The sequence below is a fragment of the Numida meleagris genome, chromosome Z, assembly GCF_002078875.1.
Source record: "Numida meleagris isolate 19003 breed g44 Domestic line chromosome Z, NumMel1.0, whole genome shotgun sequence".
Lineage (NCBI taxonomy): Eukaryota > Metazoa > Chordata > Aves > Galliformes > Numididae > Numida > Numida meleagris.
The window spans coordinates 1,094,176-1,319,519 of record NC_034438.1 but is presented as its reverse complement, the minus strand read 5'-3'; the positions used below and the strand labels follow the sequence as shown (position 1 = coordinate 1,319,519).

At 44.6% G+C, this 225,344-nt stretch overlaps 4 protein-coding genes and 2 long non-coding RNA genes across 11 annotated transcripts; 3 read left to right on the top strand and 3 right to left on the bottom strand.

Moving 5' to 3' along the window:
* Positions 6,296-169,240, bottom strand: DYM (dymeclin). Of its 5 annotated transcripts, none has more exons than XM_021379772.1 (17): positions 169,083-169,240; positions 158,815-158,992; positions 152,614-152,666; positions 151,864-151,957; positions 150,570-150,703; positions 144,690-144,762; positions 134,739-134,864; positions 133,450-133,592; positions 103,432-103,614; positions 101,230-101,408; positions 96,043-96,168; positions 89,037-89,150; positions 87,621-87,715; positions 52,815-52,917; positions 35,374-35,556; positions 29,380-29,493; positions 6,296-7,487 (listed from the first exon to the last, which is right to left on the bottom strand). In XM_021379772.1, the coding sequence occupies exons 2-17, from the start codon at positions 158,952-158,954 to the stop codon at positions 7,338-7,340; spliced, it is 2,010 nt and encodes a 669-aa protein (XP_021235447.1). In that variant the 5' UTR covers positions 158,955-158,992; positions 169,083-169,240; the 3' UTR covers positions 6,296-7,337. The 5 variants fall into 5 exon arrangements, with proteins under 5 accessions (XP_021235447.1, XP_021235448.1, XP_021235449.1 ...); XM_021379773.1 differs by lacking the exon at positions 169,083-169,240 and adding an exon at positions 168,663-169,012; XM_021379774.1 differs by lacking the exon at positions 169,083-169,240 and adding an exon at positions 168,684-169,012.
* LOC110389416 lies at positions 29,500-34,688 on the top strand. The gene is made up of 3 exons (XR_002433205.1): positions 29,500-29,608; positions 31,408-31,470; positions 31,671-34,688. It is a non-coding gene; the product is annotated as an uncharacterized LOC110389416 (long non-coding RNA).
* Positions 161,983-162,682, top strand: LOC110389414. Its single transcript, XR_002433204.1, has 2 exons — positions 161,983-162,070; positions 162,472-162,682. It is a non-coding gene; the product is annotated as an uncharacterized LOC110389414 (long non-coding RNA).
* CZH18orf32 (chromosome Z C18orf32 homolog) lies at positions 170,274-174,917 on the bottom strand. Of its 2 annotated transcripts, XM_021379778.1 has the most exons (4): positions 174,789-174,917; positions 172,696-172,945; positions 171,973-172,095; positions 170,274-170,814 (listed from the first exon to the last, which is right to left on the bottom strand). In XM_021379778.1, exons 1-3 carry the CDS (start codon positions 174,887-174,889, stop codon positions 172,021-172,023), a joined length of 426 nt encoding a protein of 141 aa, XP_021235453.1. In that variant the 5' UTR covers positions 174,890-174,917; the 3' UTR covers positions 170,274-170,814; positions 171,973-172,020. The 2 variants fall into 2 exon arrangements, with proteins under 2 accessions (XP_021235453.1, XP_021235452.1); XM_021379777.1 differs by lacking the exon at positions 170,274-170,814 and having other exon boundaries at positions 171,292-172,095; positions 174,789-174,916.
* Positions 175,114-178,404, bottom strand: LOC110389413 (60S ribosomal protein L17). The gene is made up of 7 exons (XM_021379779.1): positions 178,316-178,404; positions 177,929-177,981; positions 177,810-177,850; positions 176,725-176,859; positions 176,325-176,423; positions 175,570-175,761; positions 175,114-175,205 (listed from the first exon to the last, which is right to left on the bottom strand). The coding sequence occupies exons 2-7, from the start codon at positions 177,966-177,968 to the stop codon at positions 175,158-175,160; spliced, it is 555 nt and encodes a 184-aa protein (XP_021235454.1). The 5' UTR covers positions 177,969-177,981; positions 178,316-178,404; the 3' UTR covers positions 175,114-175,157.
* On the top strand, positions 187,043-196,059 carry LIPG (lipase G, endothelial type). Its single transcript, XM_021381266.1, has 10 exons — positions 187,043-187,176; positions 187,257-187,426; positions 188,363-188,542; positions 189,015-189,126; positions 189,950-190,174; positions 190,580-190,822; positions 191,192-191,312; positions 191,850-192,068; positions 192,997-193,089; positions 194,645-196,059. Exons 1-10 carry the CDS (start codon positions 187,104-187,106, stop codon positions 194,664-194,666), a joined length of 1,458 nt encoding a protein of 485 aa, XP_021236941.1. The 5' UTR covers positions 187,043-187,103; the 3' UTR covers positions 194,667-196,059.

Below are 225,344 nucleotides of genomic sequence, written 5' to 3'. Positions count from 1 at the left end.
GATGGAGTGGACCCCCCCCAAAGCTGTGCACTGAATGTCTACATACCGTGTGCTGTGCGATGTGCTATGTGTGTTGTGTGCTACATGCTGCATGCTATGCTATGTGCTGCGCAGTGTATGTTACATGCCAAATATTACCTGCTGCATGTTACATGCTATATGCTGCGTTACATGTTGCAGTGCTACGTGACATTACGTGCTATGTGTTCCATGCTATGTGGTATTACATGTCATGTGTCAGTGCTGCATGATGTTACATGTTACGTGCGATGTTAGATGCTGTAGGATACATGCTGTATCTGTCACATGTTACATGCTGCATGTAACATTATATGTTATGTGTTAGGTATCACAATGCTATATGATGTTACATGTTACTTGCTGTAGGTTACAAACGATATGCAATGTGTTACATGTTTCGTGCTGTATGTTACATGCTATATGCTGTCCGACATACCCACCCCTGGCCCTGCACCCTGTGCCCCCCGTGGTCCCACTGGTGGCACTGCACATTTCCCAGCCCCCGTGGCCAGAGGAAGGAAGGGACGGTGATTCCCAGGGGAGAGGACGGTGGGATTCTCCTGAACCAGGTGTGGGAATGAATGGCGTGGTGTGGGGCTGGCAGGGGGTGCTGCCTGCACTGGGGTGGGTGAGGAGACTGAGCCACCAGGAGGTGGCCGGGTGCAGGAAGGTCGGGGGACCCCGTGGAACTGGGGTGCACGAGGCCCCGAGGTCCCAGTGCCATGCACACATATATGGGTGAGAGGATGGACCCCATGAGACCGTGAGGGGTCCTGATCCCATGCATGTGTATATGGGTCAGATGGACCCCATAGAACAGGGTTGCACAAGGCCCTGGTGGTCCCCATCCCATACTTCTATGGGTGAGCAGATGTACCCCATAGAACTGGGGTACAGAAGTCCCCGAGGGTCCTGATCCCACAAATGCTTATTGGGGTGAGCAAGTGATCTCCGCAGGACCAGGGTGCACACGTCCCCAAGGCCCCGATCCCATTCTTACAGGGACGTGCAGATGGACCCCACGGAACCGGGTACACGCATCCCTGAGGGTCCCGACCCCACACGTCTAGGGCCGAGCACACAAAAGGAATCCAAAGCCCACGCCTCTGTGCTCCGCGATAAATCAGAGCACTGCACCGCACGCTCACCCAGCACCCATCGCCTGCAGCCCCACCGAGCTCCCCTCCCCCCCTTCCCCCCCCGCCAGCCCCACCGCGGTGGGTTCGTGGCACCCCCCGGACGCGGTCGTGCCCGCAGCGAACCATCGCGGTGCAGTTCCGCCGCCGGCAGACAGCGGGAGCCCGGGCACCGCGATCCGCAGCGCTGCACCGTAGAATCACGAAGGTCGGGAAGGATTTCCAAGACCCCCGGCCCCAGCTCCCCCCAGCCATGCCCACTGACCCCCAGCTGCCACGTCTCCCACCGTTGCTGGCGCTGGTTTCGCAAGACCCCAGCCACAGCTTGTGTCCGCTCTGGGAGGAGATCCTTCCCGCAAACATCGCCCTGCGGTGCTTCCCGTGCTTGGGGACGGGGCGGGGGGGGGACATGGCTGTGATGCCGACACCGGGGAGCCCAAAGGTGCCGCGGTTGGGTTGAGAATGCGAGGAGCACCCATGGGCCACATGCAGATCCTGCTTCCCTTCTCCTTCCCCACCGCTGCGTGGGTGTTGTGAAGGCCCTGATGATTCCAGCAACTCACACTTTGGGCAGGAGAAATTGTTAATTAATGTCGTTCCGGCAGAGCCACCCCCCCGCCCCGGCTCACTCCATGGATGTGCTGACTCACAAAGCACATGTGTTTGAAGGGCTCAGATGGGTTTTTCTGCAGGTGCTCCCAGAGCACTTTGGCTGCCATCTGAGCGTGCCAGCCCAACTCCCCCAGCCCACTCCAAACCGAAACTTCACCCAGTCTCAATATCCCGCTGCTCGTGACGTTGGTTCATCTCCATCAGAGCCCTTTTTTTCATCAGGCCCATAAACCAGACCCGAAGTAGAGCTTCCCACCGCTGTGTGGTGTATGCCAAAACAAGAGCAAGTCTTGCCCAGGACACAAAGCATCACGGGAGAGCTGGGCTATGAGCTGTCTCCCTGGGATTTTTCTGTACAGAACCATAGAATCACAGCATGGTTGGGTTAGAAGGGACCTTGAAGATCACAGAAACAAAGAACCATAGAACGGTTGGGTTAGAAGTGTCCTTGAAGATCACAGAACCAGTGAATGGGTGGATTGGAAGGGACTTTGAGGATCATGGAACCATAGAAACACAGCATGGATGGGTTGGAGGGGACTTGCCATCATCAGCGGACCTTCCCATCAAAACCAGCCTTGGCAAGACCTTGAGCCGACCCAGCATCAGGCTAGCAGCCAACAGCATGCTCAGCTGCTTCCTCTGGTGATGGCTGATGGTGAGGACACACCAGAGGTGAAAGAAGGGCTGCCCAGGACCAGGCCTTGAACTGTTCTGACCTGCAGACAACTGCCAGCCCTCACGGCTTACCAAAGTTGATCGTTCAGCTGAAATCATTCCACTGAAATCCTGCAGCATCAGTGCAAGCTGTTTGCTACAGAGCAGCCTAAGGCCACGCGATCAGACATGGGATTTCAGGTCCAAGTTGGAGGCAGTGTTGGGCAACAATGTCTGGGGATGAGCTGAGCTGCAGTCCTGGAGCTGGCGAGGAGGGGATCTCTTCCTTGCTCTTAATTTCAGGGGGAGCAGAGGGTTATACAACAGTGAAGCAGATGGGAATGTCACAACAGCGTGCTTGGCAGCTGCACAAACACAACTGGTCTGCCCTCGTTTCATGCTCATAACCACAACATAAACATCTGCGCTGCACAAGGTAACAGAGGAGATAAATCAGTCAGCGGCAGCCTCATGACACGGGGCACAATGTGCCGCCCATGACTCCTGCTCCTAAAACCCCTCTGAACTCTCCCAACACCATATGTGCGGCCAGCTTGGCTGTGAGGGCCACAGCTGGCCCCCTCCTGACCCCAGTGTCCCCAGGTGTCCTGCCCCAAACCTGCCTGAGCTGCTGCTTGTAGTCCATGGCCACCCATCAACTCTTTATAGATAAAGATCCTGTAAGAGAGGGTCATCCAACTCAACCCTACCCAACCCAACCCAACTCAATCTGACCCAACCCAACTCAACCCAACTCAACCCAACTCAACCCAACTCAACCCCACCAAACCCAACTCTACCTAACCCAATCCAAATCAAACCATCCCAAACCAAAACAGCCAGCAGCATTCCCTTCAATAAGGAGGGTGGCACCAACCACAAAAGGGAGGCATTGTACAAATGAGAATAGAATAATAACTACTAATGGCACAGCATTTGACACATATTTGTATGTTCATATTATATACATCTGTGTCCCATCCTGAGGTCGCAGGTGTGGTTGCTTGGAGATGGCTCAGGTCTTCAAGGCTCCTGGCTTTAACCTGCCGTGGGGAATCTGGTGCTGAGGGGTTCCATTGCATTTCCTTTCATTCATTAGCAGCTTTTGGTAACTGTACAAACCAGTGAAAGCAGCCCTGGGCATGAGTCCAGCACAGCAGGTGCAGTGCAGGGTGAGATGGCCATATCTATTCTTTCTGGAATCTATATTTTTGTTAAATCCGATGTGGCCTTGATAGAGTTATTCTTTAAAAAAAAAAAAAAAAAAGTATTCCGAGTATTTTCTATCGTCATCTACTCTCCCAGGTGGTTAAAGAACCTCTGTGCTCAGCAGCCGTGGAGAAGATGCCACCAGTTGATGCCACGTTGGCTCTTCCCTCCCTGCCATCATCCCACCCACTCCTCAAGGTCTCTCCTTGCCAGGTGATGGAGGCTTGCTTTAGGGGGAAGAAAAGAATTTAGATCTAATTTTCACTTTGTATTTCATCTGGGAGAAACTTGCTAGATCACCCCTGTCAAGACGGGTCTTTGTTTGAGGGGGAGGTTGGGCTTTTCTTCTGGAGGCAGCACAAGGGGTGTGGGTTCATGGCAACAATGGCTCAGCTGCTCCTCACTGCCGAACTGCTCTGCACCAGTGCTATGTACGGGACAGATGGCACTGAGCAAAACAGTGACTCTGAAGCTCATCCAAGTAAATACGCTGGGTCCTTCAACAAGGAACAGAGCTCATCTGGAGATGCTTCAGTGGGTCCTCAAGCACCTGGTTTGGAGGAGGCTGTGAATTTCCCCATCTGGATTTGTCCCTGGATGGTTATCCCTTTCATTTCTGCCCAACTCATTAAGGGCAGCTCCACTGGGGCTGAGACCCACAGGACCCCCAAAGCTCATCACTGGGCAGGACCCACGACCGCAGTCTGCCATTGGGTTTGCCAAGCCAGCTGGTGAAAACCTGACCTATGGCTGAACATTGCTACGTGTCAGCCAAGACATATCCGTTTTGGATTAACTTTAAGACAGTTTTTAAAGTGATGATGAAGGATTATGGTGCACATTTCAGCAGCATTACAAATCGAACATCTCTAAGGTCTATTACAGCCATCAGTCCTCCAAAGAACCATCCACAAGCCAAGCACAAAGCAGAAATCACAGTCTTCACAGCCTGAGCCGCATAGGTCGGGGAGGGCATGGGGCTGACCAACTCCCAGATGGCATTTGACCTTTCGATAGGTGAACTATGATACAATAGATTTAATAAAATTCAATCACTATGTAGAAGGAAAAGCTTGATTTTCCAAAGAAGTGAGGGGGTGTGTTTGCTGCTTCCTTTCATGAGGGAGATCAACTTGTAGACCAACAACCTGTTTCTTTGCTACAGCTTGCCCCATCTTCACCATCTTAGGCCAACAAAGTCTGATTTTTTCTGGCCATCACATCCAGAAGACATATGGACTGCTTCTGCCAAAGTCATCAATGCCTGATGCACTGTCTTGGCAGCAAGCAAGATGAGTTGCAAGGGAAGGAAGGGACGGTGCTGAGTGGGACAGCGCACACCTCCCTTCTACCCACCCCAGCAGGAACTTCCCCATAATAGGATTCAGCACGATACTGCAGCATGGTGTGTCCTTCTGTCCACCACGCACAGATTCAAACCATCATCCACTTAATACAATCAATGTAACAACATGTTCTTCACTGCACAGTGCTAAGCATGCCACCAGCCTCGTGCTGTCGGGTCGTAGGAGCACAATGGGATTGGCTGGTGCACATCACTGCGCAGCAGCAGTTGGGTAAAACAAGCACAATTCCAGGCTGCATTCAATGCTTTATTTTTTCTTTCTTTTATTATGCATAACAAATCCTTCACAGAAAGTAATGAGAGGGATCCCCATGGCGATGCTTTACAGATCTGAAAGAAAATAAGAGTATTCAAGGGTGAGGGGACACTGCCAGCCCCAGGTAACACTCAGCCCTTGGAGGAACCATTGGGCTTCGTGGATTTCAGCACAAATCTGGGTCTGTCTCCTGCCCTGCCTTGGGAGCAAATCTCCATCTCTTCCAGAGCAACCAGGTCTGGGAGCAGTGCACATCCATTAACCGTGCAAGGAAATGACATGATCAGAACAAACCTGTTGTCCGTCGGTTCAGTGACATCACAACAAGAAGGCAGCAAGAAATAATTTATGCCGCTCCTCCATTGATCAGTAGCTGGCTGGACCTATTCTTTTCTTCATAGAAAGCCCTTTCAAAGAAAATCAGGTTTTCTGCAGCTTGGCACCAAGCACCAACTTGCTCCAGATGCTGCTGGAACTGGAGGGGGTTCACCCCAGGTTGGATGAAGACCACCCCAACAGCCTGGACACGCACAGTTTGAAGCTGTAGCTGCACAGCTCTGCTGGCCCACAGATGCTCTCAGACTTCAAAAAAAGGCAAAATCACAAACTGCTAGAATAACCAAGAAGAGTCGTTCCCCTTTGACTTTTGTTCAAAGGTAAAACAACCGAACCAAACCAAACTTGAAACGTAGCATCAACGTGTGCAGCACAGATAATTTCCCATATTTTCCCATTTCATTTCCCATATTCTCATGTTCATTCATTTCCCGTTTTCCTAAGAAAAAAGACCATGTCCAGCCTTACCATTGCTCCACCTCCGATGCTCCTGTTACGTTGAATTCCCACATGCTCTTGTGTTGTGCATGTCTCTCTGTCGTTCTATTTAAATAAACATGGAATGCTTTTAATCATTTTTTTAAGCCAGCACTTCATTTGTGTAGGACCCAAACCGACTTCCACCTTGAACAGATGAATGGAAAGACCAACTCTAGCATCTCCTTCAGAAAAAAACGAAAAAAAAAAACCAGTGACAAATAAAAAAGGTGCAAGGAATTTTTTATTTAGAGCCACTCAGGACTGCCTGGAAATCAATGCATCCCCTCGTGCAGAACATGCTGGAGCAGGAGCTGCCAGGGACCTCCCCATATATATCCCCACTGTATGAAATGGGAGGTTCCCTGGAGACCAGGTCAACCCATGTCTCTCATCCAGCTGCAGAGCCAGGGACATCGGGAAAGAGCACTTGAACACAACAGAAGGAAGCATTCTACATTCAGATCAATTTATACTTCTGCCATAAACCTTTAACAGCCAACAAGGGATTTCAACACAGAACTTGGCCAGGGATCCCCACACCACACTGTCACCGTCAACGCATTTTTAAAGGACACTGCTCTATTTTACAATCTTGCAACTATTTTCTTTGGAGATTCTTTTTCCCCCACACTTTCAGTTTCCAGCAACAACCTTTGCACAGAAGCATGGTAAAACAGCTCTGTCTGTGCAAGCTGGTGTGCCTAGCCCCTCTGTGTGCCAGCCAAACACCAAGACTCGCTACAGAAAACCCTCCCGCAAACATTTTGACATCTACATCAAGTGCTTTGAGTCTGCCCAGGAGCTAGCTGGATTAACATGCTGCTTGGATGGCACCAGCAGAAGGACGGCAGCCGTGCCAGTGCCACCAAAACAAAGGGCTGGGAGTGAGAGTGTGGGGCTGGGCAACGAGTGACCCACGGCAGAACCCAATGGACCAAAGCCCGACCCAAAGAAATGAAAATCCAAACGCTGCCCAAATCCAAGTTCTCCGTCTCTTTCCTCATTTAAAAGAACAATCAGTGGTGTTGGTAGTAACATCATACCCCACGTGTAAGGCCTCGTGTTCATCAGACAAGCTCTGGTTATAGGACGATAAATACAAGGCTGCATCCGTGTTCCTCGCCCCAGGTGTCGGTGTGTGACAGTCTGAAACGCGGCCGCTGGGCTGGAGATGGGCAGCGAGCGGCGGGTCAGAGGGTGAGCACTGGAAGGGGTCATGGATTCACGCGGTGCAGTTTGGGTTTCAGTTTCGGTCTGACCTCTTTCAGCCGGAGTCCATGGTGAAGAGCTGGATGTCGCGCGGGTTCCAGTAGAGCGCTTCGGCCGCGTTGTACACCAGGGACCAGACGTAGGGGATGAAGAACTCCTCGGGCTGCTCCTCCTCCACGTACTTGAACTTCAGCTCGGGGAACTTCTGCAAGAGAAAGGGAAGGCTGTTTGCAGCCATGCAGCCCAACACACACAGAGGAAAGTGAAAAAGAACGGAAGGAACCGAACCATCAGAGCCAATGGAAAATACTGACCACGGGGCGTAGAGAGGTTGTTGTTAATTTCTTCTTGGAACTGAATGCTACACGGGCACACTGTGCTCAGCCCTTTTCCTGACGCTCACAGTTGGTCTCTGCTAACAAAACTGGTTGCATCCTCTAGGTGACAAGAGTCCTACGCAAAAATGTCATTGAATGCTCCTCAACTGGAGTGTAGCACGCACCAGTTCATCCCACAGGACCTGTGCACACAGCTTATTGTCCGTCCTTCTGGACACCTCTCCTTCCTGACAACACAAGCAATATCCTTTCCACAAAAGCTTGAAGCAAAGAGCTTCCAGAATTATCACACATCACATGTGTCAGTTTGTCCCAACTGGAGAGCGATGCTGCAGCCCCAGCTTCCCCATTTTCTCTTATTTCTTCCCTCCCAAAGGCCTCCACACACGGATGTGGTTCCTTTCAAAGCCCTGTGCGTGTTTTGGGGGAGAATCACAGAATCATGAAGGTTGGAGAAGACCACCAAGACCCCCAAGCCCAACCCCAACCCACCCCACCATGCCCACGGACCATGTCCCCAAGTGCCACATCCCCACAGTTCTTGAACACGTTCAGGGAGGGGGACCCCACCACCTCCCTGGGCAGCCTGTGCCAGTGCCTGACCAGCCTTCCACAGAAGGAATTCCTCCTAATATGCAACCTGAGATCGCTGGGCCTATTTTAGCATTGCACTGCTCAGTCATCTACCTTACTTCTGAACGTTGCCCACATCAAGAGCTTGGCAGAGCCTCAGATAGAGCCACATTGCAATGCTCGTGGGGGTAAGATAAAACATGACCTGTTTCATTATTTATTAGGCTGTGGCTAAGACTAAAAGACTAGAACTCCACGGTGTGACACGATCAGAACAAGCACAGCAATGGCCAAGAAGCCTCTGCCCATGAATAATGGAGGGATGCCCTATCAGCTTTCTGAGCAGCTCGTGCACTGCTGCCTTATGCTGGAGGATGAGACCTTTCTGGCTGGAACAGCTCCTTCGAAGGGGCATTCCTTGGCCACTTGGCTTTCAGGTTTATTTATCTAACTTTGTGCTCTTGGGAGTCTCAAAAACATGGAAACTTCTCCACTCTCTCTGTGTGGCTGCTGTTATTATGGCAGTTTGGTGCAAATCCCAAGCACAGTGACACCGAAGCTGCCACCTGCATTGAGCTGCACTTGGTTGGACCCAATAGTCTCCAGGGGTTCCTTCCAACCCCCTCAATTCCGCCATATGGGGAAGGCAGTTCCACCGGCAGCTTCTTCATAGGATCACAGCATACCCTGAGCTGGAAGGGACCCATCATCGAGTCCACCCCTGGCTCCATTCAACCAAAGGTTGGGTGACAACATGCCACCCATCATCTTGCTAAGGACATCAGCATCATTTTGCAGAGTGCTGCATGCCAATGGGAGGGCTTGGTTCTGGACACTGGGTGGACGTCACCCCTGGTGAGGCCTTCAGAGCACGGCAGGAGCTCGTCCTAACAGGGAAGGAGGAAGGAAGCACTCTTTGTTTCCAGCACTCCTCCCTCTGTTGAAGGAACCGAGGCTGTTCAAGGACAAAGTTGTCAGCAACACTGCTGCATCCAGCTCCTGATGAGTTCAGACCTCAAAGACACATCAGTAGGTGTCATTTCCTGTGCCAGACATGAAGTCTGTAGTAGAGCAGCTCTCCCACAGCCCTTCTGTACACCATTTCTACCTCCTCTGTCTGCAGGTTGGGTTTGCCCAGCTTTCTAAACCCCACATCACCGTGCTCCCTCACTTTCAGGTGTTCCTGCTCCCACACTCACCCCTAGCTCTCATTTCCCATCTCTTGGTCTTCCCCATTCCCCAGCCCCATTCCTCTACCTTCACAACCTCTCTTTAGATATCTCCATTTTGCACTTGTTCACATTTACTTTTTCTTCCTCATCAGCCTCGTGAGATCCTCCTTACATTGCCATTCCCCATGCCACCCCTAATTAGCTCCCAGTCCTCAGCTCGCCACCCACTTCCACCATCCCACCCCTCTCAGGATGCCACGATCTGTGCACCTGGGGATGAGTTACGGTCAGACTTGGAGATCTTAGAGGTCTTTCCCAACCTTAATGGTTCTATGATTCTTTGGGCAGGTTAAGCCTCAATCCAACTCTCATGTATATTTGTTTTTTAAACGATACTCTGCTCCGCTTATCCTCAGTGTAACCTTCCCCACTTCCCCCCTGATGCTTCCTGGCTTGTGGTCAGTGCAGACAGGAACACGCTCAGCTCAGCGTTGCCTCAGCAAAACGAATGGTGAAACCTCGTGGTGCAACCACTGCAACATTTCCCAGCAGAGCAGAGCCCTTGCATCGCTGTCACTCCTCACCCCAGCGATGGCTGCATGCCAGCACTGCTGCGTGCAGCAGCCCTCCTGGGAGGGAGGGGAAAAAGTGATTAAAGATGCTAACGTGACCTGAATTAAAGACACAGAACTTTTTTTTCACCTTCAGGGCCGCAGATTACAGCTACGAGTCTTTTTGCAGATAACCCGGGACACCAACCTGGGTCCGTTCTGGACTCACGCAGCTTAACTCATGTCTTTAGCTTTAAAACACAAAGTTAAATTGCTGTATGAAAAATTCCCACAGCTGCACCAGAAACGCTCAGCTCTCACTACAACGTGGGCTCTCCACATAAAACAAATCAGAGAGCACTCCTATTTTCAAGCAAGAACAGTCACCCGCTGATTGTATTATTAAGTCTTCCTTCAGCTTGATCAATGTTGCCATCTACTGTGCTCGTACCGGAGCAATTTAATGATCAGTTTCAGATTAAAGGCTGTACCTCTGCAATCAGCATGGGCCCTCCCACACTCACCATATGCCTTGAGCAGTTTTATCTTGGGAATGGAGGCAAGGATAATGGGAGCCTAGACAAGGACAATGAGAACAGAGACGAGGGCAAGGAGAACGCAGACCAGGATAGTGAGATTTTAAAGGAGATATTTCCTGCCATTGACTATGCACATTCCCATTACAGATACACAATTTCAAGTACGTCTTTATAAAAAGAAGTCATGGCAGGAATGATCAGCTTCTCAATGCCACCTGAACAGTGGGCCCAGGAGAGCTCAAGACCTGGAGAACTTGACCTCATGGCTGGAAGCTAAGCCCAGCTTCCTCAAAGAGTGCGATGGTCCCTGGCTGCGCGGTGGCTCTTTGTCCACTTTCAGAAATGGATGACATCCCTGTTGTGTCACCTGCACCACTGCGCTCGGTGCACTCGATCCCACCACCTGGGTCATTGAGAAAAGCACTGAAGAGCACCGGCCCCCAGCAGACCCCTGGGGACACCACTCATCACCTGGACATCGAGCCAGCCATCACCGCAGGGTGCTCACCGACAAGAGAATTTGTTAATGCTCAGCGTCACCTCAAAACGTTTCTGACTTTAAAATACCTTCTAACAGCAACTAGATACCATGTAAAAAGTTCAGCCAACAGCAGAAAGCTTTGAGATTTCTCACGGTTCGAGGAGGGCTTAAACACAGCTCTGAGCATTTCCCTCCTGCATGAACTGCTTCCAAATGAAAGAGCCTTTGCCACACGCTGCAGACATCCATGGGGTGACACTAAACGAATGCTTTAGGAGAGCTGTAAGGCAGCAGGGCCATGGGAGGCTCAGAGCACTCCTAGGGACCGTTTCATCACCAAGGATCACTACTAACAAAACTCTCCAAGTGGCAGGTCAAAGCTGCTTTGCTGGTATTGTGTCCAGCTTAATCGGGTGGGATAAGAGGAAAAAAGGACTTCTCAGAAAGAGCGGTCGGGCACCAGCATGGCATGCCCAGGGTGGTGCTGGGGTCCCTGTCCCTGGAGGTGATCAAGAACCACGGAGATGTGGCACGTGGGGACGTGGGCAGTGGGCATGGTGGGGGCGGGGCTGCGCTTGGGGATCTTCTCCAACCTTAACGACTCCGCCATTTAATTCTGGAAGGATGTCTGCTCCTTACCTGGTGACACCCAGAGGAACCTGATTTGCAGCACGTTCTGAAAAGAAGAACCACGCTACGGTATCTTATATGGCGGACCTAATAGCAAGGGAGACGTCTGTGCATGGGTAAAGCATGGCCGCACTGCCCAGCTGGGCACCAGCCACGGCGCCGAAAGATGCACGTGTTCTTTGCCGCCCTCCTGCCTTGCTGTTCGTTTCTGAGCTCACCGCCTGGACCCCAGCGGGCCCAGCAAAACTCTGCCTGCATTTCTACCCAGCCGTTACCGGAGGGGAGCCACTTTGAACCCCATCAACCTGAGGCACTACACGTCAGAGCCGGAGGCAACGTCCCAGCGGGATCCGTGTCCTTTACACACAGACGGCACTTCTCACCCTGGTCGGCCCTCCCACCGCAGTGCCCTATCGCGCTGGCTGCCGCCAGACAAAGCAGAAGTCGGATTTTGTGGTGGGGACAAACGAGACGGCCCGAGAGCGCAGCAGACGGCCCGCGCCGTCAGCCGTGCGATTCGATGGAAAACCACAGGAAGTCCAAACAGCAGATGCAGAGCTGAAACTGCAGCGACTCCGCCACCGCAACAGCTCGACGCCTTTTTTTTTTTTTTTAATTATTGTTGTTATTATTTTTTTTTTTTTTTCTTTTCGCAGTTAACGATAAGGAAGATAGCGTCAGGGCCAGCCAGCCAGCCAGCAGCTGGCACGGCTCCAGGCAGCTCTGCGGCACTCGGGAGTCGTGCATTAATACAAAATAATCCCCTTCACCAACGAACCATCCCAGGGCCGGGCCAGGGGGTGACCTCTGGTCGGGTACCATCAGCAGATGGAGCTGCTCGAAGAGGGGGAAAATCTGTCTCTGCTTGTTCCATGACGTAGCTATTGTGCTGGATGAGGCACAGAGCTGAGCAATGCAATGGGGTGGAAAAGCAAGAAATCCGAGAGCTGTAGGAACACAAAACTGGAGAATCCTCTTTTCCTCACCTGCTTGCTTACCAAGACTCATTTGTGAGCTGGTGTTTTCAGAAGCATGACAATGGTTTAGAAGAAAAGCACCGTTTCCAAAGGAGCCTTGCACATTTGAGAGTCAAATTTGCATTCATTTTCAATGAATCCAAAGCTTCAAAGTCTTTCTGAAAATGGATTTGTGCATGTTTGACAATCCTAGCAGGAGCCCTGCTTGGTAGCCTAAGGATGTGCTAAGAAATGATGGCTTCAGCCGAATACAGCAGCACTGCCTGCAGACTCAGAAGAACTGGACCTTAACAGCAATCTCCATAAATTACCAAAAGAAAGAGATAGAATGGATTTTTGTCGTTATTTAACTGTTGCAGGGACACGTATTCATCTTTTTTTCCCCCTGTTTTTCTTTGCATTACACTGCTTCTCTTTGACGTAAGAAAGAAAATCAATGTGGAGTTGGTGAAATATCTGCATACCTGCCTGATATCTTTGCCTCTATCTCGGGGCTGAGACACAGACAGCCCTGCAGAAGGTTGCAGTGGGGAGACAAAGGAAGCAAACAGGAAACGTGCCAGACTGAGCAAGAGCCACACATCTTGTTCAGCAGAGCCGGGGAAGGAATAGGTGTGAACTTAGAGAGGAAAGCAATGGCTCAGAGCATGTCAGGAGGTGCTGAGAAAGAAACAGAAAACTCAAGACGGCAAAAGAGGCTCAAGAAAGCTACGCACGGGCTAAATATCCACAGTTTAGAAAATCTCATGAGCTGAAGTGAAAAATGACATTTTTCCCAGGGAGTTTCTAAAACTACAGCAGCATGAAAACGAATGCTCAGTCTGAGGGCAACGAGTGCACCCTCAGTAGGTTTGCACATGACACCAAGCCGGGAGGAAGTGTTGTTCTGCCTGGGGGTAGGAAGGCCTACAGGGGGATGCTGACAGGCTGATGGATGGGCTGAGGCCAATGGGATGAGCTTCACCAAGACCAAGCTGGCGCTTGGTAGGGTTCTGCACTTTGGTCACAGCAACCCCAGGCATCACTACAGGCTTGGGGCAGAGCAGCTGGAAGGCAGCACAGTGGAGAAAGGCCTGGGGGTGTTGGTCGATGCTCAGCTGAACATGAGCTAGCAGTGTGCTCAGGTGGCCAAGAAGGCCAATGGCATCCTGGCTTGTATCAGAAATACCCTCAGCTGCTCCCCATAGGACAGTGCTCCAGACCCTTCACCACCTTTGCTGCCCCTCTCTGGATATGCTCCAGGGCCTCAGTGTCTTTCATGCAGTGAGGGGCCCAAGACTGAGCACAGTGTGGCCTCACCAGAGCTGAGTACAGGGGACGATCACCTCCCTGCCCTCCTGGCTGCACAATTTCTGGTCCTTCTCCTTTGCACAGCCTTCCAGCTGCTCTGCCCCAAGCCTGTAGCCAGGCCTGGGGTTGTTGTGACCGAAGTGCAGGACCCGGCACTTGCTGTTGGTGAAGCTCACCCCATTGGCCTGAGCACCCTCTGAGGGCAGAGTCTGTGGAGCTGAAAAAGGCCAAGTCTCCTCCCGGAGGTCTTCTAGCTACCAAGAGAAGCCTGCTGGGTAAAGCCAGCAGAGAATAACAACTCACGTATCTGGGTTACAAAGTCTGTTTTGATCTCTACTGAAAAACTAGAGATCTCTATTCCCATGATCAAACCTTTTCTAAACCAAAAATAATACCAGAACTGCCAACCAATATTCCCGTTGTCATGTCAGAGAAAACCATCTCCTAATTATATTCTGTAAAGCGAATCACATGCTTTTAGCCTAATTGGTATAATGTACTGAAGTTTGCAGGTGAGTTTTTCCTTCACTGTTAAAGTTCTGAAACGGTCTGTGAAGCATAGGAACAATGGAAAGTTTGGAGAAAATAATCCTGCTGAATAATGGATATATACTGATACATGTAGCTGTATACTGAAGGACATGATGGATCTTCTGCACACAAACCCTGGAGTCAACTACACACTTCCAATTAAAGGATGGATGTGGCACTTGGGGACACAGTCAGTGGGCATGGTGGGGATGGGCTGGGGTTGGACTGGGTGATCTTGGAGGCCTTTTCCATCCTGAATGATTCTGTGAGTCTATGAAAAACCCAGTTCTCGTGCAAAGAAATTATCACAGTGTTGGGTACATCTCCAGCAAAGGAGGAAATGATTAAGCTTCAAGAACATGACCCACATTTCTGTGTTTCAGCAAGGCACCAGCAATCTGCATGCTGCACAAGGGACCTGACCAAGGTGCCCTGTCTGGGCAACGCACATATTCTCACCCAGCTTTCCAACATGTAAACGTTCCCATTTGCTCGCTTTTCCACAGGAATCAGTAGGGTTTTTCCTCCCCAACCCTGGGAAGAGAGCAGAACATTTCTCCTTGTGAAGAACCAGCAACCACTCATGCAGTCTCCAGCACTGATCTCTGTCCTGCTGCTTGCCAGGCTCCCAGATAGGACTGAAGCATGCTGACAGCAAAAATGCACTACTTTCACAGCTGAAGGATTTTCCTTTTGGAAGTGACCTATAGGAGCTTCTCACTGCCCTACTGTAGCCTTGGGATTGCCCAGTTCATGCACAAAGGCAGAAGGCCAAGAGGTCACAACACTATTCTCAGCCGTGAGTCTCCCTCAATCCAAAATTCAGAGCTCCTCCGATGCCCCATGTGTTTGTTTTCCCCCTCGGCTTCACAAAACATCCTCTCCCAACACAAGAGGTGGCAGCAGGAGAGCGCAGTGATTCACTTTGCATATTTTCCCAGTGATGAGCTCCCAGCTACGCTTTCATGGGAAATCAGTGCAACGCTGCAGCATCTTCCAAAATAAGCCACCAAGCCAAGAACGTCATTTTGGACAACTGGGACCAAGTTCCTCTGTTATCACTGCACTCAGCTTTGGCTTCGTGCACTGGGCAGGGACACACAGCCCCCAGCCCCCCTCCCGCCCCTGTTTGATGCATTTGCCTGTTGATGTTGACATTTATGATAGGTCTGCTGGTGCAGAGGGCTCGTTTTATGAGGTTTTGTTTTTACATAATAGCAACCACAGAGCTGACGTCCTCCTCAGTCCCTCCCAACCAAACATCCTTTCCCCAGCGCACACTGTGAGGGCTGGTAGGGGAGAGGCTCGGAGGGAGGGCTCCTTTTGCTTTGGGGCATTTCAATCAGAGAGAGGCAGAGCTGTAAATATTTCAAAATGTCAATTACTCCAGACCAGGGGCAGACTCGCTGCCACCAGCTGTTAGGTCAACCTCAGTGTATGCTTCCTCCTAAAGGCATTTTCAGGCTGTGACAGCACACTGCGGTCAGCTATTGGAAATGAGCCCTTATCAATGGCAGAAGCGAGCAGTTTGTAGGAGGAGAAGAGAATGATGACTAATGAGCAAGGGTTCGGGTTCCTCCACGTGGAGGGCATCTCCTGGGTCTTGCAGCTGGGCAACCACATGTCGTCTGGATGGCCCAGTAAAGTGGGTCAGGAGCTGAGTGTGTGCCAAAAGGGATCAGCATGCTTAGTGTCATCCCATAGGATTGTACGTCCTCTAGGATGTAGCACTTTCCTATGAAGATGACACCTTCCCTATAAGAAAGTAGTACTTTCCTATAGTGAACCCTTTCTTTTTAATGCAAACAATCACCTAAATCTGAAAAAGGGCTCAAGTGCTCTCCCACTCCTTTAATAATGCACGAATATTGCTTGTTTTTCACTGTTTTACTATGCTTTAGATATAGTATTTCAATATCTCTCTGCCTTCGATGATCTGAACTGAGCTAAGCACTCCCATTCAGCTAAAGACTGTTCTTAGGACACGAAGAAAACAGTTCTAGAGCCTCTCCAACTCCTTTTTACGTGTGTTTGTCAATGCTACTGTGTCCCCTTCTTACCCACTGTATCTGGCCCTCTCCTCTCTGTGCATTCAGGTCCAAGCTGTGTACCCCAGTGACAGCAATCAGCCTCTGTAATTCTTCCAGAGCCTGGCAAAACCCGATGGGAAAGAGGAATCCCAATGTAATTCTGCTCTTGTTCCTCACTTCGGGAAACTGAGACAAAGCCTCTGAGTTCCAGTCAGCAGAACCCAATCCTTGCTGGGGTCACTGGGATATGGCACATGCACAGTGTGCACTGACACTGCTGGGAAATTCTCTCATCCCACTGCGGAGCTGGCTGCCTTTGAGCCACAGGTTGGTTGCTCCTGCCACTGCTTGCCCAGGGCCCCATCCATGGCTCTGGGGCACCCACACAGCTCTGGGCAGCAGTGCCTGGGCCCCACTGCTCTCTGAGTAAAGAATTTTCCCCTCACATCTAACCTAAATCTCCCCTCTTTAAGTTTAAAGCCATTCCCCTTTGTCCTATCACCATCTGCCCACGTAAAGAAGAGGAACAGTGGGTTCGTCAGGGTAATGAGTCAGAAAGAGAACGTGGTCAAGATCAGCCCTCCTTTGTGTACTCAAAAATCATAAACACGGCCTAAATTCATGTGGATTCAAGATTCAGTGCAACCATCTCACACTGCACTACAACAACCATACAGCTACAGGAAAGTCGTGCTGCCCCAAACCATGCTATTTCCAACGGGAGAGCCTTCAGTAGTGACATGGATCACAGAATCATAAAGGTTGGGAAAGACCTCCAAGATCCCCAAGGCCAACCCCAACTCATGCCCACCATGTCCCTAAATAGAACCACAGAATCATGAAGGTTGAGAAGACCTCCAAGATCCCCAACCCCAGCCCACCCCACCATGCCCACTGACCATGTCCCCAAGTGCCACATCTCCATGGTTCTTGAACATCCCCATGGATGGGGGACTCCACCACGTCCCTGGGCAGCCTGTGACACTGCATCACCGCTCTTCCAGAGAAGAAATTGTTCCTAATATCCAACCTTAATATAGACGTGAGAAATCCCCTGCACAGAAGCATTGCAACTTGTACCAAAGGTTGTGACCAAATTCAGCTCCATATGGGATGCAGTTGAGGCAGCCATCAGCTGACAAATACATTTCTTCCCCATTCTCACTTCTCGGTGTAGCTGCTGTAAACACTCACGACATTTCTCCAATTTATGCATTTAATTAGAAGATATCTGTAATATTCCTGCTGTTTACATTTTTTCCCCGTTCTCTCTCCCTGGCTGGTGCTGTGGCTCTTCAGCAGGAAACGAACACGTGTTGGAAATAGCTCCCAAACATGGAGAAAAAAAATGTTGGAGCATTTCAGTGTCATTTCTGTTTGCTTTGACCGAAATTGCAATATATTTGGGAACAAGGCATCGTGCACACGCAGTGCATTTGGCAGTGGACTTTTTATTATCCCAGCAACACGTGCAACTGAGGAAGGAGGGCTGCACAACACGTGCTGAGCAGACTGAGACATGGTGAAAAATGTAATAAAAAATAGAATACACAGGGTGGCTTTCTGTCAGAGGAGAGAAACTTGAGAAACTGCTTGCCCAGCCTCTCATCTCCTCAGTGCTTTCTGCCTTACATTTCATACTTCTAATTCTTGTTGCCATGTCTAAAAACCAATGGCTCAGCCAACCACCCACTGCAACGCAGCTGGTGGCCAACCACAGATAGACACAAGTTGGCTGCTTTGTATTTTACAGTCTGTCCCTACCTGAGCTCATCCTCCCTGCAAAGGAGAAGAACAACCTTATTTCCACATATACCACTGAAAAAAACCAAACTTATGGAATGTTTATTTCCAAACTGCACAGGTAAATCAATGCCAGAGTAGATGCACTGCACAGCAGATGAGATGCAGGCAGTGCAGCTCAAGAACTCTCACTGAAAACAATCAGATTCTGTTGCTCCCATCACTTCCAGTTCTACTGGATGCAACAAAAGGCTTGGATGGGATTTCAGCTGTGCATAGAGAAATATTTCTCTCTTTGGTCATTCACACTCCTCTTAGTGATGGGGTTTGTTTGTCATCTCCTGACCCTTCTCCTCCCCAAAGTGTGCAGAGCATCCAACATCAGTCCCACATTTCTCAGCATAGCAATGCCTTTGCAAGGACTGCGCCATCAGGAGGGCAGCAGGAAGGACAATATCCGTCACCTTGGTGATAGGAAAATGCCACCATTTACCTCTCTTTTCTATCTCCTACCCAAAAATACTCCTAGCAGGGCTGAGTCCTGCTCATCACTGCAACCACTCCTAAGAACTGCTTGGAGCATCTTTTACAGATGAAATTCAGAGCTGCCTACGCAGCTTCTGGTTCAAGGAAGGAGAAAACCATTGCAACGCACTTCCCCCAAGTCAGCATACAGAAATATCTTCCTGCTCCCTGCAGGATGCCCGAAGAATTGCATATTACTTTTTAAAGATTCACATTTAGAAAGGATGCTATGTATAACATCAGCAAATGCACAGTAAGAAATCCTACGCTTCAGTTAGCACTCTTCTTCCCCAAGGTTCTTGTCGCACAGCTCTTTCCCCTATTTTGTTGTTGTTGTTATTGTAGATTTTAGTCCCAGACAGGAATAAACAACAATGACCAAATGACATGTTTAAAATCCCAATAGCTGCCCCTCCACCTCCTGCTCTGCCCAGAGCCCAGCTCTGTTCCTCTTCAGGTTCAAAGGAATTCTTTACTTTACAACATTCAGAGTTTCCTGGGTCAGAAAGAAAAAAAACAAAAACAAAACAAAACCCAACCACCACACATTACTAACGGCTGTTCCAGGACACTGCTCCATCTCCTAAAGCCTCTGCATGTAACTGCATGATTTCTCATCTATTGCCTTAATGGGAAGCAGTTAATTACAATGCACAAGCTGCCACAGGCAGGGCTGAAACATCCATCAGCTCAGCTACAACTGCAGCTACAGCTCTGCATGGAGTGAATGGGCTGAAACCAGGAGAGTGCCACGTTCAGACAGTCCCAGGAGAAACACATTGGAGAACAGCAGAAAATCACTGCACTGCTGATTTCCCAGCTCCTAGGATGGTTTACTGTCCATCTTATGTTTCTCTTGGTTTGAAGGATTTGCCTGAATCCCTACTAATAATACATTTCTCTTTGCTGCACAGAGAGGGCCTTATCATCATTTCAGTCTGGATATTAAGAGCAATTTTTTCTCCACAGAGTGGTGATGCACTATCACAGGCTGCCCAGGGAGGTGGTGGAGTCCCTGTCCCTGCAGTTGTTCCGGAGCTGTGGAAATGTGGCACTTGGGACATGGTCAGTGGGCATGGTGGGGTGGGCTGGGGTTGGGGATCTTGGAGGTCTTTTCCAACCTTGATGATTCTATGATCTGAACATTTACTTAAGTCTCAAAGATGGGTTTGGACAACCAAAACTCCAGTCCGAGTCCTGTGGAAGGCTGACCAGCACAGCACTATTATTGAGTATCTCTTTTGCAGCAGCTCTGTAACTCCAGAACAAGGTGATTTCACTCCAGTCTAATTGCTCTGTTTTGCGAAGAAAGCAATTACTCTGGAATGAAGTGACTGAACCCAGAATACAGCTTCCAGAAGGCAACTGGAAGAGGTTTTGGGGCGGAGGGGACAGACAGATCCTCCCTGTAAATATTGGTCTCCATGCAGACAGCAGTTGGGAATAGGAGTGTCCCGTGCTAGCCCACACTGCGTCTTCCTCTTGGCCAATGCTCCTCATTCCTGAGCTGCACAATCACTGCTGCTCCACTCACTCACCCAACGTATCACATCCCAGGCTACCTCGTGTTCTGCACTCTCCAGTTCTCACTGGACAGTCTTCACTGCTCTGGGTTCCAGTGAGATACACTAAGTCCCCAGTAGGACGGAAAGGTGGCAATCAAAATACGTAAAATATTGGGTTAAACAAAAATAAAGCTGCCACCGTAGTGCTGAAGGCAATGAAAACCTTACCAGTGCTACTGAAAACCTTGCATGTGATGATTTCCTCTATTTGCATTTGAGTTGCTGTGATTCGCTGGTACCCTAAATTAGTCTGTTTTCAGCCACTCACTTCTTAGCATCATCAAATCATGAAGGTAGGAAAAGACCTCCAAGATGACCAAGTCCAGCCCCAAGCCATCCCCGCCATGCTCACTGACCATGTCCCCAAGTGCCACATCTTGTTGGCATTAACAAAAATGAAGATCCAGTGCAAGGGCTGAAGAAAGAAACCAGGTTCAACTGCTTGGAGCTTACTGCAGTGGTAACAGTGGTGGTTCTGGGACCACGACAGGTTTGCTGATGTTTCCATGTGTAAAGCAAGAGTGGATTTGTGTTGATGCCCATGGATGCCACTCTTCGGTCTTGACCAAAAAACAAGGAGAGCTCTGAGAGCAGTGCAACAATTCTATGTACAGAATCCTTATACGAGAAATGATGAAGTCAAGCTGTATGACTTGCCACTGCCATCAATTAGTGCAGCAGCCACTTCCAGACATAATAATGACCAGATGTGCACTGTGCTTTACCTCTGGGCTTATTAATTTCATATTCAGGAGGTGACATCTATTGGTTTCATGAGGACACACTGAAACGTTACAATAGCCATGTCCCACCGCAACGCATCACTGCACAAACCGAAGGGATTCAGGAGATACAGGAACAGCCATGGCACACATCACCTTGCACTTAAAAATCCTGAAAACAACTTACAGCTTTCAAACCTGTACCTGATTTTTGAAACTGGCTGAAAACTGGAAGATAACGGCATCAGCACAGGAACTGGAAAGCAGCAGCTAGGTGACCCCGACCCAACGAGCACAAGCCAGATGGGACTTCTACGTAAATTATCTCTTCCACTGCCCTGGTGTTACATTCACAGGGGCAGAACGTGTGCCAGCCATTTCCAGAAATGTTCACAAGTCAGAAGGAAGCTGGCTGCTCCTCAGCAAGAGCAACGAGGCAGCCAACGAGCAGAAAGGGTTAACTGCTCTGCCTGCTCCCACAGCGGGAACAGCCCCGATTTCCTCACGAGGTTTGGCAGCGTGAGACACCCTGCAACCAACTTCATTTCCTGATAAAGGAACGGCCCCTGTCCATGGGGGAAAGTCAGCCAGGGGTTTGGGAGCTGCCATTAACACCAGTGTCAGAACTGACTGCAAAGTGACAAACGTGCTTCAGTGAGGCTCAGCTGTGGTTTTCTGCCATATCCACGTGCCATCCTTCAACACAGAGCTAACGTGGGTGTTTGCTCACTGTTATATCGTTACAAATCGATTCACAACTCCCAGCATTTTTTACAGGGAATTCAAGCGGCTCGACACACAGAGAATAGGAACTTTTTAAAAGTTTCAAGCTGGAGCCTGTTAAAAAAAAAAAACAACACTGCCATTCTGAAGGCCCCCGAAGGGAAGATAATGGGGAAAAATAGCTCAAATAATAACATCAGGGCCCTCATTACAACAGTCCTGGGTGACTGTTCAAGCGGCTGCAGGCTGATAACAGCAGTGCCTGCAATGCATTAGTGACAGCAGCACTAACATGTCATGGTGACAGGGAGAAAGCACCCTTGGTGCTTAAGAATCAGACTGACAAGACAAGCTGAGAGCACTGAAAAATTACACTCTTTCTGCAAACTACCTGTCCAGGTCTGTAAGCAAGGTGCATGGTCTTGGAAGAACTGCAGAGCAGGGTTCCAGGCACACCAAGGTCTGAGATGTGAGCAACCAAACCCCAGGAGCCCGTGTTCTGCTCATGGTATTTACTGCAAACTGCAGACTCAGCGTGAGGGAAGCAACAAGAAAACCCAAAGGGGACATGAAGAGCAGGACTTCTACTTTCAGAGCATTTTCACAGCAACGGTACCACCATTTTGGAAAGTATCCATGACCACAGAATCATGGAATCATGAAGGCTGGAGGAGACCTCCAAGATCCCCAAGCCCAACTCCATCCCACCCCATCGTACCCACTGACCACCTGGTCCCCAGGTGCCACATCTCCATGGTTCCTGAACATCTCCAGGAACGGGGACTCCCCCTCTACCCCGGGCAGCCTGTGCCAATGCACTACCACACTTTCTGAGACACGTAAGAGAAATTACTCTCTGAATAGCTGGCATTTGATTACCCATTTCAAGATGGGAGCTGGATGGATCTGGTGTGGGCAACCAAGCCTCTAGCTCCTTCAGATCCACCACAGGCTAGCCAGCAGCACTTACTGCCACCTCTTCTGCTCCTTCAGCTCTTCTCTCAATCCACTACAGCCCCTAAAAACAGCAGCACGGGATTGGAGGAAGGAGGGGGATAGAGAAAATGGGAGCACAGTCCTTCTACCCACCAGATAAGCATCAGTCAGTATGAGCCTCAGTGCTCCCCACCATCAGATACACAATCTGCAGGCACCTATCTGTGCTCACAGCAAGCCTGCTGGCATCTCGCGAGCATGAAGATGAGACTTGAAACCTTAGGACCACTGAAGCCCACAGGAAAACTCTCCAGTGAGCCCACTCTTTTTCCCATGGATCTCTGAGGTGCTGGGATATGGCAAGGAACAGGGACGAGGAAGAAACCAAGGCGGAACTTTTCCATTTATTCTCAATCTATAAAGAAAGGTTTTATGTCGTGCTCTCTCTGAGTTGAAAGCATGATGACTATTTTCTGCTGGAAGAGATTTTGGCTCATTTACAGCAAGGAGCTGATACTACACGAGAAACACTTAAAAAATCAGAGATCTAAGAGCATATTTTCATCTGCTGACGCTGCAGTGATGTTTGTATTACTCTTCAACAGGGAGTTGTCAGAAAAGCATTCGTATGATTCTAGCTGTGCGCCAGGCAGACAAGCACAATAAAATATCTGTTTTTTAGCTTGTTCTCATCAACAATGCCAAAGTTACTGTTTACTTTTCTCCACCCCCATGGAAGAATTTATGGCCACTGCAGTAAGCTGAAGTTGCTTCAAGTTAAAAAAGCTGGGTTTAATCCCAGCACCGACGGAGAGCTGCTATGTAAAAGTAAAGTGACACCGTTTGGGCTCTCGGGAGAATTTCTATTGGAAAAACGAGTTTCCTGGAGCTCTCAGAGTGATGGGGATTTTTGGTCCGTTCCCCTTAATGCTATAAAAATAATTTTAAAATGCGATACTGCATAATTCTCACATTCAGAAGGCGCCCGGGGGAGGTGGGAGCACATCCCCCTGTGGACAGCCCTGAGAGTGACACACAAGTACCAGACCAGCCACCGAGCTGGCGAATTCTCCTTGGGAGTGCCAAGCAGGGGTTGTGAATGCCATGGTGCACACCGCTGGTGTTAGACCAGACAATATCCAAACCCATCGTGTACTGAGCTGTAGCTGCGTCCTTATGTCAGAGGGGACTTGGCTGACACCGCACCGAAGAAAACCAAACCTCGATGTGTGTGACATCCAAAATCCAAGCAAACACCACTGCAGCGGTACCTGAATGAAGGGTTCTGGTTTGTTTTTACTTAAAAAAATTAAAACCAGCTTGTAAAAATAAATAAATACGCTTCACAGGTGACTCGCCAACACTACCAGACCATGCCAACAATTCAAACGTCTCAAGTCCAGCAGTATGACATGTTCAATTCATGAACAGCCATGGAACTGAAGAACACGGAAAGGAAGCTGGACTTCATTTCAAAGGACTGTGGTAGAGTTTATTTCACTTTCCCTAGAGCTTCTGAGTCACCAGATTTCTTCTATCTTACGTGAGGGGCGCTTCTGCAGTTCTGCTAATATTCCATCCCTGGAGGTGTTCAGGAACCGTGGAGATGTGGCACCTGGGGACGTGGTCAGTGGGTATGGTGGGGATAGGTTGGGCTTGGGGATCTTGGAGGTCTTTTCCAACCTCAGTGATTCTATGATCATATTTCATGTTTTGAATTGTCTGTGACATTTATTTCTGCATACAACCCCAAAGAGGTGTGCTCTGGTTCCCCACTGGGATTACAGACCCTGGCTGCGGTGCCATCTTTCTTCTCAAAGTTCCTATGAAATGCACAACCAAGAATTCCCATACGCTGAATTACGTCAGCGTGCACCTCACTTTAATCACTATAATAAACACAATTTTCATTAATATTTTTTTCCACATAAGTTAGATCTTGCCTACACACAGCCATGCACCGTTTAATTACACAGATCTAAACAATATAAACTCCTTCCTGGACATACTCATTATAAAGCGGTGTCATTTAGTTCAGTTCCAACTCATTCTCAACAACTTCAGCAGCTGGGCTTACGCTAATAGGAGAGCACCTGCACCAGGGCTTGCCCGTTCAGACAGACAGGTCATTAATCCCTGCGTAAGATTAGCCAGGGCCAGCTGAGTGCTGACAGCTTCACCAGTTATTTTCTGACCACGAGGCCCATAAAAATGTTCCGGGTCTTTTTTCCTGGAATCTTAGAATCATAGAATCACTAAAGCTGGAAGAGACCACTAACATCATCCAGTCCAACCATCAACCCGTCCCCACCACTGACCATGACCCCAGGATTCTGATTCTGTGAGTGGGCACGCTTGGGATGGGTTGGGTTTGGACTTGGTGATCCTAGTGGTCTTTTCCAACCTTAATGATTCTGTGACTCTGAAGCAAGCATCCTGCTCTGGCCAAATAAACACTCACTGGGCACCAAGGACATGGGACTCTGGAACCAAATGTATTGCTTTTTGCTCGGTGGTGCCATGATGATTAGGGATTTTTTCTCATAAAGCAAATGGAAGCTGAAGGAGTTGGAATTACCTTGCTAACAGAAAGGGAAACCTATGAGAAAATGTTTTAGCATGTAGTGCAGAGCTTGTTCTGCCCAGAGACTGAAGGCTTTTACCTCTGCTCCTTTTATATATTCTGTGAAATTTTAATGCTATGAAAGGACAACCCACTTCAATAAATATTAAACTGAGGTGTGAGCTGACAGCATAACGGCATGGCTGGTAACATCAGGAACACACGACAGTGTGCACAGCCATGACAAAAGTACCAAGTGACACAGGGAGAAAAGAAGTGGGTTGGTTGCTGGACCTGATGATCTTGGAGGACTTTTCCAACCTTAACGATTCTGTGATGCTAGGAAGCAAGGGAAAAAAAAAAACAAAAGCATCTCAGACCATGGTCATGACCATGAGGTCTCTGCTTAAACCAGAATAGCTGGTGGGATGTTTTCTTTTGTAAAAATGTGGCCTCCCAAGTGCGCTCAGTCCGTGAACCCAAATGTCAGCCTCCAGCCAGCAGCTGGCATTTCCCACGTGCTGTGAAAGAGCAGCTATCTGCTGGCTGCTCTCCCTTGAAACCCCGAGATAACACGCGGGCTCCAGGCACCGCTGCGCTTCTCTCACGCTGAAAGCTCAGACATCGCACCAAAGGGGGGAAAGGCAGCCTGAGAACTTTGCAAAATAAAAATAAAGGAGACCAATTTTCACCTATCACTGTGATCTCTAAATTGCCTTTAATAAGCCCTGCAATAAAGCAGGGAGCCTGGGTTGCGGCTGCTCCTCTGCGAGGAGACAGCTCTATCTCCAAACCATGGCTGCCGCTCAGTCCCAGGCACATTAACTCCATTTATCTCCTCCCACAGACCAAGGAGAAACGAGCAGCTCTTGATTTCAGCACCTGCCCTTTATCTCTGTGTTTATGGAGAAATCTTCTAGCAGGCTAATTACCCAGCTTGGACTTTCCTTGCCTTCCACAGCACCGAGCTAAAAGCTTAAAATAATGTTAATTACGTTGTTTGTCTTCCATGACAGTTGCGTTTGCTCTGAGACCGAGGAGAAAACAGGAGTTGGATCTCTCATTTCCCAGCAATTGTTTGCAGGCACAGGCCCACATACATGACCTGCTGCTAACACACGTGTCCCTTACATCACACGGTGTTTCCCACAGGGAAAGGAGCAGGAGCACTGGGGTGTGCTATCACACTGATAAGCTCTATTATGCAGATTGGGATCGCGGTGCTGAGTGCAGTTATTTTTAGGTTACCTTTATTCATGTTGGAACGATCGCCTGAACAACAGACTCCAGATCTGAAAGCACAAAACGCCTCTTGAATGCTTACTTCCTCAACAAAAGCCAAGATAAGCAGCAGGAAAACATTCGCTATATTTATCTGCGCGTATCTTGTGTACTCATACATAAGAAAAACTACCATTGTTTGGGTTGCAGGGAAGCAAGGGAGTTGAAGTGCTGCTTCACTCCCCATTTTCCCAAATCAGGCCCTCAAGCACCTCACCCAAACAGCTTACGTTGAAGGTGGCAGTTTCAAGGAGGCCGCAGAGTCATGGAATCGTTACAGCTGGAAAAGACCACTCAGATGAACACAGGGATCACTGACTCCAATCTAGACTAGGGTCAACCATGGAGACAGCGCTCCTTTAGAGCACTTCAGCACCCAAAGGGAGATGGGGAAGGGTCTGAGAGTAAGGTGTGTGGGCAGTGGCCAAGGTCCCTTGGTTTGTTCAGCCCAGAGGAGGCTGAAGGAGGTCTCACAGTGGCCTACAGCCCCCTCATGGCCCTACAGCCCCCTCATGGCCCTACAGCCCCCTCATGGCCCTACAGCCCCCTCATGGCCCTACAGCCCCCTCATGGCCCTACAGCCCCCTCAAGATGCATTTGCACACTGCTCTCAGCCGCACGGTTTGGGTTTAGGTGGTGCTGTGTAGGGCCAGGGGTTCGATTCACTGATCCCTGTGGGTTCCTTCCAACTTGGGACATTCTAGGATTCTGTGATTCTGTTAAAAAGCAACAATGTCTTGCAGATTGCTTAGTAATTAACTGAAAAGCTGATCCAAAAATTCTCGGGATTAAACTCCACCGCTCTGCACTCTGTAAATCCACGCAGGTCATGTCAACCCTGATGTAACCCATCATTCCTCCATACATTCCTGAAGTCGTCTTGATAGAAGCCAGCCCTTCTCCCGAATCCAAATCCCCGAGCTGGCTGTGCCTGAACCGAGGTGTGTTAGAAGAACATCCTTCAGCAGGCACTGCTGGTTGGTCCATGTGGCAAGACAGCCTCCAGCTCACACACAGGAGCTCACTGAGCCCATTGTGCATTGAGCCAACGTGGGTAGGGCTGCTCCACCCATCCAGACATGCCCAGAGTGTCATTACAGACACGAGGATTAAAGCTTTCTCCTCCATTTAGCTGCAGAAATTCCTCAGAGCTGCCAGCACTATTGTGCAACTCTATCTTTAGTCTGATCTTAATGTGGTTTTGTCAAGCTTTGGAAGAGCTTCCCCTAGAAACCTCAGAGACTGCAGTGGGAAGATCTGAGAAACAGTGAGACTTGGAAGACCCCAATGAGAAAAGGGCAGATGGCATGAAGACTTACCATGTCATGTCTGTAGGGGGGAACTGAGTGCTATTCAATAGCAATGTCATTACAAAGAAAGGGAGTTTGTGCCTCCACAAATTAATGCAGCAATTACAGAAGAAGGTCGGTGTCACCAGCTTTCTCCAGGCAGGAAAGCAACCAATGAAAGACCAAACCATTGGATTTGGGAACAAAAAAAAAAAAAAAAGAAAAAGAAAAAAGAAAATGCAGTAGGTACAAACGTGCAGTGCAGAAGAACTGTGCGTCCCTGCCTGTGCTCACTTGGTCCCCCTGCCCCAAAACTGAATTCAACTGCAGGAAAGGAGAGCACACCAAGGCTCACTGTAAGCATCCTTACAACTGGAAGCACTGTGCTGCTCGGTATGGACTTACAGATCTCAGCACTTGCAAAAAAAGCGCTGATTTGTTGGCTTAAGTGTCACCATAACGTGTCATTCTGAACACTTTACCATTAGTGCACACGGTGTAAACTTGAGGGGATTTCACTCTTGAAACAACACTTCTACAAACTGTGCCCAACATGCAAGTCCATTCTTTTTTTTTTTTTTTTTTCTAAGCAACACACTCATTTCCTGATGGCTCTGTCAGCAGTCACTGCAGTCTCATAACAGAAGAGCTTTTAGTTATCTGCATGTATGAAAACGCTGTCAGAGAAAAGTAGCCCATTTCTTCCAAAGTAACTCAGCCTGGCCGAGTCACTGCACACACCATCCCAGGGACGCTGGGAGCTGCAGGAAAGACATCATGCATGCAGCCAGCTGGACAATTCCACAGGGTGTTTCAGGATTACCAGGGTATAAATTAATTACCGCCGTTGCCACTGGCCATGAGAAGAAGCTCCTGCTCTCTTATCATGGAGTAAGAACAGAAATGGTTCTGCAGAGCGTAGGAAGTATTTAAAATACTCTTGGCACAGTGGAGAAGCAAAACTTGTTTGTTATTTTTTTTTTAAACACAACAGCAAAGCACCATATCGCTCCCATTTACTTCCTTACCTGCTTGCACAGATTCCGTTATCGCAGCATTTAAGCACCACACTGCCCATAAGGGATTTCGGCCTCACAAAACCCATCAAGTTGCTGAATCCCTCCTGGATCTGAGGCTCTCAGAAGAGTACAGAGACTCTGCTCAGGATTACACACAGTTCACTACCGTGCTGACCAGACCTGCCAGCCCTGGGCTCATTTCCAGTGGGTTGGTTTATTTGGAACCCAAGACTGAAGCCCCCAGATTTCGCCTTAGTACCATTTTATACAGACCCCCATGGAGGTGTGGAACAGTAGAGAAAGAATGTGCCAACAGAAATGAGAATGAAGACAGTCAGGTTACATCTTAATGGGCACAGAAAGGTGAGACCGCATGATACAGATACGATGAAGAAAACTCAGCCTCAGCAGATCTTACTTCCTCCACACTTCAATTTAATAACGGATCGAGAAAGCTCACCCAAACATTCAGCAGAAAACAGCAATCTCAATTAAACCACACACATATTGCAATCCACAATGGAATCCTTCACCTGCTGGTGTTCTGACGTCACAGATGTGAGTGTGCGTATGTAGCTGGCTGGAACAGCAGATGTTAACTGATGAGCTGAGCACTTACCCTGAGCCTGTCCTTGGGCAAAGCCACTGCTCCCTGCTTGATGATCTCCAGAACGCGCTCCACCGACAGCTCAGCTCCAGCATGCTCCAGCCGGGAGCTGAAGAAACTGATCACCTGGGATGGAGAATGGGAGCACGTCAGCAAATGGAAGGGATCCCTGTATCAGTGTGCACACAAGGCTTTTGTCCCCTCTCCCTGGATGGATGTCTCTGCGTTCCTTAAAGAAGCGGTATGATACTGCTTGCAGCATCATCAGGCACACTTTGTGGATGACACGCTGGCCCAAATGTCAGTGTTCTGCAGGCATTTTTAGGGAGTAGATGAATTCACCATTTAACAACATTTACCCTTCCCGTGCACATGGGACTTTCAAGGCATTCCTGTTGACTTTTTGTAGTTTGAGCCAGGAATTTACTGTAGTTTTCAAGTATTAAAGTAAAATCCCTGTATTTTCAATGGCTACTCAACAGAGGGCTCGAAAACAACCATTAAATGTCCCAGTACAACTTCAAGGGTCTACAGGACTCACTTGGTGACTTTGTAGCATCCCAATCCACAGCAACTGGAAAAAAACAAAAAGCAAGCCCACAGAGATGCCCTTCTCCCCACAAGAGCCATCCTCATGCATGCCCCCAGTCAGGAGGAAAATCCCAGGACCAAGGACCCATGCACTCCCTCTCACTGCTCTCCTGCATTTCTCCCTGATGAGGCCAAGCTGATTTTCCCCAGCCCTCCTTTTGTGCCCCAGCAGCTTCTTGCTAGCACCCCACAGCTGCATCGGAGCAACTTCCATCCCTCTCCAAGCCCAGTATGTCACACCTGCAGCCGACATCCCACCAGCAGTTCTCCACTGAGGACATCAGAAAACCTGCACTTCTACAGCTCCCTTCATCGCAAAAGAGCACGCTCTGGGAACCCCATCCCCTCCTCTAAAGGAGGAGATCTGAGGATGGATATGAAGCACAGCTTAAATCCCTCGGGTCCTTAGAAGGCCCCATAGGATGGCTGGAGGCATTCTGCACTGCCCTTGGCCCCTTGGTCAGAGCACAGCACCCACTCTCTGCACGCACTGCTGGTAGGCTTCCTGACTTGTAATCTTCTCTGCAAAGTGGCAGTGCCCACATGTGTCCAAATTACAGCCTCATCACACCGAGTAATCTCTGCTAGTTCTCCCAAGTAGAAGGGGGAAAAGCGTATTATGCTGCAAAATCTCTTTGTTCTGCAGCAACTCGCAGCTGGAGCCAGAACCCATTACCCTAATTACGCCTCCCAGCTCAGCTGCTGCTCACAGAACAAAGGCAGCTGATGGCATGATTGCTTTGGGATTCGGGTTTGTTGGTCCCCTCCTGTGATTCCGAAGCCCCAGCCCTCTTCTTGGGCAGCTGGATCTCAGAGCAACTTTCTCTAGAAACTGCGAAGCACCAGCTGAGTGGAATAGGGAGAGATGTTTTGGTTTTGGTTCTGTTTTACGCAACAGAAACGTGGCAATAGCCAAGGGAAAATTCAGGCTTAACCTTCTGCATGGCCCTTCTGATATCGCCATGGCTGAGTAAGGGGAGAATCCCCTGCCCTGGCTGATGCAGCAGAGTTTGCATCCTCACAGACAGGGACACGCTGCAGTGCTGTGATTGCTAATCCTTGCAAAAACCAACAGGGCAGGAGGATTGCTGAGTTCAGATGTGAAGGTTCTGCTAAACCACAACAAAAGCAAAAATTAGTGTTATGCTTTAATCCGAAGGATAAAACACAATCATCAAATGTATGCATAAAAAGTGGAGGAAGCTTGCAGATCTGGTGGTTCCTATTTTAGGAAGCCCAACGCTCCAATCTGGCCATGCTTTCAAGATTTCTGTGCTTCTGTGGTAGGGGTACTCTACCACGAAGTTACAGTCTGGAGATCTCCCACTACTTGCACGGCATGTCACCATTTCACAGAGTTCTGAACTGCTATTTTTGGTGTGTAGATTAAAAAATATCCCCTTAAATAATAACGTGCATCTCTAAACCTTACTTGTCTTTCTTCCTCAGACTAAATGGCACTGGAGTTCCGTATCAAGATCTTCCTAACTGATAGCACAGTACTCCAACGAGGTATGGTTTAGGAGAAAGGCAAGAGATGAGTGATAGACAGGACATCCCAGAAGAGGCATTTGCTTATTGCCATTATATGCAAAGGCACCCAGCGTGACCTCCCTCTGCCCAGAGCTGAAGGCCAAACGCCTTGCCTCTGCCCAGAGGCAAAAGATGTAAATGAACGTTTGACATAATGGTATGTCTTCTTTTCTTTGCAGTGAGCTTTAATTATTTTCCCCGCATAAGGAACAGAGTGGCGTTTAGAATAATCCTGAAAATCAACAGAATTCAATTCCCTGTCCACTACAAGAGAAAAGAAATCAGAAAAAGCCGACGGGCTGGACAGCAGTAGATGACCTTGAGGGTTTAGCACACGCTTCAAAGCTTGGTGCTGAGCACCTTGTTGTCACGTACAGAACAAAGATTTCCAGGGAACAACAGCAGGGCCTGTTACTTCAGCCACCCCTTGTTTTCTCTGTGACCGAGACGGAGGTGAAGAAACACGGACTGATATTTGCTGTAGCAGCACAGCCCTCAAGGACAAGATGTTTTCCCCGCTTGGTTCCTTTCAATGTAAACTGAAGTGCTGCTGTCCCAGATCCATCCACACGCAGTGCTACCACGCTTCGCCTTCTCCTGCAGCTAAAAACAACGCCGCTCCCCGTGCCTCCTCTGCCTTCAGCTCTCAAGGTCAGCTCTGCAGAAGGGAAAAACAGCTCGGCAGCAAGCGAAAAAGCTGGGATTTTGGTTTGTTGGTTTTTTTTTTTTTTTTTTGGTCATTTTCCTTTCTTTTCCTCTTTGCGAAGCGCTGAGAAAAGAAAGACGTGCGTTTTGACATTTGCTGTTTCATGCTTCCAGCCCTACACGCTGTATTCACAGTGCGCTGAAAGGAGAAGAGAAGGAGAAAACAAAGCCTTTGGTATAAAGGATTAGCACTTCAGCTGAGTGTCTTCCTAAGGAAGACATCAAGCACAGCTGCTCACGCATCCCCCATGGCCCAGGGGGGAGCAAGGCAAAGCCAGCCCTCGGGACATGCTGTTTTAGGAGGGATGGAACTGCTTCAGGTGGTTCAACAGCAGGAGAAACAGAAAAGGTTCCCTGGCAGAAGGTTTTCAGATCCCCCCCTGACGCTAGGAGAACGTTCAGTGGGAGCTTCTCAGAGTGCTCTGCTCCCATTTCCCCACTCCTAGCAAAGAAGGGAGCAAAGAAGTAGGGAAAAAAAAAATCATGGGAAGTTTGTAGCTAGGCTCAGGTAATGAGCAGGATCAGAGCTTTTCTATGGGCTCTTAAAGAGAAAAAAAAAAAAACACATAAAAAGCGATGCAGGTCTGACACAGGAGTTGCTATGCCAGAGCCAAGGCAGCTCAGTTCATTTTAAAACCCAGCAGGGAAATGCCTTTGGAGAATTCAGTTCCCAGTAGGAAATGGCATCCATCAGACCCTTTGCATTGCTCCCGACCTCTTGATTTCTATCAGACTGCTTTGCAAACAGAATTCTCACAGGTCCTAGCTCAGCCTGATCCACCACACCATACCTGGGGTGTGGAGAAGGCTTAGGAAGAATGAAGGTAATGAAAGGCAACAACTTCTCACCATAATCAAGAACAAAACTCATTTTTGGGAATTATGAAGAGCCTCCACCAAATCCCTGGCACATCTGAGATGGTGACCAAATTATGGACCACCTCTGAAACCAAGACAACTCTGCAGTAGGGCAGAACAGGAACCATGGCATTCCTCTTTGTTCCCCATTCAGAGGAAGAATATCCCATTTAGCTACACAAGACGCATGACATCCTATTAAGATGACTTTCTAAAATGGAAAGGAAATTACTAGGAACCAGGAGGTATTTTGAGTTCAGTTTCTTCTGTACAGCAATAACTGTTCCCCTATGTTCAGCATCACTGGTGATTTTCAGCTTATTGATGAAAACCCAGAGGTGGACAACAGATGGAGTAAAAGAATGTTCTACATGCTGGTGACTCCCCAGCACTCACCTGTCCTGCGCCTCAGCAGTGAGGTGCAAAGTGGTTATCTCCAGCATTATAACTGCAGAATGACCTGAAGTTTCCAAACCCTGAGGCCAAGTCCTGAGCTACTGTGCCCAGCTCTGCTACAACCACTGAAGTCAAGATCATTCTTATTTCAAATATTCATGACACGGCAACCTGGCAACTGTTGTAGCGTCTAAAAATCATTACAGATTGTTCACATTCTGAATTTTGGCCAGATTTCTTCGATACAGAACACTGCAAGCCATGTGAGAAGGCTGCTGAGGTTACCATGCTGTCTGGAACATTAGGGGTTGATATTTAACATAATGATCTAAAAGCAAGTCCAGAATAGGGAGACTGTTCCATGAATACAACCTCCGAGCTTCCTGCAGCATCCTGGTTAGGAATCTTCTGAGACATATCTGGTGTCTAATCAAAGTTCCTTTTCAGACAATGTCACCATTCCTGTGTGGACATGACAATGGAGCTCCCACCTCCATCAGGGCCTGAGCAAGCTTTGGGAGCCAGAACCTCATCTGGGTTCTCAGGTTCTGCCCACATGGTCACAGCCAAGCTGCCCGCATGCTAACATCATTTGCCAGGCTTTCAAGTGGTAGAAAGAACAGTTACAAATTTTTGGCTGTAGCACACAACCACAGAATCACAGAATCGTTAAGGTTGGAAAAGACCTCTAAAATCATCAAGTGCAACCGTCAACCCACAAGACAAAGACTTCTTCTGTATGGGATGGTAGTGCTGTTGATAGCAGGTATGAACCGGAGGACATGGCAGGATGGAAGAGGAGTCAGCTGGATGCCATCTCTTATTCAGACCTGCAAGCCTGAGAGCTCTCAACACTTGCCAGCTGGTGACAGGTATATTTTTAAGAAAATCTTTTTTTTTTTTGACATCCTCACTTCTGTAACAAAGGAGCTATTTAAAAATGCAGTGCGCTCCCTTGGAAAGCTTTAAATAGTTCTAGAATATAACTGGCATTATGCTATAACCCAGTATTAAATACTTTTGGGGAGGAACTGTTTAAATTGCCAAGGAAAACCTACATTTAACTGTAGCAAAGGAAAGGACATGCTGCTTTCTGCGGGAGGCACGAAGCTGTTAGGCGGAAGGACCTGGCCACCATGGTTTGCCTGGTTCTGGACAAGCAGAAAAGGTCCCTATCCGTCATAGAATCACAGAATGGTTGGGTTGGAAGGGATCCTAACATCCACCCAGACCCACCCCTGCTGTGGGCTGGCTGCCCCCCACCAGCTCAGGCTGCCCAGGACATCCATGGCCTTGGACACTTCAAGGGATGGGGCACCCACAGCTCTGGGCAACAGTGCCAGGGCCTCACCGCCCTCTGAGCGAGGAATTTCCTCCTCACATCTGACTTAAATCTCCCACCTTTTAGTTTAAAATTCCCAAGTCCTCCACAGGGCAGCTCATGGTGAGTTGCCCTCCCAGTTTGTACACAGGTCTGGGACTGCCCTGACCCAACACCCTGCACTCAGCTTTGTTGAACCTCATTAGGTTCACGTGGGCCTGCCTTTCAAGCCTGTCCAGGTCCCTCTGGATGACATCCCTTCCTTCTGTTGTGTCACCTGCATCACTCAGCTTGGTGTCATCTGCAAACTGCTGAGGGTGCACTTGATCCCATCACCTGTGTCACTGTCAAGAGCACCAGTTCCAGAAGGACCCCTGAGGGACACCACTCATTACTGCACCCACCTGGACACAGAGCTGCTGACCACAGCCCTCTGGCTGCGACCATCCAACCACTTCTTTATCCACCGAATAGTCCACCCTTCAAACCCATCTCTCTCCAATTTGGAGCTAAGAAGAGATTATAGCTATTTCCCACCTCTCCAAAGAATAAAACCATCAAATAAAGAAGCGTAAGCAACCTTGAAATAAGGGATCGCTCACCAGGTCTATGTTCTGCATGATGTCCTGGAAGGAGGGGTGGGTCCGGAACTGCTCGAACAGATCGCGCTTGTAGAGCAGCGCGTACACCAGGTTGGGGTTGTGGTGCAGGGAGTTGGTCAGGCAGGAGTTGATGATCTCCAGCATCATCCGGATCACCTCCTCAATCACATTCAGGTCTTGTGCCTGCAAGAAAGGAATAAATGTGAATGTGCCCTTTTCCACTGTAGAATGTATGGGGTAATAAGGACAGCTCACAGTGACTAACAGAGCTACTAGCCGGTCAATGTCTCAGTGGTAAACTAATGCAGCATGCCTGAGTATTGGCGAAGAGATCTGTTTTCTCCTGGAATCACCAAAATTTTACCTGAAATGCACTGTGTTCAGCCTCGTAGCTTGCTTATCTCAACAGGAGCCATGTGTGGGTAAATATTGTAACCAAATTCACTGAGGGTTAAGCAAACTTGGTCTTTCAGCATATCAGCGCACATTTAATTCAATACATTTTATGTTTGGTCCCTATTAGGGAGGAATGGGGTCCCTCTACCACATTGAACAACAGCCTGCAGGTCTATCAGGAGTGTGGATCACAAAAAACAGTTGAGTTTTTCTGTGTGATAGGAACACTGAAACCATTGGCACCTACTCTTACTGCCTGCAAAGCAGTCATTTTCTGAGTTATCAGAAAGAAAGCACTTAAATACCTGGTAACGAGGCCATACCTGGTAATGAGGCATTCTGTTGGACTCACAGAATCAAGATTGGAAAAACCTCTGCAACCATCAAGTCAAACCCCAACCCATCCCCTCTATGCCCACTTTGGAAACTGTTTAGCAGTGATGTCAGTCTAACTGTGGAGGTTACAGATTCCTTCCTGAATGTGAGGATCTCCTTTTTCAAGACTTGTCCTCAACCACTGGAATTACTGTTGTGCTGTCATTAACAACACTGGCAGAAACCCTTGCAACCCAATCACTGCAGCTACTTCGTCTGTTCATGCTAGTGCATTCTCCTGTGATGGAAGCAATTCAGAATGCAGGTGGATCCTCTGCAGCTTCCTAGTTTGCGTGCTGTGAAATAGCATCCCACTTAGATGTCATGACATGCAAATAATGCAAAATACTGGACAAAACCTGAAATAGTTGATTCGGCTGGGATCTGAAGAAACACCAAGATCTGCTTAAGTCAATGGTCAAGAAGTATCAGCCCACTGACTTGGATTTATTTTACAGTATGTTATGTTACGGTGGCTTTTAAGAAGCCCTGAGCAGTACCTTCACTCACTTTTCAATGCAGCAGGATGACCCAGTGACTGAGATGCTACCCTAAAACACACAGGATGTGTACAAACCCTACAACCCTGTGTACCTCCCCTATTCAATGGGAATACAAAGCAGGGATGCTTCCCAAAATCACCGGGTTGGCATCAGCATGAACATGTGAAAAGAGAAACTCTTCCACCACTGTGGCACAAGCAACTGAAGCCAGATATTAAAGTTAAAAGGATGCTTCCCTTCACTGAAGGCTTTATTTTGGTGGCTGTTAAGGTCACTCAAAGCTGTCCAGCTGTTGAACAGCCATCTCCCTGGTCTAAGAGCACCTTACACAAGCAACGGGATTTGCTTAGACAAAACTCCAAAAAGACAGACACGGGGCTGAATCTCAGCATCCCTCGTCTATTATCTAGAGAGATACACACTCCTATAATTAGCGATTAAAGCATTTGCGAAGGCTTAGAAGTTTTCAAAACAGGAAAAAACAAGCAGAAACCCAAGGACCACGCTCGGTTGAGACAATGGAGAAATGCTGTGAGGGCTGATAAACGCTTGTTGCTCTGTGTCCGCAGTATCAGGGTACGACACCTCTGCATCCAGACGCGGCGCCAGGACAGATAGAAAGAAGGTTACAAAAACATTTCACAGTTAGAGAGAAAAAAAAAGTTTATCGCCCTGCAGACTGACTCCCAGAGCAGCTGAGCACAGCCGAAATGCAGAACGTGGATGGCCGAGGCATCAGCACACAACCCTGCAGGAATATTGCTTTTGGACTGCACAGGCTGCTATAGGAAAAGCCAGATGTTGATGTTGGAGAGGACAGGTCAATGAGTTTCTATCTACTAAGGAGCACGTTTAAATGAGCAGTTAGAAGCAGTGGTATTTTCCCATTGCTTATCATTGACAAATTCAGTGTGCCATTCACACTGCAAATAATTGCAGTATTCCTTTACTAAACAGCTTTCAGGATGATGCCTCCATCAATAGTGATGAGTGCAAGTCCGCCCCAGTTTTTTTTTGTTTATGCCCACAGAGATAGTTATGTTCATCATTACAAGAAATGTGGAAGCTAAGGGCTGGTTGCTGACTTCCTGAGAAGGAAACTCAAAAGAAATGGAAACTTCCATCTGAGATGGAAACCTCCAGAAGAATGGGAAGGGAACGCAGGCACAGCACTGCTGTTACTGTAGGTAACCATAGATAACCCCTCGTGTTTCCTCTTCTGGGTAGAAATTAAACGTAGTCGCTTTTTTCAAATATCCTCATTTTTCAGCAGAAATAGCTAGGCAAAAGGCAGAAGCCCGCTTGTGTTCTGGTTGCATGTGCAACAAGGCAGCAGCCACAGATGCAGAGCAGCCTCATCATTGACTGGATTACTCTTCCAACCACGCTGCTACGTCCCCATTATATCCCCATCCCAGATAACAAGGAGCCAGGTCCAGCTCTGGGTTGCCTGTGTCTCTTTGTTAAGAATAAAAAGGAACAAACAAGTGACAATGGCAGCCTGGAAACAGGCTGACAGAGCACAAAGGAAAACATGACCAGGGCAGAAATGAGAATGTAATCTGCAGAAAAAAAAGAAAAAAATCTCACACCCAAAAAAAGTGAGTTTGATAAACACTAACTAGAAATGCACAGATTGGAAGCACAAAGCAAAGGCAACCTCTGGGGAGAGCTGGAGCATCCTGAAATATCACTGCTGTCCTTACCAAAATAGAATAAATAGGTAATGATGCCCTGATTCCAGGGAATTCAGTACTTGCTGCTTAACTTACAGCCCTCATCTTTGGGTTTTCCCATCCGAACATTCCCAGTGCTTATTTCTTTTATAAAGACATTAAATTAATTTTCAGGAGGGCTGTCCATGCGGCATTCAGGTTGGCTTTGCTGAACCATCCCTCATAACTTGTATGCAGTGATAATAACTGAGACCAACTTATTCTGCTTTCGGTTTTCTTTCCTTTAATGCTGGTTCGTGTGGAAAATAACATTCATTTGGCGATCAGAACAGGCTGCCCAGGGAAGTAGTGGAATCCCCATTCCTGGGGGTGTTCCAGAAGCATGGAGATGTGGCACATGGGGATGTGGTCAGTGGGCATGGTGGGGCGGGCTGGGCTTGGGGATCTTGGGGGTCTTTTCCAACCCACATGCAAGGATGCAGGACACCACTGCCTACCAAGAAGAGCCGCCACTGCTCACTGAGCACACTCACACTGCGTCGCAGCAGTTTCCCAGCCAGCTGATCCCTGCAGAGGAATAAGAGCTATAGGTTTCTGCCTGCTGAATGGCACAACAGCAATGCTATCAGAAAGGCAGTCATACAGTGAGCACAATCTCAGCGGGAAGGAACATATCTGCCTAGGCAAGCAGCACTTAGCAGAGATGGATAATGCAATACGCTGGAGCTGCACAATGGACATGAGGTAACAAAACAGGAAAGGCGCACTGCAGTGGGGTCTTTATCCAAGGAAACCTTATGAAACAAAGTGGAAATGTCACCTACAATATCAGAAAAATATATGAAGGAAACACAGGCTCACAAAACGTGTAGAAACACAGTCCTGAGTGGACTGCTCGTGGCAATGCTGCCACGTCGATGAGAGAATACAGAGAGAAAAGATGGAATGAAGGTTGCAGCCTTACAGTGAGCAGCCCTTGTCCAGTTCCACGACACCACGTCTAATAGTTTCAATGAGATTATTTCCCCTCCAAGAAATAGAATTCATAAGCATAAAGCTTGTAATCAGAACCAGCTTCAGTTCATTTTCCATTAGATTTTTTCCAGCTAGCTTCCATAGATGCTAAGGAATACCTGATGTGATTGTGATTTGGGATATTGAGTAGTTAGTTCTTCCATGCCTGCTGTAATGCAGCTGTGATAAGCTCAGTGCACCATACTCTGGTCTGGAAGAGGCAAGCTGGCACTCCAGGGGATTTCACCTTGCTAACACAATTTAACAGCATCCACAATTACAGCCCTTCCCTTTCCTCTTTACAGGGGAATTCCTACAGTTAAATAGTTTCAAATAATTCACTCTATTTTTAGTTCCTTTCAGAGAAGCACACGTATTTTGTTTGTGTTAGCTTTGGGGAACGAGCTTCCAGGAGAGCTGTCTGAATTTCCTGCATTTTCAGCAGAAAAGAAAAGCTCCAACAAAATCACCGTGCCGTGCTAAAGGAGTGGAAGAGTGGAGGGGAAGGATCTGCACAGTAAGCTGGTGCTACATCCACTGCACAAATGAACTGTGGAGCCAACCAGTGAGTGACAGAAATATCTGTCTATCTATTTTAGTGGCATACATATAGCGCAATAGCCTTGGCTGGTTTATGTCAAACCAAGACAACTTTTGGCCATGATGTTGAATGGTGGGAAAGCTAGGCACTGAGCAAGCAAATTTAGGGCTCACATGGAATATGTCCTCAAAACTGAACTCAGCTTTGAGTTCAAGCCATCCCATTTGTAGCAGGAAAATATCAAGCTGTTTCTGAGGACATGCATATATCTGAGTGAAGGTGCAGCTCTGCAACTCTTCTCTAAGAACACCCCATGCAATTTCATGGTTCTGTCTACTTCATGGGCAGACTGTAGATAACCCACAGCTCAACTCCTAGCTACTTCTTCACCTCTTCTTCCTTTCATGCACTTGCTCTTTCAAATTCCAGTGCTAAAATTCTTCACATTGAAATGTTCAATTTATCCCCAGTAAATCAGGTTCCCAAGTCAATCAGAAGTTTCTAGATATTTGCCTACAATGCTGTGTCTCCTGTTAGTAAGCCTTCTGTACTTTCAAAGGAAAGACCAAGCAATTACACAGACCCTAAATGATGATAAGGCACTGAGGTGATGGAGAGACTCAGAGGTTGGCATTTTTCTTAGACTAGGATTCAGTAAGGCAGCTGCAGAAGGTGTTTTATGCTAGAGAACTATAGACAGTCCTGCTCTCTGGCATTTCAACCCAGCCCATCCCCAGCATCCAGGCTTTTGATTCCAAACTCCATTTTCGGGAACCTCCCATCTAATGCCAGTGCTGAATTCCATGCTGGAAAGGCAAGGGGTGGCAAGCTTCCTTCTCCGGTGATTTCCAGATGCTAAAATGACAAATTATAAGGTCCTGTAAAACCTGGGAGGCAACCACTGCTGGGAAAGATGGCAACGATGATATTCATGCTGTAGAAAAATTCAAGTTAAACCTGTGAATCTGTATCATTCTCAAATCATGCTTGAAATAAGACGGAGTTTTCTTGCTGCTGAAAGGAAATGCTCTCCCTACGTATTTTCTATTTCTCCTTGAAATGAAGCTGATGAGGGACATGGTTAGTGGGCTGTGTGGGGATGGGCTGGGGTTGGACCTGGTGATCCTGGAGGTCTTCTCCAGCCTTCGTGATTCCATGATTCTATGATTGAGTATTCCCTAGAGGTATGTGAAGATTTTGTTTAGTTTGACTGGTAGAACAGGAAAGGACGAGTTCCACGTGAAACCCCACCTCCACCATCCGAGGGCAGGCAGATCATTGTGATACAGCCTTTAATTAACAGCACCTGTCTATCTTGAGCAGAGTTCACGGACTTTAAAGAAAAAAGTTTCTTATTCCAGCACTCCGCATCCAGCGCAGCTGTAGATTGTCGCCAGGAGAGCTGCTGGGAGCTTTTATGCAATAACTATTGCTACGTGCACTGAAACTCCGACACTTCCTAATTTGTTCTTTCAGTGGCATGGCAGGTCTTATGTAATGTTCACATCAAGTCTCCCATTTTTGCACTTAATATGTAAGTGGTACTTAACAAACTCTCTAGACCTAAAAGCTTGCTCCTTGATGATGACTTCTGACGAATCTCTTGGAAACAAGTGATTCTCCAAAAAAAGAACACGCCACATTTTTTGCGTTATTATCCTATGTGATATTGAGCTGAAGTACAGAAGCCCTTATGTCTATCACAAAGAAGACAGAAAAAATTACATCTTGGAAAAAGGCAGCAAAGACCAATTCACAGCTCCAGTGAAACAGTTTTCACATTTCTCCTTCACACCTCCCAAACCTTCCTCTGTATAGCACAGCAGTTACAGGAATGTAACACATCCACCAGATCCTTACAGCCTCTTTGTTTATGCATCATCTCTGAATATATCCTATATTATCAACAATATCCTACACCCTTGCTACTATATTAGGCAGTAACAACTATGGCACTCGTTGCAACACATACATCTAAGAGCGCGTTTCTAATGAACCAATTGCTGTCATTCAAGAAAAACACTCCCTGCTACAGACCTCTCTTTGGTGTCTAATTTAATTGAGAAAGCATAAAAACAAACTGAACAAATATCAACCCCTCACTAGAGCTGTCAACTACAAAGAAGCCAAAATTCTGCACTGGTTCCTCGCGGATTAAATGCTGTGGTTCAGCATTTTTTGCTGTGACATTCAAAAACCATCATTGCCTTTTATATATGACAGGTGTGCTCCACCCAAAGTACCACTCTGAGCAATTCTGACTCTGCTTAAGAGTAGAAACTTCACTAAGACTATGGAATCCACAAAAATAAACATGGACTGCACCAAGTTTCTGTACTAATCCAAGTGGAAAACTGCTCGTATTTTGCCTGACAACTGATAATGCAGACAGCAGCCCAAGATCTCTGCCTTTTTGCCCACAGGGTGGAATTGCTACGGAAAAGGCACATAAAATTTCTGATGATGGTGCAGTGCTCTTTGCATGTTGCAGTTCCCTAAGTATTAAGAAGTGCACAACACACATTTCAGGTCCCTGACAACACTGACACCCAACACACCCAATCTGTTTTAAGACTGGGGACCTAACAAGGTACTTGGAAGAGTAATCCAGATACACAATCATCGATGAGATTACTTCACATACATACAACACACAGACTAAACCAGCATCAGCAGATACTTTGAAAGATGTGAGAAACTGATCCTAGTAAAAGAAACACAGGACATGTTTAGTGGGTGTGCTGGAGATGGGTTGATGGTTGGATTTGGGGATCTTAAGAGTTTTCTTCCAACCTTAATGATTCTGTGATTCTGTGTTAAATGTTTTTTTACCACATTCCATCTTATTGTCAAAGAGCATTCCCCTGGACGTGGGATAAGGGCCCTGCATCAATTCTGATCACACAGGAGCTGATGAGCAGTGCTCAGCTTCCTGGCTCGTGGTCTGCAAGCACACAGCACCCACAGCCTCAATACTGAAAAATGAACCTTATGACTGAGACTGGGAAAAGCTAAAACCCACAGAACGTAATTCCAGCAGTTTGTGCACACAGGTACCGATTTAAAAACCAAAATATAATCAACTGGTGACATTTTTCAGGTGCTGAAGCAAAACAATCGTAATAGAAATATGGGGAAAAAAATGCATTGTCCAACAAAATACAATTTCCTGAAATATTTATGAAGACTCTTCTATTTTGGGACAAAATTGAATTTTGTGTAGCCTGGTTTAGACATAGATAAGACAAGAGACAAAGATTCACATAATGGGAAGACCTGCAACTGTTTCTTCAGATGCCAACTTTTGGTTCTCTCTGCATTGCATGTGTCCCTAATTTCTCTACCGCTGATGGGTAATTTGAAGACTTTCCTTTGGGTTGGTTCTTGTTCTATAGAATGGGATGGTTGGGTTCTTGTTCTAGAGAAGGGGATGGCTGGGTTCTTGTTCTATAGAATAAGATGGTTGGGTTTTGCTCTGTAGAATGGTTGGTTATAGGATGGTTGGTTCTTGTTCTCTAGAACAGGATGGTCAGCTTTTGTTCCATGGAACAGGATGGTTGGGTTTTGCTCTACAGAATAGGATGGTTGGGTTTTGCTCTACAGAATAGGATGGTTGGGTTTTGCTCTACAGAATAGGATGGTTGGNTAGGATGGTTGGGTTTTGCTCTACAGAATAGGATGGTTGGGTTTTGCTCTACAGAATAGGATGGTTGGGTTTTGCTCTACAGAATAGGATGGTTGTTTCTTGTTCTTAGCAAACCACTTCTTCAAGATCAAGTGTTTGGCTTAGCATGCACACAAATACTCAAGTGCAGCAGATTCCATACACTGTGTACCAGTCCTATTTCAAGAAAAATGAGGCAGTACACAGCGTCTTTGGAGATGTCCTATACTTCAGTGGCAGCCCACAGCTCACTCAGCTTTGGCTCAAGCCTAAGTATGTACAAGAGTTGTTCTGGAAAATTACCACATTCCAGTAACATACCTGAATGGCAATAAAAAGAATAAAAACCCTCTCCACTTTGGTGGAAAGCAGTGCAATCACATACATCTCGCAGCAGAGCAGGGAATCGGAATACAGCATGATTGAATAAAGGCCATCTATCAGAGCATTTTCTCTTTATGAATGTTTTAAAAGATGTTTCCCTGAAGTGGTTTGATGTTTGCTATTTCACTGGCAGGAGGCTGATGTGGAATGACTATCAGCTTTTTTTCTTTTTTACCTTACTTTGCCTTTAAAAAGTTAGAAGAAAAAGTTAGCTTTTACGTCAGTGAAGCAAAAACAATAATGAATCAAACTCCTGTTGTTGCTTTAAAATTAAAGTTGCAGAGTTAAATCCTCCAAAGGCAGATACCACGATAATGAGTGAAAACACAGCTATCCCAATGGATGCATGTGTTAATATACAATTTAATTACAAATTCGTGCAATTATCATCACAGAGAGTCTTTAAAGTGCTGTGTTTTTACCTAATTCGTAGCATGTTAAGAACTGTTATTTCCTGTCCAATTTCTACCTTTTTTTTTCGCTTCATACCAAGACCATCATTCAATTTCATTGACTAATTGCTTCCAAAGAATTCAACTTCCCTTCACACCGTCATTTGGTCCCTTAGCCACCCACACCACCAATTAACAGCAATTAACTAGCATGACATTAAAGGTCATATTAACACCAGCATCTCAGGGGACAGATACATTTTCAGTTGATGAGACTGTGTTAAGTAAATTGATTTATTATTATTATTTTAAGAACACCAATAACCAGCCAAAAGCTGAATGACTAGTCCAGACGTGTGCCCATAAAATAATAAGAAAAGTGGATGGAAACAGGAGGTGAGACATCAAAAAGTTGTAGTGCTTCACCGGTGTCTCACAGAAAAGAAAATAATATAAAATAATTCCAATTAGCATTTAGTGCTGAACAGCCTGAAAGGGTTTGAGCAGATTTCCTTCTGTGTCCATTTCCTCTCCTTTACAAGGCTGAATATTTAAAAACAGAATTACTGGGATGTTTGTAACAGATGGAAACATACTTCTGGTTTTTTAAGCATTGCATTTTTCAATCAAAACCTTGATGGGGAAGCACTAAACATTTGGTTTACTACATTGCTGAAATACATCGAAGCCACAAAAATAAATTGTGCTCTTTCCACAAAAGCTCTGCTCTGGAGAGCCTCTGCACTCCATTTTTCTGTTTTTGGTGGATGTTTGACAAAGCCCAGTGCTACAAACCACAGCTTCTCCTGAAAACCTCTGCACAACACACGAGTGTGAAGTACTTGGCTTTCCCCGAATGGATGAGGCCATCCACAGGTCTGCTCCCAACGTATCCTCCTTTACTTTTAGGCAGCAGGAAAACCATCTGAAGAGCGCTCCAATAATGAAAAATAAAAATAAGAGATAAATATGTTCTGAAGACTAGTAGTTATTGTCTTTTGTCCAAGCACATCAAAATTCTTCATCAGTCTGAATGGAGCAAATGTTGTCTTACAAAGTAGTAATAAACAGTATTTACAGAAAGGCTTGTGAGGTCTTTCTTAATGGTGAGATATTGGGTCTACAGCTTGTGCTGCATCCTACCTCGGGCCTCTCTAAAATCACTGTATTACATCAGAGCTGTAGTTCTCCCAAATGCAACACAAACAGATGCCCAGTGGAAAAATCAGTGCACAAAATTTTACTCTTCAATTTTGGGAGGGATGAAGGGACCCTGGAACAGTGCTCGTCCATTTCTAAACCAAAGTCTAGCGATGTCTTTAGCTATTGTCATAGAATCACAGAATCATGAAGGTTGGAGAAGACCTCCAAGATCCCCAATCCCAACCCCAACCCACCCTCCCCATGCCCACTGACCACATCCCTAAGTGCCACATCTCCACAGTTCTTGAACAGCTCCAGGGTCGGGGACTCCACCACCTCCCTGGGCAGCCCGTGCCATCTTCTGTTTTATGAATGCTCATGTAAGTGGCCTTATCCAGAACATTGCTTCTGAATACAAAAACACAAGTACTATCATTTATACCCTGTGCTGCAAAATAGCAGGAATGCCCCAGAACTCTACCCAGAGGTTCTTCCCACTTCTTCCAATTTTGTTCTCACCTCATACATTTGAACAATGAACGACTTTTAATCAGATGACCGTAAGATGCTACTGGAACACTAAGTATTCTAAAATCAATACAGATAGTGATGCTCATCTTCATTTTCCCCGGTGTTGCAAGGTTCTAAGTGAAATAACACTTAATGCCACCTGTGCACATAACACAACAGCAGATACCAATGAGACTTCTGGGGAACTCCTGAACAAGGAACCAAGAACATCTTTATGCATCTGCAAAGAACAATGTATTTGCTCCCAAATCCTTCAGGCACATTATCAAAAAGATACAGTAATGCAAAAACTAAAAAAAAACCGAACCACTAGTTCTTCCTACTAATATAAGTAAGTTCAATCAGACTGAACTTCACTAGCACTTTCCGCACAGGATTTTAAGGCAGTTTGTTCTCTCTGTATAAGGATAATTTACACAGCTTTCTCTCAGGAAAGTTTCCAATTCATTTTAAGAAAAGAACTGACAAAGAACTGAGACAAATCTGCAGAAATTTGCAATTACTCAGTACAAGAGCTTGCTTCAGATTTGGGTTTGGTTGGTGATTTCAGACTATTCTGAAATGACTATTTTTTGATAGTATAAAAATAGGGGGATTAGGTAGGAGAAGTACTCTTTAAATTAAATGTACTTCATCTGGAAGAGGGTATGACTAATATTTAGAGAATGTATTTATAGCCCATTATCCTGCTCATTAATGGAGTGGAGACAAGCGTACCCAAGAATAACCTGATAATGAAAGCATCACCTCTGCCCATGAGCCACTAGCTCAGAGTGATCAAAAAGAAGGTAAGTTGGTACAAAACAGGATTGTCTGCTTACTCAATACAGCCTAAACTGCTGGAACCCACACCCCATACAAAAACATCAGGATGGGATACTGGTTTACCAGGTATCACACCTCAACAACAGCCCAAAAAACATTTCCTTGTCCAACTGTATTTGAGGCTTGTTAAAGTAGCCAACAAAAAGATCTAAAAATGCATACACCAAGATGTAGCTGTTCAGTCTATTACCTTGGCATGTTAATGGAGGACGTTTAGATTGGATGTCGGGGGAAGTTCTTCACAGAGAGTGGTGAGGTGCTGGAACAGGCTGCCCAGAGAGGCTGTGGATGCCCTGTCCCTGGAGGTATTCAAGGCCAGCTTGGATAGGGCCCAGGGCAGCCTGGTCTGGTATTAGATGTGGAGGCTGGTGGCCCTGTTTGTGAGGGGGGGTTGGAACTTGATCCTTGGAGTCCATTCCAACCCAGGCCATTCTATGATTCTATGATTCTGTGACTAACGCAAACGAAAAAACCTTATCAAGTTACTTAATGACATACAATAATTGAGGAAATAGAGGCAAAAATGGCACTGAAGAGACTTGGACAGTGTTTTTGGTGAAAACTGGGTGGCTTCTGAGTTAGGAGAAAATAAGCGACTTAGCTTTTCTTCTTCGGTGTTTATGAAATATGGACATATCTCAGCTAGGAGTCTTAATTTAGTTTGTTAAAAAGTTTTCCATTCTGCCATGGGTAGACTCAGTTCTACAGCTCAACAAGTCGTACAGGTTTGTCTGTTCACAGCAGTAACTGCAAAGCAGTATTTCTACAGACCACCAGCTGAATAACGCTAATTGCATCACGCTAACTCCATTACGGCTGACCGGTTGATTTGGAAGTGGGTTTAATTTCATTTCTGCATCATTAGTGAAGTTATCAGATGATCCCAGGGAAGACGTTCTATTTCTTCGCAGTAGCACACAGTTATGGGAGAACACTTGTGGGTGCTGGTGGGGTTCTGCATTGAACTACTTCTTTGGGTAATTAAAAAAATCAGACAGAGCTGCAGCCAATCTGTGGAAGCAGAGAACGTACTGTAGGGCAGAAAAGGTTACAACTCTTGTTCACCGTCCAAATGTTCTTTGCATTGATTGTGAACGTTTGCCACATGCTGGGTAGGCTGAAATCACTTATTTCATGTCATCCTTCGTCAAAATATGTCGGCAACACAAGATACCATGGCCTCACCTGGAATAGCAAACCCCTACATGGAATGATAGGTTTGCTTAGTGTCAAAACCGGAGTTATATGGCAACGTAATGGTAGACACACATAGTGGAAAAAAGTTTTCAGTCTACAGTTGTTAATATTCTGTACTTCCAGAACGCTGGTTTTGCTTTGACTGCTCCACTGCACGCACTGACAGTAAGGCTGACCGCATTTTTGGATCTGTGGCACTACCAGCTTCCATCCACTGTAACGTAACTACACCCAGAAAACACACAGACTGGGGATCTGTTTTGTTACATGTAGGAGAGCCAATCCTGCAGCTCACAGACCTGGTTTAACTACTCTTCAGCAATCCCGAATTTCTAAGATAAATATGGAGACCTCACTTGTACAAGTCTATTTCTTTCTAAGGTGGAAAGGAAACAGGGAAACCTTTCAACATCTCCCTGCATACAGGAAGGAGATTAGTTTGGTTCTCTGCTAAAGAACCTAAAACGAGGGATTACTCCTCAAGTACTCACAGCTTTGAAGATAATCAACTGTAATAACAAGATATGAGTTACAAAAAAATCCTTTTTCTTGAAAGCGCTTTGGTAGTAGTGCTTTTTGATAACCCTCTTAATGGCCGCATTAGAAGGACCCCAACTGAAGTCATTCATCCCACATAAAACAAACATTGCTTTTTCTTCTTAGCTGTGTTTTACAAGCTGCATTATTTCCAGATGACGCTGGAGGGGCCCAAGAGTTTCAAGAATTAATGCTTAAACAGACAGCTGCTTTCTATTTACCATATAAATCAAGGATAAATCAAAGAGGAATCTAAATATTGGGCTTCACTTGGTCCATCACCGAGCACTGACTGAGGAGGATACGAAAAAGAAAAAATAACAGAAAAATCTCATCACACGAACGCAACGTTTACCTCTCGTTACTAGTGTCAGAGAAAACCTCATTGAGTTCCAGGCCTCCATGTAACACTGCTCTGCACAGCAGGTAACGCTAACGAGGCTAGGAAGGAGCCAGGGAAGGAGTCACTGTACCACCACGCATTGCTACTGCAAACAGAGCTTGCTGCATTGGCATTCTGCATGTTTTCCCCTTGGACTGCCAACTTGCACTCATTTCTATACCCAGCTAACAAAGAACCAACGAATCTGGGACAGAGTTTAAGGGATGGCTCCTCAGATGCTTAAAGTAGCGTGTTTTGAGCATTAGGGAAAGTCCGAGTGCACTGCATTGCTTCTTGCACTGACAACTTTGTGAAGTGCTGTTTAAGTGATAATCCTGTATGGGAAATAAAGATATCAGCACGAAATGGGTAATTGCTAGAACATTTCCTAACTTGTTCAAGCTTCATCTGGGTGGAACAATGTGCCTAACAATTACAGCCAACATTCAGAAACTATTAAAAAAGATAAACTGAGATGAATTTTAGGAGTTTTTTCTCTGAGGCTGGTAACCAGCTTACCCACACTGCTTTCTGCTGATGCTATCCACTGAAGCAGTGGAAGGCTGAAGGTAAACCCCTTGCATGGCAGTGGCCAACCCGGGCGCTCCGAGGAGCCCAGCCCTGCAGTGGATTCCTGGAGGGATGCTGGCAATGGGCTCCCAGGAGTTCTCATTCACCTGCTCAGCCTCCAAGCCTACCACCTGTAATCAAGAGTTTGGGCTCCCACCGTCACAAAGCCCCAGCCCTTGAGTTGTGCTAGATGATGCTGAAACAAATGTAGAAACCTAATTAAAGCTACGGAGCCAAATACACACCGAAGCCCCAAGGGACAATGCATGCCAAGCTATTCGAAACCACATTAGGTGTAATAAAATCACAGCGAAGAGCCATTGATATGTATACCTAAGTAACTTCCCTTTATTTGAATGGAAAGAAGCAACATTCTGCATTATTTTACCACCACTTTTCTCGTTAAGTTAAACTTAAATTTTGTTGACTGTGCTTTCACTGAACCTAAGAAAGCCATGAAGAAATTGGAGTGGATTTTTCCTATTTCTTTGTATTGAAGAATACTGGAGATACTTATGGACAGGGGAAACTTGAAAGAAGTATATTCCAAGGCTGTAATTGTTTCCACAAAACTAAAGCTCTCGTTCTTCCTCTGGCTTCTTCCTGCACCTGAATTACACTACACACAGTTTATAGGGGCTTTCTGCCTTATATAGGACCAGGAAACTGGTCCTACAATGAAATAACTTGCTCTTCCCTTATTAAAGCCCAGAAAACCTCAGCAAAAACAATACAAAATCAGCTGGATCAGTTCCCTATTGGGGTTCACAGCAAAAATACCCACAGCTTTGGTGTACATCAGAGGGCTGTGAGGTTCTGTAGGGCCATGAGGGGCTGTTAGGGCCATGAGGTTCTGTAGAGCCATGAGGGGCTGTAGGGCCATGAGGGGCTGTAGAGCCATGAGGGGCTGTAGGGCCATGAGGGGCTGTAGGGACATGAGGGGCTGTAGGCCTCCCCTTCTCTTCTCCAATCCACAGCATACACAAGACAACTCAGAGAAATATGGTGACGGAGGATCCCACATTCATATAACCATCACAGATCGGCAGATTATTAGGGCTGTGCATTAGGTCAAAAACCTTGCATTCATGTAAAAGACGAACTCTGGCAGAAACATCACTTCTGTTCAAACACTGAGAAATTAAGATTTCTTTAGCTCCGTGCTTGGACAGCGGTAGAAAACGAGAAAACTCTTCAGCCAACACCGAATCCAGGACTCCAGTCCCTGATGTTATCTCAGTTCCTAGTTCCTTCACTCATCATGTTCCTTACAGCATTCTTGTTGTAATATAAATGCAAACAAACAGCTGTTCTTACAGACAACATAAGCATGGGCTTTCAGAAGCAGAGAGTCCTTCAGTAAACGACATCTTGCTGCCACTGTGATTTAGACAACTGACTGTGCCTCATATTGAGTTGAAATGTGAGCAATTTGGGAAAAAAAGACATGCATAGGAGCATGCATTCTTTTCCCAAAATACAGGCAATAAACTGCCATGATTTTATTATCCCCTAAAGCAATCTTCCCAATTGGTGTCCTTCTCCTCCCCTCCCTCCCTATGTCATAAAAAGGAGAAAGGAAGAAATGCAGCTCGTTATTTACATCTGCAAGCTGCACTCTGGAGTGCCTCCTCGGCAGTGCTCCACAAAGGGCAGATTTCAGCTGTATCCACCTGCGAGGGGATGGGCTGATGGCAGGACTTGATGATCTTAATGGTCTTTTCCAACCTTAATGATTTTATGACGCTATGAAGTTACCCTTAAAGGTGCCTGCACTATTCTCGAGGCATCTGGACAGGACTTGGTTGACCAAGACCCCACGGTGTCTCTGAGGGTGGTCACTGCAGACTGCTCTGTGACACTACACAGAGTGAAGCAAGCTTGGATGTGCAGTTATTAAAGCCATCACCTCCACCAACACAGCCTCCCTCTGCCTGGAAGCCCACAGCTTTTCAAGACAGATCAATGAAGTGCCACGAGACCAAAGGAGGAGTCTGAACGCGCAGCAGTGTAATTGCTTGAGCTGGAAGCTGGCAGGAAACAGAGGTTAATCACCTCCGAGCAATGCAGCCCCAGAGCCTTATCAATCCCAGCAATCAGGAACACTGAACTCATCCCAATTATGTGACTCCTCACAGCTGTGGCCCTACATCATCAAATCCTCCTCAAGCTGCCCAAAGGCTCTGGAGCGTTCCCATGTTCATGCCGATGCAGATGGAAGAGCTTTAAGCAGCATGGGTCACCTTACAGGACAAATAGCAGCAGCATCCCCTGCCCCAAACACAGAGCAGACAGGGGGTCTTGCTGAGACCAAAGCTGCTGATAAAAGAGGGTCAGATGGGAGAGACACCGCAGCTCTGCAATCAGCAGTGCTGCAAGGAGCTCCACGTGAATTAAGGCATCATCAGGCAGCCAGAATACACTGACCTGCCCCCGGAATCACAGAATGCCTCCACTTTTCATGGCAGTGTCAGCAATAGCAATTAGAGGACACAGGTTAAGAAACCTGAGTAGTTGAATTCATGTTATCAAACTATTACATCAAATTATCTTTGTTGGTGCTCTTATGCTAGAGCACTATGGTACATCGTGTACCAGAGAGCTATGTCCTAGAATACACATTAACACTCAAAACAAAACAGCTGCTGCCTTTTCACTCTCAAAAACTGGGAGTTACTGATAAATCAGGACAACTTTTTCAGACAGCATTACAGAGAAACTTCAAATGAGTACAAACCCAAGACACTTGGGCAGTGCAAAAACATATTATTTGAATCCTTGGAAGAAGCCTCCTTCTACTGAAGGCCGAGATTTTCCAGCAGCCCATGCAATTAAATCACAGGATTGCTGCCTATTGGTGGGCACTGGCTTAGCAAACTGAAAGGAGTGCTGCATGCATGCGGCGTTCAGAACGCGACGATGTGACCCACGGATGCAGGATCACTCAGAGGCTCACTGGGAATTGCTTTCAACCATTTCCAGGCATTTTAACACGCTGTAGATGCCCAAGCCTTCTTCTTAAAAATGCTTCTATCTGTACGATTTAAATACCCTGCAACATAAATGGCTTAAAAACTGCACGCTGAGAGGGTGTCTCCCAGCTCTCAAGAGCTGTGGCTTTGTTTTGCCATTTGTGTCATTTTTTATTTTTTTTTCAAAGAAGTTTCAGACATTACATCATTCACGCAGGTTCTTGTGCGTTGGAGTTGGTGGTTACTGAGCTGTCACACGTTTTGACAAATCTTTGCAGATTTAAGGGTGTACCTCTTGTATTTTGGAGCATCTACTACAACGTGAAGCTCAATACTTACATAGTCAGGAAGTGGAGAGTCATTGGAATCAAGAGAACTTCTCAAGGACTGCGTGGCTTGTTCCAGCACTTTGTTGTGCTTTTTAGACAGCAGAGAAAACAAACTGGAGGGGAGAAAAAGAAAAATGGAAAAAAAAAACACTGAAATAAATCCACAATCGTGATCTGAAATACACTAAGCAACCAGAAGAGAAGCTTTACTATCTGCACTAACCTGAATGTGGAGATTTTTAAAATGCAGTGTATAATGGTTACATGTTGTGTCTATACAGACAGATCTGAGTTAGGCAAGAGCAGAATTTGAATTGGAGCTATTCTATTAAATAAACAGTGCAAAGAACATCATACGTTCAAGGCTAAGTTTTTTAACATCAAACTTTCATGGTATACATGTAGTTTTAGTCCATAACCAGGGTGCATTTGTTAAAATCTATTTTTAAAGTGCAGCATCACACACAATGTATTTATTTTCCTTAATAATCTTGAGTACTTTTCATTTCAATAACCTGATTGCTCAGGATAGGAAGAATCCCAGTATGTGTCAAAGCTTTGGTTATTTGGAGGCTGAGATTTTGCATTTTACTAGCACATATTATTTTCAAATTTATCTCAGCTCAAGTCCAGGAATAAAGCACTACCTTAGCTTTACAAATAACCTATGCAAAATCAGAGGTCCATATGCATACAGAGAAATAAACATTATTTCATGCATTTTGAAAAAAAAAAATGCATAGCAGTGGCTTTTTCCTAAATTCTGCTCGTTTAGTGAAATAAACAATCCCAAGTCATTTAAAAAATCCTTCACAGCTGTGGATGGACTTTCACTGTAAGACACTGGGAGACAGAACTGAACCCTCAGAATCAAAGGTGAGCACTCAGGACTGCATCAGGCTCTCCTAGGATGACTCTTTTTGTTCCCTGAGGGTAAAAAATACTGTTCTGATGACAGTGAAAACAACCACCAACAAAATTCACTCATCCCCAAAAGCCCATCGCTCCCTGGAGTGGGTGACATTGCTCCTGGGACAAGCAGCAGCAGCAGACTCTGTGTTCACCAGATTCAGTCAGAAAAGATTCCAGTCAGTTTAATAAATAAAAAAAGTGGCAAAACGCTGCCTCAGTGTTATACTCTTGATAGCCGACGACTCATGGAACTGGAGGACAACTCCAGTGCTCTCAGAGAGCTTTTGTGCCTAAAGAAATGATCGTCAGGATTTGAGGGAGCCCTTTGTTTTCAACTTCAAATACAAGATTGATATCAAGTCCCTTGCAGCCTCAGATAGATAGGAGATACTGAGAGCAGGTATCAGTGCTTGTTCCCCCTCCTTGCTAGCCAAGAGTTTCAGAGAAAGCTTTTCCAGCACTTCTCAGAGCTGCAAGGAGTTGCTGCGCTTCTCAACCCTGGATCTTCTATCCTGAGAGCCAGCTCAATAATTTCCACCACTTCTTGACGCCTCTTCAGTCAGATATTTCTTAGAGCAGATGAATAGCTTACGTTGCAGCACTTAAGCCATCTCACTAACCCCCACGAGAGCCCTTTGGTATGTCACGCCATCCCCAAGGTTCAGCCAATGTCTCCTAGGGCAAGGAACAGCCAAAACCGGGACCAGTGACGTTGGTGCCTGATCCTGCTGGGATGGCGATAAGCTCGGCTGGACTGATAGGGAAGGAATGCCCAGTGAGATTACAGAGCAACCCTGCTCGCTGCAAGGGCTGAGAAACATTTGGCGTTATTAGGATAACGTGATGTGTTCGATGTCATGAGCACTGGAATCCTAGTTTTTCCTTCACGCTAAGAAAGCCTTCACAAGAGGAATCAATCAAATGGTGGAAGCCTAGGACGACGGATTCCTAGAATCACAGAATCTGAGAATGGCTGAGCTGGAACACCCGTGACAAAAGTCAGCCTTCCACTAGTTCACAGCTATTAGCCAAAAACACCAGCTACTCGTTAAACAGGGAAGAAGCAACAGAGAAATAACTCATTAGCATTCCATCTTCTCCCTTCCTGTACTCAACTATTGCATTCGCAGACTGAAATGTTTGCTCCAATCAAAATTTGGATTTGCAGACCGGTCCCTCCCCTGCACAGCAGTGCTGCTTTTGGGATCACTGGTTGTTTTGAAGGCTCAGATTTCGGAGATACTGCCATCAGCACCATCTAGTGCTGTGGAGATGGAACAATCAGGGAAAGCCAACCCGGTGATGCTTACTGGGGGTGCAGCAAGCACAGGTTAAACCAGGGGTCTGTCTGCTCCAGAGTGAGGAAGAAGACAGAATTGGGTGAAACATGCCCAGAGAGTACCATTTTTCACCAAAATAAATAAAGCGTTTTGCCTTTGCAGGCAACGTAAATAGAAAACAAAACACTGGGATCAGATTTTGAATATTCAGAGAATCTGATGAGGAGAATGCACACACAACAGTACTTTGCAATGAACTAGAAAAGGAAAGAGCAAATTCACCTTCTCTGGCAGAATGGAGAGAAATGGGAAAGAGAAGGAGAAAGAAGTGAAGAACGTTTCTTTATACCTTATTTTTGCTTCCTTTTTTTAAACTAAGTGTAATGTAAGTAAACCAGAGTGCTTGTTTGCTGCGCAAGCAAGCCCTGAGTGGCTAGGCTCTATGCCTGAAGCAGCACTGAGGGGGTGAGCTCTGCTACACGTTGTCTTTGGCACTGGGGCTTCCTCTTACCAAATTTTGCTTTCCTGCCACAGCTTACTGCCTTTGCAGCTCTGCTGAAGCACTTCTTTGTGGGATTGCTGCCCAGAATGCCAATATGCGGGTTAAAATAACCAGTTTTCTTCCTCACCAATGGCTTATCCTTTGGAGAGAACAGTCCCTTGGAGGAGTCACCCCGAGTATCAGCACAGCGTTAGTTACAACCCCCAGAAGTCCCTTCACAACATTCAACTCTTTTGTCATGGACAAACGCTGCCTTTTAAAGGCGCTTTGTTTGGGATGGTCACATCTTCAGTGTATGGAAAGTTTAGGGGTTATTTTTGATTCTTAGGGCATAAATAATGGAATTAAAAAGTGGAAAAAACGTTTTATGTAAGATCAAAGTTGTTCTCCTCTCCGTTACAGGGTAAGTGGGAGACTAGTGGCAATTCACGCACAGGTGGAAATTAAGAGTGTCTCCAAAGCTGGTATATATTCCAGATCAGCAAATCACACTGCGGAGAAGCTGAGCCAACAAGGATGACTTAAGGCTGAATGAGAACCTCAGCACAGAACCACAGAATCATTCACGTTGGAAGAGGCCTCCAAGATCCCCAAGCCCAAGCCCAAGCCCATCCCACCATGCCCACCAACCACGTCCCCACGTGCCACATCTCCATGGTTCTGGAACATCTTGTTCTTCTGATTTTAGGACCTATGAAATCACCGATTTCTTAGCTCCTTCTATAAAGATGAAACATTTCTTTTTAATTTAATACAAGGCTGAACCTCACCCACTAAATGATTACAGACTGAATAGTAATGGTTGCTTAAATGCAAGTGATTTGATTATGTGCTATTTGCACACATAATAAAATTCAAACCAGTAATATATGAACTTAACACTTTCAAAAAGTCAATTCCAAGCAGCCTGTGGATTCAAAAAAATGCAAATAATGGGAACTCACTGAACAACTTTCCCCTTGGTCCACCAAAAGCCGCAAGCCAACAATCAATAAAAAATCCTAAGCATCTGCAATTTCTGCAGCAAATCTAATTTACAGCAGACTGAAACAGCTTACAAACTCTGCTTCTCACATATAAAAAAAGATGAATGCATAAAATGTAACTTTTAGAACAGTTAAAGAAAGATAAGGGAATTGAAATTAAAGGTTAAAGGTAAATCTGAAGATAGTGTTTGCCAGAAATTGGCTAAAAGAGAAAAAAAAAAGACAAAAACGATGGCTACATTTACAAATATAATGATATTTTAATGCATATAAAGGACAGAATAAACAGTCTATTATTACTGCGTTAGCAGATGAAAACAACAGACCTCTAAAGAATAATGCCAAAAAAAAGGGCATATGTCCCATAATTACTTCCATTACCCAAAGAACAAAAGGTCATACGCATTCAGAATGGGAAGCAAATTGTTTGCAGCAGAACAATTACAGAATAGCTCATAAAGGCAGACAATTAAGCAGACAGTCCTGCTAACTGCTAAATACAGGAGTGAAAGAGTAAAACGCTGCAGAAGGCTTCTCTCCAAAGTCATTCTTGCTGAGTGTCAATCAGCCTTGGAGCTCTCTCAAAGCATCGTACAGTAAGAAGTCAAAGGTGCAGACATACCTTGTTTTAAGAAAGTCACAGCACGTTATAATTCCACCAGACGCTGCGTTCCCAGTACTTAGCTTGAAAGCTGTTATTTCTGTTGGTATTTCTGATTTCCTCTGTACATGCAAGCCTGTCTCTTTGGCTGGCTGTTGGCCACCTTTACCAATAAATGCATGGCCATGCCTTACGTGCTATTGCTAGGACTGGACAACAGGCCACAGACATGTACAAGGAGCCACTTTGACTTTTCTATTGCAAGGTGGAACTTAAAACTGTCAATGTACAGCTGGCTCTTTGTAGGTTTCTCCCCATTTTTTCTCCCTTCCTTTGCTTGAAGATTTTCAGTGCCCTAAGATCACAAAACCCCAGAAAGGCCAAGGTTGAAAGAGACCTCTGGAGGTCTCTGTAGACCTCCTTGTCGTCTTCCAGTACCTGCAATGAGCTTTTAAACAGGAAGGAGAACAACTTCTTTACACGGTCGGATAGTGATAGGACAAGGGGGAATGGTTTTAAACTAAAAGAGGGGAGATGTGCAACCCCCACTGCAGGGCACTGGAACTAGGGGATCTCTAAGGTCCATTCCAACACAGGCTAGTCTATGATTCTATGACCCGAGATAATGACGTGCCAGTTAATCCAGAGCATAATATTGGAACAGCAATCATGAGATTCATTCAAAACAGACCTTGCCAAGCTCACTCAGTAATGAGGCTAGAAATAAAATACGGTCAGACTGTGCCATTGTTGTAGCAGGTTTCTACATGTCATTTATATGACTTTGTTCCACGTGGGATTTTTTAGTAAGAAGCTAGATTGACAAAAAACAATATGACATGTACTAAACAAAGGGGAAATCAGACACCTGAACACTCTGAAAGATCCCCACATTTCCATCTTTAAATAAGTTTTCCCAGTTGGGTTACATTCTTGGCCTCTCTAGCTGCCAGCAGCTATTTAAGATTTGCCAATGTTACTGAAATACTTCCAGTGAGATAGAGATGATATAAAAAAAGACATTGATACACATCAATGATAAAGAAATACTAAGGCTAAACTTTGTAAATTCATTGTAGGAACTTCAAATACAGAGAAAAGAGCATTGTTAATTTTCTTTTCTTTGTCTTTCAATCATAGACTCATTAAGATGGGAAGAGTTCACTGAGATATCAAGTCTAACGACTGACCCACCAGCAGAGGAATTTCAGCCCAGGCGCAGGAATTAATTGCACAAAGTTCCACATTTCTGTATTATTTTTCATACAACAAAATCCAGAGAAAAATCCCATCAGGAACCAGCACAGGCTGCCCAGGGAGGTGGTGGAGTCCCCATCCCAGGAGGTGTTCAAGAACCTTGGAGACGTGGCACATGGGGACATGGGCAGCAGGCACGGTAGAGTGGGTTGGGGCTGGGGATCTTGGAGGCTTTATCCAACCTTTATGAGTGTACAGTTCTATGAAAGATCGGACAACAAATCCTTTTGGGAGACATCTCAAATCATTGTATTTGTGGGTTTTGTAGTCTTAAAAGAAATAATGATCAGGAATGTGGGTAAAATTGTAAAGTTATTTCCATAATTAAATTCTTGCACTACTATGCCGTCCTTTTTGCGCTGTTTTACAGGCAAGAGTAACACATCTGTCTCTGTTTCATCTTTTGTAATTAAGACAGCAAAGATCAAATCATATGCTCAATTGCATCTACCTAGAGCAAAGTGTGTAAAGACACAGCTATGCATCCAGGCAGAAGGGCAGTGACACTTGCTTGGCATATGGCAGTTTGTGGCAGAGATGACCCATTTGGTGACAGAGGATTGCCATACATCAGAGCTCCCACTGCTCAGAAAAAAAGCAGATATCTGCATAAACCCAAACAAGGGAGGGTTTGCAAGATTCCATGTACAGAATTAGTTGAGAACTAAAGCAGTGCCCAAAGTCTTTATTTGAAGCTTGAGATTTCACAAGTTCTGCGTCTTCTCAATCTCCCAGTTCAGAACTAGACTGTAAATAAATGGAAAGCATACAAACACCAAACGCTATCTGGAGATGGAAAAACAGTCCCATGGATCACAAAAATTGATGATGAATGATCTCAGACATTTCATCAATGCCCTGAGCTGTTCCACTCTTATATACGTGCCAAATGTATTATTGTTCTCAATTTTAAAGAATTAAATACAAGGCATAAACACTGAAACCTCACGTTATGTAAATAGTCCTTAAACAATAGGATTTTACAATGCCTGCAAGGACACCACAATCGTCTTAGAAGAAAAGCCCTGTACAGAGCAAGCCCTAAGAATGCCTAAGGTTTGAGACCTGAGGTCTAAAAGTTAAATCCATACCTTAACTCCTCTATATTTTATGATCATTTCTTTGGCTCGACCTAATGCTTAATGTATTAGAGCAAGAAGGAGAGCGTTGTGACATTAAAGCTGTACTTGTATAATGACTACAATGTCTGAGCAAAGGACCTGACACAGAAGGTCGCAGCAGAACAAAGGCATCACAGGGTCTCATACTAAATGCAATAAATTAGTGCTACATGGGAGGACCGTGCCCAGGCAAGTGCAGCGCTGGCACTTGGGCAGATGTTTGTGGACAATAGAGCAGTGATCTGTAACCACTCGAAGAATTAGGCCGTGGGATAAATCCATTTAACATGAAGCAGAGTGGAGAAAAACCACCATGTCCCCAAATGCCCGTGTCTTTAGAAGAGACCTTGAGGCATTCTGCACTTGAATTATCCAAAAGGTAATGACACAAATGGAAATAAAGAGAGAGGAGAGCCCTGGAGAACCCAAGTGCCATGCAGGGCAGCTTTATCCATGGACAGGCTCCCAGGTAAGAGGGGCTGACTAATTAGGACATCAAATTGCTAGGCTGAAAGTAATAACATACTTTATTTTATACCTTCCTCACCAATCTGGCAGCCTTTGGTGGACAAATGCAGATGTCATCTACCTGGACATCTGCAAGGCCTTTGACATGATCCCACACCACATCCTTATCTCTAAATTGGAGAGAGATGGGTTTGAAGGCTGGACTATTTGATGGATAAGGAATTGGTTGCTTATCACAGCCAGAGGCCTGTGGTCAATGGCTCTAGGTCCAGGTGGGTCTGAATGAGGACCAGTGCTCTTCAAAATCTTAATCAGCGACACAGATGATGGGATTGAGTGCACCCCCAACAGTTTGCAGATGACACCAAGCTGAGTTGTGCAGGTGACACAATAGAAATGTGGGTGCCCCATCCCTGGAGGTGCCCGAGGCCGTGAATGGGGCCCTGGGCAGCCTGAGCTGGTGGGGGGCAGCCAGCCCACAGCAGGGGTGGTGCTGGATAACCTTTAAGGTCCCTTCCAAAACAAACCACTCCTTGATAAGGTTCTGTGAAATCCCAAAGCACCACAAATGATCTTAATACAACCAGGGCAAACCAACTATTTCCACCCCATCTTCCCTATCAAACAGCAAGCATTACAGCCTTTTAATTCTACAGTCCTAAATTTGATCAATAAAGTGTTTCAAGATATTCTCAGTTCAGAAGTTTCTCATTAATTTCAGCGTGTACCTTCATCTTTCACTGTGAGCAGGGAGCTCTAAGTGATGTGCTACAAAGACATTCCAAATTCTGCCTCCCAGAGAGAGGAAGAAATGTTGTTACTAATAAAAGCAGAAAGGCAGGCAGTCGCCACACACTTACGGCAAAAGTACATAAGCAAATTCAGAAGCGACTCGGAACAATTAATGGAGCCTTTGCATTAACACACAGGATTTCCTGTTAAAATGGAACCTGAAAGACAAAGAGACTGGAAAAAACACGGAAGCAAGGAATTCAGTCTGATGAGACAAAAGTAAATATTTACTGAAGTAACCCTCGCGTTTCGTTTGCAGAGAATGTGAAATGCATTTTTCAGCTGAAGGCGTAAATTGCTGGGCAGCTCATGGCCGCTGTCCAACGAATGCTCCCATCACTAAAGCAGTAAATCCTTCCCCTACATACGGGTGCAGATCACCTCATTCCGTCTGGCATTCCAAATAGCATCACTGTACTTCTACATGAAAGATGGAAATGGGTGAGGATGACAAGTACTACCTGGAAATAACAGCATCGTATTAACTCTCCAATGATTTAAAGTATGAACTCAGTAACCAGACAGCAATCCACAGACTGATTATAAGGTTCACCCATAGCTCAATATCCCTGAATTTTGGCTCAGGGGTTTTAAGGCATCAGTGTATTTCCTTTCCTTCCTTAGCTTGACTTGTTAATATTTCCTAAGAAAACTGAATGAACAGCAGGGTTCATAGTTTGTCTCTTTCACCCACTTGCTCTGAATTCAGCACATTGAGTGCTCCATAGCTGCTGCAAGGAGACATTTGACTTCAATTAGGGCAGAGCAGTGTGGGTGAGCACTGGAGGAAACTGCTGGAGAAAGTCGGAGTGCAACTCCCACCCAAAAAACAAAGACCCTGCATAACAAGACAACGAGAAAAATCAGAACACACCACTGCCATGAGACCTGAGGACCAAGTCCTTATCCTGTGAGCCACTTGTACTTGATATTGGTTTGCTCAATATGTCTGCACATACATATTCTACTCACATACATACTCTAGTCACTGCTGCACTTGTCAAGAAAATTGCTGTGCTTTGTACTCAATGCCACAGAAACAAATCTAGACCCATGTTACTAGCTAACACACTGATTTCACACCAAGGGCACAGACTATATGCATTGCTAACAGTCCTTCATGCTAAGATTCATGCCTTCCTCACAGGCAGTCATGGAAAGTACCCATGGGCCTCTCCCTCATCACTGTAATTCCACTATTGGCACAAAACCTCTCTCCAATTTTAACAAACTTGACACATTTTTTGGAAGAAATAAAGAAAACTCTACAGGAGTCTACAGTACACGGATTGCTAAGGATATTGCAGAAACAACCAAAGACCCAAACCAGGCATAGGTTCGACCACCGAGAAGTGCTTCCAAACCATCTTGGATGCAAAGATTGTCTCTTGCAGAACAATGGGACCTTTTCTATACTTCTTAAAACCCCAAAAGGGTAGAAAATCAGACAGATTTCCATAACTGCTCATCATAAAATATGTTTTTCATCTCCAAATCCATAAATATTTTGCATTTGCTTGAGTATTTGTGAACCATTGGGATAGCGAGTTCCACGGGATCTAAGAAAATCTATAATTAAGAAAACGAACATTTTTTTGTCTTCCAAAAAGAGTTTAGACGGCGTGTACTTAGTGTGCCCTGAGGCCATGCAAGGAAAAAGTGATAAAAAAAAAGCAGTGAATAGGAGTGCATTCACTGAACGAAGCTTTGGTGAGAACAAAAAACAATGCATGATCACTTAATTAAGGATTGAGTTTTGCTTTGAAACAAACTGCTGAATTCAAATGTCAGACAACCTTAATCAATTATTTCCTAAGCTTTGAGTGAAATTTCAATGGCGACTGTGGCATTTTTTGTTTTTTTTTTTTGTATGTACTAAGAGTGTAAAACAATATGTCGACTTGACAGTGTCTTACAATCTACTTTAAGTAAAGTACCTCCATCTATTTTGTGGAAGTGATTTTGGCTCAAAAGTCTAATTTTCACGGTATTTCAAGCACATATATGCCTTTGTGCACAATAAAAGAAGATTGGTTGAGCTGCTACTAACAAGCAAACCCACAGCACCTGTTATTCAACTTTTTACTTTGATGGACTTTTCAACAGTTAGAGCCCAGCAGCACGTATACCCACTCCTTGATACCTGAAACAACAACAGCGCCTTTCACCTGCTCATTTTCATCTTTTGAGGACGAGAGGTGATGGCTTCAAGTTGTGCCACCAGAGGTTTGGGTTGGATATTGTGAACTATTTCTCCTTGGAAGGAGCAGTGATGCACTGGCAAAGGCTGCACAGGGAAGGGGTGGGGTGTTCAGTGGTGGAGATGTGGCACCTGGGGACATGGTCAGTGGGCACGGTGGGGATGGGTTGGGGATGGGCTTGGAGCTCTTGGAGCTCTTTCCAACCCTCATCATTCTGTGATTCTACGATTTTGCACGCCGTTTTATTATGAACAGAAAAGCCAACCCTCTCCATCTACCTTAGGCATCTACAGAACACTTCTGGGAATACACTGCACACAATTTGAAGTGCTCTGATCCCCTGCTCATAGCAGAAAGATGGCAGAACAGATCATCTGCAACCCTTTAAGGAAGAAATAGTGTTTGGAGCCCTGCATTTGCATAGCTTTGCCTCTACTGCTGGTACTGCTCTTCCAGAAATGACAAATGTGCAATCCCAGCCACCCCAGCACAGAGGAAAGCCTTGGCAGGACTACTGACAGAACTCAGCCTTTGACCATCCCCTCTCCTTTAAAAAAAGTCCCTCCATGTTTAGCAGAAGCACATCTTACCCATGCTTCATGATCCAACCTTGACAGAACTAAAATGTAATCACATTTCCTCACTGTAATCTACTTGATATGTTTGTTTTTTAAATTATTTTCCTTCTCGAGTTAAAAAGGTGTAACAGATGTGACGCTTCTAAATCTTGTTGACTGCGAGGCATGAAGAGCCCTTACGCAAGAGAAAGCAGATCTTATTTTAGGTAACATTTCCAATTTATTGTCCTCTGCTTTTTCAGTAGGAAAAAGTTCATTTCCCACATCAACTGCCATCCCAGATCCTATTCACTGCTGAATTTCTCACTCTCAGAATAGGTTATTACATGGCCACGCACAAACACACGCCAGCCTCACAACTGGTGGGAAGACCGACGCGGATTTGATTTCATGATTCATTTCAGCGTACTTGCAGTTGTGCAATATTTTTCCATCGTGAAAACCAGCAAGATTTGGTGTTTGTTCTGTTTTTCTAAGTCCCGATCCCTCAAGTTGCACAGTAATTATATTTACATTGTCTCCAGTCTGTGTGGAAATTAACCTCATTCCCACAAAGAAAAGAGGCTGCGCTTTGCACTTTACCTCCCACTCAGATTCATACACTTTACTCCCTCTCTGCCTCTATCACTTGAAAAGTGCTCACAACCTCTCAAAAAAGCCCTCCCCAGAAGTGCACTTTTCCAAAGACAGAATACAGCGATGCTCCCAGGTCATCCAGCACTTGCCTCATAGCAAAGGAAACCCAACCAAGAACAGAATTAACATGAGGACAGAGCAAATAGAATCACAAAATCGTTAAGGTTGGAAAAGACCTCCGATATCACCAAGTCCAACCGTCAACCCATCACCAGCATGGCCGCTGACAGAATCATGAAGGCTGGAAAAGATTTCCAAGACCATCAAGTCCAGCCCCGACCCATCCCCACCACGCCAGCTAAGACATGCCTCTAAAATGGTTCTGTGATTGTATTCTGTAACTCTGAATTCAACTTCATCCAGGTGACCACAGAAGGTGTGCAAAGATCACTTTTCACAGCCCATCTGGTGTCATGTGGCCAGAACTCTTCTGGATACTAGAGCCATTTGCAAAGAGCACCGACTGCGCAAATGCCGCCTACTGGATGCAACCAAATCAATGTAGAAGCTTCTGCAAAACCACAACTACGCTACAAAACACCTCGGGAAATACAGGAAATATATTTAGGGTAAAATCCTACAGAAGCTAGTACTGATAATTAATAAAAACTCAGATGCAATGTAATGCAATACTGTGAATTTTGTACCTAGAAGCACGTAAAAATTAACAAGGCACATGAGGCAGGAACGTGATATGGAAACTTGAAAACCTTCTTTCACTAGTGAGTGCGTCTTGAACTCGTTTTCAGCTAGGCTGATGCCCCAGAAAACCTTTCCAGCATTGAGAAGCAAAGCCAAATGCTGATCGCTGTCCTGGAGGTTGCACTGGGGCTGCAGCATTACTCATCTTTGGAAGCCAGTTGAGGTTCTTGTTTCCCTCTCCCACTGCTTTTTCTGATCTGAGGCTGATGCAGTGGGAGCATTCCCATCCATGTTTTCTCACAAATTCAGCGTACAAACACAGAAGAACAAAAACCCTTCAGCTCTCAGGCCTACATCCTGCTGTACAGGGGGGATCCAAACCCTCCTTACACGTCTGAAAACAAACCTTTGGAAGACTGCAAGGAGAACTGAAATTTCCCCCATTTCTGCTCCTCCCTGCTTCTTTGTCATGGTTAGGAATGGTGGCACCAAAATGAAAGAAGACAGTTCTTCTCTTTGATGTTCTCAACAGAAGCTGGAAACAAAAGGAATGCAAGCACTGTCCTAACAGTGCTACTACCTCTGCAAAAGTGGAATGTTTCGGGTGACTTAGATCAGTGTGAATGAATGTGGATGCCAGTTCCCAAATCTTTGGCAGCTATTTGGACATGTCCAGGATTACTGAAAAACACCATATCAAATGTCTTATCTCCTACATCAGCATCAGAAATCTCCTGTTGCTGAATTCTTCGGAGCCATTTGACAAAACTTCATTCATCACCGCCACCAATATATGCACGATCTGAACCCTTTAACTACCTGCATCTCTCTTCAATGGAATTTCTGGACATTTCTTCGCTCCACTATTCTTCTGGGGTGTTCATGAACCATCTACTGCTCAAACTGATGAAGTTCTTTAAATGTTTCAGTTCTTAAGGCACTATGCAGTTCCAGGGAGATACCCCAGTCTCTCTTCTAGACACCATGTACATCCATTAAACATTTCAGTGGAAGAAGTCAGTAACCCACAACATCCAAAAGGAAAAAAGATGTATATATTCTGATGCTTCACTCCAGACATTCTGCTTGGAACATCTGAATCCCAATTACCAATCTATATTCTAGCTGCAGCCAGCACTTTCCACTAGCTGAATCTGAATTCAGCCCTGGGGTCACAGCTCCAGCCTGCTGATTTGCTATGAGAGATGATGAAGAGGACTTCTGCATAAGCCAAAATGCAGCACTGGTGAGAATCCATGCTTTAATTTGACAAATTGGAAGATGGTTTGAATCAGTACCATATGTTTGTTATTTTCCAAGTGAATAATTCTCTATATTTAGGCAATAATTACACATTTTACTGAGCTGCCTTCTCCAGCCAAAGTTCATCAAACACTGTCTGGCAAAGCAAAATAGACAAAAGTGCAGCACCAGGTGGACAAAACAGAGAAAATGCACATTGCCCTGCATGCTGCAGTGACAATGTCTTATGGAAGCTTTTGGAGAGCTGTTGTACACCCTAAGACACTCAGCATGTACTATAAAGTATCTGACTTAAGCAAAACATTTTAGTCTAAGCCAAAGATTGGCTTACATGAGCATAAATTCTGATTTTAACTGTAAACTATTAAGTTATATTCAATCTGACATTCATTTTATTAGCATTCTCCTGAACTCTTCAGGCAAGCTATAAGAACATTTATCTTTTTAGCCCCCAAACAATGGCTTATTTACATACTGATAAAAGAACACAGTGCCCTCCCCAATACTGATTAATTGCCAGAAATGACGTCTGAACCCCTCAGACTCTGAATACACTGCTGCTATGGAAATGTGTGAAAGTAATTCTGTTCCAATTCCATCTCATGGGAATGTGGGCTCATAAGCATTCAATTAAAACTAATTCCATTTGATCAAGATGTGCTTTAGGTTCACATGTTAATGCGGTAGGATGCATCTAGATCGTGTCTGTGACAAATTTTTTACCAGGGTGAGAGAAATCTTAACTATTATATAGAAAGAATATAGCTCTTGTAGCTTTTCCCCCTTCATTGTTTTGTCCATGAGAACGCCAGGTTCTGGCAGCCTGAGCTGTTGTGCACTATTTGGATGAGCTCACCACGGGGACGGTACCTGAGATGACGGTAGTTGTATTAATACTACCTCAACATGCCATCTTTTAACGAAAACTGTAGGACAGCCACGCCAACATAACCCTGCATGGGAATCTTCCTGCAACTTGGATTTTCATGCCAAAAGCAGCCACCCCGATCTGCTGTCTGACACAAACCTTAGGAATTCCCCCTGCGACATTTCCTCCTTCGAGCCCAATGGCTCTGGATGCACTTGGACCTATCTTTTAGGAAGGCATCCAATCTCATTTAAAAATTCCAGTCCTGGGAAGTCCAGAACATTTGTTCAACTATTCTGATGAATCATCCACCGCGTAAAAAGCTCAAACCAGTCTGAATTGGTTTTAGTCTGAATTGGTTTTAGCCTGAATTGGTTTTGCTTCAATTTCCAGCTACTGGAACACAGTATATTTCTGCATTCTGAACAGAAGGGCCCCCTATTAGCAAATTTCTTTACCCTTAACATCCTGAAATATTTCCAAGTAAACTCATAAAACTGCCTAAGCCAACTTCAAGTCAAGTCAATACTTTTCGGGCCTTTTATCCCCAAATCGTGACCTACGTGATGAAATTCTGCCTGCTCGATGAAAATACACCTTGCTGGCGTCAAGCCTGGTTGGGTACTTTCTGGCATCAGCAGTTTTTCCCCTTCACTGACTGCTGCTTCCCTAAAAACAATGCTTACAACACAATAGGGTAGGAGTCAATGAACCAGTGCATGGGGGTTTCTAGCCGACAGGCAACCAGTGAGTAGCATCCATTTGGGCTCTATTTTGAGACCCAGGTGATTTCTCACCACCACATGCCCACAGCATTGATTTCCTATCTCAGTGGTTTCTTGATCAATATGCTGTGCAGTACAAAGATGACTAATTCATAACAGAATTATTTATAAACAATTTCCTTCTGCCAGTCACTCAATGTTGAGCGTAAAGTGATCCTTCCATAATTAAAAAACTCTCCACGAAAATCACCAGCAGCCGACTGAAAAATGACAATCCAAAAGCAATAACACATTAAACTGTAGTAACTCAGACCTCTGCAGGAACTCCTATTTTTGTTGGGGTTCCGTTCCAAAGGAACATAATGAAACGAGCTGATTTATTTATACTCCATTGCAGTGGCCAAAGCCAAAGCCTCATCTCCTGACCTGTGAGCCCAGAGCAGGAACTGAGCCCACACAAAAAATCTTCAGTGAAGCTCAGAGGAGTTTCCATAAGAACCTACAGGCTGCTCTACAGACATCTCAGCACAGCGATGTCATCAAACAAGCCCGCATCCTCAAGGAAATATTGACACAGCCTCACTATCTTTTTCCTTTATCAATTTTTGCTCATCTTTATTTTATTTACTTCTTGTGTTAGTTAATTAAATTGCCACCTGCATCATGGTCTACCTACAGCTAACCCGTAACGATGCTCCATAATAACGCAGTGATACAGAAACCTGTGGCTGCTCCTAACTCTGTTCCCATCATCTCCAGCAGGATGCAGAGCGGTGTGCATAGAGCACTGCGGGCAGCAGAGAGGGAAGAAGGGAAGGAGGGCTCGAGGCAGAGCACTGGGAAGCTCCACCAGTGTTTGAGGCATAGTGCAGAACCTTACCAAACAGTCCTACGGAAAAAAACCCTCTTATTGGTGTTGTCAACAAAGGGCAGCAAGGCTGTTTATGGCAGGGAAGCGCTTAGATTCAACAATTTTAGGCATTTCACTGCAGAAATAAAACTCGGTTGAAAAAGAAGAGATTTCATTTTTAAATTAAATGATCTACCCTTTCCAAAATAGCTCATTCTCGGGATAAATGGAGCTATTTCTGCTCTGTGACAGGTCCAGACTCTGCCATGGTCTTCATTCTACTTCAAGTCCTGTGAGGCAGGTGAGGTTACTCATCGAAAGTGAGAAACATCACAGCACTGGCCAAAACTTAAAAGCCTTTTAGATAAGGTGCAATGACTACATCGTAAATTTTCCCGCTTCTCTCCCAGATCTTTACTGAGTTATTTACTATCGAAGCTTTTTCATAGGTCCTGAGCATAGTTCGGTGAGCAGCCCAGCCTGATTTGCAGAGCACACGCACTTACAGCATCATTTTTCCTGCAGAACTGGCATTTCGTCACCTTTGGAACCTCCTTCAATCTCAGTCTGCTCTCATGGGTTAAACTCCCAGGGAAGGAAGGAGGTTCAATAATAAACACGCCTTTCTCCCCATCTTCCCTTCAGAGGCTGACGTCAAAGAAAATATGTCACCTGAACAGCTTTGAGGACAATAACCGGACACTTTTCCCATTTTTTCCCAATGCTGGGAAGACAGGAGATGCAACCCAGCTAAGGAGGACCAGCTGGCTTTAGGCAGAGCTTCACCGTGGCACTGCGGCTACAGAAACGTTCCTGCTCCTCAGCAGTGTTTGCAAAGTGAATCTCCAAGGCTCTGATCCGCAGAGGCTGCGCATTCTTACAGGAATGCAATTGCACAATCCCTTTGACTCTGGTGGCACGGGAGGGATATGGTTGCAGAGCTCATCGGCAGCAGGCTGCGGATTGCACGCCCAAACTGCTGCAAGGAGCATCAAGACCTTGTTGGCTATGTTCTGCTGCTCGAGCAAACTTAGAATCAAGTAATAAAAGATACACACAATGGGTAAACTGCGTATTTGACATCACTGTTCTTTGCCTTTCTTTGGACAAAAAACCTAATTCCAGTGAAGCCATACAGCTTTTCCTTTTGCCCTCCTGCCTCACGAACGGGTTTCCTCAATTTACAAGGCTCAGCAAACGGAATTTTCCTGCTTTCACACACAGAGTGTCAAGCTAGCGATGAAAATAAAACTGCCCTGCATTTGTTCAGCTTTCCAAAACCCATCACTGCTTGCACTGCCTACTGCCAGCCCATGCACCGAGCTAGTTTCCTTTTCAGAAATGATGACCTGTGATTAGAACAGACACGGAACACAGACATGAGGATTAAAACGTCACACACTGAAGGTGCCAGTCAAAAGGAAACCACCAAAGGTGTGAGTGGGGGAGCACATTTCACATCATGAGGCAAAGTGACTACAGCAATCAATACACAGCACAGCTACAACTGCATATTAGAAAGGAGCAATGGCAGATTACCATCCCAGAGTCTGTATTTATGCTATGCACAGCACAATAAAAAGGGCATCGTGTCTCCTCTGTTTTATCATTTAGAAAAGCCACCAGAAGCAACATGGGCACTCAATTCCAACCCAGGCCACAACTGCTGCTGCTGCAGATAGATAAATAGGTAGATACCCTTTGTCCTTCCCCTCCACCCCACCTTTAACCAGTGTCAGCTGTTCAGTGAGCATGGGATGAGCAGTGCCCATAGATCTGACAGGCCCCAGCATCACGCACAAATCCATGGTGGCTTGGAAGAACAGCACTGATCAGGTCAAAGTTTTATGGTTTTTACCAGGAGCGCTGCAAAATGCATGCAAAGGGAGGGCTGTGACCCATAAATCACTGTCATTCGTTACTGTCAGCATTTAGAGGAGAGATGGAATGCATAAACTACTAGCAGGATGTTCACAGGACAAAACAGCGCTGCAATTAACACTGGATGCAGCAAAGTTTCATACTAGTAAACTCTCTCCATTGGTCTCAGTATGGGGTGCACCCAGATGCACTTCTTGCTCTAAGAACCTCATAAGCTCGTTATATGAAAATGGTTACAGGGTTATCACTGCTGCCTTCATCCATGAAGCCACCAAAGATTTTGGTGTGAACTGCGCTCCTTAAAATTATTCATCTTTAAATAATGTCTTTGAAATCCGATGGATTTTGCCTGCTTTCATACTGCACTGCTCCAAATTAATCTGGAGAAGGCCCCAGGGATTTCCATCTCCTGTTGAGATCCCTCAGTGTAACTCTCCATCATTAAGTACCACTAATGACATTCCCTTTGTACCAGAAGAGCTATTTCAGCTCGCATGCAATATTTCCTTCCCTTGACAATCAAGCTGGTTTTACTTATGTTCACTGTGTGGTTTGCTGCTATTGTATGCTGGTTAGCTGGGAAGATGCATTTCCAGCCTGGGTGCTTTCCATCCTCTCTCCAATGTTGCCACATAACCTTTTCCTTGTTTTCCTAAAACTTCTAGCATTTTGGTTAAAATACTTAATTATCCACAGCATCAGCAGTGAGGTAGTAAAATTCAATTTTTACTTGGAATAAACATCTTAAAGGAAATATTTGGGTATTGTACCTAGAATTCATTTAATTCCTCCTATATTTTACAGTTTCATGGAGCATCCACAATTCTGCACCATGAACTTTTATATTGTCAGCGTGGGCTAATGGACTCTTGCAGTTCTTCTCATGTGGTATAAGCAAAATTGATAAGGAACATCAAAAAGCAGATCTCTCTTAATTTGTCATTAAATGCCACGATATGAAATTTCATCATTCCCATTCTTGAAAAACAATTCTTATACAGTAGTACTGAAATAATAAGCATAAGGGAAGTACTGGACACATTTAAGACAGCTTCTGTTGCTGCACTAATTCCAAACAAAGCACACAGCTGCATGGAAGCTTTGTGAATCACAGCTCACAGTTCTTATGTCATAGCTCTGGAAAAGGGTTAAAATATTTTCACTCTTAATACAAAAAGGATTTAAAACTTCCAAAAGCCACATGTTAATTTCATAATTTGTGCTCAGTCTTTGATGGCAGATATTCTGAACGAGAAAAACTGAATCAGAACTTAATCTGAATCAGATTAAACTTCCATTTCTACCACATTTTTAGGACACATACCAAAGATGCCATAAAGACACAAAGCACCCCTTCCCCATTCCACATCACCCATCACTCGGAACATGCACAGAGCAGGCACAGAGCATGCAGCATGCAGTAAGTGCAGAGCAGAGGTTAATAACCTGGCAGCATAGGATCTGAGAATGTGAGAACAAGTTAAAGACAAGAGTTCCTCTCCATTGTCACTGAGGGTCGAGAAGCAATGCTGCAGCGTGGAGCAGTGTGAGTGGGGGAAATACAGTTTGTCCAAGACATAGACATATCTCCGCAAGTGGCGGCAGGTATAACTGAAAGACAAGGGTAGGGGAGAAAACAGAAAGACAGGTATTGTTCTTTAAGAAAGCTAATTCATGTTTTCTATGTTTTGTGCCAAGAGTCAATGAAAGGCGCCTAAGAAAGCAACAGAGCAGCCTGTTGTTACACTGGGAGATGGATGAGCCAGCTCTCCATGAGCATGAGGATGCTCCCACCAGGCTGTGTACTGACGCCATCGCAGCCTAAGGATCTCTTGCATGGAGTGCCCTTGGACTCATCACTTTCACTGACTTTGGAATGAAGAAATCAGCACTTGACTTCTAGTCTACAGCCTCCTTTGCAGATCAAAACCCTCTTTTCAGTTTCATAGGTTAAAACTCAGCCAAAAAATTTTCCATCCCCATACGAAGATTGCAAGACCAGCTGACCCTTGGGTGCAACCAGCAGGCCCCTAAGCCTAACACTTTATCAGGACCAATATCCCTAATTGGTTTGGTTTATACAGCATTCACCACTCGGTTAAAATAATTACCTACCTGTGCTGAGAAAGTTGAGGAACACAAAGATTTGGGGCAGATCGCGTGCTTTCTGCAAACGAAGTCAGTATTTCCTACTAACTTTCAGTAGAGGAAGCAGCTGCTGGGATGCAATTTCTTAAGGCACTGCATCTCTCTCTGACCACAACTGTAAATGCTGTCAGCGTGCTGTGAGCAGTGCAATATCCAATTACTGGATAGGACAGGGAATGTACTACAGAACACTGTAATACAACAGAGCTGCCCCTTCAGCTGCCCACTGAGGCCACAGGCTTTTTTCCAACACCAGATTAAAGATCATCTTTGAGAACGTTGTTGCTCTGAAGATTTAAACCATCATGAGTCGATTACTTATATTTAGTTGTTCTAGTATTTCACCACTCGTTACTAGGAAAATTGTACAGTATTTCAAGCCGTAAAAATCTCATTCCATCCATTTCATTCTGTTAGACTTTGGTCAAGAAGCTGAGACCTTCCCCTAATATCACTTACCCTCCATACCCAACAGTTTCCCACTCATAAGAATGAAACTTGATCCTTGAGTGAGATGATCACATTTGGGTTTAACCGTCAAAATGAATGGGAACAGTATGTGATGGGAGGAGGAATTCCCAATAATGTCACAGAATCATGGAACGGTTTGAGCTTGAGGGGACCTCAAAAAGATCACCTAGTTCCAACCTCCCTGCTGTGGGCTGGTTGCCAGCCACCAGCTCAGGCTGCCCAGGGCCCCATCCACCCAACCAGGCCTTGAACTCTCCCTTCAAATACTGGAAGGTTCTGATGAGGTCCTCCTGGAGCCCTCCCTCCCCCCGACTGAACAAGCCCAGAGGTCTCATGTTCTGCTGGGACAGCACAGTGTGAGGCTGTGGATCCTGTCCCTACTTCCAAAGGTGATCTTGATTACTGAAAGGTACGACTTCAACTGATGCCGTGAGTAGCGCAACCCTGTGCACTTGGTCCGCTGCCTTGTGTTACAGCCACAGGACCAGCACAGCTCACATTACATTAAAGATCAAGCGTTTCTATCTAGCATTACATCCCTTCTCTAGGCTGCCTTGTGTTACAGCCACAGGACCAGCACAGCTCACATTACATTAAAGATCAAGCGTTTCTATCTAGCATTACATCCCTTCTCTAGCTACGTTACAGTTCCAACAAATCTGAAAAAGAGATACTAAAGAAAATTAGGAACATCATATTTGATAGATGGTAGAGTGTACATAATATTTATGTACTTCCTTTAACCCAAGGACCAAATTGTACCTCACAGTGCATCAAAATACCATTCCAGAAGAAATCTGTATCTCCTCTAATAGAAAGTAAGAACTGCTTGATCAGCACTTTGAATACTGATAACAAAACATTACAGAGTGTCAAGCTCTAATAGCTACAAAATGGTGCCTGGTTATATACATTTGGGAAAACAGAGTATAACTGAATTACCCTAAATTATAAAGATATTATATATATATATTCATGTGTACATATGTATTTTTACATAACAAACTTTGGTTCCTGTTTTTTGAGGCACTGAAAGAAATAGAGCTCTTCTAATGTATACATATTACTATAGCTACATTCTCAACACATTTAAACTTATTAAAGAAGAAATCTCACATGCCCCATTAAGCCTTAAACTATGCACATTCTTTGTATTTAACAGCCACTGCTAAGTGACAATCAAAAGAAACCCCCCAAATTTTCAAATCCAAATCCAGGTTAGCAACAATTCTTTGGAGGCTAAAGAGATAGGAACCTTGATCAGTCAAACATCCATCCCTACCACCAGGTCATCTGTGATTCCCTAGCACAAACTGGTTTGGAATAGAGCATGAGAACAATAGGAACTCAATGACACCGTTAGGATGGGATCAAGCCAAAGCTTCAGCCAAAGTCCTCAGTTGTGCTGATGGAATCTTTCATTGGTGCTTTGATGTCAGGGGTAATGGAAGCCAGAACATGGCATTTAGAGGTCTCCAGGGGTTTGCACCTGATGTGTTTATTTGGGGGTTTCTGGTCTGTCTTTTTCCAGTGCAGCTCAAAAACTTCTGCCAAGGACAGCAGGTGGGGAATTGAAACAGAAAAACAGAATGCAACACCAAAACCAGCACAGGAAAGGCTTACTGGGAACCATGAAGAATGCACATTTTTTCATAAAAATACACCTGAAGCACTTTGACACAGAGAATCTGACATCCATGAGCAGACCAATAAGCTACCTACAGCACAAGTACTGTTTCCTACTCAGCTTTCCAGCAGCTGCAAAAATGTTTCCTTGCCTGACTCCGGCATTGCTCAGTCTTGCCCAGAGACAAAATATAAAACCAGATGGGAGGAAGACTGGGTACTGTTGGGCAAATACAGAAACAACTAAAAAACATCAAATCAAGCTCAATCACAGTCAACTACAACACTCTTAGAGAAAATAAACAATTTCCGAAAGAGAATTTGCTGAAGGTCACTATGGGGTCATGAGGGGCTGTAGGGCCATGAGGAGCTGTAGGACATGAGGAGCTGTAGGGCCATGAGGAGCTGTAGGATATGTGGGGCTGTAGGACATGAGGGGCTGCAGGGCCATGAGAGGCTGTAGGACATGAGGAGCTGTAGGACATGAGGGGCTGTAGGGCCATGAGGGGCTGCAGGACATGAGGGGCTGTAGGGCCATGAGGGGATGTAGGGCCATGAGGGGCTGTAGGACATGAGGAGCTGTAGGATATGTGGGGCTGTAGGACATGAGGGGCTGCAGGCCATGAGGGGCTGCAGGGCCATGAGAGGCTGTAGGACATGAGGAGCTGTAGGACATGAGGGGCTGTAGGACATGAGAGGCTGTAGGAGCAGGTCTCCCCTCAGACTCCTCCTCTCTGGGCCAAACAAACCATTGGACCTCAGCTGCTCCTCACGCACCTCACCCTCCATCTTTGCAGCCCTTCTTTGGATGCTGTCTGATAATTTTGTGTTCTGTGCCCAAAACAACACCAACAATAACGAATTTGCTGAAGATCTCCCATACTCGCACTTTTTCATGCTCTTCTGAAGAAAACTGAGCCTCCCTAAACTGTCCCATCCTGTGGCCAAAGCATCACCCTAACTTGTTGCATGCAGAACGTGAAGGAAGTCCCACTTGTCCATCAACTTGATGCAGTTTCTCTCACTCGTCAATTAAATACGTCAATAGGAAGCAGAGCTAAATCCTTACAAAGAAAGATGAAGCAGAAGGACACGTGGGCTGCACGACAGCCATCTGACACAGCACAGTGGGAAGAGAAAGCTGTCACTGGTACTTGTAAATTTTTTGGTTCAGGTGATCACCACACTTCAGATTTTTAACTTGGACTCCATGCAGTCCAAGAGGTGTACGTAAGAGTATAGGTACAGACTCAACACTCAGCAAAACGGAGAGTTAAACAAGGGGTGAAATTGGTGATATGCTTACAGTGGTTTTTTAACCAAAACTTTATGGGCAGACTTGTACAAGACAAGAACACCAAGCAACTCATGCAGAGCCACTGCCGTCCCCATTTATTTAAACCAGAAAGTAAATACTTTCCCAACTGAAGTCAGCTGAAATTTTAAAATAAATGTATCAGACAAAAACATCAACAGCACCAAGCCAGTATTTTTATAACAACACAGAAGTGAAGCAGACTGGGCAGGGTATAGAAGAAATACAGAATTCACGGAGCCCTCCATAAATACAAGATGGTCTGAAACAACATATACAAGATTCAGAAGACAAATTCCCAATGCTAATGGCTAAGTAACTGCAATTCATAATCTTTCTCTCAGTGCATGCCAGATTTTATGAAGGGTATAAATCTTCAACATCATTGAGAAAAAGTACGGTCTTGAAGACATACATACCATATGCATTAGCTCAGAGAAACTAGATTAATCTGCAGCAATAAAAAAAGCCAATTTTGCTAAGCCTGATTAAATATCTAGGTCACATTGTTTCTGAGGCAGAATGTTAAAAATGCACACCACACAACACAATCTTCTGCTAAGTTGGAAGACTTAATCACTAGAGTTTCAAAAGGGAGCTATGCTACAACATGACTCTATGGGGAAGCCAGCATGAAATCATTTTTATAAAAAACAATGAAGTACAAGCTAATTAAGCTTCAGCGCATGGTAGTCAGCCTCCCAGACTATCTTTGTACATGCAGGGAGAATGTTGTGATGTGCCACAAAGATTTTACTCCTGTTCATGTCAGACAACCTATACTCCAGGAAGTCCTACTTGTCATTAGTCTCGTGTTCCCAAGGACAAATGCAACAAAAAATGCATTCTACACCCACTCACATCTAAGGAGAGGGTAACAATAACTTACTCAATTGCCCCATCTGTAAACACAGCTATTTTATTCTCTGCCTAAAATATTATTAATGTCGTTTTATATAGTACAAACAGCAGAAATGCAACCCAGCAAAAGCAGACTTGCCTTCCTGCCAACAGAAAATAACAATACAAAATTAGGATCTGGGACAAATTTTCAGTTCTGCTAAATGGTCTGCTATTTATGACACTATGATCATAGAATGGCTGGGGTTGGAAGGGACCTCTAAGACCATCTGGTTCCAGCCCCTTGCTGTAGGCAGGGACACTTCCCATCAGACCAGGTTGCTCACAGCCCCATCCAGCCTGGCCTTGAACACCTCCAGGGAGGGGGCATCCACAACATCTCTGGGCAACCTGTGCCAGTGTCTCACCACCCTCGCAGTAAAGAATTTCTTCCTAATATCGAGTCTAAATCTGCCCTCTTCCAGCTTGAAACCACTTCCCTTCATCCTGTTGCCACATGCCCTTACAAAAAGTCCCTCTCCAGCTTTCCTAGAGGAAAAGCACCACCACGGCATATCGTACCAAAGAAAACTGTCTAAGTATTACTTTTTTTGGTTTAGTACTGAAGAATATTACAAATGACTAGCACGCATGAATCAACAACAGAGAGGTGGTGTGAGGTGGGTATCTGCCGCGGCAGGGGTAGCACAGCCGAGCTGCTTAACACGCTGTTGGAGCTGGTACTGGGGATACAGGAGATCACACTGGCCTTTCACAGTTTATACTGGAGCACTTGAAGCAATTCTTCCTTTTTCAGCCAGTTTCAGTATTTTTTTTTCTTCTTATCTTAGAATGGTAATTAGGACTGAGAGAGACCCTGGGAGGTCCCTGATACAATCCCCTGCTCCAGTCAGGGTTAAAACTGAATTCAGGTCACATCAGCATTTTGTTCATTTCTAGGGTTAAGGGTGCCAAAAGAACACAGAATGGAGAAGCACGGACATTACTTAAATACTTCAGAAGAGATCCTTTGTGATAACGCATCACAGACAGAAGTTCCCATGCTCCAATGAGGCACTCTGCCACAGCACTGACCAAATGCACACAAAGGGCTTATGAGAGGAGTACTGGGTTCATGAACAGAAGTACTTATAGTGAAGGAGGACAAGGAAATTAAAAAAAAAATTCTGCAGGTAATTGATAGACTGTAAATCACATCACAAATACGAAATTCTTGCTGCCAAATTACCTCTGTAGAGATGAAGCTGTGTGATGAAGAACGGGATGATTTGTATATTAGGACCAGACACAAGGAACTGATGATCCTTAACAAAAAAGGTATGAAAGACCTGGGATTATTTCATTGGTGCCAGTGTTTGGGACACAGAATGAAGTCTTTTGTCACCTAGACGAACCATTCCTTGGAAGACACATGTTCAAGAACTGTGCAGATGGCATTAGAGACATGGTCAGTGAGCATGGAGGGGCTGGGCTGGGGTTGGGCTTGGGCATCTTGGAGGTCTCTTCCAACCTTAGTGATTCCATGGTCAGCTCCAACTCTGCAGTCTGCGTGAAGCTGCAAACCTCCCATGGAAGGAAGCCTCCAGGGCAGAGCAGGAGGGCACTGCAGCACTGCTCACCTGAACCATCGCCTGTTTCACAACAAGATCCCTCCAGTCTGAGCCCATGTAAATTGTGGTATTTGGCGAAAGAGCTATTTGTGGACCCAAGAGTACAATTAATGAGTTACAGAGACATGTCTCTACACAGCTTCGCAGCCAATTTATTCATTCATCGTGGAGCTAAGTGTATTTACTATACCTAAAAGCCTGTTCTTTCCTCAACTTGCTGTAGGCCACGACCATTAAAAAGGTTGAGTCATTCAACGGTTATAAAGACCAGTTGCACTTTAAAGTAGCTAAATCCTGATTCTTTCTTCTGCACCTATAGTTTCATCCTCCACTTTCAAGTGTCAGATGTTTTCAAGCACAGGATTTCACTTCTGAGCCATGTAAAATAAGGTGAAAGCATATGGTGGTGGGAAATACCGTGACTCAAGTTCTTATGGACTCAAATGGGTTTTGTCCTCCTAAAATCAGTTCAAAAGCCTGCCTGACAACGCACACAGCCGCGGTGTCCAGAAGCAAAATTTCTGTGTGTGGTATAGATCTGTTGCAAAAAAAAAAAAAAAAAAGACATCTTCACACACCAGGAGAGAGAAACTGCAAACCTGGAAAGTGTTACCCATGGTTAATGGCATCAGTTGCAATGCGGAATAAGCAGCAGCTGTACAACAACAGAAGCCATGATTTAAAATCAGTGCTACGTTATTTTATATTTATGCCCACTTAAAGCCACAGCACGGTCTTCGTCTATGAGATAAAACCTTGTTAGTTTTTGCTCATTCATCCATCCAGATCATAGCTGACAGTTATTTACCCCAGAGAGAACATCTCTAAAAAGGAAATAGTACCTGCTGTACCTGAATGAAGCAGTTATGAGCCAAGCAGCTCGCAAGTGAAGACAGAGGACAGGTTCAAGCAAGTTATTGTCCTGAGTCACTTTGCAGTTTGTTTTGAATGGAACATATTTATGGGACAATGTTCCTTAGAAGAGATAACAAAGACAAAACTGCAGAGGATATTTATTGGTACAGAACAAACTTTTTCAAATTGCAAAAACTGTAAGGTTCACTTTTCATTAGATCCCCAATTCCCCCAAAATATAGTAGGATAAAACCCAATAAAGGTTTTCAGGGCATTTTCTTTTTTTTCCAGGCCAGCTAAAAGAAGTCAGAATTGCACTAGCAGGACTGGAATAACGCTGATAGCTTTCTCGTTTTTGCTTCTTATCAAGATTAAATCCACAGAAAACTGAAATGACACTAGATTCTGAGGGCTAACAGTGATGAAAGATCTTTAACAGCAAAAAACCAAAGATGATAATGGAATTCATGGCTGTCAATCAAATGTATTCCTTCAGATCTTTAGCCCAGAATGTGAAAAGTAAATCACCTCCATTGGAAATAAGGAAAAATACTAAGGTCATTTTACGTGCAAGCTTTTCTTCTGGAACTTGCTAAAAACAAGACTTCGTGTATTTCTAATCTTTGTTCTGCCATGTAGTAATTAGTTAGCCACGAGTAAGATCTGTTTCGTGGAGACATCACACTTCTGGTTATCTGATTATTTTGAACACCTCAACACATTATTGAAGTTCAACTTGCAAACTGGGGAAAAAAGGAGAGAAAACAAAACAAAACCGAAATACTTTCCAGAGAAGCTATTCTGGAGGCATTTAAGAGGCTTGTGGATGTAATGAGACACGGTTTAGTGGTGGATGTACTAGCGTTAGGTGAAATAGGTATCAAGATTTCAATGAATTTCAGCTCTATGGCCAAGATTTTGTGCTAATTCTTTACCCAGAGGGTGGTGAGGCCCTGGCACCGCTGCCCAGAGCTGTGTTGCCCCATCCCTGGTGGTGCCCAAAGCCATTGGGGAGTCTTGGGCTGCCTGAGCTGGGGGGGGGCATGCAGCCCACAGCAGGGGTGGGGCTGGGGGTCCTGAGCACTTCTAACGGCATGCAGGGCGCTCAGCTGCTTGTGCCAGATGGAGGATGATGGCATTACTGTCCCATCAGGAGCCCCAGCAGGACCCACCAGGCTTAAACCAAATTCAAGGATATTTCCATGCTGGAAACAGCCGATATCTGCCTAAAGCCTCAGCTCCATATGTTACACCCCAGCACAAACAGGCCAACCCCACGGAGCACTCCCCTTTCTGTTAATGTAGCATTCTGATGTCTGCTCACAACTACACTCAACACACACCAACAGCGTGTTCCATTTCTTTTAAAAATTAGCTTACATTTACTTTGCTATCAGCAAGACATTTGACACTCGTATTCTCGTTTCCTTATCTGAGCAATGGTCATCTCCCCTTGTTTGTCACAGCTTTTCCTGCTAATTGCAATGACACTTCCCCATTTTGGCAAGACTGATCAGCTTATCATCCTCTCCACTGCTCATCTAGGTCAGCAAGCTGCTAACAAGGCCAGCATATGTTGCTTTTATTTAATACTGGTGAGATCTTTACAAATTGCTTTTCTCTCTCAACAAAAGCACTCCAGAGATTCTTGAACCTCCACTGAGGTTGGAAAAGACCCCTACGATCCCCAAGCGCAACCCCAACTCATCCCATCACGCCCACCAACCATGTCCCCAAGTGCCACATCTCCGTGGTTCTGGAACAGCTCCGGGGACAGTGACCCCACCACTCCAATGCAGCCTGAGCCAGTGCCTGACCAGTCTTGTGGAGAATCAGTTTTTCCTAATATCCAGCCTGAACCTCCCCTGGTACAGCGTAAGGCCATTCCCTCTCATCTTATCATACCTGGGAAATGTCATGAAGGCCCTTTTCTGAAAAGCCATTTGTTTTCACTCCCCTTGGGACATCCCATAAGAATGGGAATTATAATTTTTGTACCATACCGCATCGGGCAGAAAAAAATCTCATTCTAAAGCAGTTTCTCAGAAATAGAAAACCATTTCTATCCAAGATAGATAACAACAGGTTCTCTTCTAACCCGCAACGCTAGAGAACTATTTCAAAATGGAGAAGCGTCAAAAGCACAATGCCTTTAAGGCTTCTAGTTCTTATTACTGAAGCAATGCCATCAAGTTCTGCAGCCTTCCATTCTGAAGGGAATTTTGAGGTAAAATCAGAGGCATCCAGCACGTAGCAAATGCCGCCAAAGCCAAGGTGACAAAAAATCGACACAAATATTCATAGCAGCAGATGAACCAGGCAGAGTGTTGTATATAGGACGTTACCACCTTAAAGTGCTGCTGGGATGGCCAGATGGTCTTCTACTCTTTTAAAGCAAACACAGGAAATGATAGCTGAGTTGCAGGTAAGCCATCCGAAGCCAAACTGCTATTTCTATTCATTGCCCTCTGTTCCTTTTTCCTTTTCTTTTGGTTACTAAAACGAAGGGGAAAGCTCACGCTCAGGGGATTCAGCCTTTAACAGCTCTGGTCATGGTGCATTTATTGGAAGAATACAGTTCAGAACTCCATCTTCCACTGATGTATATGAAATCAGGCTTTTCCCATACGATGCCTTGTAGGGTCAAACAGTCGCACCCCTAAATTCAGAACAGTCCTAAAAATCTTTGTATCTGAAAAACAGTTCTGATTTAACACCATTCACTCCACTGCTGCAAGAAAGAGGCAAGAAATATGGCTTTAACAGAAATACTGCATACTCTGTTCATTCATTTATTTTGCTCCATGCGTACACCTCATTGAAAATCTGAAGTTCTGACTGCTCTGAAATTTTACCATTTACAAATGAGACTCCTGTATGAGAAGCAACTTTTTTTTTTTTTAAGTTGTTAAAAGAGAATTAAATCAGAAGCCAAAGGGCTTTGAAGCTTTTCTGTAGCAACCTGACCCTTTTTTTCCAGTTTTTCTCCTTATGAAATTCCTTTGATTTGGGTACCTCGGTTGCACCAGCGTTCTGCACCAACTGCCCCACTGTTCTGCAGGAAGCTGGATGCTACAGGGCTGCCTGAAAGCACCTGAACATCAAAGGGCACAAAGAGGCAGGAAAACCAGAACGATCAGTGCAAACCACACCGGGGAGGGACGTATTCATCTTCCTACCTGGGAGCAGGCTGGGGAGTTTCGAGCCACCAATTACATCTCATTATGGCTAACGTAAAGAAATTTTATGAAGCAGTTGGTAAATTCTAATTTCATCACTTTTGCACACTACCGATTTCGGAATTTTTGGTTGAATTTGGCCTTTAATCAGGTCATGCTGTTGCACGGTGTTTTGCCTTCTTGGCAGAAGAAGGGCAGCCTGAAGAAGCAGTGCCTGTCCAGCCCAAGTGTCTGCTGCTTCTACGTAGAGATCCTGCCTGAAGCAAGGGTAGATTTGGAGTAAAGATAAAGCAACACAAACAAGCAAAGCAAAAACAAACAAACAAAAACCACACAATCCCAACCTCCAAACCCACATCAATGCAACTCACTGCTAAGGAACAAATCACAGAACGAAACTCTTCTGATAGTGCTTTTTTGCTTTAGAAATCAAGTTGTGAAGTCAGGAGAGACTTCAATTTTCCCTCAAAGCCATAAAGACTGACAGCTGTATGCGCAGACCTGATTAACAAACACACTGCAAACTCATCACCATTCTGCCAGACACGAGACATGAGAAATGATTAATTTTCTCCTTGTCCCTAATTTATAAAAACAGCAACTGATGGTCTAGGGGAAAGCAGAGGCAAGTAACACGCTCTCTTCAGAGCAATATAAAGTGACAGTTGACAATACGGCCAATTAATCTGATTGCATGCAGCCTATAAAAAGGTGGTCATATAGAACACTGAGAGGTCTTGCACTCCATCAAATTATTTTGGGAGCATCACAAAGATGTGTCACGCCATGAAGACGGTCACTGAGACATCTGAAAGGAAAAATTAACCACTTTAATATGGAACAGTGGGAGCTAAACAAAATCTGAAATTACAAGCTCAGCTCATATTTATATTGCAACCAAACCCATTCCTGGGTAACCAGTGACAGGACAGAGATAGGACAAGATGTGATGGCCTCAAGTTGTGCCGGGGAGGGTCAAGCTGGGGATTAGGAGAATTTCTTCTCAAAAAGAGTGGTCAGGCACTGGCACAGGCTGCCAGGGAGCGGTGGGAGCCCTGTCCCTGGAGGTGTTTAAGGGAAGGGCAGATGTGTACATAGGGACATGGCTGAGCGGGCACTATGGGTGGTAGGTGGGCGGTTGGACGGGATGATCTTAGAGGTCTTTTCCAACCTCAGTGATTCTAGAAACTGAAATGATTCAAAATCGTAAAGATGGAAGAAAGTTCATGGCAAACATTTCTGTAATTCCCTTCTTAATTTCACGTTAGTGCTGCAATCATAGAAGGTATTACTTAGGGCCTTCATGGAAAACCGGCTGATGAACCCGAAATCACTGGAGTCTCCATGTGCATTACTGCGTATTTGAGCAAAGCAGCTAGGCGGCTGCACACACAATAATATAAATGCAGTAATTTAAATACGCAGACACGTGCCCCTACTATTAAAATCCAGAGAGCTCTTCAGGAAGAAACCAGATTAAAAGAGCAGTGCTGTGGGAAATACATTTTGCATTCATTCCATACGCATTCTTTTTGCAGCACCAACTCCGGTACAATTTTTTTCTCATCCAGAATGAAATTTGCTGATTGATACAGCTTAGTATCATAGAATAACATAATTGTTTGAGTTGGAAGGGACCTTCAAAGCTCATCTGGTCCAACTCCTAATTATTACCAAACACACTGCATACGCAGTACACCATTTTACTGAAATTCAGACATTCCACTTCCAGATTACACTCCATCAAAAAACATCTTTAACTGAGCTCAAAAGGTGCAGTTTCAAGTAACATCAAGCACTTTTATTCTTAAAGGACCCAATTCTGGAGCACTGTCTACCGCGTCTCCGGGATGGCCAAAGAGATCAAGAACACACAACAGATAAAATTGTGCCATCTTTTGGTATTTCTTTTAATTTTCTGAAGTTGTCTGATGGAGAGAAGTGCAGCTGATAAATCACCCAGAGCAGCTCACACAGCCCTGCTCGTAAATGGCTGTTGTGACAGGGTGAGAAAAAGGGGAAAACGAGCCCCATAAATCCATATAATGCTCAGTGTGCATGCCTAACTAGTGAGGTGTATGGCAACCTCTAGTGGTCCTGCTTAGAAACCTCTGTGTCTGCACAGAAAGCAGCAAACGTTCCTATAGATGAAGCCATAGAGGGAGAGGAAAAACGTTCACCTTACATAACCAGTCTCTTTTTGCCAGTAGTTTCCTAGAATGACACAGTGATGGGATGTCAGCGTGTTGCTGCCCAGGGGAAGGACCTCTCCTTCCTCTCCATGCATATAGTAGAGTTAAAGCAGACCAGTTCAACCAAGTGACCAAAGGAAAATCCTGCCCTCTCTGCAGCTCTGTCACACTGCCTTGGCTGTGCTTTGTCGCTCCTCTGGCACTCCAATCATTTGTGACGATAATGGCTTCAACACAGATTTATTTGTTTATCCTTAAAGCCTAAAAATATAATTTAAAGATACCACAAACATCGGCACTTTACAAGCAGGATAGATGCAGTGCAGCACAACATCCTTGGCACTCCGCTAATGAAAGAGCTCCGTGTAATTAACAAGAGACCAGTAGTAACAGTGGGCAGACAGGAAGGATTTCACTGTACAACACAAAGTCGTGGCAATCTACAGGAAAGGACATCCAACCTGCAATGAATGCTGCCCTGCTTCTTGTTATAAAGCGTCTTTGACATCTGTTTTTCTTTCCAGCAGATGCTGGTGATGAATTCACACCAATCTGTCCATTCTCATGCCTGCTGGAATGTGAAACAAATTACCCAACATTATGGAGCTGGATTTTGCTGAGTTCCTACGCGTACTGCATTGAATATTCTCCACTACTTCCTTCACAGACATCATCTTCAGAATTTAAAACACTTGCAACTTCTGCTCAGAAGAGGATTAGGAAAAAGCTTGCACAGAGAGGGAATTACTTCTCTCACGAAGAAAGGAACCACTAGAGCAGCTAGTGGGGCTCCAGTGATGACTGCCCATTCAGTTACACTGCTAAACAGATTTTAAGTTGTGTCATATCCTAAAATACTAAAATGCATATATCCCAAAATACCTGGTGATGAAGCAGGCTTTTCCTTCACAGAAAGACCTTTTTCATTAAGGATGCCGTGGTTTATTCTCTCAGAGATGTTTGTGCTCTGATGATAGAACCAGAACAACAATCTGAAGTATATTCTGCTTTGGGATCATGGAGCAGGTTGGATTTAATAACGGCGGCATGAACACTGAGTAAGAGTGGACTCAATGATCTCTAGAGGTCCCTTCCAATTCCTACAGTTCCGTGATTCATTAAGGTAGGGAAAGGAAGAAGAATATATGCCTCAAAATATTAAACTTTAATGAAAATGTATGCATTGGTATTTATCCGATTGCTTTTAATACATTTTTATTGTAGGGTCTTTTGATTTGTAAGCAATCACAACGACCGTGACAAATTAGATCACAGTCTTGGTGGCCATTTTTTGCCTGTTTTCTAGACATACAGCTTTCCAACTGCAGAATAAGATCTTGAGTGAATTATGATCAAAAATGGAGGAAGAAAAATCAAATATAATCCCTAACCCTCCTCTTCTCATTCTGTTTGTGTTTCAAATGTAATCTCCTTCATTCCAGTTTCTACTGCACAGTAATACGGAGCATCCAGCAACAGAAAGGCAGAAGTTTAGAAACAATTGTGTGGCATATCTCTGAGCTATGTAATAATGTCACACTGCAGATGCTATATACCATATTGCCTTTCTAGTTTGCTTCTTCAGCTGATGAGTATGTCCACTTTCTGTACCTGTCTTTACATCACTCCAGCATTATTTCCAGAACAACACAGCCAACCCTGCCAGCAGCCAGCGGCTGTAAGTCTCAGGTGACACCAGAACCATATATTCCGTACAAATTTTAGCACAATTCTTTCACAAGCAGCAGTGCTGCAGCCACAATTCCACTACACGTGTTGAGGCAGATGATGAATAGGGCACACCAACTTCATGGCAGGCTGTTGAAATGTTGCATACGAGGAGAGCAAGAGAATTTCATCAGGTTACACATCCTCCCTGGGGTCGTGGACAGGTGTCAAACATGAACGTCAGTGTGCCCCAAAGATGCCTTGAGAAGTGGTGCAAAGTGCACGGAAGGAGCTACGATTTCAGAGGCCAATGCCTGCAAGTGCTTAGAAAGCTCAAACTCCACCCTTCTGATTTGAGAAATGAGGAGTGCAGGTATGCAGGGCGATGTCTGAGATGTGTGGCAGGAAAATAGCTCAAGTTCACGTTCTGAACACTCACTGTCACAGGATTCTAGCAGGATACAAACGTGCATTTCCTAAAGAGAAGGAACTAGGAGAGAACGAAATCCTAACTGAGCAGAGGTTTAAAAATGAGCTGTGTTTTCTGTTAACCAAGTCCTTTACGAAGCATACAGGCACGCAGTTATCATTTCTTATTTCTGGCACGCTATCTGCACTGACAAGCACTATAGAAGTTTATGCCAGATTGCATTCATAAGGACCTTCCCAATTTCCCCTGGAGCACAGAGCAGGGCTGGCTGCCAGGATGAGCAGGATGCCCCATGTGCAATATCTCCCTTCACAAATGGTCTAGAGCACAGTAAAAATGGGAAGAACCAACTCCTGAACCTCCTTCCCCAGCTATGGCCCTGCCCTAGAACCAGAGCACATGAAAAGTATCACGTAGGGTTTATTGTCCATGCTTTCAGCACCCATCACAAAATAACCACTACATTCTGTCTGACTTAAGAAATAAATCTGTTGTCAAATGCGCAAGAAGAAATAAAGCAAGTTGAAAATCCAGTTTGCATAGTACTTGACTGCCAACCGAGTGCATTCCTATAACGTGATGCATGACTAAAAGAAGTCTAACTTATTGAAATTCCCAAAAACCTTCAAGCTTAAAGGCTGTTACTGAGCATTCTGTTATGAGAAACAGAAGAAAGAGTTACTCAGGTAGAGATACTCACATTTTGCGCTTTCAGAACAGACCCAAATAGAAAGAAAATAAAATTAATTCTGCTATTCTTCAGTTATTCTGTTATCATTTCAGCTATTAAGTTCACCAGCATTACGGCACAGAAAATTCAAGTCCCTCTGCTCCTGAGATTCAACAAGGTTTAAGGAGAAGTTTAAGGAGAAGTCCACTTCAGAAGTTTCATATTTACCTGATGATTCTCTGCGCAGCATACTGATGCAGTGAACGGAACTGTGCTGACATATTGGCTAGGGCTGCCAGGCAATTTGTGTGCAGGTATTTGTCCTGTAGGGAAGAAAGGGAAAAAAAACCAACACATCAAACTGTCCTTTTCATATACAGTGATAACTGTTGCAGGAAACCACTCAGAGGACTGATATCCATTATTTTAAAGGCCATGGTCAAAAGCTCACAGGAGAACTACAAAGCACATACATGCAGTGATGTTTTAAACACTTTCCTTTAGGTATAAGGCTTGTACGAGTGATTTGACACAGATTTCAGGGTGTACATACGTATCTATATGTGTATGCCTTCATAACTTTAGCAAATAGATTTACAAAACATCAAAGGGGTAATAAATACTGAAATAAATTCTCCTCTTCCTTTATCTCTCTCCATTTCATAGTCCTATCTTAACATTTTCTGCTTCGTAACCCATTTCTCTACTAATTCTCTCAAAATATTCCATATGTCCTACTATATTACTACTACTACCAAATATTACTGACTGATACTATTACTACATATTACTACTACAACTATTACTACATGATAGTTAAAATTTCTGCTCTCCTTTTAGCATCCTAGAGGACGCTGTGCCCAGAGGAGCATTTAAGTGATGGCCCTATCAAAGCTAAGGGTTTTCACAGAAGGAACCGACACTACCAACGGATCTTGGCTGCAGGCAAGTAAACATGCTCGGTACATGCACGGGCCACTGCTCAAAAGGGAAAAATAAATAAATCTTAAATCCACATTTGACTTGCTGTGGTACTATTAATAACATACTATTATTCAGAATATTCAAGTTTGGCAAGAATTCATACATTGTTTTGACCCATCAGTATGACCAGCCCCTACACATCAGTGTTTAATTACACCTAGGAGGGATTTGTTTTCCCTACTCTGATCCAAAATATACTTTTACACTTGAGTGTACCAGACTCCAGAGACTACAATCAAAATGCCCTACTGGCCCAGTGGCTGCCCTACATCATAAGAGCACTGACCACACATAGAACTGAACTTCCCACTTCTAAGTAATGGAGTAGAGGCAAAGAACCCGTAAGCAATCGTTTCTTCTCATGAGCCAAAGGAATTTCTTCTTCTCATCTGATAAACAGTTCTGTACCTTAATTATGGAATTTAGAGAATCCTACTCAATGAATTGAATAATACAGAAAATGTCCTACAAGTTCAGAGCCATCTAATACTGTCCTTAGTTAATATCGTTGTTCTGCCCATTTCCTTTCCTCCTACAACTTCGGATGCCAACTGGCTGCAACAGAAGGAAGAGAAATCCCACACCGTGTTTGAGACTGAAACCCTGCTGCTGAACTTAGAAACCCTCCCTGCATACATAAGCGCTCAACGTAACTCTTACCCTTGTCCGTGTCATGTTGTACTGGATGGTTCTTATGACAACGAGTATCAGGAGACTCCCAAGTGAGATCTCTGTTAGAACACGCTCGGCGTACCAAGTGATATTTTTCAATATCTGAAAAGAAGAAAAAAGCTGTTCAGCCTCTAGGTCTGAATAAGAACGCAGAAAGGTCTCCAGACTCTCACATTTCTTAAGATTAGTAAGCTAACGTTCAGCCTTAAACGTGACAAAACCTATTACAGACTAAAGCAACAATTAAAAAAAAACACAAAACCCACTGAAAACAAAACACAAAGACCTCTGCAATATTATCACCTAGTCAATCTCATCAACTTTACTAGAAGCAATAAGTGTAGAAACATGCCTAAATTTGGCCATTCTATAACTTCTATGCCATCAATCTCCTGTACTTCTTGATCTTACCTTTGGCATTGCAAAGTCTCCACCTTCACCCTAGCCACTGTGTGATGTTTCCAATTCCATCTCATTTTCCCTCATTACAACTTGGGCATGTGGCAGCATGCACAAGCTGTGAATTAGCAGCAGTACAGACGTGCTGAAGGACACACAGCAGAGTTTAACATTTGGCTTCACACTCGTGGCTTCCAAAGAGGGAAGGTTTTTTCCCTTAACCTAGCTGGTGACCTTCTAAATCTAATTTCTGATTGTATCACTTCTTCCCATCTCTCATTTGGATGACTGAAAAGAGTGGCTGCCCTTCATCCTGTATCATTTGGCTTGTAGAATTCCCTCTTCCTCCCACTGACCAATAAGCTCGCTCAGAAAAGCCTCTGCTTTGTATGGAGTGGGTGGAGGCGTAGCAACAAACTGAACGAGTATTTGGAAATACTTCCACAATCTAAAGCCTCAACCAGCTACCAAAAAATCTCAGTAAGTTAATCTACATGGGATCCCGAAGAAATTCACTACAATACCAAATTCTGCAAAGTCTGCAGCGGAATATCTGTGGCCAAACCCAGGCATCTGCCACAGCATCAGTCCTTAGCTGGGTGGTGCACAAGTCTTCCACTACAACTCAACACTGCTAGAGAAATAATCAAGAGAAACACTTCACAAACATTAATTGCGTGTCAGGCTTGAAGCAATTGCTCGGTTTTAAATCACCGAAAGAGCACAGAACTGACTTCCAAAAAGGTCACCCCTCACTGTTCGTGCCCACGGTAGCGTATTTGTCATTTGAAGTTCTCTATGCAGTATATATTTAAGGAGATTGTACACTGCTCAGTGCATTTACAGATCACAACCCTCCACATGGTTATTCTCTTCTGCTGCTTCCAAAGGTCTTGAAGGCGTTCCACTGCAAGAATTTCAATGCCAAGCACTATTTCCTAAAAACGTGTGCACCTAATGGCTGGCTCCAAAATTCAGAGCACGTTACCAACCTGCGTGCTGCAAAGGTGACCATGGAATTGTGCACTGTTCTTCTCTGCCTCTCACCCTCCTCATTTTCATGACTGACATGACCCACATGCAGAGTGGGAGTGGGCAATGTGTCCTCTTGGCTAGCGACAGAGCATTTCGCAGTTCCTGTGATTCACTTCTCCTATTAATGGCCAATGCACCCACAAACTTATATCAACAGCAGTATTTGCAGCATGTAAATCTTTTTCCCCTATGTTTGAGAATGAAACACGAGACTCAGTGCTGACCCCAGCTTCTCCTGCTCAGCCCAGGGGCTGGATGTGCTCAAGCCACACTGAATTACATTTATATTCAGCTGGTGCATCTGCAAAGGGCTGTATTTTGGCAAGGAACAAACAAATGCAAAGGTGTTTTACAGAGGATTCAAAGCGAGGAGATACTGGAGCCTACAAACAGAAAATACTCTTATCTGTGAAACCCAAATCATTAGTTATTAACGCTGGCTGTTGTTTCCCTGCGGTATTACACACACTGAACACATTTAAATACTGACTTGGTTTGTTTTAAAACTATTATGGAAGTTATGAATCATAGAATTGTATGAGAACTGAAAAGAAATGAGTTATCCCATTATTAGTGCCAAAACAAGATTGGTCTTTACAGCCTGTAGTAAAAATCTTTCTTTGCTCCTGCTATAAATGACTCGAGCAACCCACCTCCCAGCAGGCAGGCTACCCCAGAGCTCACACCTCTCAGTACTTGAAGTTATTTGCCCTGGTTTTCAGTTCACCTTCCCTGCCAGTTTCATCCCACCACCATTTTCTGATAACCAACAGAAGATTTACACTTGCTAGCTGGACCACGTTCTTCCATTTATTCTCATCTGGGGTCAACATGCAACAAAACTTTGCATTTTCATTTCATTTAAATTTTGCAGATGCTTTTATAAAAGCATGTACCATATCTGCAGTCGCAATACGACCTGCTGTGAGTATCCCAGTGTTTCTGTCTATGGAGATCCAAATCATAGCAACTTCTGAGCAGCCATCAACAATCTGGACAGGTTTGCAATCCGCAAGCATCTCTCTCTACACCAATGAACAAGCCCTTAAACAAGTAACAAAAACAGAACCGAAGCTTAACGCAGCGTGCTTAACAACCTTTAAGGATACTTGATTCTTCATTTACTTAATTTCCTTGTAACCAGAACTCAGAACTGCCAGATGACTGCATTTAGCAGGGATTCTCCCTACATTAAAACATGACTCTAAAACAGTGTCAGACTCATAATCCACTTCTTTAGGAGAAGCTAAAGAACTAAATGATGTAGCACGTCAAAATATTTCAGTTAACGTATCTGTGTCCAAACAAGGAAAGATCCAGGTGACTAACCTGATAATTATAACGACTTGCTGCATTGAAAACAAAACTAACAAATCCTAATTCTTGTGAACATGGTTACCAATCATCTTCTGCTACTGAAAAATAAACTCAGTGCGCACAGCTGAGATTTACACACAGTGCAAACATTATTTTTTAGGTATTGATTTTGTACAGAGGAACATCAGTGGTCTATGTGGGAGTCTTACAGAATATTAACATCACATTTTTCATTGCACGCTGAGTAAGATGTATTTCTTTGGATAGAAAATTAAAAGCTGAATTTAAAAATGAACACTTCAGCAAGGAAGCTCTTGTTCTCCCTTTCTCATCAACATGCTGATCTTCATTCCTTTTCCAACAACGTGCCTTGGTACTGAATGGTTCAGTGGGCATGGTGGGCATGGGTTGGACTCAGTGATCCTGGAGATCTTTTCCAACCATAATGACTTCATGATCCTATGAACTCTCCCCAGGCTTCCTATGGTGATTCTAGGAGCTCTCTAACACAGTCAGCCAGCATAAAGCTACACAGCAATGCTGAGCTGCAGCACACGTTTCACATTTCAAGCAGGGTGTTTTTGTCAGTACACATCTTGCACGATTTATTTTCTAGTCAGCAGCCCTAATTCTTGCAGTAAGTTTAACACACGCACGGAGTACATGCCTTCCACCCAGCCCCATCAACTGAACAAATGATTTATAGTACAGTCTGTGAAGCTCAATAGATCATCACTGCGATGCTTTTATCAAGGACCCACTTAAGGCACTCAAACACCATAGGAATAAAGGTTCTTGGTATTGAGAACTAAGTGTTAAGTACAGTTGTTCTGTGTCACTCTCTCTGAAATACATACTCAAAACCACATACTCTGTGCATAATTCTGCTTCTTTTTATACATCCCCTTCTGCCCTTGCATAACAAAGAAGTATGTCACAGCTTCTCTTTGCTCTAGGAGATATCTTTCATTATTGGCTGGGATACCGTCCTCAAAGCAATCTCACTCATGCCTTTAAATGCATTTTTATCCGTTCCAGTGCATCCGCTGTGCCCCTGGGCAGCACGTTCCACTGCTGCACTGGCACTGTTTAAAACAAGGCTCTGGGGGGTACTGCATCTCCTCCAGCACCGTGTAGCCTCCTACTGACAGTAATACTAAATATTCAAGACATAATTCCATGCATGTTTTACCAAAACCCTTACTCCATGGGTTTGAAAACAAAACCTAAGAAGAAAAGGAAAAAAAAGAATCCCATAGTCCTTATTCTAGACATGGACAGTAATTTCATAAAACAACTGCAACTGGTTTCAGAAGCATGAAATGTGAGAGTGTTTTAAATTTGAAAATCACCAACATGAAAATAATGTCACACTTTAAACAGCCTCATTGGTTTGCCAGACAAAAAAAAACACAGGGGCTCCAATTAAATGTTCTTTCGAACACCGTGCAGAAAACACAGACCGAAAGAACAGGAGCTCAGTTTTCTGTATCCTGAGCACTGAGATTCTCGATTTCCCATCAATTTGCCTGAGAAATATTTGTTAGCAGAAGGAACATAAACACAGTGAAGCTGTGTTTTACAATCTGTCGCTACTTGCTACAGCACAAAGTGCAGTGGTGGTGCTATAGGCTGCTGCCTCTTCAAGCATTACACAAAGTTATTGTGACATCTGATCTTTTTTTATCCACAATTTCATAAATCAGGGGAGAAAAATCACCAGTACACATCCCCTTTGGGGAATTCTTGCACTTACTCGTTTACTCTGTTATTATTAATGAAAGAAATGGAGCTCTCCGTGGTTCCAGGGCCCCAACCGCATTAAGCCATGGTGGGACTGATGGTTTGGATCATGGCTTCCAGCAGTTAAGAGCACGTTCAATTTAAAGAAAAATGCTTCAGCAGTCAAAAAGAATTTCTGTGGTTTCCTGAGCTCTTTACTAGTTCATAAAATCACAAGATTTATAAAATCAAGCTTACTAAAATTAATCTTAGAAATCAATGAATAAAAGCGAGTGAAAGGAAAATAACTTAGAAGGGTTTTTATAAGAACATTACACAGGATAGATAGCAGCAGAGAGAAAACCAGGCTGACCTAAAATACATCAATTTCTTCTGTCTTCATTCTTCACCCCAGTGATGTAAAAAAAGTCATGCTGGAGTTGTTAACATTTGAGCAATCTCTGCAGTGAATAAGAGTTCATTCCAGCTGCGTAACTGACGTTTACTTAGAGAACAGTACATACACAGCTTCCCAGTTCCATTCATAATATTTTCTTCTTTATAACACCCCCTCAGACTTTAGGAGAATGTGGAGTTAATATTTAGGAAAGCGTGAGACTGAATACTTCCATTACACTGTACTTTTTTGAATAGTAATTCAGTCACTAACACCTAGAAGCGAGGATTTAAATAATTTCAAAGGGTGGGCAAGGGGAACTGATGCATCAGTATGATTTCCTATCCTTTTCCTACAGACAATGCAAGGCACTAACCACCAATCCCACTGCCAATACATCCATTCGCCAAGGAGGTAACTTCTTAACAGTTTGACAAAATGTGCTTTTTTTTCCTATCAGTGAAACAATCATTACAATTCTAGTCATCAACTCTTATTTATATCACAGCTGATTTAGGGACTGTGAGTATACAAGGGGAGACCAGCTCTTTCTCCTTAGAGTGAGTCAAGGAAAAACCCTTCGTATTCACAAAGGCAAGCACTGCTGTGCTGGAACAGAATTCTGATTTGCCTTGAAGTGATCTTTAGGGGCCCTTCCAACCTAAGCCATCTTATCATTCATTCCACAATTCTATGAAGTCTGCTCTCCCCTTTGGCGTGAAACATATCCCATCAATCACAGAACACTGTTAAAAGGTGAGAAAAACAGTATTAAGAAACGGAAGAGAACCAGAGGAAGAACTAAGGTTATTCCACATCTGCCCTCAGCAGTGTCATAGTGCTCCATTGGCTTTTTATGCCCTAATTTCCCATTTTCACACCTTATTCTGAAGTAGGGCGACAAAGAAGCTCACTTAAACAGAAATGCAGACTCCAGCAGCTCACAGCCACCTCTCACCAATCTGCAGAACCAGCAAACTCCTGGCACATGGCACTACTGCTGAAAGGATGCCTCTCAGCAGGCATATGGAGGGAGTAGTAGAAACAGCCACAGAATACGAGAGAAGCAGCCAGGTGCTGAAGCATTTAGAACAGATTAAATGGGCAAGAAAATAGAAGAAGTCGAAGGCAGGGCTGAGCAAAACAGTGGAGGGTAAAAGGAACCAGATATTTTTGTAATTAAAACGGAAGTAGTAAAATAACATCCACATTGCACTACAAATACTTTGGCAGGGTTAGTGGTGATGGCAAGCATGAACTGGACAAGGACACTTGATTTAAGTTCTCATTCCACAGCTGGATCCTCATTAACAACATTAGGGAAATCTTCCACTTTTACTTATCCAGCAAGGAATTTTTGACAGACTGCATGTAAAGCAACTAAAACAAATCAAGGACAATGAGGAAACAGACTGAGGCAGGAGTGGAATTGTCTGCTGGACCTTAAACCCTCACCAAGCTCCATTTATGACGTACAGAGCTATCCATAAGTCTGACACTTCAGAACATATATATTATTAAGGTCTGATCATTCAGCAGTAAGACAAAAAGCCAATTACCTCCCAGTCAGGCTGGAAATTTACTTGAGAGAAAAGTTCTCTTTGGACACATGGACAGTTGCTTCTAGCTTTTTGTATTTCTCGATTTTACAAAACCCCAAAAGAGAGTTTCCACGTCCCAGTCAAAAAATTAAATATTATCAGTGCAGACATCTGTATTATCATAGCGTTAGAAGCTGGGAACAAGAACATTATTATCCAAGGTCTTCTCCAGCACAGATGGTCAAGGCCCATCACAGAGAGTGAAAATTTGGATGATATTATATGGACAACATAAAATAGATATTAATCTAGCAGGAAGACAGAAAAGAAATGCCAAGTAAGGAAACAACAGTTTGGAAAATAAACCTTCAACTAAGATCTTCCCTCAGCTGCATCAAACTGGTTAAGCAAAGATTTTGAAGAGAAATAAAAATGCTTTTCTGTTTCTCTCTCCCTTCTACAGCCCCTCCAGCTCCTCAATCTGCAGCCACCCTGGCAATCACTGCACACTTACTTACATTTATAAAGAAAGATTGCAGCGATTTTTAGGTCTCAGGAGTTATTTACCAAAGCAGCAACTCACCACTTCATGAATGGATCGGTTGAAGCCATCATCCTCCGTAAGGATCAACAAAATGATGAGAGCCATGTAGACATGGTGTGAATTCCTTTCTTCAACGTGGTACAGGATTTCGAGAATTGGCAGAACCTTTAGGGAAGGAGGAATGTGTGCATTAGATGAGTCTTTCAGACAGCTCAGACAATAAAAAGAGACACCAAATCTCCTGATTATCACCCTGTCTTGAACAATATCACAGCGATTTCTCCCTCTTGAAATAACCACTCCTAAGCAGAGATATACAGCACTCAGTTTCTGTCTGTCTTACTCTGTCTCCACAAGAAAGTCCATACAAACCTCTTCTTGTGGTGAGACATGGAATTCCAATTCCTAATAAATTACATTTCCAGCCAGTGTAGTTATCACAGACTCTGAAAGCTTGAGTTCCCCTCTAGACTATGGGAAAATAAGTAAGATTTTCAGCAGTGCAAACAGGAAAACAGTTGTTTCTAACCATTTCTGCTAGCATAGCCTGGTCTGAAATGACTTTCCTCATCAAACGCAGCCAGGCATATTGGAGCTGAGGTGACCTGAAATTCCGATCCCATTTTGGTGTGTGGAGATAATCCAGACAAGAACCAGTTTGGGTTGGGTTATGACTAGCAAAGGCCTGTTTTTCCCATTTTAGACAATGTGCAGCCAATGAGAACTGACGTTCTGCTGAGAGTTCAGCCCAAGGTCTTGCAACATTTCCACCAGGATGAACAGCTTCAGCCAAAGTCTTGCAGTAATAATGAAAACGAATTGCAACTGCAAGCATACCTGAATGCTAGGCTAAAGCTAATCCAGATGCAAATGCTGTCGTCTTACCAACTGGAAATTAGCTTTCCACTAGCTCAGTACGTGGCTTCCTCACACTGCAAAAATACCCTGGAAAAAGGAACTGGAGACAACTCCCAATTCCAAGATAGTGAATGAGATGCAGAATGGTGTCCAAGAAGATTCTAGACACCTACAGACTTCTGTTGTCCAAAACAAGTCCAGTGAAGCAGGATAAATCATGTGAAACCTATTCTGGTGCAAGGCCAGAGTGCTGAGCGCTGCATAATCCTCTGAAGTTACCAGAATGTTCTGTTCAGTCAACAAGTCCCAAAACAGTTGCAACATATTAAACACACAACAGTTTCTATCAAAACCTACGAGGCTTGGCTAAGTGCTACAGGCCACAAAACCTTCTGACAGATCCTTTAGCCAGGGGCAAGGCAATACCACAGCAAAAGTAGAGAAAAAAATATTTATGCATCGCAAACTTCCTTCCTTTACATATTCAAAAGATTCTTCCCAAATATCTCTTCTTCAGATAAAACTGGAGGCAATGTTTTTGTGTTTTATGAATACAGGTCTTAAGAGTAAAGACCGTGTTTTCCCGGAGTATGTGTTGGGTGTGTAGCAAAACCACTTTTCTTCGGATGGAGAAGAACCACAGAATCATTAAGGTTGGAGACGACCTCCAAGATCCCCAGGCCCAACTCCAACCCACCCCACCATGCCCACTGATTATGGTTAAGTTGCACGTGGGATGAAACAATACACAAAAGTAACCAGTGGGATGACTTCTCATGTTCTAACTACTGGACCAAACTTAAGGAGGCAAATGGCCAACTACCTGCCATTTCCAGGTGAAAACCGAATAAATACACCCAGTTTATATATTCCTCCAGCACTTTTTCCTTTGTATACTGATTGCTGGGGAGTATGTTCCTTTAGGACGAGTGTTACTGTTCTAAAAACAAAAAGCATTCAACAAGTTCTCAGTCATACGGTCTGATTTTTGGGTGGTGCTATGTGGAGCCAGGAGTTGGACTTGATGATCCTTATGGATCATCTTCCAGCTCGCGATATTCTAGGATTCTATAAGCCACTATTTAAACAGAAAAGATTTAAGAGAGTTAAGATGCAAGACTAAATTAGAATGTTATTTACACTAGAATTTTTCTAGATTTGTAACCAAAATACACTTCTACACGCTTATGGTATAGACATACATTAAATCTCAATGCTTACGTCACACACACGCATTAAAACTTAATATCTATCTTCGTATGCACGGGCATGGTGCAGTCAAGCATTGTGCAGACCCTGTTTAGACAGGCTTGGTGCAATACACACTAGCACTTGTGGTTAACAGAAAACTTCCACATCCCATTCTTCCCAACAGATGAGGGCTACATCCAAGAATAGCTATGCAAATAAGCGTCTTGCTTCTAGTTTTTTTTTTAATTTTTAACGAAAAATTACAATGATGCAACTGCTTATTCCAAAACTCTTGGCATACCCCAATATTTTGAACATGCAGTCATACCCTCCAATGAATGATTTCTGAATGAAACTGCAAAAAAGCATACAATGACCACTTCTTGTTCCGCAGGCCCTCTAATTCAGAATCATTTAACTATCACTACGGGATTACTACTAACACTATTCCATCAGGAACAGCTTTTAACCAGTAAGACACAGCCACTATTACAAAGTTCTCCTTTTAAACCTCTCAAGCAAGGAGCAGGTAAAAGCAGACACTGGAAGCTGTACGTGCTCCTGCTGACAAGAAAAGGCTCAGCATTCTCCCATCTGCAAACCATGCTACTCTGCTTATGAAGAAATGAGCTAATTGCCCACTGTTTCATCAGTGCCACCATTTTCTGGAGAATCTTTGCAAGTACTTTTAACAGCGTGGGTGAATTCCAGATGCAAACATGTCTAATAGCAAGTATTTTATGGAATCATATGCACTGACATATCATAAGTTATGGAAGACATATAAATGTTCTGTTACATTCAACCAAACAGATTATAAGAGGAAAAAAGACACACTGTACTATAAACAACAAAGCAAGAAAACGAAGGTATTTCCACGTAAATGACAGAGGTAGATTCATATACAAACCAGGAAACAAGCTGAAACAATCAACTAGAGCAGTTGGAAACAACTGACTCAGTTTACAAATTAAACTGACGTTACTGAAGTGCAAAGATATCTCAAAAATCCTAGGAAGTGACAGGGAACATCTGTCAGTGATGCTTCCTGGGCAACAAACCCAGAAAGAACCGTTAAAAAAAAAGAGGAAAAGACAACAAATGCTGTGATGCACTGAATGAAGTGCAAGAGAACAACCCCCAGAACCCCACAGATTTAGATGAGAGTTGAGCTGAACGCTGAACCAATCTCTCATATCACAGCCCTGTGCACTTCACCCAGTTGGCCCTGCATGAAAAGCCCACTGATTTATTCCTGATAATGCCACAGTCCTCCAAGAAGTCATCCACCCTCGGTCCAAGGAGAGCACTGCTTTGTCAGCAACTTCCATCTCTGAATTAATTACTTTAATGGTTTTCCTCTCATCTCTCTAAGCTGTGGGATTCACCTTCAAGGCTTCGTCCTCCCCGTGCCTCCCAGCAGGCTGAGTCCTTCCAGGACAACATTCTCCCTGCAAAGACACTGGCACATCCACACGCTGCTCAGACTGCTTTCTGAATAACTCAGCACAGTTCACTTTCTGAGTTTCCCGCAGCAGGCCCTCACAGTTCTGCTGAGTTTTGTTTGTGTGTGGGTGGTGGTTTTTTTTAAGCCAAAACTGTTCCTGTGCACTCTCTCCATCTTCCAACAGCCTGTGATTATTTCATGGAGCGTGGCAGCATGGCACCAGAATAGCATGGAGCCTTATCATTGCCATAAAGGGAAGCAGCCCCACACTCCTGCCCCTTCGACTCCTTTACAAATTTACATTTTTAACCACAGGGTTGTAACTGGGAGACCATGGTTTTGTTGCCCATTAACTCCTCACTCCCAACCCTGGCTCAGCACATGCTATAAAGCAGCTGAGACTGCTCTTCTTACCTGCCTGCTGCAACTCATCCTTACCTACAAGCCCACAGAAAACAAAGCAGATTGCAAAAAGATGTCGGCAGTGTATCAGCCACGACCACAAAAAGCACCAGGATGCACAAAGGGCAAAATAAATGAAGGACAGGATAGCTTGAGACAGAGCAATCAGTTTCATATTCTGGTACTAAATACCACGGACATTGTTCACATCACAATAACACTTTACTTTCTAGCAGAGCTGACAAAATTGAGAAGAGTGTTTAAAATTGATGGATATTTCTGTGATTTTCTGATTTTTGGAGAAGGGGAGGACACATAGCTGATAACATACGACAGCATCCCACATGGCAGACTGCGTACCTGCATCCCAGCTGCTGTAACACATGCATCTCATGTTTTTTCTCAAAGCTTTACAAAATATCAAATACCATCCGTATAAAACAGTGCTCACACCTCAGCTTTGTTTCTCTAATAATAAATTGATAAGCTTAGCCACTGTGAAACCCATCACACCACATACCAGTAGCACAGAACACCAAATACGATGCTTTGTTCACAGGATTTCTATAAAGTGACTGAGGCCACACCTAGATAATGTGCAGCAGACTACACAGGAGTTCAGTTTCGAATCATCAATTCAATATCAGCCGTCCTGCCCAAGTTTACCAACAGTGGTCTCTAACAACTCTGATTTTAGCGGCGGAACTTGGACTGAGCCCAAACCCATTCCGTATCTGCCATCAAACAGGCACAGGATCCAATTATCTGGCAGGATTTCAAACACCGTAATGGAAAAGGTTCTCTATTCTGTTACCTATTCCCCCAGACAGCCATTATCCTATTAGAAAAATGCTTTTTAATAAGTAAGATTTGTTGAAGTGGTTTGTGACATTACTAAGGCCACCCGGGAGCATCAGCTCGTTTGTAATCTACAAGAACTGCACCAGGTGTCAGTTACATCAGCTGTTAACCACAACCCTATTGAAGCAGCTAAGGAGTCACTGAAGTTGCACTTCTGTAAAGTCTGCCAGGTATTCCTTGAGGAGTTTCAGCTTTAGGTCAAGCGTGTGAGATATCTGGCACGTCAGTCACGTCACAGTTCATTTTGCTAACTATTATCCACAGACCCACAGGATAAACTTCTGCAATTTTTGGCCAGAATATCTAAAACGAAATGAATTAACAGCACATGATCTGCCAGAGATGTGAACAGGTTGCCCAGGGAGGTGTGCAATCCCCCATCCTCAGAGGTACTTTAGTGTGGTATAGATCTGGCACTAAGGGACATGGTTGGTGATGGACCTCTGGGTGAGCAGAACAGTACTTACAAGGTTCTCTATGTCTGTCCGTGCCAGCACGTATGTCCGTACGTTGCCATTCTGGTGCAGAAGCATGTACAGCAGAAGGGTTGCTTGATCAGACTTCTGCTGCTCACACAAAGCCGTGTACAAGCTGTTAAAATTAATCTGGAAAACGTGGGGATGTGATGACAGGAAAGCACTGCTATCTGAAACAGAAAAAGACAAAATAATCCTTAGCAAATATATTTACCATCCAGGTAGCTGTTAATTTTTGAAACCTCTGGAGGGAATATTTTATACAGGCACCACAGTAAGGAGGAAACCAAAAGCATCCGTGAGTCTTACAACAGATGGGCACAAACCCTACAGGGCGCTGATGAAACCCCCTGCCATACAGTGTAACAACCCAAACTAGCAGTACTTTATGCATGCTCACCATAGGATTTATGGCAGAGCTGAAAGTGAGAACAGAACAGCCTTCTCCTCAGAGAACCTTTTCACCAGAAGCTTTACCAGCTTCAGCAAAAACTTCCAGCACGCACCTCTAACCACTAGGAATTTCCAGAGGAAATGGAAGAAGCAAGTGGGATGGTCAGTGCACAGCATGCCAGGAGCCAGGTTCTTGTCCTTGCTCAGCCTCCCCACCTCAGATTGTGCTCCTGCTTTTTGCACAAAACACCTCTGAGCGTGCAAAATTTGTTCCGCTGCAGCAGAGGTACATTTCTCAACTCTCAAAAACCTCCACAGAAAACTGTATAGGATTCTCCTGCCCAGCTCTGCCCAAAGATCCATTCCAAACGGGCAGCGTCGGTGGTGACACACGAATGGGGATGAGATTGCCTGTAGGAATTACTTATTTCAGCGTGTTGGCAACAGGATACAAGGGCTATCCTTACTGAGCACACCAAGCTCACCATATGGAAAAAATGCAGTAATTTTGTGGCAAGAGTATATCCTGGGAACAACAGCAGTTCGAATACTCAAGTATTCTACAAGTTTGGACTAAAAATTGCCCTGCTTCTAAAACAAGATGTCCCTACTTGAAGAATTTAAATAAAATGTAAATGTCAGTTCCCACAATAACAGACTACGGATTTCTGAATTGTTCATTGCTTACTAAAAATGCATTAACTTAGGAAAGTTGTGCTGTAGGGAGCAGTGTGACAACATCGCTACTCCTGCACAGTCACCAGTGGACAGAGCAGGTTTTTAGGATGCATCTCTGTACCTTTACAGGTTGATGACCAATGCAACACCCACTGCAGTGTGGCTGTCCCACTGCCCCTTGCTTTGCAATGCAAACACTTGGCCACGTCTTCTACAAAGTTCTCAACATTGTTAAAAGCCAGTTTTCGCATGAAAATTGCATCCTATGAATCATTATGACCATAGCTAGACTTTTTTATACCATTCTCCTTTTTCCAGTCCCTCTCAGTGTTCTTAAGAATCAAATTTAAGCTCAATTATATGAATACTGCTAGTGGAAACAAGTTTATTGGAAACAATGTCATTCTGTAAGCATTCACATCTAAAGAAAAAATAGGTTTTCATGCTACTTTTGACACAGGATGACACAATTAGCAATGCAATCGCTCATTGCAGCTCTAAGGGACATGATGCCAGCTAACCAGGATTTCTCCAAGTGCTGTAAATCTTCAGAGGACTCCTGCAGTCTCTTGGATAACTGGTTTACTTGGAAGACAGCTTTATTTATGTCTTCTAAAATTATGAAGCTTTCTTGAACTCATCAAGTCTGAAGGAAAAAGTACCCTCCTTCCTCTGTCCCTTCCATGAGTTTCAGCACTGGGGAACCAACTACTCATCACAATTCCCAGAGGAAGGTGTCCGATTACATGCCCTTGCCGGAGAGAAAACAGGTTTTGGAAAGAGAATCTCTAAAAAGTTGCAGCAACTTAAAGCTTCATTTTCATCAGTTCATGCTTAGGAGTAAGAACAGATCACAGAATCAAGGAATCATTGAACAGGTTCAGTTGGAAGGGGCCCTCAAAGGCCGCCAGGTCCCACTCCCTGCAGTGCACAGGGACACACACAGCTCCACCAGGTGCTCAGAGCCCCATCCCCTGGGTGTCTGCAGGGACGGGCACCAACACCCCTCCGAGCAACCAGCGCCTCACTGCCCTTCTTGTAAAGATCTCCTTCCTCATTTCCAGTTTAAATCTCCCCTTTTTCAGTTTGAAATCATTTCACCTTGTCCTATCGGATACAAACCTTGCGTGTTCTTGAATGACATAATCGCCTGCCTGTAGGGGTTCGGTGTGTCCGGAGCGTCCGTCAGGTTGGCCAGGACCAGCAGCAGCAGCAGGCTCTGGTTAGCCAGCGGCGAGCACTGCTCCAGCTGCGGCGTTGCCTTACTCCCCACTCCACCCAAGGTGAAGACAGTCAACAGGCCAGCTGCAGAGAAAAGGCAGCAAGGAGAATCCTGTTAGACAACAGCATGCATGCTCTTATTTTAATGAAGAAAGGGAGAAGGGAATAGTCTGACGCACAGGGACGCGGAAAAGGAGAAAAGCAATTCACCTCTGCACAGTATGAAGACATGACTTCTGAAAATGAGATTTTGGGGAGTGACACGGCACTGGGGCACACAGAGGTGGGAACTGAACGACTATTAAAAGTTTTGAGAAAATTAAGCCATAGGAGGATACAAAAAAGCATGCAGAAAGGAAACAAAGGGTAAACATTAAAGACAGAGCTGACACCGGCTGAAGCATTCATGTAGCATTCCTCCTAATGCTAATATATTGACAGAGAACAAGGAGCTTGTACACGGACCCTTGAATAAAGTGATGTGCTCCATGCTGCAGCATTTTTATTCTGCATTCTAATTTTGATAGCCTCAGCGTATTTTAGGCATGGCAAAGTAACAAATGCTAACACTGCTTCAACATCCAGACAGCATCCAGAAGTGAATATCATGGTTGCTCATTAGTTGTGGGAAGACAATGCAATAGCAAATAATAAACCTCTTGGGGACAAAATCAACCAAAGCCATGATCAACAGCAATCTGAACTTGAGATCAAGTTGGCATTATTTGATCCACAAGGTATTATGAAACACAGCCTTAAGTTTTTGCATTTCTGCAGAAGATGAAACTTGAAATGCATGCTCCTCCATTTGAAAGGACTTACTCTGCTCTGAAATTAAGAGATTGCATACAAGATGTAAGGGGATGCAATTACAAACTGGTTACAGTAACTTGAAGTTATAAATCTGATAGAAAAGAAACAGAAGTTTGAAATGGACACTGATAAAATTCAGACTGAGTTCTCTTTGTGTGCGCTCAACTGCCTCGAAAACACACATAAAACAAAGCACTAACACTCTATTTATTTTAAACCTGAAAAAGTCATTAGGTACAAAATTGCAAATAGCTGATCATCGCACAGCAGCTCTTAGTTATTTGCTTCCTAACTGCAGTAACACTGCATATTAGAATGTTCTCCCCATTCTGTAGATAAACATCCTCATCCCTCCAGCACTTAATGGCTTTGAGTGTATCTTGGAAATTTAAGGCAGATTCTGATCATTTCATCAAATGGACAGAGCTTTAGTAGGTCAAAGTCTTTAATTATACAGCACAACAATAAGAAACACAACCTCAAAATTCTTATTTTTTTAATTCATGTCAGTAGTCAAAGTTGATTATAACACACTTTCTTAAGGAAAGAAATAAAAATTAAGGAGGTTTAGTTTTCTAATTCATTTCTAATTTAGTTCAGTATTCTAACCTGACAGATTTGAGTTGCACAGGACAAAAACCTGAAAGCTATCTGAAGGCAAAACATACACATAGTATTGTCAATTAAAGGAATATAACGTTTTCTTAGCCCTACGAAATTTTGAAACAATCAAACCAGATTTTTCTTCCAACATAATCATACAGTCAGGTTTTGTAGTAAATCAACACTCTCTTCATCAGCACTGCGGCAAGGCAATTAGTGCCATGTCAAAGGCAAAGGAACTAATGACATTCAGCGTTGAGCAGCTTGAAGGACTTCTTGCAATAAGAAGTGTGATAATTAGAACCTCCTTAGCAAAAATTTCATGTTACTTTAATAATCCTTTATCACCGAGTTTGTGATCCACTGTTCTCAAATCAGAATAAAGACAATGACCGTCAAGCTAGCTTTCCAAGTCACAGGGTTATTGAATCGTTAAGGTTGGTGAAGACCTTTAAACTCCCGAAGTCCAACCCCAGCCCACCCCACCACATCCACTGACCATGTCCCCAAGGGCCACATCTCCATGGTTCTTGAACACCTCCAGGGACAGGGACTCCACCATTGCCATTACTACACCTTTCCTTTCCTCAGCATTTAGGTAAAGAGGGAGATGGCCCAAGTAATGGTTATAACTTGAGTCTTCCATCAGAGAGAAAGAACTAATTATATCCACTAGGAATTTGCACATTGATACACGACCCAGGTGACCCCTTGGAGTTCTGCCTCTTTCTGGCAACGGCACTCCTCCAGAAAAATTCAATCCCATGCTAATGGGTTCATAACATTCATTTCAGTTCCAAAATGCAATGTCAAACTGGGTGCTATGTGTTGGTTGTGCCCCCAGTGTTAGCAAGGAAAGTAACGCTTCTGATCATGACCACTGCATTAATGTGCTAAACAAACTGCTGGGAAGAGAGATGTCACAGCCATTGCTTCTCATTTTATTCTACGTGTTCACAGTGGCAAAGATAACCCACAATTCTCAGCATTAAATCACCAAACTGTGAAAAGGGGTGAAAGGGTACAGAGCACCCACCACAGCATGATGCTCCAACGTGCTTCTGAAGCTCTGCAAACACCAAAAACCTCCATGCTACCAAAACCAGCCCTTCTCATGTCAAGCACAGCCCTGATGAAGTTAACAATCTTAAAACACTCTTCAACAGTTCTGTAGTTAGGGTACAATTCATCTACACAATGGGCTGTTTGCTGCAAAGTATCTATTTTTAAATTGCCATTCTCTAATATAACTTTGTTTACTCATTCCCACAGGGAGCCACGCCACCAAATTATTATTATTTTTTAATCAGTTAAAGCAATGTAAACATTTTGCCAGTTATCTCTGGCAAATACACTGGTACTTGCAGAGGGAACATGTTGCTTCTAGCTTTAAAACTGGAATGAGCAGATCCATTTTCCCTTCTCTTCCACACAACTACACACCGCAACTGTTTTCCCTACCCATACTATTCTGCATAAGGCACAGCAAGTTCAGCAAACAGTAGTGGTCCACTACTTCAGATGCCATCAAGTTTTCACTAAATCACTTGCTAGAGCAACAAGACTGGATTGTTGACCTCTTCCAAGTCTCTTCCAAAATGCTAAAATCATCTCCTACCATCAAAGCTGTCTAATATTATTTCACATCGTTCAGCTGTAGATATTTCCATCTGTTTTGAACTAAAATAAACAGAAACCTCACATTTCTTTGCAACAGACAATCTGAAGTCTGCTCTAGGATGGCGAGAAACACTATTGAGAGCCATGAAAACGACACCAGGGTTGTAATTGAGTTTGACAGCCTGCGGAATAACACTTCATGGCAAAATGAAGCAATGACACATTCATCTAAAAGGAACTGTCTTTCACCAGACCATTATTTAATGTAAGCAGAATGAGGCAGAAATCTCAGCCTAACACTCTGGTCTCTGGTAGGCAAAAGCAAGGGGAAATGGGTAAGGCTCATAGTTGTAACTACTCAAATTAAGTTCATTTATACTTCGAGGTGACTAAAATTTTAGCAGCTTGATTTTAAAACTGGAGCTTTTATCTTCTATAATAAGAGTTGTGAAATGCAATCATATCCGTTAACGTATTCATGCAATCATTAAATACGTTACAATCTTGCAAATGAATTTTATTGCTTTTGTACCTATTTGGTTCAGTGCCACATTCCACCCACGAAGACTTCTCCATGAGCAGCCCTACAAGCACTGGATCAAGAAACATTTAGATATAGCGTTGAGAGACATGGTCTAGTGGGGTTATTGGTGGTAGGTGGATGATTGGACTGGATGATCTTATAGGTCTTTTCCAACCTAGCTAATTCTATGATTCTAAGGCAGCACCCTGGGCTGCTCTGGAGAATGAAAGGAAAGAAGAAAGACTTCGAATGGACATGAAGCTTCCAAAGATCTTCTTGAACTCTTATTGCTATTTTAACATTTCCAAAGTTACGACCCCACACTCTTATTCCAAAATGGAAAAAAACAAACACACGAACACAAAAAAATATGAGTAGACAAGGCTATGGAAGCTGGTAAAAAAATGAAAACGAAAAACAGACAGGAAACCCAACCACAAAAAGCACCATGCAGAACAGAACTGCATGCCCCATCCCTGGAGGTGCTCAAGGCCAGGGTGGGGTTGGATGGGGCTCTGGGCAACCTGCTCTGGTGGGAGGTTGGAACTGGGGGATCTTTAATGTCCCTTCCAACCCAAGCCTTTGTGTGGTTCTCACTAATCCCACGTTTCAGGAATTCGCAAATTAAGCTAGCTCCATGCTTTGCTTTCCCGTTTATGGAACTGCCAACATACAGAAAATGAACTGTTCAATGTTACAACACAGGACGCCAGAAAATTACACAGATAATGAAGAATTAAAGCACAAGTGATTTTTTGCTCGTTCTCTTTGATACCATCATATGCTTCCTCCACCACAACCAGCAAATGAAGTACTATTCAAAACCATTACCGTTAAGACTTAACTCCTATTATGACCAAGCAGCAGCTCTGGGAACTTGAGAAGCTTTTTTTTCGTTTTTTAATGCTTATGATGTGTCACATTTCTCAAGTCAGTCCAATGCTTCTCACATTGTGGTGAGATGAACACTTTCTGGTGGCCCACGGAGAGCTGGCAGCTCACGTTGTGCTGGCTCTCCTCCTGGTTTCCAGCTGCTGCATTGTGTTAGAAGAAAACTAAAAATACATCAATACTTTCCTCCGATTACTTTTCCATGTAAGCCATTTCTCAAGTTGCCACGGGGATGTTATGTAATAAAGAATGAGAGGGGGAAAAAGCAATCCATGGACTCAGATGGGAGAGGCTGGAGCAGTGAGGCAACTGCTGCTTGAAGATGGAGTTCATATTGTGCCCCAAGTCAAAGTCATTTTATGTTTTAGGATCACATCTTCAAACAGATTGGTCTTAAAAAGATTAGAACTGCTAATTGTGAGGCGCACCAGGTACACTCAATGACTAGAAGAACTGCAACTACATTGCTTTTAAAGAAGTCCCATTACAAGTTTTTGGACTCGGAATAGTAAGGAAGTAACAAAGTTGAAATATAAGAAACACGGAATGATTTTTATATGGTTAATGAGCTTACAGACTAAGTATTCCATTCCCAAGCAAGGTTAAGCTCATAAGGAACTGACACTAGCATGTACACAACCAACAAACCCAGACTGAAGAAGCTGACCTAATTACACTACACTTATAGGGAGTGCTGTAAGTTATTCTCCTCCCATCAAATCATCGTAACAGAATCAGTAAGACCGGCTTCTGAAGGAGACGAGCATTTCTTATCCAAACTGCCAAGAAAAGCAGGAGGTAGTGATTTCTGAAACACGAACCCTGCTGCTGCCCAACTCCTGACCACCGCCTCTCCAGGAACGCAGCTTTGTGCACGTGGGGCTGGTTCAGAATGCATCGCAGTGACACTTGCCACAGAGCCCTGATTTGTTCAGCCTCCCAATAAACTCCCTCTGAAAGCTGCATGATTACCAAGAAGCACAAACGTGTCTGTGCAGTCTGAAGCTGTGATGTCATTAACACATTCTGGGAGCAGTTTTTCAGGAAATGAATCACGGAAGCAAGAGAAATGCGTAGATGGATTGGGTAACTCTGTTCATTCCCTACCAATGCTCAAGTGTTCCCTCCGTACACTTTGTTATTCTATCCAGCCTAATTTTAAGGGACAAGTAATGGAGCTTGAACCACATCCTTTGGGAAGAGTGTTCCATAATCTAATAAGCCTTGGTGTTAAATTATTTTCCCCAGCGTTCCGCCTAATCATTCCTTGGTTCAGCCTCACCTCTTTATTCCTGTAAGTGGATGTTTCTATGTAATACCATAAAACATTTATTTCCCAGTTCAGTGTTTACCGCCTTAAATAAAAGGGACAGTCATCTGTCTCCTTTGTTGCCTGGACAAACTATATTCACAGATTTTTCTTTCATTTCTTCCAGTTTTTTCTACTTTGCCTCCTGCGATTAATCCCACCCCCAGCACTCTGCATGACCTCTCCAATGTCACTGCGTTGAAAAAGGTTACAACGCTCAACTGCACACATTTAATACAATAAACATATTCTTCATCCACTGCAAAAAAAAAAAAAAAAAAAGTTTATTTCATTTTAAAATATATATCCTCTTCTTTATCCCTAGATCCGAGGAGTTCTCTTACTGCGACACCTAGAGCAATACTTTCTCTTCTCATAGCAGGAGCCCCGTTTGCCATCAGATTGCCTAAGTTTTATGTGTTAAAGTGCAAAATACAAAGACTTCCCCTGGAGTTTGAAGCTCAGTCACAGAGCTGCACTCCTGTCCAAGCACTGGACGCCATGGCTGTAAAAAGAATGTGGACAGACACTGAAAAATATGGTTTCATCTGAAAAACAATGGAAGCATTTATGACCTAAGTCAGCACCTTCACGCTGTCTCAAGTTATGCATTTAACGTTTTCAGATGTCCGCTTCTCCGACATGCACACAGATACTGAAGAAGGGAATAGCTTTGCTGGCTAGAAACAACATTTTTGACATCTGTAACACAAAGTGGAAAATGAGACGAGAAGGAACTGATGCCAATTGACGGCTGATGGTTGGCCTAGATGATCTCAGTGGTCTTTTCCAATCTCAGTGATTCTATGGTTCAGTTGACCTACTCAAACTAACCGACACCTTGGGGAACCAAAAAAATAAAGTAAATGACACACCATGTTTCTGAATCAAAAGGCTGAAAAGTTGCTGAATAAAGCCGGAAATAAATGCAATAAATCATTAATTCACTTCAAGCAGTACATTCAAAAAACCGAAACGCTACAAAAAGTGAACAACTGGAACAGGAAAGAGAACCTTCATGTATTTTCATTAACTCCACTGAACTGGGAGCCACAGGACTGATTTCTTTTGAGTCCTATCTGTTTTACAACAATAACAGAACAGAGAGGTGGATGTCAGGGCCTCACTGCTGAGCTCTTGGGTGGGAGCAACTGCATCAGCTCCTCCAAACCCAGGTGGTAACACTTCTGCAATGGGACAGTTTTTCTGCTGCCAATTTGAAAACTGTCCTGTATTCTTGACGTTGCACTGTGACTGCAAAAGAGAAAAAGATTAAGGCCGTAGGGTACTAGACAAGAACGCAATACCACAGTATTACAACTATTTGAAAGCTGGGAAACAGAGTGCAAGCTAGAAAAGGGTGTGAGAGAGGAAAATGTATGAGAAATGTGGGAACAACAGCAATCCACCCAGCACTGGATTCAATTTTACAACTGTCTGACTCAATCAGCTATCAGCCTCGGGACAGCAGACCTCAAACCAACAACAGAGCCCTACAGTGAGACATTAAAAAGGAGTTCTTGGTTGATCCTATTTTAAATAGAAATCTCATCTGGCTTCTGCCCAGCCCTCATGCTTCATCGCTGTGGTTTGGTCAGAGCAGGAGGGAGCACCAGGAACGTATGCAATCCCATTGGCAAAGCAGCGAACATTTCTGTCAACATAATCAGACAAAACCAGGGACAGAAACAAGCATGGGAATGCGTTCAAAAAATATCCTGGCAAAATGAGAGCAGTGTTTATTTGCAGCACTGGTTGTGACAACAGAGTGATCAAGCTAAATCCAGTGAAACAAATACCAGCAGGACTAAGCTGATGCCTCAAGGAAACCACATTCAGAGGACGGAAAAGAGTTTTAAAAGTTGAGCAGAAAGGAAGAACATTTTTCAGAGCAGAAGACCATGGGCTGGAAGGGATACTGGGAGGTCCTTGGCTCAGCTTCTGCTCCAGGCAGGGGCAGTGGGGCCACACCATGCTGCTCGGGGCTTCATCCAATGGAGCCCTGGAAAATTCCAAGGATGGAGATGGCACAACTCGTCTGGGCAGCCTGCTCAGCTGGCCTCGTGGCCCCAGACATAAGTATCTCCACAGCATCGTACAATCTTCTATGTTCTTTCCAAATTCTTCATCTATGAAATGGAAAAAAAGTCCTCCTCCAATCCTAAGTGTGTGCTTAAAATACAATGAAGGGAGAAGGCAAGCAAAATACACTGAGCTTTCAGAGATACACGATCAATTTTTCAGGAAGAAGAATTACTTGTTGTGACAAAGATATCTGAACCCATAATTTCACATTCATTCCTGCCCCCTACTCACAATGGATCTAAAGCCAGATGCACAGCATTGCTGGGGAAATGTTTCTGAAGTTCTACATGCTCAAAGAGGAGGTATTTTAATTCAACAAGAATAGTTCTAAACCTAGTGGCATTTTCAAGTAATGATCTCGGTGTAACAAAGTATGAACCATAAGAACACGTGGAGCTGCTGACTGCCAGACATGTCTGCAGCTTTCATAGCTATTTACAGGAGAGCTGCAGCCAAATGTTTTAAAATAGCTCCGAGCTTACTGCAGAATCCTCCCTGCATTTACCTTGATAACCTTGTCCTCAAATTATTTTTGGTTTACTGCGCGCTCACAGCACTGCAGGTATTTGTTATCGCAAATGCATGCACAACTTGATTCAACTCTTGATAAGAGATGGAAGAAACCTGTTAAAGCCCACCAAGCAACAGGGAGGTTTGACAGACCATACCCTGCAAACATGCACATTTTCTCCAAGCACAAGGGCTTCTCCTGTAGGTAGTCTGTTAGTTTTCCAAGCAAATGTGCTCTGCTGGACTTCGAACACAACTTAAGTCTCGAAAAAATGTGACGCTCTGTTGCTGCAACAAGCAATGACAAAAGCTGTAACACTTCTCATTCTCCTACCGCAATGATGATCTGTCTCAATCATGAACCACAAAATGCACATGAGCTCCTATGGTGACACAGATGTTCACAATTTGAGGAAACAGCAAAAATTAGAGTTGTCCATGCTGCGCTTCACTTCACTTCTATTGTTTATGCAGATGATAGCAGCACTTAGAGGCATCATTCTTTCCTGTCTTAGATGATACTAAAATAAGAACACTCAAATTGTCCTTTTGGCTGACAATCTTTATTTCAGGGATTCTTGGATTTCTTGGATAAATTTTATTAATTAGGATATCACAAATTACCTAATGGTTCTTAGTGAGTCACGGATTCATTAAGGTTGGAAAAGCTCTGCAAGGTCTCCAAGCCCAACCTCAGCCCACCCCACCATGCCCACTGACCATGTCCCCAAGTGCCACATCTCCATGGTTCTCAAACATCTTCAAGGACAGTGACCCCACCACCTCCCTGTGCAGCCTGTGCCAGTGCCTCACTGGCACAGTGCCTCACTCTTTGGGGAATAAATTGCTCCTAACATCCAACCTGAACATTCCCTGGCACATCTTCGTCTTTCCATTCCCTTGTAGCCCAAATCCCACCAGGACTGACCCTGCTGGTCCAGGCTTTGTGAGGATGCACCTCTATTCCCATTCAAAGTTTTCATTATTCCCTCTATTCTATCCTCTCCAACCTCTTATTGCCCTGCTTGCTCCCTGAAACGAATGCCTGCTTGCCCCTTTCCTGGTCTGTTTCACATATGGCAGACAAAGATCTGGAACTCCTGTTTCTTATCCCAAACCAAACAGAGGAGCAAGAGCTAGCACAGGAAAGCCATCACAGATGTGCTGCTCCCCTGCCAGGCCCACATGTTACTCCTCAAAACTTCCTGCTCTACAATACCTACTGCACCAAGGAGGACAAGGTCCCCAAGCGTTCATTCTCTTGCTTCACACTATGCCATCCGGATGAAGAACTGCAGGGAACATCCTGCTGAGCTGCTCCTGGAACAGGCTCAGCCCTCACTGGGTACCGCATCCCAAGCCTTGTGGCACACTTCATCCAAACTCCACACTCAAACCATTCTGCTGACAGCTTTTAAACAAGTTCCTGCTTAATGCATACAAACAGCACTACGGAACCTCGCAGCATAGCCAGATTTAGTCAATTTTAACAGGGATGGCAAATGGTAGAACTTTGTCCATGGTTTTGCACTCCTAAGCCCCCTCCCAAATCTCAAGAGCCTGTTCCAAGGCATGAAGGCTTTCAACTCCTCAACAAAACAGATGTAAGAATTCAGCATTGGTTAAGGAACATTTTTCCCTAACCTCATTCTCAGAAACCTCATTCCCATCCTCATTCTCAGAACTGTTTTCAATCAAAGCAGTGCCAAGAAACAAAAAAAAAGATCAGCCTAGGGAAGATGCTCAGCATGAAAAGTTTCATCACAAACAACTGATGGTTGTAAAAAATTAGGAGCAATTGAAAATTGGATTTCACTACAGAAAAGTGCTATGTAGGCTTAAGTATCGGCATCAATACCAGTAACAACCATGTGAAAATGTTATTAAAACTGTACTTTTAATGAGAAAGTACTGAGAAAAATGGTAGCCCTGAAGAATGGAGAACATTCCTTAAAACAAGTGTAGATGGCCAATATGGATGGAATGAATGGCAATGAGAAAGATTTCAATGCATCACATCTGTTGACTACGAACATACAACACCATTAAGAGACAAGAAGAATGACTAAGTATTAACTTTGCCTGTGTACACACTTTATAAAGATACTTTTTCCAACTAAAATTGGGAGTTAACATATAAATTACATAGAAACATGCTAACACTCATCAACTTTACTATGAAGGTCTAAAATGATGTATTCCGTATTAATAAATTTTAGTTCTGAGCGATGCCAGTTGACTTTAATCTACTGGGAGGTTCAGATTGGATATTAGGAACATTTTCTTCTCAGAAAGAGAGGTGATGCATTGGCATAGGTTGCAAAGGGAGGTGGGGGGTCCCCATCCCTGGAAGTGTTCAAGAACCATGGAGATGTGTCCCTTGGGGACGTGTTCAGTGGGCATGGTGGGGGAGGGCTGGGATTGGGCTTGGGGATCTTGCAGAGCTTTTCCAACCTGAATGATTCAATGATTCTGTGACTCTATACACTCTAGCATGATATACATACAGGTATGCATTCAGCCCAGTACAACAAGTTACATTTCAAGGTATTTCATTTCATTTCTACTAGGCATGGTCAGTTTGGAAAAGTTTTACCTTCTCTACCCAAAAATTATTAGTGTGGAGTAAGACATTTCTTCAGGCTTTTCCTGTTCATCGAGATTTCATACTAGTGCCAAACCATAAACAGGCAAGTGTTTGGTCTTTGGGAATGCCATTAGGAAAGACTGAGAATCATCTGCAACTGACTCCTATGCTTACAATTGGTCTGTGCCAATGTGAGAAAGTGAAGTTACTGATATAAGTTTTCAACATAACTTCAAATATACTGTAATTATCATTCTGCAGAAGACTAACCTAGGGACTAAAAGGCTGCCTGAGCAGCAGCACTGTCCTTGACAGCCAATGGTACCGGTATCTATCTAAGTTAAAGCTGACCTGATTGCTTTTTACAATAATTACTCTGGGTTCCTCAAGGATACTGACAACACACTTCCTCAGAAGGGAGAAGTTGATATTGCTTGCCCGTGTCTTAAACTCCACCCAGCAAAACAAGGAATTACTATTAGCAAGGCTAGACAATAAGAGACACGCATGTGGAGTATCTACATATTATAAATCCATCTGAAAGTGGTTTTGTGAAGTGGGAATCCTACACAAGTTATCACATGCAATCAGTATGTTTTATTAACCTTGTAGCAAGGCTAACAGTTAAACCATGGGGATAAAGATCAGCACGCCGGAATTTTACTCAAAGCTGTAATGTCAGCTCATTGTATAATTTTAGTCAAGCTGCAAGTATGTTATTTCCTTTATTTGTAAAATCTGTAAAAAATAATAATTGTAAAAATGAAAAAATTCTGGTTAATATGAGTATTTTGCTCTCTGTGCCCTTGGCCTGAACACGCTCCACTTGCTCTTGTTGAGAGAGTGGACAATACCCATCAATCAGCTCCCTCCAGCCCAGCCAGCAAGGTGTAGGGCACAGGAACAATGCCAGTGGCATCACCAACACTACCCAGAACCAAAGCTCCCTGTAGAAGCAGGGAGTGAAACAGTATTTCTATTCTGCATATATATATATATATATATTGAAAGACAGATCATTTACTGGCATTCTAATGAGAATGCCAATTGGTGAGAGCACTCTTATAAATCTAAATTATTCAGGCTCAATTCTGAAGTCAGCAGTGAGTTACACAGATAAACCCGAAGCCAGCATTAAAATTATGCAAGCCAAAATATCTCTGCATATTTTCCAGCAATACGTTTATATTATAATGTTTTACATACCTACATTTATATTTCTTCCTTTACATTTACTATATTTATGAGTCACATATTCTTTACATGATATTTACATAAAAGTTATTCTGATATAAAGCTTATGCATGTTTTTCTATCAACTAGGTTATGTCAATACCCACCTTACATCCTCCTTATAATATATATAATCGTGTATTTATTGTGCATAGGATAGGTATTCTTGTATCATAAAAATGCATTTATATATTGTATACAGCTATTGTTTTTTATGTAATATTTTCTAATCACAAATACATACATGGAATACCAGTAGGTATCAAACAACCAACTATCAATGCTGTGGTGCCTAAACTCATCTCCGGTTTTTGGTCAAATGAATTTGACCTACTTTTTCCTTCTGGCCAAGAGTCAACTGCTAAAGCCTCCCTGCATTCTCGTGGAGACAAGGAAAGTCTTCATTCAAAGTCATGAGCTGATCTTCTTCCTAGAAAGACCCCACCAAGAGAGCAGGCGCCCTTCATAGAAGTTAGCTATAACCTGTGCAGAGGGTTCCTCGACTTTCAAAGTATCAAAGACTTACCAAAATGGAATTAATTTTGCTAGCTAGCAAACTCAACGCTGACACAGCACATACTCAAAAGATTAAGAACCAGGAAAGAAAACAGGTTAAGCTCAGGAACTGCTTGTAGATGACAGTATGATGTCACATCACCACATTGAGGGCTCAGAGCAGCTGTACATCAGCTATTAGAGGCCCCTACTGGAAAAGACACGTATCATGACTCAACTGCAGGGTAAAGAGGCTATTAAATGTAGAAGGATTTTTAAGTAAGTCTTTTCCAAATCAGGAAAGAAGGTATATAAACTTTGGCAAGTTCAGTGCTAAACCATATCAAGTCGAGCCAAAAATAACATAGGAACAGTCTGCTAAAAGTATAAAATTAACAGTAAACTTTTTTTTGAACAATCTGAAGGAGACATCTCCTTACGAAGATCAAAAGATGATGGAGGCATTAAGGGAACACTCCAAGAAGATCAAGCTCCAGCAGATAAGCTAAACGAACTATCTGCATCGTTAGGAAGAAATTCTGAGAAGCTCTGAGCACTTTCTGCATGGAGATGGAGGGGGCTGTGACTGGTTGTCGGTCCGCTGTCCAGCAGAACAAGGATCACAATTGGCACAGCTGATAGAAGAGCAGTTGCTGTGCTGCTCCTCCTCAGACTTTCTCCAACCAGCCACCCGTAAGATTAAGGCTAAGCAAGAGACTGACCTTGGAGCAATAATTCTCAGATAAAGTGTTGGAAGATTTTGGAAAAAATTCTGCTGAGTCACAAACCATCGAGATGAGCGCGCTCATCTGGTAGTAGGAAAGTAATTCCACTATAAAATCCTCAAATTGAATGAGCTTGCTAATAGAGAAACATACAACTGCAACATGCACTTGTGAAGTGCTAGCTCCTTTGGATGCAGAAGACATCTCTGTCTCAGGTTGGATATCATCAGGATGGACATCTCTATCCCTGCTTCAGGTTGGATATTGTATTTCTTCTCAGAAAGAGCAGTCAAGCACTGGCACAGGCTGCCCAGGGAGGTGGTGGAGTCCCCATCCCTGGAGGTGCTCAGGAACCGTGGAGATGTGGCACTGACAGATGTGGTTCAGTGGGCATGGTGGGGTTGGTTTGGCAGTTGATGACCTTAGCTGCTCTTAGTTGACTTAGCTGATGACTGCTGACTTGATCGTAGTGGTCTTTTCCAACCATAACGACCCTCTGACTCTGTGATCTCCACTGTGGGCAACGTACAAGGAGAGCAGTGAATAAAACCAGCAGATACAGGGATAAATTACAATTTTCAGAGAAGACTCATGGCAGGCTCTTACCTAAGTAAGTCATGCTACTTCAAAAGATGCACTGATCCTTCCCATTCGCGTGACATTTAAATATGTGCATCCTGGAGATCTCTCGGAGCTTTTTGAAGGAATCAGCAAACATGACTAACAGCAATAAATGCAACGGATACAGTGCATGTCAGTGGAGAACTTAACACAATTCCACCGAAAGCAGCTGCACCTTCCCTTCCTTTTGCATATTTCTTCCCACTTTTTTTTCTTCCAAAACCAAAAAAGCACCAAAAACTTGAAAAAATCTGTCGGATTACAAGTGAGCATGGAATCACATGCTGGATTTCCGAGGAACGCTCCAACCACCAGAATGTTTCAGTTAAACCACCACCATCCATACAACTGCCACACTGCTGCAATGGGTACCAGGCGGATTCAGAACCACGCAAATGCATTTTTAAGACACGTTCTTAGATTCTCTTTTAAAAACTCAGCATCTACTTCAAGTACTGATTCTAAGCAATTTACTTTATGTGGACTACAGAGCTTCAGTTGTATAGCTGAAGCAATGCACATGTTCACGTTGTGCTGTTCATATTAACTTCATGCTAAGAGTCCTCCCTGTAGATATAACCGTATGTAGGCCGTGTTTCTCTCGACTGAGTTTATGCAGTTAGGAGAAGTACAAGCAGCTACAGAAACAGCTGCCTGCACAATACGGAATGCCCTGATGTTGCTACTGCAGTGAAAGCTCCAGTCCTAAAATCAGCACCACGTTGTGCAAACATGCCTTCCATACTCAAGCAGGGTCTATAGACCTCATTAACTCATTTTTGAATTACCACTTGGTACAAGTCCAGCAGAGAAAAGCAAAACAAAACCTGGTACAGCTTAATTAACGTTCCCTTAACCAAGCCCAGCATTAACATCTTAAAGGAATATGGGGATTAAAGGGTTCTAAAACACATTCAGAACAATTTTTAAAAGGAAGTATACAATGAATCAGCTATGTCCCCAGCTCCCTACCTCCCACACTTCTCACACAGACATAAGAGTTTGATGATAAGACACCCACAGGATGCATGATCGTAATTTATGGGTAGTGGACCACACTCAATCCTAGCTGAAAGCACTTGGTGTTCTAGCAGATTATAAAATCCCTTCCTACGCTTGTGAGAGGATACAACGACAATTTCCATAAGGGACACCGCATTTCATAAGGAATTATGTCTAGCATGACACCCACACCAACCAGACAGAACTGTACATTTTCATTTATACAGTCATCATTTTACAAGCTCTGCCTCCCAAGAAGGATAAAGCGACAGTGCTTCTGCACAGCAAAGGCATTAATTTCTATTAAGGTTCAATAATTGCAAGTATTGCTGGTTTCCAGCTTTCAAGTATGCACCAAGTCACTGTGAAAACTTAATTTAAAATTAACTGTAGATCTCTAAATATACACCAAAGCAAAGTTTGACGTTGTTCATACATCCGCTCAACCAACTGATTCCTGCAATGTGCAAAAAAATGCCAGCTCTTGGCATACTGACTCGATGCCGAAATGCATCTGTGCATGCCACGAGTTTGGGGACTGGCAGGGGAGAGATGGAGGGGTGGGCAGGGAAGGGTTCAAAAAACAGAGAGAAAGAGATGCTGTTAGAAAGACAGGAAGAGAAAAACTGACTGAGCAGACATTATTTTCCAATACAAAAACCGCAAAAACACACCAAAGCTCTTTCTTCTCCCAGTAAAAATACTCCAGAGCCAAATGGCAAAGATCAACATTTTCTATTTAGCAAGAACAACAATGCCATAGGAAGCTCAAAACCATGTGGCAAAGCATCTACCTCAGCAGACAAGTTACACGGACTATGTTTAAAACAATTTAATCGGCTGATCTAGAAATTACTGATTAGATTTTAATTCTCTATAGACTGTTCAAAGTAAGTTTACCAAAACCATCATTTTGAGAGTTTTACATGTAGGCAGAGTGCAGAAATGGAGCAGAAAAAGTGTCAGAAGAGACAAGAGCCTTACAGCCTGCTGCCTGTTTTGCTCACATCACTGATGTACTTATTTAGTAAACTTACACAGTCCCAGGAGAGCCCCTGTTTAACATAATACACTTCCAATTCATGAAATAGCATTAGCTTAAATGGCACATGCACGCAGAGCAGCCGCACACAATGGTCTCCCTGCATTTGTGCATGTTAAAGCTGCAATTAAATCTCGCAGCTGCACCAAGTGCTGTCACCAGGACTTGAGTTTGTGACTGCTGGAGAAGCTGGAAGCCGTTCATTCGGGAAGCAGCTCAACTCATGTAAAGCTTCAGAGTGTTTTAGGATTCCGGATAGAGAAAGAAAAAGAGCTTAAAAAGAGGAAAAAGTACATAAATCTTCAATAATAGTTTATTCTAATCAATATGGCAGTTACAATAACAACAAAAGTGCAGTAACAGCAGCCACTGCACACTGAAAGTTAACAGAAGCATTAAAAAGAATGTTGGGCAAGAGCAAGAACATGGCTAATGAGCACATTTTCCATCTGTGCTAGGTCTATTTCAGGACAACTCTCTTAGCTGCAAAAATGTAAAATTCTGCACTTTCAGTTGCATAAAATCTTTCATAATGAGCAGTTCTTTAACCTAGGTGACACAGAACTCCTGTCCAAAAATAACTGTTAAAAAACCAAAAGCTTTACAGCTCCTCTCCATCTCCCAGGCTGCTCTGACCTAGAAGCAGAAAACAGAACCCAGAAGATTACATTGTACAGCAAATCCCCAATTAACGTTTAACAGAAATGACAGCACAAAAAATCTCCCCAAACTGGAAAATTAAGCAAGAAACTCAACGGAGAAAAAAATCAGGAAAAAAAAAAAAATCACTAAAGATTTCTCCAAAACAAAGCAACATTATGCTTAAGGCTGCTGGTGACCACCATTTAATGATCAAACTGTTATTCAGATTAGCTAGAATACCAGCTTTCTCTAGAAATTGCAGTATGATGTTAGATTTGGTGCTGGGAGCAGATGCTCCAGATGCTGTTTGAGAGAGATCTTTGAAAATTGATCCTGAAGAAAAACGTCAATGGAAGAATACCTCCCCTCCTTCTTGGTCATAGGAAAATGATTCCACCCTGGCGGCTTTCTGCTGAGAGTCATCTGATTGCTTCCACCAGGTCTGGCAATAGGAAACCCATGGATAACCTCGTGTGAAATCAGACCTTGTAGCCATGGACTGCCATTTGTATTCAGGCATGGGGATTTGCCCACTTCAAGGAGCGCCCAGCCAGACTGTTTTTTTAAAAATTTCAGAAAAAAAAAAAATCTACACCACGTTTCCTGCTATTGATTTTGTTTTCTTGAGGCTCAGTCACCGAGGAAACACACAGAGAACTTCAAGTTTTACTGCATGAACATCCACACAATTGAACAAAGTCCTCTGTGCACACATCAATACCTGATTGTCACGGTTCATTCCCAGAAACCTGTCCGTGTTTCAGCTTCTGAGAACAGAACCTATTTCCCAAATCCATAACTACAACTGAATTACGATTCCTTTAGGATAGGTCTGTGGACCTGAGAAGCTCTGAGAGAAGCCACATGCATGTCTGGAAGTACTGCAATCTCGCCATGCCTTGGCTCCCCATGCTGTGAAATGGAAAAGCAGCCTCCCATGTAGCAGGACGACGAGTGGCTCAATCCTATTGCCTAGCAAGCTTACACTTCCTCAATCAAGAATTCATTTCGAGACATCTTAAATTTTTGTTCTGAACAGTTGATATCTCCAATTCCTTGACTTTGAAAACACAGGTCAACTGGTTGGTTGTCTTCATCCGATTATTAGGAAAAGGGGTTTTTATTTTTTCTCCCTAGGAGACTGCATGTGATACAGCTGCAAGTAGCAGTTGCCCCTACCCTGATCAGATGTTGGAACGTATGTTTGGGAACAAGACTTCCTGCTGGAATTGAGTATATATTCCATACTGGAACATACAGCTTCCTAGCAAATCCTCTGGATAAAGAAAACACACCTGTGTTTAACAGTACACTTACAGATTTGCAGCGACTGCTTCTTCTCCAAGGAGACACTTTCCAACCTAAAGAATCTTTATTCCAGTACAGGTGGTGTTGTATGTGTATACGTGCAGTTGCATAAATGTTTTTCGGGCCTCAGAGGCACGATGTCAAATTGTCATCCTCTGAACACCATAAACAGTAGACTAATGTATCCTAGGAAGTATCCTTAAAGCTATTGCTTGCTAATTAATTTCAGTATCTAGATATCAAGAAATTGTCAAACTGAACCTTAAGCCTTAAGATGTTTCATTTGAAAGACTTCTTGTTCACCCTTGGGACTGAACCTGGCTGAAAACATTTTATCACAACATCCCTCCTTTAACCTAATGGTTGGCAGCTAACTGTTGTGACTTGACCACAGCCTAGCAGTTTTCAACATAATTGTTTCAAGAAAAATAATTAAAAGAAGTGCTCCAGCTGCTGTATTATGGAGAATGTGTCTGTTCATTGCAGGGAGTTGGACCAGATGACCTCGCAAGGTCCCCCCCAACTCAAACCATTCCGTGATTCTACGAATGAGATGTACCTCAGTTTGAAGAACTGCCCATTTTGTGTTCAACCCATTTCCTACAAGAATTCAGACTTTTGCCTAAGCCAAGGAGCTGAAAGTTCAGGGCCTAACTCCAAAAGAAGATTTCATTGAAGCTGCTGGGACGCCACATGAGCAGAAGACATCTGGGTATAATCACATCTCAGATCAGCACTATAATCAGATCTAAAGCCATGAACACATGCCCTTTGCACGAGAGGGCTTATATGCCACACATCTGGGAATTTGCCACTGCCATCTATGATTAATGACAATCTCGACAGTCTGTTCTCTGTAGGGTAAGAGCTGCACAGCTTCTGATACACTTACATAGAAACTTCTAAAGTGAAGTATTTAGAGAGCAATGTAAGAAGAGCTTACACTGCTGGAAAGATGGCAAGCCCTCAGGCATGCAGCCCCTAGCTGAATTCCTCTTGAAAGCAACAACATATTCCTTTGCCAGTCCAAAATAAAGGCTTGCAAGCCTGATAACTATCATACAAGATTTTTCTTGAGAATACAGAGGAAAAAAACAGCTGATTCTCAGAAAATGATTAACTTCTCTCATACTCTTCTCCCTAATCCTTCTCTCCACTTTTTCAATTGCACTTCACAAAGCATTATGTTCGGAGAGATATGACATGACTGGTACAGGAGGAACCAGTTGTGAAGGAGCTGTTTCTTGTCTGCAAAGCCCTATTGCATCGAGAACCTATTTCAGACCTGCTGAAAACTAGTTTGTTCTGAAGGCTGAAGCGAATTCCTAGCTCATTCAATTAGTACTATATGTCTGCATGTTCAAGAGTTAGAGACTCTCATAATACTGAAAAAAAAATTCAAAATATTAGCAGGAACGTCAAGAATTTTAGTCATTTACAATTATGAGGGATAATTCCAGAGTTAGCTCCATTCTGAAGTTTTTCATTTAGACATAAAACTTCGTCCTGGTCCTGACCACAATCCTCTTATGAAATCTAGTTTCCGAATTTATTACCTACACAACTCAGAAGAGTGACGGGGTCTCAACTCTGTCATTATTAATATCCACGACAGGCAGACAAGGTTTGGATCTCTGCCAAGTCAAAATCTGTCCACTGAATTGCAGCACTCCTACAGTAATCTCAACAAATGTTCCAAAATGTGCGGAGAAAGATGGCAATGCCTGACACAAAGGAAGAAATACCATCCGCAGACTTATCTAGAAAGGTCAAACATGAAAACATTTACTTAAAACATCAAGCAAAAATAACATGCAAGAGTCGTTGGACCAACACGCTCTGCATTTTGCATGAGTCCTAATGGCACTTCAACAAAGAACTTTTTGTTTTCAGCACTAGCAGAGCTTCAATATTAACATTCTTCACATTCACATCAGGAATGTTTTTAGCCCCCAAATGTGATTTACGTATGGGCAAGAATTTTTTACGTCAGCCAGCCAACTCATAATTGAGTTCAAGTGGTATCAGAGAGCCACAGAACCATTAAGCTTGGAAAAGACCTCTAAGACCTCTAAGTCTAACCCCAACCCATCCTCTCTATGCCCACTAACCGTGCCCCATGGCCAACTAAACCATGCATCAACTCTCCTCCTCCCTTTATCTGCTCTGCCATGCAGATCCACACATCCCCATTCTTTCTACCTTATAGGACAGAAACAGAAGATGGAAAGGAGCAGACAATAATAAAGGAAATTTATGCAATGAGGGATTTGCTTCTACGCCTTCCCATTTGGTGTTTCATATGTCTAGCTCTTCTCCTACTCTCCACAGTGAAGGAGATACACCTATAATTTTATAATATTTAGTTTTTTTCAAGTAAAATGAATAGAGTTTATTTAAGCTTTGGAGCTGATAATGGAATCTACATTTCAGGATCCCCAAACTGTTCCCAGTAAATTGGTTAGAAACATCTTTTCTGGAAGCCAAAATCATAGAATCATTTGAGCTGAAATGAACAATTAAAGGCCATCTGGTCCAACTCCTCTGCAATGCACAGGGACACCCACAGCTCCACCAGGTGCTCAGAGCCCCACCAAGCCTGACCTTGGTTGTCTCCAGGGATGGGGCATCCACCACCTCTCTGGTCAACCTATGCCAGTGCTTCACCACCCTTAGCATAAAATACTTTTTCCTTATACCCAAATCTTTAAGCCCTCTCAATTCTTGAAAATTATGCCACCTGAGGATGTTTTGCCAGAACATGCATGATGTTACTGCAGCTGGAATACCAGCGAATTGTATGCAAAGTGGAACTGTACTAATGAAAGATATTGCCTCCCTCTATAAACCTCCCCTTGTAGGTCAGCACAACTATCCCACCAGCAGGACAACTTTCACGCTATCCTTGGAAGGTCATATCCAATCCTACAGCACTGACTGCAGCAATGCATCCTTCGATCAGCACCTTTCTTCCCACTTGCTCCAGCCCTTCACCCACAGGGAGAGCGGGCAGAACGACCAGCGTGATGTAAGCTCATGGATTCCACCAAAACATCAGACAGAGCCTATGCTAGTGGGAGCAGATGGCTTCTCCCTGAAGCACTACAGCTGCTACCTCCCATCCACCAGCATATTACAGCCATGCCCCCAGTCCATGGCAGTCACAGCCACCATGGGCAGTCATCAAACAGACATTGACTGATGTAGGTTGGCATTAGCGCAGCCCTGAACTTGGTGCAAATTCTAAATTTAAAAAAATATATATCAAATTACAGAGGAGCAAGCTAAAATCCGCACTTTCCTATAAGGATAACAACTGAATTTCCATGTAATACATAAATTTATCTTACAATAATGGAAATCTATTCTTTTCATCGGGATGTCTAGTTCTAGGCGACACATTCTTTTCTTCTTACTAGCATTTTTCTTTCCCCAAAATGAGTCACTCCAGAAAATGCCACTTGCTTGAAAGAGAAGAACTGACAAACAAACCCAGCTGTCCTGAAAAATAATGTTTGCAGCTACAAACTACAACTACCACATACCAATAACTTAGAACTTCAACTGGAAAAGAGAAGTTCAGAATCTACAAACTCTACAACAGCTGCTGGCTTCAGGAGAAGGGAACAAAATTTGTATCTGTAACTGCTAAAACAGTTTCTACTAATACACTGTAAGCACATGACCTCTTTGGCTTTGCTCTAATTTGGCTGTAAAGGCTTTTGCAGAAAGAAGGAAAATGTTTTTAATGGCTTGTTCAAAGGGAAAAATGGCCATTTATCAGGTTACGTAAAAATCTAGTACTTGTGTTGGAAACTACAGCTTGGCAGAACATGTTTAATTACCACTGCCTTTCTAGAACATTAAGTAAAAAATAACTGTGTTATAATCGTATTAAGGGTTTGAGACAAACATTTTAGTCAAAGGCCTCATTAAATCTTAGATCATTCTTTAGAGAGTTCAGCTCCTTCATGGGTCTACACAAAGAGGGAAGAACAGCTCTGATCTATGGAAATAAAAGAAAGATGGAAAGATTTCCAAGCCCAAATGTAAAGGAGAACATCTTCTGCTCACAAAGAAAGCAAACATCACAGACGTGATGTTCATTTTGCCAAAACAATCTTACCTCACACTATGAAATTCAACATACTCTTCATACACTGACCACAGTTAGAAAAACGCACTAGAGTCAGATTAAAAACTTAGCACAAGAAAAAGCAAAAATGTTTCTGTACGAATCTGCAAGACCACATAATTTTGAAATACAGATGTTCTAATGCACACAAATATTTTCATTAGTGATTAAACAGATTCAAGTGTTCATCTGATTTTGAGTTTTGACATCAGAGATGCTTCACCTCAGCCTCACCTTCATGGCCACTCTTTGCCCTGTCCTTCAGAAATGGCTCCGGGGAGAACCTCACTGAGATCTTCCAGCACTTGCAGGGCGCTTATAATAAGGAAGGAGACTGACTTCTTACACAGTGTGGCAGTGATAGGACAATGGGGAATGGCTTTAAACTGAAAGAGGGGAGATCTAGGTCACATTTAGATGTGAGGAGGAAATTCTTTACTGAGAGGCAGTGAGGCCCCAGCACTGCTGCCCAGAGCTGTGGTGCCCCATCCCTGGAGGAGCCCAAGGCCATGGATGGGCCCTGGGGGCAGCCAGCCCACTGCAAGGGTGGGGCTGGGTGGCTGTGAGGTCCCTTTCAACCCAATAATTCCATGGTTCTAAGATTCCACATGGGCTTCCCACAGGCTGCAGCTCTCCAAGCACTGCTCCAACATGGCCCCGTACCACGGGAGCTATATTCACAAACCAAATCCACATACTAGATCTGACCTCTTAAGTAAATTGTCTGCTGCTAACTGGAAAACAGTAAGCCCTGCTGGATCTCCAGGAAGCATACTTAGAAAGCTCTGCTGCATTACTGTAAAGATTACATGTAAGGATTTACTGCAATCAGCAGGTAAGCAAACTCACTGCTCCTCTCTTGTCCACTGGAACAGCACATTGCCTCTCACGATCTGGTCTTGAATGATGACATCCTTAACAGTGAAAATGTACTCTTTAGGTTTCTTTAATTACAAGTTGGACTCCCTTCCTGAGCCAAGGGCTGCTTTAATTTATTCCAAGGTCTGAAGTACTTTCTCCTCTCCCCTGACAAAACTATTTGTAAAGCAAATAAAGCTGTTTCAGAATGTTAGTTTGATGAAGACAATACATGTTAGAAAACTATCAGACTTCGGTAGTTAAACATTAATTTTATATTAGGACAGGGTTAAAGCAGAGACTTGTACTAAAAAATCCACTAAAAGATTAATCATGGCTTATTTCAGAAGCTGAAGGTGACAGCACAGACCTCAAGTTTCCCCAGGCAGGCAGCTGTACTGCAAGTGGCCAGGCTTTTCAAAACCTCTTATTTCCAAGTAAAACTGCCTTCCAACTCTGGAAGCTGCTGCGGATGAAATTAATCCACTAGCAGTCCTGAAAACCAGATATGAACGCAGTAATATAAAAAGCATAAAAACCATCAGTCTCTCCTCTCCATTCATGTTAGAATCCCTCCGGAGGATCTGACAGTAATTGGATGTCAATACAAAACGTTTGTAATAAGGTATCAGTGCATCTGGAACCAGACCAGCCCTCCTCTTTCCTCAGCTGCTGAACCGTCTCCAAGAGGAAGTGTGCAGCAGAAGAACACATCCCAAATGGTACACTGCAAACATTTCCAAAGTTAGGAAGAATAACTGTCTTATGGAATTAAGTCAAGGGTGTTATTTTAGTATCCCGTATTAATACAAAAAAAAATGTGTCACATATTAATCTTGCATAATTCATACTATCCAGAAGGATGACCATCAAAAAGATAATGCAGAGCACAGTGGCCTAGTGGAAGACGAACCAGAAAAGTTTACGGTCAATTCATAGATTTTGGGCTATTTCATAAATGACACAGTAAACTCATGTGGTCAATTGCAGTATATTCAAAAGCCAAGCAGGAATGGTGGTGTTCACAGTCACATTAAAGCACTTTCAGATTTACTGCTAAAATATGGTGTGTAGGTGATCCGTACCCTTGTTGACATTGGATATAATGTGAAGAGGTAAAAATAGCTTTCTTGCCATTCCTGAGTTAAAAATGTACAGGATTTTCAGAAAAGATCAAACTTACAAATGTAACAGCTATGGGCTTTGTTTTCTTTTTAAATGGTTGAAATTTTATGATTAATACAACGGTTTTAAACTTCAATTTCTGTAATTCTCCAGAGCTAACAAAAGAGTTCGTAAAGTTTAAATCTTTTTTAACAGCATAAAACTGCTTCCTACTTGCCTTCATGTTTGCAAGGTATCAGTTTTTATTTTTCCTTTAATAAGCAATTTCCCCTGAAGAATTAAAGGAAAATAACCACTGAGCCAATAGGGAGCTTTGGTTTTTATTTTTTTATTTTTATTTTTGGAGAGTGGGTTTTTTGTGGTTGTCTTTTTATTATTTTTATTTTATTTTATAGTGAGTTATTTAAAGCTGCTCAAGGTTTTAGAGTATCAGGATAAACGTCAGGGAGATAAATCGCCAACATACAACACACCTCGTGAAACTCACTGCAGAACTCTCAGTAAACAAGCCGGAACATATGGTTGCAATTAGGATTTGCATTACCACAGGAATCAGTAGCTCTAGTCACAAACCACAACTCGTTATGCTATGCACTGTACATCCTGAACAACAGTCTCCATCCTCAGCAGTTTACGCTCTACACATACGAGAAGAAACAGGAATTCCCAGCCTGTCAGCCTCACCTCTGTGCCAGGGAAGATCCTCCTGGAAACTAGTAAAGCACATGGAACAGAAGGAGGTGATATGGGACAACCAGCACGGCTTCACCAAGTGCAGGTCCTGCCTGACCAACCTAGCAGCCTTCTGTGATGGTGTAACTGCAACAGCAGCCAAGGGAAGAGACACTGCTGTTGTATATCTGGACTTCAGTAAGGCCTTTGACATGGTACCCCACAACATCCTCCTCTCCAATTAGGAAGATATGGTTTTGATGGGTGGACTGTTCAATGGATGAAGAATTGGCTGCAGGATCGAACCCAGAGAGTGGTGTCAATGGCTCGAGGTTCAGATGGAGATCAGAGATGAGTGGTGTCCCACAGGGTTCAGTATTGGGCAGGTGTTGCCGTGATAGGACACTGGGAAAAAACTTCAAACTAAAACAGGGGAGAATTAGACTGAATATAACAAGAAGTTGTTTGTTTGTTTGTTTGTTTTTTTACAATAAGAATGGTGAGGCACTGGCACTCCCATTTGTAAGAAAGGCAGAAAAGAAAATCCAGGGAACTACAGGCTCACCTGTCAGTGCCTGGGAAGATCATGCAACAGATCCTCCTGGAAGAGATGTTAAGGCACACAAGGACTGAGCAGGTGATCTGAGACAGCCATCACAGCTTCACCAAGGGCAGATCGTGCCTGACCCATCTGGTGGCTTTCTATGAAACAACAAGGATCAGCAGCTAAAGGAAGATCAACTGATGGCAACTACCTGGACTTCTGCAAGGCCTTCAACAAGGTCCTGCACCATATTATCTCTAAACTGGAGAGAGACGAGTTTGAAGGGTGGACTGTTCAGTGATAATGAATTGGTTGGATGGTCGCAGCCAGAGGGCTGTGGTCAGCAGCTCTATGTCCAGGTGGGGGTGGTGATGACTGGTGACCCCAGGGGTCTGTCAGTGACCGGTGCTCTTCAACATCTTCACCGATGACACAGATGATGGAATCGGGTGCATGCTCAGCAGTTTGCAGATGACACCAAGCTGAGCAGTGCAGGTGACACAACAGAAGGAAAGGATGTCATGCAGAGGGACCTGGACAGTCTGGAGAAGTTAGCACACAGGAACCTAATGAGGTTCAACCGGGCCAAGTGAAGGATGTTGGGTTGTAGTAATCCCAGATCTGTGTACAGACAGGGGTGGCAGTGGGCAAGGAGGGAGTTGTCCTCCTCTACTCTGCCCGTGTGAGGGCCCATTTGGAGTACTGCATCCAGGCCTGTGGCCCCCAGCACAAGAAGGATATGGAGCTGTTGGAGCTGGTCCAGAGGAGGACTACAAAAATTATCAGATGGCTGGAGCACTTTTCCTGTGAAGAAAGGTTGAGGGAGTTGGGCTTGTTCAGCTTGGTAAAGAGAAGGCTCTGGGGAGACCTACTGCAGCATTCCAGTACGTGAAGGGAGCTTATAAAGAGGAAGGAGGGGGGAAAGTGACTTTTTACATGGGCAGATAGTGATCAGACAAGTGATGGGATGATTTTAAACTAAAAGACAGGAGGTTCAGATTAGATGTTAGGAGGAAATTGTTTACTGAAAGGCAGTGAGGCCCTAGCACTGCTGCCCAGAGAAGTGTGGGTGCCCCATCCCTGGAGGTGCACAAGGCCATGGATGGGGCCCTGGGCAGCCTGAGCTGGGGGTGGGGTGAGGGCAGCCAGCCCATGGCAGGGGTGGGGCTGGGTTTGCTGTAAGATCCCCTCCAACCCAACCATTCTGTGATTCTATGAAGTGTTCCTGTTAATGAGAATGTTGGCATAAAAAATGATGAATAAACCTTAGTATATACAAGTCATAGATGTACTAAATAGGTCACCAGCTTCTTTCTTCAAGTACACCAATGTTGAATGACATCATGTAGACTGAAGAACACACTTCTATGAAAGTCATTAACGTTCAGGAATGTTTGTCTAGTTCCAACAGCAGAGTTCAGACATGAGAAGAAAAGCAGTTGCTGATGACTACACACTGAATTATGCAACTCATATTAATTCCACTGCAGTACATTTGTGGGCCAGATGAGTTATGAAGATCGATCAGGTCAAGATAAATCTCCTTTCATTCACTTCCTCCAGGTACGGCATCGTACCCATTACAGTTGTAATCATCTGAACTGCACACACTAAGTCAGCTAGAATCTACCATCACAATAACTCCTAAGTATTTCAAGGTGCGCTGCAGTGTGCTTTTTTAAACAGTGAAGTGTTTCAAATGAAACCATTTAATTTGACTAATTTTTCAGTAGTCTTAAGCAGTACTCGTATTTTTATCTTACCGTAGTATTTGTTTGGCACTGTAACATGAGTTTTATCTTATAAGACTACGTAAAAAATCTTCTTGCCCGCAAACAGTTCTCTCAGCTTCATGAACTGAAGTTACTGAATTGATTTATGAATTGGCAAATACTAGTACTCAAAAGAGGAAAGAATTTTAAACTGGCAGTGCAATTTTTGAAGCTGGTACAATGTACCTTCTGAACCGAGAAAAATTACTTTTTGATTTATAATAAGAGGTTCTAATCTATACTGCTGTGCATATTGATGTCATTTACGCCTTCACAGCACATGAACAACTTACCACCAGGTCTAGCAGCACAACTGTTGTACACACCTGCTAAAGGACTACCTACCAAAAGATACAAAACAAAGTAGACTCAAAGCCAAAAATACTGCGTACAAGAATGTCCTTTATCAACAAAAGCTGAGATTTCATTTTCCCTCTCACTCCAAAACCGTAATTGTTTGTTTAACTACTGGAAGCCAACCTTATTGGTAACATAATTCTAATCAAGCTTTTTTTTTTGTACAAGATGGAGAAATGTTCTTGCAGCATACAGATAACTTACATGCTGTTGAGTCAAACAAAGGGAAATAATTGGTGTGAGCACGTTGTCTGTGTGGTTTCAGGGTTAAGGAGGCTCATGACAGAAAAAGAAACAGGCTACAGAGGATAAGAAGCAGAAGAAGGTTAACTGTGGGAAAGGGTAAACTCCTGCTCGTATTTTGTATAGTGATAACTCTACTGATCACAAGGAAGGAATGGGGAGGCTTGAAATACAGTGCTTAAACAAGAGTGCTGATCTGCTGCTGTGAAAGTGGCCATAAAATAGGCCTAGCAGAATACACAAGAAGGCAGACGACTGCGGTATCAAGTAATATAATTCCAAATTAACAAGTACAACAATTATCTTAAGCCTCCAAGTTTCATGTGAACAATGAAGGTTTTTAAGGACTAGGCTCCTGTCTCTTTCCATCCTAAGCTTTTTGAGCATTATGCATTTTAAGCATTAGAAAAAAGCAGATTTTCAGTTCTTCCATTCCTCTTTCAACACTTACCCTGCAAAATCATAAAAGATTATGAAAATACACACAAAAAAAACAATACAGACATCACTTCTGAAGTTCTCACAGCTGCCCATTGCTCAGAAGTTGCTTCAGATTCATAACTGCCAGTGTTTGTGTTGCTGTTTTCAAATCTCTACTATGCTCCACGCACGTACATAATGCTATATAAACCAAAAGATTACAAAGGGCTTAATTCAGAGATATTACCAATGGACAAACGTGCCATTTACTCTATCAGCCTTATTGTGTCCAAATTCCAGGTATTGTCCAGCTCCATATACAATGAACTGTGCACACAAACAGAAAAAATATCCCAGTTTTCTAAGAGGATGCAGCACTTCTTTTCCTGGAAGGGCCACTAGAAAGTTCTTTACAAAGGCTGTTTTATCTAAAGCTTTTTATGAAGACACTTCATTCACCAGGGGAAAAGATGGCACTTCAGTTACTCACAGAAGGAACAACAAAGTGTAGGAGTGTGCCAAGGGAGCTGTTAAGGGAATGGTTCAAGAAGAGGGAAGGGGGTGGAAGTGTGGGAAGAGACAAGAACAGACGTAGGCAGAAACCTTAGGATTTTGCATTGAGAAATGCAGATTGATTTATAATAATTGAGAAATGCAAATTTGATACACAAGAAGTAGAAGTCATGTGGGGATATGATATCAGAGGAGCTATGGAGGAAGCTAAGAGCGGTGACAATTTGGATGGACTTTATAAGCTGAGCAAGTGAAAAGAAAAAAAGCTCTTTTGCCTCAGGCAGCATTAAGGCAGAAAGATACTGGAGCATGACTACAGTGGTGGTGAGGTCAGAACACGTATCAACACAACACGCAGAGAAAACTGCTCTCCAGCCACAAGCTGAAGTACAAACCACATACAGAGAACTGGTTTGGAAAGCATTTTAATAGCAATTTTCTCCAGCAATTGAAAAGAAAGAAGAGAACGTATCTGCTGGGACTTCCACAATAAAAAATATGTTGAAGAGAACAATTTAATTTCTCTTCACTGGTTAAATAAACAGCAAACCAAGCAACTGTTCTTTTACACGTCTGCATTATGGGCATAACCCTAACACTGCACTGTCTGCCCTAACCATATCGACTGGAAACCAGAATGAAGACAGTGTTCCAGTGAAGGCACGGGGCTGTGTGTAACCTCACTTTACAAAGAAGCTGCAGTGTGTTCAGGATACACTGCACTACGAAGACGTGCTCTCTTACTGCCTCCAAGAGGAAATCCACGAGCACTGTCACAGACTGTGAAATGTCTTCTGGCACAGCACATGCAGCACAAACTTCAGTATGCCCCAGAGATGCTGCCAGCGACTGATTTCACAAAAGGTCAAAACAAATATTGCGTGTTCTAACAGCAACTGATTGGCAAAGTGTTATTTACATTTATCAAATTAAAGAGAAATAACATGTACTGCTGTAATAAATATTATTACTGTTAGCAACACATTGTGTTTTATTCTTATTGTATGATAAAAAAAATCCTTTTTGCATGTAATACACTTAGCAAAAAACACACATCCAGTGGGGAGAGTGACTAAAATCACAGTGCAAAGCGTAACAAACACGAACACCTATTTTCTTTTCAAAAAGAAGAGCATCACTAAGTTCCCTAAGTACACTCAGTAACTGTGTAGCTTGTTAAAAAAGAAATGGGCTACAGGTGTGTTAGTAGAAGGGGTCACTCAGAAGCCAATACTTCCTAAGGTTTGATGAATTGCATGCATTAGACTCACTTGCCACCCCAGATGCAATCCCGTACAGCAGTCCTCCTCCATCTGTTTGCTCCTGAAAGACATGTGTCCCCGGAGGAGGGCTTCTTTCTTGTCTAATGAAGTTATACAGTAAAGTTTTCACGAGTCTGCTGGTATATGGGAGACTGCAAAGAGAAAGAAAACAACCAACTAAAGTTGACTTAAAAGTTGCAAGATTTAGCTCAACTACAGAGACAACGCTACGTATTTTGGTTTGCTGGAACCAGGCTCGGCTTAGATCTCAGTTCTTTTTAGAAGGGCAGATGATCACTTCCTACATCTGAAGAACAGCAGGTACTCGTTATCTGCACAGCAAAGACCAGGTGTGGTACAAAGCAGTTCTGAGCGCTGTGCCTTCGTACAGATTGAAAAGGGAGATAACACCAAGGTTTGCCCTTGCAGAGCTGCACGGATCTCAGCAGGGCTCTGCAGAAGCACCTTCAACAGCAGAGTCACAAACATGTTTTGTTTTCAATCCTGCTGTTAAATCAGTCTGTGGAACTGTTGTATTCTTTCACCCCAAGAAACAAGTTGAAAAATATTTATGCAAAGGAGAGAAAAACTATATTGGTTTAGTTTTTCCTCTATGCTTTGGAGATACAGAGCAGGTAACAACAGTACTCCTCCAACCCATGGCATGTGGCTGTGTGTGGATGGGGTCAATGCACAAGGACCAATGCAAGATCCAACCCTACACAGTGATTTTGACAAATGCATGTGCAATTTGTTGGATGTAAACAGAAGGTGGCAGTTCTTCTGAAAAACAAAGAAGAGGATTTCCAAGGAAAGAAACAGCCAATTCCTCTCCCCATGTGATGCAGAGGCATACAGACCAGGGCTGCGCTATGATCATCTCTAACCCCTTTACCCAGAACCCTCAGACCCTTCACACTGCCCCAGATGCCCAGCCACTAAACCCTCCACTCATCTCCACAGGCCAGCTTCTTGCTACTCCCAGCTTAGACCAACACATTCTGCCCTTCTCCCAGATATTCCCTTCATGCTCTCTCCTTCCCTCGCATGTCTCACAGGAGGCACTGCCTCCTGCTTCTAGTAGAAATTGCAGAAACAGACAGTAATTACCTTTACCAAACAGCTGCCTGTATGCAGTGTAAATGTGAAAGCAGTCTGATCAAAATGCATCAACACCACTTATGGGGAGAACAAATTACTACCAAATCTGTTTCTCTGCCTTCGTGTAGAAGAACAAAACGGTTCAAACAAACCAAACTTCTTTTTGTCATTCTGTCTAGCTCCAAAACATGACATACCATCGCCCACGCATCAGGTATTTGTGAATGAGGCTCTCTCGTAGAATTTCCTTGTGGAAGAGTTGGCAGGAAAGGAAGACAATGAGCGTTGTCACAGCCTCCAAGGAAATGCCGTATGTGATATCTCTGCAGGAAAAAGGGAAAATGTATGAAGATTAATTTAATGGCTTTGTTTACAGATTGACCCACAAGAACGTTTCGTAGCTTCATTTGAGGTTATGCACTTTACAGCAAGTTCCAATTGAGAAGAACCAAACAACAAATTTAAAAACTCCCTTAGCAGAAAACAGTATCATTTCACACAGATAATGCATTATTTGTCATTGCTGCAAGCATTTTTTGCTATGTCACGAGACAATGTAAAAACATTACAGTACTGCCTAGGACATTCCAGCTTCAGTTTTCAGACTATACTTCACCTCAAAAATAATAAACACATCTCAAAGACATATCTTTTGTCTTGTTAAACAAAGCTGTCACAAAAGCAACATTCTAAGCCTGGGAAACAGCCAGCCAAACACAACTCCTTACGCCAGGAAGAATGGATCCCTAAGAAAGAGTTGTCACATACAAATAAATGCTAGCTTAAGCATAAGAAGTGCTCAGGATATCACAGTGTCACAGACAGCTGCTCGATTTTAAGTAGCAATTGTGAGGTGGCAGTGAAGTACGACATTTAAAGGTATTACTGCCAATCCCAAAGACAGGCTGAAATGATTCAACAGTGACTGTAGATAGTTCAGCAAAACTCATTAAGTCAAGGTTATTTAGGAAAGGTGCAGTAGAATGGATGGGAAAGACATGTTATTTTGGATACTGTCTGAATTCTGTTTCCAGCTCGGCCTATAACAGCTTTGTTACATAACACAGATTTAAAACAAAATGAAATATTGATATGAAGCAGTCCTATTCTTGCTTTCAACCAAAGGTTGATTTTTCTTTTTTTCCCTCTAGAAGAAAGGATTTGTTTTACCCACAGCAACAGGACTCTCTTGTAACTCTTGTAACCCACTGATAAGGTCATTATTAAGCACATCACAACACCACTGCTCTTATTATTCAGCGTGCTTCACCGAGTTGTATTACGTTGCAACAGGAAGACAAAGTCAATTACCAAACTTTTTGACATTTTCCTGGGACCTATTAGAAATTCAAAATATAAATCTGTTCCTCAAATTCAGAGATTTTATGGTATCCAATTCAAACCATCAGCAGCAATGCACGCCTAAGCAATGGTAAGTTTATTTTGTTAAAATGTCACTTTACAAAACATATTTTTAACAGCTAGAAGCATGTGTAAAAATAAGAAGTGTTCTTTCAAATACAGCTAACTTCAAAACATCAGCACAATATCTCCTGAAACAAAGATAACAGCAGCAAAGATGGGCTGGAACAGCATCCTTCATTCCTCACAGGATGAGAACAGCTGTGGTCCTCATCCAAAGGAGCAGGCTTTTGTTTAGAAGAGACGCATTTCAATTTTAGCCCTTTCAAGCACTGTGATACCCTACAAGTGTTCACGATATATTGTAACTTACGCTCACTGCTGTGAAACACAAGTGTGCCCACTGCAGAGGAAGCTGGCCAGTGCAAGTGCTGAGAATCAGAGCAGGCTGAGGTTGCTGAGAGCTGGTGCCACTGCAGATTCACCTGTGCCAGCACCAAGGCTGAGCTAGGAATGGCCCCAGCCCCTCACCAAGCCCCTGGTGCTTTGCAGTTGACCACCCATGCCAACCCCAAGCAACACTGGGAAGAGCTAGCTGTTCAGGTTATTAAAAGTTCAGTTGCCAGACAATATTTCGTTAATTTTTTCCTAATAAAATAAACACGAGAGCTTAGAAGAAATACCTCCTTGGTATACAAAAATACAGAAGCTTATTTCCAAGGCTGAGAATATCAGAACGTCTCCAGGCCTGAGTTCATGCTGCTGTGAAGTATGAGAAGGCTGACCATGACATGCTGCAATACCCAAAACACCTGATGACTTTATCAAAACAAGTTTTACAGAGTCTGCTGTGCTGTCTCTGCATCTCAGCCATTTCTTTGCTTGCTTTTCTGACCCACCATACAACTGGAAACACAAATCTGAGACATTACGAAATTTTTCTCTATTTTTATAGGATTCAGTTTAAAATGAAAAATAAGAAAGTTAATGTACAAGGAATTTTTGAAAATAATCTGCTTATATAATCTCCCTTACATAACTGAAAAAGCGAAATAAAACTAAATTCATACAACTTAAGCCCTTTTCTGCCTATTCACAATCCAATTAAGGTTTGTTTGACAGCAGATACTTTTCATTCAACCTGTAGAACCTCTTCAAATTAAATCTGCTCTCTCAAGCTCAGCCAGGGGCCTAATATCCATGGTAACCCCTAAGCTACCCACATCCTTAATTACCAGCAGCACAGCGATGAAGCTTCAGAACTAAATTATTTTTTCCACCCAGGGTCAAATGTACAGTGTTTTGAATCTCAAGCACTTGTAAAGGGGCAGCAGAACTACCAGCAACATCTTAACTTAAAACAAAATGCTGTGTAATTATCCTGAGAGACTATAAAATTTGGGGGCAGATTGATTTTTTTTTTCATTATTATTAAAGCTATCACACATATAGAATCACCTTACTACTTACCACTATTTATGCTTATCTTTGACTTCCTCTTAAAGTTATTTGCTTGCAGATGAGGAGGAAATTAGAAATAATGAACTCAAGCATCAATTACACGTCAGAATTACTTGCCTCTTCATGTCAGAAAACCAGAGGAACTTCATGTTTAATTTCTATAGCTCTTTCTCTTTCCCAAGTGCCTTACACACCCCAGATAAAGCTCATGTCTAAAGTAAATGAGCTTCAGAGAGTGGTGCACCAAACCATACCAAAGTCCCCATCTCCCCACTCCATACTATAACCAGCTGCTCTCCCTGGTTTCATATTCCCTGTTCTTTTAACCACACTGACTAGCTCCAGGTTCTTGCATGTCGTATCCAACCTCAGACTGACTTGCGGCGACAAATTTTGCTTCATAGTTTAAAGGTGTGTGCCTAAAGATGCATCATATAGCTTAAGATAATCACAGCTACATAAGTTCTTCAGAAAATTATGGCATTGAGTGCAAAGACACAAGAGCTTTAGATGACAATTTAACAATTTTATGTATGTACTGAGCACACTGTTCAGTAATCCACACAATCTCCCCTTGAAGAGTACTGTTTTAAAGCAGCACTGCATTTAGACTTAGCAGGAATTGATTATTATGAGTATTTCTAAAGCAGTAACTGATTCTTCCAGGATGCCAACTGGAAGGAATAATACTTCTCTTCTGATCATCCACAAGCACATGCATCTTTATTTCCTGGCCCGTTGATCAGCCACCAGAAATAACTTTTTTTTCCCTTTTACATTACCAAGCACCTCCATCTATCTGCTTCTACAACAGACACAGGATCAGTAATGCTGCTCCTTCTGCTTCAACCAGCACATGCGGTAGCTACTTAGCTCCAGGTTTTAACTTTGTGCTTGAAACCCCAAGCATTTTCTTTTTTCCCTACCCTGCCTAGATCAGAGATGGCTGTCAGAAACCACTGCTGTAAGCTCTGATAAAAGTCTGTCACCTTCTCCTTTTTCCCCTCTTCCTCCCTTCCCCCCTTCCATGTTCCTTCCCATCTACCTAGGCGCTATTTCATTCACTTTTCGGAGATGTGAGAGATGAGATCAGTTGTGTTGGCAGACTGGTAGATGCCACCAGAGCTGTCAACCTTCAGGCACTGGGGCTGAGAAGCACACCAGCCCATCCGGCTGCACATCACTCCCTCACAAGGTTTGGCTGCATAAAGATTTCACCTGGTCCTTCTGCAGTTCTTACAGTTATTTCAAATATGCCACAGGGCTGAAACCGCATTTTCAAGTTCCAAATGTATGAAAAAAAAAAAAAAAATGTTCCACGGTCAAAACAGTAATCGTTAACAAGAATAAAAGATGATGTTTATGATAGAAACAGGAAAAGAGCACACAAAAGCAGACAGTAATCTGTCTGAGCAGTAACTTGAACACTTGCCATTACCTGCGTGCACCCGGAGCCAAGTGCTCACAGTGCACGGTACCACGCAGCAGAAACCCATCCTGCCACATCACCAAGTTTGGTGGTAGAAAGAAAATGCTGAAGAAGACCAAAAGATGGAGATCGTAACACAAAAGCTCATCTGTCAGTGTCAGCCCATCAGAAAATACAACCCCCAAAATACTTGTCTGCTTCTGCAGATTGAAGAAAAGGCAAGAAGTAAGTTCAGAGGATGATGCTACCAGCACTAATTTGTCAAAGTGAGTGGCACTCAATTCAAGACTGTTTGCAAATGATGGAATTGTCCTCCGCAGAACAAGAGCTATGGTCCTAGTCAAACAAGTTCCCAGTGTCCTGGCATTTACTTTCTTCCATTTAAACTAACACTTGGATGTGAACAATCTCCTCTCAGCACTACCTGTCAGCCATCCACCTACGTGTCACCATCCTGCTGCTGTTAGCTTCTCTGCAAGGCCAAACAATGCTCACCACTGCTTGCTGTGCTCACATCATTCCACTTTGTTCCCTGCCTGGAGACAGGTCTGTGGAAGAAGAACTAAAATTAAGCACAGACATAACATACAGGGAAATCTTTGCTAGGAATGAAACATTAATTAACACCTCAATTAAATGCAACTATTTATAACCTCTCAGTGTAGACCTTAGCAAACAGAGGCTGAGAGGTTATAAATGATTTCACACCTACAGAACAAACAGGTTGAGCACTCAGAAACAAACCTCCAAACTTCACCACGACACCAAACTCCCTTCCTGCTTAAATATTTCCCCGAACTTTCACCCAGCCAGAGCTGTCTGCTCCAAGAGGGAACTCATTCTCCAGCTCAGGACTGTTGCCAGCAAAGCTGATTCACAGAAAACCTCTCCAATCATACAGGAACCAGGTTTCATTTCCCTGCTTCCTGACAGCCCACCAGAAAGGTGAAAGAGGAGTCGCCAAGAGAATAGGAGAGGGGCTGGAAGCTGAAAAGCCAGTCGAGGATCTGGTTGTCAGCCTCAGGATACATGTACAACAACTCCAAGTGGACATCATCTTTTCTCTTGGAATCACTCCTAACTTTACACTCACGGATGGCAAACACGCCCCGTAGCAGCTAATAACACCAACATTCATCACAGCTGAATTATACTTGAGAAAGCAAAGAGCACCTCCGACATTTCCTACTACATCTCCCTGCACTGGCAGGCATTCTTGACTGGGAGACAGTCGAGGGATTGAGAGAAGAAGCTAACAAGGTGGACATACTCTAAAGGGAGTATCTAATGAATAAAAATAGTAGTGGGATCCAAGATGTTTTCTTCCAAAATCTATACCTAAACCGTCTGAGACCGTGTGACCGCATGCATTTTCACCCCACTTGCATTCAGTTCTTTCCTCTTCAGACAAAATATTTTTAATAGTCTGGGAGATTTAAGTGTTATACACACACCTATGTCCCTCTGTGTTTATTTTTTCATATCAACAGGGCTTGTAAGTAGTATCGACTACTGCACATGGTGTGGATGGGCTGGCCGTTGGACTTGATGAATTTTTCCAACCGTAATGAATCTGTGATTCTAAATCTCAGTGAAAGACCTCACCCTTTGAGCAACAGAACACAGGGTAACAGTCTGAATACTCATAAAAACGTACAGTTCAAGTGACTGCTCCTAAGGAGCTGACAACTCCAACTCCAAGGGAAAAGGCAGCTGCAGGGATGACCCGTGCATTCCAGAAGCATTGCAGACAGCTGGACAGTCAGAAAACAGACCATGGCACATTCTAGTGTGTAGCCTGCAGGAAAGGCTGACCTGCTCCAACAAGGAGAAAGGGCTTTGTGACACGGTTTCTTCTTAGTCTTGCTTCACTGTTTGGAGTAAATGGCTGGAGTACACGATCCGATGGTTGGACTTGATGATCTTAGTGGTCTTTTCCAACCTTAATGATCATATGATTAACAATTGCATGAAATGCCAGCCATTTATATCAAGGCAGAGCCAGCTTAATGAACTGGTGGCAATAATAGTCACTTCTGCTCTAATGGATGGCTAGATCATGGAGAAAAAAGGGCTTCAGTCATTGGCTGGGTAATGGAGAAAAAGGCTTCAATCAGGCAGCAGTCAGTGATGTGAAACCATCAAGGCACCAAGAAGACACGTACTGACTCCAGTGCCCTGGTGCCTTTGCTACCCAGCCCAGAGACCAACCCAAAATACTAGCAAGTGGGTGTCTTTCAAGATGCTACATCCAGTATCTCTTGTTACAACAGGGATGAAAAACACAGCAAAAACCTGTGACCTGGACCTTGATTATACTGTATGGTGTGTAACAAACAGCAGCAATCTGATGCTGCACCCTGTCATCAGCAAGGCTGGTACACATCAGTAGGCATTAAAGCTGGCCTAGAGAAAAGAAGGTCACAGGGAGGAACACTAATCTAAGATAGAAACTAAATTATAGTATTAGAACAAAGAACGTTACACAAAGACTTTCCAGTGTAGGACCTTTGAGTACTTAGGAGGCCACAAATTTGTAATGAGAGAAAGTGATCTAAAGGTGATGAAACTCTTCAAAACATTTTAAAATTTGAATGAGGACTTACTAAAAATCAGCTGACTCAAGGCACTTTACTCAGCCTTGCTGTTGAACACAGCCCCGCGGCAGACCATGCTGCATATCACATAGGGCAGCACACATTAAACCAAACCAGTTACCGGTTTGAAAGTAACTAAAAAAAAAAAAAATTGAAATATGACCTATGATCTTAGCCCCCTTGCTGATTACAATCAGCAAGGAAAAAAAGCCTCAGCAGCTCTCACTACCTGTAAATGGCACTGTTTGTATGCAGTGACGGTTGCACAGAGCTTTATGATCAACTCTATCTCCATTCTCCCTCTTACAATTGACTCTTGAGCTCTCAGAAAACACAAAGAGCACCCTTACATGAGTCAAACACTGTTAACATTTAAGTGTGGAAGTAATTAAGATTGCAGCCCAAAACAATTTTAACCATAAAAAAAATAATGGAATGTAATAGAAATATCAACTCCCTTCCACTGGCACCACAGGGCGCTTACTTGGCAGTGAGGTAACCAGATCACAGTATTTCATTTTCCTTCCACACGCATTTATAGCTCCTAATGAAGTGAAAATGTACTGATAACAACCAGATGTTGCCTTACATACACCAGCCCTTAACAAGCTGCTGAAAGCAGCCTTTATAATTTTAAGCTTTGGGAGCTCTATCTTGCGACAGCTTCTACATAAAACCTGTACAATTAAACCCTGAAGTTGTATCTTTTTGCTGACTATGCAGTTTTGGTCATTAATGTACACTCTTGGGTGCTAATGTTAGCAAGGCCAAAGAAAAAGCAGTGTACCCATAAGACACCCAAGTGAGCCAACAACCAACCACCGACGTACTGTAACGCAAGCGTTGGAAGGGACTGCAGAAGACTAATTAGTGAAATTAGTCTTCTAATTAGAAGAACTAATTAGACGAATTCGTGAAAAGCAATAATTGTCATTTCTACAACGTTTCTTACGTTTAAATGTTAATGTGCAAAACCTTCCTCGCCGACATTTTGTACAATGCAGCAGAGCCTATTTTTCAAGAGGGTTATTCAAGATGCTGTCAATAATTCTCAGATACCGGGCCCCAGTGGGACCAGTGAGCCCCATGGTCTCTGCTATAGTTTGCTTTAGCTGCATGGAGTGCAGCTGCCAGGAAGGACATTTACCTCTCTAAATAAAGCCAACACTGAAAAACAGCTTCTTCCATTCCTAGTTAACACTCCTCCTTGATATGCTTTGCGATACAGCTCTGGAGCCTTTCCCAGCAAAAATCAGCACATTCTTTTCCTTCAGTATTTCTCCAAATATTTCCTTCAGTTATACACAGGCAGGATATTAGGAACAATTCCTTCTCAGAGCAGTCAGACATTGGCACAGACTGCACAGGGAGGTGGGGGAGTCCCTGTCCCTGCAGGTGTTCCAGAACTGCAGAGATATGGCACCTGGGGACAGGTTGAGCATGGAGACTTTAATGGTCTGTGTCAACCAAAAATCATCTTTAATGGTGGCTTTACAGACAGACAGTAGCAGTGCCACTGCAAGCTGCCCCTCTGCCAAGATACCCTAAGTCCTTCTTAACAAATCATTACGCTTCTGAATATTTCAGGTAGTCCACTCAATCTGTTCCGTCCCCAGAATCACCTGCTAGGCATGAAACTTCCTTGATTTACTCCAGCTATAGCAAGAAAATCACGACTTCCCTGATACAAAGTAGAGAAAAAATTATAGTATAAATCTGATCAGGGAAAAGGGAAATTAAAAAGTAGGTATGCTACTGAATTAACCTTGATCAACTTTCAAAAACAAACAAACAAAAAAAAACACCTTAAACAAATGTCTCCATTTTATAATGTCTTTCTGAAGGACAGAGTTCATTTCACCCCTGCAACAATTTGTGGTCCCAAGTCTTTTGCCCTACAATGCAGATACCAGGAAGGCCACCAAACTGCAGGAGAGCTCTTCCAAGGACTACTGTGTGATTGTGCATTTCAGAAAGCAACATTTTCCTCTACCTGCTTTTCCCTACACTACCACCCTTTCCATGACATGCCAAAAAAATTGTGAGTTAAAGCATCAGTGCACAGTTAAACATTTTTACACCAGTAAACAGGGGAACAACTGATATTTTTGTAAGTCTTAGTATCCTACTTACTGTTGCTTAAGCTAATGATTCAGCAGCATGCCACTTCTGGAAGAATGTAGGCAAGAAAACTTATTTGTCAAAAATGAAATAAGCATTTCCACATCTACCTCTCTCAGGAAGTAAATAATGTTTCCAATATATCTGATCACTGAACATTTTAGACAGGCTTTCTAACCTTTTTTATTAAATCATCAGCCTACGGAGCACTGACGAGCACTAAGTGCTTTCTACAGATACTTCTGTTCCCAGCATCCACATTCACACAGAAATACAGAAGCTGACAGGTTCAGCTGTTGAAAAGAGTGAAGAACATTTATGCCTTTAAAACTCTTCCTGCCAGAAAGACAGAACACGATACTGGACTCCACACAAATAATGGGACTCCAATTCAAAACATCCTGCCAGATCCACGAATTCCCCACCTATTTCAATCCTCTGTACTCCCCGCTAATCTGCTCCACACAAAAACTGCATCTGCTCCAGGAAGTACACTCCAACTCTGCAGAATGGCTCTAAATTACATCACTAATTAATTACACGGTACTACCCAAACCCAGTGCAATGCTGAGGTGATCGTACTTAACGAGAGCAACGTTTCAAGGACTGTTGCATCCTGGCCTGCTTCCCAACCACGAAGCAATATGAAGTATAAAACTGAATCAGAGTTATATGCCACGCTATAGTAAATAATCTGAAACTCTTTCAAAGCTGTGATGCTTTCATTGAAGCAACACGCTTTAGGCACAGACTACAATGCAATTTAAACACAAAAGCAATTGCTGGCACGACCTGTGCTAAAGTTTGTATTAGAATAAAGTCAAAGTTAATCTAGGCAGATGTGGAAAAACATTTTTATTCCTAAAGAACAAAGAAAGCTTACCCTCTTCTAATATTATCAATTGTAACAAGTATGTTTTGTGGCACATATTGCCATGGAATGTGGAATCATCATATCCCAAATGAAGCAAACAGAATAACTTCTCCTGATGGTGTGAGCTGGGTGCACAATGCTGACCGTGTCTTTCTTCCAACTCAGGGCTGCAGGTTATCATTATCAGTACTGCACCACCACGTGCAGTGTTCAAATCTAAGCATCCAACGTTGTAATCTCATCATTATATTCTCTCAGATGTTCAGCTTATTGAGGGAGGTTGAAGAAAATAAAGCCAACTTACAAGAGGGGAATTTCAACAATGAGCTGGATGAGGCAGCACAGCAGCTCTTCTATGAGGTCTTCACATTCTGTTCCTGAAAATGAATCACAGCAAAGTTTTCCTGGATTTTCAAATAACAAAACAAAAACAAAGCAAAACAAAATCCTAGATTTAAACATAGATTCAGATGATGAACATTTTTAATTCCGGGACAAACAGCAGAAGAGAAGTTAGACTTAAGACTACAGCACTTTTACCTGAAATGGAAAGCACCTGAGATTATCACCAGTGACGCTAGGATTTTTACACGTAAAACAAATAGCTGCTAACAACTGGAAGCCAGTGTACTTCACAGGAAGTGCACTAATATTGAACACTGAAAGTCTCACTTCACTGCTTACCTAAGCTCACATTAAATGGTGTTCTTGCAGACAGTTTGACTGATTGATCACTAGGGACTTCAACCAGTCCACAGTTCAAGCCTCCTCTCAGAATCCCCTGCACTGCTCAAGTTTCCCCATTTTTTTTTAATATCAAGTAAAGAATAAGCAGAGACAGAAAAAGTTAGAGAAATGTAACATACACTGAACAATATTCTAATCAGCAGTCTTTCAAAGCAAAGGCTTTTTACAGAGCTGAATGACTAAGAGCAGGCAAAGCTTTTTCCTCTGCACTGCCAACACAGTGAACACACAATTCTTGTTCACTTCATGCTTTCAAATAAGTAGGCCATGCAATAAACACAGCACTACAGCCAGGTTATGACAGTGTTACTCTGCTTAACCCAAACTGTAAAAACCTGTAATTCCAAAACCCAATTTCAACAAACATATCGGAGGGAACATTCACAATAAAGCAAAATTATTTCTTTCCACAATCAGTCTATTAAAACCATATTAAAAACTGTCACCTAGTGAACTGCACATTCAAAATGAGATCAGTTTTTTTATCACGGAAACATGGTTTCCTTTAAATAGAATCCCCCAAGAGCAACACCCCATAGCTCCCATTAGCTGAAAATAAGAACTGCTAAGAGCATTTAACCTTAGACAGAAACCACAGCCGGCAATGAAGCCCAAATAATATATGCTAAAGTCACTTGAAGGTGCCACTTTTGAAAAGATTTATGAATCTAGAAAATGCTGATAGAGCAAGACTGCTCTACAACGCCAAAAGGGACCTTTCTTTCCCCTCTCTTAATAGTTGAGGAAAGGGAGAAGAAAAGAAAAAGGACTTAAAAAGTAACAACAGTGCATTCTGAGAATACTGTTTCCCCCATACTCTATTACACAACTTATCTGAAGAGTGAGCAATGTTAACTGAAGGTGAAAGAGAGCTTTTCCCCATACTTCATATTCAAACTAATGCAAGAAACACAAGATTGGCACAGTTATGCAGAATGGAAGATGCTTGCCTTTCCTGCTCCATTCTCAAACTTCTCTTTTCTTTTTTTTCCCTAAAAACCTTAACTGCTGTAATCAGTGTCATTCTACTACAATAATTAATGTATCCTTATCCCCATTGGGGCACAGGCAGTCTTGCTTAATTCTTCTCTTTCCAAAACAATGACGCGGATGCATGCCAAATCTGTAACGTGAGAGCGAGTCATAAACACAGAACGCTCCGTGTTTTCATAAACAATGTCTTTTTCAAAAGCAGGATAAAGACAATACACACAACACTTATTCACATTCGTAGACCACATACTCGGGTCCATGGAAAGCCTTGGGGAAAATAAGTAAAAGGGTGAACCCACCCAGGCGAGGTTAGAGCCATGATATGGGATCTCACGTAGGTAACAGATGAGTATTGCTTCTCAAATACAAACATAATACATTGTCACAACCCCATCTGAGCTGCAGCAGCAGGATGTGCCCAAGATCAGTAATATATTGACACAGCAAGATATAACCTCACCTTAGATGCCACCTGTTTTTCTGTCCTATTGCTCCTACAGATTAGCTAGAGCCTGGACTCCACTAAAGCAATAAATCAAATTACTTGTAAAGCAGTACTTAAAGCCTCATACACTCAGTTGATTGTACAACCCACAGACTTGAAGCTTCTTTGGGTATTGTGGTTAGATATTCAGCTCCCAAGGGCTCCCAGCTCTCCCTTAGCAGTGCTAACAATGAACATATGAACTAATGCTACCTTTCCTTTCCTGTACACAATAACTGAAAGCTCATGCAACTCTTCAGGGGCTCTGGTGAATGTATGGTTGTTTATTTTCCCCTCCATGTCCTCCTTGCCCCTCTGCCCACAGATGTCTGCCAGGAAAAACAAGACTACTGCGTGTCAAAGCCCAGGTATGTTCACAAACAAACTGTACATTTTCAGCTGTTTTCAAGTCAACAGGCACTTTGGGATTCTTTTGCATTTGTTATAACATACCAAATATAGTCCTTGGCAACATCATGCTAAAAACTTCTATACTGAGAATGAATAAAGTTTATTACAGGTTAATGAATAGGCTAAATGAATCAACAGTTTGCTTTAGAATACAATACATAGCACATGCCAATCTCTCTCATACTTCTCAATCACAATACAGCCGAAAACCTCAAAGAAATTAAGGGATACAGGCAACGGAAGCCTCACCAAAAGCTAAACGAGCTGAGGACCTACTCCAGCTTCAGCACGTGCCAAGTCCAATTTAACACTGACTGATATCAGTAATTTTTAGCAGAAACTTAAAGGATGTGGTTTAAGTGTCAATGAGGATTTTCCTACAAATGAAGTCGTGCAATAGCCTCCAGAGCTGCATGCAAGTTCCCCATTACAGGTGAAGACAAAGGGAGTGCTTCCTGGCATAAGGAACCACCTGAAAACTGCCAGGGGGTGAGAACTTGCATTGAGAGTCTGAGTATTCTGGAAGGAATTCAGTAAACTCTTCTGCAGCAGAGACTCAGCCCCGTGCCACTCGTTCATTAGAACCCTATAAAGGTAGGCTGCAATGTACTCTTGTACTTAACCTTTTTGCAAGGGGAAAGACCCCAATAATCACATCTTATGATGCAAAATACCGTTACAGAGGTTTCTTCCGAACTTAAATACAGTCTAGCAGGAAAAAGCATAAACTGAACATTTAGAAAGACTGAAAGCAATTGACTGCAAAAGCTGGGAGGCGATTCTTCCAGGTAAGGCAGTTGTAAAGTGCCACCTAAACAACAGTGGCTATGTGAACATAACCTGTCAGAATAGAAGGCCAGTGAAGGCAATAGAATAGCCAGTGACAAGGATATTTCCATAGACCGTTACTGTCACATAAAGTCCTGCCTGAAATACCAAACACGCAGCAGGTGCTGATGTTGTGACTGCACAGTGAGCAAACTGAGTGAGCTGACAATGTGGTTAAGCACTCTGAGCTAACAGGTTCTGGGCTTACTCTCACAGAACATGATATTGGGATGGATTCACAAACAACAAAGAAAAAAAAAAGTGATGCTGATTGTTTAAACAGGGAAATGAAACAACACCAGAGTTTTAAGCTGAATGGCTATGCTTTCTTACAAGGAAGACTGATGAATGTACACAGAAAGTATTAATAAATTTCTATAAATAAATCTGCATAAGCTTCAGAACAAGTTGTATTCTAGTTTCTAAAGAATAAAATACATACTGGAGAAAGCCACAGATAATTACGAAAATCACAACACTTTTTTTCTGCTTACTTTAATAAACCCTAATGCAAGAACATTCCATTACACTCTGCAAGTTAAACTTCAGTTTTCACATTGCTAAGTATAAAAACCACACTGCAGATATTTAAAAAAATAGATACGTGAAGGATTTGCTAGGAAGAAGAAATGCTGGCTATGTGAATACAGCATGCCGTAAAACCCAGGGCCTTGAAGAAGGTATTCCAACTGGAAACACAGGTCAGGAGCAGCACTGGCCTCAGCCCACAGCTGAGCAGGGAGAGAGAACTAGTTTCCTGTCTTCAGTCTCCTGCCTTAGCCAGCAGACCACACACAATTCTCTTCCTAATCAAGAACATCCAGCCAGCATTCAGCTCCAAGATAATTGCTAAGCACATTTGTCATCAATGTTCGCAAAATTATCACTAGTAAACATCACTGAGAATTACAGTCAAGTGCTACTAAAGATTGGATAAACATGGATCTGTCCCAGTGGTAGGTCACTTTGTTCTTTTCTTTTTAAGCACTGCACTGCAAGGAACTTCCCAGCATGAGGAATAAAGATTGCTCATGCCCAGGCTAACAAAAATTGTCAGTATTTCCCTGTTTTCCTGTGCTACACTGAAGAAAGAGGTAGGCAGGCTTTTTTATTTTATTAAACAGGTCTAAACCCCCAGTCAGTCTGCAATGACACCGTGCTATCAGCAGGCACTACTTGCTGCTGCACCAGTTAGCTGACCTCATTCTTAGAGATTACTCACCTCAGTTTAAATACATTAAACCATTTCAACATGCAGCACTTAATCTCTTGGCATCAGAAGCTGATTTCCCCAGAGCAATGGCAGGCGCCGAGGAGTTAAACAGATTTTCATGAGCAGTTTTCACTATTTGGTGAGCAAGCAGCTGTCAGGCATTCTGAGCACTGTCCTGGCTGGACTGACTGATCCATATGCAGATACTTTTGGTTACTCTTTCGCAATTTACTTACACAGCATCAGTATTCTGATGCCAGTCCTTATAGGCCAGACCATTTTTGGCTTTATGCAATACAAGTGCAACTGCAAAGTCAAGAGTATCTTGAAAACAAAGCTAAGCAAAGAGATCAAAGTTGCCTTGCCAGTGTTATCCACCACGTACTCTGTAAAGGTGTCTCGAGGTAGAGCTACACGAAGCTTTGTAGCAGACAGCGTTTGGGTTTTCTTTTTGCTGTCAACACAATACTGAGCACACTCATGCTCAGAAAGGACCTTCCTGGTTAGTTATTTTGGTTTGTTTTTTTTTCAAACAGAAGATAGCAGGAGTGCTTAAACAATAAAGCCATTCCTTCGCTGCTGTCTTTCTTGTTTTACACGTTTGGTTTTTTTCCTGGTGGAGTGCTTCTTCCCTTTTAAAACATTCTGCTTACATTCATTTTCCAACACTTCGGTAAAAGCTATCGTCCATCAGCTAGATTTTAGCTTCTGCCTTTTCAAGGGATCAAAGAATCACTGGAATTGTCAATATTTCTAAAAAGCACAGTAATTCCATTCCCTAGCTGTTCCTGAATTATGGAATGTGAGAAGGTAAACCAAAGAGTATGTTTATTTTTACAATACCCTTCTCCTGAAGTATGGCTACACACCTTCCAAGGCATAAGAACAACAACGGATCTTATGTTCAAATCGTGTTTTACAAGGAATAACTCTCACTGGAAGTGGAGAACTGTTGAAGAAAGAAAAGTAACATTCTCCAAGCTCCACCAACACAAGAAATCCAGTCTCCTAAACAACTGCTCCATTATCACTCCCACAGTAGTGGTAGGAAAGCTATACTCCAGTTCTCATTTGTTCTTCCCTCCTGTTTAGAGGTCGTACTGCGTGTCCTAACAACATGAACACAGCTCAAGAGGAGGTCTAGTTTGCTATGAGAACCTATAATGTACCAAGTTTGTTAACAAATGTTTAATTCTAGCTGAAGACAACAGCCAACAAGTCACTAAAACCTCTCAGCACACTTTAAAGACATTCTCCTTCATATGCTAGATGAAAAAGAAGACGGTTTACAGCTAATTATTTCAGATTCCAAAGAAGAAAGCCCATTTTACTATTACCTACATACTTTGAATCTCACAGGGTGTCCCCAAGAGTAAGACATACACCTAGCATCACTACTACTTAATTTCTAGTTTTCAAACAAAGCTTAGAATTCTTAGGCTAAACAAATATTCCAAATATATAGATAGATAGATACACTTGTTTCATTAGCAACAGCAGATACCTACCGTATGAGCCAGGTGTCTTATCCTCATAAGTAAAATGAAGTTGCAGTTCCTCTTCTGACATTCGACTGATGAACACTTTCAGCAAACAGCAGATAATAAATAATGCATTGTGAGCCTGCCAAATAAAGAGGTGACTGGAAAGGAAGCAGAAACAGGAATCAGTAAAACAATTTGAAAACACGCATTAAGGAAAATAATCACAAGATACATGACATTAACAAAAAAGTTCCTATGGCCAAAGCAAGGAAAAGCTGAAGTGCTCAAAAGCATTAACTAAGATTCTTTCTGAATGCAGGGGGACTGTGGCTTCATTACATTTCCTTCACCCCCAAAAAGCAAGTATTGGGAAGCCCATACAACAGCACATAGTCAAGCTGTGTTGATGCACTTCTGGATTAAAAAAGCAGAAGCCATCTAGGCAGGAGGAGCATCCTTCTCTAGGTACAAGCAGGATGGCTGAGGGCAGTTCTGGCAGCAAGGAGGCACTAAAGAGAACATCTTATTTCTTGAAGCTCTGATGGGAGTCAAACATTTATAAAAGGGTATGGGGAACAGTTACAGAATGCTTCCTGGAAAAACTGTAAGATGCTCCATGCATAACCTCTTGTTGTTCTTTCCTACTGTTGAACAGCAGTTGCATGATACAGCTCGAAAGCAGTATCTGTATATAGATGTTTCTGCTCAAACCCAATCAAATCTGAAAATAATTTCTGAGGATCTTCATAAATCAGGATTTATCTAAGAAGTCAGGTAATTTTTAAATATCTCAAAATCAGTAACTAAGAGAATGTTTATTTTTCAAAGGAAACATTTAATCTTATCTGAACCTTTACACCTATCGCTACGGAAGAAAGTTTCCTACCATGCACTGGTCGGCCCCCCTCGTAAGACCACCTCCAAGGGGCCTGGGGTTCTCAACTCCCAACCTGGTAACCCAGCCTGCTTACTGCATGCAGGGTCCACCCAGAGAAAAATCAGGACAGCAACCCCCCAGGACTGCATAATCCAAAAGGCAGAAATTAGCCTGAAGTCCCATCATTTCCACATACAAATATGCTTATGTAGCACAGAGGACAAATGTTGTTTTGCTCAGATAATACATTTACCTGTTATACTTCATACTCTATGCTTGATAGAAAAGTTAGACACTTTTCTAATTTCAAACAATGACTTAAGAGAAGTTTAACTTCATCCGGTAACTATGTTAACTGGTAGAGCATAACTCCAAAGCCAGCAACAAAAGGAAAGTTTAAGTGTGAAACGATGCACCCACCCTCTTTTCCCCAGTACTTACTCTTGGCATTCTGCTGATATTTTTAATTCTTTGGTTCTAGAAAGAAAGACTTTAATCAACGACCCAAGGTTTCCTGTTCGAGGATTCTTCTCAACTAGATGAGGAATTGCAAAGATATAATTAAATGGCATTTGTAAGTTGAGACAATTTAGTTCAAACTGCACGTAGAATGAAAACAAATGTCAATGCCTTAAATATTTCTGTATCAAGTATGATACTTGTTTTCCTAAACAGCTGTTATTCTACTTTTAAGATTCTCCAGTACATGCTTTACCGCTCCATGATTGTTGTCTAAAATAATTTTCATTCCAAGTTAAAAATATCCCAAATGTGAAGCTTCTATGGCTCCCTTTCCAAGGTTTGCACAGTGCACAACAGCTTCCTATCAGGAAACTGAGCAGGTTTCCACTACTTGCTGCCTCTTTGTAATATCACACACCACATTTGTATTATTCCTTCCTTTCACTCTTGATTAATTCTCTTCCCTCACTGATTATCTTTGAGGGCAGACGGAAAAAGAAGTAGCAAGGATGGAGTTATTTGTTTTAAACCTTTCAGTCATTTCATGTTTCACAAAAGAAAAGCTAACTTTCTAAAGGCTTGGAATATATAAACACACTTGACACTATTTTAATCTTACTAGCGGAACGCATACAGAGTTACGTATACAAAAGAAGTGAATGTGTACATGAACGTTCTTAACTCTTTTGCTCAACCAGATGGAAACAAGATAAGATGTCACTTTCTCACCTAAAGACTTGCAGACTGAGATGGTTGCTTCTTCCAAAAGTTTTAAGTCAGCACTGTGGGGAAAAAACGGTTCCATTAGCAATTCAAGTTCCATTACTTGAAGAGAAAAATCATTACAAAACAGTAAAACACTGCTATGGAGCACTTCATTTTAACAACACATCAGCTAGTTTACATAAATAATAAGCAGCACAATAAGCACTTGAAGTACAACAACTACTAAAACAGGAAATTAACATTCAAAAGTGAATTGTCAATGAGATGCCACTAAACCACTTCTTACAAGTACCACCTCTGTGGCTTTGATGCTGCCATGCTTGGTTTGATGTCACCAAAATTAGGTATTAGCCTAATTCACTGAAATTAGATATTCAGCAAGTCTGATGTTTTCAGAATGATAAATGCCATTGAAATATACTGATGTGATGCCATATATAGCCCATTGATCCTGCTCTCCTTCGGATTTCCTAATCCAGTTTGGCACCCAGACATCGTTCTATATTTTTGCATATTCTCAGCTTGTAATTACAGCAATAAGTAGTGATCACATATCAGTCCACGTGATCTCAAAAAGAGAAGGCATCAAAAAGAATAAATTAAAGGGAGTGGATGCAGTCGTTAGACTTCTCTATAAGTTCGCTAGCTGACTCTCCTCTCCCATTCACCCACAATTCAGAGACCACAACGAAACTCGGTAGATTTGGTCAGTTCAATTCTCATGTTCCCAGGAAGACCTCAATAGCTTCCAGAGGATCTCTGGATTCATCTGCAGCTTATCAATGCAAACACAATTTCTAAGAGTTGCCAGAAGAGCTCCTTGGAGAAAAGAGACAAAACTTTTCTCCATCCTACCTTAGGATACAAACACCGAGCATATAAGATACCACCTCCAAAACACACTCGAATCTTAAAATTAAATACACTTTAAAGCAAAAATTACTTAGAACATGTAAAAGTAGCCTGTACTGAAATACATGCAACTCCATTTAAACATAAAAAACTCCCATTTAGTTCTGAGGACAATCCAGTACCAGAACTGTTTGCTTAGAGTTTGTGAAAAGCCCTATCCTTGGGGATGCTCAAAACCCAGCAGGGCACAAGCCTGGGCATCCCGCTCTGGCTGTCCTGCTTTCAGCATGGCACAGGATAAGACAAGCCCTAGAGCTCCCTTCTGCCCTCAGCAGCTCTGTAATACTACTTCTCCTTCAGCTCTCCTCTTTCCCATCTTTCATTCCCAGCTATTACAGTAATGACTTAATGACTCATCTTCCTCAACTCCTGCCAAGACATCTTCTGTATCCAAATTTTTATATAATTACCTGTTAATGCTTCTTTTCATTAATTTGCAGCTGAAATCAATAAAAGCCTGGACAATCTCAAGACCCAAGCGAGCCTACAGCACCTAACATCATTCTCAATACCATTAGTTTTAAGCTGAAGTAGGACTCATAGGAGGAGGCATACAGCTGGTATGTCATTAAGTGGAAGAAAGGAAATATCTCCAAGCAGTATGAGAAACATTTATTAGTTGTAAATCTTCAACCTGAAAAAAATAAAATTTGTCAGCTCTCTTTACAAGCTTTTAATTACAGTGCTTTCCACCGGAGGAGTACCTTTCCCTGTTGGAAAGGTGTAGTATAGTAATATTGCAAAACTTAATACTGCCATAGATTACCAAAATTGCTGTTGCTTCCTAAGCATTAGGATTACATTTCCCAATGAGTAACGTGATTAATGGAAAAACAGCTGAGACTGAAGACAAAAGAGATAAGGATATTGGTAGGAACAGCAACTGATAGAATTATTTCGAAGGTTTTCAATAGCAGAGACTTCAAGATAGGAATAAACACACTTTAATATGCCTGCAATTGCTCTGTAGATCAGGTTAACTTACTATGTAGTGAACTGATAGCAAGCAGCTCTGCACCTATAGCTGAGCATCTCAAGGTAACTTTACATTATGAAGACCGGCTTCGTTAAAACCAAATGTTGGCATTTTTTTCCTCTTTTAGAAGTTGCTTTCAAACATAAGTCTCAGAAAGAAAAAACATACTTTGATACATGCTTTAAAACATTAAAACTAATCTCACGGGTGGTCTCTTGTTTCAATGCTGAAAACACGCAGAGTAATTAAAAGCAAATGGTACAAAACCACAATGCCTTGTCAACAACTTCTGACATTACTTGCTAGGTCTGCGTGAGACAAAGATATATCTATTTTAAGCTTCCAAATTTGTCCATCCGGCTGCCTGTCACCAGGATGTACTCCTTCTGAGCCATGACAAGCAGGGTGAGCACTACACTGGACGCCAACACACTGGAGAGCTCTTAGGTACTCTAAATAACCATAACCCAACAAAAACTGCCCACTTCCCACTATCCAAAGACGCTGGGTACTTCTAGAATACAGGCTGAGTGATCGTTTTAATTGCTTCAGAATTTAAACCTTAAGTGTATACATTAATCTTAATTACAGTTCATTTTTTCCCCTAATTCTTAAGGTATTAAACCAGAGCGTTCTTATGTGGGTTTTTTTCCCCCTCCCTGAAGTTATTCAAGCACACAATACTCAAATTTCAAAGAATTGTCAGAATCAATAACCAAACCAAGCAAGACCTTCAGAATTTCAGCAAAGCTTTTAATATTCGAGCCATTCTTTTTGCTACTGAAACAAAAATGAGCTTTAACACCTAGAAGAAACAACCTTCTTCACACAAGAACGCAGACCTGAACTTTGCCATCCCAATTACTAGGCAACAACATCCACTCAACTCAAGGAATAGAAATACCCAGCGAGAGCATACTGCAGCTGAACACCGCCTCAACATGCACAGTGGGAAAAAAGTGTTCTGAAATCCAGCAGAATTAATGCTATAACTATACACCTCCAAGGACTGATTCACAAAGAGAAACGTGGAGATGACATTTGCTTAATGAATAAACACAGAACTGGAAGCCTAACACTAAAACATCCCTCCTTGCATTAATCCATACAGCAGCACTGGTAGCATTCAACTTTTTCAGCAAGAACATTAATGGAGTGAAGCTCTTATACTGCACTGATCAAAAGCGAGTACTAACTCTCTGGAAACCCCTCATCCAAATAAAGGGATTGCTTTGGTCGATGGTCTGAAGCTCACTATTTGGGGCAAAAACATCTAAAATGCATTTAAATTAATCCTCTTGAACACATTACACTTAATTGCAATGAAGTGACCACAGGAGGATCCCACGGAGTACGCGGAGGGAACAGCCTTTCAGAAAAGAAAATATGCCACATGTTTTCCACTTTAATTTTACTTTCCAAGAACTGGGAAAATATAAATGATATTTTTTCAGAACTGAAGAGACAGTATTCTCTAGAACACAGAAATACAGACTACATTCATTTTGAATGGAAGAGTAGAATATCACCCGTTCTGTGAGAATTATTAGACAATTTTCATCAAGATTCTCTTAAGAAAAAGATCATCAGTTGCTAGCAAAAAAAAAAAAAAGAGCAGCAAAATAAGGTAACTTTTAACATCTCCCAGTTACATTGACCAGCCCTACAGTTTTCCCAGGCAGCAGGTAAAGGCAGTTCCTGTAGTGTGGATTCTACAAGCGACCACCATAGGATCTAAAGAGTTCAAAGCAAAGTATATATAACCACACATAAATGGCTGGCTGACTTAGATCCAGATGAACGTGAGGTGCAGGATTACTTCCCTCACACTTCAGGAAAAAGCTAAAGGCTTCACAGGAGTTCCTTCTTCTGTGATCTGGTGGCCAGCATTTTCAAAGTCCTTTATTAAAGCAAGAATTTGCTCTCTTATGTTGAGGGAATACTCCCAGACTTCAACAGAACTGTCATTAAAGAGTGAAATTCGCTTCCTGACAGAATTCTTTAAAGAAAGTAGTTTCACCTAGCTATATTTTAAAGGCATCAAGATTCTTGTGGCACAAAGACATGGTTTAGTGATGGGATGTTGTAGGTCAGGCTGATGGTTGGACTTGATGACCTTGAAGGCTTTTTCCAGTCTAAATGATTGTGACTCTGAAAACACAGCTTTTACATTGGCAGTGATTACTGCTTTAAAACACCCCAGCACAGCAAGCAGTAAGAACATTTTACATACAGACTGTCACTACAGACCCACCTAAACACATACTGCAGGTCATCATACCTTTTCTTCCCTAATGAAGAAGTTAAATCCCTCAAAAACTGTATCATCCTATAAATGCCATTTGAAGATTTGATGCACGCTTGAACATACAGGAAAACCAACAAATGCCAAAACCGCGCAGCACCACAACACACCTAAGAAGCATTAGGTCCAATAGAAAGATTCACTTCCCTACTACTCTCTCTTTTCATAGTTTTTCCTCTTCCTCTTTCCCTGCAGCACTGCCATACATAGAACAAACCTACTTCCAAAGAAGCATCCAGAGAACACGATCCTGTTCTACATGGGAATTGCGTCGGTCCCATCTTTGCAAAAAGATGAGGAAATAAGGTCTTTTGCTCTACCTCCCTGCAACACACAGCACTTGTACGGCTCCCAACAGCACTTGCAAACCATCGCCTACTATAAGCACACTCATCTTGCAACAGCCTAGCGTAAGAAGTATCATTCACAAAGAGGAAAAAAAAAAACTTTAAATTCTGTCTCGACAAGTGAAAACTGGCTCCTTTCCATAACTGTCAAAAACCAGCACCTTGCTCCTGTCAAATACATGACCTCCATTCAAGCCTCATTACAATAAACAGAGTTAACTTGATACTCCGCAAGCTTTCCATCTCTAGAATGAACATTGACCTCTATTGTTCTGCTCCTGCAGGCAAGGTTATCTGATTTAGACAATGGCTGAGGGTGCTGCGCAGCCAACATCATTTGACATCATTTGTCAAACTCAGGTAGATGCAACTTAATGGGAAATATCAGCTTCCTTTCAATTACACTGCACAAAGGAGGCCTCTAAAAATACATCTCTTCTGGCTCCCAGGCAAGAGCACCATCTGGTGTTCAGCTAATTAAGCCTTCAACCTCCTTTTGGATAAAGCTTTTGGTATTTTATTTTTTAAAAACATGTATTTTTTGTTTTTAAACAAACCTACTCTGCACTGGATCTGACAGCATGAAACAGGCACATCAAAAGCTCCAAATCAAGCTGTGAAATAGACCTTTACTTTGGAAGAGAAAGGGGCAGCAGAACAATCAAAATAAACTGACGCTCTTTGATATATAACTAAAAAAACAAACACAGTAAGACACAACTTGCAATACTTTCCATCGTGTTTACAATCCACTTGTGACCAGCAATTCTTGCTTTCTCAGAGAACACAGAAAAAAACCAGTTCCCTCACCTACTGCCAAATGGGTACCGCCCTTTGCAAGCTCTACAGCCCTTCACCCTTCTGCTGTTAACTGCTGGCTATTCCCTCCGTGCAGAAGCCAAAATCCTTCCTCTTCCTCAATCACTACAAAGACAGAGGTTTTTACCTTAAACCATTTCCCCTCCCAGGTATCTGAACTTCAGCTTACAGGCACAGTAATACAAGCAAGGTAGATTATCTACCAGCTTTGCTAGTTGCCATGAAAATAAAGGTGGTTCTTTGTCTTTCAGAAGCCACTGTGTGCAGTATCCAAGATACTGCACAGAGATAGAGCATCACATGTGAGCTGTACCTCACTAGAAACTGTATTCAATCACTAATTTGTATCAAATTCTCAGGAGCTCGCGGTGTTCATTAATTTGTGTCAGTTTATTCTCCTTCTTCCAAAAAAATATCTGATTCACATTTATTTTGACAGGAGCTCTGTGTGAACAAATCAAAATTGAAGAATGACAATAAAATTGGCATTAGATTCTTCAGCAACTGCAGAAAAAGTGGCCTTCTCAGGAAAAAACACTTTCAAAGAAATCAATTACTTACGCATACTCGTGTCCTCTCAAGCATTACAGACCCTACTGCAGATTTTTTCTAGCAGCCAGAGAGAATTAATAGCAATTACAGCCACGAGGAAGAAAGGAACCCAAGAAAGACAACATGGTGGTAAGAGAGATCAAAATCAGAAATAACAGTCCAGTTTACACAGGCATTTACTGCCCTGCAATCTCCAACATGGATAATGCAAAACAACTCATTTGTTTTCAGATTTGTCACTTCTATGGCTACGTTACCAAGGTTTAGTTACCCAGCAAACACCATCACCGTACCTGTTTGTTGGAGCGGTGAAGTTGAAGGACAGCAGCTGATTCCAGAAGGGGTCATTCTCGGAGATGGGCTCTGCTCCTGATAACTTCTTCAGGTACTCATTGTCTGGAAGCTCACTGATGCTGCTGCTGTTTGCTCCCATCTTCTTTATCTGGCAAATCACGTTCTAAACTTTCATTTCTTCAAGGAAAAAAATATAAAAGAAACATTTGAAGTCCTTGGTACAAATAAGGAATATACAGATCTCAAGTTTTTGGTCACAACAACCACAGGCAACCGTACAGGCTTGGGGAGGAGTGGCTGGAAAGCTGCCTGACAGAAAGGGACCTTGGTGTGCTGATGGACATGGGCTGAATATGAGCCAGCAGTGTGCCCAGGTGGCCAAGAAGGCCAATGGCATCCTGGCTTGTATCAGGAATGGTGTGGTGAGCAGGACTAGGGAAGTCATCCTGCCCCTGCACTCGGCACTGGTGAGGCCTCACCTCGAGTACTGGGTTCAGTTTTGGGTGCCTCAGTACAGAAGGGACATGGAGGTGCTGGAGCAGGTCCAAAGCAGGGCAGCAAGGCTGGGGAAGGGCTTGGAGAATAGGCCCTACGAGGAGAGACTGAAGGAACTGGGGCTGTTTAGTCTGGGGAAGAGGAGGCTGAGGGGAGACCTCATTGCTCTCTTCAAATACTTGAAAGGTGATTGCAGTGAGAGTGGGGCTGGTCTCTTCTCACTGGTGACAGGACAAGGGGAAATGGCCTCAAGCTGTGCCAGAGGAGGTTTAGGTTGGATATCAGGAAAAACTTCTTTACAAAAAGGGTTGTGAAGCACTGGAACAGGCTCCCCAGGGAGGTGGCTGAGCCACCATCCCTGAATGTGTTTAAAAATCGTTTGGATGTGGTGCTCAGGGACATGACTTACTGGTGGGTTGTTAGAGCAGTATGGTTAGGTTGCAGTTCAGCTTGATGATCTTGAAGGTCTTTTCCAACCTGAGCAATTCTATGATTCTATGAAGTGCCAGCGACACTCCTATCTTTCCAGGATATCAGCTTCAATAATCTTCCATTTTTTGAGAAGAAATAACCGTGACTAATAACTTGGAAAAAGGAGAAGTTTTCCCACCATCTCCACCAAGAGGTAAAGCACTGCATTACAGGGTAATCTAAATACTCAGGCCTGGGCTTGCTTAAGTAAAAGCAGGAGCAGTTCTACTAGAAGATGCAAGCTACTTCCTAGAAGAAACTCTTGACTTGATTTATTTGAAGTATCACTTTAACTCATTTGCCTCATCTTCACAGAGGCCTCTACCCCCAGAAAAGACCTTTTTTGTAGCAGTTTATAAAGAATTGCATAAAAATGAGGAAAAATAAGAACGATGAACAGAGGCAACCACAATCTACAATGTTAGCCTCCAAGACAGCTGCAATCTGAACACCTTGTGTTAGAGATTTAGTGCAAATCCACAGTATTCAAAGATGTCAGAAACAAAATGCTAACACAGTCCGATCCAAAGCAGAATATGGGAAGCTACCAGGAAATAAAGATGTGTTCTTTAACAGGAGGTGAAATGCTACAAAAATAAGGAAAAATGTTTAGGGAAAAAAAAACTATACCAGAAACCCCTGAACCTCATATCAAGTCTTTAGAGCTTCTTCTCAGTGGGACCTATCTGTATCCTCTGCAGAAGCAATTCTGTCACAGGGACCACACGCAGGAAGTGAAATTTTAAGCTCCTTCCAGGAACTCTGCAGAGAAGCACTGAGGGATTTTAAGATGTAATTAGTTAACAAAGATTTCCAAAGCTAGGCTGACAGTTTACTCAGAACAGGATGAAGGCATCTTCAGCCTTGAGAAAAGAAGACTCAGAGGTGATCTTATTAACGTTTATAAATATCTAAAGTGTGGGAGTCAAAGAGACATGGCCAACCTCTCTTCAGCAGTCTGTGGGGACAGGACAAGGGGAATGGCCATAAACTGAAGCATAGGAAGTTCCACACCAACGTGCAAAGGAACTTCTTCACAGTGAGGTGACAGAGCACTGGAACAGGCTGCCCAGGGAGGTTGTGGATTCTCCTTCTCTGGAGATATTCAAGACCCACCTGTGCTGCCTGCTGTCGGGGGCCTGCTTTGCAGGTGGGTTGGACTCGATGATCTCTAGAGGTCCCTTGCAGCTCCTACAATTCTGTGATTCTGTGATCTTACCTGAATACAAATTTTGCCACTTAAAAAAAAAAAAAAAACGCACAAGTCCCAGCGTGCATTAATTCTGAAATCGAGCCAGTGAATACTAAAGCTAGAGGACGAAGTGGCAGAGAAATAAATCTGCATAGTATACAAGGATCTTGGATCATCATTTATACGTAGAAGAATTGAGGTTCAGGAATTGAGGTTCAGCTTGTACATAGACATCTTAGCCCTGCTGCCCCTGCATTATAAATGCCCAGCTACTACAGAAACCAACAAAGCTGGGGTCCACAAAGATGCTCAGAGGGCTGGAGCACCTCCCCTATGAAGAAAGGTTAAGGGAGTTGGGCTTGTTCGGCCTGAAGAAGAGAAGGCTCCAGGAAGAGCTCACTGTGGCCTTGCAGTACTGAAGGGAGCTTACAGGCAGGAGGGGGATCGACTTTTACACAGTCTGATGGTGACAATGCAAGGGGGTATGGCTTTACACCAAAAGAGGGGAGATTTAGGTGAGATGTTAGGAAGACATTTTTTACTCAGAGGGTGGTGAGTGCTGGCCCAGGCTGCCCAGAGAGGTTGTGGGTGCCCCATCTCTGGAGACATTCAAGGCCAGGCTGGATGGGGCCCTGGGCAGCCTGAGGTGGTGGTTTGCAACCAGCCCATGGCAGGGGGGTGGAACTAGGTGATCTTCAAGGCTCCATCCAATCTACACTGTTCTGTGATTCCAAGAAAGCTCTTGGGTACACCCATTCAAGTAACATGGTGATTTGCTGGCTACTGTACCTTGTGAGCCCTCTCTCGCCCCTAGAGCCTGGCTGACCTCTTCCAAACAGCAGGAAGGTTGGGTACTGTGTGGAGAACAGGAATTTTAGAATTTACCTAATCCTCTTTTACCAAGGATTTTCCCCAAACTGGACTTTGATAACAGCCTCTCTTGTAAAGAAAGGCTGCTCTGCAGGACCTCAGTTCCAACCTCGCTTTAGAATACAAGGCTGAACAGACTCCTATCGCATCACAGTAGGAAAGCCACAAGGAACCCCCCCAGGACAGCTCTTCCACCTCAGAGGAGTCAGTCCCAACCACACCACTAGGTTACTAAAGAAATCTATTTTCTCCCCCTCCAAATACACTAAGAGAAGAGCAATCTAATTGTTTGCTTAAAAAAAAAAAATAATAAGCTTAGAAATTTATTAGCAAGTCATTTTGTTTAATGCAATAGTCTCACCACTACCCACAACTCTTTTCTCCTAAAGAAGCTGTGAATGTCCCCAGAGACTCATAATCTATTCTGTATTACGTGCAACATCTGTTCGGTCACAGAATGTGGTCCCACCATGCAGGAGCAGTTGCTTCAGACTAAATGCAAGAGTGCCTTGCACATCAGGACGTATTTCAGCCTCAAGTAGCTGAATCTTGAATTCACTGTCCCTCCTAAAAGACTTCAATATTAATTATTAACCATGTTTACAGGAATCTCATTTTTCCTCTTCAGGTTAAAAGCAATGCAGCAGTACATACAGCATCTCTTCATGACCCTGCATACCAAATCTTCCTGGTAAGAGCAATATGGATGCTAGAGTTGGAGGTGAAATGCACTTGCAGGACAGCCATCCAGCTGCATACCCTCAGGCTTCTCAGACTGTTAAGGACTCACGTGCTTCACAATTTCTGTTGTTTTATTAAACTGCTTTGGCCAACCTTCAGCCAGAGTTCTGCAGTGTTCCCAGCCTTTCCTTTCACATACACAAACACGTTCATCACAGCACAAAGGTATCTCAAACACAACAGCTTGCAAGCTTAACTCAAGGTAATGTGTACCGTTGAACTTATAGCAAGCTTGTCACACCCTCTAAGCCTTCTGTTTACATAATATTACTACAGTAGTTACAGTTCCACTAAGACTCCCACTGGTCTCACGACGTTGACATTTCACTAATCCACCCAGTAAAGCCAGCTCAGAGCAAAGCAGTTCCCCCTTCTACAACTATCCTCACATTGTTGTTGGGCTGAACCTGCAGGCGATCTGAAAAATACATGTATACAAACATACAGAGACAAATATCAACATACACACAAACATTCAAATGAGACATTCAAATATCCTATATAATCCTAGAATAAAACTTCCCAGAAGCAGAAGACTTATTACCAGTAGGTATTATTTAGCTCCAATACTTGAAGTCAGCTACCCACGCAGTATATTTTAATTCTTTCACAGTCATTCATATTCCAGCAATATTTGCAATCCAATACTTTGTGGACTAAGTATCATACACAATGCTCATCTATTAAACTGAAGAGCAGAGATTGCACCCACAAGTAATGAAGTCTGAACAGACCTCAGTTACACCTCAGAGATGAGGATGTCCATGCAGGATCAGAGCCTAAAGCTGTAGATCTCCACTGAAGGCATCAGGTCCAATCTTCAAAATCTGCATACTCACCCTCACTGGGTATTTTCTAATCTCCAGGACAATCTCGTTTCTCAGTAAGCAGCCTGAGAGCTGATGGCAACAGACATTAAAAGTCCAAAGCAGCAGCACAGCCCTCAAGTTTGCTCCTGGGAAATGTTTCTTGAATGCGTTTCAGCCTGCTCTGTCAGACCAGGAAAGTTCCAGTAAACCTGAAGCCCTGCTCCTTCGGTTGTCTTTAAGAATCCCAGCTTTCAGCTCCCAGCAACACACTCCTGCACCTCTAGGCACACTGCAAGGGAGACTGTCAAACCAAAGGCAGGTTCACATCAGTCCCAGCTGATCTGGGCAGGCACACGCATGCACTGATTTCATCCTCAGCCTCCTGCACCCTGCCTCACCGAGCCCGTTCCAAACTTCAGCACACATCAAGGACTGCAAAACCCTCATGGGGTCAGAAATGTTATTGCTGTTCTTCAGCACACAGCCACACAGAACTCCGGGATGTGAAAGAAACGTTCCAAACAAACAAACAAAAAAAAAAACACCTAAGAAATGATATCACCTGCTTCTTCCACTACCCGCTGCCAGAAGTACCACAAGGGTCCCCAGGTGACAGTGTGCCAGGCAGCTGCTTCCAGGAGGAAAGCTGTTTGGTAACACATACCCAAAGCTCCAAATGCACTGAAAAAGGACTGACAGGTCCCAGCGGCAGAAATCAATACCGACGCTGTATTACCAGAAAACTTGAATTCCAGCAGATAAAATGCAGTTTCTCTTAACAGTACCGCCTGCTATTTTCTGCTCACTTCTAGGAAAAAAAAAAAAACGAGCAAAAAAGAATCTGACAATTCAACTTACAGCTGAGTTCTCCGAAGTATTTATTATCTGAAAGCAAGAGACAGCTGGGTGACAAAGCTCCCTTAATACAGATGCTTTTGCCCTCACCTGATGTATTACGCATTCATTCTATTGCGCAGCTCAGGGAACAGTTTGGGGGAAGCTTTGCTACTGGTGAAGCTAAAAAAAGCAAGAAATATGATTTCATCCTTATTCAAAGGCAAAAATCCATTACACAAATACTTCACACTAATACCAAAAGATTGTTCCCATTCCTGTATACTCCAAAGTGAGGCACAAAAGCTTAAGGATTTTGTCCTTACCAATTAAATTGAACCAGAATCCCTGCTAAACGAGATTAGTGATGCAGAAACACGCTGCAACGAGAACTTATGCCCCTAAAAGCAATTATAAAAAAAATACTTCTTTACAACCCTCAGAATTTAAGATTTTTTCTGTTTTTCATCAGAAAAAGCATGAAAATATTTTTGTACTTCAAGGCGTGTTAAAAAGTCAAAAAAATAAATAAATAAATAAAGAGCAGAGAGAGGTCAGCCACACCTCAGTGCCTGGCAATGAACAAATGCCATCAAAGCACTGCCATCAATTCACCTTCCCCTGTCTGAGCTCCCCAAGAAACTGTTCCTGCTCACTTTCTTTCCCACTGTACTGACTCCTGGTTGCCCCCACACCTCTCCCACGTCCCACATGTGAGTGTCCCTTTCCCTAATTGCAGGCAAAGCTGCCCAGATATCATTCTCCATGTCACCTCTACCCACCCCCTTTCAGACTCCAAAACATCCTCAATTCTTATCTCGAAGAATTTAAGATCATTCAGCTGAGCTGTACACTGTTTTCTCCTGTAGACAAACAAGCACAGCATCCTTTCTGTCCCTCCTGTTCAGCAACTCGTCCTAGGGTCCACCCCCTTCTGCAAGCAGGAGCCTGGAGCAGGCAGCACTGCTGTGACGTTACGCGGTCCCTACGGGTCGTGCTGAAGCTGAGTCCTGCACAGCAGCAGAACCAACGCATCCTGACAGATTTGCTGCCAGCAAAGTACGCCCTCACAGGGGAGGCGGGGAGCAGCTGAAAGCTGAGGACAACACTACGCCTTCTGCTCTGGTTCATCTCCCACACACGTTTTCCGTGGGAGTCAGTCTCCATAAAAGCCTTGTTCCCAGGAGCGCAAGATGCTCCTTCCCACCCCACCCCCAGGACGGGCGTTGTGCTAACAGCTAGAGAAGAGATTTCTGGAAACCTTCTTGCTCAGGTAGCATATTTCAGGCAGAAGAAACTGAACGTCAGCGAGCCCAGATGCTGATGACTGATGAAAGAGCTCTGTGGGAGATGCTGATCCCCCTGGGCCGTGCTGCTGCACCTAAGGTAACCCTCCAGTCAGCTGATTTTCAATACAACATTCTGGGAAGGAGGTGCAAAAAAAGAGAAAGCGTACATTCTATAACAGACAGGCAGACACAAGGCTTATGTAATTTCTCAGTGCCATCTCAAGAGCCCACAGCTCTTTCACTCCTTATAACAGATACAGAAGCACCAGCCAACAGGACCTGCAACCCTCAGCCAGAAAAACGACAGTGAGTGACGCAAAACCTAGGTGTCCACTCGCAAGCATCAACCATCCAAAGCAAACATGAGAGGAGCACGCTGGTGAAATCGTTCTTAATGACCTGAGAGCTGATAAACAAATTGCAATTAGTTGTCGGGAACATTCAGAAGAAAAAGACAAAAGAAAACACAAGGTCTAAAAAAAAAAAAAATATTCACAGTGTTACATTACAGCACAGGACAGCAATAAGCAAATACACGTTTGTGCAAATGATGCATGCTCTAAGGCAGCACGCCTTTCCACTATTGCTTTCAAGACCCAAAACTCAAAACCATCCTATTTCCATGCATCAGCCCTCGTATTAGCACACACTAATTCACAGCGAGCTTATTCACCCTCTCTCCCCTCAGTCACTGTGTGCCATTGGAGGCAAACAGCAGGCAGGAACTTAGAAGGAACTGTGCTGACAGGACACGAGTCCAACAAACACCTTTTTGTTAAGAAACGTCAGAGCTTTCCTCTGCCTTGTAAAGGTAAATCAGCACTGGATCTAAATCCTTCACCATGTCGCAAGTCCAAGTCTGAGTTCAAACACAGCACATGTTTTCTGCCATAGAAGAAAGTATTTTCGCTTCTATCTGGTGAGTAGAAGACCAGCGGAAGGAAGGAGCAGGCTGGGTGAAGAACATCTCACATTTGTGTGTAACTGGTGGAGCAAAGCTTTTAGGTAACTACCACAGGAACACAACATCCTCCAAAAGCTTCAAGTAGAAACTGAAATACTAGCTCTGCTCTTCACACAGGAAAAACACTGCTTTTCGTGCGCCATCACCAGTCAGATTCCTGCACAAGAGCTGTACCGCAGCTATACAACTAGAGGAACAAATCTAACCTCACGTGAGAATATTGCAGGATACGGAGCTTATACAGAAATAACAGAACATGTGCACTGTATATTGAGATCTGACTGTCCAGCTGAAAAACACACTGAATATCTGCACCATTACTAATGTCACTCATTTGGCCCTATCCTCCTCCAGCAGCCAGAAATAAGCTCTATTACTTGAGAAAACAGAAAGCAACAGCATTCAGGAGCGCAGTTAAACAGCTGTAGGCTGCCATGATGTCTCTCTCGATTCAGCTACCTCTTACACCTCATAAAGGGTTTGGTGCAAATGAAACCACTTGGCAAGCTGTGATTACTATCAGGTACAAGAGGCTACCCACTGCAGAGAACACACTTGGAAGAAATATCCATCCTCTCTGACAATAGCTCTTCAGCCGCCAAACAGGATTTCTTGCTTTAATACGTCCTTGCACAAAAAGGCACGTGACTTCATAACCCTGCAAGCCCAACTGTCAGTCATTAGCACGCTAAGAACAGCCTGGGATCTTCCTATTCATCTGCCAAAATCATTGGAGACATCAAAGCCATCTATCTCCCATATTCACTTGCACTGTATACTTCCCTACTGAATTTAACTCATTCTGAGTTAAATTTCCCAGCCAAGTGCTGGGAAGAGCAGCAAGGAGCTGACAGCCGCTCCAGCTGTGTGCTGTGTGGATTCCAGCCCACGGAGAGCACAAAGTAACGCTTTCCTCAGCTCTGTGCAATCCAAGCAGCAATGACAACTTCTAATTTAAAATCGCTGGTGCAATTTCACTGCTTTTTACTCACAAATTGGTACAATTAGGAATTACACAACACAGAGGGCTTCAGCATTAGACTCAATGGACCAGGAGCTCGTTTGCACTCCCCAGCACTCAAGAAGTGCCCAACACAGAGAATAGTAGTCCTGTACTTCTATAAATCATAGAATGGTCTGAGTTGGAAGGGACCCTCAAAGGCCATCAGGTCCCACTCCCTCCAGTGCACAGGGGCACCCACAGCTCCATCAGTGCTCAGAGCCCCATCCCTTGACCCTGGGTGTCTGCAGGGACAGGCACCACCTCCTCTCTGGGCAGCCTGTGCCAGTGCCTCACCACCCTTAGTGTAAAGAACTTCTTTAAATCCAACCTAAATCTCCCTTCTTCTAGTTTGAAACCTTTTCCCCTCATCCTGTCACCACAGGCCCTGATAAACAGTCTGTCCGTTTCTTTCCTATTCTTCCTCTTTCCTTCCCCTTTTGATACTGAAGGCCGCTCTCAGGTTTCCCTGGAGTCTTCTCTTCTCCAGGCTGAGCAGCCACAGCTCTCTCGGCCTGTCCTCAGAGGGAAGGTGTTAGATCTGCAGCCCAGCATGTTATCCCTCAGCACATGCAATGAAAGAAGACAGATGAAGACAAGAACTGGTATCAATGAAAGTATGCTTCACAATCTTACAGTATTTACCACTCTTACTAAATATTATCCTTCAGAAGCAAAGAGACCAGTGTGGGAAATAACCAGGAAACTGAGTGACACTGAGAAAACGTTGCATAAGGTGAACTGCTTTAGCACCCCTGAGCGCTCCCAAAAGCAGAAAAGACAACACAACTCTTAGCTTCCTCATTGGAACCGTAGAATCGTTAAGGTTGGAAAAGATCTCCAAGATCCCCAAGCCCAACCCACCCCACCATGCCCACTGACCACGTCCCCACGTGCCACATCTCCAGGGCCCATGAGCGCCCCGAGGGACAGGGACTCCCCACCTCCCTGGGCAGCCTGTGCCAGTGCATCACCACTCTTGGGTGAAGAAATTTCCCCTGATATCCAACCCGACGCTCCCCTGGTGCAACGTGAGGCCAACCCCTCTTCTCCCGTTGCTGTTACTCAGCAGCAGAGGTCGAACCCCACCTCACTTTCAGGAGTTGTAGGGAGGGATGAGGTTTCCCCTGCACCTCCTCTTCCCCGGCCCGACCCATCCCAGCCTTCCCACTGCTAAGACACCTCATTAAAAGTGTTAAGTACTGGACGTGCAAGCCGCTCCCTTTGTTTTCAGCTGCACCCAGGACCTCTCAGCGTCCTGCAGGGAAGCCCTCGGACCCTGGCCGCTCTCTGAGTCCCGGGGGAGGACTGTGACAACCCGCGGTTCGCTGCGGGACGGGAAGTCACAGTGCCCAGCCCTGTGCGGGCAGAGCCCCGCGGCCTGACACGGCGCTGCCGTCGCTGACAGGAGCGGACCGCAGGCAGCGCGGTGCGGCACGAGGGCGGACCGAGCCGGTTTCACGGCTCTCCCCCCCCCCCCAACAGAGCGTGACCCGGGCCCGGAGGCTTTAACGCCGAAGAAGACGCAGCCGAGCCCCGCCCTCCGCTAAGGCCCAGCAGCGCTGTCCGCCGCGCTCCGCCGCGCGCTGAGGCCGCGCTTACCGGGTAAGGAACCGCCGCTCCAATGGCTGTAACGGACACGCACACACCGCCCGCCACGGGGGCGCTGCCCACCACCCCCCGCCTCACGCAGGCGCACACGCGCCGCTGCCGCCCGCCTGCGGCCTTCCACGTCGCCGGCACGGCCGCTCTGCGCATGCGCGAGGGCCGGGGCCGCGGGGCACGCCGGGAAATGTAGTCCGCCGGCCGGGAGGACGGCGGAAGTGTAGTCCGCTGGGCTGCCTTGAGGGTGTAGTGAGGGGTACCCACCCTTCTTCTATGCTTGGCGGCCTCTCATGGTGCCTAAGGGGGGTTTCAAATAAAGTAAAGGAAAAAAGAAAAGTGTAGTAATGGGATTTAAAAACATTTCTGAAGGAAGAGGGGTAGCACACTAGCAAACATGGGTTTTCCTACACCAGTTCAATTGCTGCAGTCGCGTCCACTGGAAAGCAAATACAGCAACGGTCTGCAAAACCAAACGTGCAGCTTGAGTGAACATTCACGTTGTGACAGCCAGAAAGATGCACGCAGAAGGTAACCCCTTCTCTCATGCACTAGGCAGTGTGATGAAGCTGTCAGCTCTCATTAAAGGCAGGGGGAGTTCGCCCAAGCACGGATGTTTTCTCATCATTTCCTACACTCGTGGCCTCTGAAGATGTCGTTCCTTTCACAAAGACATTCTGAAGTGCAGAGAAATGGAAGGTGTCTGTCGGAAGGCTGGGGCACAGCTGTGAACATTCAGTAGTTTGTGGTTGGAACTCGACTGCTCTCTGTAACGCACCCAAATAACGATCACTTTGCACCAAATTCTAGCAGATGTCCGTACACGGGGTGTCCAAACCTGTTTCTAGATGCTGCTTCTAATGAATGGCAAAATTTTCTGATTTTCTTTACATATATTTTACAACCATAAAAGGATTTCTGTATTTTTTCCCTACTTTTTTTTTTTTTCTTAAACACAGCTTTGTGCCGTTCTTTGCATTGCAGCACAAGATACCCTGCACACCTTCAGGCAGCTTGTTTCTTCCACACACTTTTCTAAATGATTTTTTTTTATTATTTTGCTTAATTATTCACAATGCAGTAGGATTACGGACCTAATCCTGCAAAATGCGAGGAGCCCAAGCACAGCTCTGGTACTTCTTGTCATGCTCACAGCTCTTAGAGGTGAATGTACTACACAGCACATCTGTGAGAGGTTACAGGAATGCATTATCTTTTATTGCATGAATTATGTCATAGGTGCATGCTTAGAATAACAGAACCAGGTTTTGTATCACAGAAGGTATTGCAGTAGTCCAGGAGAAAGATGTACCTGTGAAAGATGTACCTGTGGGGGCTTACGCTCCAAGGGTAATGCAAAAGCTGATTAAATAATACAAAATCCACCTCCTAACAGACTGGCTCATTAAGGGAGATTAAGCAGCATTGTCTTACATCTTAAATTCTATGATTAGAAGGAATTTTCTATGATCGAATTCATTAGAAAGATAATAGAACAACGGCCCAGTATCCAGCTGTGAACACTGCAGCCTGATTCACACATGCCCTGACAAAATCTGAGCAGTGGTAGAAAGGAACACACCTCCCCAGAGGCAGCTGACAACCACAGAGTAAATACTTCTCTGGCAGAAGAAATCACGGTTCAAGGATGAGCCAGGACTTCAGTGACATTTCAAGGGGAGCAAGATGCCTCTCACCACTCCAGTCCGCAGCCCTTCTTCGTGCAATAATTCTTGAACGAACACAGAAACAATTATCAGCTCTTCTTGCTATTAGAATACTCTCAAGGTACAATCCATGAAACATCTCCCTATAAAAATGTATGACTGTAAGACTTATGTGAAAATGATAAGTAATCCTGTATTGCTGGAATGGCTGGTGTGGGGTTGAGGATTTTTTTTTTGTTTTTGGGGTTGTTTTTTTTTGTAATCTTTTAGACAGTCCTCTGGTTTGGAAGAGAGGACAAAGCAGGAATTGTAACTTCTACTCCTATTAAACACAAAGGCATCATTTCGGGACGCAATTCAGAACCAGAACACATCTTCCCAGGAGGATGCAGAGCTGCATGTGCTGAGATCCCTTCCTTCATCCTGCAGTCAGTGTATCTATGACCCACCTCAGCCTGCTGACTGACTACAGGTTTTCAAAGATTTTGTTACCACCCTAGATGTTTATTCTACAGAAACCTAAAAACAACTGCACAAAGCAATTTAATTTTTAAATAAAGTCCTGCTTTATTATAATTCAAATTACACAAGCATGTTGAAAGAGGTTTTAGTCTTTTTTTCTTAAAGATACACGTGTATCATTTGAAACCACTGCAACAGAATGTAAAGCAACAATTCTCTTGCATCATGTCCTTGCCAATCCTTTTCAGGAAAGAAAGGTAGAGCATTAAGGAAAAAATGACTGAAAGTATCAAATCGAGACTTCCTATTTCTAGTAAGCTAAGAAAACTTTGTGCACAGCGTAACTCCTTTAGTTCATCCACAAATTTCACATGGCAGGCTCTACTCTTCATAATTTTGACCATAATATTTATGTTGCCACAATGTAATTAATAGTTCTTTAACAAGGTCAAGGCTGCAGTTTTCAAGTGGAAGCCTGAAGTACTGCATTCACAGCGAGCGAAACTAAGCAACACATTTAGCTAGACTTATCCACAAACTACTTAATCTAATCTCTAATTATGTCAAATAGATTATAGATGCCAAGTGGTTCCAGTGAGGAAAATAAAGAATAACTTAATGCAGTTTTCAAACATTTCATATAAGAAATTTGCTAGCTGCCATTTTAGTGGCAAAAGAGAACCTCTCCTGTAAGTGGTAAGGGGTTTTACTCAGCTGAAATGTGCAAAGAACAAAGTCTCAGTGTGAGCAAGAGCAATCACCAGTTCATGTTGGACACAAGGGAATGAAATCCGTAGGAATGAATTCCTCTAATCTGCTTTCTTGTCAGACACGTCTGTAGATCCCTTTGCAGAAATTCCATTTGCAAACCCATTGCTTTCAAACTGCAAATAAAAGACAACACCTTTAAAATGAGATGTCAAAAACTATTTTTACAGCCAGGAAAGTAAAACTCAGTGATGCAAATGACTTTTGTAAGCACAGCCAAGGAAGACTCATGCAGTATCTGCCCTAAGAATCAAAGTGATGGAATTTCTTTGGATTTACACGTGATTATTTGGGGTAGGGGATGAGGACAGAGGCAACCTCTGCTTTTTGTTAGAAGAGATACATAGTGAATGCACAATTTCAATACATGGAACATTTTATCCCATTGTGAGTGGCAGAGCTAGCAGAATAGTTACTTTTTATAATCTGCTTCATGCATCTGGTACAATGTATTAATCACTTTGCTTCCTGCTTTTCTAAAGGCATAGCCAGAGTACTGTCTTCAAGCTTTTTCAGAACACAGGTGCAATTCCTGTCCTTCCAAAACCTCCCAGAAGCTGTTCGGGAGAAACTGGTATTTCCAGCCAGCTCAGTACCGTCAGCTCACTTTCAGAAGTAAATAGCCACAAAAGCTACTATGAAAACATCCAACTTCTGTGGTGCCCGCTGCTGCTCTATCTGGAGATTCCCTCATTAGCTAAGCGCATTAATCTTACCTTGTAAATTCCAGATTCATTCCCCTTATCTCTTTGTGTGGCTGAAGGTGCCTGCGGATTTCCAGCACTGCCTCCTTGGCCTTGTTTCGTGCCTGTTTCTTGCACAGCTCTCTTGGACCACACACGCTTAATGAAAGGAGCAATAATGGGATAGATGTAGGGCTCGAGGAATTTCTTGTAGACCCAGAGAAGAACTGGTATTACAATGCAAGGGATGCACACCATGGCTTCCTCTTCTTCTGTGACAAAACTGAAAAGCAAAAAAGTTTACAGTTTTTGTATGCCTCCAGTTAAGAAAACAAAAAACAAAGTCTTAAGAAAGGATTGTAGTTAACACTTAAAGAGAAAAGATCTCTTAAAGATAGATTTTTAAAGTTCAGAAGTGCCGATGTTATACCCTAAGTTGAGAGCAGCTGTCTGTTCCAATGCTATAAAGTCCTCACAAACAATAAGGGCAACACTCCTGACATTTTAATGGTAATCTTTGCTCTTTTTTGGTTAATTCATCATCCTCACAGCTCAAAGTCAGAAAAAAACGTATTCAGAAAACCACACTTTTTTGCTTAAATCAAAAAAAGAACAGGATCTAAGGAGAGTATGTGTTACTTTCTTCCACCTGCACTGGACTGGGAGTCACTTGATCTCGCACCATTTCAATACAATTAGCCAAACTATCAGAAAATTAAGAATCCCTTCTGTCCCAAAACCTGTGATTTTGGGAGTGATTTTCAAAAACAGCAACCCAAAGTCTGCAATGAACAAAGCAGAAAACCAAAAACCAAAGTGCAGGGGCAGAAAGGTGCAACTGGGAGAGGAACTGCTTAAGTAGAATAAGAACTGTCCCCTTCTGTGGTGGTGAGGTACCAGATACACTATGCTCTGCTGCACAATGCAACTCTGCCCTTCACATTTCTCCTTCTTGGCTGCCAACACCTGAATTCTTACATTAAAACAAACAACAAAAGCTTTCCACAATCCCTCCACGAAGATGCACATCCTCACTTAGGACATTCTTTACTCTTTTCAAATTATCCCAGTGTAGCCCCAGGCAGGCCCTGTGAAGCACAAGAACATCAGCTTCCAGTTGACTGCTTCCAGAGACAGTTCTCCCCTCTTCCAATGTAGCAGTACAGAAGCTGATGGCCTCTGAAGCCAGATGGGAATCTTACACTGGAAAAATATGAATGAGGCAACCCATTAAAGCCATCTGAAAAGACTTATGCACTCTTGGTGCCTGACTTCCTAGCTATCAAATCTTCTGTGAAACGCTGAGGAATTATCCAGCTGCTGAAGAATGACAGAAACAACAGGCTGCCTTCCTGAGACAACGTCAAGTGTCTTTGCAGTCACTTTGCACACAGACAAGTGATAGCTCTGTCAGATGCAGAAAGCCACAGGAACCAAAAGAACAGCCCTAAAATACTGCAATATTGTTCCAAAGTTTATTCTGTGCTTTCACGATGCTTTGTTGCCTGGCTGGCAAGCAATTCATTTTTAGAAAAAAATAATGAAGTGGCAAAGGGTGAAACTGTAATAACCTTACTACTTCACCAAACATGCCTTTGTTTGTCTCTAAGCCACCCACATGCGAGTCAGTGGAGAGAGCAAGCATGACATTGCACATTTAAACGCATTTGGTGTTTGTTTCCCACTTCTAACTCCATTATTATCGAACCATTCTTATGAAAACAAAACAAACAAACAAACAAAAAGTAACGCAGACAAAAAAGGTTTAATTCCCGCAAAAAGAATAAGCTGCTCCAGAAGGCCTCGCTCGTGCAACACTGCCCTGCGCTGTGTCGCTACCGGTGCCGAGGCCGGAAAGTTCCTAGAACCTGCCCGGTTCCGTCAAATCGCTGAGCCGCCAGCGGCTGTATTTTCCCTCAGGGGCACGAACACAAAGGCCGGAGAGCCCCAGAACGAGTGAAGCTCCGCTCCAATGGGCGCTGAAACAAACAGCTCCCACCTCCGGCACGGACTGCTCCCGGCTGGAGGGACGAGGGGTAAGCGGAAAAGCAGCTCCGGGGACAGGCGGCTGGGCTGAGCCGGACCGGCACCGAAGGCAGCAAAACCCGAGGAGACACAGCACTCACCTCAGCCACCCTGCTCCAACCACACCGGAAGTAACCCACCCCCCACTTCCGGCGGAAGCGCGTAGATGGCCCCACCCAATCAGACGTGGAGTCAGCGTCATGTGATCCCGCCCCGCGGATGTGACGTATAAGGCGAGCGTCGTCACGGGCAGGACTTCCGGCCTTGTGACCATACAACGCCCTCCCAACAGCAGCTCGGCTGTGGGAGCGCGGCGCTTTCCGAGTACAGTACTCTGCAGCCAGCAGGGACACCGCGAGGAACCGGGCCCCAAGGACATGCCAAGCGCTGAAACATCCCTCAAACAGCACAAGTCCACACAAGACATCTAAGACTTTTAACTTTATTTATGTACATCTGCTGTATCCGATTTACTCCCGAGCCATCAGCTTTTGCTTCTTCAGCTTCTTCTGGGATATCTGAAAAACAAAGAAGGAAACAATGGCAACGTGTACCTTTCCATGTCAGCTTTCAGAACTCAATCCTCCCTCTGGAACCACCCTTCTCTGGGTCCATGTTTACATGCACACGCTGCGAATGCTGTAACTACTTCAGATGGAAGAAGCAGCAAGTTGTCTGCAATACGCACACTGATCCAACTTTTTCTAAGTTCTCACTGCCATCTTTAAATTAACACTGAGGTTGCTCAGAAATAACATTTTTTTTCATGAGTATTCCAAAGGTGTCCTAAGATAAGTCATCACAGCAACCCTTCTGCGTCATCAGACTGCTTCCTAACGACACTAAGAAATGAGAAGACATCGAGTACACGATGCTTTTTACCTTTTTCTTTTGAGCAACTTCTTCTTCCGGCTTGGGAACAATTTGCTCCTTCTCGGTGAGGATCATCTCGATGTGGCAGGGGGAGCTCATGTAGGGGTTGATCCTCCCGTGAGCCCTGTAGGTGCGCCGGCGCATTTTGGGCGCCTTGTTCACCTGGATGTGCTCAATCACCAGAGAATCCACATCGAGACCCTGAGGGGGGATAAAATTAAAACACTGTGACTTGCTTCTCTCTACAAGTACACAATCTCTGCAGCACAGACATGAATAACCATCCCCCCCTGCAGCATATCATTTCAGTTTGTGTATCTGAAATCAGAAAAACAAAATACTCTTCTGTACATCACAATGAAGCTACATCATGCTGATGGCTCAGAAAGAAATTATTATTTCATGGTTATTCCAAAGGTGTCCTAAGATAGTCATCACCGCCATCAAAACTGCCAAATAAAGCGTTGAGCACAAAGCAAAGATACAAACCAACCCAGTCTACAGATCTTGTTTTCTGTAGATTTTAAGAGATCTGACACATGCTTATTCTAAGTAGCTCATAACTCTGCGTGAACTACCAATGACAAATTATTACTCGTGCTATAATTTCACACAGGACAATTCAAATAAATAGTAAACCAAATACACTATGCTTTCAGCTACAGAGCAGATCCTCACTTTTGATGGTTGAGCCACTGAGCTCAGGAGCACAGAAGCACAGTGTCACAGGAACAGTTTCCAGTTAGTAACATTACTCAGCCTACCTTGAGCTCAGCATTGCTCTCTGCGTTTTTGAGCATGTGCAGCAAGAACTCCGCACTCTTCTTGGGCCAGCGTCCCTGTGTCCAGCCCCACTGCTTGGCCTGTGAGAAAAACAGCTCTGGTTTGGTTCTGGTACCTGACCTCTCCGTGCCAATAACTTCCCGTTACATGTCCTTTTAATAAGATTGCTCAGAATACAAATTTATTTTCACATTGAATCCAAAGGTGTCCTAAGAAAGTCATCACAGCAATCCAAAACAACAGTTCTCCCATTTATGTTTTCACATATTATCACCAATAATGATTGATCCTCTCCATGCAGTCTGAATAGCACCTTTTATCTCTGCTGTGAAGAAGCATACCCAAAGCACCCTTCCCACATTTTCCTATCTCCATCCTCACCTGGGCACATCGACCAACTCCTCCATTGTAGCGGCGGAAGGGAACACACTGCTTCTTCAGGGTCACATCCTTCAGGTACTTGGTGGCTTTGCGGATGTGCATGCCCTTGATGGCCTGGGCAGTCTCACGAGTGTTCTAAAATGCACAGAGATAGTTCCTTTTAATGCTTCTTCCCAAATTACAATGGGAGTTGTGACAGGACAAGGGGAAATGGTTTCATGCTAAAACAGAGGAGAGTTAGACTGGATATAAGAAGAAAGTTCTTCACAATAAGGGTAGTGAAGGACTGGCACAGGTGGTGGGTGCATCGTCACTGCAAGTACCTCTATTCAATCTGGTGGCCTTTAAGGTCCCTTTCAACTCAAACCATTCTAAGATTCTGTGATTTAGAACCGCTTGTCTCCTGCCCCTCCTTCTTGGAGCAACCACTTTTCCTTTCCTCTGACAATTTCGTTTCTGCTACAAATTCAGACCAAAAGAAGAACACCCTCCCACCCACTAAAAAAAAAAAAAAAAAAAAAAAACCATAAACAAAGAAAGGAAAATAACTGACAATACTATTGTTTGCTATCTACTTCTACAACTCTTAGGCTGACTGCTAATACTGAGGTTGCAGCTAACACCTTCCTTGCTTTCCACCCCATGGCTATAGCTTCTCAGTCAGCAGATCTGACTACTTATATTTATCACAGCTCCCTTTTTGGCCACTATTCCAAAAAACTGGCAGCCGAGTGATCGACTCCTGTTAAAACTGTCTGATATGGAATCTCACAGAAAGCAGCTAGCGCACAAGCTATAAATACAAGCCACAAAATGTAATGCTTATATAAGGGAATTATGAAGGGGAAAAGAGGCAAATAAAAAAAAAACAGCAGGGATAAGGGATCAGTGCTTCAGGTACTCTGCATTCAGTATACTACTGTAGCAGAAAAGCAAAGCAAAATCCACAAAACCTCTTTTCACCTCCATAACACTGACGTGGAGCTACACACAGGCCACAACCTACCTCACCACGCTACCTAGTAACAGAACAGAACTCACTTCCTTCAAAAATGCACACTTGGTGCCATGCCCACGCCACATACCTTGAAGTGCACACGCAGGTTAGAGCCCCTGGACTTGCATGCTGCAAAGAGAAAAGACAAAAGTCACGACATGAACACCCGCTGCAGCCCTGAGGAAAGGTGCGGGGCCCAGCACTCACACTTGGTGGGGTTCTCGGGATCCAGCGAGTAGCGCACCATCTTTGGACCTCAGCTGCAGAAAAACAGTGACAAAAATCAGAAGGCGAGCCGAAGGCGGATTATGTACCCCCATGGCCGAGAACTAACCCTCAGAGCTGCTCAGGGCTTGCGTTTCTTTTCACAACTCAATTCAAAGGTGTCCTAAGAGAGTCATCACCGCAGCCACGGCCTTCTGCCGCCCCACGGGCCTCTGCCGCCCCACGGGCCCCTCCGCCATCGCCAACCCCGCCAATACCGAGGGCAGCGACCGACCCCGCAGCCCTCCCCGCCTCCCCGCGGCGCCCCACAGCGGGATGGGGCACGATGGAGCCGGATTGCAGCAGCCCCGGACGGCCACAGCCACTCACCTCGGCGCGATGGCGGAAGAGAAAGGGCGGGACCGGGCGAGGGCGGGGAGAGCCGCAGCTCTCGCGAGAGTTCGTGTGGGGGCGGGACTGACAAGAGTGAGGGCTTCCGGGCGCGCCCGGCGCTGCCGCCTCAGGCCTGGGGGTGCGAGTGTGAGCGTGGGGCGTTGCGTCAGAGCCCCGCAGCTGGGCCTGAGATATCAGAATAAAACGTCCTGTGCAGAAATCTTTGTGCCCGTGTGCGTGTATGAGTGCCACCCTTGTTCACGGTGCAGCACCTGGCCAGAAGTACTACCCTGCTGGACGCGTACAGTAAACGGCTGTGCTTGAGACAAATGCGTGTGTGTGCGGGGCTTTGGGTTCTCCCTCTCCGTGTGTAGCTCCCGCGTTTGTATCGCTGTATTTGATCAGGTGCGGCCGAAGGAATTGCAGAGTAGCCATGGCGGATTGCTTTTTGTGCAGGAAAGACGGTCACCGGAGCAAAGAAAGCCACGGTGAAGCCGGGGTTAGGAGCCCTCAGCTCAAGGCCGGAGTTGTTTGCAGAGCCAGGGAGCAAGGAGCAGGCCCAAGCGCTGCGGCTAGGTGGCAGTCCAGCACGAGGATAGGGAGGAGGGACAGCACGCAGCGTTAAAGAGTATCCGAGAGATGAGGGATCGTGTTTCTGAATTACAAAAGATAGCAGTGTTAAAAAAAAAAAAAAAACATTGCAGCAGTATTAAAAGTAGGTTTGCCAAAGATTTACTCGTTAGTAGAAAAGAGGGTTGTCGTTTTAGGCTGCGTCTGAAACTAGAACTGCCGTGGGAAGTCTGGCTGAACAGCTCTTCAGTAAAACTGAAATATCTCCTGTGAGCGGTACCCAGTTCCAGCAGAACGACCACTGTGAAAAGCTTGAGTGGAAAAAGGAGAACACCGTCTGCGTGGCCATTCGTCTGTGTCCAGGCACCTCCCGGTGCGGGGAAGGTCCAGCCCTGTATTCAGAGGGAGCAGAGCAGAGCAAGAACTGCTGCCCATATAAATGACTGCTGGGCTATTCTTGGATCTCTTGTTTAGTGCTAATAAACCCCAAAGCTTTGAAGCTAGGATTTCACCCATATGGGAAGAGGAAAATATTTGAGCTATCACAAATATTTACATGGATGGAAACTGCAGAGCTGTAATCGTAACTGCAGCTCTCCATTCACCTGCCTTAAAAGGTGCCTTTCCCTTTGCTGTCAAGAGGAAGCTTTCTGCATGTCTCCAAGGAGGTTGTTAAGCACCAACCTCCGAGCAGGGAAACCTTACAGCACTGCTGGGACACATGCAGATATTTGTCCTTCATTTTATACACAAGGTTCGTGTGAGGAAAAAAAAAAAAAGAGAAAGAAAGAAATAAGATTTAGGAGCCCATGCTCTCAAGAACATGCTTCCTTTAGGTGTGACACTATTTTCACCAATTAGCACTTCCGTCATAATCCATAGTACTAGAAGATGCTCAGCACCTCAGTGCACACAGCCACAGTGGTAATGTGAAGAAGGATCTGCATTGTCAAAATACACACAACAGCCTTCCTGAGCGGTGCATTACTGGAGAAAAATAAGCGGACATGAAGAAGTGTCCTCTCTGGGGTCTCATAAATGGAAAAAAAAAAAAATCACAGAGATTAGAGAGATTACTTCCAACGCTTCCCTGCTGATGCAGTTTTCTGTGGAACAAGAATGGTAATATTTCCAAGGGCACTAAGTTTCCAGATGCAATCAAAAAGAGCAAAAGTTAAGCACGTAAGACCAAAATCATGTTCCTTGAAACTCCTGAACTGTAGGCAGCTGTCTCCGATTCCTCCTGGAATAGAAACCCCATAGGATTTAACCTTAACCTCCCTTGGTGCCATCCCTCTTAGCTCTCCTGTCTATAGCACCCAGCCCTAGGGACTCAGCCTTGCTCAGGAGGTGTTCAGTGCACGGATCCAACTGTTCCTCTGCTTTGTGCTTTGGAGGCATTCCCCCAGGAAGGGCAGCTGCAGAGAGGAGTAGCACCCAGCAGCTTAACTCTGTGGCACATTAGCCGCAGAGCACTTCCAGGATGTGAGAGACCCGCTTTGGGTTCCCAGCCCTTGAGAGGATTGAAAGCCATGTCCTAACCACAAGGCTCTTCCATGGCAAAGATGCTCCCTCCCTTCCTGCTGCGGGTCTTCAGCAACGCGATGCGTTGGTTTCACACCTCTTGCGGGGCACCCATTGATGTGCCATGGAGCAGCCAGCAGAGAGCGCGTGGGTACAGCAGCGTGACATCACAGAATTCCCACTGTAGATTTGGCTGTGAATAAACAAACAGCCTTATCAACCCTACAGGAACTACCAAGCCAAATACCATCCTCATCAACAATCACTCACCTCCCATGACAGCCACGTCCCACCTGGCCAAAGGGAGAGTTGAGCTCCCAGACTGGCAGAGCTGGAGCCAGAGGCATGGCACTGCTGTACCAAACAGCTTGCTTCCAGCCATAGGGGCACACTAAATTACCAAACAGGGCAGGAGAGGCTGTGCTAACAGCCCTGTGACAGATTGCTCCATTGGGGCTGATTGATTGAGCTTTACTCCAGCTCACTAAAACCCACTGTGTGTCCCTGTGCTGTAAGAAAGTTTTCTGCCCTGTTCTTTGCACAGGAAGAGAAGCTAATTCCTCAGACTTGTAGCTTCCTTGGCATTTCTTTTACAGCTACAGCTTTTGGAGTCCAAGGGTTATATGGGGATATTAGCTGTCATTCACAAAATTATGTACAAATGGGTTGCTTGCCCTAACGGTTAAGCAGAAAAACCTGAAGACAAAATTGAAAGCAGCCTGAATGCTGGAGCTGGAGACATGGAAAGCTTCCCAGCCTTCCTCAACTGCCTGCACTTTCTGCTTCCTGGCCAGCCCCTGGGTAAATTTCTTCCTCCCATCTCACCTAAATCTCCCCTCTTGGAGTTTTAAACCATTCCCCCTTGTCCTATCACTGTCAGGCTGTGTAAAAATGTCCTGACGCTTACCGGGGAGCAAGAGCTGTGGGCCTGTAAATGGAGGGAAATGCATCTCCACAGCATGGCCTGACCACCGTCAGCAGGACAACACCGTGCAGGACTTTGTTCTGCAACAGTAACAGTGTCCATCTTGACTGTGTGTGTCAGTTCCCTGAGATTTAAAAGAAGAGGTGCTTCCATGAGAGGCCAAAAGTTCCTTAAACAGACACCTCTTCACGAGGACACCTCAGCTGCACCATCTGCTTATTTCTGCTGTGTATACACTGTGTTCAGTCCAGGGGTGAGGAAACAGTGGAGGGAGCAGAGTGTTATGACAGCAGAGTGCCTGTCCCTACCGTCACGGCTGCTGAAGAGTGACGCAGCAGGCTCTGTCCCTGTGCTGCTGGTGACAGGCCAGGATGATGGTCAAGACACACACAGCAATCAATGACACCACACCAATCAGTGACACTGTAATGCTCAGCAACTGTTTGCATTTTGTCCCAGTGCAATGGGTTCATCCACCCTCTGCAAGCCCAGAGAGGGGGAATCACAAGGAAAGCAAACTCCGACGTGACTGAATAACCTTGTTGCTGAAGGTGGTGTTTGTTCAGTGCATCCCCTGCCATCAAAGCGTTTACGCAGGTTGTGTGGGGCTGTGACTGCTTGTTTTTGGCTTTAATTTAAATGAATATCCTTGGAATCAGCAATATTGCCCACTGTCTGTGCCCGAAGTTAAAACATAAATTAAAATAGACAAAAACATAAGAGAAAAACTTTTTTCTTTCTTCTTCTTCTTCTTCTTTTTTTTTTTTTTTTTACCATGGGGATAGTAGAACAGGTTGCCCAGAGAGGCTGAGGAGCCTCCATCCTTGCAGATACCCGAAGAACAACTGGATTGTGTCCTGGATGACCAGCTCAACTGACCCTGCTTGGTCAGGAGAGCTCCTCTGGACCATGTCCATTTCCAGCCTCAGCTTTCTGTGATTTCTGAGTCCTGTTCAGCACTTCTGAAGCTGTGTATTCTGTGCAGCCTCCAACTCCATCCGTTCTTGCATCTTCTATCCACTCTTTGGTTGCTTCTCCCAACCAACAAATTCTCCTCTGTTATTTGCTCGTACTACTTCACTCAGAGCTCCTCTGGACCAGCTGATGAACCACAGCTGAGCCTATTTTTTGGGGCAGCTCTGGGGCAGGAGCTGCTCTCCCAAGCAGGACCCATATTTGTCACCCACCCCTGCAGCCGTCTCCATTCTGACCTAAGGTGAGATCCACCCAAGCCCTCAGAGAGGAGTGTGGATGTTACCTCCGCAGCAGTTTCAGACAGCAGACGGGTTCATGCTCAGAGCTGCTGCCTTGAACCTCTATTCTTTCCTCCCCAAACCCTGATAATGTCCTTAGCAACCCCTCCAGCATCCCCAGTTATCATGCTGATGTGTATTTCTGCATTCCTTCTTTCTCATTCATATTGCCACAGATTTCCCAACTTTCTGCTCTGACAACAGCATTGTCTTCCTTCCTGCAATGCTCAGCTGTCCTCACTTTGTTCCTAAATGTCACCTCTGAGCTCATCCCTCCCTCCTCAATTCCTCCCCCTGCCTCTCCCTTCCCTTTTCCACCATCCATGCTGCAAGCCCCCTCATTCACAGCCTTCTTTATCTGTCCACACTCCCTAATCCCACACCCAAGCCGCCCTCCCCCTCTCCATCCTTTCCAAGCAGGTTTTTCTCTATGGCCTCATCACATGCTGCTGCTCGGGAAGGTCATATGATGGGTTGGAAGCACAGGGCAAGGCAGTGGCAGGCAGCCTTGGTAGCACACCTCAGGCCCACCACCCCATGACTCCCCTGAGCTGGAGGCACAGCCCCTGTTTTCCCTATGGCATGACCTTGTCTGTCTGCTGGCCTTGGGCTGGGGTGGATATCGACACCGTCTGTACATCCCAGGCGGGAGCACAAAGACAAAGCCCTATGGAGTGCCCTGAGCTTTTCTTAATTAATTACAGAGCCACTCTTTCTTCCTAATAAGATCCACATGCTCCACAAACATAATAAATGGGAGAAGTTTGGCAATTAGGAGTAAATGGCCAAAGGGTGAAGCAGAGCCCTGTGTTGAGCAGCGCAGGCAAGGACGTCTCATTCATCCCTGTGTTCCTATTGCACATGGACATCTCACTCATCCCCTATTGCACGTGTTGCAAATGCATGGGGTAGATGCTGTTAGCTTTTTCTTGATGAATAATACTGAGCTTGAGGATGGGTTCTCATAGTAAAATGTACCAGCTGATGAAAAACAGTGTGAATAATATTGTTGGTATGAGAAGAAAGCAGGAGACCCTGCATATCTCTGGCTCAAGGTTTTTCCATCTCAGGCAGCGCTAAATGCTGCTCCCATGCAGGCAGCAAAAGGTTCAGAGGGAAGAGCACAACATGAAGAGCAAGTGGTAGATACCCTGGCCTTGGTACTGCTTGCTGCTGTGCCCCCAAATTGTTTGTCACAGTGCTTCTGCAAAACGAGAGATAGTACATGAAGCCTTTGTTTGTGGTTTACAATACCAGCCATTCCCTTCCAGGAGGAATCACAGAAAACACTGTCAAAAGCCTCTCAAACATCAGCCAGGACCACAAACAGAGGGAGAATGTGCACGAGTTGTCACTCCAGCAAAGAGAAATTGGGGATGTGCAAGAGTTAAGGTGGGGTGTGAGTTAGCAGTAACAATGCTGAGAATGAAGGCTGTTTCTACTGGGCTTTGCTAAAGAAAGAAACCAATTGGTTTTACTAACTAGCCCCTTTTCTTTCTTTTCTTTTGTAGGCACAGGGAAGCTTAGTGGCACACTTAGAGATTCTTCATTTTGCTGTCTCTCCAGATTTACAGGGTCAGTTTTGAAAACTCAAGTACCACTGAGATTAATGTAAATGGATGGATGAGTGCTGAAAATCACACTCTGGCTTGGGGAACCTCTCATTTGCTGGTTGCAGGGGCATTAAGGCAGGTGCAGCACTGGGTGCTCTGCTCTGCAGGACACCCTGAACCATTCCTCCAACCCCCCACCAAAAAGAGGACCTCATAAAGGAGCAAACTTCTCCCCTGACCACACACAGCCCCACTGCACTGCCAATGGGCATGGATCCAAAGCCAGCTCAAGCCCAAACATGCTTAGCATTCATATGGCTTGCATAGAAAATGTGTGCTTGGGAAAGGCGTGAGAAGAGAGAAATTCCACCTAATTCCTAAAGCCTAAATGATAGGATCATCAAGGATGGAAAAGACCACCAAGATCATCCTGTCCAACTGCAAGCCATCCTTGCTCACTACAAGTGGCCAAGAAGTGTTTGGCCATGGGGAAGGGTTGTCCAGCAGCAGGAATGGGGATGTGCCATGGGGAAGTGGCTGGGATTCATGGGGACGTGTCATGGGGAAGTGGCTAGAATCAGTGGGGATGTGCCATGGGGAAGGAGTGGAATCAATGGGGACGTGCCATGGGGAAGTGACTGAAATCAGTGGGGACTTGCCATAGGGGAGGGTTTGGGATAAATGAGGGCATGTTGTGGAGAAGTGAATAGAATCAATGGGGACTTGCCATGGGGAAGGACTGGGATCAGTGTGGACGTTCCATGGGGGAGGGTCTGGGATAAATGGGGACATGCCATGGAGAAGTGGCTAGAATCAACGGGGCTGTGCCATGGGGAAGGACTGGGATCAGTGGGGACGTGCCATGGGGAAGGGCTGGGATCAAAGCCCCTTGCAGCGCTGGAGGTGGCTGGAGACAGGTACGAGCCGTTCCCAACTGGGTGACAACACGAACAAGATTTAGCATCGAGCAGGAATGTGGGGATTTACTCCTCAAGGCCCACCGTGTCCGCCAGTGCTACAGCCCAAACACTGCAGCCACAGAGCATGTGCTCGATAAGAACCCAGCAACAGATGCCAGCGGATTTACTGTGGGCCAGGAGGCCCCGTGCAGGTCTGCAGGCTGCTGGCAGGGTCAGCTGTAAATATTCCCTCACAATCAAAGGCATTCATTGAAGGATTACATGCTGGGGACTTTGTGGAAAAGTAAATTTGCAGCTAGCAGGACCATTAATAGTCAGGCAGTATAGTGGCTCGCTGGCTGCCATTGATTTTCCCCCAGTCATTTTTACTACACAGGGCTGTGTGGCTTGAATGGTGTGGCCCTAAGAAATCAGCTTAGAGGTAGGAGTGGGGGCTCCTCCGACAAAGAGAGCTCAATGACAGTGGGTAATGCCACATGTGAGCTGATTTCATAACCTGATGGAGATCAGCCTTGGCCCTACCAAGGGGTGGGAAGCACTGGTCCCTTTAAAGCACATTCATGGGGTGTTTGAAAGGCTTGGAGGGGAAGGGGGAAAGGAATGGTTGAGAAAGAAAAGCACAGGGCTGCTTGCACCCCGCTGTGATGCTCAGAGCAGAAACACCCACAGCAGAAACTGTACCACATATAGGGTCAGGGAAGGACAGAGGGGCAGAGTGCAATACAGGAATAGGATGGGATATGGAGACAGAGTGAGATATAGGGGTGCCCCTGGGATGTCACCTCCCCAGGGACTTCAGGTGCTACCATCCATGGCATAGGTCCTTGCTGCACCACAGGTCAGGTTGTTCTGCAGCCCTGCATTCCCTGGCATCACAGAACTGAACAAGGAAAGGAGCCAAGAGGGAAGCTAACACCAATCCCATTACATCCTGGTGCCTGAGCCATGGTTTAGAATTGAAAAGAAAACCTGTTTTATAACTTGGAAAAATAATTGGAGCAATTCTTCTCTCTGCCCTCCTCCTCTCTGCAAATCCCACTCCCTTTCACTGGAGAAAAGGAACAGAATCAGATAACCAGGCAGGAAGAATTGTGTAAGATACTCTTATGTGGATCTAAAAATTTACGGATGAGCAACAATCACTCACTGATGTTGAATATCTCACCTAAAGCAATGAACTTTACCTCTGGCTTGAGCAAACGAGCACTCCTCCAGCAGAGCACCTTCAGCTAACAGAAGTCAGGTTACAGAATCACGGAATGGTTTGAGTTGGAGGGGACCTTTAAAAGCCATCTTGTCCGACTCCCTGCAATGAGCGAGGATACCCACAGCTCCATCACAGTGCTTCCCTGCATCACTTCCTACTAGAGAAGGCTAGTGCGTCCCTGTCCCAGAGCGCTATTTCCCACCGTTTCCCCTTGCTCGAGGTCCAACACCTCGAGATCTCCGTTTTCCCTCCTTCCCTCCGCCCATCACGTTTCCTGCCTTCATTTTCCTGCAGCACAGCCCGCTGCCCACTCTTTGCTTTCTGCTGCGACTCTCGGGAGAAACGGGAGAAACAGGGGAAGCAGAAGGGACCAGCAAAGCCACGTGCACCGGAGCGTGGCCTCCTCTCCTTGCGCCACGAGACAGCGGGGGCAGAGCGTAAGGATCAGTAATGAGCCCTATGGATCCCTACGGATCCAAACGTCGGGAACGATAATACAGCTAATAAAAATGCCGGTAATGAAAAGTAAGGGAAAAGCACCCCACGCAGCAGGTGAGCGGTGCTGCCTTTTGTTGCCCACCCCCAGCGCCGGGGACGGACCCAATGCTCTCCCCCACTCACCCACGTGTACCCGCCCCACGCCGCTTCCCCCCGGGCCCCGCCCCGCGCTGCCTTGCCCCTCCCTCTCCGCATTCCCATTGGTTCCTCCCGGGACACCGAGGAGGGCGTGCCCAATCAGCGGTCCCCGTTGCTTAAGCCCCGCCCCATCGGGCCATGAGCTCCGCCCCGCGCGGGGCCTTAAAGCGGCGTCGGAGGTGCGCCCGCGGAGCGCCATGAGCCGGGCGGTGCTGGTACTGGTGCTGCTGAGCGCCGGGCTGGGCGCCTGCCTCGCCGCGGGGACCACAGGTGGGTACGGGGTTGGGGGGTACGGTGGGAGGCTCCGTTGCGCGGTACCGTCCCGCTGAGCCGCCGCTCCGTGCTTGCAGGTGTCCCCGGCGCGCCACCCGCCCCGCGGCTGCGGGTGAAGTTCGGGCTCCGGCGCTCGGCCGACGCTGAGGATGAGGGCTGTGCGCTGGAACTGGGCAGCGAGCGGAGCCTGGAGGAGTGCGGCTTCAACGCGACGGCCAGGACCTTCCTCATCATCCACGGGTGGACGGTGAGTGGGGGGGTATCAGGGAAATGTAGTAGGGGCTGGGATCGGGAGGTTTGGGGCAGCTGCTGAGCACTGCAGTCTGTGGGGGCTCTGCAGCGGTGCAGCCTTCACTGAACTTAAGAATGCTGCAATCACTGAACTTAACAGTTGCACCTGTTCTGCATCACTCTGTGCCTCCACAAGGTGAGCATAGGCAGCAGAACCTGAGGTTTGTTCCTTGAAGTGTGACCAAATGCCCTTTAAGAAAGTGGCACTTGATGGAGCCATGGAATTCCCATGGCATGGGGCTGGAGCAGGGTGGCCTGTATGGACCATTCCAACACAACACATTCCATGGTTCTGTGATCTTTGAGGACCTTTCCAACCCCAGTGAGTCCATGGCTGGCAGGGTCCAAGAACTGTGGAGATGTGGCACGTGGGGACATGGTCAGTGGGCATGGTGGGTTGGGGTTGGGGATTTACGTGGTCTTCTCCATCCTTAATGACTCTATGGTCCTCAGATCTTTTATGACCCTTCCAACCTAAGCCATTCTGTATTCTCACTTCTGTGTCCGCAGTTGTGCCACTTGCTACTGGCTTTCCTTGCTCCAGAAGCAGAGGGCAGGCAGACTTCATCAAGCTGCTTCTGCATTTCTTGTCCCACCTGGGGACTTACCAGCTCTGCACTTTAGCCCTGCAGTGCCAGGGCTTGAGAATAATTTTGCAATCCATCAGAATTGCTGAAGCTGTTGAGGAAAGAGTGATAAGGTGCAGGGAGCTGGTGCCTCTCCTTCCTGCCCTTACAGGCGTGGTGGCTCACTGTGGCCCAAGTGCCAAAACCTGTTTCTCTTACACTATTAGCCTGGTGCACTGGAGTTTGCACAGGAGTGTGCATTTGCCATTAAAGTGTGAGTCTGTGATTGGGGTGCTGCAGAAGCTAATGCTCAAATCTCCTTCCAGATGAGTGGCATGTTTGAGACCTGGCTGGGCAGCTTGGTCTCAGCCCTGCAGGAGAGAGAGAAGGATGCCAATGTCGTGGTGGTGGATTGGCTTTCTCTTGCCCACCAACTCTACACTGACGCAGTGAACAACACACAGGTCGTTGGGAAGAGCATAGCAAGGCTGCTCGACTGGTTGCAGGTAATGTGCTCTGCTGTCATGTTCTGTGTTTGCCAGCAAGTGGGGAAGGCACTGATGTAACCCCTAGGCCAGGTGGAGCAAGGGCTCACAGCTGAAGGACTGTGCTCTTCTGCACCATGCACCGCTTACCTGGGAGATGCTGCTTTGCAGGCTGCTTGCACTAGTGAGCTCTGAGCAAAATTCAGATGGAGGTCTGCTGCCAGCTCTCCACGCAAGGCTGCTTCAGATGATTCAATACAAAGCATCTTATGTGGGTGAAAGCTGTGTGCTGTGGTGAGGGCAAGCCACAAGCATCACCCGCCCCACTCAGCTGGTGCTTATCTTGGTGAAATAAAGCACCAAGCATGCTTGTCTGCCCCATCCCTCCTCTCTGTTCTTAGAACTAGAATTCATAGTCCTGCAGACAGAGGCAAAGCCACGTGTCCTGAAACACAGGGACACATTATTAAATGTTCTCTTCTTCCCGTTGCAGGAAATCCCTCTCTTTAAGCTGGAGAATGTCCATCTTATTGGGTACAGCCTGGGTGCCCATGTTGCTGGCTTTGCTGGTAACCACGTCCATGGGACAATAGGCAGAATCACAGGTGAGTGGCCCTTGAAGCAGTCTCTTACAGTCTACTCTACAGTAGTGAGCTTTCCCAGAGAGCCTTATTCCCTGTGCTGCTGCGATGCTTCAGGCTTGCTGAGTCAGAAATGACAAGTTCCCTATCTGGGACAGCAGTGGCTCTTCCAGTGAGAGAACATCTTCACTATGGACTGCAGATAAGACCAGGCAAATCACTGAAAAATCTGAGGACCTGATCTTGAATATATTTGAAATTACAAGTATGTGAGTTCAGCAGAAGTCTAGCTCACACCCTCACTTTTCAAATCCTAAGCCTCTGAGTGGCACTGTTTCTGTGATCAGAGCTCATATAGATCTTGGGTGCAGTTTGTCTCATGGGATGCTTGGTCTAAACCAGTAACCCCTCCTTCTGAAAGCACAGAGTACCTCTGGAGAAAAGCTGATTTCAGCATGGGGGAACCTCAGACATGGTGGAAGGGAAAGATTTAAAAGTTCAAATGTGACAGTGAGAATTCCTCAGAGCCTAGCAATAAATGTCATTATTAGTAAAATTGCCAAAGTTAGGAAATGGCTCAGGTGCACAACTTCAGGTTGCGAGTGAGCAAGTGTTGTCCCTTCAGAGCTCTTCCCCCTGCTCTCACTAAAGGAACAAGGGGAGCAATTTAGTGAGACCACAGGGAAGAGCTCTGAAGGGACAACGCTTGCAGTGAGGCAGGGACTGTGTAGTGCCTGGGTTAGGAGGGCTCCCAGCAGCAGGTTCTTTCCAGTTTTGTAGGAAGTAACCCATTCCGTACTAAACATGCCAGTTCCTTACTTAGCACCTTGTGCTGTCTCCAACCCAGGCTTGGACCCTGCTGGCCCCATGTTTGAAGGAGTGGACCCTAGCAGACGCCTTTCTCCTGATGATGCTGCCTTTGTGGATGTCCTTCACACCTACACGAGGGAAACACTGGGTGTCAGCATTGGGATCCAGATGCCTGTGGGCCATGTTGATATCTACCCCAATGGGGGGGACTTCCAGCCTGGCTGTGGCCTGAGCGATGTCCTGGGAGCCATTGCCTATGGCAGTAAGTTCACAGCTTATGTTGCTGCTGATCAGGGCATGCACCTTGGGTTGATATACAAGAGCAGAGAAAGCCATTTTTTTTTCCTTCTGAACTATCTGTGCTCTTGGAGTTACTTTCTAGGGGCTAGGCCTGCTTGTAGATCTGAAGTAGCATGTTGTCCTTCTAACACCTGATCATGACCTAAGGCCGTCCTATGTTGGCTCTCTTTATGGAGGAGATCAAGTGACCCATCCTCTCCAAATGTCTCGCACTAACCTCTTGAATTGCTTCTTTTTGAAAAAAACACCAATTTTTGGCCACGCTGCCCCATGCTGGGCTGCAAAACACTGCTGCTCGCTGTCTTAGCACCTGCTAGGGTGACAAATACTGAAACCAAATGTATCCCTTGCAACTCTGCTCCTCTAGCAATTGGTGAAGTTGTTAAGTGTGAGCACGAGCGGTCTGTGCACCTGTTTGTGGACTCCCTCGTGAACCAGGATAAACAAAGCTTCGCGTTTCAATGTACTGATTCCAGTCGCTTCAAGAAGGGCATCTGCCTGAGCTGCCGCAAGAACCGCTGCAGCGGCATTGGCTACAACGCCAGGAGGACAAGGCACAAAAGGAACAGCAAGATGTACCTAAAAACAAGAGCTGACATGCCGTTCAAAGGTACGCTTCTTAAAAGAACGTGGTCTGATTTCTAGGAGTGGGTTTGAGGTGCCCCTTAAGTGCAGAACCGGGGAGATCTAGAGGTGGGTGAGGAGCATCACCTCCATGCAGGGCAGCAGCAGGAAGTGTGGGTGCACTGTCCATGGAGGTGACCAAGGCCATAGATGGGGCCCTGAGCAGCCTGGGCTGGTGAGGGGGCAGCCAGCCCATGGCAGGGGTTGGGACTAGATGGGCTTTAAGGTCCCTTTCAATCCAACCGTTCTGTGGTTCTACAGTTCTATGATCTTCAAGGTCCCTTGCAACCCAAACCATACTGCAGTTCTGTTTGATTTCTTGCTGTTAATGTATGCTCTCTTTGTTTCTCTCCAGTCTACCACTATCAGATGAAGATGCATGTCTTCAGCTACAAGAGCCTGGGGGAGGTTGACCCCACCTTCTCTGTCACCCTCCATGGCTCCAATAGAGACTCCGAGCCACTCTCTTTAGAAGTGTAAGTAAGCTGCCTGCTGTGCTCACCAAGACAGCAAGGTCACTGGGACTGGGCAAGGTGGCATTATTCTTTTTCCTCTGGTAACACAGCAGTGCAACTGAGTCCAGCAGACCCACTTGATCGCCATTCAGTATTTCATCCAGCAACTTAATTACATTCTATTGCTTAGAAAGTAATTTGTGCCCAGCGCTTGACATGTTGGTCTTCATGGCTCATTGCTGAATGCTTTGCTTTTGCCTTATGCCACTGGGCAGTCTGCAGGCACTTGTATCTTTAGAGGTGCTCCTGACCTCCTTTAGCCTCTCCAGGAGGAGACAAGGCATGACATTCACCCTTAAGCCATGGAAAGGTGGCTGAGCCAAATCCATGATGAGCTGATTGAACCAGCTATCCCAGCTCACTTTCTTGAGTACAGTCAGTAAATAACTGGTGGCAACTCAGTGTGAAGCACTTGCTAAGCTGCAAAGGCTCTGCTTAAATGAGTGAGCATCTGGCAGGCTTCCATGAGGAAACACTCAGTCTCTGCTTGTCTTGCAGGCTTGAGCAAATTGGCCTTAATGCTACCAACACCTTCCTGGTCTATACGGAAGAGGACATGGGTGAACTTCTAAAAATAAAGCTCACCTGGGAGGGAGCATCTCAGTCATGGTATGACTTGTGGAAGGAGCTAAGGAGCTACTGGTACCGGCCTGCCAAGTCCATCCAGGAGCTGCACATCCGACGGATACGTGTGAAATCTGGGGAGACGCAGCAGAGGTAATGGTGGTGTTGGACAGCACCTGAGCTGACTCAGCCAAAAGGAGCAGTATTCAGAATCCAGCGAGGAAAGGGAGGAGAGTGTTTAGTTTAGTTTAGTAATTTAGCTGGTGGCCTAAATTATTCCATCTTCAGTGTTACCGCCTTCTGCATCTTCATGGTGTAGGAGCAGGTTGCTTGCAGCATGAGGCTGCAAACCAAACTTGAAGCAGAACCAGTCACTGCAGGAAAGATCTGAGGTTCTTCTGCTTTATTTAGATGCTGGAACAGTCCTGCCTCCACTTGGGAACTGAATCAGCCTGCTTTAAGGTGGTTTAAATCATACTTGAAGGATTAAACTACTGACAGTGCCAAGAACACATACCTGAAGCATAGGCATGGCTCTTCATTACATGATAACATGCTGATCTGGCATGAGCAAGTGTAAAACTGCAGCTTGTAACATGGTAGCACCAACTTAAGCGCTATATTGCTCCTTATGAGATCTCTGGAACTGTACAATTACATGGGGGTGTATGCCAGCAACAAGAAGTGAGGCTGCCAGATTGTAGCATAGTACGCCCAAATCCTGTCGTCTTATTGCTCTGAAGATAACCCAGATCTGTCAAAAGCAGTTGATGCTGACAGTTTTCTCACATTGCTCAGCTTTAAATAAGCTTCTCTTGCCATCTGCAAGGTGTTTTGCGTCCTGCTTTCTGGAACCTGTGAAATAAAGGGGTGGTAGAGAAAAAGATCCACGAGCCCAATTTTAATGTAGGATAGAAAGCACAGCATCAGCCATTTGGCAAAGTAGTGGTGTATCAAGATGCTCCATACAGGATGTCAAACCAAACAATGTGTCCTAGAATGAGCTGTAATCCATTTTACATCTTGTTTGTTAACCTTAGGACAGCAAGTCCCTTCACTAACTCCCAGTTCTTCCTCCCAGGTTTGCTTTCTGTGTGGAGGACTTCCAGCTGACTAGCATATCTCCTGGCAAAGAGCTCTGGTTTGTGAAGTGCACAGACGAATGGAAAAGAAGGTAGGGAAGTCAGATTGGGAGAATCCTCTGTGCTGTATGTGGGCACGTGGGGATGAGTCCAGGATCCTTGCAGTAGTGGAGGGCTGATTTAGATGCTCCTATTGAAGACTGCTGCCCTATAAAGCAGAGGAATGCTGGAGGTGGAGAACATTGCCTCAAAGATCACTTCAGCCTGAGCTGCAGAGAAATCTGTTTAGTTAAATTTGGGCTCAGTGCATGAGCGAGGCACAGCTGAGGATTACTGTGGTGTTACGGCACTGACACCCACCACTTCTATTGAGACACTGGCACGGGTTTCCCAGAGGTGTGGTGGATGCCTCATCCCTGCAGACTTTTAAGGCCAGGCATGGATCAGGCCATGGGCAACCTGACCTAGCTTTGCATGTCCCTATTCATTGCAGGGGAGTAGGAGTATACATGACTTTCAGAGGTCCCTTCCAACAGTAAGGATTCCATGATTCTATTCTATGATTCATCTCCATCTCCCCTAGCTCAACAGTGTCAGCTCACCCATTGCAGAGCACGCCTGTCCTGCCTTAACCCCTGGGGATGTCCCACACACCAGGACCTGTCCTCAGAGCACGACTGCCAGCAAGCCTGGTCCCAGCAGCAACAGCCCGATTGCTTCAGGCTGCCTTGAACCATGCTTTGAATGAATTCCTGTTCATTTAACCAAATGGCAGCTTCCTGAAGACAAAACCCAGCCTCCCAAATTTCATTTTGTAAACTTAATCCTTTGTTGTTTCTCATCTGGAGACCTAGTGCTTGTTAGGGCTAGCAGAGCCCTTTGCACAACCTTCTTGGTTGAAATCAGCTGACAAATGCTTGCTGGTGCTGGCCCAGGTCTGGCAGAAGCTAGCATGCTGCTCCACACAGTAGCAAACAATTCTGTGAATGAAATCCCTGTGCTAAAACTTGTTGCTCTGCCACAAGATCAAGTGCTCCTGCAATGAGGCTGTTTTGGTGCACTTCTCAGTAACCCCATAAAAGAAGTGCTGGCAGATGTCTCTTCCTGCTTTTGCTGGTGGAGAACAGCTTTTGCACGAGGAGAGGAGCAGCTCTGAGCTCCAGAGCACGATGGTTTCCAGGAAATGGTCTTTCCTCCCAGAAACTGAGGAACTGCTTGCTCTTCAGCTCTCCATTCCTGCCAAGTCACTGGGAGATGACAGCTCCCTGCTTGAAGTTTCAGTCTGTAAACATCATCAAGTGGATCTGAACAGGCAGAGCCTAAAGGCAATTTCTTTGCAGCCTGTTCGTTGTGTATAATGTCTGCTTCAGGTTCCCATTGAATGGCTGTTGGGAAGGTAGCTGAGTTTTTTCCTTTTTCTTTCTTCTTTTTTGGGCAGAATGGTGATGGACAGGGCACAGTGGTGGTGGTTTGACTGTTGGACTTGATGACCTTAGGAGTTTTTTTATGACCTTAATGATTCTATGAAAATACCAACCTGTACTGTGTAACCTAGTTCCTGTTGTCCCAAAGATTCTCAGGAATTCTTTGATATTCCTTTTTACCTCTGCATTTAATGGGGCGCCTTTTTCTCGCTGCTTTTCTCAGATCTGTCTCAAACACACTCTGAAGATTTCCCTGAAGCCCGGAATGGAGCAAGCTGGATGCATGAAGACTATGACAGTGGGAAGATGCTCTTGGCAAAAACCTTGGTAGCACTTAAAGCAAATAGCTTTGCAGGACGAAACACTTTGGGTCAGATGCAAGAAACTGAGGAGCAGCTGATGGACTGTGGTTCTGGACCCGGAATAACTACAACTCCTCCCCCAGGCAGCATGGGGGATGCATTTAGCCTTGCCCTGACTTTCCTGCTCCCATTAACCATGACTGCAGAGGAGACCTCTGGAGCTCCAGACCTCAGCAATGATGCCCTGGTCTGCCACCAGTGGAGCTGAGAAGAGAACCATATGAACTGCTGGGAACAGTGATGCCAGGAACCAGTTGGCATCTACTGTAGGAGCACTATGGGCTGGGGAAGGTGAGACCAGCACACACTCTGTGTGAGGAGGGGTGGGGATAAGCACCATGACACTTACCTTCTGGTTGTCCTCTCCTTGCCTTACACCTGCGCCATGCCTGGCTGAGGCTGAGATCTGTGCATCAGCACCATGCCAAGCAGCACTCCGTCCTCCCTGTCTCTAGGGCAAAGCACAGAAGGTGGCAGCTGCTCCTTGCTCCTCCATCCTCTGTTCCCCTGTCCTTGCTCCCCCAATCTGTTAATTAATCTTTGTGAGAGGCAAATGGCAGCTGCCCAGCGCAGGAGGAAGGTAATGAACTGTACTGTTCCAGGAGAGCTTTGCACTTGTCCTTGTAACTACTGAGAATGTTTGCCTCTGCTCCAACGCTGCTGTAGTACCAGTGCATAATGAAGATCTTATTTCTGTGTAAAGCATTAAACTGAGCCAACAGACCATCCTCGTTGCCACAACACCTTGCTTGGATTCCTGGTGCCAGATGAATGTGGCTTTGCTCTGAGCTTGACACTCTACAGCTGTCCCGCTTGCTGCAGCAGAGTGGGTTGTGTCAGAGGTAAAACTTGCTGGTTTTTTGATTTTTGGGAGGATACTTGGGGTAATGACTCTGAACTTTTGGCATGCAGCAAGGCAACCTCAGAAAGTGGTGCTGCCATGTGGTGCACTGAGTTCTGAAGATGGAGCACATCCTTTGAGGTTCTGAGTTTGTGTAGAGCTTCAATCCGACCAAAGCACATTTGGGGATCTTTTTTTATTTCATGGTTTTGTGCAAAGGCTTTCGTGGTTTAAGCCTTTGGTAAGTAGCTGAGACTTGTTACCGTGCCATACTTGGAGTGGTTTCAAAGCTCTGTTTGTATATTCTGGTTTTTGTATGACTTTAAACATTATTTATTTCTCATGCTGTACATATGTAAAGTTTTAAAGAGTTTTGGTTTTGAGTTCCTGTTTTTATAAGCTTTGAGATGAAAATAAAGAGCTCTGTATGAATCAGTGGAGTCTCATTATTAACCTGTCACAGGCTTTTCCAGAACAGCAGTACATGAACACTAGTTTCCTCAGTCTTTCTACCAGCACCCACACCATCCAGCTTAAGGAAATCTCTCATGGTGCTCTGCCCAGCCCTGAGCGAAGCTGGTGGCACAGCTCCAGCAGCAGGACTCTGCAAATTAAGTAAATACCCCCAAGCTGTGGGAGATGTACATGAAGTAATTTGGTTAACCTTTTCCTATGAAAACTAAAGCAGCGGTAGACTGCAAGAATGAGGGGTTTGGGATGGGAGGCAATGGCCTCAAATCGCACCAGGGAGGTTCAGGCTGCTTGTTAGGAGGCTCTTCTTTTTGGGAAGAGCAGTGATGCACTGGCATGTGCTGCCTAGGGTTGTGATGGGGTTCCCATCCCTGGAGGTGTTCAAGAACCATGGGGATGTGGCACTTGGGGACATGGTCAATGGGCATGGTGGGAGTGGGTTGGGCATAGGAAACTTGGAGGTTGTTTCCAACCTGAATGCTTCTGTGGCTCTACTCCTGCTGCTCTGCATTTTGGGGCTGACACCACCCAGCCTAGCTAACACGCACCAACATCCAGCCCTGCACATCTCTCCTAGTTCAGAGATTCAGTGTACGCCAGTGAAATCTGGGATGGGTGCAGGGGGACTGTGGGCCAAACTCTGTGCTTGCATGGTTCCCCTTCCCCCAGTGCTTTTAGGACTCTCCTCCATTCAGCCCCTCAGCTGGGTTCTCCAGAGCAATGATGCACTTGGCCCCAGGAATGCTTTACAGCCCCACCAGCACTGCCCCAAATAGTGCCCTATTGCAGCAGGTACTCTCTGAGCATTGCTACTTTTTAAGGTAGATTGAAAGCAGAGTGCATTCAAAAATTGCAAAATGCTTCTGTGCCATTTCCTGTTGTAACAACACCCTTTGGGTGCTGTCAGCCCCACATCACAAACTGCTCAGCAAAGTCCCTACTGCAAGAGGCTGCCTCACGGAGGTGGTTTCCAAGCTACAAAAACTGGGGTTGAATAAATGCAATGCAGCATCTGTGCTGGGGAAGAGAAAGACCAGCCAGCCCTTTTGGGAATGGGAACAGCACATTCCCTGCTGGTTCCCCGTGCTGAGATGATGGGCAGCCTCACTCTGCCAGGCCAGCCTTCCCCACAAGGCAGCCTCAACCCAAAGATGACATCGACCATCCAAAAAACCTGAGATCCCACTCCCTCGACAGCGCAATCGAGTTGTAATTTTATGCCTGCTCAATGTCGGCATTCCAACATAAATTATACAGCTCATTGACTTCCCTGCGATCCTATCCAGCCCAGCAGTGAGCACAAAGAATGCGGCAACCTTTGTAAATCCCTGCAAAGTATTGGCAGGGTTTGGAGGGACGGGCGAAGCAGCGTGACCCAGAGCTGACCCACGTTTAAGGCTAAAATCAGATCACTTTTATTGCTGGGTTATTGTTCTCCTATCTCTGCCCCAGGTTGTTTTGCAGCTGTTGCACGAAGCTTTAAGATGTTTATGGTAAGCTGTGCAAAGAAGACACAAAGTACAAACATGCAGAATCCCTTTCTTCCGACATGGCTTGCAAAAAAATGGGAAAATGAAGAAAAGAGACCAATAAAGCAAGGATTTCCAATCCATGCTGTTCCACTTCCCCAGCTGTCCAAATTATTGCGAACAGGCAAAGCGCTTCAGATTGAGTAAGACATGACACAAGAGTTGGACCAAACCTTAAGGCCAATCGGGTTGAGTTTTTCTCATTTCCATGTGTCTTTCTATATCCTGCTTTGGGCTGAACACAGACATATCCTACCAAATTACCATGAGGAAAGCCACTTCATCTTCACTAAAGTACACCGGAACCATCTTCCTCCCATGCCATAAAATCTGCAGATGTTGATGAGAAGAAGATCCTCACTCTGCAGACCTCTGCGAAACAGCCAGATTTGCCAGTTCTTTGATTAACCCAAGAAGAAACAGCCCAGAAAAGCTGGATTACTTATCACTTGTGCATTGAGTCACAGGATTACCTGGGTTGGAAGGGACCTCAGCCATTGTCCCATGCCAACCCATCATCTCGTTCCAACCGAACTAGAGGGAGCTTCCAAAGGCAGATCTCAAAGTATCAGTTGGATAACAATGCTTCAAACTCCTGCATTTCAGAACCTGAAATGGGTCTGTGGTTGTGCTTGGTGATTTCAGAGGTCTCTTCCAACCTGGATGATTCTATGGCTCTGCGAGTGGTGATTGTGGTGACTGGTTGGCAGTCAGACTTGATGGTCTCAGAGAGGTATTTTCCAACTGAAATGATTCTGTGATCCTACATAGAGACATGGCTTAGTGGGGATGGTGGGGATGGACTGCCAATTGAACTTGATGACCTTGGAGATCTATTTCCAATCTTAATGATTCTATGATTCTTTGAACATCAAGGACATGTTAGCTGTCCTGTGATGTCTGCAGAGCTTGCTCCTTGCTGATAATTCCTCATCTTAGGAAGAATGCTCAGCTGCTTTTGCATGAGTTCACCCACCCGGGCACAGCCAGCAAAGCCACATATGTGCATGAACTCCAAGGATGGGACAGGGAGGTCCTATCTGGGTCCCTTTAATCTCTGCAGGAGCTTTTCCTTGGACTTCACCAGGGATTTGCTGGGTTTTAACCCAGGGAGAGGGGTTGGTGTGGGACAGGGACAGAAGCTGGTGCTGTGCTGAGATGGGTGGGTGAGAAATTCACTCCACGAGACTGGGTGCAAAAGGTGTAAGTTAAGAAAAAATTAAACTTACATCTGTATTTTTTCTCATTTCTTCCTCCCGTCTTCCCCAGCTCCTGGCCTCAATCCCTGTCTGAAGTCCAAGCCACACAGTGCTTCCATGCAGCTCCAGTAACAACATCAAAGCATTGACCTCAGCTGATTCTGTGTCCCAGCCAACAGCTACTTAACAGGACGCGATGAACTTGATATCTCGTGCATCTTTGCAAAATGGAGCCAAGAGAAGCTCTGGTTTTTCAGTTTCATCCAAGACACTCAATTAACTTCTGCTGCTCTATAGTAGGGTCTCAGTGCTCCTCCAAGATGTTCCCCCTTCCCTGCTGGAAGCCAATGAGAAATGACGGGAGAAAACCTGCCAGCTGTTGAGAGAAGCAATGAATCTGACTGTGTAAGTGAAGTGCTGTCAAAGGAACAAGAAAGAAAATGAGTAAAAAGACCCCAACATATATATATGTATATATATGTTTTCTTTAAGTCCTGTTACACGTTACTAAATAGAAGGAGGACAAAATCAAATAGATTTAGTATCTATTTAATTATCACATCTTAAAATCATAATTGCCAATACTGGAAATAACTGGGACAGGAGAAAATACCCCCCCCAAAATGCCACTCATATCAAAATAGTATGCTTCACCAAGTATTTTAATGAAAACGTTGTGAAATCAAATCACATTCTATACGTGCAAGTGGAGCCAAAGCCAAGCTCTGCCGTTCATCGTTAGTTTCTAAAAAATGTGTGAAGACAACGGTTTGAGTCAATTCTGCATAATTTTCCTCTTATCTGGAAAGCGGACCTACATCTGTGTTTCTGCAGCTGCTGCTCCTGCCGCCAGGCATCTGCAGGGGCTCGGCCCTGTCTATGAGTTTCAGCTGTGCTGGTGCTCCTTGCTCATACTTCCATGTGGCTTAATGTTAGGAACAATTTCTTCTCCTAAAGAGCGGTGATGCAGTGGCACAGGCTGCACAGGGAGGTGGTGGGATCACCATCCCTGGAGGTGTTCAAGAGCCAAAGAGATGTGGCACTTGGGGACATGGTCAGTGGGCATGGTGGGGTGGCTTGGGCTTGGGGATCTTGGAGGGTTGTACCAACATTAATGTCCCTATGGTTCTATTTAGGGACATTGGTAGTGGGCACGGTGGGGATGGGTTAGGGCTGGGCTTGGGGATCTTGGTGGTATTCTCCAACTCTAGTGATCCTACGGTTCTATTTAGGGTCATGGCCAATGGTCATGGTGGGGATAGGCTGATATTGCGCTTGGGAATCTTGAAGGTCTTCTCCAGTCTTAATGATTATGTGATTCTATGACTCGGCCTCCATGGGATGCAAACAGATCCTCACCAACACCTCAATGAACAGCCCTACAGCACAGCGCTAAGCCAAAGAAAACTGCATTTCAGCCAACAACCTGAGCTCCTCCTCATCTTCCTCCCATCTGCTTTATTTGATTTTGCAGTCAGGATGAAGTAACCTGCAGCCCCTGCTTTGCATCAGCCCCAGTCCTGCATGGGAGACCGCAGACAGCTGCTCAGTGTCAGGGGGAGCAGTGCTGATTTACACCTTGTGAGGTGGGCGCACGAGTGCGCTTCTTGTTTGTAAACCGAGGATGATTTATTCCCCTGATTAATTCAGCATCTTTAAGGAGACACAGTATGTCAGCCCCATTCAGAGCCCTTTATTTATTATTTTATTCCTGCATAATCTGTGCTCTGAACAAAGCTGCACATTGTTCCACGCTCCGGCTGACAAACAGAAACTGTTTCTCAAATTCCCACTGTGTTGTTTACCTCCACTTTTGCTGAATCAGCTTTTAACTTCCATTTAAAAGCTTTTTTTATTTAAAAAAAAAAAAAAGTGAAATCTGTTTTCCTAGTTGTGCTGATTGCCCTCCCTACAGCAGCTCCAGCAGCATTCTGTTGCTCTGACAAACCAAGATGCTGTTTGTGCCTCTAACATCCCATAGCTTCAACCTGAACAGATCCTGCACCCCGCAGCAGAAAGATCCAAGGGAAGGTCCTAGAAGCCAACAGAAAGCTCCCAGTGCTGTTAGACTGCTCTCTGTACCCACAGCAATTAGGGCTGACCGATTGCAAAACACTCCCCAAGCACATCCCTCCTGCTTACTGGACTCCTGTTGACTCTCCAGAATCCCTGGGGATGATGCTGAAGCAATCACAGACAGGATATTTTGGCTGGCTGGCCCACCGCAAGAAGGGGCTCTGGTTATGACACAGAACAGCAAAGTACATCCAAGGTTGGCCATCAGCACTGACCCTTGAGGACAGCGTTAAGGTCATGGCCCGGCCCAGACATATCGAGTGTCCACCAACCCCTCGGAGAGCTGCTGGAAGCGGGCTCTGAGGTTCTTGTCTCTGTCTCTTGCCTGAAGCCTACCCAGGTGGGCAGGATCGTGAAAGCCACCAGGGGACATCTTACCAAATGTGACCACAGTTACCCATGCGGCACTCCTGGACATAGCTCTGTGCAAGCACAGGTTAGAATAAACAGAAAGACACAGCCCATGCATGACATCAAGGACCAGCATTGACCAAGGGTGAGAAAAGGACAAGTTATTTGGCAGCCACTGCCTTTTTCCATTGTAGGACATTATCAGAGATCCTACTTCATTTAATTCTGCAGAAGAAATAGCCCCTGACATTGAGTGACCAAGTCACAGCTCTGGATTCCCAGCTACTACGTACAGTCAGGTCCACTGAGCCTGTTATTTTCACCCTTGAGGAAACACATCAGAATATTAGTGCTGAGGTCCCTTATGAATCCCATAAAGATTCATGGCAACTTCCTGTCAGCTGCTGAAGTAAAACCAACATGTTCCACTTATCTCAGGCTGCATATTAGAAAAAACATCTTCTCCAAAGAGTGGTGATGCACTGGCACAGGCTGCCCAGGGAGGTAGTGGAGTCATCATCCCTGGAGCTGTTCCAGAACCATGGAGATGTGGCACTTGGGGACATGGTCAGTGGGCATGGTGGGGATGGGTTGGGCTTGGGGATCTTGGAGGTCTTCTCCAACCTTAGTGATTCTGAGTCTCAGTGATCCATGGACAGACCTCTTGGGTAACAGCTCTGAGGGATGCACTTCTCAGGCATCTCCAGTTTGGGAGCATTTAGACTGGGGTTCACTAAATCAAAGGGACTACTTGATATCAGATTGGACGTCAAGCCAAAGGGGTGCCAGACTGCAACTAAGAGCTGGGTTATTATCTATAGACCACTGGCATCTTTAGATCACCATCTGAACGGGGATGGGATTGCAAAAAAGGTGAGGAAGTTTCATCTTTTACCCTGCTCACTTTCTTTCCAATTGCACAGAAATTCCAGTGGTAACAAAAGAGCCTGGAAGAACTTTTGCAGTAAGACCACAGTTGGGACCCTGAATAACAACAAAATCAGAGATATTGTTACAGGCATTATGCTAGAGCACTTTCCTCAGCATCTGAATTTGTTCAGGTCCCATCCCTTAATGAAGGACTTTGGCTGACCCTGCTTTGTATTCACTCTTTGCTGCTATCATGTACCTTATTCTTCAAAGATCCGAAAAACAAACCTCAGATGGTTACAGTTCTTGCACAAAAGCCCTCTCCTAAGGCAGAAGAGGCCATGCCATATCTAAACCCGAGGCCCCAGACCAGTTCTCCAGCATGTTTGTGAGCACTCCCATGAGAACTTGGCATTTTTATGGACCTTGCTGTTGATGTTTTCACTTCAAGAGACCAGAAACACAGGTTTTGCACGGGAGTTTCTACATACGCAGGATTTTTGGTCTCAGAGCACCCTAGGTTTCTAGAGTAGTTGATAAAAAACTTTAAGTGCTGAAAGCCTCATGCGGGAATGCTTGAGGTGGGTTGGTATCCCACCATGCTGGGTTGGCACATCCCACCACGTTGGGTTGGTATGAGCCACCCTCTTGGGTTGGCACATCCAATCACATTAGGTGATGTCCCACCACGTTGTGTTGGTGTTCCACCCTGCTGGATTGGCATGTCCCACCATGTTGCATTGGTGTCCCACCAATTTGGGCTGTTACATCCCACCATGTTGGGTTGGCACTTCCCATCACGTTGAGGTCCTGCTGACAGCTGAGGATCTCTTGTGATAGAGCATGAAAATCCAAGGGAGTTTGCTCCAGGTGGCTCCAGACTTCAGGGTTAGAAGACAAAGGAGACCAAAAAAAAGGTTTGATACAAATATACAAAGACATTTGAATGCATGTGACTTAGAAAATACGGAAGAGTAAGATGGGTGCTCCCAATGAAAAATGGAGGAATGCCAAAGAGTGGGAAAAGAAAGGAGGGGAGCAATATATTATGAGTAGATCTAACTCCTCTTGTGGCCACTGACCGAAAAAAATCACTTCATTTAGTAATGTTTGAGATGTTTTCCTCAAAAAATTGGTTTTTAGAGCATTCTGTGTTGACCTAATAACTACAGAGGCTGTACATTAATTGCTTACGTGAGAGATCTTTGCTCAAGGGCTACTGAAATAAAAAATCAAGATATCTTTTACGTGAAGCCAAATGGAAGAAGTTAATTGAGCAGAACTAATATGTGTATTTTTAACAAAATACCTCGAGGCCACGGTAGCATTTTGGGACTTGTTTCGGAAAAGTTCATGTTATTGTATACTGAAGACACAATGTTCCCACTGAAACACCCTTAAAATTGTTTATCTAATGAATAAGAACTTACCTAATGGACTTTTCAGGTATGAAAGGTATCACTTCCTATGATTTTTCCCTTGCTAAATAATTTCCAGTTGTATTTTTGCTCTGAAAAAAATGTGATAAGAGAAACATTCAGTGTTGGTTTTTTTTTCTCTCTATGTGTTTAAAGTTGTGAAAGATTTGACATCTGCAGTCATGCTGTCATGAACTCATTTGATCCCACCTGGATCATGGGCAATTCAGTTTTATCTACTTCAACCCAACTGCTGGAGAAAGCATATTTCAGGAAAGTGCTCACACCGATTGACCTCCATAAAGAGATAAAGCATCCATCACTTCCTGGGGTTGTCTGTGCCTGATGACTTCCCATTTGCTGTAGGCAACACAGGAACTACTGGTAAGTGTGTGTCCCTTTTCCTAGATTATAATAGTGTTTACTTATTAGGGCTTTCTCCTGTGAAAATAGTCGAATGATTCTTGTACACAGTGAAATCACCATGTAATTAATCATCTTATTTATCCAGTAAATAATCAAGCTTCTCAAACACAGCATGATAAAGCTTTTCCCTACCCCTTTTTCATTGTCTCAACCCAACCCAACTTCTGTTTACAATCTCATACACTTTGCCTAAACTATCAATGTCCCGTGGAGTGTCAGGTCTAGCCATCGTTGTACACAGCTGCGAAATTGATTATTCCCAGTAACTTTTCCACATTTTCTACATTGAGGGCTGTATCTTTTACCTTCAGGAAGAAATAAATGAAAATATAAAATATAATATAAATAAAAATAAATATAAAATATAATAAGAAAATAAATAAAAATCACAGTCAACTGTTCAGCTCTTATGGCAGCCAAGATTTGGGTCCGACTGAAGTGTCTGATGTGAGGATTCAATACCTGACTTCAGGTCGGATATTAGGAACAATTTTCCTCCTAAAGAGTGGTGATGCACTGGCACAAGCTGCCCAGGGATGTTGTGGAGTCATTGTCCATGGAGGTGGTCAAGAACCGAGGAGATGTGGCACCTGGGGACGTGGTCAGCGGGCATGGCGGGATGGGTTGGGGTTGGGCTTGGGGATCTTGGAGGTCTTCTCCCATCTGTGATTCCAAGATCTTTCGGTGTTTTTAATCCAGGCTCCTCCAAATCATTCCATTACAGTCCTGTCTGAATGGGCATGAGGAATATATTGCCCTTATCAACTAAAGCCACATTTTCCTTAAGGAAAATTAGTTAGGATTGTTTTGGCGAAGATATGCCCCTTGGCAGGGGGGAGCTCATATAGGAGCTGCTGACACCATAATGTGCCAAGCCGCCCATGAACCAGCTCACTGATTCATTTCTAAACCACTGCCTCTCTCAGGGTACACATATTCCCGCTGATTTGCAGCATGGTGTGTTCCTTCAGCCCAGTCAAGCTGGGATTTTAGGAGCACTCCATGGTAAGCCCTCGGTGACTCAGCACTTCCTCAAGTGCTTGTTCCCAAATACCTGAAATTTTCAGCAGATAGGACTCCAAAATTTTTGCTCTGTCCCAGGTCATGACCAAGCCTGCTGAAGCATCACAAGAAAACCACGTTTTTTCTGTTTCCTTGGTCAGCTTGCACACTGCTGTTGGCTGATTACTTGTCTGCAGGCATGACCAGCAGTCCTCAACTCAAGCAGCGAACTGGTCTGCACTGGAAGAAGGCAGAGAATGGGAGCAAAGCGAAACATGCAGAGCCTGGCTCTGCAATGCAGTGTTTTTCTTGACCAAGCTGAAGGATTATCATCCAGTTCTCTCCCATCTGGAAACACCTTACAGAACACATTCTGCATTGAAGGAGTACCTTTAATCTTAGCTGAAGTGTTTACAGACCATAGGTCTAACTCCATGTTTAACTACATCTGTGCAACCCGTGCTGGTTGGGAGAGAGATGCATTAACAGAGAGCAAAATAATCACTACAGTGTGTGCAATAGCAAAACAAGAATTAACTCCATATGAAGCCCGTTTGTCTCTGGCAGGGTCTATTCATTTTGCCTGTTTTTCTTTATTCCTGAATATTCCTGCTCCTCATTGTTAGGAGAAGATAAAGGAAAGGCTGTAGATTACCTTGCATCATAAATCAGAATTTGTTCCAGGAGCCTTAGTGTGGGAAAGGTGGTCGAGCTTCGCCTCAAAATTGATTAAAATCCCATTTTGCCAGGTGCTGTGCAGGTACGCACTGAATAATGGATTTTGCCAGGAGTCACACTGCACAAAACAACAGTACAAAGTATAGGAAGGGAAATAAAGGCATAGAAAAAAATGAGGGGAAATCAGCCAAACCCCACCAATAGCTCCTGCTAATAAATTATGTAGATGCGAATTATATCACCTCCCTCCTATCTCCTCCAGTCCCAAGAGATTAAGGTTTGTCAGCGTTCTCTTTAAGAGGACAAAGATCCCAAATAACGCTAAAATAACACAATACAGCCCCGAAACACTTAAAGCCCTTTAGAAAAACATAGGAAAGCCCCTTCCAGGTTGAAGGATGGGGTCGGCCAAAGGCTCAGCACCGTGATGGCATGCGGAGCCATGGATGGAGGAAGGCTGTGCGTCGGGCACATCTTCCTCATAGAACAGAATCATTAAGTCACTACAGTTGTAAAAGACCACTAAGACCACCAAGTCCACCGCCACCTTCCCCACCAGCCGTGTCCCTCAGTGCCACATCTACCCTGCTCATGGGACTCTGCCAAACAACCATTCACCGATGAACACCAGGAGGAAATTGTTCTCCGGTTTTCCCAAAGCCCTCTGGGTTTTGGATGAAAGGCAGAAGTTGGGCACGCTCGGGGATTCTTGTCTTAGAAGTCTGACACCTTCCCATACCCAACCGCTTTCTCTTCCTGAATCTACCAAGCAGTTTCTTTTCTGAAACAACCACTGCGGGATTTGCTGAAGCTTCCAGCACCATTTTCTCATGACAAGGATTGTGCTGGTGCAGAGCACTGGAACGAGATCAACCCACGCTCATGGCATATGGTGGGCGATGGCGCAGACCTCCCCTCCTCTCACCGCTGCCGTGATCCCAGGTCCTTCGACTGCTCCCAGCCCAGCAGAAAGCAAGGCAGCCCATACAGAGGGACCGTTTGTCTGAAGGGCTCAGCCAAAACGCTGCCAGGTGGAACCCAGCCAAGATGCAGCAGACCGTGACGGACAGAGCCACACCATTTAGACAGCGAGTTACCGGAGGGAGAAATTCAGCAAGAAGAGCAAAACACACGCACACACACCAGCACTCACACATGGGCCCATTTCAGCAGGAGGTCAAAGTCTAATTAGGTACTTTATTACTCGTTTAAGTCTTGTCTGGCTTTCAGGGCTGGAAGAATGGCGGTGTGTGCACGTGAAGCTGTGAACCTCAGGGATGAACGGCAATTTGCATTTGAAGCGAGCCCCTGATCCCATTCCCAGGGAATTTACTTGATGCATGGCTTAGCAGGAGGGGCAGCTCAGTGTTGTTTACCACCACACTTGGCACACACTGGCAGCTCCAAGGACATCAGCCCCACAGCCACCTCTCGTTCCAAGAGCATGGCTGCAGGTTTGCATGAGAGTGCTGACGCTGAGCTGAAGGACTTCGCATCTCCAGAGCCCGGTCTTCTCTACACCTGACATCCCAGAGGGCTGGGTGTCTGCTCTGGATAGAAGAGACGATGTGGCCTTCATTTATTATTAATTAATCATGATAGGTCAAGAGGAAATGGCCTCAAGTTGCACCAGGAGAGGGTCAGGTTGAATGTTAAGAACGATTTCTTGTCCCAAAGAGTGGTGATGCACTGACACAGGCTGCCCAGGGAGGTGGTGGGGGCACTGTCCTTGGAGCTGTTCAAGGACCGAGGAGATGTGGCACCTGGGGACATGGTCACTGGGCATGGTGGGGGTGAGCTGGGGTTGGACTTGATGGTCTTACAGGTCTTTTCCAATCTTCATTATTCTGTGAGGAGATCACATCGTCAAAAACAAATACACTGCTTATACAGCAACTTATTCATCATAGAAGTGAAGTCAGAACTCTGGCTTCTGTGGCGCTGGAAGAGGAAGGTTGCTACATGTCACTGGAAGATCAGTTCCTTCTCATTCAGCAGAACATCAGGGCTGACCTGACCTTTTCTCCATAGCTAAGGACCTGTGGCCCAAGACTCAGAAATCCAGTTTCTCAATTTCTGTGTTACTGCCCCCTATATGATAGGAAGCATGTGGCATGCATACAGAGGAAAATAATGTATTTTTTTCTGTTAGCCAGTGATTAAATCTGGAACAGGTGTTGGGAATTTCCCCGTCTTAAGGCTTGAAATCTTAGATGCAAACTACCTGGTAGGTGGCCACTACTATAGTCTTGCTCTGTTAGGATAGCATTCATGAAATATAAGATGTCCTACCTAATGACATGTTAGCAATAGGGTTTTTGTGGGCATAGGAGTATCACCTGCTGGTGGGTGTTTGCTCTGCCCATGGCAGGGGATTGGAACAGGGTGACCTTCAAGCTCCCTTCTAACCCAACCATTCTGTGAACGTATGATCAGCCTCAGGATCTCAGCTATTTTCACACCCAGACTCCGAGTCACCACTGGCAACAAAAACTTGTGAGCACTGACAAAAGGTTTGCTGAGAATTTGCAAGAGGAAGAACTGTCACAAAACCAGTTTCAGAACCTACAAGGTCTGGCCATCACAGTTCAGAGGAAAAGCAAGAAAAGCAACTGGGAAGAGGCTGAGAATGGGAGATTATCCTAACCCTTTATTTTTAGGCTTGTCATTCTTCTGTTTGCAAACTTAAGGATCCCTACTGAAATGAAACGTTCTGCGCTGATGGAAGAAGATGGTGGTCAAACACCTTTTCCTTCCAGGAATGTGGTGATTCTGTTTTTGAACAACACTTCCCACCAATGCACCATTATTCAGCTAGGGATGGAAACTTCAGCTCCCCATGTGAAAGACTCCAGAGAGAAATGGTCCAAGCTCCAAGATCACCAAGTCCAACCTTCTTAGCGTTCGGTTCATTTTCCAAGGTTATACGGTTTCTAACAACCACACAGCACTGAAACACACCAACCATCAGCCACAAAGATGGGGAAAAAAACCAAAACAATTTGAAGCTGAGCAGCTTGTTGAACAAGGACAGGTGGCCTCCTTTGCTTGTTGAAGATAAGGAGGAATGAGGCTTGTAGAAGCTGAGAAAAGGCAAAGTGATGGACTATAAAAATGGGGCTGAACCCCACAGAAAAGGTAACCGAGATGGATAGGATGGATATAAAGGTAGAAAAACTAAACACAGTAGGAACAAAGCAGGTGGTAGGAAATAAAGTGTTTTGAATCTGAGTTCAGAAATAGGGAGGATTATGAAACGGGGCCATCTCAAGTAGTCCCGGAGAGACATGGCCCAGAATGTGGGAAAACAGCAAAAACTGGATGTGGACGATATGCATGAAAACCTCAACAATAACAGAATGTAGCAAGGCAGTGAGTCAAAGGGTTTCAAAATGAAGCATTACTGCGTTCCTAAATATAGGCATACTGACTCAGATATGTCCGTGCATCACTATGATGGAAAGAAGTCTAGCACTGAGCTGAGAAGGCTGGTCTGAGAGGTGTGACACTCAGTACATGGAGATATAAAACATTTATTTCAGAGGAGAAATGACTGAAATCATGGATAGGTGCTGGGGATAGGAGTCATAGGTTCATCAAATGCACATGCACACAGGAAAGCTAACGCTGATGTCAAATTCAGCTACAAAAAGCTATTCAGGCACCAAAATAAGGCTCTGGGTCTTGACAGGAATACAAAATTGCCAAGGGCTGCATGAAACTGGCAGCAAGAATCAAACCTCTAGGTGCCTCTCCTTAGAAATTCGAATGAGAAGCAGAAAATCAGACTTTTGAAGATCTGTTCCAATACGCAGTACTTGAGCAGAGAGCACAGAGGCTGCTGCTGTGTCACAAGAGGAAGGTCTTTTCCTCCCAAATGTGGAACCATACGCAACTAACACTGGCAGAAATGTGATAAATGCCATCCTGGAGCCTGGCCAGCAGCACACTGGTGCACAGAGACTACTCTCCTAAGTTTACAATAAATAAATAAAAGCTGTGCCAGCTGACTTCTGGTGGAGAAGCACAGAATTCCCCTATCCAGCTGTGTCTCTGAGGCCCACTGCATTCACTGGGATGACACAATGGGAGCCAACAGCTACAGGAGCTCAGAGCCTGGCAAAATCGGTGCCCTTTTCAGATGGCGGAGCTCCCAGCTCTGCAACTGGTGCGTCCTAAAAGGAGCAGCCTGGATTTGTCCAGCTGCAGTCTGAGCCTTTCCTAAACGTGGTCCTCATGGTATATCTTCAGCATTTGAAACATCTTGCCTGAATGCTTGGAAATGCACCCTGGGTTGACTGTGTCCCAAGGTTTGGATCAGCATTTGAGATCCAGAATGCTCCAAACGTCATGAACTTGCACAACTGGGCAAGAGAACAGCCTGCATTACTGTATTCTCTAGTTTTACTTCATCGTGGATTCATACTGCAGAATATGGTCTCAGTGGAAGTTTAGGGGTTTAGTAAACACTAGTTGGGATAGTCACTCCTCCAACTATTAATGTCTTTGTCATCCAGTTCTGGAAATATATGATAATAAGAGCTGGGGAGACAAAGGGAAACCATAAAACTGTTAAACGTCAGAAAAGGAGGAGAAAATATTGAGCAAGAGTTACAGGGAGAAAACAACATCTCAATGATTGTGTGAGAGGAAGGGGAAAAATAACATGGACTGATAAAATCCTTTTGGATACAGCTGCTGAGGGAAAATCTTTGCTAAGGGAATTCAGCAGTTGGCAGATGTGGGTTTCCTCCTGCTGCTGTGCCTAGAGGTGGATCTCCACCTCTTCGGCACTCTCACTCTATCTGTTGTCTTTTTCTTCTACTCAGACTGCATATTGTCGGGATAGAGATTTTTGTTGCCTGGAAGACTTGTTCAGCAGGACTCTGAGCATCCTCTCTTCTTAGAAGTGGCAATAACCATAGAGGCAACTCACAACAAAGTGAGTTTTGGCAGCGTAGAAACAGTCAAGAGATCCATCCAACCTTGTCAAAAATGTAACTTGTTTAGAGCACACACAAGAAGCACATGAATAGGAACACTAACTTCTCTTTGTGGGAAACCTACGGACACTTTCTGTATCAAAACAGAATCTGTATCAGCCCTTTTCCACCTGGCCTCCACCAGGTGATCCTCCAGATGCCTCTTCCTGATGGGCGCTCATCTTCTCCTTGTGTTTTTGGGACCACTCCTGGTAGCTCTCAGTTGGCTGAGCCAGATGCCTCTGCTTTGCCTTGCTTGGCTGCCTTTGCAGAGTCCTCTACAGACTGCATAAATGATCAGACAGACATAAATAGTCCCCATGAATACTTAATTTTTGAGGCACATCTGTGTTTATGTAACTACGGCCTTCCCTGTTAGGATCCTATTATCTGGCTGTGGGGCTCGTGTATGTATTTTACGCCCTGTATTTCAACTCCCAGTGGAGAGCCTCTGTCAAAACCTTGAAATGCTCTCGGTAAGTTTAAAATTAGATCACATCTCCCTGGGTGGCTCTTCTACAGTGGATCGAATCCAAATATGAGCTGAACTGCAAATAGTTTGGAGGCTGCTCTGGAGGGCTCCATGGAGTCAGCCTTGTTCCAGAGCTCCAAGCGTAGCTCCCAGAACTGCGTTAAGGCTTGGATCGAAGAACAGAAGGGATGGAGAATCACTGCTGGGCTGCTAATCCTCCTTATCACCAACACATAGCTCCAATTTCACGCCAACAGAGACATAGCTATCATTTTTTGGATTTAATCACTCCAAGTTCTAAAACTCTCTCAAAAATAGCTCTTCCAGCTCCAATCTCTAACACAGCAGAACAGGTATGGGTGTGTTTGGCTGCTAATCTGCAGGAGAACATGATGGCTCAGCCTAAGCTGGAAGGTTTCCATCACAGCAACTGATAGTTTCACTAAGTGGAACACCAAAGTCAATAGTGGAGTGATGGATGAGTTTGTCCATTCATTGTACATAGGCCTTTCCCTAACTATAATTAGGCCATTTTAATCACTCTGTAACATCATGCCAAATCTGCATCTCTAAATCAGCTCTTCAAAGAGAAAGGCTGTGCCTTCTCATGTCTGCACAGCAGAGTGCATTTAATCTCCAATCCTGACAAGGCCTCCAGAGAAGCAGTCCCAAAAATAAGCAATCATGATGTAAAAATACTGCAGTTTTCTCATTCAAGAAAAGTCATCAAGATAGTAGTCAGATTGGAAATGAGTCAGTCATTTCCTTTTCCTTTCTCAGTTCTGAAATTCAGACATAGTACGGAGATTCGCTTCCCATTTGTCTAGAATAAAGGGCTCGTTATGAGGGGAGAGCTCAGCTGAGTTATTTCAGCTGAAGAAGGAATTTGGCATAGCACTTCTCAACGTCCATGGGGCTGGAACATCTCACGAGCAGATGCAACGGGATCACAGCTGCTGCCTGCATCAGTTCACCTCCTGCTTACTCATTCTGCAAAACATACCTGGAAAATTATTCACATTCCCTTCTGCACCACAGAGATTTGTTGGGTGGCTGCACACGCCCACACATGGCAGGACTCCATCACCATTACGCTCTATGATTGAGAATAGATTACCCATGTATCTTCTCAATTAATAACACCAGTACTTTCAGGGTGAAAGGACTGGGTAAGGAATGGCTCCAAACTCCTCTCTCAATTCCTAAGGAGTTACCAGTCTTCACAGGATATTCTTTATTCCTAGGGCATGTCTACCATGATGAGACAGCACAAATCCTGATCTCCTGCTTCAGCAAGAGTGCTGAGTCCTATGAGGACTGGGCAATTTAGGAGACTGCCAAGATCTTTGCCCTTCCTGCACCTCCATTACATCTCAGGAGGTAGAAAAGCCATTTTTGTCTCTAAGTTGTCAATCCTTCAATGCATTGAGCATCTTCTGCCTGACAACTGCCAGACAGACATCAGAAAGGACGTAACCAGTCAGTTAGTCTTCCTTCCATAGCTACGTTATGTTCCACAAGTTGCCATGGCTGAGCCATTCCTCCCTCAACCCATACAGGCAGTTAGGAGGCTTTAACTGATCCCTTTTTCAGGGAGAACATAAGGAGCCAGGGTCTCTTCTCCAGGGTCGGGTTATACTCTAGTCATGTTTCTCAAGGTTTTATTTTTCCTACAGTCAAGATGCCCAGAAGTTTATTTTTGTAATGAAAGCCGAGTTCCTTACAAGCACAAGAAATCAAACTTTAGAGAAGTATCACAGCAAATTGCATGACTTGTGAAAGAAACCCATGAGCTTGCAACACTACAGTTGTATATGGAAGTTTGGGGATTTTTTAAAAAATCAAGACTTCAGAAATGCATGAGCTAAGAAATACTGTGCTGGGGAGCCAGCTTCAAATCCAACATGAAGCCAAACAGTTGTGCAGCCATATTCCTAAAGCCCATCGTCTTTGGCTTTCACCTTTTCACCATGCAAATCCTGAGGAATTCAAAAGTGCTCCGCAGGGGTCAGTACTGGGGTGGCCCTGTTTACTATCTTTACTGATTATTTGGAGGAAGGCACTGAGTGCACCCTCAGGAATTTTGCTGATGACACCACGTTGGGAGGAAGCGTCAATCTGCCTGGGGGTAGCAAGGCCCTACGAAACGATCTGGACAGGCTGATGGATCAATGGGATGAGGCCAATGGGATGAGCTTCACCAAGACCAGGTGCTGGGTCCTGCACTTTGACCGCAACAACCCCATGTCTGGCTACAGGATTGGGGCGGAGTGGCTGGAAGGCTGCATGGAGGACGAGCAGTCAGCATGGATTCACCAAGTGGAAGTCACACTCTGCCAAGCTGGTAGCCTTCTATGATGTCATTTCTGGCTGGGTAGATGGGGGAAGAGCAGTGGATGCTGTGTGCCTTGATTTCACCAAACGTAATGATTCTATGAACTAAAAGCGATAGCTGAGCACTGAATCATGGCAACTGAGCTCTCCATAGGCAATCAGTTCCTAAAGTTTGATATTTTCTCTGCGCTGAAATTGAGAATGTAAATAGGTAACTTGAGAATATATATGGGGTGAGATCTATGGAACTCTTGCAATAGTGTTAGTTATCTACTTGAAACCCCACCTTTCTGCAGAGCTGAGGGATGTGTGGCACGCTTGGAGACTGAAATGTCTTCAGTGCCACTAGAAGTTCTGGGAGAACACACCCCCAGATTATTCAGATTAGCTAAAGCGAAATTCAGATTCATCCTTTTTTTCAAATTTTGGTTCTTCTAAGGCAAAAGATCTCCATATCTATTTTGTCTAATAGATTCTCAGTACTCATCCTTACCAGCACGCCATAGCCCAGCACTGATAAAGCTTCTGCCTCTCATCCTTCGTGTATTCCCCTTCCACTTTATAATTTCTCATTGTGACTTCAATAGCCTTGTTTTCACATCCAGAGGGAACAGTAAGATGTACTGTGGGAGGTGTGATGCAAGTCAACACGCAGTCCTGGTGTTCCACTTACACTGCACAGCTATTTCATAATCTTGCCCCTTTTTCCTCTACAAAGTTGACTTTCCATAGTTATTTGTCTTCAAGCAAAGAAATGACAGAACAAATAACCCTAAGTCTGGCTGTGCCTTGCTTATCCATAGCAGCACGAGTCAACAAGCAGCAAACACACCTTGGAGGGGGTTCTTGTGGGTACTTGTGACGTTAGTTACCATTAAGCTTCACACAAATAGAACCCTCTCTGCCTCCCAACATTTCATGCCTTTTGCCATAACTCATCTTTGGCATAAACAGCACCAAACCTTCCGAAGCCAGGCACACAGCACCTGCTCATGCTCTGTTCTTCATCACTGATCCCTGTGGTCTGCCCTACGGCCCCAAATCCTCAGCCCGAACTTTCCACGTCTGCTGTACACCTGGGAATGGCTGAAAGATTCTGTCAGATTGAGATTCTCTATCTGGATAGTCAAAATGAAGATGGCCAAGCTTGGCTTGGAAAAATGCATTTCCAACGTAGGTAGACTCTGGCTTTAGGAGAGTGTTGGGAGATGTCTGGCTGCATATAGGGTTTTATGGCTGTCGGCGGACCAGAGCAAACAAGGGAACTGCCTTAAAAGAAAATTAGGTGCTATTAACTATTCCCGGGAATAAAAGATTGCATGTAGTTGGCTATCTACACATTAGTAGAAGGCACATCTGCAGAAACTGAGGTGCAACTGTGTGTTTTTGGGCAGTATCAAGGAGATCCGTACAGGCACAATTTTGATGCCCAAACTGCCTCTTCTGCAAACCAAGCAAAGAAAGGCAACGAATAAAACTATCAGGCAGAAGCTTCAAAGCCGGCATTAGAGTAATAGAATCATAAAGGCTGGAAAAGACCTCAAAGACCCCCAAGACCAACCCTAAATCACCCCACCATGCTCACTGACCATGCCCCCAAGTGCCACATCTCCACGGTTCTTGAACACCTCCAGGGCCAGGGATTCCACATCCCTGTGCCACTGCAGTGCTGCTCTTTGGAGAAGAAATTATTCCTAATATCCAACCTGAAAGGAAAGTCCTTTTTCCCCGAGCACCTAATGAAACAGGGAATAATCATGGATGGATGTAATGGTGTCAGCAGGCTGTAATAGGATTAGAAACTTGTAGGGCAGCACTGTACATCTCTGGTGCAAGCGGCCTGAGGTGCTTGTTGCAGACTCCAGAAGGGCATAGCTGCAGACATAGTGTGAAAAGGGAAAAGGATGTGGCTTCCCCCAGCACTTACTGATCTCGGCTCCAAAAAAGGACATGTGTGCAGGTGTGGCCATGCCTGGCTGTGTGTTTCCATGAAATCCCAGGGAGACAGCACAACGCCAGCTGCTTGCTGCATGCTGACACCAACCACTTCCCTGCTGCCAGCAGCTGCTGTCTCTCCCCATGCAGTCGGAGATCCTACAGAAAAGTGCAGAGGCAGAGACTGAAAAAGGCCTGTTCAGGGGGAGCACTCTCCCTGATGCAGGCTGCGGCAACTATGCAAAGCAGGGCCGTAGAAACAATGCAATATGTTAATTGCTCTCCCTCCTAATGGAGAGCAGAGCTGGGCCCCCAGGGGCAGTGACGTGGCAGAAAGTTTTATTTCCAAAATAACACTCCCTTCAGCTCCCAAAGTCAGCTGGAATAGAAAGCAGTGCTACCACTACCTGAATATTCCCAATGCAATCTAACCCAGCCTCGGGTCCACCATCCCTTCAAGGAGCCCAGCACGCCTGTAACTGTTGATCAACGAGCTTGTATCTCTCACCAGGCTATTTTGTCTAATCCTGGACACTTTGTTTTGGGGAAATGAAAACAATCCTGCCTGTTTCAAGTGACTTTCAGTGGGATTTCACACCAAAGGATGATTCTGTAGCACTCTGCAAGCAAGAATTCCTTCCCTCTGAATTTTGGAGGACCACCTTTTTGTTTCTCTTGCTGCTGAGTGCAGCATCATTGCACTGGGAGGAGATGGGTATTAGTAGTCTAGGAGAGGTTTTAATAGGAGTAAATATTCCATTTTAAGAGAAAAGAGCCTTTGTAGGAAAATTAATTCGCTGAGCTTAAAGAATCAACAGGAGGAAGGGAGAAAGAAATGGCCTTGGAGTGCTGCAGGGGGTCTGTGACCCCTCCCTGCCCCCAGAAGCAAAGTTCTGTCTGCCTGCTTTTACCAGAGAGGTGATGTCCTCGTGGGCTCTGCACCCAAGACTCCCAGCTCCATGTACCACCAAGTCCTGGTAATGGGGTGGTGTCCTCCTCCCCAGGCACTGAAAAGCAAGAAGCAGAGAAGTTGCACCTACAGACGTGGTCCAGAGAGCCATGTCCTCAGCAGGACACAGTCGGGTCACACAGGGAACCAGAGCTCTAATTCCCACCTGACTCCCAAATCCTGCTTCGCCACGTGTGTGCTGTGTGGGGCTTACAAGCCAGTGAGCCCAGCAAAGCTGCCCAATGGGTAGCACAGCTCCACTTACAGTCATTCTTAGAATCTTAGAATCATTGAAGTTGGAGAAGACCTCTTAGATCATCAAGTCTTATTTCACTGCATCAAGACAACATCAGAAGAAAATAGACGCCAGTCTGGGAATATTTTGCAGGTGGCAACATAAACCAGCTAAATCCGTAAAAAGCTCTTGGCAGCGGTTGTGAGCCTACCAGCCCCCTCCATCCGTGACATTACCTATTTTTTGTTACTGTGGGTTAGGCTGAATGCGCCATCGTTTGCAATAAAAGATTTCAAAAGCCCCCCAGACACCCACCCCTCATCCCCCAGCCCATTTCCTTTGTATTTTTTGATAGAGTGGTATTTGGCGGTCAAAGGGGGCCCACCCCAAAATGTGCTTTAATAATGTGAGTGCTCACTGCATGGGGAGCCAGCTCTTCACGTCACATGAGCCAAGCTTGAAAGCAGTTCTTGGGCTCTCCATGAAATCTGCTTGATCCATGTGCTGAAACGCAGCTATTACCAGATGACACAGAGCACCTGTCTAACAGGGGTTTGGGGCAGGAAAATCCCCGATTCCAGCCAAAGCAGCAGGAGGAACTTCTGCACTGTTTGACTGAATTACTCAGCTGGCCACATGGGATGGATCATGGCTGAAGGCTGTGCTTCAACAAAAAAAATCTTCCAACCATGAAAGTGTCCAAGCGGCTTCCTGAGGGGCACTGAGTCAGGACCAGGTGTCCCACGCATGACTGCCTTACTCCATGGCTGCAGAGCGTAATTACGGCATGTGGAAGAGAGAATCACAGTATCATGCAGGTTGGAGAAGACCTCTAAGATCCCTAAACCCAAGCCCAACCCACTCTCACCATGCCCACTGGCCATGTCCTCAAGTGCCACATCTCCATGGTTCTGGAACACCTCCAGGGATGGGGATGCCACCACCTCCCCGGGCAGCCTGTGCCAGCACCTGACTGCTCTTTGGAGAAGTAATGTTTCCTGACATCCAACCTGAACCTCTCCTGGCACAACTTAAGCCCATCACCTCTTGTCCTATCACTGTGGCACTCCCAGGTCCTTCTCTTCTGCTCAGCCTTCCAGCCGCTCTGCCCCAAGCCTGTAGCATTGCCTGGGGTTGTTGTGGCCAAAGTGCAGGACCTGGCACTTGGTCTTGTTGAACCTCATCCCATCGGCCTCAGCCCACTGATCCAACCTCTCCAGATCTCCCTGTAGGACCGTGCTACCCCCAGGCAGATTGGCGCTTCCTCCCAGCTTGGTGTCATCTGCAAACTTCCTGAGGGTGCACTCAAAACCCTCCTCCAAATCATCAGTAAAGGTATTAAGGAGGATGGACCCCAGTACTGACTCCGTGGGAACACCACTCATGACTAGTTGCCATCCAGATGTAACTCCATTCACCAAGCATGATTACGGAAAGATTACAAAATACGCAATATTCACAGAATAAAACTAAGCTGACCTCTCCCCTTCCTGTCCTCCCAACATGACACAGCCTGCTGTTACTCATGGACTCCAATTGCTCCAGGTCTGACCCCATCCATCACCTACGGGATCGCTCAGAAAAGGACAGGAACGAGCAGACAGAAACATGATTTGGATCAGAGAAAAGGCAGAAATCTGAGCCCTGAAAGCATCTGGATGGGAATTGCTGCAATTCCCATCCAGATGCAGGGGGACCCACATCCACACAACGTGCTCAGGTGCAGCCACAGCCCAGGAAGATGAGGTGCACCCACAAACAGAGGCGCAGCCACCCAGTGACAGCTGAGCCTCCAGCACAGCTCCTGTGAAGGGCAGAGTTGAGGCAGCCCATCTGCGTGTCCTTGGCCATCTGGCTTCTGTCTCTGTGCTGCTACACGTGCAGCGCCCAGATTCAAAGCTGAAAAAAACCAAGCAGAAAGAAGGCTTGCAGGTCCCAAGCATTCGAAGGGAATGAGTCAGCCCCTCTGAAACATCCCAAAATTAGAAAACAGTTCACTGGTGACGTCTGAGTGCCCGGGGCATGGTTGCTTCGCTCTTTGCAGAATTCCCCGTTGTGGGGAGGAGGAGTCATCGCTTCAGACAGACCCCTGGAGTCCTGACACCATGACTATAATCCAGCATCCTTTGGGAAAGAGCCCCTGGGATGACACCCCCGGAATGGGTGATGTGGCTGTACCATGGCTCTGAGCCCCTGGCCAGGACAGAGGATGGGCCCACCACATAGGAGCAGAAATAAATGTTCCACAGGCCGCCAGGTCGGAGCCACCTCATCTCCGTCTGCTGGAAGTCTGATATCCGAGGCTCAGACAGAGTATCCCTGCAGTCAGTGGAGATAAACAGGCAGCACTTGAGATGGTTTAATCTGTGCTTATCACTTTTCTGACTGCCTCTCTTGGCTGCACGGAGCTTCTCCGTGGCCATGCACAAAGCCACTCCACTTCCAGCTGCAACTTCTCCGAGCAGTCATCCTTATTTACATTAGTACTCACATTTTTCATAGCCTCCCTTCATTTCCCAGTCAGTGTCAGCAGAGGCTGGGAAGAATTTAATCTTTTTCAAGCGTTTCATTCCCAGAGCCATTCCTGGAACAGCTTTCAGTTCTCATCCAAGTCAAAGCACTGTTGTGTCTTTCAGCATCACATAACTGTGTGTTGGGAGGTGAAGGACATCCACTGCACATGGCTCGTCCTTTCTGATCCTGCTGCCAGACAAGGATCACACCTGTACCTGTGGTATTTTGATTAAAAACCAAAAGAATCAAACACAAAGCACTGGAGGAACCAGGTGAAGAACCAGACCTTCACCTTGTAGCATAGTCCTTACATACTACAGGATGTAATGGCCCCAACATTCTCTGCAGGTGTTGAGGAACCATTGGGGATGTGGCACTTGGGGACATGGCCAGTGGGCATGGTGGGGTGGGCTGGGGTTGGGATCTGGAAGTCTTGGAGGTCGTCTCCAACCTTCATCATGATTCTAAGAGTCTATGTTCCAAATGCCATAATTACACTCTGCAGCCATGGAGTAAGGTGGTCATGCATGGGACACCACGGGATCTCAGAGGTCTTTTCCAACCTTCATGATTCTGTGATTCAATCCACGGGAGCATCCCCAGCTGCACACCTGGCAGGTTGGTTTTGGTTGTGTTTTTTCTTTTGTTTTAAATAAAATGCAGACATGACATTGGGATTTTTCTGCATCTCCAGCGGGACACGTCTGCAGCCCTACAGCTGAGAAGCTGCAGGCTAGACACACCTCCCATTTTTATCAGTGCTGATCCCAATAACACCAATGTCCTGTTATCTGTGTACCGCACCTCATATCTGTGAGAAGCCAAAATAATGCAAACTGCTGCCAGAGGGTTGGCAGGCAAAGCTGGCCGGTAACGCTCTCCCTGACACTCCTGGAGCTGTGCTGTTTTTTGCTTGAAGTCACATTCTGGAGGGAGAGAGAACCTCACAGAAGCCCACAGCTCTGGGGAGTGAGGTGGAGTTTCTAAACCTACAGCCAACTTTCTGTTGTTGTTCTTTCGGTTTCCCCGAATTTGTCTTTCTGTGAAACAAAACCGCATCTTCTTTCCCACTTCTCAGGTGTTCCTGTTGTCGTTTACTGGCAGTGACAAAGAGCAACCTTTTACATTTCAGTTTCTTAGAAAAGCTGAAAATACCCATGGAGCTTCTGCTTACACGATGTGCAGGAGCTTGGCTTATGTGCAGCAGGAAAGTGCCACTTAATGACCACATAATCACAGAACCATTAAGGCTAGAAGAGACCTCCAAGATCCCCGATCCCCCCACCATGCCCAATGACCATGTCCCCAAGTGCCACATCTGCATGGTTCTGGGACACCTCCAGGGATGGGGACTCTACCACCTCCCTGGGCAGCCTGTGTCAGTGCATCACTGCTCTTTGGAGAAGAAATTGTTCCTAATATCCAACCTGATCCTTCCCTGATGCAACTTGAGTCCATCAGCTCTCATCCTAATTAGTGAGCATCTCACACAGGTTTGAATCCAGTTAGTCCTTTCGACACAGAGAAGAGAGGCATGAGCAGAGAAACCCCAGAATAGAACAGGACTGAAAGGCTGAGTTTGGTGATCCCCTGTAGGAAAATAGGAGGGAAAAATGTGGATGTATACGCCCCCCATTTCTGCTGCAGCCTTCCTCTATCAACAGAGAGCAATTTCTCTCTCTTCTCAAGGCAGGTCCTGAGCACAAGGTCCCTCACAGAATGGTTTGAGCTGGAAGGAAATCTTAAAGGCCATCTGGTCCCACTCCCCTGGACAAGGACACCTACAGCTCCATCAGGGTGCTCATAGCCCATCCAGCCTGACCTTGAGTGACTCCAGCATGACATTCCCACCACATCATCTTGTGGTAGCTCAAGTGGATGAAGATATCAAGAACATGTCTATTCCTGGCAAAAGTGTTTATGGATACAAACGTTGTATGAGTCTCTTTCGTGAAAGAGAGAGCAGTGTTTACTGTTGTTGAGCAGTAGAACAGAAAAACGAAAGCACTTCCAAGTGCATTCAGCTGAATACTGCTGCAGAAAATGGCACTGATCCTTCACACAACCTTTATAGCCCAAACAGCAGCAGCTTTTCTAACCTGGTGCTGCTTGCAGATTTTGATTCCCGAGGAAGAAATATTTGTTAGAAGTAGAAGAATGCTTAAGGAGCCTCTTTAATAGCCATCTTCAACTCATGCACAGCCTGGGGATGAGATCATGGCAAGCACAAATTTGCACTGATTGCTTACAAAGCCAGCAGGCCACTCAGCAATCTGATTTTGGAGATAGTTTTAAGCCTGATTGCATCTTGCAGGACGCATGTCGCAGCCTGAGGCTTGCTCGGGAAATTGTCTTGCATCTAGAGAAAGTTAGAAAACCCCAACGTGCCACCACCATAAATCAATCATCTGCAGGATGTGCAGCAGTGCTCTGCTGTAGCATGGCTCTATCAGCTCGTACTGCAGCAAGTGCTTCCTGAAGCTTTGTACGGAGTGAACACTTTTGTCTTTCAAAAAATAAACCTCTTGCTATAAGTTATGAAGGCTTCCAGGAAATGTGACAGCGATGCACTCATCCTTGCTGACCTCCAGGGCTCAGCCCTTCGAAAAAGAGAAGTTCTCCTCATCAACAAAAGGAGCTAAAAAGCAGTTTTATCTCTAGAAGTTTAGCGAACAAGGTCACTGAGCGGCCCTTTGTGATGTCACTGCAATTTGAGAAGGTGTTTTGGGAAGAGCTGGGCAGATGTCGACGATGGGAGTGAGTGGGTGACCCAAACACAGCATCCCCCATTGCTGTATGGGTTCTAAGGACATACCCCAGCACCCACTCCCAACTCCTATCTGTAAAACTTGGCTAGCGCTCCCGTTATCAACTCTGCAGCAGCAGTGGAGGCTCTTTTCTACCTCTATTTGCCCATGACTACATTTATTCTCAAGCCTGGAGGCAGAACACAGTGCTGCAAAGCCAACTCCACAGCCAAGAACACACCGCAGTGCTGTTCTTCACTCCTGCAGAGTTTGTGCAGATGGGCTGTTACGAGCAACTCCCTCTCCCTTGTGCATTTGAACTGGCAAATAACCTTGAATTCTAGGAAATCTCAGCCGTTGGAAGCGCACAAAGGGGGAGATGCAAATATCCATCCCATCTAGTGTGGTTGTGCCAATGCTGGGTATAACTCGTGGTTGGGGGTAAACACAGGGTTGATTTCTCCCTTTCCTTTAGGAAAAGTTGACTTACAGATTGTTTAAAAAGCAGGATGCTTAATCAGGAATAGAAATAAGAGTATAAAGTTAGCAATAATTCAAGATGTTCAGAATATCCATGTTTTTCCAGTGGCCAACTTTTCTTTCTTGTTTCCTCCACAGTTCTGGGGAAGCATTATCGTTTTGTAAGACTTGACAGCATGCAGCAATTTCTTAATGCTTGTTTTGTTTGTAAAACGTTTTGCTTCCTGTTTTGTCTGCTTTGGCACTTCACTTGTGGCTTTATGCAGCATCATAAATCAGCAATGATGTCCAGCTATGGAGCGTGTGTATCAACAATGAAACTGGACACAGTGCCAGATTTTACTTGACTTTATAACAAGAGGAGCCTAAAAGCAATTATCTTTATCCCTTCCTTTTCCATGCAGATCTGCTTGCTTCTCAGTGGGACACAAAACCCTTTGGCAGAGCCCACATTTGCCCACACTACTGCATGGGAGTGCCAAGCCAAGTGCAGGATGGAGGCAGCAGGTGGATCCACAGGCTTGACTCTGCCCCTGAAAACGTCCTTGTCAAAGAGTGAGAAGCCAGATAATGAAAACAGGAAACCACAAGTGGTTTCACCCATGGGAAGTTAGGCTGATTAATCAAGAAAGTCACACAGCAGTGCGTTTTTTGAGGTAGAGCATCCTGACCCCGAGACCTTCTCATTCCTGGCCATTTTCTGTGCATCAAGGTCCCAGTGCCCAGAGCAGAGAACCACAGAATCATTAAGGTTGGAAGAGACCTCCAAAACTTCCAGTCCAAGCCCAACCCATCCCCACCATGCCCACTGACCATGTCCCCAAGTGCCACATCTCCACGGATCTTGAACACCTCCAGGGACAAGGACCCCACCACTCCCTGGGCAGCCCATGCCAGAACCTGATCACTCTTTGGAGAAAAAGATGTTCTTAATATCCAAACTGAAACCACCATACCAGCTCCCCGTTAGTAATTTTGCTGACACTGAAGGATTCTTCTTGTTTTGCTGTTGTTGATATCCCTACCCTGCAGCCATCCAGGGAGATGCTGGAGACTCCATCCTGTGGGATGCCCTATGAGACGTGTGTCCACACTGTGGCCGTTTCTATGTCTCCTCCAGCAGTACACCCAATCCGGTTTATTCAGCGATACATTTCATTGCGGGGTCTCAAATATCTTCAAGAAATTCTGCTCTTATCCCTTTGTAGAGATGGGAATCAGAGAGCAAGGGTGGGCTAGAATCATAGGCTATCCTGAGTTGGACTCAACGATCCTTATGGGTCCCTTCCAACACTGAGTTCCCCTAGGCAAATGCCTTACAGAAGAGGGTTTGTCCCTACATAAAGCCAAACTATTGAGCAAATAATTGTAAATAAGAGTAATAATAATTAAAAAAAAAATCAGAAAACAAACCCATGGACAAAATCCAACCAAGCACCCATAGAGATAAACAGGTTGATCCCTTCCTTAAGTTCCCTGTCCCTAGCAGTACAGAGAATTTGGGATGAAAAGTGCCCACTCAGCTCTTTCCCTCTTCAGTACCCAGCTGTGATGGCGAGACGCATCTCACCTGCACAATAGAGATCAAAGATTTCTACATCGTAAATAGAATTTGTATCTAATAACACTACACTGCCAAACAGGAAAACCATGTGGAGGATTTCAGGCAAGGGCGTGCCTTCGCTCCCTGAATATTCAGGGATGGATTGTTCGGATGCAGAGTGCTGCACACAGAGATTCAGTAATGCACAGCGCTCCCGGGACCCCAAGTGAGGAAGTGATCTCATGTTTTATGTTCAGAAAGTCCCAGCTTTTAGCTCTGGAACTGGATGTCTTCATTCCAGATCCAACGAAAAGAGAAATCTGTTTTGGTAAATGGAAAAATTCATCAAGTTACGATTCTAATAACATGGAGCTCCGAGGGGATATTCATTTTAACAGTGTGTACATCGTTCCGTGAATTGATTCCAGAAATCAAACGTGTGTACAGATGTATTCCAAATGCAATTAAACGGACGGTAAGAATTACTTAAAACGATAAATGGAAACTTTGAAAACGAATCACCGGTCTGAAGGTGATAAGCATTCATATTAAAGTAATTAAAATTATTTCCCCCACATATTTACTTAGAACTAAGAACTGTCCTTTGAATTTTCATATTCCTTCCTTACCATAACTTGTTTTCTAAGCCGTTATACTTCCCCATTCCTTTACCACTCCCGCAACTATAGTTGTAGGACACTTTTAGCCAGGACACTTTTAGCCAGGAAACACTTCTCAGATAGATCTGAGCAGAATGGCATCTCCAAAAATGCAAAATGCCTTCATTCCTTCATCAGCACCAAACACACCAAAGTCTCTAAAACACGGGGGAAAAAAAAGAGAATGCACCCAGATCGCAATCTGCCAGAAAGAGACAAAAAGCATGAGGTCGTAATTGGCAGAGCCAGGGATGCACAACGCCAATGCCCAACAACACAGCTGGTGTGAAGGAGGGAGCAAACTCTCCCCACTGCTGAATGAGCAAATACCTGCACAGCTCTCCCATGTCCAAACACACCTCCACCAGCACGTCCGCCCCGCTGAAACCGTGGCTCCGACTCACCGCAGCATGTGCTCATGGAGAAAACCATCGGGATTAAAACTCCTGCTTTCAAAGTGGGTGTTCCAACTGGAAATAAAGGCGGTGGTCCATCTCCTAAACCACCGCATGGTTTGAAGATATCATCGCTCCACCACCAACCCAATGGCTGCACCCAACCACCCTGCCCACCTCGGTACAATATGGTGGGGGGAGGCACCCCAGCTCATTACCCCTACCCAATGGGCTAATTAGCAGGAGAGGTAATGGCACTGTGTTCCTGTGGTCTCTTGAGAAGCCATCTGTGCAGAACCCAGTGCAACGCTGGTGAAATGGGGCAGCGGTGTCACCACGAGGTGGTCCCTGCATTGCGTTGTCCACCTGAGCTCAGTGCCCAGGGCTGTGTGTTGGGGTGGGCTGGTCACATCTTTGGGCCCTTCCCTTCCCTTCCCTTCCCTTCCCTTCCCTTC

Bases quoted from the DNA above. Each gene is read 5' to 3' on its own strand.
- DYM (XM_021379772.1), bottom strand. From the start codon at position 158,954: ATGGGAGCAAACAGCAGCAGCATCAGTGAGCTTCCAGACAATGAGTAC. The intron at 144,763-150,569 runs GTAGGTATCTGC...ATTCATTTTCAG, and splicing joins TAAGACACCTGGCTCATACG to GAACAGAATGTGAAGACCTC. The intron at 89,151-96,042 runs GTGAGTTGCTGC...TCTTCTTTTCAG, and splicing joins ACCGATCCATTCATGAAGTG to ATATTGAAAAATATCACTTG.
- CZH18orf32 (XM_021379778.1), bottom strand. From the start codon at position 174,889: ATGACGCTGACTCCACGTCTGATTGGGTGGGGCCATCTACGCGCTTCC. The intron at 172,946-174,788 runs GTGAGTGCTGTG...TTTGCTTTTCAG, and splicing joins GTTGGAGCAGGGTGGCTGAG to TTTTGTCACAGAAGAAGAGG. The intron at 172,096-172,695 runs GTAAGATTAATG...TTTTATTTGCAG, and splicing joins ATGAATCTGGAATTTACAAG to TTTGAAAGCAATGGGTTTGC.
- LOC110389413 (XM_021379779.1), bottom strand. From the start codon at position 177,968: ATGGTGCGCTACTCGCTGGATCCCGAGAACCCCACCAAGT. The intron at 176,860-177,809 runs GTATGTGGCGTG...TGTGCATTTTAG, and splicing joins ACCTGCGTGTGCACTTCAAG to AACACTCGTGAGACTGCCCA. The intron at 176,424-176,724 runs GTGAGGATGGAG...TTTTTCTCACAG, and splicing joins GAGTTGGTCGATGTGCCCAG to GCCAAGCAGTGGGGCTGGAC.
- LIPG (XM_021381266.1), top strand. From the start codon at position 187,104: ATGAGCCGGGCGGTGCTGGTACTGGTGCTGCTGAGCGCCGGGCTGGGC. The intron at 188,543-189,014 runs GTAATGTGCTCT...TTCCCGTTGCAG, and splicing joins GGCTGCTCGACTGGTTGCAG to GAAATCCCTCTCTTTAAGCT. The intron at 193,090-194,644 runs GTAGGGAAGTCA...TGCTTTTCTCAG, and splicing joins ACAGACGAATGGAAAAGAAG to ATCTGTCTCAAACACACTCT.